Source organism: Cavia porcellus, unplaced genomic scaffold (assembly GCF_034190915.1).
Source record: "Cavia porcellus strain 051 isolate PalLab524CR breed Dunkin Hartley unplaced genomic scaffold, mCavPor4.1 scaffold_15, whole genome shotgun sequence".
Lineage (NCBI taxonomy): Eukaryota > Metazoa > Chordata > Mammalia > Rodentia > Caviidae > Cavia > Cavia porcellus.
Window position 1 is genome coordinate 74,196,551 of NW_026947498.1, and position 288,358 is coordinate 74,484,908.

Consider the following 288,358-nt stretch of genomic DNA (forward strand, 5'->3'; position numbering starts at 1 on the left):
AGTACTCCCACGATCTTGTTTTGACTTAATAGACCCTGTTCCATTCTATATGATAGTATCAAGTTTGAAGACATAGGCAACTACTTTGAAGACAATAAGATTCACTAAGATACCCATTCTGGTTTGACTATTGTCTTCTTTGGAAGTCCTGTAATGTTTACAATGCCTAAGTTTTATTGGTCTTGTTCTCTACTGTTTTGTCCAACTTTATAATATCTAATGAGATAGACAATTCTTTTTAAGGAAACAAGGGACAACGTTGATAACCATTGTTGATAAACTTGTACTCTGTTCTACACCATGTGCTACGTCTATCCTTGGTATTGACTGACAGCTTTGTTTTGCCATATTTGACTGTATTCTTCCCCCCCCCAAAAAAAAAGTAATAAGCACTAAGGAGTAATAAAATCCAAAATGTGTAAATTTTGTTGTAAAAAAGAGAGGGAAAAAAAAAAAGAAAGAAAAAGAGCTCTAACGGATATAACAGCAAGTGTGTTTAGGGGTGTTAAATAGCTGACTATATCAATGTTTTTGGATCATTGAACACAGCTGTTTGCAGTCTCCCTGTTTGAATGTCCACCTTGTATTCTTTGATACTGTGATTTGAGCAACTATTTTCAAGATGATAATATGTAATCTACTAACAGGTGATTTCTTACTGTTATGTTTTTTTTGTTTGTTTGTTTTGGTTTTTTTGTTTTGTTTTGTTTTTTTGTAGTTCTGTATTACGTGTACCCTTACACCACTTTGGTTTGTTTTGTGTTTTTCTCTTTTTCCTCTTAAATAAAAAAAAAAAAAGAAGTAAAGGCCCAGAAGTAGGAGCCCTCGTTCTTGAATAGCAGGAAATGTAAGCAAGAGATGGTTATCTCTACATCTCTGGTCTCCTGGTGCAAAGTGAGGAGCTCAGACCATCAGCCTGACATCCGAGAAAACAGAAGAAGCAGGACTGCGCTGACCTCCAGCTGTCTCCACTGAAACAGACCATCAGAGACTTTTCCAGTCCCTCAGAATCAAGAGGGCCTCAGAAGTGCCAGAGAGAGCCCCCAGAGACAAGAGAAAAGAGAAAGAATCAGGGATCAGTGCTTTGGAAAAGAGGAGATCATACTGTGCCAACTTACACACAACATGATCCTACATACTAGAAAAACCAAAAGACTAAAACTCCACCAATTATCAGATCTGATGAACAAATTCAGTGAAACTGCAGGACCATATCAGTGGCCCACTTTCTATTGCCCGCCATCCAGGACCTAAAGGAGAAAGGGATGTTTCTCTCATCATGTTGGAAGTGTCACCAGTGGTCAACTGCTATGAGGCAGAAACATCACAAGAGGGACACAGTGGAGAAAAGCCATCAGCTTTCTCTGGCCGGGGCAGGTCCGTCTCCTCCTGGCCCATCCTGAGCCCACTCAGCTGATGAACCGGTGCCTGCCGGATCCGTCACCTCTCCAGGCTGAACATGCTGTGCTGGGACTCAAGCCCTCAGTATGGAGTCTCTGGGGAGGCTTCATATATAAACCATCACAAGGATGTAAAATCAGTATGCAAAAATCAGGTAGCTGAGAAAGAAATTTTAAAAATTCCATTTATAGCAGTTATTAAAAAAAAAACCTTAGAATTAACTTAACCAGGGCATGAAAGATCCCTGCAATGAAAACTATAAACACTAAGGAAAGAAATTGAAGGGGATACAAAAAAAATGGAAGGGCAGCCCATATTCATGGACTGGAAGAGTTAATATTGTTAAAATACATACACTTCCCAAAGTGATTTAAAGATACAGTATGGTTTCTATTAAAATATCAACAATGTACAGAAACAGAACCAAATTCCTAAGATCTACAAGACACACAAAGGAAGCCAACTAGTATGGCACACATATCTGCAGTCCAGCACTGCAGGGGGCTGAGGCAGGAGTATCACAAATTCAAGCCTGTGCTGGGCAACTTAGTGAAACCTCATCTCAAAATAAAAGATAAAAAGGGGTGGGAATGTCGTTCAGAAGGGCACGGGTTCAATCCCCAGTACTTCCAAAACAAAGAGAAGGAAGGAAGCAAGAGAGGTCTCAAAATGACTCTGCATAGCCAAAGCAGTCATGGGCAAAATGAACAAAGTGAAGGCATCACAGTACCTGACCTCAAACACACCACAAAGCTCTAGTAACCAACACAGCACGGTACTAGTGTGGAAAGAGAGAACTTGGCAACAGAAGAGAATAGAAAACCCACAATCAAATCTACACACTTAAGCACACTGATCTTCAACATAGATGACAAGAACAGACCCTGGAGAAAAACAACGTTTTCAGTAAATGACAGAAAACACTGACTATCCATATGCAGAAGACTGAAACTAGACCCTGCATCTCAACAAGCACACGAATAATCTCAAAGTCCCTAAAAGACAGAGACATGAGACCTGAAACTATGAAACTCCTGGCAGAGGACCAGGGCAAGTGCCTCAAGAGGTCATGTGGAGGGACCTTGTGTATAAGACCTTAACAGCACAAACAATAAAGTAAAAATAGACAAGTCATATGTATCAAACTAAAAAGCTTCCACACAGCAATGGAAGCAATCAACAGAGTGAAGACACAAACTATCAAACGAGAGAAAATATTTGCAAACTATCCATTTATTCAAGCATTTAATATCGGCAATACATAAGGAAGTCAAATGATTCAACAGCACAGAAACAAGTAACTCAATTAAAAAGTAAGCCAGGTGAGGTGGCAAACGCCTGTAACCCAGTGCTTAGGAGACTGCCGTAGGGCACTGCCCCGCATTCTAGGCCAGCCCAAGGTTCACAGGGAGTTCAGGGCAGCCTGCACTACATAGCAAGACCCTGTCTCAAAAAAAAAAAAAAAGGCAAATAATCTATTGGATTTTTCTCAAATGAAAATATCGTTATTGTTTGTACTCTAAGAAAAATAGCTTCGTTATATTTGTACTATAGCAAATTACCTGTAACATGGCCATACCGTGTGTGTGTGTGTGTGTGTGTGTGTGTGTGTGTGTGTGTGTGTGTATACGTTTTCCTTTTCCCTCTGGGTGACCTAATTGATATGTTAATCAGTGCTCTCCTCTGTAAAGAATTGTAAAACCTTACCTAATTGATATGTTAACCATTGTCGCCCTCTACAAATAACAGATGTGGTGCTAAGATAAGGTAACAGGGGTTGTTAATTACTGTTTGACTTCTCTATTCTGTGCTGAGGAAACCAGGATGTTTTCCTAATTTAAACTTGTTTAAAGGGTAACTTGCTTGTATGCAGGGAGACTTGCTTGTTAGCACAACCCTTACCTGACCTTGTTCTTCCCTCCCTCAAAAAAAAAAGTAATCTCGCTGTATTTCTGTTCTGTAATGTGCTGTACTGCCTTCCCTTCCCTTCCCCCTCCCTATCTATCTAGGTAAGTTTCAATTTCCTGAAAAGCCATAAAGGCGTTAGGTTTCAGTTTCTGGTAACCCTCTTCCCTACCTGGTGGTGGTCTGTCATAAAATGTGCCTGTTATAAAATTTGCTAATTGTGCTGTTCTTAAGAAATGCTCAACTTCAAAGAAATTACAGGAAGAATGTTATGGCTTAACCCTAACCAATGCGCCTCCTCTTGTTCTGTAAGCACCGAAAGGGTTAAGTTTCAAATCCTTGTAAAAACAAGTTTCAGCTTCTTGTAACTTTTGACCCCTTCTCACATGTTATTGCTAACAAGCTGTCCCAAAATAATTAACTTTCTACCTTCCTCTCCGAACGTTATTGCAGATGTGCTATTCCGAGATAATGCTTATCTGCAGGATGGGAGTAACTTGAAAGGCACCAAAGGCTCCCAATGTTATCAGAACTAAGTGGACAGCTTTACAGTTTCCAGACTTGAGTCAACAGCTTAACAGCTCTGCGGGTTTTTTGGTTTTTTCCCCTTCTCCTGCATTTAAAATCCCTTTCTTCAGTCTCTGGGGCACGCAGTCTCCAAATGGGCCACTGGAGGCTGTGTCACCAGGCCTGGCCTAAAATAAAGCCTTTGCTCCCCAAATTTTAATTTCTTGCTTCCTTGGGTTTTATTCCAGGGTCTGAGCTATCACAGTTATGATGTATGCCGATAAGGAGTTCTTTCCACTTATCTTGAGACTGATCAGGCTCCCTGAATGTGTGTGCAGGTATCTTTTGCCAATACTGAAAAATTCTCCAGCCTTTGTTGTTTCAGATATTGTCTTTATGCCCTTTATGTATTCTTTCTTTCCTCTTCTTATGAAACACCAGTTCCATGTATGTTACATGGTTTTGTTCTATCTTCCAGATTTTTTTTTTTTTTTTGAGACACGATCTCAATCTGTAATTCAGGCTTGCCTGGAACTCAGTACGTAGTGCAGGCTAGCTCAGACTCACAGGGATCCTCCTGCTTCAGCCTCCCAAGTGCTGCGATGACAGGTGTGCACCCCCTTGCCTGGCCCTGTCTTCCAGATTTCTTAATCTCTCTTTCACCTTTTTGGTTTTTCTCTCCGTGGTGTTTTTTTTCAGAATTCTCCCCCAGTTAGCAATTCTCTCCTCTGCATCTAAATAACTGCTGAATCCACAACTTTTCCTCTTTAGAAATTCTTTTTGCAGACTCCTCACTGTCATTTTTATATTCTAACTATTCCTATTTCTATAAATGTACAGAAACACCTCCTTTATATCCCGTGTCCACATTCTTCACGGGTCTCGTGCTGTCCTGTTGTTTCTGAGCTTCGGTGCTCCTGATGCCGTGTTCCTTACACACTGAGCACTGTGGATCACCAGCTGAAGTTTCCTAAAGCTTCTCCTACAGAATTCCTTGCTCCCTGGAGAAAGACAAGTTCCACTGAGGAAATACACGTGCACTTGTCGAGGCTCTTTGGGACTCTGCCAGCCTGGCACTGCTTTGGGTATATTCACATGAGACCCTCCTGAGAGATAACTGCTGGTTACAAATCCTCAGGGGAGAATTTTGTCAGCCCTGCACCCAGCCTTAAGCCTCAGAGTGGACAAGTGTTCTCATCCTTCTGGGGGCTGGTTCGTTTCTCATCCTGCAGTAAGTCACCTTTCCCTGCAGTACCGCCACTGAAGAGTCTAACTTGAGGGTGGGGTTCTTAAGACCTTGCCTTTGGGCAGGACCTGGGGTTTCTCTCCTGCCCAGTGTGATTGAGGCCATGAAATTCAAAGCTCCCAAATCACCACATTCAGCCTGTACCTGCAAGGCAAAAGCCAGGTTCTGGGTTCTGCTAAGCTTTTTGCTTAATGTTTGACCTCTTCGGATTCCCCAGTCATTTGTAGGCTTCTAAAAAGACTTAAAAATAGTTTTACTATGTCACCCAGCATTTTCTGTTGCTTGCACAAGGAGGCCCAGTCAAAGCACTTACTCCAGCTTGCTGCGGAAAGGAGCATCCACAGGAAAGCACGCAGCAGAGGGTGAGCTGGTGCCAGGCAGTCCCTCTGGGCAGGTCTGTGGGGCAGCGAGAGGTGGGCTGAAAGCATCATTCTGCAGCTGTGGGTAGCAGAAGAATGTAAGATAAGATTAAGGTTCACTCCAGGTCTACTCCGGTTCCATCGGAATTTTAGGATTGTTTTCTGTAGCTCAGTGAGGTATTCTAATGGTATTTTGTTTGTGATTGCATTAAAACAGCTTTGGAACTATGGCCATTTTCTCCATGTTGATTCTTCCTACACAAGAGAACGGGTAACTTTCCATTTTCTGACATCCTCTTCCATCTCCTTTTTCAGAGTACTCTAGTTTCCAATGTAGAGATCTTTTATTTCCTTTGTTAGATTGATTCCTAAGTATTTCCTTTTTTTAATGCTATTATGGAAGGGACTGTTTCTCTAATTCCTCTCTCAGTGAGTTTGGCAACAAAGGCAAGGCAGGAGACATTATAATCCCTGACTTGAAATTACACTACAAAGCTACTGTGATAAAAACACCATGGTACTGGGGAAAAAAAAGCCTTGAGGATCAATGGAACAGATTAGAAGATGCAAAAACAACTCCAAACACACTCAGACGCCTGTTCTTTGACAAAAGGGCTGAACATGTTCCCTGGAAGAAAGGTAACCTCTTTTTAAAATGGTACTGGAAAAACTGGCTCTCCATATGCCAGATATTAAAACTAGACCCATGCCTATCATCATGCACTAAGCTAAAATCAAAATGGATCAAAGACACAAATATTAAAACAAAAACACTAAATCTGCTGAAAGATAAAGTACATAGAACTCTTAAAGACATGGGTGTAGGCAAAGACTTCATGAACAAAACACCAACCGCTCGGGAAATACTGCAAAGAACCAGCACCTAAGATCTCATCTTATTAAAAAGTTTTTGCACAGCAAAAGAAACCACCAACAGAGTGAAGAGGCCACCCACAGTGTGGGAAAAGATTTCAGCCAGTTGTTCCTCAGACAAAGAACTAATATGTAGAACATATAAGAATAGAAAAAATCAGACACTCCAAATTTAAACACCCAATACAAAAATGGGCATCTGAGATGAATACGTACTTCTCGGATAAAGAAATAGGCGTGGCAAATAAATACATAAGAAAACATTCAACACCACTAATCATTTGAGAAATGAAAATTAAAACAACACAGATATTCTATCTTACTCCAGAAAGAATGGCTATATCAAGAAATCACCAATAACAAATACTAACAAAGATGTAGGAAAAAAGGAATCCTCCTCCACTGTTGGTGGAGTGTAGACTGGTGCAACCACTATGGAAAATACTATGGCGATTCCTCAAAAAACTAGGACTAGAGGTTCCATATGACCCAGCTATTTACCTTCTTGATATCATCCCAAAACAATAAAAGCATGTCGCAGCAGTGTATGCCCACCCACATTTATAGCAGCACAATTTGTAATAGTTAAATCTTGGAAACAACCCAAATGCCCATCTACTAAAGAATGGATAAAAAAGATGTAATATTTTTATACAACACAGTACTACTCAGCCATAAAGAAGGATAACCTTAAGACATTTCCAGCTAAATGAATGAAACTTGAGATCATACTCTTAAGTGGAACAAATTGTAAACAGGTGTGTAAATATTGCATTGTCCCTCTGGTGGGAGAAACTGAAAATGTAAATAAGAACCAAAAGGTATAACAGGTATAACAGGAAATAGGAAGAAATTGTTTGAAAGAGAGGGGAAGAGGGAATGGGGGGGAGAGAAAGATAAAGCCTGTGGTAGATGAACTAATAGACCACTTGTAACTCCAGGGTGAACCCAGGCAGTGTAGTGTTGGGTGTGGAAGGCCCCCCTGAGGACTGTTACAAACAGTACAAAGAGAGAACGTGAGGGGAGATGGTGCACTGGATTTCCTGATATAAACTCGGCTGTTCTCATTGTCAGAGGAGCTCAGGGTCTCACCGCTGCTGGGAACGGCTGTGGCTCTCTCAGCTCTGATGCCTACCTTGAGCATTGCTTCCTGGCTCCAGCGCAGGCTTCTCAGCCTGTTGGCACAGGTCCTTCATCTGGCTAGCGCAGACTTTCCAGCTTCCACCACTGAACGTTGGGCCTTCCCAGTGCAGATCCGTGGTACAGATCTGCATGCGGCATTGTCCGGGCTCCTGCTAGATTCGTGGTAGACATTGCCACGGGCTCCAGGTCTTCAGCTGTGCTTGTCTAGGACTTGCCCCGGGACCCAGGCCCTCAGCTGGATTATTTGAGTCTCTAGTGTGTGGACAGATTGCTTATACTCCGCTACATCTGACTGACTCTTTGGGTGAGTATTATAAAATAACCTTATAAGTTATAGGTCTTGTATTAAATCTATTCCCTTGCAAACTCTGACTGCAATAAAATGGAAACAAAGTTTTGTAAAGAAGGAAGGAAAGAGGAGTGGAAAGGAATAGGGAAAAAAGGAATTAAAATATATCATGCACAGGTACAAATTCCCTACGATGAATGTGATTGTTACATATATCTAAAATGTACCAATAAACTTAACAATAATAATAATAGATCAAGATTCATGATTTTTTGGATATTAGTATTGCAGAATGCTATTATTATTTCCCTCTAAAGTAGTGTTTCTCAAAGCATGGTCTAAATCATACCTGCATCAGAATCCTCTAAGTTCTTAGCAAAACCTGCAGAACCCAGTGACAGCCCAAACTCTGTCCCACAGAGGAAGGGAAGAGGGTAACTCTTGAGTCCAGGAACTTGCATTCCAGCACACTCATAGGTACACCCTACACAACACTCTTAGGTAAACCCCACACAATGCACTCTTAGGTACACCCCACACGATGCACTCTTAGGTACACCCCACACAATACACGCATAGGTACACCCCACACAATGCACTCTTAGGTACACCCCACACGATGCACTCTTAGGTACACCCTATACAATAACCAGGCAGGACCTTGAATCAGGCAGGATTCCTCACCCTGCTAATGAGACCAGTAGAGGATTATGAAATTACTTCTGATGAATTAGATTACAGTGAAAATTCTGAATGTGTCTCTTATAATAAGGATAGCAATTGTTTCACGAAATCTTTGCGTACGTGGTGTAAAGTGTACGTGTGCACATGTGTGTGTTATCTAAGCTGTGTCTCATGTACTGAGTGCAGAATCCGGAGGCCTCCCCAGTGAGGATGGCTCTGGTTTTGCAGCTGACCTGGACACCTCCTGCAGTGCTCTGCTTCTGACCTCCACCTCCAGTTCTTTGCACAGTTTTATTTTGAGACAAGGTCTCACTAAAGTACCACATACCCCTCGTACTTTTATCTTTTTTTCACTGAATCACATTTTTATATAGTTTTCAGAAAAAGCACCTCATGTCACTCCTGTAAAAGGAAAACTAGTATCATTTGCCAAAAACAGAAGGTAACTATAAAAATAAATGTGAAGGAAAGAGAACCAAATTACACATTAAATTCCATCACTGCCAAGCTCCGAAACTGAATGACGACGGTTCTGTTTGTCCCGTCTGTTTCCACACTACCCACAGACGCTTCTAAACGAGTCCCTTCCTACCCAGCCTCACAGATTCCCAAGGTTTTTTTTATCCACAAAGCACATTTTCCTATTCTCCCTTCAAAAACCCCATGCTTTGAAACACTATCAAACAAAACACACTTGTCAAGTAATAATGCATTCACTTCTTCATGTTTTATTAATCAAAGACAAAGGTAACTGCCAATCAGAGCTCGCAGCCAGCATGGGATAACTGGTGTTTATACAATAAGTTGATATAATTCTAGCCCCAGGCAAAGAAACCTGACATTGTAGTTTAATTAGCCTGTGTGTCCCTGATAAATGCAAACTTGGAGTCAGTCTTTTTGAAGTACTAGAAACAGCTCATAGGCAGCCCTGACCTTCTCGGTTCTTACTCTCGACAACCTGCAGAAGCCAGAAGCTCAGATTGGGACCACCTGGGTGATTAATCACCAGTTGTCTTCTGTCATTTCTTCTATGGACCAAAAAGAGATCACATCTTCCCCTTTGTAAATTGCGCAGTACCTTGCCCAGGGCTTTCAAATTAGCAACTATGCAAAAAATTTAGAGGGCCTGCCCTCCTGGTAAGCACCCATGGCGCAAGCCAGGAGGAGAATCAGTCAGGGTCTCCCGTGAGCCTACCTGCAAGCAAGCTGAAAATCAAACATCCCATCCACCCGCCCCCAGCCCAGTCCCCCTCCCATTAGCAACTGGGGCAGAGGTCTGAGCATGTCTTAGGAGGACGACTGTATGCAATATAGGAAATATGGGGGATTTCCTTCCATCTTCTGTTTGAAGACAAAGGTGATTTTCACTGTTTTGCTTTGTTCTGATTAATCATTTTGCTCTATTCAGTATTCTCTTTCGATTGGTTTTATAATGTTCTGTTTTTGCTATACCTAACTGACTGGACAACTATTGTGAAGATAACGAGATACACTATGGTACCTATTACTGTTATCCCGCACCCTGCTGTGAAGTTCTGCACCAGTTTCACTTCATTGTCTCGATTGGCTTTGTTCCGTCTTGTTCTGTTGTATTTTTACTACCTTCAAAATAAAATTTAAAAAGCAATTAGAGGGCTGGGAATTCAGCTCAGTGGCACAAGTGCCTGCCTGGCAAGTGTGACATCATGAGTTCGATCCCTGGTACAAAAAAAATACTGACTTCAATATGTTTGATTGTACCACCGTCATAACAGAACAACAAGAACAGCCAAATCAAGTCAATTTACAGTAAAACCAACTTGTATTGTAAATAGGAGAGTTAAACTCCCACATCACTGTGGCAGGGGACTTAGGGGCTTAGGCAGGCACAGAGGCCATGCCAAGGGAGGCTGAAGCAAGAAGATTATGAGTTCAGAGGCATTCCAGCCTTTGAGACCCTGTCTCAAGCTTTTCTTTAAAAAATTAAAGTTAAAAGGATCTTTTTACAAAGCCAATTCACCCTTCCCGTGAGCCAGTACAAACCATGCTGGGCCCGGGAAGAGAAGCCAATTCACCCTTCCTGTGAGCCAGGTGGTGCACAGGCTGGGAGACAAAAATACTGCACCCCATAAGCAGCTGGCTGTTCAGAGGGTCACAGGCTGAGTTGATAGCAACTGAGGCACTGAAACAGCTTAATGCTTGTATTGTTTGATTGACTTCACAGGCTTAAGGCCAGTAGTTCCAGCATCTATTAAGAAGATAATAATGTGCAATATAGCAATTACGGGGGATTTCCTTCTGTGTTGCTTTTGAAATCCAGCGATATTCTCATGTTTTGTTTTCTTCTGTTTTGTTGTTTTGCTTTATTCAGTGTTCTGTTCTGATTGGTTTTATTCTGTTCTTTTTTACTGTATTATGTTTGATGGTATAAGCAGCAACTTGAAGACAACAAGAAGCATTATGGGAAGCATTGTTGATTTCCTATTATCCTTTTTTTTAAGTACAGTGTTTCTTCCACTGTTTTGTTTTGATTGGCTTTATTTTGTTTGGTTTTATTCTCTTTAAAACAGAATTTTAGAAAATAATATATAATGTATTTTTTAAAAATCTTTTTACAGTTTGTATAGACTTGAAAATGTTCATTTGCCTGGGTAAGTAGACTCCTGTATGGCTCCATGTGACTGTGTTAACTAGGACCGCCTGGAAGGCCAGCAGGGGACAAATGCTTGAGATGAGTCTGATTTCATCACAGCAACAAAGCGGACCAATAGTAAGGTCTTAATGGCCAATATGGGTTCAAGGCCAGCCTGGGCTACCTAGTGAGATCTGTCTCAAAAACCAAAATATGAAAAAGTATGTGACTCCTCATTTTGCAGAAACTCTGCTTAGAACTCCTGTTCCCCAAAAGCCATTCTTGATGATGGTTAGTTACCACCACCACCTAACCCCGGATGGATTCTGACCATATTTTTGTTAATTAACAGCATGTGAGGAGGTCCTGTGGGAAAGACTACATTTAATGTCACTTCGGTATAGCAGACTGAAAGTGGAGGAATATAAGCAAACACCTGAGGGGAGCTAAGTACACACAGGGCTTAGGGCTGGGGTCACAGTCACGAGGAATCTGGATGGAATGTTTGAGAAAGCGGCAGGGATGATCAGCACAGGTGTGCACACAGAGCTGGGTCCTCCACATCAGGGAGACTGCTGGTTTAGTCCTAAATGTCTTTATGGCCATCAGCTCTGTTTGCTAAGGGCAGGACGGATGCCTATTGTTTGTAGAGGGCAGTGTGCGTCTTGAGAAGGTCTTTCTCAGGTCGGGTCTGACAATTTTACTCTAAATCTTCTTAGTAATATGGACTTGCTGCATGTGGTTTGAACCTGTTGTAGGGGACAGAGAGACAGACAGAACAAATGTATTTGGGAAGGCACCCTCCTCCCCTCCAAGAAATGACTCTCCACCGACATGTGACAAGACCTAACACCTGAGCAATACTCAGTAACATCCTGTCTGGTGACTTGTGAATGCCAGGTGTCCTCTCTCAAAAGTCCAACACCAGTGAACTAAAGTGTTGATCAGTGCTCCTTCCTGCCTTTTTGAATGGGAGGCTCCAATGCCATTGCTTATGCTACTTTGAATACTTCCCCCAAAGAGATTCCAAAGAAATATTTTCACTACTGATGACTCTGAAAAAGATGCAGAAAGCAAAATTTGGGTTGCAGTTCTGCTTGCTGCAAAGACTTCTTAGATTTACTAATCATGCTGCTTAGCTGAATAGATCTGGGTGTGCATGATGGTTCTCCCATCAACCCACCTGATGGAATAACGTTAAAACCCAAGGAGCTCCTCTCCAATGAAGTTCCTGCTCTGGTCTGTTGCTACCATAACTCAGAGTTCCAGTCTAAGATGACAGCAAATGGGAGACTTCCGGGAGAACATGGTGGATAGACAGCAGCAGCTTTGGAGGCTCTCTGAGAAACTGCACTTAAAATCCAGGAATGGTGCCGGGCAAGAAGTCCTAAGCAAGGGGAGATATACTTTGCCAACCCAGGAACGAACTAAACTAAGAGAAACCAACTGGAAACGCAATCCCAGTGATATAACAGGAACAGATAAGGTCTCAGCACGTAAGCAGCAATTTGAATTTCCTGCAGCCACTGCTGCGTCCCAATCCGCAGGGCAAGGAGAGAGGTGCGAAAGCTCTGAGAGTGGGAAGCGGTGAATGGAATTGAGAGCAGGACTGGCCGGGAGCCCTGCGTCGACCTGCAGTGAGTGAGCCGATTGGGGACCCTTCCATAGGGTAGGAGGCTTCAGCAAAGGACATACTGGGACCAGGCAGACTAGCCGGAACAGGATGCTGCAGTGATTATAGTCACATATTCCCCTCTCAAGCGGGATTGGTGGGGAGTGCCTGGCTTGGGTAATGCCGCTGACTAAGACCCAGTAGGCTAGTCCAAACCAGGTCCCAGCGCGTGGAGGTGCACGCTAGTGGTGAAGCCTTCAGTAGGTGGACCCGGAGGGGCGGGCCCAGCAGAGGCTGCCCAGGTCCCTAGTACACTGCAGTGGGCGGGAACACCTAGCCGGCGCAATTCAAACAAACTGTCACTGAAGAAAGAAATTGGGCCTCCTATATACATTTGTAAAAAGGAACAAAAAATATGGGAAGAGGGAGCAACAAGAAAGGGCCCTCGGCTTCCAATCCTGAGAAACATGCAATATCAGACACGGCACCAATAGACATAAAGCGATATCTCCAGAGCCTCATAGACAAGTTCAAAAGTGAAGTATTTAACGAAATAAAGCAAGATATAAGTAGAATAGTTAGAGAAATGCTAATCACCACCCAAGAAAAAACAGATGGTGGAATGGAAGAACAGAAAAAAAAAGGGAGAATTGTTTGACGGAGAAAATAGAGAAAACATAGAATACGTGAAGCAGGTTCAAAGAGATTACCAGGAAACTAAAAACTCTATCAAAAACTGGCATACCAACTTGAAAGAAACTAAGGATAGATTATCTGAACTGGAGGGCAGATTCGTAATATGGGAGCATGAAATGAAAAACTTCTTAAAAATAAAAAAAACAGCAATAATAAAAAGGCTAGAAGATGATAAGAGGATCTATAACTTAAGAATTAAGAACATAAAAGAAGAAGTAGGGACTCAAACAAATAGACTACAAAAGCTATTCACAGAAATAATCCAGGAGAATTTCCCTAATTTAGCAAAAGGTAAAGATACTCAGATGTATGAGGCATACAGGACCCCAGCCACCTACAACCCAAACAGAGCTACACCCAGGCATATAATAATCAAAATTCCAGAAATTCAATACAAGAACAGAATATTAAAAGCTGTAAGAGACAAGAAACAGACCACTTACAAGGGAACACCCATCAGAATTACAGCAGACTTTTCGGCACAAACCATCAAATCACAAAGAGCGTGGGGGGAAATAATTCAAGCTTTGAAAGATAATAACCTCCAGCCAAGATTGATATATCCTGCACAACTGTCCCTGGAAATTGATGGAAAAGGGGGCTAGGGGTTTAGCTCAGCGGCATAAGCGCCTGCCTTGCAAGAGGGCAGTCGTGAGTTCAATCCCCGGTACTGATAAAAATGAAAAAAAGACCAAAAAAAAAAAAAAAAAAAAGAAAGAAATTGATGGAAAAACAAGGTGCTTCCAGGATAAAGAGGAACTAGGGGAATTTGCAACCACCAATTCAACTCTACAGAGAATACTGTAGGATATTCTAAAAAAGGAAAATACCAAGATTCCAGAAATAGTGGCAGAGAGGCCACAATGAATGGAGCAGAAAGCGAAATGAAGAGGACAACTGACAATAAACGACAGAAAAAGAGCTCAACAGAAATGAGGCAGAGAAGATCAGATGGTAGGAACAGCTATTTTGGAGAAAACAAGACATCATAATAGCTAGTGCTGATTTAGTATCATCTTGATTTGAAGTCCCATCAAGCTTGTGTTCTTGTCTCCATCGGTCTTAACAGGTTGTATCTTGTTGGATTTTATTGTATGTGATGATATGGGCAAAAACTTTTATGGACAAGGAGATTATGCGGAGACCATTGTTCATTTTCTGTTGGCTGGCTTTGAATACCCTGTAATGATGTCATTGTCTTGGATGGTTCTACAGTGTCTTGATATGTTTGGTGCTACAGTATATGAAGTTATATTCAGGGATTTTGGGGAAAGAGTCATTATGGTAACTATTTTTATGTCAGGATATCTTGTGGTGAAACACTATTTTGCTTAAATGATTATGTTTTGACCTGTGCTGTTCTGTTGTTATGTCCTCTTTTATCTCAATCCCCCCTTTTTTTCATTATTTACTTTTTTATTTTTATCTTCTTAATTAAGGGAAAAATAAATTTAAAAATAGTAGGATACATTATAGTAACCCACTTTGATTTCCTATTAACTTGATTTGAAATCCTGTATTACCCTCACCATCTTGTTTTGACTGATTTTCCTCTATTCTGCTTTGCTTGATAGTACCAAGTTTGAAAGTATAGGCATAACTGTGAAGACAGTAAGAATCATTATGACACCCATTCTGGTTGACTGTTATCTTCTTTTAAAGTCCTGTAATGTCTCCAATGTTTTGGTTTTATTCTTTACTGCTTTGTTCAATTTTATTATAACTGATGATATAGGCAATTCATCTTAAAATAGCAAGAGGCAATATGATAACCATTGTTTATCACCTTGTATTATGTTTTTACATTATCTGTTATGTCCATCCTTTTGATTTGACTGACTCTGTTCTGATATGTCGCATTTGGTTTTACTCTCTTCAAAAAAAGTAATAAGAACTGTGGGAGTAATAAAACCCAAAATGTGTAATTGTCATTGTACAAAAGAAAAGAAAACAAAGTTCTCTAAAGGTTATAACTGCATGTATGTTTAAGTGTATGAGATAGATAACCATACTACTGAGTTTTGTTGGATCATTGAACAAAACTGTTTGCACTCTCACTGTTTGAAAGTCCACTTTATATGCTTTAATTTTGTAACTTGAACAACTATTTCTAAGATGAGAATATGTAATCTATTAACTAGTGATTTCTTACTGTTTATTTTTTAAATTTTGTATTACTTGTACCTTCTTTCTGTTTTTTTCTTTTTCTCCTTAAATAAAAAAAAAATAGATGACAGCAAATGCACAGCTCTATTCTTTCTCTTCTTTAATGACCTGAGAGCCAGAACTGGTTTGTAGCACACAAGTTTAGGAGGTGGTGCCCATGATTCCCTTTTTTCCTCCCACATGGAAACCAATCATAGTTACATTTCCTAGTATAGTGCCATCATGTAGCAGGCATTCAGAAAATATCTTAGGAGAACTATCTGTAATTAGAAACTTAGCACAAACATTTATTTCTTCTTCTTCTTCTTCTTCTTCTTCTTCTTCTTCTTCTTCTTCTTCTTCTTCTTCTTCTTCTTCTTGCTGAGACCTCACTTAAATGATAATCAAGGAATTAAATAAAAATATGTTCCAACAGTCAAAGAAAATAGAAAATGAGCCATCACAATGGCACGTGTTTGCAGTCCCAGAGCCCTGTGAGGCTGAGGTCTCGGTGATGAGGAAGACCTTAAGCAAAATGTTGTCTGTCCTTTTCTTAGCTCTCCTTTTTATTGTTTAAAATACAGATGACATGAAAATTGCGGTTTTAACTTTCTCAGTGTTTGGCTAGGTGGAATTAAATACATTCACATGAGTGTACAACTGGCATGAACTTCCTTACCCCAAACAGAAGCCCTGTAGCCGACTCTAAGCCGCTTTCCCCTTCCAGACATGGCAACCGCCACCTGCTTCCTGCTGATTTGGGGAGCTGCAGCTCCCGACCTGCTCCCTGTCTGAAATGCCAAGTTCGTGTTCTCTAAAGCCAAGGGATGATGTCCAGGAACAGCAGAGGGTAAGAGTAGAAAGACTTTATCGAGAGAAAGACAGCTTCTATCTAAGAGGGGTACAAAAGAGCCTGAAGGTGGTTTGTCCATCAACCCTACTTCTCAAGGGTGTTTCATTGGGCAAAGCCACGAGGTAAGGTGGGTTCCAGATGGGACAGAACTACAGTCCATCCATAAGATTCCAAGTATAGTTGCTTAGGTAATATTGATACAATGAAAAATCATAGGATGAGTGTAAGGTACAATAAAACTATGGTCAATAATAAAGTTACAGCAGTATAGTGGCTAGGGCAGTACTGATTAAATGGGGATCAAACGAGGAAGCCAGTCACATAGCAAGTGTGTAGGGGGGGACAAGGACTGTCCCGCAAGGGGCAGGCTAAGGAGTTCCGTCCTCCATCCCAGGTGACTGCTGCCTACAGAGCGCCAATCGCTGCTGTCCATCCCGAGGGGAAGTGTGCGGGAGAGCAGCTCCTCCGTTTGTTGAAGCCTGCCCTCAGTGAGCGCATTTCCAGGCATAGCTGTCTTCTGCACTGCTCTCCCAGGGCCCCTCCTCTGAGTGCCTGCTGTATCTCTACCTCATTTAGCCACCTATAATACTGCTACTACATATTCTACGACACCAGGCACCTCCTGCATGTGAAGTCATGCAGTGCTCAGCACTCCACGTGTGGCTTATTTCGCTTAACACAATGTCCTCATGGTTTGTGCATGTAGTTCTATTATAGATAACTAAGTTAGTTAGAAATATTATAGGCAGTCAGAGATGGCTCAGCCCTTAAAATTTTCAGCACGGATGCATTAAAGCACAGAGGTACACTGATTAAAAGCCAGACCTCAAGATAAAAGATGCAATGACCACATACATACCTCACCCAAGGATGAACAGTAACCAATATTCTACATAGTAAATAGGTACCCGTCGCCTTGGATAGGAGATGCAACTCCTAAAGGAAAGGGGTATGATTTTAGCCCCACTCTCACCCCATTTATCCTTTCAGCCAGGTCTGAGTCTTTTCCAAGCCAGCCAATCAGTTTACTTTCATCTTTGAGGAAAAGCCCTGTTCTATCAGTCCATGCATACTAGCTACAAACTTGCTACCCCACTTGACCCCCATTTAATCAACATTACCTGTGATTATTCTCATAATCTGATTGGTTTACCATACCTTTGTTCCACCCACCTTGGGTTTTCCTACTGGATCAGTGTTACCTAAGCAGCTTACTTGTAATCTTACTGGCTGTAATAATTTTTCCCATCTTAGACCTGCCTTAGCTGCTCTGCAAAACTCCCTAAAGAACACAGGTCCTCGGCAACCCACTTGAGACCCCTTCTGCCTCTCTTAGATAGAAGTCTTCTTTCCCACAATAAATGTAACTTTCTTTCTCCCAATAAATATTTTCTGCTGTTAACCTCTATTGTTCCTAGAATTCATTCTTCAATTTTAGAGACCACGAACTTGGCATATTGGATGTCTAGCAGGCTAACAGGTTGAGAGTTATAACACTTCCCTTACATTATTTGGATTATTTGGAGATAGTATATTATTCCTATGTCAGTAGTATATATCAAATTTCACTCTTCTTTAAGACTTGAAATATTCTATTTATGTATATCCAACATTTTTGCGTATCTATTCACCTACTGATGGCCATCTGGATTGTTTCTACTTTGGGGCTATAATCATAATCCTGCCATTACATTACCTATAAATATTTTTGTTCTTGTTTTAGTCCTTTTGTGAGTGTACCCAGAAGTGGAAATGGGTAATTCTACATTTAAGAATCAACATCACGTTTCCTGTAGGGGCTGAGGAAAGAGGATCACAAGTTCAACGCCAGCTTGGGCAACTTGACGACTTAGCAAACCGTCTCACATCCCACCAGCAGTATGCGAGGATTCCGATTTCTCCACATCCATGCCAACAACTGTTGTTTTTGTTTTAGGTTTTGCGGGTTTTTAAAAATCTAATAGCCATAGCAATGGATATGAACTGGTATCCTGTGGTTTCATTTTGTATTTCCTTAATGATTAGCAATATGGGGCAGTTCAGTTTTCCCGAGAGAATCCCTAGTCTTCTGCCTGGGAGCAATAAATGGTGGCCTGCATTCTGGGAGCAGAGTCAAGGAAAGGAGTTGGGGTGTCCCTGCTCAGCACGCCAGCCCCCCACCCCAAGCCCTCACCTGACTCTGCCAGGGGGTGCCCTGTGTTGGAATCTGGACCCGTGCCACTTCCCCTCGCCCTGGATAAAGGCTCTCTTTGCTGGGCGATGAGTGAGTCAGGCTGCTGTGCAGAGCATGGTTTTAACCCAATTCTCACCCCATTCACCCTTTCAAAGTTCTGAGTTTCTGAGATCTTTTCCGAGCCAGCCAAGTAATTTACTTCTCATGTGCAACCCCCTGACTTTGCTCAGATAGTTCTTCTCTCTGATTTTTAAATACGAATGCTCCGTGCGACTGAAACCACAGGTGGGAACACTGAGGATTCCCCTGGCCAGCCAGCAGGATCATTCACCAGAAACCCAGAGCAAAGACCTCCTGTTGATGAGCTCTGCCCTGCACGCAGGGCTTCCGGTCAGGTCTTGTGCCTTATCCTAAAAGACCAAGGGACCACTAAGCATCACCAGATGTGCTAAGAAGTGTCTATCATAAAAGAAAACAAATTTTCCCAAAATTGAATGAGGATTGAACAAATGATGCCAAGAACAGAGAAAACTTCAAATACAAATTGCAATTACTACCCCAAAGAGTTAAAAAGCACCAGTTAAAAAGCAAACAACAGGATGCTATGAAAAATAAAAAAGACCCTTTAGGCATTAAAAATGATAGCAATATTTAAAAGCTTAATAGATTAGAAGTACTACAAAGGCAAACTGATGGAAAACTTAGAGAGAATAGATGAATAAAAGACTTAGGGGATCAACCAAACTCAACCAAACTCAACCAAAGAAAAAGAGATTATCAAAAAAATTAGAAAAATTTCCTGAAGTTAAAGGACATGAGTTTCCAACTGAAAGCCCTCTGAATGAAGTACACCAAGGGTACAAGAAGACCCCAGAAGTGACCAGACAGACAAGCCATATGCAAAGGAATGACATGAAAAATTATCTTTCACTTCTAAGCCAGGCATGGTGGTGCACACCTGTGATGCCAGCATTCAGAAAGCTGAGGCAGGAGGATCACTGAGGGTCTGAGGCCAGTCTGCGCTGCACAATAAGTTCAAGGCCGGCCTGCACTACATAGTGAGACCCTGTCTCAAAAAAACAAGAAAAAAATTATACTGAACTTCTCAAAAATGAAACTGAAAAAGACAATGGAACATTGCTTTCAAGCAAAAATAATTTGCAACCTACAATTCTGTATAGCCAAACCACAAATACAAACTAGAGGAGAAAAAAGACATTTTCAGATGAATAAGGACTTAAAAATCTGTATCTCCCTTGCACCCTTCCGTAGAAAGCACAGAAGCATACACACACTAAAGCAAAAAAGGAAGCCAAGATGCACGACCCGGGAACTCGGGCTCCAAAACGCATCAAAGCAAACTCCCAGAATAACACGTAGGCAAACCCCGAGTACAGCAGGGGTTCACGGAGGAAGGTCCCAGATAACAAAGCGTGTTCAGTAAACCAGGCAAACGGTTGTTAGGGCCATGGAAAGCCCCAGGGGAAGGAAAGGAGGGGCAATAAGAAATAACAGAAATAAAATACCGCAAGAAAGGAAATAGTAACTCCAGGCCAAACAAAAATGAGAATAAGAAAAGAGATGTAACGGCAGCGTATTTTTTGGATTTGCAATACATAATAATTATATAATCACAAAGGCACAATCGAAAACGATTGATTTAACTAAAATTATGATTCTATTACTGGAATTTGCAAGAAGGGGGTATAAGGCAAGTAAAGGACATTTTTATCTCAGATAACCACAAGATAAGAGATGATTTTGTGTGTGTGTTATTTTGTTTTGTTTTTGAGACAAGGTCTCACTGTGCAGTTCAGGCTGGCCTTGAACTCACTTTGTAGCCCAGGCTGGTCTCGAAGTCACGGCAATCCTCCTGCCTCAGCCTCCTGAGTGCTGGGATTACAGGTGTGTGCCCCCATGCCCGGTGTTGGGAGATTTCTAAAACTGATCAATCTAATTGGGCATGCTCAGGCAGGAGGATCGCAAATTCAGGCCTCATCTGAGCAACTCAGTGATTCAGCAAAAAACAAAAGAAAGAAAGAAAAAGGAGGAGAAAAGAAAGAAAGAGACAGACACAGAGGAAGGAGGCAGGGAGGGAGGCAGGGAGGGTCTGAGGATATATAGCTCAATGTGAAGGCCCTGGCGGGGTTCAGTGCCCACCACCATAATCAACCAACCAATCAATCAAAACAGTAATATTAGTACTTTATTTTGATGTGCATTGATAAATACTTTGATGGCTGCAATCAGAAGCTTTTGGGGAAACAACAGCCTGGCGAGTTCTGTCTAACGTGAACCTGCTCATGGCCAGCGTGTCAGAGGTCATGCAGAAGCCCTTACAGTAAAAAGTCCAGGTTCTGAGTTCAGATTGCTGCACACTCAAGTTGGCTTTTAATAGCAGAACAGGGTGACTCGAGGCAGGGTGACTCTACCTCTGTCTCCTTGGACGCCAAACGGGAACAGAATAGCGCCTGCCTAATCGGACTGCTTGAGAATGAACAATGCAGGCGGCACACAGCGCTGATCCCTGCAGGGTCTCTGCTTGTCATTACCGTCACCTGCATGGCTCTCGCAGGGTCTGTCACCACTACCTCCTTCAATATCTTGCCGAAAAGATTGCCAAGATTGAATCACAGGGGAATGGGCACAAAACAAGTGACTAAAATTCAAGCTCTGCTCTTTGAATAGAAAGAAGCAAAATTCCAAATGCAAAGCAACACAGATTCACTGTCTTCTCCACCTTTCTATTTCTGCTTGGGCCAAAACCTGAAGACAACAGTGGATAACAGTATTGGTAGTAATCAATAACGATGGCCAAAGTTCAACGAACACAGGACCAGTCCTGACTTCCTGTTGTCTCCGTAAGCATAGGCTAACTAGGTACATGGTGTTATAAGGCTGAATCACACCCACAACAAAAGACCGAGGTTGAAACCCTAACCCTGAGGGCCTCAGAATGTGACAGAGGTTTTGAGACAGAGGGATTTTTTGTCATTTGTTTTTCTGAGACAGGGTCTTGCTGTGTAGCCCAGGCTGGTCTCAGACTTGCAGCTGTCCTCCTGCCTCAGCCTCCCAAGTGCTGCAATTATAAGCATTTGCCACCACATCCAGCTTTGAGACAGAATTTTTAAAGAGCTAATTAAATTAAATGAGATCATTCAGGTGGAACCTACCCGTTGCTCGAAAAAAACACAGAAAATTACATATGTCTGTCATCCCAGACTCCAGAAGGCTGAGGCAAATTGACTGCAAGTTCAAGTCCTGCCTGGGGAAACTAATGAAGCCCTGTCTCAAAACCCAGGGTGGGGAGGGAGCTCAGGGTGAGGCCGTGGGTTCAGTCCCCAGTGAGGCAGGGAGAGAAGGCAGGAGGGAGGGAGGGAGGGAGGGAGAGAGCGAGAACGTGCGCATCCCCAGAAGGAAGACCCAGAAGCCCCATCAGCAGGGCGGGCGGAGGCATGAGAAGACACCACCCCACAGACGCCTCCATTTCAGGCCTCCAGCCTCCAGCACTGTGAGAGGCTTAATTCCCTGGTGTTCACGTTGCATAGTCAGCAGCCCCGTAAACGGGATCCCACTTTTCTGGGAGGTAAAATGGGGATACACCTGCTTCATGAGACAGTTATCAGCACTACATTGCATAGAAAAGTACTTATGACGCTTTCACATAAAATGTGCTCACAAATGTAGATGAGTACGATTATTGTTTTATTATTATTAAAATACAATTACTCTGGTCTTTCCATAGCAACATGAGGAGTAAAAAAAAGAAGTTGATGCAGGGGCATCATAATTCATCTTCATGGCATTAGCCTTTTCTCTTAGTCTAGCCTCTTGAAGGCTGCCAGGCCATTGTTCCTAGAAGAAAAGTTGAACTCAGATGGCCAGAATCCAAAGATGGCTCCACACGTTCCCCCCTTCCACCATCAGCACCCTCCTCCCGCCCCTCCTTATGAATCTGGTCGATGCCTGGGACCACTTCAGTCAGTTCAATACAGACGCTATGACGGCCCACACATTGATCCTGGTACTGCGCATGATGGTGCACACCTGTAGTGCCAGCACTCGGGAGGCTGAGGCAGGAGGATCACTGTGAGTTGGATACCAGCCTGAATCGCATAGGGAGACCCTGTCTCAACAACAAGGCAGTTTCTGAGCCAGCAAGAATGGTCTGCTCTGATGACTCTGCTGAGTGTCACTACAGGAAAAGACTGAGAAGGCTGGAGAGAGAGGAGGAGCCACACAGGGAACAGCAAGGTGGGATACCAAACCCAACCATGTCACCACCAGCGCACCCAACACCACACCGGATGAGGGGCCGACCGGCTGGGTCTGACGACACGGAGGTGGCTAGTTTGGTGCATTCGGGGCTTGTTCTGCAGCTAGGAGTAACACGTTCCCGCTTTACCTGAGACCCAAGCTTCTTCCTGCAGCTTCCACGGAATCTTCACAAGCTGTGGGACGTGGGCAAATGGCCAGGCTTTCTGCACGTCCTTTTCACCTGTGTATGGTGAGTTTTCATGCCTCCTTCTCTGGAGACTGCTGGGGAGACTGACAGGACAATACCCACAAGGCCCGGGGAACAGTATCTGCTTCAGGGCCAGGGCTGAGCCTGCTCACATCACCACCCTGACGCCACTCCTCCTGGGCTGCACAGGCCACCCCCAACAGCTAGTATTTCCCTGCTCTCTCTGTGCCCTTCCTTCCACCCAGGATGTCCTCCACCCACCAAGCCCACCACTGTGCTCTGAGAAGCCTTCCTGGATCTCCGCAGTCTGCAGGGTGCTCGCCCCTGTGCAGACTCTGCACCCAGCTCTGCCTGTGGATGGCCTCCCTTCCTTTGCTCTGAGCGGGCCTGCCCTCTCCAGCCAGACTGAGCCTTGGAGGGCACAGAACACACGTGAATCACAGAGCTCTTGATGTGGCTCTGGAAGCCATGGAGCAAGGAGTCCACTCTAGAGCAGTGGTTCTCAGCAGGATGGGGTGGGTGGGGAGGCAACTCTTTCCCATAGGAGATATTCAGCAGTGTCTAGACACAGCACAGGAATGGTACAGCGTTTAACGGGCAGCAAACAAAGACAGTCCTCAACAGAGCGCCATTTGCTGGCTCTCCGAGCTCCACAGCCTTGCTGCACACCCTCATTCCTAAGCCACTCAGCAGCCCTCGGTGCTGAAGATAGGCTTGAATCCCATCTCCTTCCTTGCTGTTCAGTGACTCTGACAAGATTGTTTCTCAGCCAGGTCTCACTGTCCACTACCAACACGCAGGTTCCTCCCTGCCCTGCCCAGCAGTCTATGATTCTGTGACTTGCACGATACTGGCTAAAGGGTACCAATATGCACACACTCTGGCGTATGCCAGGAGAGAAACTCCCAGGCAGGCCAGCCCGAATCACCAAAAGTTCTCATTACGCTCCAGCTGGGCCTGAGCGCAAACCACCCCCGGCACAGGTAGTGGCCTGGCAGCTGCAGAAAAACCGAGCTGGGGGCTGTGGCCTTGAAGGCTCCTGGGGAGCTCATCTGAAGGGGCCTGTTGCTCAGGAAAAGTGCTTCCCAGGGGACCCTGACATTCCGGCCTTTGAGGCCTAGGAGGACAGCTGAGAAGCCTCACCCTGAGGACGGTGGACAGAGACTTTGGGAAGGGTGGTTCTGCGGGAATAGGATCACAGTGATGCCCACAGCTCCCCGGGGCCCTGAGTTTAGTGTTTTCCTTGGTTTCAAGAATAAGGCGAGCCAGGCGTGGTGGTACATGCCTGTAATCCCAGCACTCATGAGGCTAAGGCAGCAGGATTACTGAGAGTTCCAGGCCAGCCTGCGCTACAAAGTGAGGTCAAAGCCAGCCTGAACTGCATAGTGAAACCCTGTTTCAAAAGACAGATACTTCCCGGCATGGTGGCACATTCCTGTAATTCCAGCACTCATGTGGCTGAGGCAGGAGGATCCTGAGAGTTCAAAGGCAGCCAGAACTACACAGTGAGACCATGTCTCAAAAAAGAAAACAGTAGAGCAGCAGGCTGCACGCACGGTCTCTGGCATCCCTCCTGACCTGCGGATTCACCGAGACCCTGCGGTCTTAGGTCAGCACAGGGCACTGCAGGACATCAGACCAGTGGCAGCTGCTGTTCTGAAAGGGTGCCTGGGGTGAGAGAACAGGCAGGACAGGGACATCACTCCGCATTCTTATGCAAGCTCCCACATCCAGGGAGAATGGCAAAGAGCGCCAACACTTCCGTCTCCCTGCCCTGTGCCAAACACGACTGTCAGCGCTGCCCGTGCAGGAACTCGGGCCTCATGATGACCCTGAGGACAGGTGTGGGCCTGCAAACCGCTGGGCGCAGCTGTTGAGGGAGGACGGGGCCAGGGCACCTCTGCCGTGCACAGCGCCCCATGGGGGACCCCTTCCCGCAGCCCCAGCCCTGTCCCTGCCCCTTACCTGGCAGAGCTGGGTGCTGCCCTCCCACTTGGTTCCAGTGTGAGATACAGTCTGAGGAAGGAGCCAGCACCAGCTGGAAGAGATGGGCAGAGGACGCTTCAGGAAGGCAGGCGGCAGATGGACCAGGACTCTACCCCAGCTATTCTTGGTGACTGTGGCTGCCTCTGGGCCCAGAATGTGATTTCTCTCCCAGCACAATGAGGGTTCAGTCACGCTCACTGGGGTGGCTCGGTCACACCTTACCCCGGGGAAAGAGCGCCACCTGGTGAACCTTTCTGAGAATGACCTGGCATGCCACTCTGTCCAAATTCAGGTGTGCAGTCCCAGCGAGGTGCTTTCAATCTCTGACCAGTATAAGAAGATGATGATGATGACAATGCCTATTATAATAGGTAGCACTCCCCTACACATTTTCTCACCACTTAGTGTGAAATAGAAGAGAGCTTTGCCTTTGAGCACTCAAGATACTAACCTCAAGCAACAAGTCAGCCTGTCCAAGATTCAGAATCACACGCTGAAGGTAGCAGCTGGGGGGAGAGGAAGGAGGTGGAACCCCAGGAGCCAGGAGGGATGGGAAGGGAGAATTGGAGCCCACGGAGAAAGTGGAGATAGACCTCTACACAGAAGAGGAGGGGCAGTCTGCAGCTTTGCCCAGTGCTGGTTTGTGGCGTGAGAGGGGAGGGTCAAATCTACAGACACTGTGAAAGCAGAGGCCTCCTGGGAGAAACGTGCCAGTGGAAAGAACAGTGGGTGCTGTGCGCTGTGACAGCTGAGTGACTCAGCCCAGGTGTCTGCAGTGTCCCCTGGAGACATCATTCTAGGGAGGCACCACCGGGATCCAGGACACGGAGCAGCTGTGGGTGGGCTTCACCTCAGAGCTCTCAGTGTTAACAGCCACAGTGACTGGGTGAGGGACAACCATGGGAAATGTCCAGAACGGGGGAGTAGTCAGGCCAGCAGGGGACACCCAGAGTTACAAGCTAAAGACGCAGGTTGTAACCCCACAGCAGAGGCCAGGATCAGCCTGGACCCCTGTGGATTTGCAAGTACCAGAACCAGCACCTCACCCCTGTCCTACTGCAGGCTGCTGGGAGTCTCCAGCTCGATCTGGGCTCTAATTTAGTGTGCCAGCGAGTGCAGAGCCATGCCCTGAGGTGGACACACTACCACGAAAGTGTAGACCTCAGAAGACAGCCCCGGGCTTGAGATCATAGGGAATTTCTTTTTCATCTCTTCCCATTACCTGTGGGCTTGGTTGGTTGGTTGTGGTATTTGTTTGTTTGTTTTTGCTTTTTTGAGTAACAACATTGTTTTAGTTTTTTATTTGGCTTTGTTGTGTTTCTTCTTTCATTTCTTCCTCTTTTCTACCATTCTCTTGAGGCTTGGGTAATCTTCCTTCAGTCCTGTGTCTAATTCCTTTCTTTTCTTTTCTTAATTTTACCATTTATATTTCTCTGCTTGGGATAAAATCACTGACATGAGTGGACATTTATTGTATATAATTTTTCAATTTGTTTTACTTTGTTATATAATATAAATCTTATACCTATGGTTAAAGGCAACAAATTAATCATTGTCACAGCTTGTCACTTTCCAATTTGTGCTTGATGCTGTTGCTATTGCTGATTGTACTACATTAGCCAAGGTTACATAGTTGCTGTGTTCACCTGATCTTCATTGTATCCTAGTACCTGGATTGTCAGGAGCTCCCAAACAATACTGTAATCCAGCACCAGAGAACTGGGAACTAGTGCAAACAGGAAATAACCTTTCACTGATAATAAATTGAAGAGGCAGGATCCTGGAACAGAATCAAAAGCCAAAACCCAGCTGTGCGGGAAGACACCTCTAAAAAAGGTCTTGAGGAAATGGTTACTGAATCTAGAGTACATGCAGATTTTAAGACATAGAGTTTAGAAAAGACATGGAAACCATGAATGCCCAACATAAAAGAAAAAACTGGGTTCCATATACAAGCCCAAAAAGAAATCCAGGTTAAAAATTCTATTGAATGTATGTACAGCAGAGTCAACCAGTGTGAAGCTAGATAATATCAGATCTAGAAGATAAGGTAGTAGTTGGTGTTCATCAAATGAAAGACTTCTTAAAATAGCAATGGCCTATGGAAAATCAATCCAATAGCTGCTAGAGGATACAAGGAAGACTAACATAATTACAGTCAACAAAGAATCAGAAGATAGAACAAAAATCTGTAGAAGTTTTGTGCCCCTACTTCTGTTCGTAGAAGTAATAGCACAAAATTTTCCAAATATGGAAAAAGAATTTGACATACAGATAGCTGAGGCATATAGAACTCCAAATTATCATGATCAGAAAAAAACTACACCAACGCATACAATAGTCAAGATTCCAGAAGTTCAGCACAAGAAGAATATCAAAAGATGTTAGAGGGCCAAGGGTTTGGCTCAGTGGCACAAGTCCCTTCCCTTCCTGGCAAGCATGAGGTTGCGAGTTTGAGCTCTGGTACCAAAAAAGTATATAAAACAAAATTTTTTTAAAAGCTGTTAGAGAAAAGAAACAAATCACCTATAAAGGAAAGCCCATCAGAATCACAGCAGACTTTTCAATGCAAATTCTTAAACTAAAAAGAGCTTGGGATAAAGTATTTCAAGTCTTAAAAGAAAACAACCCAGATCGATGCAACACACAAAATTATCTTTCAAAATTGATGGAAACGTCCATGATAAAGGACACCTGAAGAAATTCATGACAACCAAACCACCACTCCAAAATGTGTGAAGGATATTCTAGAAAAGGACAATGAAGATGACAATTCCAAGAATCCCAATGAAATGAATTCACCAGGCAAGACAAGTTGTTAACACAGAGAAATGAAGGAAACCAACAACAGTCAGTATACATCAGTCATACCATCAGTGTGAATGGTCTCAGCTCACAAACCAAAGGAAACAGACTGAGAAAGGATCAAGAAACAGGATCCAACAACATGCTTCATACAAGAAACACTCGTGATTCAAAAAGGAATTCACTGACTGGCTAAGTGTGGGGACAAATTCCTGTAATGTAGGGAATAACTGTGAATTCAAGGCCAGCCATAGTGAACTCAAAACCAGCCGGAATTACACAGTGAGACCCTGTCTCAAAAAAAAAAAAAAAAAAAATGTGAGGGAGAATAGAAAATCAAAGAAAAAAGGAAGAAAAGAAATTCATAGGCTGAAAGTCAAAGGGTGGAAAATAATACTACATGCCACAGGAACCCAGAAATAAAGGAGGAATAGCTATTCTGTTTGCATACAAAGTGGATTTCAAGCCAATCAGGGAGAGAACCAGTCAGAAAACCAGGGATTTCAAGCCAAAACTGATCAGAAGAGACAAAGAAGATCACCACATTCTTGTTAAAGGAACAACCCAAAAGGAAAAATTACAGTCATAAATAGATCTGCACCAAACACTGACATACTCAGCTATATAAAACAAATGCTAGTGGATGTGACAAATCAGATAAGCACTAATACAACTGTAACAGGGACCTCAGTACCCCACTGTCACAAATAGATCAACTAGACAAAATCAAAGAAATCTCAGAGCTGAACAAAACTTTGAACAAATGGACTTAGTATACTCTATAGAGTATTCCACTCAACAAAAACAGAATGCACATTCTACTCAGCTGCACATGGGACATTCTCCAAAATAGACCACATGCTGGCTTATAATGCACGCTTAAATAAGTACAAACAAACTGAAATTATCCCATCACATTATCAGACCACAGTGCAATGAAATTGGAGCTCAGTGGCAAAATAAACCATACAGACTTCATCAACAAATGAAAATTCAGTAACTCCCTCCTCAACAACCAATGAACCACATATAAAATTAAAGAAGAAATCAGAGATTTAACTCAGGGGCACAGCATCTGCATGGCAAACATGAGGTCCCGAGTTCAGTTCCTAGTATAAAGAAGAAGAAGAAGAAGAAGAAGAAGAAGAAGAAGAAGAAGAAGAAGAAGAAGAAGAAGAAGAAGAAGAAGAAGAAGAAGAAGAAATTAGTTTCTACCATTCAATCACAACGCCAATGCAACATAACAGGATTTACGGGATGCAGTGGAGATGATGCTACAAGGCAACCTATACAGTGAGTTCTCACATGGGAAAAACAAAGCACACTCAGATAAACAGCCTAATTAATGTTAGGACCTCACACTTCTAGAAAAACAAGAGCAACTCAAGACCAGCGCTCACACAATGGAGAAAATTACAAAGATCAGAGTAGAAATTACTGCAGTGGAGACTACAAAAACAATATAATCAATGAATCAAATTAAATAAAATAAACCCTCAGCTAACTTCATCAAAAAAGGACAGAAAAGACCCAAATCCATGCAATTTGGAGTAAAAACGGTGACATCACAGTTGTCCCTGCAGAAACCCAGAAAATCATCAATACCTGCTTTGAAAACCTGCACTCCATATGACAAAAAACACAGAAAAGGGGGAAGATTCCTAGATACATATGAATTGCCAAAGCTGAATCAAGAAGATTTAAAAATTCTAAATAACATGATATCAATCAATGAAATTGAAGATGTAATTTAAGACAACTACTAACAAAGAAAACCCAGTTCCTGACAGATTCACTGCTGACTTTTACAAGAATTTGAGAGAAGCCCTGATATCACTGCGTCTCAAGCTCTTTAATGAAACTGAAAGGGAAGCTCCCAGAGTCATTCCTGGAGGCGTGACACCGATACTAAACACAGAAAGGAACCCAGTCAAGAAAGAGAACTACAGGCCAATCTCTTTAAGATACGTAGCTGCAAAAGCCCTCAATAAAATACTGGCAAACAGAAGGCAGCGAATCATCAGGAAGATTACACACCACAATCCAGCAGGATTCACCCCAGGGATGGGGGAGGCTCACAGGTGCAAATCAATAAATGTGATAAAGGGTGTGTACAGACTAAAGGACAAAAACCACATGATATTGTAACAGGTCAAGAAAAATCATTTGACAAAGTCCAGTGCCTATTTATGATAAAAGAAATCCTACAGAAATTGGAATAGAAAGTTATTAGCTCAATCTGATAAAAACCATCTATGACAAACCAACAGCCAACATCATACTAAAAGATCAAAAGCTAAAAGGTTTCACTCTAAAATCAGGAGCAAGACAAGGGAGTCACTATCACCACTCCTACTCAATATAGTTCTGAGAATATTAACTAGAGCAATTAGGCAAGATTTTATTTTAGTGTATGGTGACAAGTGTGGTACAGAGTTCAACCTTCAGCCTGTGGGAAGGCACTTTCCCAGGACTTTTTTTTTTTTGTACCAGGAATTGAACTCCCAACCTCACATTTGCTAGGCAGGCACTACGCCACTGAGCTATATTCTCAGCCCAATTAGACAAGAGAAAGAAAAAAAAGGAATAAGGATAAAAAAGTAACAGGATAAATCATCATTATTTGCTGATGACATGTTACTATATGTAGAAGACCTCAAAAGCTCTACCAAAATAACCCTAGATTTTAATGCAATTCAGCAGCATAACAGGATACAAAATCAACACTCAAAAATCAGTAGTATTTCCATACATGAATAACAAACTTACTGAGACAGAAATTAGGTAATTAACACCTTTCACAATACTGTGAAGAAAAATGAAATACTTAAGAACCAACCTAACAGCCAGGCACGCTGGCACATGACTATAATCCTAGCACTCAGGAGGCTGAGGCAGGCAGATGGCTGTGAATTTGAGGCCATCCTGGGCTACAAAGCGAGTTACATACCAGCCTTGAACTGCATGGTGAAACCCTGCCTCGAAAAGAAAAAAAAAATGATAAACCTAACAAAGGAAGTGAAAGACCTTTACTTAGAAAACCACAGTATTCTGAAAAAGGAGATGCTAAAAGATCAGAAAATGAAGAAATATCCCTTGTTTTTAGATAGGCAGAGCCAATATAGTGAAAATGGCCATATTTCCAAAATGTTGTACAGAGCCAGGTGTGGTGGCACACACCTGCAATCCCAGCACTCGGGAGCTGAGGCTAGAGACTCCCTGTGAGTTCTAGAGCAGCCTGGGCTACAAAGTGAGCTTAAGGCCAGCCTGAACTGCACAGTGAGACACCGTCTCAAAAACAAACAAACAAAAAAAAAAAAAAAAAAAACAGTGTTATACAAATTTAATGCAGTCCAGTCAAAATACTGACAGCGTATCTCACAGAATTAGAGAAAACAATCCTAAAATTCCTCTGGAACCAAAAGAGACCTAGAATAGCAGAAGCAACTCTTGGCAACAAAGGCAAGGCCGGAGGCATCACATTTCCAATCTGAAATTATCCTGCAAGGGCAAACCACCTGCCAGACCCCACTCTGTCCCTCTTGAACAGAGGCCATGTTCTTTCCATAAGTTCTTCCTACTCTTAAAAAAAAAAAGAAAGAAATCATACTCCAAACTGCCACGATGATTAAAACAACACCATCCTAAGCGCTTTGGGTGGCCTTCAAAGGTGCCTGTGAGCCGCTGGTCTCTTTCTCTTCTCACTGGCCATGAGCTAAGTGGCTTTACCTTGTGCTCCTAGCAGGCTGCACTGCCTCACTGCAAAGGCAATGGGCCCAACCAGCCAAGGGCCTTCCCCTCCGGAACTGGGGCGCAGAGTCAGCCTGCTGTCTTCTTGACCTGATGAGCCCAGGCATTTGCTAGAGTAGCAGAAGACTGACATAGAAGTGAGCTCTGGGGTGCACCTGAACACAAAGGGGGGCGTTCTGTTCACAGAGCTCTGCGCTGGCAGCCAGGGAGATGAGAGCAAGGGTGTGAGATGCAAAGCGTACAGGGTTCAGGGAGGGACGGAAGCCTGGAAGGGAGAAACGTTAGAAATGGCGTCCCCAAAGCCACGGTGTTGGGGCACAATTACATGTAAGGGCAGACTTCTAAGTATCTCACAATAAAGCTGGAGATCAGTGAGAGGCCTGCGACATGCTCCTGCTGCTTGCCACACAGTGGCCTGCTAACTGCTGCTAGCCTTGACTGTCGGTACCCAGATCATGCAGTCAACTTGGCTGTGTTACCTGCTTAAGGACTTCAGGCCCAGAGACTGGCCCAGTCAAGGACACACTTCACTGTTTTTTCTGCAAGAAACCCCCTCCCCGCTTTCCCAGAATGTTCCCATATTATGATAAACAATTCTTCTTAAGTAAAGCTAGTTAGAATGATCTGACTGACAATGCGTGCAATCATGTAAAACCTTGCTATCAGCTTTTGTCCTTCCTGTGTTCAAAATGTATGTAAGTTTCTATTTCACACTCAGTCACTGCTAGGATTTGCACTTGGTCCCACGCTAGCGTGATAAACATAGCCTTCTGGAGTCCATCTGAGTTGATACTGGTTTCTCTGGAGCAATGGTTCTTCCTTCCCGAGCTCCTTTCACTTCCGTCACGGCCCCAAGCACTTACAGACCTGCTTGTCCTCCCCTTGTCGCCTTTAATGTTCCCTGAGCTCTTTAACAGCACCTGCACCCTAAGTGCCTGCACGGCCCAGCACTCTGCAGAGAGCCTGGCCTGCGCTGGCTGCTCAATACTTACAGTTAAGTATGAAGTGAAGGCCTCTCTGCCTCTTCCATTTAAAGAGGTCCTCCCAGTCCCTCCTCTTTACCCCTAACCCAGAGACAACGCCTGGTTACTGCCGTACAGGGGGTGTGCTCCCGTTAAGTGAAAATCACCCAGCTGACAGCACACTCCACCTGCTCCCTGGGGCATCAGAGCGGTGAGAGCAGCTGGGGGCAGCAGCCACAGCGGGCTCCCTTTGCTGCGCTCTCCTGGGTGAGATCTCGGTGTGCTCACAGCGCCTTCAGCAGTGCTTGCTGTTGCAGCTCTCAGGAACAGAGTTAGTCACCTCTGGGACGCTGATGCCATCTGGCCAGGCTGAGATGTGCTGGGGAGACACTTATGGAGAAGACTGCAAGGGGAAAGGTTAAGTGGGAAGAGGTCCAGCCGTGGCCCCCAGCCCCACCTTAGCAGTGCTGGGCAGCGCTTGGCCAAGGCGCGCAGGAGCGGACCCTGCCTGCATCTTGGAGGCGGAGCTGGCTGCACTTCTCACCCGAGTCTCTCTCAAGCTGACCGAGCTGCATGACCTGGGCTGCTGCAGAAGACTGACTCTCCAACATGAGAGCAGCAAGCACTGAGAAAGTTTTGTTTTGTTTTTTGAGACAGGGTCTCACAATGTAATTCCAGCTGTCCTCAAACTGGTCATCCTCCCTGTGTAGTTTTCGTGTCTTTTGTGTCCTCTGAGCGCCGGGGTTACAGGCCTGCACCACCCCTGACAACCAGTCTTTGAACAAACTTTCCCAGTGCCTGCCTGATCTTTAGAGGAAAGCCCACAAAGATCACCTGAGTGACGGGGAGGAAAACACAAATCCAAGCCGGATAGGTAAGACAGCGGAGTGGCTGGGGACAGAGCACACAATAAGCTCTCACAGGAGGCTGATAGTTCCCCCCGAGTTTATAGTCCCACAGCCTGGCTCACCCAAACTTAGCCAAAAAGATGAGTAACAGTCGTCAATGGAAGAATGTTTTCTACCTCCTGACACATTGTACAAAATATTAAAATAAATGGAGAAAGCTCATCTCTTATGGTAAAATGAAAATCAAAGGTGTGTAAAGACACCTAACCCACTGAAACACATGCAGCCCTGAGTGATCAAAGTGATCAAGATGTTTTTTGAATATAATTTGCTTTTGAAATTAAAAAAAAATGTTATGCCATTGGTATATACCTTCAAAAGAAGAGAAGAACACAAAAGAATTAGGGAAGAATCAACAGAAATGAATGAGTTAAATTATATCTATTATCAAAAACTCTCCTCAACAGACTCCAAATGCTGAATTCTTCTTTCAAAAGGCAGTTTTAGTTTGTCAAATATTTCATGAATGTGGGTCACTGGCTATAGCCAAAAACTGTTTTTGCTTTTTAACATAGATAGATAGATAAATAGATAGATGAATAGACAGACAGACAGATAGATAGATAGAGATGCATGCATTGTATGTTATATATAAAATATATATGTATATATAAAACATTTGTTCCCTATGATATTTTTAAAAGCTGGATTTTTAACAACCCAATATTTTTATCCTTCTGAAAGAATGCATCAAGTACATTTCTTTATAAGTCAGCTCTGAACACCAGGAAGCAAGCCCTGTCTGAGAACCAGCGCCATGCACAGTCCACCACCAGACTGGGACAGCCAGACCCCAGTCCCTGCCAGCACATGGACAGGCAGACAAGAAGTGTCCCCCCACCCCGGTCAGCGACCAGCTGGTCCAGAGAAGCACAGGCTGTGATCACAGCTATCAATGCGAAATGCAATGGGATGCCCGTGGTGTTTTGATGTCTCACTGACCTTGCAGGTCTAGGGCCAGTGGTCTGGTCATCCGCAGACAGTGTGGCCTGTGGGGCTCTCCCTCTGAGGGCTGCAGGCACTGTTGGTTTGCTGTGGTCTTGCTTTGAGTCCTGTATCTCTTCATTGTTTTGTTGGGTTGGTTTTATTCTCTTTTAGTTTGTTTGTGTTAAATCTAAAGGCAGGAAAAGCCATTGCAAAGATGGCAAGATGTATCATGGTGGCAATTTTGGATTTCCTACTGGCCTGTTTTGAAGTCCTTTATTGCACTCATGTTTTGTTTTTATTGTTTCTATTTTATTGCATTCTGTTTGATTTTTTACTATGTCCGAAGGTATCTGCAGCTATTTTGAAGACAACAAAAGGCATTATAGTAATTGTTGTTGCTTTTGTAATGTTTTGAAGTCCTGCGACACTTACATGGGTTTATTTTTATTGGTTTTATTATCCTTGGTTTTATCCTCTTTAAAATAAAATTTAAAAAAATAAAAATAAAAGTCAGCTCTCCAACAATGTCTAAAATTCTTTTGGGTTCAATTTTTTTATTGTTCTGTTCCTGCTAAGCATCTTAAGGCAGGAAAGGAGCCTGAAGGAAGCTTGTTTTGTTTTGCCTTGTTTTCTAAACTTGAGAAATGGACATCTTGCATCTCAAAGCACAAAGGCCTATTATTTGAGGAGGAGGGCCAGGGAGCAGAGTTTTGTGGGCCACTGTGTACTTCTTCCTTTCTCCTGCCAAATCAAGGCTCACACCAATTCCAAGTGGGCCAAAAAGGCACAGTCCCCTGTTTAAAAAAAAAAAAAAGCAGTCGAGGAAAAAGAAAAAGGGGCCAGCCAGGAGCCTTGTTCTTCCAGGGGCCTGGGGAGTGCTCATTACTTATGAAGAGAGCTGGTAGAAAGGGCCTGTGCCAAGCAGCTTCGGTGGGGCTGTGTGGACTCCATTCATGTGCCCATTGTAAATTCCTTCTGCGTGCTTCACTTCCTGATCCAGAAAAAGGAAAGCGCTTGCCACACATCTCCCCAGGAGCTTGCAGGACATGAAACCTTTCCCTCTGACAGTCTCCAGTTTCATGGAGATTTGGTAAGGGTTAAGGTCGTGTTTGCCTGTGATTCCTTCTCCCCACTTATTTGCTCCCCACTCTTTCTCTTACAGAAACTGGAGCCTAAATGAGGTGAAATTAACTAGTATGAGAATGAGGAAGCTTCTGGGGGGAGTCAGCAGCTCTCCTGTCTTGGTGGAAGAGGCTCACAGCGTGTGACTGGCCCCAAGCATCCAAAGGGGGCTTGACTGCTTATGTCTGAGCCTGTGACTAAGCCTGGCAAACTGAAATATTTCAGGATGCTGGTTCTTAAACTCTCACACACTTCACAAGCTCTGGAAGATATTCCAATTCAGCAGTTCTGGACAACGCTGCCGAGTGTGTGTTTCTAACAAAGGCCCAGGGAGGCCCTGGCTGTGGATCCAAGGACTAGACTTTCCAACCACGAATATGGGAATAACAGAACTGGGCCCTGGGCATCAAGCAGGGTATGAAATAAATTCAAAGGATTAATATCATCTGGATTCAGACTCAGTAAACAGATGCGGTGCCCACACAAAAGCTAGCAAGGTACTTCCCGTGGGTACTGGTTACAATTCTCAATCTCACACAGCCATGCACAGACCGTATGCAAATGTAGCCTCGGTTAATGGGAACCCTTCCTTCTGTGCTGCTCTGCTGTGGGTATTTATGGGGAACAATGGAGCTGAGAAGAAGTGCATTCTGGTCCTTGCTGTCATCCTCCATGCAGCTGTCCGCTGAAATTGTCATCACTTTGTCTGTTCCTCATCTCCAGGCAGCATAACATCTTCCAACCAGGCCATTTTTGGCCTGGGAACTCAGAAGCTTTGGCTCAGTACCCCGCCGCGTCCTTTCTGCCCCTCAGCGCTCTGCCCACCCCCAGGACTGGTAGCTCTCTGCTTTCCTTGCACCTCTCTGTCTGAACCTCTCACCGTTCTCCTCCACTCTGCCCAGACGATACAAGCTTTGCTAGTCTGAGGGAGCTTTCTTCTCCTCCCTGTGCACTCACCACTTTCCCCACGTGCAGGTGCCCTTGGTGTCCTCTGGGGACATTAAGCTTTCAAAAACCAAAGCAGGAAAGATCCTTATTTTGGTTTTTGTTTCTCAATTTTTTTTTTTTTTAATGCTCTGACATTTTCTTCCCTGAGTTAGCGAGCAAAATTGACTGCCTGCTTGACAGGAGAAAACTCCATAAATGTAAGGTGCTAGTATTCCAGGCAGTTAAGGTAGGTAGAAATGAACAGGCAGCCAGACAGAACTGGGCCCTCAGGGGAGTCAGTGCAGAAGATGAGAACACAGCACAGCTGTGGCTGGAGGTGAATCTGATGGAGGCCAGGCCTCAAGATAATGATGCGATGATCAGGTTTAGCTGCCTCTCTGAAGGATAAGCAATAACTCAAGATTATACTATAATTGGTATCACCTGGTCCAGTAAAGTCCAGACAGGCATCAGTCACCCAGGTTGGTGACCAGAGCATCTGGACCCATCCCTCCTCAAAAATGCCTTTACCATGTGACCTGCTACCCTATTGGATCAATATTAGCTGTACTGGTAATCTTATTTAACTGTAGTTTGACCCATGTTGTACACATGTTGTGATTTTGCCATATAAATCATATGTGACAAAGACCCTCGATGGCAACCCATTTTCAGGACATCTTTAAGGAGCTCTCTCTCTCAAGAAGTCTTTCCCACTCAACCTTCGCTTTTGCTTGGAATCCATTCTTTGATTTTGGGGAACATGGATTTAGTGTATCCGACATCTGGAAGGTTGGGAATCATAGTTCTCCTGTATAACTAGGAAGAGGACAAAATAAATTCATTTTGATCTTATATCTAGTCACATTTTAGAATTACTATCTTGCAGGGCTTGCATTCTCTTGTTTAAGCCCCAAGGCAATTCTGTGCAGTAGATATTATTCTTCCCAATTTACAGATAAGAAAACTTGGGTTTATAAATAGGAAAAAGCTTTGTCTGAAGTTGCATAGTGCTGGGCTGTAAGCCCAGGGTTTCTGGTTCTGAATCCAACTTTTATGCCTTTATGCCTCAGTTGACCTCCAAAAGAGAAAGGGAGACAGAGAGCCTGGCAACACAAAAGTTATTATGGCCCGGAAAACTGACCTGGAAGTGTCAGCTAGGAAATACTTTGGGCCAAGAGAGACTCTGAAGTTAAGATAGGAACGGGAACGGAAAAATAAGATAAACAGAGCAACGAGAACTAAGGGAAGTGGGATGCTAGCTAACAGGTGTGTAAACACCAGAGAGTACAGAGTGGAGGAGTCCGAGGCCAAGACCCGGGCACGGAATAATCATTTCCTGACAGAAGAGGCAGGTGAAAAGGGCAGAAAATTAAGATTAAAACCATAACGATCTGTGCCCCACAAACACTGACCATTCGGCACTCAGGAATCAGGAACTCACTGACACAGACCAAGCATCAGTAGCCAAGAGCCAGACCTTACACTGAGGAAGGGTCAGCCAGCCAGACCTTACACTGAGGAAGGGTCAGCCAGACCTTACACTGAGGAAGGGTCAGCCAGACCTTACACTGAGGAAGGGTCTGTTTCCTCTTTGCATTGTTCTCCCTGGCAGAAACTCAAGAGCCTCCACGGTGGCGCAGACATGACTGTGGGAGCAGGTAGAGAAAGGCCCCTTGGAGAGGAGAGAGTTCTCAGAAAGAATCAAAAGCACACCAGAGTACAGGAGAGCATTACCTAGCACACTGCCCTCCAATTAAAACAAAAACAAAATTCATCTTTAAAAAAAAAAAAAAATTCCTCTAACACTAGTTCGTGGGTCCAAGAGGGGCGAACTGCCCACTGTCCAGGACTGGATTTCCTGTGGCAGTGATTGGCTCAGGGCCAACCATGTGACCCAAGGCTGGCCAATCAGCATCAGTCTCTTTGCCTTTCTGGCCTATAGGAGAAGAGACTACTTGGTCCACGGGGCATGCTGGACCCAGAGGATGTTTGCCCAGAGCCAGTGAGCGGAACATCCTGGGAAGGCTTCCTTGAGAAGAAAGCTAACAGAATCAGGAATAGTGCTACAGTACAGAGGAAAAGCTGGACACAGAGCAACTACGTCCTCAACACATTTCTTCAGGGCCCAGATCTAATCATGATAAATTTATCCACTTAAACTTTCCAGTTCAGTGAATCACCCAATTCCTTCCTTTAGTTGACCGTCACTTTTGGAAAGCTTTCTTGCTGATTTCACTATGCCTAAAAATTTTCCATGAATAATGAAAGTATGGACACTGAAGCACAACACCGCTTTGTGGAATTACATAAAGAATAAGCCCTAAATGAGATTCCACTCAGCTTTTTCTGTCTGATCTCTGAGTCTAGTCAGAGATCAGACAGCTGGTTAAGTGAAATTGCCTTTAACATCCAACAAAGGGCAGAGGGCAGGATTTTAAGAGCATTCTCTCCGTCAGCAAATATTCACTGTGGGTGCGCCCTACATAAGCTCTGAATACAGTCCCCAACACCATCAATAAATAGCTTTAATTCCAGCACTAGCTTTCCATGGGCTGTGTGAGGCTCACACAAACACTGCTGCACAGACAGTCTGGGTCCGATATGTGCCTAATACTTGGTGGCTTTTCAGTATTTCTGCAAATTGTTTGACAATCTTCCCTTGGAGGGGAGTGGGGATTGAAATTACTGCCCTTTGAACATGGACTGGACTTAGTGGCTGACCTCTAAGAAACAGAATGTGGAGAAATGAGGGTCGTGACTTCCACCTACCTTTGTCTCTCTTGGGACATAAGCCTTTGCACCCAGTGCACAGCACTGTGAGGAAGCCCAGGCCACACAGAGAAGGCCCCTGCTGGTGTTGCAGGCAATGCCCCACCTGCCAGCAGAATTAACCGGCTGACCAGAGAGCAGATGCCACAGCCAGACTTCTCGTCTTCCAGCTGGACACAAGCCCAAGGCACGGGGTGGAAGAGACAGCCATTCCACAGGGCCCTGTTTAAATTCTTCACTCAAACACATCACGAAAGATCAGTCACTGTGTTTCAAAATAATTTGCTCCACAGCAATTGATAACTAATACAAAATCCAAGAACAAACAGCAATGGCAGTTAGCTCAAGTGCTAACACGGATGTACTGAGAGCTGTCTGGAGAAAACTGCATCCACCAGGGCTGGTGAAAAAGAGAACATATTCAAAAACAGAAATAACACGGAAAGAGGGCAAATGAAAAACCCTAGACTTGGAGACAGGACACAAGGGTTCAAATCTCGTGAGTTACCAACTGTGCACACTTAAGCAATCTCAGGGCCCCAGTGCACTCATTTGTAGAATCACAGATTTCTGTGAGCACTAAATGAAATAATGATACAAATGTCACCACTTAGTGCTTTATGGATATGGTGGGAGTCTTGACTTAGCCTTGGGTGTGTGAGATGGATCTGAGTGGCTCTGACTTTCAAAAACAGCATTAAGTGACAGTATTCAACGCCTTCTTTCCCAAAGCTTTATTTCCCAGAGGCCATTCTATGAGACACTAGACTACAGCATGTTAATAGTCCGTTCTGTGCAATACTGGTTACGGTTATATGGGACCTCAACAGGTGCTACACAAATAGCTTGCTTACATACATTTATCAGATAACCCAGCAATCCATTTATGGGACCAATCTTACAGAGAGAAAATTTTGCATTCATATCAAAACCTGTACATAAACGCTTATAGCAGCTCCATTCATAACCAACATAGACTGGGAACAACTCAGATATCCCTTAGGAGGAGAAATAAACTTTGGTACATCCCTACAATGGGATATGAATCAGCAATAACAAAGATCTAACTATTTATATGTACAACAACTGTGTCTTAAAGGTATCGCTTGAATGAAAGAAGACAATTAGAAAGGCTGTGCATTGTGATTTCACTTATATGACACCCTTGGATTGAAAAATAACAAAAACAGAAACTACAGTGGTAGAAAATAGATCCATGGTTGCCAGGATAACGTGGTGGAGGCGTAACTAGAGAGAGCAAGAGAGTTTTGGGGTGGAACACACTGTTCTATATCCTGATTATGCTGTTAATGATGTGACTAAAGCTGTGGAGATTTCATGAATGTTTATATATACCTAAATGTTAATTTTTACTAAATACTGTGGTTAGGGTTTTAAATGTCCCCCAAAGGCTCATCAGGTAAAGGTTTGGTGACAGCCTGTGGTGCCTCAGGGAGGGAAGTGGCCCCTTTATGGGTGGAGTCTGGTGGAAGTGGGGTCCCCCGGCACATGCTCTTGAAAGGACTCTGGAGACCCACGCCCTCCCTCCCAGTTCCGGGCCACCAGGAAGTGAGCAACTTGCGTCCCACCACGCACTCCCCACCATGAGGTTCGGCTTTGCCACAGGCCTAAAAAGCAAGAGTGAATGAAACTTCCAATACCAAGAACCAAAACAAACCTTTTTTTCTTTTAAGTTAATTTATTTAAGCATTTCATCTAAGTCACCGAAAGTTAACATGCTGTATGTTACTTTTCTAAATAAAATGCAAGGCTGGGTGTGGTGGCTACAATTCCAGCACTTGAGAAGATCACAGCAAGTTGAGGCCAGCCTGGCTAGTGATTTCAAGGCCAGATGAACCGCATGACAAGACCTGTTTCCAAACACCACAACAAAGTCAATTAATTAACTAATTTAGAGTTCACTTAAATTTGAATTTTTAATATGCTATTAAGCATCTTTGATTCTCAAAGACTAGGAAATAATATGTAGCATTTTCCTAATTTATTTGCAAAGGACACTTCTAAGAACATCTTAGGAGCCTAGTGTTCTGAGAAATTAAGGGGTAGTAGCTGGGATATAAGTTGGTGCCTAACATCTCAGACATGAGGAGACTAAAACAGCAAGTTGTGACTTGTGTAGTATGCACTGTAGTCGCTGGGCCCTAAATATCCCAGGGTGAAGAGGAGGCACTGGTAATAAAAGGTAACGTATTTCTGGGATTTTTCCTTAATTTCTTAAAATATCTATCTACAAACACACACCCCTTCCCTCCTTCTCCTCACTCACCTCCTTTTCCTCCCCTCTGGCTCCCTCCCTTCCTCTGTCACACGCACAAGCAGTCCATCGATCAGCATGTGCAAGGCACTGAAGTCAGCCTAGATTCTATGGATATGTTATAAAAGGGTTATTGGTGACTAAATCTGAGTGATAAGACTGATTAATTTGAAATAATTTTTCTCATTTTGCTTTTCTAGATTTTCCAATTTTTTTCAAGGAATGTGAATCACATGTAAAATAAACATACACAGCTAGGAATAAGAAAAACTGGGCTGAAGAGGTAGCAGCAATAAATCACTTGCTTAGCATGTCCAAGGTCCTAGATTCCATCCCCAGAACTGTAAACAATAAAACAAGAAAATAAAAAAGGAAAATTAGTACCATTCCTTTGAACAGCCACCATGTGCAAGTACTTTGCAAAGCATTTTCTTACGTGATCCCTCTCAATTAGTGCCAAGATGTATGACAGGCACTCTGGCCCTTAATCATGATATGCCAATTTAACTGGATTAAGAAATGCCTACAGATCAGTTTGTTTGTTTGTTTTTGTTTGAGACAGGGCCTGGATGTGCAGGTCAGGCTGGGCTGAAACGCACTCTGGAGCCCAGGCTGACTCAAGCTTCCCACACTCAGCCTCCCTCGGACTCCCCGAGTTGGGATTCAGGCTTTGCCACCGCACCCGACTTCTAGCAGATTAGTAAAGCGCTTCTGGGTGTGCGCGTGAGGCATTTCCAGAAGTGATGGGCAAGGAGGCCCACAGCTGAGGAGCGCCCGCCCTGCCCTGACAGTGGGTGGTACCTTTCTGGATGGTTTACGAAATGGATGGCATGAAAGAGGGAGGAGGAAGAAGTCAGCCTGCATTTGAGGAGCGCTGCGCTCCTTGAGGGGCTGTGGCTTTTGTCACTGTCATCCCCTGTGGACACAGAGTCCAGTGTCTGCAGCTCTCAGTGCAGATTTGCGCTCTCCGGGAGCGTCCCGGCCTTCAGCCTCTGACTGGCACTGCCTTCCTGGTCCCGCTTGTGCTGTGGCTTTAGCTTCCCGCACTGTGTAGCCGATGCCCCCTCCAGGTCTTCAGAGAACAGATGGTGCTGGCAGGGGTTGGGGATGAGCTCAGTGGCACAGGACTCTCCTGGCAAGCACGAGGTCCTGGATTCAAATCCCAGTACCAAAAAAGAAGTCTACCGATGGCCACGGTGGACTCTCCCCATCTCTGATCCTGTGGGCCCACCTACTGAGCCCCTCGAATAGTCAATGCAGGACTAATCCCACACTCTTTTCTTTTCCTTTTTTCTTTGTGTTTTCCTAGTGTTGGGGCTGAACTTGGGCCCTGTGCCTGTAGGCCAATAGTTTACTACTGAGATACATCCCCAGCCCTACCAATCCAAAACTTCTTGTTAAATCCCAGAGATGATCCAATGTCAAAATAAAGAAATGAAGCCAAGCATACTGATACATGTCTGTAATCCCAGCACTCTGGGAGGCTGAGGCAATAGAATCACAAATTCAAGGCCAGCCTGGGCAATATAGCAACTTAGTGAGATTCTGTCTCAGGATAAAAACGCTGAGGAGATAGCTCGGTGTGAAGGCTCTAGGTTCAACTTGTACAAATGATCAACAACCACAAAGATCAAGAAGCGAGGCATGGGGTTATACGATACAGCTTCACTTTGGAGTATTCATGCACGTACACAGCTACCCTCATAATCTACTCCAGTCTAGAAATACCTGACAGATACCAACTATTAAGACTCAAGGATGTTGCTCAGTCATAGAGCACTTGCTTAGAATGCATGAGGCCCTGAGTTCAATCCCCAATGCTACCAAGAAAGCAAATAAAAAGTGGGTCATAGTGACACATTTCTGCAACATAAATTCTCTGGGAGGTTGTGGCAAACGCATCAGCCCAGCCAAAAAAATGAGACCCCATCTCAAAACAAAAGGTAAAGGAAAGGCTGGGAGGTAACTCAGTGTAAAGGTACTAAGTTCAGTACTACACACACAGAAAGAGTAAACTAACTAAATAAATAAAATTCGAACTCAGATATGTTCACCAATCCCAGCCCCATATAGCTTAATAATTTTTTCCTAGGTAACCAGCTATATGGTAGATTTAAAAACAACCACAACAATTTGGTCACTGTCTTGGTTACTTTTCTCTCTCTGTTGAGACAAAATACCCAAAGCCCAAAATTAAGGAAGGAAAGGTTTATTTAGCTCACATTTTGTGGAGGTTTTAGTCCACAATCAGCTGGCTTCAAGGCGCAGTGGCGTGGCTGCTGTTCATGGCAGCAGAATACAGTAAAGCAGCCAGAGCAGAAGCGGAGCAGAGGGAGAACGAGCCTCTTTCAGCCCTCATGCTGTCTGCAGGCTGCTGCCCCAGGGAGGGTGTGGCACTCACACCCGTAATGCCAGCACTGGACTTTGACTCAGTCACAAGCTCTGGAAGCCTGCCCTCGTGCCTGCATGAGGCTTTGGGGAAACATCTAGACACAAATCCTAACAGTTACAGTGACTTGGGGTTCCTTCTTTCAAGAGGAAGAGTCACCATTCCTCAAGTCTCGTTTGTCCTTGAGACTTGCTTTGACTGAGAGATAAGGTAGAAATGATACTGTGAAGTCATTTTATTCTACATTCATATTCTTGGGACCACTAGACCTCTGTGGTATAAAGAAGCCCAACATAAAATACACTACCTAGACATAAATGCCAGTCATTCCTGTTATCCCAAATAAACCCAGCCCAAACCAATCTTCCAAATACATCTAGCGAAGTGAGTAAGCCCAGAAAAACCCAGCAATCTACCTGGACACCCAAGGACATAGTGAAAAGTAATACAGTCCCATACCACATAATATTCCAGTCAATGACAAATGGAGGTCATGTGAAATTATATAACCTAGTGGCATAGTACTTTATATAAGTATACTACTTAATGATATTCATACAGCGAAATCACCTGATATATTTCTTAAAACATACAACATCATTAAGCGATGAGTTACTGTGGATTTAAGTCAGTAAGTTGTGGGATGATTGGTTACACAAGATCTACCTTGAATTTTATAAGTGAGGGAAGATCTCATGTCACTAAAATGTCTCGGCCCAGGCCATTTAAGTAACACAGTATGGAACTAGCCCTTCCAGTGCGCTTCTGTCATACCCACTTTGTTAGCAGAGAGATCCAGCCCAAGTCCCACACCCAGAGAATGACTCAGTCTCACATTCCCTTCCATGCTGACAAAAGGTGACGGCCTCTCAAAACAAAAGGATCTACAGCTGAACAGATACGGAAGGCAAAGTTCAGAAGATTATGGCACAAAAGGCCAAGAGTTCTTTCTACATGAAAGTAAAAAATTGTTTGCATAGAAAAATATGTGCCGAAGCCAAGAAATTTTTTGTTTTTTTTCCAAGATTTACTCATAAAACACATTAACTGTGGCAAGCTGAGTTTCAATTACGACAGAAGGCAAAGGTCATTTACCTACACTAAATGCTTTTTCAATAATAACAGATTCCTGAACAAAAAGAACTTATTGCAGAGAAAATATAACAAATTGTTCCTGAAGCTATCATTTTGAATCAGACACAAATGGCTCTCAACAAGAAAATCTTATTAGTTCAAAATATTATAGGGGCTGGGGATTTAGCTCAGCGGCGTAAGCACCTGCCTTGCAAGCAGGCGGTCGTGAGTTCGATCCCCGGTACCGGAAAAAAGGAAAAAAAAAAAAAAAAAGATGAAAAAAATATTATAGACAGCTAAGTTAGGTATAAATACTGCAGACAATCAGACAGGGCTGGGCCCCAGAAAGAGCTGACACAGAAGATAATGCATCCAAACTGTGACTGAAGGTGCATCTGTAGAAGGCCAGACCTCGTGATAAAGAGGTAATGACAAGGTCTATGTACCTCCCAAAGGATAAGCAATACACTGAAGATTAGACTCACCTGGTCCGATAAAGCCTACATAGACATCGGTCACCCACATGGGTGACCAGGACCTTCTGAACCATTCCTTCCTAAAAAAGGTTTGTGTTCATTCATATACACTTGCTATGTGACTTGCTTCCCAACTGGATCAGTGTTACCTAGGGGCTATACTTGTAATCCTAGAGGTTAGTCACAGTTTTGACCCTTGCGGCACCCACCTCCTGATTTTGCTCTATAAAATTTCCTTTAAGGAGTGGACTCTTTGGCAACCCACTTTCGGGTCCTCTCTTGTCTCTCAGGAGCTCGAGTGCTCTCTCTCTCTCTCTCTTTCTCTCTCTCTCTCTCTCTCTCTCTCTCTCTCTCTCAATAGTTTTCCTACTGTTAAGCTCCATTGTTTCTTAGAATTCATTCTTCAGTTTTGAGGAACATGAACTCACATATCTGACATCTAGCAGGTTGGGAGTTACAATTATTTCTTATATGAAAAACATGACACAGAACCCACTACTAATACCAGATCTTTCTTGAATGTGGGTAATTCCCTATAAAAAGCAGAAACAAAGATGATTCCTAATGAAGAATGACTTAGACATATAGTTTGTTTTACAAAATACCAGAACACTTGTGCGTAATTATGATACTCTTAAAAATCACTAACTTTTTGAGTATAGGGAATCAAACTCTGGAACCTTGCATTTGCCAGGCAGGCACTTATACCACTGAGCTATATCCCCAGCCCTAAAATCACCAACTTTTAAAAATGTTTTTCTTTACCCCAGGAGGGTAAAGAGCCCTCAGACTCCCTTAGGTGGAAGGCAACACCCTAAAATGCTCTGGTGGCCACAGGGGTCTAGCAGGACAGCCCTCTTCAGCACGGGAAAGAGAGCCGCTTCCCAGCAGAGCGCCCCACGCCCCTTGATCATGAGCTATGTACAGAACAGCCTCTCCGCCTTCCTCCCTTCCCGCCCCATTCTCCCATTTCTTGATGGTTCCCTTTGTTGATCTCAGTCGCTTAGCCCCTCAAATTCCTCTTCCCCTTAAAGCTTCACCTCTCCTCTCTGCCTTACCTGCACACAAGGAGCCCAGCTGCTCCCCGCCTGACCACTCTTCCCCCCTCAGTGGGAAGACAGAGAAAGAACTCTCTCTCAGAGGGGTCAGCAATTACCCAGCAATGTCTATGGCCTTCTGTCCCCTCCATCCTCCTTCCTCTCTTCCCTCCGCCCGCCTTCTCCTTCTCTCTCGGTCTCTCTTCTCTCTGATAGGCAAAAACATCTGATGCCTTGTTACAAAACACTGCGTGGACAGTTGGTTACTAGTAAGACGAAGGGCAATTAGATTGAATCACAGACATCTGCACATTGCACCCTCTACTTACCTCCCGGATGCTGGCCTCCAACTCAGAGCTGCCCACCGCTGACAGGCACTCCTCCCCCTGCTGAGCTGCATCCCTCGCCCCAGCTCACAGCCCGTTAGCAACCCTGCAGAGCACAGCGTGCTGGGGAAAATTAGCTTTGCAGGACTTATCTTGGGGAAGCTTTTTCCTAATATAACAATGTGTTGAGGGAAGAGAAGAGAGAACACGAAGCCAAGAGACGTGAGACGTGTAAAATATGAATATACAGGGAAAGGAGCTAGTGCTGGTGGTAATACCAGCGCTCTGGGATGCTGAAGCAGGAGGGTTGCCGGTTCAAATCCAGCCTGGGCAATTGTGACTAAGACACTATCTCAAAATAAAACAAATATCCCCTTTCTGTCCCTTTTACACAGAAGCTTTCTTTCTCCCCTTAACCTCTGTTGTTCCTAGAATGCACTCCTCAGTTCTAGAGAACTGGAGCTCTCGGCATTTCAGACATCTAGCGGGCTGAGAGTTTCTTTCCCCTATATTATTTGGAGGTGTTCCACTGGACACCTCTGCACAGAGACTCAAACATCTGCCTTCCACTTATAATAAGAGATTTAAAAGCAGGATATCTACACAAGACAAGAATGGCTCGCACCTATCAAGGGCCTTTGGATGGACTCTCTGCGGAGTATCTTTGACTACTGGTCACACTACAAACTCCTCCAACCTGAAAAAACCAGAATGGTCATCACCCCTACCCCCTCACAGCAGTTAGGGTGCTGCTTCAGAGGGGGGAATATTATAGATAGCTAAGTTAGGTAGAAATATTTAGGTGGTCAGGCAGGGATGGACCCTCAAAGAGGTCAGTGCAGAAGACAGCTGTGGTGGGGATAGTTCACTGAGGGCAGGCTTCCAGAAAAGGAGCTTCTCACCCGTATACTTCCCCTAGGGATGATGGCAGTGATTGATATTCTAAGCAGGCACCAACCTGGGGGTGGAGGTGGGGGTGGAGGACCAAAACGCCTTAGCCCACCCCTCCAGGAAAGTCCTTGTCTCTGCCATGTGCACCTCTACGTGACTGGCTTCCCCAATTGATCCCCATTTAATCAGTGTTACTCAAGCAACGATACTTGTTGTAATCTTAATGGCTGGCCATAGTTTTATCCCATTCACACTAGCCCTAAGTGACTATACCTGTAATCTTACTGATTGAGTGTGTGTGTGTGTGTGTGTGTGGATATGTTTTTTGGTTACTTTTCTCTAGTTGCTGGGACAAAACACCCAACACCCAAAATGAAGGAAGGAAAGGTTTATTGAGCTCACTGCTTTTGGAGGTTTCAGTCCACAATCTGCTGGCTCCAAGGCAGAGTGGTGTGGCCCTGGGGCACCACTTCAAGGCAGCAGCCAGAGCAAAAGATAAAAAACAAGCCTCTTCTCCTCCCTTACATTGTACACAGGCCACCCCCAACTCCAGGGTTGGGCATAGTACTCAAAAAATCCCTGTGCCCTCCTCTTGCTGGGGATGAGGATATTTACAAAGTAAAGGTCCTGGCTCCTTGTTGAGTCTCTGGGTTAAACTTCTAAACTTCTCAAGTTGACACAATGTATCAACCATAATAATATATAGAATATTGATATATGTAATTTTTTTTTTCATTTATAGGGCTGAGGATGTAGCTCAGTGGTAGAGTGCTAACCTAGTACATGCAAAGCCCCGGATTCCAGCCCCAGCACCACACACAGACACACAAATACTTTCTCATGAATATGGAGGCTCAAGATCAGCAAGTGAGTCAGAGAGCTGGAGACCCAGGAAAGATGATGCAAACAAGGGAAATCACTCTCCTGGCTCAAAGCCGGCTACAGTTCCCTGTTTGACTTCTCTGTTGTTTTCAGACCTTCAACTGATTGCACAAGGCTCACCCACATCAGAGGGAGCTTTGTGTTTCACTCAGCCTACTAAGTTAAATGTCAATGTCATCTAAAAACACTCACATAAGTTCCCCAAGTAATGTTTTGCCAAATATTTAGGTCCAGTCAAGTTGACCCATAACATTAAGTCATCCCAGGGAGGATCAGTGTTTACAGTTTATGTTCATAAGGACCCAGGCCAGTGAAACACCCCACCAAAGAGGCTCTTTGGAAACAGTCTTGGGAAACACAGCATACTAAGGCATGTTCACAAATCAAAGCTATGAATCACCCAGCAGGAAAGAAGTAGTCTGCCAACCCCTATTTCATCACAGAAACTGCTTTTTTTTTTTTTTTTTTAATTTAACACCTACTAGTTTTCTATGGAACTAAAGTTTCACATAACACACATTGGGAAACACTACTGAGAAGACAATACGGGTTCAGAATGAGGGGCCAGGTGTGATGGTGCGTGCCTGTAATCCTAGCACTCTGGGAGGCTGAGCCAGGAGGATCTCGATTTCCAGCCCAGGCTGGCAACTTGGAAACCTGTGAGACTGTATCTCAAAGTTTAAAACTAAGAAAGGGGTGGGGCTGTAGCTCAGTGCAAAAGCCCTGGGGTCAAATCTCCAGCAGAAGGAAGAAGGGAAAAGGAAAAAAGGAAAGTGTGGAGGAAAAGGATATGAAAACACGATTTTAGTAAGCAAATTTTGACAGCAGTATGCAGTGATATTAAAGGACAAAGAACTAGAAGCAGCAAGCCCAGCTGGGAAGCCACATTAGCATTTAAGGCTTGAAAAGACAGAGGCTTGCCTCTGAGCGGGTATAGGGGAGAAAAGGATGATGAGCTGCTTTGGAGGAAAGAGATTTTGCATACATGGATTATAAATAAGAAAGACTAGGAGGAAGGTCTGCAGTTTGGAATTTGGTAAGTAAAATATAACTATCGACTCCTAAGACAAAATGGAAGGAAAGACCGGTTTAGAGGTAACTGTGCGTCAGGCTGAGGGCATCGCTCAGTGGTAGAGCACATTGCTTAGCGTGCACGAGGCCTGGCTTGATCCCCAGAGCCCTTACGAAATGATACGCTGGATCACAGTGGACAGAGATCTGCAGGAAAAGGCTAGTGGTTTTTTAAATTCTGAGATTCGTGCAAGATTTCAGAATTATAAATCAGTTTGGGGATCGGCATAGAGTCTCCCCTGTTCTCCTTTTCTTGGAGAGACCAAGCACCACCCTTCAAAGGGCTTGATGTTTAGGGCACACTTCCTGAGGCAGCCTCAGGAAGCGCACTAAGTAGCCATCCCTGAACAGAACGCTGCTCTGTGCTGCTAGCCAAGCACAGGGAACAAGAAGCTTAAGAATACAAGCCTTGAGAGGCATTCTTCACATGTGCAAGGCTTAATTTTGAAATCACACCACATTTACTTAGTACAAGTCAGAAACATTGTTTTCTGTTTGTTGCATGCTGATGGTAATCTCTGCTTTTAGGCAAAGCTAAAAACCAAGCTGGCACTTTGTGTAGTGAAGAAGATATGTTCAGTATTATTGTCAGTCAATGCAGCAAGTACTGATCAAGTGCCCTTGTGTTTATGGCCCTCAAGTGGTCCCTGGTTTTTTCCTTTCTCCACACTGGATCTCCGAAGTCACACAGTATCAGTTTGAATCTTGTCTGTAAGTCAACCTTTTGAACAAATCACTTAACTGCATTGACCCTCAGTTTTCTTAACTAGATAAATAGGACAAAAATGTTATTTGCTGGACAGGGGATCTAGTTCAGCATCACAAACATCTGCCTGGCAAGTATAAGGTCCTGAGTTCAATTCCCGCTACCAAAAAATAAGTAAATAAATAACTCAAATAAAAATGTTATTCGCTGGATGTGGTGGCACATGCCTGTAACCCCAGCACTCAGCAGGCAGAGGAAAGAGGATTGCTTCCAGCGTGAGGTGAGCCTGCGCTACATAGTAAGCTCAAGTCCAGCCTGAACTACATAACGAAGTCTTTTTTTTAAAAAAAAAAAGTTATTCACTTATTTATGCATGCATTCATTCAACAGATTTTTCTGAGATCCTCCGGTATATCTGTGACTATGTCCTCTCATGATGGCCAAAGATCCAGACATGATTCCTGTAGTGGTGAAAATTAAATGTTACTGAGTTCATAAAAGAAAAAAAATCAAAGGAAATAATACATGCAAATCCCAAGGTACAGTGCTTCATGCACAAATGGCATTTCCTTTCTTTCCTATAAATTGCACGACACAAATTCAAGTGCCTACGATGGTGGTCAATACAGACATGCACATCAGTGGGGTCTGTGGCAGTCTGATCTGCAGAGCCCAGACCTTCACTGCAGTGACTAGTTAATCTAGCAAGGATGGAGATTCAGGATTCTTCCAGGATTTAAAGAGAAGCAGATCCCTGGTACCGATAAAAACGAAAAAGACCAATAATAATAATAATAATAATAATAATAAAATAAAGAGAAGCAGGAGAAATCCCTATCTTTAAATGTTGGCAATGAACTGCCAACCCAGTTGAGCCAAATAAAACCCCCATGACACGAGGAATTCAGTTTGCAAACTAACCTGAGAAGGCAGGGCACACAAAAAGCTCCTATCTCTGCACCTCTGAGCCAGCACAAGGGACCATGAGTGAGGCCTTGGGTGAAATCCTTATCCACTCCAGCTTGGGCTCCATCACTTCAAGCTCCATGAAAACAAGAACCTAGAGTGACACAGGCATTATTATCAGAGGCCAAAACTTCACCACAGGCCATCAGTTTGCATGACACAAATGGCTCTATCAGCCAGACAGGAGGAGACAATGAGAAGGTCCTTGGCAGCCAGCAGAGAGGTGGAGGCAGCTCAGGAACCAAACTAGGCGGACACAATTTAAAGAGGACTCACAGACACAACAGGAGCAGTCAGGCTGCACGGCAGGGTGGTATTTTCACAGCGACACTGGCTGCTCCCGTGATCCCTCATCTCTGACTCATTTTTCCCAGGCGACCTCTTCTGTTTACAGATTTCCTATCTGGCACTTTTCCTCCACAGAGCTCATGACTTCCCTGTCCTCGCTTCTCCTTCCTGCTTTAAAGCAAGGCAGATGGAAAACCAATAATAAAACCAGGACAGATGTAAAAAGATAGGGATATTTGTATTGCTTTGAAGTTGGCCTAACAGACAAGAATGGAGCTGCTTCATAACATCTTGCTTTATAATACCCAGTAATTATAATTCTGTGCAAGAAATCACTACTCCTCGTCCTGCTTTGAAAATGTTGCTTGTTATAAATACATATACAAATACACATATACAAATACATATACAAATACACATATACAAATAACTAAGCATCCAAAAGTCGGACATGACCCCAGCAGATCTGAGGCATCCCAGAAGTCCATCAGATACCCTGAGAAGTCCTACAGCTGTTGGGGATAATAAATCCCCAATAATGGGGCTGTTGGTATCTAGCCCCATTCTTTGATGTGCATGGTCACAAGAGGCCTGCGGGAAAGATGTTGAATTCAGGCCACAGTTGAGACATATGACTGGGAGGCGTGGGGTTCACTGCCAGAGGAGATCATGCGGCCTCTGAGGAAACCCCATGAATGAAGCGGTCTGCAGTGTGACTTATTTAGCCTGAGCTGCCACAAACACGATGCCGCAGAATAAATGGCTTAAACACTCAGCTACACGATCTTTGACAAATGGCCCAAAAACACACACTGGAGGGAAGATGGCCTCTTAAACGATGCTGGAAAAACTTGGTTGCCCACACGCAGAAGATTGAATCTAAACTCATATCTCTCACCATGTACTAAACTAAAATCAAAATGGATCAATGTTAAAATAAATGTTAAAACAGAAACAATCTGTTGGAAAACAGAATAGGTAATACTCTTGAAGATCTCAGTGTAGACAAGAACTTTCTGAACAGAACCCCAGTGGTACAAGAAGCCACACCAAGAATCAACAAATGGGATCGTATCAAATTGAAGGGCTTATGCACAGCAAAAGAAACAGCCAAAGGAAACAACCTGCTGTTCATCAGAAGAAGGGTTAATATCTAGAATATATAAATAGTTCAAAAAATTAGAGCCCCTCCTCAATAAAAATGCTAAATAAAAAATGGGCAACTGAGGCACGGGCACACGACTGCCACCTCAGTACTCAGGAGACTAGGCACGGATCGCTGCACACTTGAGGCCAGCTGGGCCACTTGGTGAGCTTAAGCCCAGTTGGAATCACATGGAAAGACCTCGTTTCAAAAGCAAAACAAAAGCTGGGGATATAGCTTAGTGGTATAGCTCTTGCCTAGCATGCGCAAGGCCCCGAGTTCAATCTCCAGGACCACCAAAAGATAATAATAATAATAATCTATTTTTTTTAAAAAAAAGCAACTGAAATGAATAAGCATGTCACAGAAGAAGTACAAACGGCCAATTAATACATGAGAAAAAAGGGCTTGGGGTATGGCTCAGTGGAGGAGCTCTAGCCTTCTGGGCTCACCAGAAAAAAAAAAAAGCAAAGCAAAACAAAAACTCTAAACTTCAATGAAAACATAACATGAATATGAATAAAAATTTTTTAAATACATGGAAAAAATGTCCAACATTAGAGATATTCAAATTAAAACAATGCTGAGATTTCATCTTACTCCAAAAAGAATGCCCCAGTCGGGAAATCACGTAGTAAGGTCACTGGTGAGGCTGCTCGGGAAGCAGGCCGCTTGTTCCTCCCTCACCGGCGGAAATGTAAAACAGCACAGTCACCGTGAAAAGCAGGATGGGGATTTCTCAAAACACTAAAATTAGAAATTACATTTGCCCCAGCTATTTCCCTTCTAAGTATATTCGCAAAAGAGTTAAAGATATCCTAATACAGTGACAACTTTTTATAGCAACACAATTCATAGTAGCTAAATCTTGGAAGCTATACATCCACAGACAGAAGAATGGACACAGGAAATGTGTTTACACACAGCCGAGTCCTGCTCTGCCAGAAACAAGGGCAAACGAGTCTGCAGGAAAATGAAAGCACCCTGAATGAAGCTAACTGAAGTACATCAGACACTCAAATATCACATACTTGCTCTTATACGGGAAACCCAAAATATAACTAAAGAGAAAAATGAAAGGTAATAGGAAGCATGAAAACATATTTTTCAAATGGGAAGAGGATCCAGAGATGGAGGGAGAGTAAAACAATAGAATCGCAGGGTTTTATGCATACGTGCCAACTCCCCACAGGGAACGTAATGCAAACATGTGCTAATAAAAAAGAAAACCTGAAAAAGAGAATAAATGGCTTCAGTGTGTAATAGAAATAAATGTACTTGCTCACAATTCCAGATGCTGTAAGTCCCAGAGCAGGGTGCTGGCATGACTGGATTCCGGTTAGAGCCCTCTTCCCCTGAGAAGACAAGCTGCATGACACAGAGACAGAGAACACGCTCCTTACAAAGTCCAGTCTCACGAGAATGGCCTCCTCCTAATACTTCATCTACTTTAATTATCTCCTGCAGACCCCAGCGCAATTCCAGCACTCAAGAGGCTGAGACAGGAGGATTGCCATAAATTTGAGGCCAGCCTGGACTAATATCGAGATACATCTCAAAAAAACAAAACACCTCATCACCAATGGATTTGCCTGGGGTGTAGGGGTTTGACATGAGATATGCATGGGGTGTGGGGGTTTGGCAGGGAGAGGGACACGATGTAGTCACAACAGTGGGCTGGAAAGAGTAGCATTATGGGAACCCCCATTCCACTACGACACAGGTCACCCTGACACTCCAGTGCCCTTTTTCCCTGGGAAAGAAAGGGCTACAGAGCACTGCACAAGGACTCAAGAGCTCGACTGTGGAATCTTCTTCTAAAATACTGATGGGAAGGAAAGTGTCCGCCAGGACACTAGAGATTGGGCTCTGGGGAGAGCTGCAGGGAGAGAAGGAGTCAGCACACGGCTGCCTCGATGGCAGCACACGGAGCTGAGCAGACAGCCTCCGCAGGAAGCAACAGCCAGTCTGCAAGTGAGTGGCCCAAAGCACACTGGTAAGGACATTAGTGAGTGCAGCCCAGCCCCTAGGAGGATAGACGGAAAGGCCTCAAAAACGGCACCCAGCAGGGCCATGGCTCAGAGGATGTGGGCGAAGCCTCCACCCTCTTCACATTTCCTAACACCTATTCTACCGAGAGGCCATGCGGCAAGCCTCTTAGCAGAAAGGCTAAGTCTCTGCTCATAAGGGGTTGAATTACAGCTGTAAGTGTCACATTTAGATTCCACTGTGGTAAGAAAGGAAGATACTTCTGCTCCCCAAGTTTTCATAACACCCCCAGAACAGACTCTCCCGGACTCTTCTGATCCCGGCTGGTGGAAGATCTAAACACAGGATTTCTGAACACTTTGCCAGCAAGAGTAGCTTTTGCTGCAGTGTAAATTAAAAGTCAGGTCAAAAAGCTGGATATTGTGATTAAGTTTCATGAGAATAAAAATGGCTAGGAGTGAGCACAGCAGGAGCCTGTGCGTGTAACTGCCAGCAGCCTCTGATTTGCTGAAGGTCAAGAAATGCTCAGCACTTGGCCTATTGACCTCCAGCCTCTGCTATTGTTGACAGTTCCTTCCTGGACCTTGTGCCCTCTCCTGACTTCTTTTCTTCTCTGAACCTCTCTGGCCACTGTCTGTATGCGGTGGCTGAGGTGGTGAAGACAGGGGGCTGTAAGGAAAGAAAACAGGAAGCGTGTGCCTGTGGGGCAGCCAAGAATTGCCGTAAGCAGAACTGGGGACATGCAAAGGCTTCCCCAGCCCTCAAAGCAGTGAACTGAGGGTGCAGCTTGAGAGGGGCTCCTCCAGTGCCTGACCCGCGGTCCTGCTCCATGACAAGGCAAAGCAACTCCAGAATCGCCCCATTCACTTTCCTCTCCCCGTGTGCCTCTTGCACTGCATGCCTGCAGGTTTCACAATCAGCGCAAGTGAAAGCCAGCTGAACTGGTGACTGAACTGGTCCAACTGCCCATGCTGGCCAGCTGCGACCAGATTATGGGTGGGACTTGCTTCCACTCCTCTCTCCTCTTCTCAAGGACAACCTTCCCTTGGTGCCACCCCTGAACGCCTGCTTAACTACAAGTTCCCTGCTCGGCTCCTCTCTCATCGTCCAGTCTCCAGGCTCGACGACAGTAAATAATAACTACCCTGAAGGTTCCCTTTTCCGCATCAACAGACCAGATTCCTGAGCTCAGAGTCTTGGGTCGCAGTTTACTAAGGGCTCTGCAAGGACCTCAAGCCACCTCCTGCATTCAGTCTTCCTCCTACATTCTTTTTCCCTGGTCAACTGTACCTCCATTAACTTAGCTAACCAAGTCAGGAAGCCAAAAACCCTATTATCAGAGTGATGGCTCTGAAGGCTGTGTGTGTGTATGTGCATGAGTGTGCGTGTGTGTTATCTGCAGTTGAACCCAGGGCCTTTGCACTGAGCTACATCCCCGGATCTTTTTTTTTTTTTTTTTTTTTTTTTTTGAGACAGACTCTTAAGTTATTTATGCTGGGCTCAAACTTATGATCCCCCACTCTGTGGACCAGAGCACTGGGTTACAGGTGTGTGCCAAATTCCTAGCTTCTTCTGTTCTTAAAGCGATGCCATGCAAGGGCCAGAACCTTCATTATGACACATGACTAAGTATTTAATAGCTTCATTAATTATTCAGAGAAATTAAAATTTTATATTCACCAAAAAATAATGACTCAAAAAAAGCAGTACCACTAATTACTAAAAACCAGGTTCTGCTGGGCATGGTGGCACACAACTGTGATCCTAGCACTCAAGAGGCTGAGGAAGGAGGATCACTGTCAGTTCAAGCCCAGCCTGTTCTCCGTAGTGAATTCAAGACCAGCCTGAGCTGCATAATGAGACCCTGCCTCAAGGGAAAAAAAATCTAAGATCATTGAAGACTCAGTTCAATCCACAAAATTTTTTAAAATACAGCTCAGCTGCTGGGATGAAGGAAAGAGCTGAGAAGCGATGCTGAGGGAGGGGGCAAAGGAAGACCACAGCTCGCCTCTCCCAGCTCTCAGTTTTGAGTTGTGTGTGCGGCACTGGGGACTGAATGCAGAGCTTCAGCCCTTGTAACATTTTATTTTATTATTTTGAGATACAGTCTTGATAAATTGCTTAATTGCCCAGGATGGGCTCAAACTCATGATCCTCTAGCCTCAGTCTCCCAGACTGTTCAGATTACAAAAACATACTACCATGCCCACTCCAACTCCCAGTTTTTAAAACACTGGCAGAAGAATACACTCAAGACTCTGCCAAACATCAGCAGGAATAAGCAGTCTGAGCTAACCGCGCACGCACATGATCTAACATAAACAGAGTGTGTTGAGATTTGCATGAATGCCCTTCTGGGCTAGGCCACTGGCCCGCAGATTCCCAGTGCAGTGCTCCTGATTTGAATATGAAAAACTAGAAAGAAAGAGGAGGGAGGGCTTCCTCGCGAGTGATTATGCAAGGAAAAGCAGACATCTGTACAAGTGGTTCTAGGGATAGATTCAAAGCTTCTTATTTTTGCATCTATCCCTGGGAAATCATGCTTTTCAAATGGGTGGTGTTTGCCTTGACAAACAGCTTATGGGAGGATATGGGAGCCTGATCTCAGTCAGCCCAGCTCGCATTTCAATACGGGTTCTGTAATTCTACAAGCCTGAGAAAGAGCTTGTCCACCTATAAAATGGCCTAACATGAGTTAGTGCATTCTCATTTTCTGCTGTAGAAAAAGGAGAAGAGAAAATTGGCTAAATCAGTTCTGCTAGATTCTGTTCACATTCCTAGCACCCACAGCTCAGTACTCACCAGCAGGCACCAGAAACACCCACACACCCGCTGACATGTGCAGGCAGGCACTCGTTAGGCTTTATGAGCTTGCTGTTTTCACTAATATAGGCTCCAGTTAAAATCCTCAGCAGCAAAAGAATTGGACTCCTCTCAACAGCAGAACTGTATGTGCAATCCTAAATTGCAATGAATCAGATAATTACACTCCATCCATCCAAGACACAGCGTCAGAACTTTTTCTCACCACATCCCTGAAGCACAGAGAAACAGTCTCTACAAGGGCCCCAGCACACCACAGAAAAAGAGCATCCACCGGGATGGAGGAAGAAAGCAAGGACAGGGACCAAGCGTGAAAAGACGAGGGAGAAAGGCCAAAAGCAATCAAACGTTTTAAACGGTAAATGTGAATAAGCTCATTTACTAAAGTCACGAATGGTCATAGGTTCTATTTCCTGAGCATCACTTACTCTCTGCGGCACACTATTGTAGGGAAGACCTATTCACACCACTAAGGAGATAGGAAGGGCGAGGGGCGAGGGGCTTAGTTAGGAGATACAGAGAGTGCCTGCATCAGGTGAGGTGGACAGAGGCTGGGCAGGCAGGAGAAGAGAAAAGGTGGCCTGGGCAGAAAAAAAAATTAGAGAAGAGGATGCAAAAGAAATAAAGGTTAAAGAAGCCTGGAGCCTTGGAGATGCTATAGTAAAAGAGTAAATCTCTGTCCTTCCCTTAAATCTCCAACACAAAGGCTTGAAGGGGCCCACCACAGCTATTTACTGAAAAATGCAAATCATAAATATGTTTGAAGAAATGTGCTTTCTTCCATATTACAGCAAATGGAAATGACAATTCAAAAGACAGCAAAGTGTGAGTAAAACACTCAGTGATACTCTGCTTTAATAAAGACATAAAATGTGTTTGAGACATGCATGGTGGCACATGCCTGTAATCCCATCACTTGGGGAGGATGAGGCAGGAGGATTACTGCAAGTTTGAGGACAGCCTGGACTCCACACTGATTTCAAGACTGCCTTGGATATGGTGAGATTCTGTCTCAAAAGAAACAAAAAGATGTATTTGGAAGACACAGTGTTCACTTGCTCATATAACTCATCTCTCTCATGCTATTCTCGTGAAGAGGAAAAAATCAGCAGTCTGACACAAGGATGAGGCGGCTGTGCGGCTGAACCCCTTGCCAGCACAGTTATACTAAGCAGACACCATTTACTGAAAATGTCAGGATCTGCTGCAGAACGAACTGCTCAGCCTCAGGGCTGAACAGCCATGGGGTGTCCATTCCTGTGACTCTGATTCCGTGCGTGAGTAGGCGGCTTAAGCACGGACACAATTCCAGTGGGATCAGTGGGGACACGACCCCCCATGTCCGTTCCCTACAGGAGCTCTCATTTGCAAGAGTCTGGGCCATGCTTCCCTACACAGTGGCAAGAGCAGACCAAGGGGACAGAAATAGAGGCTGCCAGGCCTCTCCAGACACAGAGCTGTACCTGGTCAGTGACACAGCTGGCATGACCTGCAGGCCAAAGCCAGTTATAAAACTAGCCCGGGTTCTACCTCTTATTGAGAGAATCAGAGGCACTTACAATGATAAGAACAGCCAGATGACCGGAGCCGCGGGAGACAGGAGACCAAACTCGAGCAGGATCAGCTCTCAAACTTTATTATGTACAGCGAACCGGACCTGACAAGGTCCGCCACCCTCAACGTTGGTTCCTCTTCCGCCGTTGGGGGCAGGAACAACCTCTTATAAGGGGAAGCAGTATCCAATCACAGAGAAGCGCGCCTAACAAGCTGATAGGCTAGCGTCACGGGTAACTGGGCAGATATGACAATTTGGCGGGCTTGTTCAGGCCGGGAAGAACCCGGAAGCAGGAAATGGGCGCCATTCATAGGCGGCTTCCCACAACTCCCCCTTTTTTATTTATTAAAATAGGATGGTCTGTGGGTCCCTCCAAGGTGTCTATGACCTTGTTGCTGTTAGACACCTAGGAGTGGGCCTACCTTGTAGGCCGAGGCATGAGAGAATGTAGAGGTCTATACCCTGCTGTGCATCACCCTGTTTTGTGCATATCCTTGCGCCAGGACCATGCTCAAGGTGAGTGGTTCATTTTTTCGCAGGGCCAGGCTTTTGTGAACCGAACCTGGATGCATATAGACATTCATTCCTGCCTTCCCCCCAACCTTTGGGGTGGATGGCACTGCAGTACCCTTGGTCTCGCATCTCAATGCCAATAATTTGACTCCGGGAGGGACCCCTGGCCTTATAGGCCATGTATATCTGAGTGGAGCCTGTCTTAGGTTGACCAGGAGGGCTTTTCCCGTCTTACCTGTCATTGGCTTGCCCACTCAGCTCTTATAGCTGATGTTCTGCAATGTGAAGGAGATATGCGGCGGCCTGCTGGCCTGATGGGCCACCTGCTGCCATTTGCATGGCTGCCATAGCTGTGATCTTAACCTGCTGCTGAGTTTGTATGAGGCGATCTAACAAGCATTTAATAACCACAAGCCCTACTAGGATAGCCATGGCAATTAGCATAATCAAGGACTGTTTGATTGATGGTGTAAACCCTGGGTGAGGCGGGCGAGGCCGCCGAAAAAGGTGCCAATGTGGGCGGGTGGTGCCAAGGACCCCAAAGATATTGTGGTGGTTCTGTGGAATCTGAGCATATCACAGGGGTGATTAATAGGAACCCACAGAATAGAAAAAGCTCCAAACCAGACATTTTCGGGCGCTGAGCGTCGGTCGAGTTGACTTGTGTCCGCGGGCTTATCCTCCTGTGCTTTATCAGGAACTGGTGGGGAGTTTACTGCTCGCGTCAATCTTTCCGGGACCCACAGCGGTTCGCAGCCTGGTTCCTGTGGGAAGACACAAACCGCACCTCGGGTCCAGCTAATCACTGGATCCGGGCCCATCCATTGTCCTGTAAGGACATCTTTCCATCTCACCAGCCCTTTGTCGGCCGGGGACGGGTTATTGTGCTCCATGGCAGGGGAATGATTATTGTGATTAAGATTTTAAAAATTTATGGTAAAGAGTGCCAATGATATTCTTCCTTTGGGCGTTAGGCCGTGGCCACCCAATTCACGGCACAGGCGTGTCCACTCTTCTAAGGACCTATTTTTGTTAGGACATCACGGCACTCCTTAGTGCACTGTTCAAAAATCAATTGTTTTATGAGAGGGTGAGCCGCCTCAGCATCTGGAAAAATCCTGTTAGCGGCCTCAAGCATGCGGGCCACAAAGTCTGAAAATGGCTCTCCCTGCCCTTGTATAATTTTTGTAAGGTGACCCGTATGTTCTCCCTTTCCAGCCAGCCGTCTCCAGGCCTGGAGGCCACAGCGGCTAATTTGTTCATAAACCTGGCGAGGGTATTGAGTTTGATCTTCCTCAAAGGCTCCTCGCCCTAATAGCATATCCCTGTTCCACTCTCTCTGGTTATTTTCCCTGTTGGCTGCCGCCTGCTCTACACAGAATTCCTCATTCCAGGACTTCCAATCTAAATATTGTCCGGGGGAGAGGCAGGCGCGTGCCAGTTGGGTCCAATCTCCAGGAGTTAAAAGCAGACCTGCCAATGCCTCTAAAAGCGCCATGGTAAATGGCACATTGGGCCCATAAGCTGAAACTGCGTCCTTGATAGTTTTAAGTTGTTTAATTTCTAAGGGCTCATAATATCCTCCTCCTCCCCTGCCTCCTACTTGTACCGGGAATGCATGGAGACCGGAACACTCAAAGGGAAGCCGCGACCATACCCTCTGGTGGAAGGAACGTCCTCCTCCCTCCCCAGATGGGGGCACAGAAGGCAACCCAGGAAGTAGCTCTCCCTTTAACCAGGGCGGTGCCATAGGTTGTGGTGGCAGCCCAGGGAGCAACTCCTCTTCCGGCCACGGCGGTGCAGTGGGGCCTGGCGCCCTGAAGGGAGCGACCATGGGTCGCAAACTTGCCAAGGAGCGGAAGGGCTTAAGCTCCTCCCGTAAGGCGGAGTAGCTCGGGCAGGGTGGTGTTTGGTTCCCCTTTTTATCTTCCCGAGCCCTAAGTTCCTCTTTTAACGGTGTAGGAGGGTCATGCTTAGCAAAGACGACCTCCTCTTCTGAGCCTTCCGAATCCGAATCAGAATTAGAGCCCTGAGGGTCCTCCGGAGACCCACAATCGGCAGTGGCTCCGGGCTCCTCTGAGCATTCCGATCGAGCTCTATCAAAAGCCTGTCGGGCTGTATTAGCGAAGCGAAAGCAAAACAGATGCAAAGGGAAAAGAAAAGAAAAAAAAAACCCGGCGTCCACTTGTGTGGCGCTCAAAATCTGTTAGGTGCGTCCACCCAACCCAGGTGACCCAGTACTCACCTGTCCCGGGAACCGCTGTATCTCACGTAGCTGATCAGGGTGAAGAGAAGAGGCGCTCGCGGCCTTCCGTTGTTATTGAGCCAGGTCCTCCGTCGTACCGCAGGCGACAGCAATCGCACCTCCCGGCCGAAGAGGCACGTCGCTGAGTCTTTTACCTTTTTCCCCGTACGGGGGCCACCAGATGACCGGAGCCGCGGGAGACAGGAGACCAAACTCGAGCAGGATCAGCTCTCAAACTTTATTATGTACAGCGAACCGGACCTGACAAGGTCCGCCACCCTCAACGTTGGTTCCTCTTCCGCCGTTGGGGGCAGGAACAACCTCTTATAAGGGGAAGCAGTATCCAATCACAGAGAAGCGCGCCTAACAAGCTGATAGGCTAGCGTCATGGGTAACTGGGCAGATATGACAATTTGGCGGGCTTGTTCAGGCCGGGAAGAACCCGGAAGCAGGAAATGGGCGCCATTCATAGGCGGCTTCCCACAGCCAGAGACCATCTCTGTCAGTCATCTACCTCATTTACCACGTGCAGAAGCTCACATCATCTCAGTGAATCTCCATGGCAACTTATGAGACAGCCACCGTTTCCCCATTGGATAACTGAGGAAGCCAGCTCGTGAGAGGCTAAATATCCTACTTCATGTAGGTAGCAGATCTGGGGCTAGAGTCCCGATTATCAGCCATCCTTCAGGGGCTGGGGGTTTAGCTTAGCGGCATAAGCACCTGCCTTGCAAGCAGGCAGTCGTGGGTTCGAACCTTGGTACCGATAAAAAGGAAAAAGACCAAAAAAAAAAAAAAAACAGCCATCTTTCCATACACATCTCAGTAGGGTTAGAGTGCTTGAACCCCTGCTCCTTCCTCCCCGAAGGAAACAGGAAAACATAGTATTGGAGAGAATGGCTACAGGGGTCACAGTGCTTTGCTTTGTGTTGGAATCTTGGTTCTAAGTCCCATTAGCTCTGTGACTTTGGGATATTTAGGCTCTACTTCATCACCTGGTTAAATGACCAAGAATGAGATAACATACAAGCACCACCAGGACCTGAGACAACCTATCCTGTGCTCTGGGGCTTTTGCATCCATGAAATCAACCAATCACAGAAAATATCTGTAAAATTTTTATTTGTACTAAGCACATACTATAAGATTTTTATTCTTGTTTTTATTCCTTAAACAATACAGTAAACCAACTACTTACAGAGTAAGTGATCTAGAGATGATTTAAAATACTTAGGAGGATGTGCATAGGTCATCTGCAAATACTGTTCCATCTTATATAAGAGATTTGAGCACATTTAAGCTGCAGTACCCACAGGTGCCCTGGAATGAGCCCCATCCTATGCCTATGCACAACTGTGTGTGCTCTGTAAGTATTATCACTTCTAAGTTGCCGTTCTGAGTGTCCTGGTTAATTTACCCTGGGTCAAACTGCACCGAGCCCCATACCAGTCTCCCAGCCAGCAGCTGTGCAGTGACCCCGAGCCATCGTGACTTTGTCATTATTGAACCTCCTGGCCTTGTCCCTGGGTCTTTGCTGCAGCCCCACTGCTGGCCGTCACTTTACTCATCTGTAGCACTTTCTTTGCAGCCGCCATCTCATGTGGAGGCTTGGTGATGTCACCTACAGCATCTCCCTGGCCACTGTTCTTTTAGTTCTTCTGATTCTCCCACAGGAGGCAGGAAGGGAAGTCTCCAGGTACAGGACGTCTGCTAGAGGTGCTTTGTACCAATCCAATGCCTTTCATGTCTTCTCCCCTTTGAGTGCGATGTTCCAACCCGAGTCCCCACTAGGGGGCAGGGGTGTTTCTCTACCCAGTTCCTTACCTCCTGCAGTGGCTCCTCAGACAGCAGATACACACAGTTCCTCTCCAGATGAATGAGCAGCTTACTTATCAACATGAAATTCAAGGAGAACTAATAAATTTCACCTACATGATCCTGAAAATTCACTGCATTGACACTAATTCTGTCAAACATTCTAGTAGTTTTATATTACCAAAGCAGTTTTACAGCCTTTCGTCTGAAAGGGCATGGGAAGAGTAAACAACCAGTGCTTGTTTTAGGGAAAGGTTGACTGTTTTCCCCTCTAGTTAAAGGGCAAAGGTACTTTGGGTTTAGCATTCAGGGACACTTAGGTTATCGTTTCCTTCACAGGATTGTAGACAAATCTCAGTTCTGAGTGAGGTTCCAAAAGGCTTCCTTGGGGGAGATTCCATCTGTACCTGAAGAGAGGCAGGGGTAGGGACAGCCCTTCTTTCAATTACATAGACACTCATGGGAATCCAGGTGGACAGGTGAGACCCGCTTTTTTTTTTGGTACCGGGGATTGAACTCATGACTGCACACTTGCAAGGCAGCCACTTATGCCTCTGAGCTAAATCCCCAGCCACAGGACCCTCTTTTAATAAGGATACAGAGAAGGAAGGAATTGTAGAGAACAGGCCAGAATCACTGAAATAAAGCCCTGAACTTACAGTGCGGGGGATCAAGAACACTGTCTGGAGTTTGACAGAACAAGATGTTTAACAGTTACTTAAATTTACAAATATAGATTTTACATAGAGGAACATACTGCATTGAGTTTTAACCACAATGGCAGAAGAAGGGAGGAGGAAATAAAATGGTGTAAAGTTAGTAAATTAAATTTGAAGTACCATAAGATATTTAAGATATTGATGTACCATATTATCCTTAGAAAAAAATACCTAAAATGAAAAAAATCAACAAATGCATGTAACATGGAGACATGGAGGTAATTACCAAATGAACTAAAAGCACAAAACATGACTTTTCTTCATCTCTGTAAAAGAGGAATGGGAAGGGATGGACAGAGGAGTGGCTGATCTATGTGACTTTCTAACCACAATTTTATTTTACTTTAACTGTGGCTGGGCTGGGAGAAGCTCAGTGGACAATGCAAATGTAAGCCCTCAAATTAAATCAATTTCCAGAACCCGCAAAATGTGATTCTGGGAGGAAGAGAGATGTTTTTGTACTGGTGATCAACCTCACAACTTCAGACTTGCCAGGTGGGCACTTGTGCCGCTGAGCTAAATCAGACACCAAGGTTCACCAGAACGGCTGCTCCTAAGTTTCAGGAGAACTCGTGCAGGACATTGTCGTGGGATTGAGGCTCTCATCTGGATTCTCGGGTCTTTAGTGAGTAGACAGAACTCGGGCACTCTTCTGCATTTCACTTTTTGGGTGAATGTTATAAAATCCTATAAATCATGTGTCGTGTACTAAATCTATTCCCTTGCAAACTCTGACTACAACACACACCATGCTTGGCTCAGAGTAGTACTTTTTCATTGTAAAGTTTGACAATAATTTTCCAAACTTTGGTTTAATGCACTCAATTCATTGCATCTTGCACCTCTGTCTCCCCCTTCAGTCCTCACCTGTCTCACCAGCCCCTCGGCTACTGCCAAGCCCTGCTGAAACCTGCTGCTCTTGGCCTCGAAGGCTCTTCTCCCAGGCATGGCTGGCTCTCTCGTTACTCTGCTTTGTTACCTTATCAAGGAGGCTTTTCCTGGTTCTTGACATAAAACTCATATTGTGCTCCATCTCTAGAATTTTCTATGTACTTTCACCCCCACCTTGCTTAGTTTCCTTCCATAATGATTATCTCAGGAATGTTATATACATATTTCCGGCACTATCTGACTTTTCTATTAGAATAAAAACTCTAGAGCCTAAAAGGAGAAGCCAAACACTTAAGGACTTTTGTGTTCAATGCTGCATTCCCAGAGTCTAAAGGAAGGCCTGTTAATAAGAGATGCCCATCTGAGATGACTACACACTTCTCAGATGAAGAAATATAATCAGCAAATAAATATGTGAAAAAATGTTCAACATCATTGATCACTCAAAAGATGCAAATTAAAACACTGAGATTCCACCTCACCCTGGAAAAAAATGGCTATTATCTTTTATCTATTTATTTATTTTTTGGTCTTTCTGCACATTTTTTTTTCTTTTTATTGGTACCGGGGATCAAACTCATGACCACCCGCTTGCAAGGCAGGTGCTTATGCTGCTGAGCTAAATCCCCAGCCCCTATTTTTTGGTCTTTTTGAGACAAGGTTTCACTATGCAGTTCAGGTTGGCCTGAGCTCACTTTGTAGCCCAGGGTGGTCTTGAACTGGCAACAATCCTCCTACTTCAGCCTCCCAAGTGCTGGGATTACAGGCCTGTCACCATGTCCAGCTGCTAAGAATGGCTATTATCAAGAAGTCATGCTGGGGATTTAGCTCAGCATCATAAGCGCCTGCCTGGCATATGCGAGGTTGTGAGTTTGATCCCCAGCACCCCCCCCCAAAAAATCAACCAATAACAAAAGCTGGAGGGGCTGTGGGGAAAATAGAACCCTTCTCTACTGTTGGTGGGAGTGTAGACTGGTACAACCACTACTGGAAATCAGTGTGGAGATTCCTCAGAAAAACAAGACTAAAAGTCCCATTCAACCCACCTATTCGCTTTCTGGGTATCTTATCAAAAGAATTTTTTAATTCACACCACAGCGATATATGTGCAGCTACGTTTACAGCAGCACAGTTTGTAGTAGCTAGCTCTTGGAAACAACCTCAATGCTCATCAACTGAAGGATGAATAAAAAAAGGTGGTATTTTTATACAACAGAGTATTACTCAGTCATAAGGATAAACAGGAAACTTTTATAGGTAAACGAAAGCAACCTGAGACCATACATAAGTGAAATAAATAAGACACACATGTGTAAACATCATATTGACTCACTACTGTGAGAAGCTTAACAACATATGTATACATATACGTATACATATATGTATACATATACATATACACATACATATTCATATACATATACGTATATGAATATGTATGTGTATTTAAAAGATAGCAAGGATAATTATAGTACTGATTCCTCTGAGTTAATTGAAGAGAAAGATTTGTGCTGGTATTGTTCAGACAACTGAATGCAGATGTGTTATGCTTTGTGTGAATGATTTGGAGATGATAATACACAATGTATGTACCATTGATGCCCCTGATTGATGTGTTTTGAAATTTCTTTTTTTTCAGGGCTGGGGATTTAGCTCAGCGGCATAAGCGCCTGCCTTGCAAGCAGGCAGTCATGAGTTCCATCCCTGGTACCGATAAAAAGGAAATTTCTTTTTTTTCTCACTTTTTTTTTGTTTTTTTGTCTTTGAAATAAAATGGATTTGAAAAAAAACAAATAACAGATGCCCAGTAACTTCTGTTGCTTAAATGGAAGACCTAACGTAATAGTACTGGTGGATGACTCATCTTACATCAATATTTCCCCAAATGTGACACCTGTGTATAGGGCATGATTTCAGGCAGTATAAAGATATACATTAAATAACACTGAATTAGATCAAGAGAGTGCTTTCTTTGCAAAGTTTCAATCCTTCTATCTCAAGGTCTCAGTTAGTGCTAGTTTGTCTCTATTATTTGCTAGTTCATCATTAAAAACTAGACAATGGCCTTTATTTTTACAGTCCACTAAGAGCCTTTTGTACCAACCAGTATCTGACCAGAATTTAACATTTTTCTTTTCATTGTAATTTTTCCCGAGGGGTCTGGCGACACAGGTCAGGAATGGCCTGAACACTCTGTAACCCAGGCTGGCCTCAGACTTGCAGCTATGTTCCTGCTTCACCCCCGAGTGCAGAGATTACAGACATGTGCCACAACGCCTGGCTCATTGGATTTGTTCTTTTTTCATTCAATGAATTTATTCATTTATTTATTGGTTACTGGAAATTGCACTCAGGCAGGAGTATGCCACTGAGCTATATCTCTGGCCGTATTTATTCTTTTTGCTTTTGTTTTTTGAGACAGGGTCTCCAACTCACTAAGTAGCCCAGACTGGCTTCGAACTCACATCGATCTTCCCACCTCAGACTTCTGAGTGCTGAGATTACAGGTGTGCACCATCAGGTTCACTTACACATACAGGTTCATTGTACATATTCTGAAGGGTATCTCTGTTTTAATTATGTGCCTGATAATGTGTTAGACCTATTTAAATCTCCCAGTAATTCTAGACAGGAAGTATCAGTTTGTAGTTGAAACTGCAGATGAGTTCTCCATAAGACCAAAGTTTCCTCTTTCTTTTATTAAGATAAAATTCAACACTTAAAAGTATGTTAGTGTACTATTCACCATTTAGTATAATCGTATGTACCCATCACTACTATTTCGGAACACTCTCATCATCCCCCAAAAGAACCCCATACATACCCTTTAGCTATCACACCCCAACTGCCCCAACTCTAAGCAATAACTAATGTACTGTCTCGTACATAAATGGAATCACATTTGTGGTCTTTGTACTTGGCTTCTTTCACCGAACACATTCCGAGGTTCATCTAATATGCAACCAAATTTCAATTCTTTTCTAGGGTTAACATTACATTGTATTGATATAGCACTGCATCTGTCTACTCATCAACTCCTGGACATGTGGGTTGTTGCTACCTTTTGGCTGTATCTGAGTCTTTGCTGGAACGTTTCCAGTCTTTTAGGTACATATATATGTTACAGCATAACTATTGCATATGAGGGTTTCGTTTGTAGTAGGTTCCATTTCGATACTTTCCAGGTTCTTGGTTTTTGTTTTTTGTTTTTTTTTTTTTTGTCTTTTTCATTTTTATCAGTACCAGGGATTGAACTCAGGACCGCCTGCTTGCAAGGCAGGTGCTTATGCCACTGAGCTAAATCCCTAGCCCCTAGGTTCTTGTTCTGAACAAAGACTTGGACAAGACAGGAGCAAAAGGTACCAAGGTTTCACATTTATTAAAGTTAGAAATAGTATGCTCTGCAGAGTGAGAGTGGGTTTTCACTGGAAGGATGAGAGCACGGTGGCCACCAAGTTAATGGTCACAGACTGTTGCATTCCCCATTGAAAGGACCAATTCTTGCTAATTTTAGCCATGGGGGTGGGGGCTGTGATCCCAGCTGTCCAGAGTCTTGGCCAGCTACCCAGTTCAAAGATGGCCTAAGGGGCTGGGGATTTAGCTTAGTGGCATAAGCACCTGCCTTGCAAGTGCACAGTCGTGAGTTCAATCCCCGTACCAAAAAAAAAAAAAAAAAAAAAAAAAGATGGCCTGAACTACACAAGACCTAGTCTCACTAGTCATTTGTATTATGTTCATTTGCATTTCACTACTGCCTCATGCTGTTCATTATCTTTTAATATCTTCTTGGCCACTGTGTATTTTTGGAGAAAAATTTGTCCTTTGTCCTTTTTACAATTGGACGGTTTTGTTGTTATTGAGTTACAAAACTTTCCTTTAGGGCTAACTTCTTTTAAAACTATACTAAAAAATAGTAAACAATAGTACAAAAGTACAAACAATAGTACAAAAATGGCGAAGGCAATATACAGATCAGAAACTAGTTTGAGCAACACTTACTACAGAACTAAAAGCAACAATTGCGGAATTAGGTTTAAACCCCAGCTCTATCTGTAAAATTTTGCATAAAATTCTGCACAAAATTTTGCATGAGAAAGTGTTATTTAGGCCAGGCATGGTGGCGCATGCCTGTTAATCCACAGAAGGCAGAGGCAGGGGGACAGCTGTGAGTTCAAGACCAACCTGAACTACATAGCAAGACCCTGTCTCAAAACAAAATGAAAAAGTGTTATTTAATCTCGTTAAGATTCAGCTTCTTTAGCTTTGAAAAGTTTTTATAACTGTAGTAAGTGAGATGGCGAACATGAAATTCTTGCTCAAAGCCGGGTGCCACTAAGCACTGCACAAACGTTATTATTACTAATACAGGCGACAGGGCAGCCGTACCGACTTAGCGCGTACACCACCCCGCCACGCCCTGCAGTTCCCGGCCTTCTGCGCATGCTCTTCCTACGACCTCATCTCTGCGCGGCCTCCAGCCCTTAGCTGCCGTGACCCCGCGGTCTTACTTCCGCTTCCGGTAGGGACAAGCGGCTTCCGGCGGCGTGGTCTGAGAACTCTGGCACAGCAGTGTTCTGGAGCCGTGAGGGTCTGTGGTGCCGGCCCTAACCCGGCCGCTGGCGGGAGTGTCCTAGTGTGGCTGGGAGGGAGGAACGGCCTGCCTCGCCCTGCGCCGGCTCGAGCTTCAGTGCGGCTCCACCGCGGAGCCGTCGCGTTGGCTTTCCCTGGCCTTCCCCGCTTCCCTAGATTCTCGTGACCGCTGACGCGAGGACACGTGAGTTCTGTTCCGGTCTGCGCCGCTGGGGGGCCCAGTGACCTTGGGCGGGACACGGCCTTCCACCTCCTGTACGGCGGAAATTATCTTCGCGGTGATAGCGGGTTAAGGACTGTAGTTTACTTAGTAATGTGAAAGGCTGTCGTCAGTCCTTGGCACAGCACAAAGGTGGTGTAGCCACTGCTTAGCTATTCACTCCCCGCACCCCACCCCCAGGAAGGTTGTTTTCCTTTTACAGGGATTTCAGAGAGATCTCTTGATGCCAGTTCGTAGGTCCCAGAATCAGGCATGTGGTAGACTTGCACATATTTGTAGTTACTAGATAATGTTAAATTAACCTTTTTAAAATTCAAGCAAAAAGAAGAAAGATGGATTTTATTTATTTATTTTTGATACTGGGGATTGAACTCATGATCTCACACTTGCCAAGCAGGCGCTTATGCCACTGAGCTAAACCCCCAGCGGATTTTATTTTTTTTAACTGGGAGTTGAATCCAGGTCCTTTGCCAGGAGCTATCTACACTTATTTTTGAGAGACAAGGTTTCCCAAAGTGACTAAATTGCCCAGGTTGGACTTGAATTTATGGGAGGCCAGCCTCAGCCTCCCATAGTGCTGGATTACAGGTGCCACCACACCCAGCTAGAAGATGCCTTATTAGCAAGTTTTAATGATTGGCTTGAAACTGCTGCTGTCACTTAAATGTGGTTATATTGGTTGTGTTGCCTTGTCCAAAACGCATGTTTTTCAGTATAATTGAGGTGAAAATGTCTGGACTTTATTTCTTTTTCATAAAGGAACTTTTTTAGGAGTCTTGGAAACATTGCCAAAATGTCTGACATTCAAGAAGCTACTAACCAACTCCTGGATGTTAACCTTCATGAGAACCAGAGGTTTGTACCAAAAACAGAAGAAAGTGACACCAAAGATGAATTTGAGCATCTCCACGTCACTATTGGAGCCACTGTCCCCACTGGCTTTGAGCAAACAGCTGCAGATGAAATCAAAGAGAAATTGGGGTCATCATGCAAAATTAGCAAAGATCGGGGCAAAATATATTTTGACATTTCAGTGGAAAGTCTGGCGCAGGTGTGAATGAAGCACTATTTAAAATAGTTCTCTAAGTATATTATTCTAGTTTATAGACACCTCTGGAATCTTTGTCACATGATTTCAAAGTATTGTTGCATTTTCTGCTGGATGTTGATTTGGAAGCTTAGTTGTATTTTTAGGAGGATATGTTCTCTAGGTGTTTTTATAAATATGTTTACTTTAGTCTGCTCATTTAATAATTGCAGCATTTCCTGGTGAATTCACCAGAGTCCTGTGTGACTTGCAAAGAAATTCTGAGTGTCTGTTATGCTTCTTTTTACTTACTTTAGCCTCTAGTTAAAGTTTATATTTTGGTAAAGTACAAAAGCATAGGTTTTTCTTCTAATTTGTGTTAGACATTCTTGCTCAGAAGTAATTAGGAATTACTGCAAGTGAGAAATGAAGGTTAGCAAACTGCCATCCCACTACAACAAAAGCTAAGGTACATCTGATTACCACACAAGAAAAACATGGACACCAACTGTGTCTGGGTTTTTTCTGTTGTATTTTTTTTTGAGACAGGGCCTCACTATACATTCTAGGCTGGTCTTGAATTCAATATGTATCTTAGGCTTCATATTTCTGTTTTTTGAGCCTCAAATTAGTAGCAATCCTCCGACTCAGTTTCTGGAGTGCTGGGATTACAGGTGTGCACCACCACACCCAGCTTGTGGTTGGTTTTTTTCTTCGGTACATTCAAAGCTTTTCATTTTTGACATCCAGGAAATATTTGTGTGATGAACTGGTAAACAGTTATTTCACATCTAGCATTTTAGTTAGTACCTTGTGCAGCTTCATGAATCTAGACACTGTTGTTACTCTCGTTAATCATTAACTTCAGAAAGAATAAGTGATTTGTCTGCAGTCACTTAGTTAATAATCACAACCAGGAAGCTTAACCTTGTGCTTTTAGCCACTATTCCTCTTAGCTCTTAGTGATACACAGTGTACCATACGGAGCCATGAGAAAAGTACAGTAAAGGCCCACTTGATTGCTCTCATTTTTCCTTCCTCAAACTTGAGTTGTGCATACAACATTTCAGGCTTCTGTCCCTTAGTATATCCTCATCATTGTCTTTAAAGAAAAGCACCTGATGGGTAACCAAAAAAGATGGAGAAAAGGAGATAGGTACTTTAAAAGTACAATATAGACATTAGATACTTTTAAACTATTGTATGTACGTTTAATCATAGATAGCTTCTGTTATACAGAGGCTTTTTCAGAAACCTGTTTCTAGCATTTTTCTTTTTTACAGGTTCATTGTCTGAGATCAGTTGATAATTTATTTGTAGTTGTTGAAGAGTTTAAAGATTTCCAGTTCAAAAAAACAAAGGTGAGTTAACTCAAACATGATAGCTGAATTTTAGCCATCTTATCTAGAGAAGTATTTCTCCTTACTGTCTGCCTATCATTTTGTGTTACTGTTGCAGTGTTGCTGGGAATCCAACCCCAGAGCCTTAAATATTGTAAGTTCCTGCTCTACTGTTGAGTTATTCTGTACTTTTATCATAAATTCGGGCACGTTTTTATAGTAAAACTTGTGATTTGCTGATACATCCAGAAATTACTTTTAAAATTCAGTATTGGAAAGAACCAGGTGTGGTGGTACACACTTGTCAGTGCTTGAGAGGGTGAGACAGGTTTGTTTCAAGTTCAAGGCCAATTTGGGATGTGCATTGAGTTCAAGGCCAGGCTGAACAACATGGTGAGACCCCTATCTCAAACCAAAAGAGAAAAATAATAATAATTTTTAAAAATCAATATTGGAAAATATTGTTTGACTTGCTTATAAAAGTTATAAACCTTAGATTAGCTTTGCTGATATGTAGATATGTTTCCAAAATAGAATTGCTTCTAGAATGTGAACTGAACAAGTGAAAGTTTGTGTCACTTATAGATAATCCTTCATTACTATTCTACCTTGACCTTGCTTCTCAAACTTCATTTTTAAAATAAAGCTTGGGCTGAGGATTTAGCCAGTGGCATGAGCACCTGCCTGGCAAGTGCAAAGTTGCAAATTGGATTCACAGTACCAGTAAGATAACATAACACAACATAACATAACACAGTCTAGCTAAAAATAAAGTTAGCCTGCTGGGCGTAGTGGCACAAGCCTGTAATCACAGCACTCAGGAGGTTGAGGCAGGAGGATTGTTGCAAGCGTGCTCAAGGCCAGCCTAAGGCTTGTTTCAGAAAGACTAAATAAATAATAAATAAAGCCAGCTGGAAGCAGTGGCACAAGCCAATAATCCTAGCATTTGGGAGGTTGAGGTAGGAGGATTGCCGTGAGTTTAAAGCCAGCCCGGGCTGCATCACAAGACCCTGTTTCAAAGATAATGAATATAGAAAGCCAAAGTAATATTTAAATATCTTCAGTTGTTAGGACAACAGCTTTCTCTCCAGTGTGTTTTTAACATTTTAGATCTAAGTATTCAACTGCTACTGAAGCTGAAGGCTAAAAACTGGATTGCAGAAAAGCTTTAGTTTTTTCTTCCACATTTTGTTTCCAGAGTCAAATGCATAAAAGCTTTTCTGCCACCATTACTGCCTATCTTAGAAATCTTTCTTAAAACAACTATGACATACTGCCTAACTCTCTAGTTATTATTTCCAACAGCTTGCCATCCAAATCATTATTCAAAAACTAGTCAAACTTCAGGGCATGGTGGCACATACCTAATACCAGCTATCTGGATGAAACCACCTTGGGCGATTTAGTGTGACCCCATTACAAAGTAAAATTTACAAAAAGGCCAATATGTAGCTCAGTGGTAGAGTGGTTACCTAGCATACCCAAGGCCTTGGGTTCAGTTCTATACCACCAAATAAAACAAAAATAATCAAAAGCGATACAAACCCACAACATAGAAAAAATAGGACCAGACTTGAAAAGACTACTGAAAATAGATAAAAATTTTATTAGCTGTAAATGTAACTTTTAACACTAGTATTATGACCTTTTTGATGACTGTCATTGGCAACTGAATCATACTTATGAAACTCATAATTAATAGTCTGTTTAAAGTTTTAGCTGCTATGCAATTTGAAATTTCGATAATTCTGTAAATGAATGAATATTAAATATTTAAAAGAAAATTTTTCATCTTCTTTAACTTACAGACATTTATTAATATACCCTTAAATTCTTGCATTTTTTCCATTTAAAAATTTGTATTCTGGGTCATTTGACTCTCCAGAAGTAAATTTAATCATGTGATGATTCTACTTGAGCTGGCTTTTCAGAGTTTCCTTGTAAGTAACTATAAAAAAGGTTCTTGGCTGAAGTCCCAGAAGAACAGCAAGAGTTATAATTAATTTTGATTTGTGAAAAGGAAACTTCTATGATTTTGTGAACTTAAATTGCAACATGACCTAGGTTTAAAAAGTCTAGTTTTTAAACATTTGCCTTTAGCTTTTATTGTATTGACAAGCTTTTTATGTATAACTAGTTTTCATTTTACCTCAAAGGGCATGAGGATTTTTTTTTTAATCTTTAATCAGCTTGCTGAAATTTGTCTCATTGATAATTCCTTTTCAGGACATGTCGATCCACTTACATTTCTGGAAAATTTTCTTAACTTATTTGATGTGTTTTTTTTTTTTTAATTTTGTTTTTGTACCAGGGATCGAACTCACAACCTCGTGCTTGCCACAAGAGCGCTTACACTGCTGTGCTAAATCCCCAGCCCCTTCTTGACTTATTTGAAAAAGAATTTTAAAATTTATTTTAGCTCCACTTAAGGAAACTGGTTTTACATATGTGGGATCTTTTCTGACTGTTCTGTTTGTGTGGGTGTGTGTGACTAGAGATTGAACCTAGAGTGACATTCCCAGCCCTTTTTTAATGTGTTATTTTTATTTCAATACAAGGTCGCAATATGTTGCTAAAGTTGCCCAGGCTAGACTTGAACTTGCAGTCCTTTACCTTAGCCTCTCAGGCTGGGCAGATTACAGATGTGTACCACTGTGCACAGCTTGACTGTGTTTTCATATTATTTTTCTCTGATCCTTTGTAACTGTTTTGCTCATTGCCATTTTGCTTTTCTTTTCTCCACATTCTTTGCTGTGCTTTTGGGGGTGTCTTATATGTGTTGTTTTCATCTGGTCTGCCTTGGTTTCATATTTTTATTCCACATTTTGTTTGACTATACAGGTTCCCATTCTGTCTCTTTCTGGTGGCTCACCTCATTATCTGCTTTTATATCTCTGCTTTGAGCTCATATTTACAAATGTGTTTCTTCTTATTTTATTTATTTATTTATTTATTGAGACAGTGTCTTGCTGTGTGGTTGAGGCTGGTCTTGAAGTCACCTTATGAGTTGTAGTCCAGCTTCAACTAACTGCCCTCATCTACTTCAGCCTCCCATGTGCTGGGATTATAGGCATGCCCCACCATACCTGGCCCTTTATTTTTTGATGTGGTTGTGTCTAATCAGTTTTTCACTGCTTTGTGCCAAGTTTTCTGGTTGCTGCTGTTTGTCTTTATGTTCTTTTTTTTTTTTTCTCTGTTACTACTTTTACGTAAACCTTGTGCTAATAACTTCAGAATTGCTTATCTTTTAATAAAGAAATTCTGTTTGGAACTACTACTCTGCCTCTTTCTCTTTCTTTTTTTCTTTCTTTCTTTTTGGTACTGGGAATCAAACTCACGATCTTGCAGTTGCCAGGCAGATGCTGTGCTGCTGAGCTATGTTCATGGCCCAGAACTGCTTTCTATCAAGGTTCTTGTGGTAGAGAAGCCACAGGTGTGACCAGGCCAGCAGGAAATCTCCCTGACTGATATAAGTGTGGATGAGTGAGTGTGTTCATCTGTCTGTCTGTCTCTCCTTCTCTTTCCTTCATAGCTTTATTGAAATATAAAATCCTATTCCATTGAATGATTTCTTTTAACCTTCTTCCTAGGTGGAAAGAATCAGCAGCTTCAGCTTTATTCACAAAGCAGAGCATAATTGTCCTAAGTATATGGGAGAATGTATGTGGGTTATATGCAAATACTAGGTTTTTGGTATAAGGAACTGAAGCATCACAGATTTTGGTATCTGCAGGGGTTCTAGAACCAATTTCCAGGGAATCCAAGGGATAAACTATATCCCTAACCCTACCTCAGTAATAGAGTACTTTTAGCAAATGTGACATATTCACGAAATTCTTGTTCAGCTTACATTTCTTTCCCCTGCTGTTGCTCAACACAAAGGAGGTCCAGGGACACTTTCTTCACCACTTGCCTGGTGTTCCAAGTAAAGATTATTTGCTATCTTTTTTTTTTTTTTTTTTTTTTGACACAGGGTCTCATTCTTTGGTCCAGGCTGGTTTTGAACTCACTATGTAGCTTAGGCTTGCCTCATTCTCCTGAGTATTGGGATTACAGGCATGTACCATCATGCCTGTCTTTGCTATCTGCTTTGTAGAGGTGCTTTATCCTTTAATTTATCTCAGATCTGCTGGATTTCTCCCTATTTTATCCCGCACTTCTGTTTGACCTTTACTGCACTTGAAAGTTCTTACATTATAGCTCCAGGTTTTACCGATATTCTTATCAAGGCAAAAGTTGGTATTTCTGTTGTATTCTTCTTTTAAAACAGTTTCTGAAGAAAGAGAAAGGAACAAACAAAGGCAGGCAGGGCCAGTATTGTTTTAACCAACCTCTCATCTACAGGCCCTTTATAGGAAAATTATTTATAGATTGAATTAAATTTGCTATTTCAACAGGATTCAGTAGTGCCAGTCTCAGTTACATCAGTCACCACTGATTTCTTTCTGCCTTGTGCTTTAGTAACACAGTCAATACCAGTACTGTGTGTAATAGAACTTTCTGATGCAAATGTCCTCTATATACTCATCCAGCATGCTAACCACAAGATGGTGGTGAGTGAAATGTAGGTAAACTGACTGAGGAACTGTTTAATTTCGGTAATTTTCAGTCATTTAATTTCAACAACTATATGTGGCTAGTGACTGCTCTATTGGACAGCAGTGCTCTCTACTTCATGTTTTATTGCTTAATTACACACTATCCAGCAGTTTTTTATTGACCACTTTTTACATGCCGATATCATTCTGGGTGTGTGGCTCATAGCAGAGGTCTTGCACCTACATTCTGGGAGTCGCCTTGATACTGCTAAACATGGCAGAGAAAATCAAATAGAGAATGACTTGGAAGGACATTCAGTAAAGCAGGCGTCTCAGAAGATGGGGTGTTGAAGAAGTCCCAGTGCAGGGGCTGGGGATTTAGCTCAGCGGCATAAGCACCTGCCTTGCAAGCAGGCAGTCGTGAGTTCGATCCCTGGTACCGATAAAAACGAAAAAGACCAAAAAAAAAAAAAAAAAGAAAAAGAAGTCCCAGTGCAGAGTGTGAAGCAGGTACCTTCTGAGTAGAGATAAAAGAGGAGTGGAAAAAGTGGCCCTGAAATATGTAAGAGAATAGGCAGGAGTTAGACTGTAGTACTGTGGGAAGCTATTCAAGAGCTTTTAGCAAGAGAGGGACATCACAGGATTCTTCTTTTTAAAAAAATGACTCTAAGAATCAACAGATACATTTTTAGCTGCTGAAGATTTTTGCCTTTAAAAAGTTTTCTTTTTGAAGTAGTTAATATGTAATAAGCCGTAGTATTCCTCCTTTATATCACGCAACCATAGAGGAAAGGAGAGTTGAACAGGGTTTTCTCAAAAACTAGAGAGTGTTTAAGTTATCTTTCTTCCTCTTCCCTGTCTTTTATCCACCTCCATCCCCTTCTTGAGGTAGCTTCTCACAGTTTACATTTTAACTTAAGATGGGCATGGTGGTATATGCTTTATACTCACAGCATTCTGGAAGGCCGAGGCAGGAAGATCAGAAGTTCAAGCCCAGCCGAAGTAACTTAACAAGACCCTCTCTCAAAATATAAAAAAGGCTGAGGATGTGCCTCTGAGCAGAGGCCCTGGGTTTGTCAGTACTGGAGATAAAAAAGGGGATAGGGGAATTAGTTATAGTTTCTGTTATGTTTAACTTACTTTTTTTAAGACAGAGTCTCACTGTGAGCCCATTGACCTTGAACACACAGCAGTCTTCCAGCTTAGCCTCCAAAGTGCAAGTGCTGGGATCACAAGCATGCCCCATCGTGCCCAGCTCTTACATTAATCTATATTAGTTTAATGTATATATCTCAGTTTATCATTGAAATCTTAGTTTTGTTGACTAAAGGCAGTTTTTTTTTCTTTTACTCTCTTGCCTTATGTCCTCTCCCAACCTTCAACAAAGTGACTAGTAGCAAAGTAGAGGTTTATTTAAGAACAGAGAAATGAATTGGGGAGCGGTGTTGCCTGGCTATTATCTCAGGACACAGGTGGCTGAAGGCAGGAGGATCACTGGCAGTTTGAGGCCAACCTAAACTACATAATGAGACTCTGTCTAAAAAAACAAAAAATAAAGTAGTGAGAAATGAATGAATTTCATTTTCTGTCCTTTATAGGAAGAAGCTCTGAAAGATTTCGAAGACTTGGCTGGGAAACTGCCATGGTCAGATCCTTTAAAAATATGGGAAATTAATACTTGTTTCAAGAAAAAAAAAACAAAGCACAAAAAGATGAATGTGAATTCTAGTAAACAGAAAATTGTAAATGGACAAGGAGACAAATTAGATGAGAGAGATGATAAAGGATTTATCGACAATGCTTTAGATTCACATATCTTAGACTATTATGAAAATCCAGCCATCAAAGAGGAAATATCAACCTTAGTAGGTGATGACCTGGCATCTTCCAAAAGTGAGAATGATGAACATTCCAAAGCAGAAACTGAGCCTCAGGTGTTGAAGTTTAGAGTCACATGCAACAGGGCAGGAGAAAAACACTGCTTTACCTCAAATGAGGCTGCAAGAGATTTTGGGGGTGCTGTTCAAGGTCTTTTCAAGTGGAAGGCTGACATGACCAACTTCGATGTGGAGGTAGGTACATCCTCTGACTGATGGTTAGGAGGGCTGTGATAGATACAGAGTTTTCAGACTAACCCAGTATCAGGGACGTTTAAACTGAGACAGTAGGGCTAGTAGCATGAGATAAAGAACATTTGGTATGGAGACTTGATAGATCTGCATCCAGTTTTGGCTCCACAAGTGTGTAACAGTGGAAGTGATTGTCTCTCTTGGCCTTTTACAAGTGGAACCAGTAGGAGTATTCACTTTTTTTTTTTTTTTTTTTTGATACTGGGGCTCAAACTCATAACCTTGTGCTTCCCAGGTAGGCATTTATGCCACTGAGCTAAATCCCCAGCTGACCAGTAGTAGTTTTTTGATTTTTGCATCGAGGACCTTTGCATTGAGCTATATCCTCAGGCTTTTTTGTTTATTTTTTGAGACAGGGTTTTGCTGTTCAGATTAGGCTGGTCTTAAACTCACTACCCAGGCTGGTCTCAAATTCATGGCAGTCATCCTGCCTCAGCCTCCAGGTATCTGCCACCATGCCCAACTTTAGCCCTTAGTTAATGAGTTACCAAAACTGAGCTCTTTCTGTCTTGGTGCTCATCCTCCTTGGGGTTACACACATCCCATCAAACCTGTCAAAATAATACATTTAAAGTACATTTTTGTTGCAAGACCGTGGCATTTGCTCAGTACTTGGTAAATGGGAGCTATTAAGACACAAGTTTTCTAATTTATAGTCTAGTACTTTTTCTTCTGTATTCTGTATACTTTCAGATTATAAAATTCAACCAGAATTAAAACAATTTTTATGTCTTGTTCATAGTTTTGGTACTAAAAAAGGTGAAGTGCACTTTGGAAACCTCAACCTCAAATTAGTCATTTGTGCTAATACTCGACCTAATTCCCAAAGCAAATACTTTTAGCATGCTTAAAACAGTCGTTCTCACTGCTCAGGTGATTGATTGGCAGTACTGACCTGAACTACATGGCAGAGGTCATGTACCTACATTCTGGGAGGAGCCTTGATGACGATGCAAATTTAGTAACTTTCAATAGTGCTAAACACAGCAAAGAAAATCAACAGGAAGAGAATGACTTGGAAGGACATTAAACCTGACTATTTAAAGGATCTCTAGCAACTGTCATTGTTACCAAGAGGTTAATTTCTCTTGTTTTAAGACACTTGAATTTAGAGCAAGATTCTCTTTGTAACTTTTTTTTGGCATGTCAAATCAACTCCTCACTTTTCTCTGCCTCATACAGCTGTCATAAAACTGAATGGGCCCTTAAATAGAGAAGCGATAGTAAGGTGGCTTGAAGGTCACATTCTTGAGCTATGCCATCTGCGTGTAAGTCCCAGCTTAGACGCTGTATAACTGGGCAAGTGAGTTGTCCTTGTGCCTGTTTTCTTATCTGTACAGGAATCCATGCTGTGGGGCATGAGTATAATGTGTAGAACAGCGTCTTGCATGTAGGAATATTACAGCTATATCTACTATCGGCAAGATCATGATGAAGTTGTTTTAGGTAGGAGATTGAGAAACTATTTTTATTTAGGTAAATTATAATTCAGTCAGAAAAGGCCATAACATCACAGGCGTACAGGTCAAGTGGGTCTAATTTAAAAAAAAAAAGTATGAAAACAATAGATGATAAGGTAAATGTGGTACCGTGTTAAGTTGGTTAATCTGGCTGAAGTGTACAATTAGGAATTCAGCGTGCCAGTGGTCTTGTGGTACTTCTGTATGTCTAAATTTTTTTTTTCTAAAAAACCCAGAAACCTTCAAATATGTTTGCATTATAAAATTTGGGCAAAAGTCAAGTTGTTAGCCAAAATACTGTATAATTTATGAAAAAATAACAGACTTCATACAAAAAAAAGTATATGCCATTTTATTTATATAAAGTTTAAGGAAATGACTAGTTTATAGTGGCAGCAGTCAGGTTAACAATTAACCTTTAGTGAACATTGAGCAGGGAGGAGACAAAGGAAGCCTCAGAGGCTGGAAGTACTATATAACTGCTTGGGTAGTGGTTATATAATTTTATGTTTAAGTAAAAACTTATGCATTTAAGATTTGTGTGCCTGTGTGCAAAATATACCTCAACCAAACAAGTTGATTTTATAAAGCCTCAAATTAAAAATATTAGTGGTAAGTACAGTATAAACAATCCTGAAGCTATTTTCTTCTGTCTTAACTTTATCATAGGTTCTCTTGAATATCCATAACAATGAAATGGTTGTGGGCATTGCACTGACTGAGGAGAGTCTCCACCGTAGAAATATTACACATTTTGGACCAACAACTCTGAGATCAACTCTTGCTTATGGGATGCTCAGGTGAAAGAATGAGTATTTTGCTGTACAGATTACAGTAACACCTTGCTTTGAATTTTCTTTTCCAAATACTAATTTTTCCCCCTCTGTTTGGTATGATACTGTTAGAATTGAATGGATGAAAAACAAGATTTTTCCTTTGGTGATGTGATCAGTATGTATATAGAAATTGTACTGATGAACTTAATAAAGAAAAGATTTTTATTTTTGGTATTAGAAATTAAACTCAGGACCTTGCACTTGCTAGGCAGATGCTTATGCCACTAAACTATATCTCTGGCCCAAAAACAAGATTTTTAAAAACTAGTAATAGAACTCTTTCTCCACTATTGAATGATTCCTTGTGATTCTGAAAGTATGAAACCAGTTTCTCTGTTTCCTTAGACCTTCAAATATGAATGATAATTTCATCTGCCTCTTAAATGGAATGACCACATTTCTGTTTAGGAAGCATATACTGTGCTGGGAGATCAGATTTTGCTGTGCTTTCTTTCTGTAAAGTGAAGTAGATAAAGCAGAAGTTTAATATGTAAATTAGCATATAAAACTTCAACTCATTCACACCAGGCTAGTTATCATTCTGCAAATCTTCTGCTTTTCAGAGTATAGTACCTAAGTTTCCCTCTTTTGTCCTTACCCCTTTTCTTGAGGGCTTCTTTCTGCCACTTTGGGAAGTGTATCTTCTCAGGCTGCTGATTCTGACACTACAAAATGGGGTTTGGTGTGGCACGGAAAGTGTTGTTATTAAGGATTAAATGCAGAAATATGTGTAAAATATAATAACTCATATGCAGTGCCTCTCCTATCATGGTAGTTAAGTAATTGTATTTTCTTTCTTTCCAATCTTTGGTTTCTCTTTTATCCTGCTCTTCTATGGAGTCATAGTTCAAGACAGTTGGACCAGGGGCTGGGAATTTAGCTCAGCGGCATAAGCGCCTGCCTTGTAAGCGGGCAGTCGTGAGTTTGATCTCTGGTACAGATAAAAAAGGAAAAAGACAAAAAAAAAAAAAAGACAGTTGGACCATGTTCAGTGCAGATAATAAACAGCTGGGCTTATTAACGGCCCCACCTCATCATTCAGACATTTATTGTCTACCATCAGGAGTTATTATAGGAGCGATACAGAGATACAGAGATTTATTTTGGGTACAAATATTAGTAACCTAACTAGGATTTTAAAAGATTATGCTTGGATAGGTAGGGCAGTCAATGTGAAGTCTTGCGGCTCCCCCATGTTGAAGAATAGCAGAAACCAGGTTTTAGAAAACACCAGAAACCCAGGCAATGGCTCCTATGTTTTCTGAGAGCCTGTGGGCTCTTCCTTTGTTATTCTGTGTACATGGCTGTCTTCAGCTAAATTTATTTATTTATTATTGGTACTGGGATTGAACTCATGACCTTGTACTTGTGAGGCAGGTGCTTGCATCACTGAGCTAGTCCCTAGTCCTTCAGCTAAATTTATGTATTTCCAGCTCTACACAGTCGGCGTGAACATCCTAGGATTTTTATCTCTTTTTTTTTTTTTTTTTTTTGGTCTTTTTCATTGTTACCAGTACCAGGGGGAGGATTTTTATCTCTTTATTCCAAAATTCCAAACAGCAGAGGATTTGTATACCATAGTTTTGACAAATCATCGTCCACCTACCTCTGTTCCCTGTGAGCCATGGCTGAAAATACAGGGTTGCTTACTACCACAAGGCAGTTGCCAAGGAGTCTATCATGTGTTGAGGGATAAGAACAAGGAAGTTGAGCTACACACAGAATCTGTTTTGTGAGGAAGATAAATAATTCTGTGCATGTGCTGAGTACTTTAATGGAATGTGAAGAGATTAGTACGTGAGAAGGAAAGAGAAACCTGATGACTTTAGGGTAGGATGCTTCATTGAAGAGGTGACACTTAAGCCATCAGCTCAAATCCTAACTGTCCACTATTAGTTTTGTAACCCTAAACAGATAATATTTTACTTTACCTGTAAAATAATAATAGTAGAAACCAACTTAAGAGGATTATTAAAGAATATTTAATGAATGATGTGTGAAAGGAGCTTAAAGTCATGCTTGTCAAATACTAAATGCTCAAAGTACAGTTGTTTTTTCTTTGTCTTTTTGAGACGGGGTCTCACTATGTAGTTCAGGCTGGCCCTGAATTCACTTTGTAGCCCAGGCTGGCCTCCAACTCACTGCAGTCCTCCTACCTCAGCTTCCTGCGTGCTGGGATTACAGACATGTGCCCCCATGCTGGGCCTAATAAAGAATTATTTTATACTGAGGTTATCTATAAAAATTAAATGAGCTGAGTTTAGTGGCACACACTGTAATCCTAGCACAGGCGATGAAGGCAGGAGTACTGCAATGAGTGCCTGATCTATGTAGTGAGTTGAACTCCAGCCTGTACTACAGAGCTGAAACCCTGTCTCAAAAAGCAGAAAAGAAACGGCATCCTGATTGTCTCGTTGCCAGTCAGTTTACTTTGGCACTTGTTTTACTTGAGACATGTTTGAGTTTTTTAATGTTGTTGTGCAGGTTTACATACAGATCAGCATTTTTGAAAAATGTGTGCGTATGTGCACACATGCATATTTTCAGTGGACTGGAAGTAAAAGATTTCAGGGGATAGTCAAAGGGGACTGTTTATATTTCTATATTTTTTTTCAAGTGGTAGGTCATAGAGCCAACATGTAATTACAAATTTATTTTTAAGATGGCTGTAGCCAGGTATTGTTTCATGCTAGTTTGGTAGAGCCTTGAACTTAAAATAAAGCCTTAGCTTTTGGTTGACATATATGTTGACTGTTCTTTTTTGTTTTTTCTCCAGGCTCTGTGCACCTCAACCTACTGATATAATAGTTGATCCAATGTGTGGAACAGGGGCAATACCAATAGAGGTAATACATTTCCATTAGTTTTTGCTTTATTTGTTTTTGAGAGAAGGCGTGGCTATGTAGTTCAGGCTGGCCTTGAACTCACTATGTAATCTAGCTAGTGTTGAACGTGAGGCAGTACTGTAATCAAGCGCTGGGAGTACAGCTTCCATTAGTATTTACGTAAGTTTTTGGATACACTTATACTGATCTAAACCTAATGGGCAAATTAGACACAAAGAAACCATCTGGGTTAAATCAGTGGACCCAAGAGTTTTGAAAGAATTACAGTAGTAAAGTTAGCACTTTGGTGCAGTGAATGTAAGCACCTGTTTCAAATGGCCAAGTGTAGTAGGACTAGATAGTGATTATTCATCTGATTAAGAGGAAGATGAAGATACAAACTGTTGAGTGTTTTCTGTATTAGGTAAGCCAGTAAATGGAATAGGAAAAGCTAATTGAAGACAAAAGCATAAACTGAAGGAAGATGGGGTTTTTATCTTTGTATAATAAGCATAATTTTAAATTATTTAGGTTCCTAGAGGAAGGGAGTATATTTAAAAGAGGAGAAGCACTGAAGGTACAGTCAGTGGTGTAGCGCTCGTCTAGCTTGTGCAAGACAGCCCTGGAACAATCCTCAACACTGTAAAAATGGGAAACATAAGTGTTACTTAGATTTTTTTTAGGACATTGATAACGCTGCATACCAAATGCTGTTCAGTAGTGTTCAAAATTGTGATGACATTGAAAGGACTCTTAAAACTTACATAAGCAAAGCAAGAAATGGGAAGGTATTTTCTAAGTAGAGAACATTTAGCAATAGAATTTTAGTGAATCAGTCTGCATGTATATAGAAATTATTTAGAAGAGGGAGCTCAGTAAAATCACTTACATTTAGGTAAAACATAATAAATTCTTCAGTATGGTATACCAAAAGCCAGTGGGGAAAAGCTGCGAGGAGACCCCACAGATTGTAGAGGCAGCAACTGGACAGATGAGCAAGTCCATAGCAACCCACCAAGGAGAATAACAATCAGACTCTTTTTTTTTTTTTTTTTTTTTTTTTTTTTTTTTTTTTAATTTTTATTTAAGGAGAAAAGAAAAGAAAAAAAAAACAGTGAAGGGTACAAGTTATACAGATTTACAGAAGAAAAAAATGCGCAGTAGGAAATCACTAGTTAATAGATTACATATTGCCATCTTAGAAATAATTGTTCAAGTCACAGAATTAAAGTTTGTAGAGTGGACATTCCAGCAATGATACTGCAAACAGTTCTGTTCAATGATCCATTAGAACTCTGTGATATCATTTTCTGTCTTATACATTTAAATATACATGCAGTTATATAGTTTAGAGCATTTTCTTTTCCTCTCTTTTGTACAGTGACTATTACACATTTTGGGTTTCATTGCTCCCACTGTTCTTATTGCTTTTTTGGAAGAGAGTAAAACCAAATGTGACATAACAGAACAGAATCGGTCAAGTCAAAAGGGTGGATTTAATAGATAATATAAAAACATAATACAAGGTGATCAACAATGGTTACCCTAATGCCTCCCGCTATTTCTAATAGAATTGCCTATATCATTAGTTGTAATACTATTGAACAAAACCATAAAGGATAAAACCGACAAAACCAAAACATTGGAGATATTGTAGGTCTTCAAAAGTAGATAGAAGTCAACGAGAATGGGCGTTATAATGAATCTCATTATCTTCTCAGCTGATGCCTAAACTTTCGAACCTGATACTATTCAGCAAAACAGAATAGAGGAACCTCAGTCAAAAACAAGATGGTGAGAGTAATACAGGGCTTCAAATCGAGAAAATAGAAAGTCAAAGTGGGTTACTATATTATATCCTGCTATATTTTTCCCTTTAATTAAATGGATAACAATAAAAAAGTATATAATGGAGTGGAGATTGAGAAAAAGAAAAAGAGGGCATAACAGCGAAACAGGGCAGATCAAGACATAACCTTTTAAGCAGAATAGTGTTTCACCACCAGATATTTCCGACTTAAAAATAGTTACCATATTGACTCCCTCCCTGAAGTCCTTGAGTACAACTTCATATACTGTAGCATTAAGTATATCAAAACAATGTAAAACCATTTAAGAGAATGACAGCATTATAGAGTATTTGGAATTGACTAACAGAAAATGAACAATGGTCTCTGTATAATCTCCTTGTCTTTAAAAGGTTTTTGCTTATACTAACATACATAACAAAATCCAATAAGATACAACCTGGTTAGACCATTGGAGACAGAAGAACAAAAGCTAGATGAGACTTCAAAACAAGATGGTACTGAATCAGCATTACCTATTAAGATGTCATTTTCTCAAAAATAGCTGTTCCTATCATCCAATCTTCTCTGTCTCATTTCTGTTGAGCTCTTTTTCTGTCAGTAGCTGTCAGTTTGTCTTCTTCATTTTGTTCTCTGCTCCATTCGTTGTGGCCTCCCTGCCACTATTTCTGGGTTCTTTGTATTTTTCTTTTTTTTAGAATATCCTGCAATACTTTCTGTAGAGTTGAATTGGTGGTTGCAAATTCCCCCAGTTCCTCTTTATCCTGGAAGCACCTCGTTTTTCCATCAATTTCCAGGGACAGTTGTGCAGGATATCTCAATCTTGGCTGGAGATTATTATCTTTCAAAGCTTGAATTATTTCCCCCCATGCTCTTCGTGATTTGATGATTTGTGAAGAGAAATCTGCTGTAATTCTGATGGGTGTTCCTTTGTAAGTGATCTGTTTCTTGTCTCTTACAGCTTTTAATATTCTGTTCTTGTATTGAATTTCTGGGATTTTTATTATTATATGCCTGGGTGTTTCTCTGTTAGGGTTGTAGGTAGCTGGGGTCCTGTATGCCTCATACAGCTGAGTATCTTTACCTTTTGCTAAATTAGGAAAATTCTCCTGGATTATTTCTGTGAGTAGCTTTTGTAATTCACTTGTTTGTGTCCCTACTTCTTCTTCTATGTTCTTAATCCTTAAGTGGTGGCTCCTCTTATCATCTTCTTGTCTTTGTATTATTGCTGTTTGTTTCTTTGTTATTTTTAAGAAGTTTTTCATTTCATTCTCCCATATTTCAAGTCTGCCCTCCAGTTCAGATAGTCTGTCCTTAGTTTCTTTCAAGCTGTTATGCCAGTCTTGTATAGACTTATTAATTTCTTGATAGTCCCTTTGAACCTGCTTCACATACTCAATGCTTTCTCTGTTTTCTCCATCAAGCAATTCTCCCCTCTTTTTCTGTTCTTCCATTCCACCATCTGTTTTTTCCTGGGTGGTGTTTAGCATTTCTCTAACTATTCTGCATACTTCTAGCTTCAGATCATTGATAACTTCATTCCTGAATTGGTCTATGAGGCTCTCAATATGGTGCTTAATGTATACTGGTGTGGCATCCATTATTGCCTGTTTCTCAGGATTGGGGGCCGAGGAGCTTTTTTTGTTGCTTCCCTTCCCCATATTTTTTGTTCCTTATAAAATGCAATCTTACAAAGGAGGCCCGGCTTCCCTGCCTGTCAGCCACAGCCTGATCAAATTGCGCTGGCTAGTTGTTCCCGCCCACCGCTGCGCACCAGGGAGTCGGAGGAGGCAGCCTACGCGGAAGTCAGTCGCTCCTCCGGGCCATCGTCCGGCTCTGGGATCTGGGTTAGGCTAGTCTAGCCTAGAGAGTCCGCCAGCAGCGTCACTCAGGCCAGGCACTTTTCTCCAATCCCGTCCGAGAGGGGAATGGCGCCCAGAGAGATCTCCGCTAGAGTCAAACTGTGGTGGGGGGTCAGATTCTCACTCACCTCGCCACCAGTCAGTTTTCGTGTACACCTCTGTCCGTCCTTTTTTTTTCGACTCCGTTCTCCCGTTCCCAGAGCTCGGCGCTCCCAGAGCTCGGCGCGTCTCTCCTTGCTGAGCCGCTGTGGAGATAGCCGGCCGCCGCACGGCGGGAAATCCAAACCGGTTTCCGATGGCGCGGAGTCGAGCCTCCACACCGAGATTTTTCTGTTCCTATTTTAGCGCCAGGACTGTATTCCAAGTTGGATTCTCTCAGCCCAGTTCGTTCCTGAGTCAGCAGAGCATATCTCTACTGATTCGTGTCTCCCTAGTCCGCATTATTTCTGGCCTCTGAGCCGAACCTTTCAGAGAGCCTCTGGTAGTTGCTGTTGTCTGTCCGCCATGTTCTCTGGTCTCCCAACAATCAGACTCTTGATTAGAAAGTGACACCTATGATCTGGAAGTTAAAATCCAAGAAGGAAACTAGTTTACATGATTGTTACATTCTGCTAGTGACTGAAGTCAGTATGCCTGTAGAGACCTCTACAGAAAATACCAAGTTGTAATCAAAGACAGCTGTGGAATAAAGCAGTGCTGTTGTCTAAACCCAATCTGTGATATGTCTGTCAAACAACAGGTAAGGCCACTGGATGTCCAGAAATAACAGCTGAAGAACAGAATAAAAATACATCTTTTTTATTTGTTTCATTTTTGAGACAGGGCCTTGCTATATAGTTTAGGCTGGCCTTGAACTCGTAGTGTAATTCTGGTTGGTCTTAAACTCATGACTATCTGCCTGCCTCAGCCTCCTGAGTGCCAGGATTACAGGCATGTGCCACTGCGCCTGGCAATAATTTTGCCTTGTTTTGTTTTGTTTCATTTTTTGAGACAGGCTTCAAACTCACAGCAATCTCCTCCTTCCACAGCCTTCCAAGTGTTGGGGTTACAAGTGGGTGCCATGAGGGCCTAGCCCCAAAATGTCTCTTTTAAAATGAGCTTAGGTGCTAGGGATTTAGCTCAGCGGCATAAGCACCTGCCTGGCAAGCGCAAGGTTGTGAGTTCAATCCCTGGTACAAAAATAAATAATTAAAAAAAATGTAAAAGCTTGGGCAGTTTCTATGTAGAGGTAGACATTGAGGGTGCCAGTGTGAGAAAACCTAACCTGCTATATAGTCAAAATGAGTAAAATTGTGAAAGAAATTAATGCTATATATGTATGTGTATTTCTTTTAAAACATGGAGATGCTAGAAAATGTTCTTTTGAGTTGGAAAATCCAAGTAGGTGTTAAAAAGAATGTTGGGAAGTCAGAATCATGTGAGACTTTCATCAGACATGTAATTTCCTTCCCCATTCCTGCTCAGCCAAATTCTGACATCCCTTTTATATAGTCCTGCAGGGTTATATACTGGAGTGTGTCACCACCATCATGGCTGGGCAAAGTAGAGTTAGGAAGTGTTGTATGCGTTGGTAGGATGTGTGTCCCCATCGCAAAGAAAGTGGTGTTTACTATTCATCCGAAGCAGAGGGTAGAACCGTTCTCTGCTTTCATGTTAGAAGCCTTTTGCTAACTTGCACAAAACATTGTTCAGGCCGATTGTAGTATGTTGTAAGTGAAATGTGACAGCCGGCTATTTACTTTCAGTCCCTGTCAAGCTTTTGGTATAAAACTACAAAATCCTTTCAGGGATATGGCAGTTACCATTCGAAAGGCTAACATACAAAGAAAATGAGGTTTTATTTTGATAGGGTGAGGTATTCTAGTAGATCTGATTATATAAACTCACAATCCAGAAAGGTACAGTTAGGGTAGTTTTACTTTTTTGTTTTGTTTTGTTTTGCTTTGTTTTTGTTTTTACGACAGGGTCTGGCTATGTAGGCTGGCCTGGACTCACTTATGTAGCCCTGGTTGGCTTGAACTTGCAACGATCCTCCTACCTCAGCCTCTCGAGTGCTGGGATTATAGATGTGGACCACCATGCCTGACTGGTTAATTTTTTAAACCATGTTTAGTCAGGGACTGTTACACCTGTTAGACACTGCTGAGTCTGGGATTTAATAAAATACTAGATTTGTTTGAAGAAGTTCCTAGATTAGTTGGGAGGCAGGCACATACAAACATAATTGTTCATATTGGAACAGTTGTTCCAAATTGTTCAAAATTGGCACAAGTTCAGTAGCAGATGAACAAAAGCTTGAAGAGTTGAGGTTGATGTTACAGAGGCTGTGATATTGAAGCTGTGTATTAATCGCCTTTCAGATACTGGGACAAAATACCCAAGATCTACAACCTAAAGATTTATTTAGCTTACGGTTGCAGAGGTTTTGGTCCACGGTTGACTGGTCCATTGCTGTGTGTCTGAGATGAAGTAGAACATCATGGTAGAAGTACATGATGTCCCAGAGCTGCTTGCTTTATGCCCAGCCAGGAAGCAGAGTTTGGGAAGATACCAGATAGGAAGGGGCCAAGGCCAGATATAGTCCCCATGGTCACACTCCCTTGATATACTTCAGCAAGGCCCCACTTTTGTGTAGGCCATTTAACTATGCTCTCACAGTCCAGTGCCTCTCTAGGAAACACTTAACCCAATAAGTGGACAGTCACACTTGAGTTTTGAAAGATAGGAGCTCAGCAAGCAGAGAAGGCATTTCCAATGAGGACTATCGCAAGGTTGACAATATTGTATTGTCTTGCCACTTTTGAAAAGACCACTGGATTGATTTTCTTGCTTACTGACAAACTGCTTGAAATAATTCTCCTTCACAGTTTTTTGTAGCTTGTTACTTATGTTTCTAATACATGCTCTTGTCTTTTAGGGAGCTACTGAATGGTGTAACTGTTACCATATTGCTGGTGATAATAGTCCATTGGCTGTAAAAAGAGCAGCTGATAACATCTCATCTTTATTGACCAAGAACCAAGTTAAAGAAGGGTAGAATTTTAAATCTTTTATATCATATTTTAGCACAGAGAATCACTTTTCCTTTTTTATTTTTTTGTTACCAGGTATTGAACTCACAACCTCACGCTTGCCAGGCAGGTACTTGAGCCACTGAGCTGATTCTTCAGCTTAGAATCACTTTTCATGTTGACTGTGAGTTAATGACCTCCGTGCATTGTGTGAAATAGTCAAGATGAATATAGTATGAGACTCTATTTAGATTTTAAATTAATTGAAAATAATTTATATTTCAAAATAATTTAATTTCCTCATGCTATGGTGACTTTTTCTATTTTCCTTTTTTCTTTTCCATTTTTGCAGTACTAAGGATTGAACCCAGGACCTTCACATTGAGCTACATCTTTATCTTCCTTTTTTTCCCCCTAGTCCTTTTTTTTTTTTTTTCATTGTTTTCTTTTGTTTTTTGGTACCAGGGATCAAACTCATGACATATTTGGGGGGGGGGGTGTCCTGGGGATCGAACTCATGACCTCATGCTTCCACTGAGCTAAATCCCCTGCCCCGTTTCCATTATTTCATATTTAAAAGAATGAGTTGAACGAGAGCTGAAATCCACTCCCATAATTGTTAAATGTCCTATAAGAGATACTAACCAGTGGCCCGCTGTAATACAGTCTAAGTCTCTGTTCTACTTATGTAGGCTATAAATTTGTCTTACATCAATGAGGTTTTTTTTTTGGTAGTACTGGGGATTTAACCCAGAACCACTGTATTGAGCTACATCCCCAGATATGTTTTTGTTGTTGTTTTGATTTGGATTTTTGTTTTGTCTTGTTTTTGTCTTTTGAAACAAGGTTTCACTGTATAGTTCAGCATAGTCTTAAATTCACTATGTAGCCCTGGCTGGTCTCAAACTTGCAGTGGTCCCCATGCCTCAGCCTCCCAAGAGTTGGGATTCCAGGTGTGCTACCACAGCTGGCATCCCCAAGTGTTTTCATTGTTTATTTTGAGACAAGGTCTTACTAAGTTTCCCAGGCTGGACTTACCCTCCCAAAATGCTGGATTGTTGTTGTGTACCACTGTGCCTGGCTAGCCCTTTCTTTCAAGAACAAAAACTCTACCTGTACCTTCCACAGATTCATTTGTATTCTCCCACTTGGATCCATAAAGAAAAAAAATCTTTGTTTCATGTGATGATCAAAACCAGCAATTTGTCTAGGTATGGTGGCACATACCTGTAATCTCAGCAATTGCCATGAGTTTGAGGCCCGCCTGAATTGTAGAGTGAGACCCTGTTTCAAAAAGCCAAAAACAAAAACACTATTTGAAACCCCACTGCCAATAAAGTACACACATAACTCTCTTCTCTTCTCCAGGCAAAATATGTAAGGGTCTTAAATCATCCTCTCTTATGAGGTTAAAGGGCTTACTCCCATAAAGCTGTGAAACTTAAGATCAAGGTTGTCGATGTCCGCTCCCGGCCGGCAGGAAGGACACACGACAAAGTCTGGCAGTGGACAACCTTTTCTTTTATTTTCCTTCTCCGTACAGCCTGCCCTGGGATCGCTCCCAGCCGAAGCCTCCTCTGGTCCGCTCCCCGCGGCTCCTTCTGGGCTTCTACTTCTGGGCTTCTTCTTCCCCCCCAGGGGTGGCACCAGTATATATACGGATACAGTGTCCAATCATGTTAAAGTAAGCAAGGCAAGCTGATTGGCTAACATCATCAGTTGCCAGGCAGACTATATTGTTGAGCGGGTTGCTTACGCGGTAAGCAGGAAACTAACATGCTCGATGGGAGGGGTAATCTACCTCAGGCTTTACTCTTTACTACAGGCCTCACGTCCGCCAAGTGAGGCGACCGGGCTCGGGGCTGCGGCTCCCAACACAAGGTGCCAGCGTGGTTGGTTCCTGGAGAGGACCCTCTTTCTAAACCATAGGCCTTTGAGATCCGTAGTTTGGAAATCCATCAGCTCCTGGGTACATGTGTTGTCCATCCTTTTGACTTCTGTATTGTAGTGTTTCAAGTACTAGCCCACTACAAATTCTATTTAAGGGTACCTTCTATGTCAGCCTCACTCTTTGCTAGTGTTTGGGGACAACTTTGGGTTTAGTGTACAGTTTCTTATCAGACGCCCATATCTCTGTTCTGTATAGTTACCCTTCATTCCTTTCTGTTGGTTTTTTTTTTTTTTTTTTTTTTTTGATAAAGGTTCTTGCTATGTAGGTACGAGTAGCCTTGAACTCACAGCAGTTCTCCTACCTCACTCTTCCAAGTGCTGGGATTATAGGCATGTGTCATCACACCCAGCATCCTTTATTCATTTAGAAAACTGCAGGAGTAACTCAGAGTAAACAGATTCATTAAGTTTTGCAGGTGTGTATACTGAATACATAGCATAGGAAGTCACTTAATCTACAATTGGCAATTGGCCTTAGGAAATTGAGAGACAACTGCCTCTAATAGTGTCAGTCTTTGTAAATCAGTTGTTTTTTAGAAAAAGTGTTTCTCATTTTTTAAATACTCATGGTATTCATACTTCATACATATGATTATTTTATAATCTATAGTACTGGCTACACCCTTATCTTCACTGATTTTTCTCTTTGAAACCCTATAAAGTTCTCTTATAGGCATGATTTCTCCTAATTTATTTCTCCTAACCTGTATGTGAAACAGATGTTAATGTCTTTTTTTTTTTTTTTTGAAACAGGGTCTCAATTATGCCTAGGCTGGCCTTGGACTCACTATGAGCCAAGGCTGTCCTCAAACTCACAGCTGTCCTGCCTAAGCCTCCTGAGTGCTGGGAGTACAAGGGTGCACTGCCATGCTGCTTATGAAGATCTTTTGAAAATTGATCTTAGCTATTTAAATTTATATGTAGCTCTGCCATTTCAGTCATCGTGCTAGTTTTATTTCGTTTATATAAAGTTCCTTCTTACGTGTCATTTTTAAGATTCTGATCAGTTGGTGATGTTTTCACTATAATTCACAGCATTGTGCTTTGCTGTAGCAATCTCTGTTGAGAAGATTCATTTTTTAAAAGATCATATTTGAGTCTGTTGAAGCACCTTCCCTTTGTCCTTACAGCAAACACTCCTGGGGCTTGCCCATTGATGCTGTTCAGTGGGATAGCTGCAATCTTCCACTGAGAACTGGCTCTGTGGATATCATTGTTACAGACATGCCATTTGGGAAAAGGTATGCAGTGTGTTTTTTTAAAAAGGAGTTTTACTTAATTCTGGTACTTGATTTGTCTTCTAAATATCATTCTTTGTGTGTAAAAGAACAATCTTCCATATGTAGAAAAACTCTTCAGGTCCTTTTACCAGACTTAGTAGAATTGTTGTGGTTTGTTTTGGGGATTTTTTTGTTGCTTTTTGTTCTTTTGGTTCTTGGTTTTTCTGAGACAGGCTTTTGCTGTGTAGTTCGGGTTGGCCTTGACCTTACTATGTCTCAGACTCACAGCAATCTTTCTGCCTCAGTCTTCCAAGTGCTGGGATTACCATGCCTGGTTGAACTGGTTTTTTTTTCCAAACAGTTTTTGGTTTTTTGTGTTTTCTTATGTAGTTCATGCTGGCTTTGAATCACTTGGTGATCCATGTTGGCCTGCAATTCCTCCTGTCTCAGCTATCACCAAGCTGGCTTTTGCTGAACAGTTTTAATAATCATGATAGATTCACCCAATTTGTTTTTTATGAGAATTTAGGAATATTTTGATCCCAACCATCACAGGAGGTTCTTTTTTTAATTACCTGTAATTCACTTCCTAGCCTATTTTGTTCAATTACATAATCATAGTTTAAATAAAAATACTGAGAAGAACAGCCAGGCATGGTGGTACACTCCTGTATTCCTAGCACTTGGGAGGTTGAGGCAGGAGACTTGTTGGCAAGTTCGAGACCAGCCTGGGCTACAAAGTGAGCCCAAGGCCAGCCCGAACTGCATAGTGATACCCTGTCTCAAAAAAAAAAAAACTCAAAATGCTGAGGAAAATTTAACTTTGATTCTCAGGATAAATTGTTTTCTAAGCTTTGGTTTGTTTTGACTGTACTCCTTAAGACAAAGTATGATTTCATCTATATGAAATTCAGTTAATAAGCTATGGGAATAACTGTTTATTATTATTTCATATAATGGCTAAGCTCTGCCTTTTTATGTCTTGAGATGCATGAATGTTTGTTCTCATTTGATATAATCCTAGATATGTATCTTTTGTAATTGTCAATAGTTCACTCATCAGACTTTGTTTTACAGAATGGGCTCCAAAAAGAGAAACTGGAATCTTTATCCAGCTTGTCTACGGGAGATGAGCCGTGTCTGTAGACCTGGGACAGGCCGAGCCGTGCTTCTTACCCAGGACAAGAAGTGCTTTGCCAAGGTGCTAAACATTAGCTCAAAATCTGTCTGTGGCAGTTTCAGGATCTTTTTATGTAGACTTGGGGAGACTCATTTGAATAGGATGTGTTTTCTCTTCATATTTCTTAACTGGAAACTTAAGATGCCTGAATTGTTTATAAGCAAATGGTCAGCCCGTTTTTTTGTTTAATTTTTTTCTTTTTGTGTATACACAGGCATTATCTGGAATGGGACATGTATGGCGAAAGGTGCATACTGTCTGGGTGAATATTGGGGGTCTTCATGCTGCAGTTTATCTTCTGAAACGAACACCTCAAGCTTTTGTTCATTGTTCAGAGCAAGATGAACAAAGAGGGACACCTTGGTAATACAAAGAATGATGGGTGATAGTTTTTGTACTTCCCAACACTGGAAATGTCAGCAAGAAGAACTTGATTTGAGAGAATATTAACAGAAGTGAAGTCTGCAATATTTCAACCAACCCAAAGCCCTTCACCTTGCATAGCAAAAATGTGACTATAATATGATATAATTTAAGGTTTGAGAAAGCAGAGCCTTTCCTTAGAATTGTTTGAGGGTGTGGCTGGCAATTAGCAGACACACACCCATACACAGACACCCGACCCTAGTACTAGGGACTCTACAAAGGACTTTGGCAGTGAGCTATCTCTCCAGCTCTTCATTCTACAGTACTGGGGATTAAACGCAAGGCTTTTTTATTCTATTTTTATTTTTAAGACTGTCCTGTTAGGTTGGTGAAGCTGAACAACTTGTGGTCTTCCTGCCTCAGCCTCCACAATAACAACTTCTTTAAAATGCTTTACAGATGATTATTGAAAACCTTACTAAAATGCTGTGAGGTCTATCTATAGAACACTTTATTTCCAGGCGTTTTCTGTTGAGTCAAGTAGAAAGCCACCTTGACTTATATAAGCTAAGAACATAGTTGTAAGATAGTAGGCTACTTTGCATTGCTTATGCAGCTTTGCTCTTTGGTAGCTCAAGTTCGGTTTATCTCACCCTCAAAAAATAAGGCATTGTTGTATTTTGTGAAATTTCATAACACCTACAGGAAAACAATATGTGCCTTAAAAATTAAAATATGCACCTCTTATTCAGGTTAACACAGATCTAAAACAGGACTAAGGTTTATGAAAGGGATTATAAATAGTGTTTCTTCTAGTACAGGACATTTCTATTTGTAAAGAATAGCAGGAACATTGGTAGATGAGGTATGGAACCAATAAACCGAGTAGGTTTTGCTTTCAGTATATAAAAGCATGTATTCATTGTGAAATACAAACATGAACCTATCAGAAATTTTTTTTGTTGGTCAAAGATGAGAAGAAAAAAAAACTTTGAATGAAAAGGTAATTTGGACTGGGCACAAATTAATTCTGGGCTGGGTGGCACACACTGGTAATCCCAGCATTTCCCAGGAGGAAGCAGGAGGATTGCCATGAATGAGTTGGAGGGTAGCCTGGGATACAAAGTGAATTCAAGGCCAGATTGAACTTCACAGCAAAACCATGTCACAAAGACAGAACCAAAGTAAAATACATTTTATTTGGGAGTGGTGTCAGTTTCAGTTTTTAATGTCTCCATCAGAGTTAAAGAAGATAGGACTTTCCTCAGAGTCCACAGTGGCAGTGTAGTCAGCAGCCCTAATCTGGATCTGTTCAGACTGACCAACCTGAGAATGAACTGAACATGAGACATTTCGAAGTTTTATATCCTAAACTGGTGGTTTTTTTTGTTTTTTTTTTTTTTTTTTAATTTTTAAAGTTGGTGTTTTTACTATTAAAATTTACAGCTGCAACATACACAAAAAAACTTCCCTGGGACATAAAAATCCATTTAAACCTCAAACTAAAGGCTGGTAAGTAGTTAACAGAACCAAAAGTACAAGGACCATATTTACTAAGTCTCTAATATTGTACTTGGCAAACAGTAAGCATTCAGTATCTGCTAAACCAGTGAATTAATGTTTCTACATACTAACATGGACTTGTTGGAAACACATCATTTTTGTGCTTTGCTCACTAGACTGATTTAACATGGTGTGTCTCCTCAGTGTCTGTGCTGATACAGTGAGTAGAATAGGAAATGAGTATGAGGAGATTGAGAAGACCTGCAGTTGATAAATTTTTTTTTATCGGTATCAGGGATTGAACTCACAACCGCATGCTTGCAAGGCAGGCGCTTATGCCACTGAGCTAAATCCCCAGCCCTGATATACAGATTTTTAACCATGGAAATGGGCCTCCTATATCACAGAAATGTTTAAAAAGAATCTGTTATTGGGAATGAGTCACTATTTTGGAGGGCAAAAATGTTAAAAACTAGGAAAAATTTTATACATCTAATGATAGGAAAACACTGGATAACTGCACTAAGGGAAGGATTGGTTACATTTCTTTTAAAATGGTAATAGGCTTTCAGAAAACTGCCTGATCTGCTGTTTTTGGTGTCCATTGCAAGGACCAAAACACAATTTGAAGGCCAATAAAAATACTGTGAAAGTACAGTAAAGCCTGTATGTGCTTAATAGGTATAAAGAATGGAACTATCCATCTTCAGGGTAGCCTTTTCCAGGAACCTAAAGGTGTTATGTGTGAAGTTCAGTGGCACAGTGTTGTCAAAGCTTGAAAGTTCTAGCCAGTGTAGTTAGTGGGCCTTGGTACTTACAGGCTTACCATGTCACCAGACAAACCAGGTTAACATGTTTACTGATCAGTTGTCAACTGCTCAATGACAGATGTGTGCTAGAAGAACTTACTGGAAAAGTTAAAGAATGGTATTTTAGTTTGTCTCAAGTCTTCAGTTCTAATACCTCTAAAATAATGTGGTTTTTTCCAGAAAAATCCTCCACTCCTGGCATGTCTCATCCTACTTCTCCAGGCATTTGAATGTTTACCATGTGTGTTGTATACTTGTGCTAGAGCAACTTTTGTTTTGGTTGAGATCATCTCACTGTGTAGCTCAGGCTATCCTCCATTTTATGGACATCCCCCTGCCTCAGCCTCTCAAATGGAGGTGTGTCCCATACCTGGCAAATTGATAGTTGTTTTAAGTAAAAGTGGTGCTATGAGAAAAGTTAATTCAATTTGCAACTCTCTTGCTTCAGTATCTTAGTCATCCTAACTACTGTATGCAAACTTTCAATTTCATCACTCACATTGCAAAGTCCTCAGGGATCCACATTTAACAATTTTAACATTTTCACAAGACCATTCTTATATGAAACTGGCTTTTTCTTGCAGTTCACACTACAAATGTGTGGCAGTGAAAAATGACTAGTTTGATGCCTCTTTAATTTGTACTAAGGTACCTACAGTTTTACTCACTTGCTTTTTCACCATCAGTACAAATGTCAATATACAATTGTTCAGGATCCATTGTAAGAGTAAAAGTCATTCCACACATTCACATATTTTATCAATTTCAGAACATGTTTATTGTCAAGCAGAGTATCTTTGATTAGTTTATGTCCAACAAATGGAAGCAACAATACAGCAACAAGTTACGTTTTTTTTTTCTATATTCATCCATCTGTAAGGTATAGTACACTTGATTTCATGCCTGTACACAGATCTCCAACTTGAAGAGTTGCTCTAATTTTCAAAAGAGGAACTACTTTATTTCTCGCATTTGACATATTTCAGCAATATGATCTATATGGCTTTTTAGTTTCTCAGCCGTCATCTCTGTTACCAGTGCAATCCAGTACAATTTACTCTTTATATGTAGTTTATCATTTCTAGTTTGAAACCTGTTTCAAGGAGCATCATACATCTGCATTTTGAATATTCAGTATCTTTTTTCTAAAAAAAAAGCTACAAATACACTGATTGGTTTCAAAATGATTTCACAACACAGGTGGTACCAACACTATTCAGAATATTCTAGGGGCCAGGAGTGTAGCTCAGTGGCATGGCCCCTGTCTGGCAAGTGCATAGTCCTGAGGTCTTTTTTGTTTTTTTTGGTACTGGGGATCAAACTTGCAATCTTACGCTTGCCAGGAAGGCCTGTATGCTGCTGAGCTAAATCCTCTTTAAGCATTCTTAAGGATGATACAAGCTGCAGCGTAAACAAAAAAATAGCTTTTGTTTTTTAAGCTAAAACATTTTTACATTTATTTTTAAAATGAAGTTTTAAAGCTCTACAGTATGCTTTTAATATTTGGAAATCTGAGAAAAGTATTCCATTTTATAAGACAACAAAATATACCATCATTTATGTTTGAGCACAAGGAAAACTACGTGACATTTAAAATAACTGCATGACGTCAAGATAGCATAATCTAAAAGGTGAATAAGAACATATACTTAAATTTGCATTCCACCTTAGAATAATTTAAAGACTATAAAGCACCACTCATTAACACCAGTGCCAGTGTCTTCACACAAGTATCTTCTGCATACTTTTGAGAATCATTTTAAAGTCAAATTATGTTAGTATTGTGAAAATACTAGTGCACATGCTAGCACACACCTGTAATCCCAGCACATGGAAAGCAGAGGCAGGAGGACTAGAGAGTTCAAGGCCAGCCTATTGAGCTCAAGGACAGCCTAACCTCTGCAGACCTCTGCGCAGGGAGCAGGGATACAGCCATTACAGTGCTGTGCTGCCCTCAAGGAGCAACCTAAAGTTCAAGTAGGAAAAGTCACACCATTAGTGTCAGTTATGAGAGGAGCTATGACAGCATTCAGGGGGACCAAATACATTAGAGGTGAAGGTATCAAAGGCCTTGAGAACTGAATAAGGGTTTTGAGATGAGACTGTTTTCTCACTTATTTTGGTGGATTATCAAATTAATTTTCTTTTACGATGCCATTACCTATACCACATCACTTAAAGAAAGCTGAAGCCAAGTTCCAGTGGCACATGCTGTAATTTATGCAGTTGGGAGGCTGAAGCAGGATGGCAAAGTGGCATCTCGCCCAAGTAACTCAGTGGAGCTGTCTCAGGGCTGAGAATGTAACAGTGTGAAGACCCTCGGTTCATAAGGGGAAGAGTGTTCCTTAAATGGTCTCTACTTTCAATTTCGCTATCCCAACCAATCATCCTGTATTGCATTGCCAGAGTAATGTTTCCCTCAAGGGCTAAGGATACGCTGGAGCTTGGTACATTGCACTTGCCTAACAAGACAAGCCCTATGTTCAAGCCCTACGCTAGAGGTAAAAATAATGCTCCTGTTTTGTGTAAAGACCACAGAAAATATACTGGTGAGAAACTTAGCATTTGAAGACTATTCATTCATTTGTTCCCATTATTCCCTGTACTACACACTAGAGCACATTGCCCTGCATTTATTTGTTACAGTAAGCAAAATTCTGGTGTAAGACTAAAGGTCTGACAAGGAAAGACTGAAGACCACTGACTGAATTGACCAGAATCTATACACTAGACATTCGATTAGTTAATATAACCAGTTCTAGAAAGACAAATCTAGAAATAGATTCCTGTTGTCAACAGAACAGGCAAATTTAAACTTTAAAGGTCAATGATGACTATACAATTTAGGAAGAAGAGCTGTGGTGGGCCAGAATAGTCACTGCAGTCACCAAGAAGATAACCTGTGTAAAAACAGGAATTTATCAGCTTCAACCTTGGCCCATAAAAATAAACCTATACATATGGACTGCATGCTTGTTAGTTTCATCATTTCAAATAGGAAAAAAATTTCTGAAGCATGTCCTCTAACACAAACTAATAATAATAAGCTAACAAAAATGAAGAATTAAAAAAGAATACAACAACTGCAAAGTCAAGTATCAGATTCCTGAATTTTTACCCTAACAAAGTGCTCTACAATTGAGACTGGTGACAGCATACACCTGTAATCTCAGCTCTTGGGAGGCTGAGACAAGATGGTCACTGGGAGTACGAGGTCAGTCTGGGTTACAAAGTGAGTTCAAGGCCAGCCTGAACTACATGGCAAACTGTATCTCAAGACAAAAAAGAAATGGCCCAACATAATCTTTACCCTTATGATACTAACCTCTATTATAGTCTAGATTAAGTTACAAGCCATAATTATGTAATTATACCAATCCTCCACTTAAGCAAGATGGGAAAAACCTCACCTAGCTCAAGTTTTGCAAGTCAAAGTATCAAAAGCCCTCACGAAATCTTTTTTTCAATTAAGTATTTAATAAGCTTTTGTCTCAGAATTATAGGAAACAGACACTAATAAGTAGGTGGTTTATTTCAACCCAAAGGAAGTAGAGGGCAGCTGCAATGGTTAGTACAAGAAATCTAAGAGCTGTATAGTGAACAAATGTATTCAGAGGCCAGGTGGCATTGGTTTCATCTGTGAATAGATTTGAGACTTGCCTGTATAACCCTAAAATTTCTGCAGAGAAGGAGCCTTATTTCTGTTTGGTGGTCTTAAGCTATTATCTGAAAAGCCAGTTCCACAAATAAAGTCAATAAAAATAATATGAGTTCCCAACCCCATTTTTAGGCACTGGGGAATTGAAGAATGCAATTTACTGAGATTTGATAATATTAGGTAAACTTTTATCATTTAATTCTTTTTTTTTTTTTTTTTTTTTTTTGTACCAGGGATTGAACTCATGACCTCATGCTTGCCAAGCAGGTGCTTATGCCACTGACCTAAATCCCCAGCTACTTTTCTCATTCAAAACAATAACCCTTTAAAAAATAATCATGTGACCTGCAAGTTTTCAAAAGTATAAAAGTTACTACTTTTTGCTTTTCAAAGTATTTTATTTATTATTATTTTGGAGGAAAAGTAAACAGTTCAGGCTAGAAAAAACTGAAGGGAAAGACGGGGCATATAGTGTACTTGAGAACGTCTCTGAAGTTCTAATCACTTTGCAGGTCAATAGGTATATGTCTTTTCGTTAACTTGCAGTAAGCAAACGAACGTGCCAGCCTACTGCCTTAGAATTCAGCATTACTGGGTGTGGGTCTGGGGGTCCTACAGAAAACAGCAAGGCAACTGTGTATATAGGAAAGGTCTGAACACTATTATCCAAAGACTGCCACACTGTTTTCTCTGGAGAAACAAAACCCTTGCAGACTTGCATACCTCAAAAACTACCTGTGCATTGCTAATTGGAGGTCTCTGCCTGTACTCTTTTTTCCCTGTGTACTCTGCCTTTGCTCCACCACTAACCTCTCTCTGATCAATACCAATAAAAGCTATGAGATTTTGGAGAGGAGGAGATCAGGTTGGGTGTGATTTAAGGCCGCATAGGCCCCCAGAATTAGGTTGTACAAGTTAAAGTGTGGAGCAAGGGTGGAACTTAAAGGTGCTGGAGCAGCTGAGAAAGTGTGGGGAGAGCAAGAGGGGTGGGTAGTTGTCAATGGGGGTGAAGTTACCACCTGACCAAGAGACCTATGGTCGTTGGGTGGGACCAGCACCGGATTTGGGCCCACTGCGACAGGGGTGTGTTGTAATGGGTTTTTTAGAATTCGGATAAGGTTTCCATGGTCGTGGCCCTGTTCGTAGAAACGAATGCCCCAGGTACGCCCCGAAATCCAGCCTTGTTCTTGGGGTGTGGTGACATTGAGGGTCACATTTCTGCAGTTAGCAGTTTGGCGGGAGCCCCACCACCACATTTTACATCTTCTTGGCTCATAGCCGAGCATGACAAGTGTCAGAGATTGGGGGAGATCAGCCAGATTTTACCACTGTTTCACAACCCCAATAGGCACAAAAATAATGGCCCAAGGAGTGACAATAAGATCTTCCTGACGTTGGTGAGGGGCACATGTACAAAGGCTGTTTATGGCAAAATTGTCCTGAAGACATTGGAATGACATGACAGGGATCAAATCAAAGGCTAGGGCTTCCAGATCCCTGCTAGGTAGTAACGGGGCGCCAGTCTCCTTGGAGCCCGTCCCATTTTTGGAGGGTCCACACCCAAGGTTGATGGGGATTATTAGTTGTTGTGCACAGGTGTAATCATGTTAGAAATCCAACAATTGTCCATGAGATCTTTAGGGCCAGCATTTTCCTGTAAAAAGAGCACAGAGAAAAAGCCTCAGAGAGCCACATCATCCCTGGGCACATGGGAGGCCCATATTAGTTTGTCTGTTTGTTGTGTATCAACTTGTCTTGTAAGCTGTTCGGGGAGCCATCTAGCCCCCTTTTCTTGGTGGGAGTAGATGCAAATGGAACCTTGCCCCCAGATAAGGACTGGATCAGGGCCATTCCATGTGTTGGTTAGGGGAATCTCTCCATAATACAGATGCAAATTGTGTTGTTGCCCGCGTGTGCCAAAAACGAGATACCACTGAGCAGCCTGAGGCATCCAGGGATAGAAAATTCAAAATAAAGAGCATGTGAAAGAATATATCTAGGAGACCCTCGGGTTGGGTACCAGGTTCCCCCTTTTATTTTATCTATGGTAGATTTGAGGGAGCGATGTGCGCGTTCAACAATACCTTGTCCTTGAGGATTGTAAGGTATACCTGTGGTGTGTAGAATACCAAGGCACTTGCAAAATCAGGAGATACTAGTATAGCCTGGGCCATTGTCGGTTTTGAGCTGTTGGGGGACATCCCAGAACCGAGAGGGCCGATAGCATATGGGCTATAATATGTTTGGTAGCCTCTCCAGTCTGGAGTGTGGCAAAGATGAAGCCACTATAGGTATCAATGACCACATGTATATATTTTAAGTTGCCAAATTCATTAAAATGAGTGACATCCATCTGCCACAAGGCATTGGGGATTAAGCCTCTTGGGTTGACTCCTAGGTGTTGAACAGGCAAGTGAACAGCACAAGAGGGGCAATTTTTTACAATTTGTCTGGCTTGTTCTCGGGTAATTTTGTGGAGGTGGAGGAGAGTCTGGGCATTGAGATGGTGTAGCTGATGAGCCTCAGATATCTTTGAGTCATCTATGGGCTCAGAGTGGATCATGAAGACCTGTGTCCGTGTAGCAATATCAACCAAATGATTTCCCTGAGTGAGAGGGCCCAGGAGGCCAGAATGGGCTCGCAAATGGCAAATAAAAAACTTATGGCAGCGGATCCGTACGATCTCTTGTAACTGCCTGAACAGATTTGCAGCTGGAGAGGTGTGACATATGGTTGCAACAGTTTCTAATAACGGGACAGACTGGGCAAGGTAGGCACTATCGGTGAACAAATTGAAGGGTTGGTTGGGGTAAGCGGTGAAAACTGCCAAGATGGCCTGTAATTCTGCCAGCTGTGCAGAAGAGGTGTCTGTCTGGAGGGTAAAAACATTGTCTTGAGCTACATTGGCAGCCTTGCCGGAGGAGGAGCCATCAGTAAAAACACTGGGACAACAGAAAGGGGCTGTGAAGCTGTAATTTTGGGGAATACAAATGGGTGACAATTAGCAAAATCAACTAACTTATTTGGAGGATAATGATTATCAACAGTCCCTGAGAAGGAGGCTAGCACAACATGCCTCGGTAGTCTGGAGTAGCTAGTCTACCTGATCTTTGGTGAAAGGTTGGATGATGACATCTGGCTCTTTACCAAAATAGCATTTTCCTTGTTTTCTGCCTTGGATTATCAAGTCAGAGACTGCTTGTTGGTAGGGTAACAGGACCCTTTTCGGGGAAACTGACAAATGAAGCCACATAAGAGGAGCTTGTTGCCAAAATACTGCCATTGGGGAAAGTTTTGTGTCAAAGATGAGGAGTTTTAAAGGTTTGTTGTAATCTATGAAGGAAACAGTTTATTGAGCAATAGCCTCTTCTACTATATGCAAAGCTCTTCTGGCTTCAGGTGTGAATTCATGGGGAGAGGTTGGATCAATATCTCCCTTAAGAATTTCATAAAGGGGTTGTAATTCATATTTGGTCAATTTTAAATAGGGTAAGAGCCAATTAATATCTCCCAAGAGTTTTTGGAAATTGTTAAGTGTCTTAAGGCCATCGAGTCTTAGTTGAGGCTTTGGAGAAAACACCTGAGTGCCTTGTAACTGAAAACCTAAATATGTATATGGGTCAGTAAGCTGGACCTTGTCAAGGGCTATTTGGAGCCCAGCCTTTTATAAGGCAGCTTGTAGTGCCTGGTAACACTGTAAAGTCTGGTCTCAACCATCTCCTGCCACGAGAATATCGTCCATATAATGGGAGATATATATATTTGGCCAATGATCTCTGACTGGCTGTATTGTGGCTGCGACAAAAGACTGGCATAGCGTAGGAGAGTTAGCCATTCCTTGTGGAAGGACCCGCTATTGGAATCTTTGCACAGTGGCTCTAAAGTTAATTGATGGAAGACTAAAGGCAAAACGCTTTTGGTCATTTGGATGTAAGGGAATAGAAAAAAAGCAATCTTTAAGATCTATGACAATTTTAAAAAATCCCAGGGGAATGGCACTGGATGAAGGGAGGCCTGGCTGTAAGGTTCCCATTAAAATCATGGTCTTATTTATTGCCCTAAAGTCTTGTAGCAGCTTCCATTTCCCTGACTTTTTTTCAAATAACAAAGATGGGTGTGTTCCAGGGGGAGTCACTAGGGACAATGTGGCCTGCATCTAACTAGTCCTGCACCAGCTGTTGTGCGGCTGCAAGCTTTTCAGAGGTAAGGGGCCATCAGGTTTATCTGACAACCAGGTAATCTCTTTTGCATGGGCTGCAGGACTGTTAATGACCCCTATTGAAAATGGCCTATGCCAGCTCTTATTAGGTTAGGGACAGGGGAGATGGGGGCCTTAATGCCTGTGCCCTGTTTTCCTAGGCCCTGATTTGGGAGAAATCCATTTTTGAGCATTTGTGCTGTGACTATACTGTTGGGGCTACCCATGATTATTCCCATTTGGGTAAGTAAGTCTCTGCCCCATAAATTAAGAGGAAGTCCTGTAACAACATACGGCTGTGTGTCCCTGGTTGCCTTCTTGATCTTTCCACATGAGAAGGCTGGCACTACACTGGGGGTTTTTTTGATTGTCCAATTCCTTGTAGATGGGTCATGGAAGTCTCTAAGGGCCAAGTGAGGGGCCAGTCCTCCTTTTTAATGATAGTCACATCAGCCCCTGTATCTATGAGGCCTGAAAAACTTTTCCCATCTAACTGTAAGGTCATAAAGGGCTTATTTTTAGATATGGATTGGGCCCAATATACATCTGAGGACCCAAGAGATGAGTCTCCCCTATAGAAAGCCATGGCAGTGTTGGGAGTCTGAACCAATGACAACAGCACCAATTGGGCAATACGCTGTCCCTGTTTAATAGGGATGACACCAGAAATGGAAGAAGCCATGATTTTAATTTCTCCTGTACAGTCACTGTCTAAGACCCCGGGAACAATTTGTAACCCTTTAACCCAATGATATCTAAAACCGCAATGGTGAAGGCTGCCGTGGGACCACAATGGGATACTGCTGTTTTTAATTCTTTAGGGCAGTTACTGGGAACGGTGTATGGGCCCTACTAGTCCTCGGCGCTAGGGGTGGTAGGTCTATGTCTGTATCACTATCATGTGGGTCAGAATCATTTTCTTCTTCACTATTACCAGTTTCTATATCCCATGTCTGTAGGCGCTGTGGCTGTCTTTTTTTGTTCCCCCTAGTTGTTGTAATGGCCTGTGTTTTATCCCTTCCATGTTCCTGGCTTGGGGACCAATCCCTGCGTCTAGTTCATCTTTTTTGTCTCCCCCTTTCTTTACTTGTTTCACTGCCATCATCTTGTGGACCGGCGCCATCTTGGGCGGGTCGAGTTGTCTCTCCGCCATTTTGTGAGTCATCGCCACCTGTGCCAGTTGGAGCGGTTTCTGTTACCAGAAACAGTAAAGGAGGCGCAATTTTTAAGGTATCTGTTTTTGGAGGGTGGGTTATTTCTGTTACCGGGAACATCATTATTGGTGCATCTAAAGGGGGACGAGAGACTACATCTAGCAACTGAAGTTGTAAAATGAGTCTTTGTCTCTCCTGTTTTAATTGAAGCCGCTGTTGTAAATAATTGGTCTCTGTCTCTAGATCAAGGAGATCAGGAGGTGGACCGGGCGGCTTTTGGAAGCCAAAAGGAGGGTTATCTATCTTTTTTGGTATGGCTTTTGTCACTAAGTTAGGATCGATAGAGAGCGCAGGGGCTGCAAAAGGGGGTCTCTCACCCTGATACTGAATAGCCTCTTCCGCTAGTTGTGACCAATTAATCTTTGGGAGGCCAGAAAGATCACGATATATAGGCTTATATGACGGAGGGGATGTGGTGGCGCTGAGCTCTAAGGAGCACTGGCAGCCAGTTTGAATGGTGATGCCATTTTGAGTGCCCCCATGTGTTTCAGAAAGGGGAAATGGTGGCAAGTCGCCATTTTGGGAGTCTCCGGAGGGGGAGAAGTCGCCATCTTGAGGGGGCTCCAGAATATCAAGAACCACAGAGCCAGGAGAGCTGGGTGCTTTGGATAAGTCTGGCAGCTGTGGGGTACAATTGTGGAAGGCAGATAATGCAGTCTCACCCTGAGCAAGCGTCTCTGCAATCTGGGGATCTGCGGGACGTTGCGTCAGCAGTTCAGAGATTAAAGTCCAATATGCTTAAGAAGTTACCAGAACCTTTTCCAGACCAAAAACTCTATAATAGTCTTTGAAAGTGTCTCCTACTTTTTGCCATCTTTTTGAGTCAATGGAGCCCTCTAGAGGGAACCAGGGACACACAGAATGCACAAACTAAAAGTACTGTAATAAATTTTTAGTTTTAACCTTAATCCCTCTAACCTTGAGTGCCTCCCTGAGGCCATTTATGAACAATTTGAACTAAGTGCTTGGCCCATGCCAATCCCGTTCACCTACCATGATTCAGGCGAAACGTAAGGTGGCCATCCGCACGAATCACAGGGACAAAGTCCCAAAACAGTCACGCTGGCCAGCAATTTACTCCCATAAACAGTCTCACGTCGATGAGCCAGGTTGAACCCACATTGGGCGCCACTTGATCTGGCCCGCGGATCAGTCTGTAGGCCTCACCTGGAGAAGGGATGGAGATGGCAGGGCTGGGCAAAAGGAGAGAGAGACAGAGACAAGATGAAAGGTTCCAATCAAGTCTCGTTTATTCTGAAAATGGCAACAACTTATACAGAGTGAAGGTGGGACAACGGGGCAGGAAGAGGGGAGAGTGCTATCTGATAGGTCATCGTCACATCCGGATATATGACGTAAGCAGGAGAGGATTATGGGTAATGTAGGCAGATGTGAGGATCATGGGAAATATAAGCGGACGCAACAGAGGTCCACAGGAGGGGCAAGATAAGGGGGCAGCAGTGAGATATGCTGCTCCCTACAGCCAGGTGTGTTAAACTGATATCCACAGCAAGGGTTTAGGTACATCCAAGCTCTTCTAAATCTTCTAAGGAAAGATTTTCTTAAAGAAAAACTCTTAATAGGTATTTTTAAAAAGTATAACTGAAATCTGTAAGTTGCTATAGCAGTACACAAAAAAGTATTTTGGATGGGCCTGGAACATGCCTATAATCTCAGCACTTGACAGGCTGAGACAAGAGGATTTCAAGTTCAAGTCCATCTTAAGCTACATAGTCAGACCCTCGTTTAAAAAACAAAAGGGGATTTTGGTATTAAAATGACATTGATTTGTACTTCCTTCTTATGATACCATGTAATAATTTTTTTCTAACTCAAGATATGATGCTTAGGACCCTTCAAATTTTTTTTCCAAAAAATGAAAACTTGAATGACTGAAATTAAGTGTTGGGCCAGCCCATTAATGTCAGATCTAGTGCTGTTTCTCATTAAACTTGTCTTCTGATTATGAACTCCCTTTATGGTTTAATGAAAATGACCTTCATAAGTTTTTCTGAAAAGTAAACTAAATGCTTGGATTTTCAATACACTATTGCCTGAAGCAGGTTTGTCTTTAGTAAAGGTTTGTTCAATTTAGTTCTCAGCCAAGTACAGCTGAGATACAGAAATAAATGAGCCAGGTGCTTGACTTCTGAACTAAGTTTTCTGACCCAGGAGAGAAGGCTGGGGGTGCTGACAGGACATGTTCATACTACATCCTTTCTAGCTATGGTTTACCAAGTAGGAGGCCATTTATTCATCCTCATTCACCTTACAGAGGTGTGCAATCAGTCTGTGGCAGCCTGGCACATCAGGTTTCTGGTGATGAGGGTAAAAAGAGAAAATTCACAAATAGAGTATTTGTTTAATACCAGACTATTCAGTGAGAGAGCTATCCCCAGGCTTGACTCAGGCTGTCATTTAATTTCAGTATGGATTCACCCCAAGAACCTGGAAAATTGCATGTTCATTCCATGCCCTGCCCCTCCCCACTCAAGGCAAATCCATGACATTCAGAAGGACTCTGAGTCATCTTTGGGGGTTCACAATGGGGCTATCCTGATCTATCCGTTGGTCTTTCCCAGATGAACTCAAATAAGCAGTTATAAGGGATATTGAAGACACCTAAGAGAACCTCTACCTACAGACATGAGAAAAGCAGTATGCTACTTTGAGGATTGAGAGACCTGTCTTGAAAGGTACAGTTCTTCCAAGGGAGTTCTTTTCAATGAAGGAACTCAGGTTTGGGACCCTACCCACTCTAAATTATGTAAAGTGTAATACCCAGATACTCTCCCGAGTTTCTATCCATTCTGCTAACAGCATGGGTCTGTGCTATCTAATGCGTGTCAGTTATTTTGGGGCCCAGTCAACACTGGGTCAAACTGGTAATATCAGCCAGGCCCCCTAGGGCCAGTTCTATGAGGTGGTACACCCCTTACTCTTTGACTGTACAGAAAACTAGAAGGACACAAACACCGCTATGTCCATGTTGGACAATAACAGTCATAGGGAGTCATTTCTGGCAAGAAAAGTTAATTCCAACTGGGGAAGTTTTTAAGGGTAATTGATAAACTGCAACCAAAGAAGGATTATGCCCCCAACTCCTAGTATGAGTCAGACAGAACCAGGGATGGATTAGTTTTTCTATCATTATATATCTTTGGGAAAGGGAACCTGAACCTTTCCAGTGGTTTGCAAATGTATTGGGGCTCTTGATTTACGATTCAGGATGCTGTAATTGTCTTCCACTTGGACTGCTTGTTCCCATACCATACTTTTCTCTCTGATTTAAAGTTTCATCCCAACGTACTACATCTTTCCATGCCACATCATATACAACATTGCAGATGCTCAAAGCTGCCAATATACATGTCAAGGTCACCTGTTAATACCAATTCCTTCTTTGAACTCAAGATTGAAAGGGATTAGCAGGACCCCTCCCCATAGGAGCTGGCCTGAGAGCAAGCATATTTTTCTTGGGAGCAGTTCAGTAAGCATGGGGGAGAGGGGTGAGCATGTCATAACCTGCCAGGTGTTTTACTCAGTTGATGGGGAGCTGGACAGCAACAGAGGCCCTAGTGTTATTGGAAGCTTTTCAAATTCTTTCTCCTATGAAGGAGGCAGGCCACATAGGGTGGGATCAATTTGGCATCCTTTAATCCAGTAAGGATGGTCCCCAAGGGTGAAAAATAATCGCATATATAAGACCTTTCCCCATTTACCTCCCTGTTCACAGAACAAAAACTTGCTGCAAAATGGTGTAGTTAAGTTTCCTTCAGGCCAGACCTTCTGGTCCTGATACTGGAGTCATGCCAGGGTATTGAAGAAAGTTTGGTTATCTGACTTTTTCCAGTGGTTAAGCAAGCATTCCAGCAGGGAGTTTGGAGGAAGTTTGAAGGTAGGAGCTCCTATCTGAGGCAAAGGGGAGAAGGAGGCAGCTGGGAGGGAAGCATTCATTCCTCATGCACCTTAGGTCAGGTATCCCAACTTTCCTTGGCTCATCTAGTGTGGCCCAAGGGTGACCCTAAAAGGGACCATTTTCCCTAGCAGGAAACCATATATGCTATGCCCATGGGCAAAAGGCTGGTCCTTCTATCTATCTTCCTTAGTAGTCCAAGTATCTTTGATGTCTCCACTCCTCAAAGGTGCTAACTGCCCATGGGAGTTCAACAAATGGACCCAACAGGGCAAGAGCTTTGGCTTGCAGGGCAGAAATTATCCCTAGGGAACATTTGCCTATGGAACCTCTTAGAGGGGGCCTGACGAAGATGTACTGCTGGTTATACCTACCTCAACAAGTACAAGACTTGGGCATTTATTCATTCCCATTCCAACCTACAGACCTGTGCCATCAATCTGAGCCTCAAACCACCTGTCTGAGGAACTCTGGAAATCTGACTGAGGAGATACGAATAGGCTACACAGGTCTGGCTGTGATGAGCCAGATGGAAAACAAAGGCAAAATACTCTTCTTGCTCTGGAAACCCTTCTCCAGGCATCCCAGAGAACTAGTCTTGGAGCAGGCAACAAAAAAGGCACGCACCCTTTGATAGCTAAATCTTCTGAAGGATGTCCTGGGCTGGGGGCGATATAATCCCCTGCCACAATCTCTAAAGAAAGCCCTTCAGTGAGTCCAGGGAGAGGTGTCTACCACTCATGATATTCTCCTAGATGGGCCTCTTGGCACGTGGCAGGTTAGTATAATTCCCTAAGTAGGTTGCCAGGAGTTGGCTGAATTCTTGGGCCAACAGGATTCTGGAGAACTATATGTTAGCTGTATGAGGGTGGCACCAGAAGCCTGCCTGCTTCCCTCCTGGGAAATAAGCACACAAAATGAAGATGCTAGGGGGCTGGGGATTTAGCTCAGCGGCATAAGCACCTGCCTTGCAAGCAGGCAGTCATGAGTTCAATCCCCAGCACCGATAAAAAGACAAAAAAAAAAAAAAAAAGATGAAGATGCTAGACAATGGAAAGTCACTCCTCCCTGGTGGGTTGTCCCTTTAAGCCAAGTGGTACTGATCATGTTGGTGTCTTCCAGGTATCCTAGATGAGCTTCAAATTGTCACACCGAATCAGGGCCCCCGTCTTCTTTCCTGAGTCTGGACTCTCAATTCAGAATAGAAATAAGAGATTGAAGTCCTTAGTGGTGCAAAGCAAAATTGAATTTATTGCAGAAGCAGAACAAACTCCTCAATAGGAGGAAGGGCCCCAGAGGTGAAAGCCCATTACTAGGGGTAGGCAGACTTCCTTTACGTCCCTAGGGTTCCCCTCTTTCCCTTCAGCATGGTCATGCAGGCAGTTATGACTGGGTCCCACATCTCCAGTCATATTTACCCTGGCCACTTTTTCTTTTCTGGTAATAGGGATCGAATTCACAACTGCATGTTTGCAAGGCAGGTGCTTATGCCGCTGAGCTAAATCCCCAGCCCCATACCTTGGTAACTTTTAAATGGATTATCCATGCATGTCAACAAGTGTAGAAGAAGTAGTGGTTGGATTGGTCCCTTCTATTAATGCATCCCTGCCCTCATCCCAGGACACACAGTCCTATCTCGGTTTTAAGCTAAGGTTTCACTTCCTTGTGTTTTTGTCCCTCTCGAATCTTCCCAAGACCTACTTCTCTCTTCTGCCTATGGGGCTCCTGTCCCTACAGTGATAAAGGAAAAAAACTGCTTAAAAGTTGATGCTAAAACAATGAGAGTAGTTGGCCATGACATTCATGAGGATGGGTTTCACCCTGTAAGTAGTAAGGAACCAGTAAGGGAGTTTCATCTATCATCTTGGCAATATGTAGGATGTATCAGAAAATAATAGTGAAGGCAGAGATAAGCTGAGAAGCTATTATATAAGCAACTTAGTTCAATTACTAACTGGTGAGAACAGAAATAAAGGGATGCAATGAGAAGCGTTCAAAGGAAAACGGGTGATAAGAGATCAGTAATCAAAGTTATCTGGATTGTGACTAGGCAGGCCCAAGGGAAGAATACCAGCTGAGAAAAGATAAAGAAAATCAAGGCAAATATCCGAGAAAGTACATTATGGAGGAATAAAAGTACTTCTAAGTTACAGGCCTCAGTTCAGGCTAAATTTCTGGTGGAACCAATCTGTCTGGTTTCATGACTCACCAGGCATACTCGAGATCAGGAGGAAGAAAGCCAGTGGCATGTCTGGGGACTGGATGAGCAAGTAACACTTGGAAAATGGAACCACAATATGAGTTGCTAAAATCCCTGCTTGGAAGGACGCAGAGGGAACAGGAGGAAAGTGGTGGGAGAAAAGCACAGTGTTTTGAAGCAAAGGCTAAAATTTTATGACAGTGTGAGGTGCCATACTGTACTTCGGTGGTATAACAAAATTCAAGTGGGGTGAATATAAAAGTCAGTCATACCTTTAATCTATTTCCAGGAAAAACGCTCCAAAAATAATGCTTAAGTATTAATAACCCACACTGTCGCTTCGTAAAGCTAACCACACGTGATTGCCTAGCCCCTACTTCACTCCTCAGCCTCTATAATTACCTTCTGACACAAACTCAATTCCAATTCTGCCCCTCAAAATTTACACCTGCTCCATTCCAACAGGACAACGCCCAGGCAGTAGGTTAGCCTTTAAGTCTGGTCTAAGAATCCCGCCCATAATCGAGAAATGAATCGACACGGAGACAGCGATGATATCACGGAGGGGGAGGGGAGGGATTCTTCTAGACCCAGGGCGGTCCTTAAGAGGGCTGAAGGCAGCAAAAAACTCCCAGAAAGGTATTGCGGCACTCCTCCCCCTCCCCCCGCCCCCGCGCCGAGAAGGGTGCGGCCGTCTCTCCGCCCCCTACACTGCAGGGCTCAGGACTGCAGCTAGCGCGGTTTTAGAGAACAGGCGCCCCAAAGCGGCCAGACCACCGTGTCTTTCCCACCTCCAGGGCTTGCCTGGAGCGGGTCCGGCAGCTCCTGCCCTTTCAGAGGTAGGGAACCGGGGCGGAGTCGCGGCAGCCAACACCCTGAAGCCTAAACCGACAGCCCGCCCCCACCACCGGCGCGCGCTTCCTGCCACGTTGCGCTCGGGCGCGGGGCCAGACACTGCAGCTCAGGGCCTCCGGGAGGACCCAACCAATGCCCGCCTCCCGCCACCCCCGACGGGCCTCCAAAGTGGTTTCGCTCATTTAGGACCCGAGCCAATAGCAAGAACCCATTCCACAGGACACAGCAGCCAATCAGACGCCAGAACCTAACAGACGGCGGGCAAACCGACTCCCCCAAAGGCAGGGGCGGGTGAGAAGACGCCCGCGCGGGAGCCACTTTCACTGACCTCCCCTCCCCCGCGGTGGCTGACCGCACCCGCACGACCGGCCCTCACCCCACCTACCCGCCCGCCCTACTCAGGAGGCCGCGCGAGTCGCCAGGCGGCTGCGCACTCCCAAGGCTGTAACTGACAGGCACTTTACTCCAACCAAAATACGCCATTTGTGTTTTCACATACGGCGGGAGGAGAAATGGCCAATCAGCGTCTAGAGGTGAGGCCGGAAGCGCCCCTCCCTCCGTAGGAGCAATGGCCGTCCGACTTCGAGCCTTTTCCATTCCCTTCTCCCTCCCCCTCCGGTTGCCGCAGGGCTTCCCGCCCTTCCGCTCCTATCCGACCATCCCAGTTCCCGTTCATATAGTGAAATCGTTCTATTCCGACATCCCGCTGGAGAAGGCGACTCCCAGCGACAGTCGGTCCACCTCAGCCACCCCTCCCCCAGGCCACCGGACCTCCCTCCCACCAGAGCTCCGCTCCCCTACCTAGCCGAGGCTCTCTGAGGAGCCGCAGCCCCAGAGCACAGCCTCTTCTCTAGGCAGCCCGGGCGGCTTCCGCTGATTGGCGGCGAGCTGGCCAACTAGTACGGGGCAGTGGGCGGAGAGGCCAATCACGCGGCGGGAGGGGGCGTGTCCCGGGTGCCCCTGGCGCCGGCGCTGGGAATCCCCGTGCGGTCAGTGGCGTTTCCGCTCCGGCAGCGGGGTGAGTGAGCTGCTGCTGCCGCCCCCGCCGCTGCCGCCGCCGCCGCCGCTGCCGGGGGAGGGGCGGCCGACGCCCGCCTGCGCTCAGAGACTCACGCAGCCCCAGTCCCGCCAGTCCGCCAACACAGTAGCGCCGGCCCCTTCCCTCCCTGGCCCTTCCCCCTCCCCGCCTTCGGCTCGCTCCGCCTTTCTGTCCCCCACCCCCACCACACGGGTTCGGGCCATTCCCGGCCAGGAAACGCCGTGGCGCCGCGTTGGGCCTAACTCGAGTCTTGCTGCTTCCCGGGAGTGCCGTGCACCGCAGCCCGGGCCCAGGCCCCGGCCGCGCCTGGGACAAGGTAAGGGTCCGACAGGAAGGAGACCCGACCCTCACATCGGGCCCCGGGAAAGAAGGAAGGGTCACCTCGTCACTCTGCCGGCGCTCGCGTCCTCAGGGCGCGGGCCCGGTCCTCCGGGGCTCGGCAGGAGAATAGCGCCCATCGCACCCCTACACGCTGTCGCCTCTCTCCGGCAGAGCCCCCCCACCCACCCCGATAGAGCCGATCCCACTCCCCTTTGGTGCCTTTCCAGTGCAGGACGCTCCCTTCCCCCACGCCTCCCCACCCTGGGAACTGCCTGCTCCACGTTCACCTTTGCCTGGAGGGTAGGCCTCGCGCTCCCTCCCCGAAAACACACGGGCACACTCCTTTCTGTTCCGGTACCCCCGTAACTGCGGCCTTGAAACAACTCTGATGGTTCCGATCCTCTCCCATGATCTTCAGGACGCCTTCTCTCGTTCTCGAGTCGCCTTCTCAGATGGCTGCTTCCTTTCCCACACTGAAGACATTACCTTCGCCACCCCCACCTCACATTCTTGGGCTCCCTATGGCGAATGCCCCCGGATATCTGAGATCTTCCCCACGAATCTGTAGGGATACAACATGGAGTTAAGCCAGATTTTGGTGTTTTCCATGCCTTGGGCGTGGAAAACGATCTTTTGAGAACGTTTTTCAAGGCAGAAAAATACACACTTTATGAATTCTTTCGTCCTCTGCGTGCAACGCAAAATGTGAAGTCAACAGGGATAGGAAAAAACCCTGGTTTAAATAGATAAATTGCGTGAGAAGGGAAAGTTTTTAACGGCTGGGAAAGCCCCCTCTATGCTAATTTATTCTGTAGAGCCTTGTGCTCGTCTTTCTGTTGGATATTGATGCTGCAGCCAGCTCTGCTGGTCTGGGTCAGGGGTGCGTGTATGACCTGCATTTTCTGCTTTCTCATGTTACTTGTGCAATGTGTTCACCAGTAACTCACTTCTTGCCCTGAGCTCTGGTCTCACTGTGCTTTGTCTATACCTGAGTTCGTTCTCCAGTTTTTCTTTGCTCACACTACTGCTGATTTCCTTTATCCTTGACTAAAGTTGATTTTGTGACCAAGGTCACATTTATGTTTCTCCCTTGGGTATGTTTTATAGGTGTACTTTTGATTGTGGAGGATCCAGCAATGAGTTGTGTGTTAAGAGCTTTAAAGGAGAGAGTATCTGTGTGCCCTGAATTTGGGAGAAAGTATTTTTGATGATTAATTTTACGTTAATAGTGTTTTTAGGTCACTCAGAAGAAAGTTATAGGGGGTAATTTTAGATGTGTGCAATCTGAGCTAGGACTAAGGCAGAAAATACATCAGGGGTTTGCGGGCCCTTTGGAGGACACAGGAAATCTTGGTTTTCTTCAAGCATTCGCAAGAGAATCATTAATTCTCTTCTGTAAGCAAACATTCTGACCTGTTATGGGATTAGAGTCTTTAAGGTTAACTCAGACTGTTATTATGTGTAGAAAAATGTATTACACTCTTCGGTAGGAAATGGCACAGGCTGCCTAGCTGCAAATTTGAATTCGACTGTTGAGTGCTTGGAAAATCGGCCTTACGAAAACTACAGCTTAATCCTTGCTCCTAAATTGCTGGCTTAATTAAAACGAATATTTGGAATTGGCAAGTGTTGATTTTTTCTAATAAAAAAACTCAATTTAAAAAGATGGCTTTAAAATTGTTTTGCCCTAAGAGCAGCATTTTATGCCCTTCTAGGTTGGAGTACTCCTCCCCCCCCTTAAAAAAAAAAGTGTAAGAAGTGGGGGTGGGGTAAAGAGGAGGTTGTTCCTGTGTTGGATCACAGGGGTGAGTATACAAGGCAGCAGCAGCTGCTGGCTCTGGAGCTCTGGTTGCTACGTGAGAAGCTTGAGTAGTGCTGGCTGCTGTCTCCAGGGAAGGACAGCAGTGCAGCGTCCATTAATGCTGTTGGCTGCAGGGAGCTGCACTTAGGCAGTGTGACTGCTTCAGGACTAAGAAGAACCCTTGCTTTCCTGGGAATTTTCACTGTTGAGCTGGTTTGCCTTTTATTGATGGGGAGATGAGAATTAGCAATTCATAACCTTTTATTCATTAATGGTTATCAGCATTTGGAGATTGGATCATAAAGACTTTTGTTTTGGGTTGATTGATTTTAGTTTTTAGCAGTTTTTTATGATTTGTGCTTGGATAGTAAAAATTTAGATTTTTTTTAAAAAATCCATTTAAAACCAAAGTAATTAGAATTTAAATATTTTTCTGAAAACCACAATAGAAGGAAAATCGGGTTTTGTTTTATTTTCTACAGCTGACATGTTTTGATCCTTTAAATATTGGGTCAATTTTTATTTATGTCTCCTTGCATTGATTAGTCCATATTTGACTTACTGAAATAGATGTTTTGCTACCCATTTTACTAAACTTGCAATGTTAAGCTCTAATAAGAGCTACCCTTTCTGTAGTTACTTGTAAATACAAATGTTTTCTTAATATATTAGTATATAGGCATCTCTGGGGTTTTTGGTTTGGTTTGGTTTTTGTAGGGTTTTTTTTTTGGGGGGGGTGTTTTACCTATAAATTCGATACATTCATGTTGAAAATAGTCTTCTAGGATGTATCTTAAGCCATAATCTACCTGACATATAGGGTAACCCTGAAGGAATATTTAGAAATTAAGGATATTGAGCACATAGCCTGAGTCCCTCATGTGGTTTCCCCTCCCCCATAATTGCTGAACAGACTGATGATCTCCAAATGAGCAGAACAGTCAGTTGAGTGTGTAGCTATCAGGAGGCCCACCACCCAAATACACCACCAATTACACAAAGAATTTAACACATGCCCACATTTTTTTTCCTTCTGAGACCCTTGCAAACTACTCCTTTTTTTCACTCTCAGATTTAGATTTGTTCAATTTTGTATAAATGTACTTAAATTCCACATACCATCTATAATTTGAAGTGTGATTCTGACATGTATGGCAGGGAAGCAAAAAGTGAGTATTTTGTCATTCACAGTTATGGCTCATGTTATCAGTGCTAAATGCAGACCTATAAAACAATTTTTCAGGGGTAATATTTTAGGTGGGTTTTGAGTCTTATTGTTACATGTATAAGATGCCATAATAGATATTTTACTTACATTGACTGTTTTATGTACTTTTTCATATAGTTTCTAGTATCTATTCTGTATCTAAAAGTATTCTGTATAATGTGAAAGTTATAAAATACTTGCCTTTTCATTTGTTTCCCAGTTTTTGGAGTTCATTGTGGTCACTATCGTTCTGAGGGCTCATACAAGGATTTATGGAATTCACATACTTAAAATTTCCATGTTTTTTGATGGTGTCTTGTGTCCAAGTACTTACATACTTTCTGAAATTATTCTGGTGCTTTGAGATGAGTGACTGTTTCATTTTTACCTTTGGATAGGAAAATATACAAAATACAGTTATACAGATTGCCATTCTTGCATTACTTCTTTGTACTGAAATAACTTGGAAAATGTTAGGCCAAACTTAACAAGTCAGTAATTATTGGGCACATCTTATCTGTGAGATACTGGGTCATGAATGAAAACTTTTTTTATTACCTTGGTTGAACCATAGTCATTTATGAGTTTAATTTGATATTAGAAGGCCCAGTAGTACTTTTTGTTCATAAAAATTGTATTTCAGGTTTTGAAAACTTTTGGGGGGGATGTTAAATTCAGGGCCTGCTTTCACACTAAATTACACCCCCAGCCCTTTTTTTTTGAGACAGGGTTTCACTACATTGCCCAAGGTGGGCTAGAATTGTGAATTTTCCTTGTATAGCCTCCCACTGGGGTTACAGGTTTGTGCCACTGTGTTTGGCTGAAAACTAAAGCTAAAATTCCTTTTTTGGTGGTACTGGAATATTGAACCCACAGCCTTCTCACTGAGCTGCAGCCCACCTGTTTTGTTATTGTTGTTGTTGTTGTTATTAGGTTTTGTTTTGTTTTTTTTGGAGGCAGAGTCTTACTAAATTGCCTAGGCTGGGCTGGAATTTGCATTCCTCCTCCCCCAGACTCCCAAAGTGTCAGGATTGGTACAGGCATGTGCCACCATGCCTAGCTTGAAAACTAAGATTTCTTGATAGATATGTTTTACATAAGATGTAAAAAAGTTTGACTCTAAAATGTGTGAGAGAACGTGTATATAGTAGTACAACTGGTAGTCGTTTATAATTAGATTTGAAATATCTTTATTCCATAGAAAATAAGTGTAATGTACCTATGATGGACAGGAATTAATACCATTCCTTACAGCCAAGGATTTCAAAATTCAAGGTAAAATGGCCTTGTGACCTTTAACTTGATGTAATGATTGATTAAAATTCAGGGAAGGTCATGAAAGGCAAAGTAGCATTTCCTTTCCTTATCTGAATTGTCTGTTATATAAGTTGGGTTAAGGCTGCCCACGATAACTTTGAAAGTTGGCATTGTTTGAGTATCATCTGAGAGAAGTCTCATCTATCTATTCATCGTACTTACTGAAGGGGCCTATGGCATGAAAAAAAAAGAACAACTAAGTCTCAGTCTATTACTTTAGATGTGCCCTTTCAGAGCAAAGGATTTCTAATCCATCCTGCCTTGTTTTTTCTGTCACATTTATTTGATGAATACCTTAGTACAGCAAATCATTGTCTTTGATGTGAAAGAAAAGCGAATTTCATGCTTTTTGGAATCTTAGTATTCTAAAAAACACAAGATTACAGGACAGTTTCACTTGATGCATGTGTCTGTAGCTTCATCTCTTCTGTGCTCTTCTGTCCTGTAGTATGAGGATTCCCAAAGTTTTCACTGAGATTGGAGAAATAATTATTTTCTTACTCTTGTTAGTTACCTGTACACACTCAGAGCCGGGGCTACCTTTGGCCTGTATTACAATCACAAAGCAGTAGCTATAGGAATTCATACATTATGGGTCTCTATCAGGGCAATCGAGTTTTTGAATGGTGAATTCCTTACTGCTGTTTGAAAAACAGATGGTCGCATGGGAGTAGCCACAGACCTGCAGTAGGGTTTGGTCTGAGTAGAAAAGGAAGATTTTTGTTTCAAATTGCCAGCTGCGGATGTCAGCCTGACTCCCTGATTATGCCTCCAGTAGGCCTGTCAATATGGCCAAACAGCTCGAGAAGTGCGGGGCAGGACAAAGGGCTCTGCGCGCAGCGGGAGGCGGTGCCGGTGGGGGAGGGGCGGGAGGTGGGCCAGAAGCCGAGGGGGGATTCTTTTTCCGGCTAGGTTATTCTATTTGACATACAATTAAAGAAATCATTTCAGTTCCCACTGGAGCATTGAATTTATGCCAGCCATATACCGTTAAACTATCCTAGAGTGATCTGGTGGGGATCCATCTTCTCTTCCAAGGAAAAACAAATAACTAAAGTTCTGTTAAAATAAGTCCTATGATTTTCACCTTCCTAAATACAAGTTGCCTCCTAAGTAGCATTTGCCAATTGAATTCTATTAAGAAATGAAGAAGAATGTTCTATCCAGGTTAAATTCATATTCTAGTACATAGTGTCTTTCTTTGGGTTGGGATTAGGCCACATGTGGAATAGTTTTGTTTTATGTGAATTACTAGCATGTTGTCAACTAAATGTTCATTTCAGTGAGATAGGGGAGTACATCCAGCACTTAGTCTCGGGTCTCCATCCTGTAAGATGCTTGAGGAAGGCTACATATGGTTTCGGCCTCATCCGTATCTCCTGGAGCTCGGTTCTTCACCTTTTGGTTCTGCCGCCTTCGCTTTGTGCTTGTGCCTGCCTGAAGGTGGAAAGGTTACATCCAAGTTAGTAGACGTCACACAGATCTTGAGGTAGAGGAGGTGTGTAACTTTAAAGTAAAATCATGAAATACTTCAATATATTTGGGTTCCTGTTTCTTTAAAAGTTTTTATTAAAAGGTTACAGATCAGTGTCCTGAACAGTATTTTTATTTTTAAAGTAAATATCAAATGGTACCATAAAGAATGGGCAGGCACAGACAAATTAGATAGCAATTATTTGGTTTGCAAGGGGTTCCTCCTTTGTAAGGCAATGTAGGATGAGGTTCTTTTTGGTTTTTACAAATAATTGAACTTTTCCAAGAACAATCTGTTGCTTGAATGGAGTATCACCTGTGTTGCAATGTTAAACTAACTTTAAGATTTTCCATTTTGTTCATATTGCATAAAACAGCAAAGAAAACTGGAATGATGATTTCTGTTTACAAATTAGCAAAGAGATTACTCTAACCTAACAAGATAACCAAAATACTGCCTTGAATACATATTACTATTAAGCAAATCTGACCAAGTCTTTGGTTTTTTGTTTTGTTGTCATGTCTGTCTATAAAAGAAAGACATGATGTTTTTAAAAGTATAACAATCTTGACAGTTACAGGAGAGTACTGTCTTGACCTGAAAAGGGAAATTTGAATAACTAAGTATCACTGCCATAGTTAGAAGTCTCTTTATCAGTAAAATAGCAACAGCATTAACTTAAAGTTTAAGGAGCTACAGTATATATTACCGCAGAAATTTAGTCACTTTTTATGGATTATTTCCATATGATTTGTGGAATTAAAAAGCCATGTAGTCAAGCCCAAGTTTCTGTGCCAGTTATTGCCAACATTAGGGTAAACATCCTTTGTGTCCACCCCCTTCCAAAATAATTAAAAATCTCTTCAGCATGGCTTCTGTTGTTTCTGTTCACTGAATTTTGCTAAAGGCCCTGAAAGTTCCTGGCATAGTGAGAAAGAATACTGAACCGCATCTTGGTCCCAAAGGTCCTAATAGTTTATGTCTCCCCAAACAGCTAATGTGATTTTCAGTAGGACCTAAGCAGCAGTGGCTAGAAGAGGGGTGAAGCACAGACACAGCCTCGTCTTGCCTGTGCAGCTGCTCCACCTTATTTCCTGCTATTATTATCCCACTACGCCTCTTCCCAGCAAAGAAGAAACTAGGACAGAGGGGGAAATTGGATGGGCTAACATGGTTTTTATTAAGGCTAGGTTGTAGATGTGTTAACATTTATTTAAACATGAAACTAATTTAGCCTCTTTTTTTAAAAGTCTAGAGTGATAGAGATTGTATAACTTTGGTGCCCTCTACTCTCTTCAGATTCTTAGCTTTATAGAAATGGTTTAAGCATACTTGATTTTCATTGGCTGATCACACCGTTACTACCACCAGATTCCAGTGTATAATTAGCTCGAAAAAAGATGGAATCCCTTTTTGAATAATATTTGCAACTTTTGCTGGAAATTACTAATTTGTGTAACTTGCATTTACGACTAAAATAAGATTTAAAATTTAAACCTTTATATATGTAGCCCCTCCACCTTAGTAGTGCTAAAGTTAATTAGCTCTTTGAATATAAAATTTTCAGGGCTCTGGGTTCTGTGTTTAAGCTGTGTATATTGTTCTTCAAGCAATAGGTTCTTTTTATGTAACAGTACCCACCAAAACAAGTTGTTTTATTTTTATTGTTGATTTCTAATGCTTTTTCTGCTCCCTACTCCTAAAAGACTCGGACAGTAACTATGTAAGATATGTGACTGCTGTATATTGTATGACGATTGTTTCATAACTCTTAGTGTGATCTGGTTAAGATGTTCTAGAATGAGGTATTTTAACACATCCTGAGGATTTCATTTTACTATAACTGTACCCATTTATCTAATATTTTTGTTTTGAGACCTTCACCCCTACTCTTGTCTCCATGGGATTTTTTTTTTTTTTAGCCATTTTGAAAATTTCTGCTTCTGTTACTGACTTCTGTACATGCCACAACACATACAATTTATACTTTCACAGATGTTGTGGAAGAAGATGATCTACAGTTAATAACTGTGTAGGCATTCTGGTTATCCAAGGAATATTTTACTTATGAGGAAAAACCTGGAAGCACCTGTTGGCAATTAGACTGCCTCTGCATTTATGTTACAGTTTCCTTTATTGTGGAGTGTTGAAGGTCATCTTGTTTTGTAAGAGAACGCAGGTACAAAGGAAGAGTCACTATTAGAGATGATTATTTAAAAAATAAATGTGTTTAGTGTGGTAATATTTAGAGTAGAACAAAAAGCACCCCACCCCCCTGGTTTTTTGAGACAGGCTCCCTACGTATCCCAAGCTGGTCTAGAACTTCAGTTCTGTTTTCATCCCCCAGTTTGGGGATTACTGGTGTATGGCACCTGCCCATATTGCCTTGTTGTTTTCTTTCCAGAATATCATTATTTAAAATCACTAGCTTAGTAGTAGTACAAAACAGGAATGTGTTAATATCAGTGCTTTTTTCTTTCTTTCTTTCTTTCTTTCTTTCTATTTTGAAGCAAGGTCTCTGCAATTCTGGCTGGCCTTGAACTCATGTTCAAGTGATCCTCATGCCTTAGCCTCGCAAGTGCTGAAATTACAGGCGTATGCCATGTGCCTTGCTATCAATGCATATTTTAGGATGAGACTAAAATTTGTAGGGTCATATTTGGACTGTCCTATACTCATTAGTAGTGATTGAACTCAGGTCCTTGTCACTGAGCTACCTCTAGCCCTTTTTAACTTTTCAAATTTAAGGTTAGGTTTCACAAAACTGCCTGCTCAGAGTTTAAATTTGTGATCCTCCTGCCACAGCCTTCCTAGAGTACTGGAATTATAGGCATGTGCTGCCATGCCCTCTAAACTACTTTTATTGAAAAACTATTCATTTAAAAGCCTTTTTAAAAAAATACTTGAAGACTTAACAAGTAGTTACCTTATTAATTACACCTTATGTTACTGTTTCTTGGGTGTTTGTATTTTGAAACATGGTTTCACCATCTATTTCAGGCTGGCCTTGAACTCACTTTGTAGCCCAGGCTACCCCCAAACTTGCTGTAATCTCCTGCTTCAACCTCCAGAGTGCTGGGATTACAGAGTTGATGGCATATTATATAAGGTGTACTATAATCAAACCTTTATTTAAAACCCCCAAAATGAAAATTATGCTAACATCTATAGAGTTTAGAAGTTACTAAAGCCATAACACTTAGGACAAGTAGGCAGTAAAGCAAACCTCCAATCTCACTTTGAAATCTTGTGCTTAGTCAACCTGACCCAAATTTTTTTACCTCATTCTTCCTTATTTAAGCTTTAAGCCATTAATATTTAAAGTGTTCTTGCTTGGAATAATATATCTATCTGTTCATGAATTGAGACAGAGCCTGCTATGCCAGGTGTGGATTCCCCTGAGAATATAATGTGTTTCTTAGAGAAGCAAGGTTCAGAGTAGGTATACAACCTTTTATAGTTTATCATGGACAATTGGTATGAAATTCGAATGCTGGAGTTTGTGTTGTACACTGACCAGCTAGAAGAGAAGTAGACATATTTTTATTTATGAAATAACTGCTAGCTAATAGATGAAAAATAGTTTTGGGGGTTTTGCTTTGTTTTTGGTTCTGGGAATCAAACTCATGTGAAAATTTCTTTGTGTGTGTGTGTGTGTGTGTGTGTGTGTGTGTGCCAGGGTTTGTTTGAACTCATGACCTCGCATTTGCCAAGTAGGCGCTTACATCGCTAAGCTGAATCCCTAGCCCGAAAAGTAATTTTTTAAGCATACCTTAATTTTTCTTTACTCAGTAACACCACTAATAGGTTTCTGTGGAAAATATTCAAGGATTGAGTTGTGTCTTTTATAAAAATTAATTTTTAATAAATAGTAATCATATGTCTTAGTTTTCCTAGGACAGTTCTGTGTTTACGCCTGCTATTCTGTCATAATTAGTAATAGCACCCCTTTTCACTCTCAAGAAATGTCCTAGTTCGGATCATAAATTATATGTTCACTTTAATTATAGAGGATCATGGAACTAGCGACCCCATTTTTCTTTAGAATTCTTCTGATTCCAGAGTCTCATGTGTGCTAGATTTATCTTTTGAACCCGTTTCCCCATGTGAATGATTTTTATTTATTTATTTATTGTCTTTTTCCTTTTTATCGGTACCGGGGATCAAACTCGACCGCCTGCTTGCAAGGCAGGTGCTTATGCCGCTGTGCTAAATCCCCAGCCCCCGTGAATGATTTTTAGAATGCCTTTTTGTTTTTTATTTAATGGTATGGGAAGTGGAAGATACAGATTGAATGGGGGTTTTTTTGCTTTTTTTTAAATTTTAGTATGAAAAATTCCAATCACAGCCAGGTGTTGTGGTACATGGCTCCTACCACTTGGGAAACCGAGGCGGGAAAATGGGCATGAGTTCAAGACCAGCCTGGGCTACATAGTGAGTTGAAGGCCAGCCTGAACTACATAGTGAGACTGTGTCTCCAAAAAAATTCCAATTACAGCAAAATAGAACTATGGACTCCCTTTGCGTTTTATCAAACTGTTAGCTTAAAATGTTCCATTTGAAGGAACTGGTGGTAGAGTCTAAAAGTAGCCAGCGCAAGGCCATGGGTTCACTCTGTAGCCCACCAGTGTGTTTGATCTTATCAGGGCTATATGTTGGATTTGCTAAGTTTGAGTCTTCATAACTTGTCTCTCCTTCTCATGTTTATATGTGTAGTGTACTTGTTGAAGAGATGTGTCATAGAGTGCCTACTCTGTGAATTTTAAAGGTTAGAAATGTACTATATTTCATTGAGTTGTTTTTTGGTTTTTTTGTTGGTTGTTTTGTTTTGTCTTTTTCCTTTTTATCGGTATCGGGGATCGAACTCACGACTGCCTGCTTGCAAGGCAGGCGCTTATGCCGCTGAGCTAAATCCCCAGCCCCTATTTCATTGAGTTTTATAGTGTCTGTCTCTATGTGATAAGCAGCTGTTAATATTCACTGCATAGGGCACCCAGGATCAAACTTTAAGATCTTAAAACTTGTAGGTCCCAAAAAGCTCTTGTTTATGGGCACTGTGCCTGTCAAGATTTAATATATTTGAAGTTAAAAGGAGGAAAAATTATTTAATTTAAACATAAAAAGTTCTGTCAATGTAAATAATAAGGGTTTTTTCATTTGTACTAGGGATTGAACTTAGTGACCTTGCACATGCCATGCAGGCACTTGTGTTGCTGATTTAAATCTCCAGTCCAATAACGTGATTTTTACTGAAAAGTAACTGGGTTTACAAAGCTTTTTTAAAGGGACGATTACATTTTTAAAATTTCTTTAGTATCTGACTTCATAAAGGAGAGCTGTTTTTTCATAACTGCTTCTGCCTTTGTTGTAATATGTTGTTTTGGTTGTAGATGATACAGAAAAGCTGGTCTTACATAGATAATGTAGATGGAAAAGGAAAGACCTCACCTTGCCACTAAAAGAATTGAAAGGGCTTTGCAAATTCTCAGACCACTAAGAGTCATTGGCCTACATCCATTTTTCTCCTTCATGCTTGTGAAATGATGAAATTTTATCACTTACCAGTTTGGAACAGTCTTTCATTTATTATTTGGCTACTCTAGGACACATTTTGAATACAGAAGATGAGAAAAGTACTTATTTTCCTTTCCTATTTACCTTTTTTCCAAATAATAGCTTTGTAACTTAGCAACCTCCAGAGTTAATCACTAAAGTATTATTAATACTGTGTATTCATAAGGTTTTTTGTTTTTGCAGTTTTTAAATGTTTATTGGTACATTTTAGCTACACATAATGATAATATTCATCATAGAGAATTTATACCTTGTACTCATCATTTTAAACATACCTGAAATATTAGAGTATCTTGCTGTTATTATTTTTGACATTCATGTTGTCCCACTTTTGCTGTTTGAGCCTAAATTTCTTTGTTTTGTTTTTCTTTTTGATCCCCCTTGTTACTGGGGATTGAACCCAAAGTCTTTACACTGACCTATAGTGCCGGAATGTTGGTTGTTTTTGGTTTTGTTTTTCAGACAGTATCTTACTAAATTGCTTGGGTAGCACTTGAACTTTTGATCCTCCTGCCTTAGCTTCTCAGAGTGTTGGGGTTATAGTTGTGTGCCACCATGTCCTATAGGTTGGGTCCTTTTGTTTGTGGTACCAGGGATTAAACTCACAACCTCGCACTTGCCAGGTAGGCGCTTGTGCTGCTGAGCTGTATCCTCAGCCTGCAGGTACTATTTTAAACTTGTTCGGCTATCTGATCTTCTCTTACCTATACAGTAGGCACAGGACTAATAACATCTTGCTCACAAATGAGAAAATTGTGTCTAAGGAAGTTTCACACCTTGCTTCGTCAGACAGTTGAGTGGTTGAGTCAGGATTCGTCTCAGGCCATTTTCATTATATAACTCTGGAGCTCCAGTTGTGGTGTTCTGTTTGTTTCTTTTTGCCCTTAGGGTATATACCTTTAGAGAGATCTTGCAAATTATAGGGTTTTGAAATCCCTTAGAACAGTTTTGTGTGTGGCTGTGCCACCAACTTGAGATACATATTTTCTTTCATTTTCAGATTTTTCGGGGATTACTTTTTGTGCAGCTAGTATGTAAGATGCTTATACTTCACTTGCTAAGTGAAGTTTACAAAGTTGACTATAGTTAGAAAAATCTAGTTTCTGTATTTTCGTCCTGTTTTCTCCCTTCTATGTGTAAGACTTGACAATTGAACATGAATATTCAAAATATTTTGTCATGATACTTCTTAAAACACAGCATTTAAGTTAGTTTTAATTTATTTAAAGCTACTGTATCTCCTTCTAGAGTTTTAAATAAATAATGTATATTTTTATGCCCTAGAAGAGAAACACGGAGTTTTCTTTTTTAGCAACCACAATTTCTTGGCTTAAATATAATCAACTTGAGATAAGAAATTTGTTCTCTAGTAATGGTTATTGTTCTTGCAATGCTAGGACATGTTTGTTTTAGTCTGGTCAGTGGAGGTAGGCTGGGGAGACCGGCACTAGGTATAATCAGGAGAGCTCATAATTAACATTTCTTAAATGTTTTCCCCTTAGACCTGGAATTTAGATGTTACTATGTAGAAAAGATGTCATCTGGTATTTAACTGTCATTTAAAATTCAAATTGCTTAAGTTTTAAATAAAATATTAAACACATTAAATCTATTTATGCTTCCTAGCTATAACATCTTAAAATGTATTTCAGCAGTGTGTCATATTCTAATATATGGGCTTAAAATGAATAAATTCGGATATGTCAAATGGTGAAGAAACAGTGATTGATAAAAATATGAGGGTTGAGTGTGGTGATGCACCCCAGTAACCTCAGCATTTGAGAGGCTGACGCAGGAGGATTGCCATGAGTTTAAGGCCAACCTGAACTACAAAGTAATATCCTCCCTCCCCCCAAAAAAGTATATATATATTTATAAAATGAGGGTTCTAGAATTGGATAGACCTTGGTTCATGGTGTAGCTTCAGTTTTCTTGTTCAATTTTCTTGACAAGTTTAATACTTTGTCCTAATAGAAGTAGTATGTTTCTTATAAAATTGTTAGAGGAATTACATGAAAAGTGACTGGTACAAAATAAACATCTAGTAAATTCTTACTGTGGAATTGCTGTAATTATGAATATCAGTTCTCTAAATCTTTTTTTTTTATTATTATTATTATTTTTTGAAACAAGGTGCACTTCAAACTGTGCTTGAATTTGTTATGTAAGCTGGGCAGATCTCACACCAGTACCTCTCATTTTATGAGATGTTGAATTTCTGTCTTAACAAATTTTCAATTAGTGCCATTTAAGGTTAATCTAAAAAAAAAGATTTTGTTAAATAGATGACCATATTAATATTTTTGATTGGATTACTGAACACAACTATTTGCAGTCTCACTGTTTGAATGTTTACTTTGTATGCTTTGATCCTGTGACCTGAAATACCGTTTCTAAGATGATAGCGTGTAATCTATTAACTAGTGGTGATAGCTTACTGGTTTTTTTTGTTGTTGTTTTGTTTTGTTGTAGTTCTGTATTACTTGTACCCTTACACTGTTTTGTTTTGTTCTGCTTTTTTTTCTTTTTCCTTTTAAATTAAAAAATAAATAAATAAATAAAATTTAAAAACCAGATTTGTATAAGAGTACATATTATTAGTGGCTGCTAGCAAATGTTAGTAGCAAATTACGATAAAACTTCAAGTGTAGTATTCTCCACTTCATACAGTTGCTTTGGAATCAGAGAAGTTTCTCTTTGCCTTGGTCATGGACTCTGTCCTATTCTGTTTATCTTAACACTCTATTCATACCAAAATGGGGTGTTTGGTAAGTTCCGTTATGAACATTACCTTGTTTAATGCCCTGAACGATGCTCTGAGGTAGTTTACAGGTAAAGAGATTGAATCGGTGACCACACACTCTGATTCATTAGTAATAAGGTGAGCCAATTCTGTTTGATCACAGGGTCTTTTCATTATACTATATATCACTTAGCTTATTTCAAGGATCTTTTGGCCTCAGCTGATAAAATCTGCCTTCCCTTGGCTTTTGACTTTGGATCACTGTTCATCTTTTTTTTTTTTTTTTGTCTTTTTTCTTTTTTATCAGTACCAGGGATTGAACTCACGACCGCACACCAGCAAGGCAGGCGCTTACGCCACTGAGCTAAATCCCCAACCCCACTGTTCATCTATAGTAGTATCTTTTTCCCCCTCCTTTAGAGTTCTTTGCCTAAATTCCATAGGTCTATATCCCGAGGTACTGAGAAAATAGGAAATGATAGGTGGTTTGTATTATCCCATACTAATGTGATTTCTAAATTCTAGTTTACATAACATAATTACTTAAAAAGGTAGCAGGCCTGTCCTAAACACCCAGTCTTCCTTTATCCCAGACTGGCAGCAGCTCAGAAAAGGGTATAAAACAGATGTTTATGAATTCCTGTGCGTTTTATATCAAATTATGTGCCTTCATTTTTCTGAGGGAAGAATTTATAGTGTTTTTGTTTTTTGGTACCAGAGATCGAACTCATGACCTCACACTTGCCAGGCAGGCATTTATGCCCCTAAGCTAAATCCCCAGCCCAAGAATTTATAGTTTTTATCAAGAGTTTTTTCACTCAGTCAACTAAGGTAAATTTTATCAAGGTCCAAAAGCCATTTGCTTGTGCAAGAGGTACTCTTCTAGAGAAGGATGAGATGACAGAATTTTGCTTGACCTTCTTGAGGTAGAGTTGTGCATCCTGCTGCAGTTGACCGCACAGGGCTGCTGGCAGGCATTACACCAGAGGCAGATCATTTTGTCACAGTTGTACTTCTTGGGCAGGCTGGCACAAGAAAGGCTCAGTAATACTGCCTCGGAGGAAGAACACCAAATGCAGGCTGGGCTCTTTCTAGATGTTGGATTCAGAGACAGTGTGGCCATCCTTTAGCTGTTCACTGGCAAATACAATACAGACGTTGCTAGTAGGTCACGTGCGCTACTTGACTTGGATTTGGGCTTTGACATTTTCTATAGTGTTACTGGTCTCAACCTTGAGAGTCTTAATTCAAGATCTTTGCAGAGATCTGTATCTCTGCCTCTAGTTCACAAATACTTGTCTTTAAACCTCTTTAAAAAGTTTATAAGTTAGTGTTTTTGTAGTATAATAGATTGGTAACCAAAATAAAGCCAGTATTTTCTTCTTTGAGCATGACTGGTAGGGGTTCGTAGGCATATGTATGCTCAGATGACACCTAGGAAGTATTGGGTTTAAAAACAGGTAGAGAAAAACAAAAAACTAGTTATGCCCTGGACCAGTATTTAATTATTGGTTAATAGAGCAGGTAGAGAACTAATGAGTTACCTATGGCTTCTGTATACAGATAGGGGAAGTTTTGAAATTTACTATGTTTAGAAATTGGGAGTTTAAGTAGATTTTTAAAGAAATCCTAAATTTAAGAGCCATTGGTTATATAGATTTATGTTTGTTGGAGCTTGAACTAAGGGCCTTCCCACTGAGCTGCATTTGTAGCCCTTCTCTATTTTCATTTTTTACTTTGGAACAGAATCTTGCTAGATCCCCTAGGATAGATCCAACTTGAAATCCTCTTTGTCTCAGCCACCAAGAGTGCTGGTACTAACAGATGAAAACCACCATCCCTGGCTTTGTCTGTATTTTCTTTTTATTTTAGAATTCAAGATGAGTTCAAGGACATCATTGCTTTTACAGGAGAGCTTCATAGTGATTTTCTGGTTGGCTCAGTAGATTAGAGGTGAGATACTTTAAACCAAGACAGTGGCATGGGCCTGCATTCCCTGATTTCCAAGAGGCTGAGGCAAGAGAATTACAAGTTCAAGCACAACCTGAGTGATTCATGAGAGCCTGTCTTTAAAAAAAAAAGAAAGAAAGAAAAAGACTGGGAATGTAGTTCAGTGTAAGTGCTCTGGGTTCAGTATGCAGTACCATACCCTCCCTGCAAAAAGTGGGGTACTTTCTAAGGCAGGGATTTTTTTTTTTTTAATTTTAAAGAGGGTAAAACAAACCATAACAAAACAGAACAAAGCAGATCAGAAGAAAACACTAAGTGACACAGATTTCAAAGCAAGACAGCAGATCAACAGTGGCTACCATAATATCTGGTATTTTCTTCTAAATAGTTGTCTATATCTTCACACACAGTGAATTCATCAGAATAAAATAGTATAAAACTGATCAGAACAGAGTAATGAAGGCATTACAGGCCTTCAAAACCAGACAAAAGGAAAATCAAAAATGGCTACCATGTCTCTTGTTCTCTTCAAAAAAGCTGTCCATACCTTCATGTATGTTGCAGTTAAATAATACAAAACAGACTAAAACCACTCTGAACAAAGAATAAAATCATTACTGGATTTCATAGCATGATGATAGGAAATCAGCAGTGGACACCCTAATGTGTCTTTTTCTTAAGTGTGTTTATACAAACTTAGGTATTTTTTCTTTTTCTTTACTTTTTTTCCCTCCTTTTCCCTGAGATACTATTTTTTCCCCTTTGAGAAGATTCTTACCCTTTCACAATATTTATTGAGGATTTTGTATCTTACGTACTGTCACCATTTCTTACATTAGGGAGACAATGCAGTATTTACACATATGAGTTTGATTTATTTCTCTTATGAGTATGGTCTCAAGTTGTACCCATTTACCTATAAATATCTCAATGTGATCATTCTTTATAGCTGAGTAGTACTCCATACCACTTTTTTTTTTTTTTTTTTTTTTTGGTGGAATCAAGGATCAAACTCATAAGCCAAGCAGGCACTTATGCCACCGAGCTAAATCCTCATCCCAGGACCACATTTTTTTTTTTTATCCATTCCTCAGTTGATGGGCATTTAGGTTGTTTCCAAGATCTAGCTATTACAAATTGTGTTGCTATCAACATGGGTGCACATATATCGATGTAATACGATGTTTTCAGTTCTTGTGGGAATATGCACAGAAATGGAATAGCTGGGTCATATGAGACTTCTAATCCCAGATTTTTCAGGAACCTCTCCAGACTGACCTCCACAATGGTTGCACCAGTCTGCATTCCTACCAACAGTGCAGGAGAGTTCCTTTTTTCCCCAGAGCCTCTCCAGCACTTGTTGATGGTAGTTTTCTTGATCCTGGCCATTCTTTGTGGAGTGAGATGGAATCTCAGTGTGGTTTTAATTTGCATTTCTCTAATGACTAATGATGCTGAACATTTTTTCATGCATTTATTTGCCATTCGTATTTCTTTATCTGAGAACTACGTATTGATTTCAGATGCCCATTTTTGGATTAGTTGTTGAATTTTGGGGGTCTGATTGTTTAATTCTTTATATGTTCTAGATAGAAGTGCTTTGTCTGACGGACAGTTGGCTAAGATTTTTTTTTTCAAATTTCATGGGTTTTCTTTTCACTCTGTTGGAGATTTCTTTGGACATGCAAAAACTTTTTAATAAGGTGAGATCCCAGGTATTGATTCTAGGAAGTATTTCCCATGTGGTTTGATTTTACTTATTTGTTTGTTTATTTATTTTTTGCTCATGAATTCTCAGGCAGGGATCTCTTTCCTATTTTTGATCACTGTTAGTGTCATTTCATGTACTTCTCCAAGTGTCAATTTTTAGTGGTCTTTAAAGACACAAGATGAAAGGATCTTGTACAAAAGTATTAGTTTCTTGCAGAATGTTTTTTAGTGTTTTCCTATAACAATAAGTAAGCATTTTCATACTTGAAAAAAGTCATTTTCTCCAGAAGACTGGAATCCACTATTTTTTATTTATGTATAATGGTCTATATGAGATGTTTGTTAAACTCTGGAGGACAAAATATTTTTTAAAGAACTATTTATGCTGGTTACCAAATACTAGAAGAAGAAATCCAATGCTCTAAAACAATAATGTTCAGCATATGAAGTATTTGCTTAGGAAAAAAGTAGATAGAGAAGATATACTAGTGAAAAAAGAAAACAACTGATGGTTTGCATTTTGCTACACTGTATTCACTAGTAGAGTTTTGGGCATCGCTTAGGGTTGAACTAGGCTATGTCCAGAAAACCAATAGAGATGATTCAAGGAGACGGTGAAATAACTGGGAAAATTTAATACAGTATGTGATTATACAAGAATTTACAGTTTACTATGCCAGTTGTATTCATTAACTTAGTCCTCAAGGTAATTTAAGCTTAAGTAATAACATTAATAAGCTTTTTCTCCAAATACAGGTAAAATGTCTACTGAAACTATCAAGGATGAGCATGTGTGGCAAGACTTTAGAATCATTGTTTGTATTAAAGTCTCGAAGAAAATGTTTGTAATCATGAGTAAAAATTTTTGATGCTTTCAATGATGGGAAGGTCTTGGGTCTTATACCAAATCACTAGCTGATCTGAAGAAAAATGCATCCTGTTAGGCTTGTGGGGAAATTAATGCGCCTTCCATTCCAAAGAATGCATTTTACTCAGTAACTTACTGTATTAGTGAATAAAGGCTAGTTTTTTGCCTGGCCAGAACTGACAAATGTGTATCATTGTTTCTCTGAGTTGGTCATTGACTTCCATCACTGTTACTTTTTAAGTTACTCTGAAGGTTAAATTTTCTTGTCAGTATAATTGATGAGATGACAATTTACTTGGCTGATCAGTTGTGAATAGTTTATCCTGCACTGACAATGATTTGTGCTTATTTTCTAGTAACCAGACTTAAGATATGCTTTGTAATTCTAATAGGAGTCGTCTGAACACCCAAAATAGGTTTTTTTTGGTTTTTGGTTTTTTTGTCTTTTGGGGACAGGGTCTCTCTATGCAGTTCAGGCTGGCCTTGAGCTCACTTTATAACCTAGGCTGGTCTCAAATATGCAGTGATCCTCTTGCTTTAGCCTCCCAAGTGCTGGGATTACAGGCATGTACCACTATGAAACATTTTTAATGTATGTAATTGTGAACCCAAGCACTATTCTGAAAATCTAGCAAATGATGAAATGAATAAGCTTTGTTTAAACTTTCCCTACCACCAACCACCTATCATTATAATAAGCAGACCTCTTATATATCCCTTTAGCATATTATTATATTAAAGGAGGTTTAACTATTTAAATATAATGTGCACAACTGATATTTTGGTTATTCACTATAAAATAATCATGGGAAAGGATTGGCTCTAAGTTGATTGTTAAAATTAGGGAACATAGGGGCTGGGGATTTAGCTCAGCAGCATAAGCGCGCCTGCCTTGCAAGCAGGCAGTCGTGAGTTCAATCCCTGGTACCGATAAAAATGAAAAAGAAAAAAAAATTAGGGAACATAGATTTCGTTAAAGAGTTTTCTCTGGTTTTATGTATTTGAAATTTTTCATAATAAATTCTTTACAGGTATAAAAGCATCAACAGGATAAACATTGTGAACAATATTTTGAAGAAGAAATAGGTTGTTTAGTAACTATTAACATACCAAAATGAATCTCATTCTGTGTTACTAATGTGCACACACATCCCTCTCCCAGTTAACTAGTTAACAATTTTGTTTTAACTGACTGACCCAGTAATCATTAAAGGAGCTACTGTAGTTTTCTAATAGTGGAAAGATAGTGATAAACATGTTCTAGCAGAGTTGACATCAGAAAGGAAAGGACTGAGAACCTAGAGGAAGTGACACCATGTGAGGCAACCTGGAAATCAGAAGGAAATGAGTGGCATTAGTGAATGGGCTGCTACACAACAGTCTGAAACATTTCAAAGGCAAGGAGTAGCTCCAGTGAGATGCTAGTGCCAGCGCCACGGAAAGAAGAGCTCCGTTTGGATCCTGGGGTATCAGGTGTCACCCTGTGTAGCCAGTGAATGTGCAGTTAGATACAAAATAATTGAATATTTTATTATTTTGTTAATTTTATTGATTATATTATTTTTTAGTTGGTTAGCATGGGCAAGCCTCTTTAAAGTTTTTAGATTTCTTCTCTTCCCAAAAGTGGTTAAAAATAAAGCATTGTATTTTATATCTCCAACACAGAACTGATGGAACAGAGTTTGGGCAATCTTTGAAAATAGCTTAATCTTCTAGGTTACTTGCATTTTCAGTCATAATTCTACAGATACCAGCTAGATTATACATGGCTAGCCATAATTCGTCTTTGTTTCATTGCTGGAAGAAGAAATTTAGAGCTTGTTGCATTCTGTATCTCAAGAGATAACTATAAAAAAATCTTTGGTTTTGAAATACTGCTTTATATAGGCTTAATTTTTCAGATCTCACTACAAACAGTGAAAAACTTAGCAAAATCTATTAAGAGCTTTACCTGGGGGGCTGGGGATTTAGTTCAGCGGCATAAGCACCTGCCTTGAAAGAGGCACTCATGAGTTCAGTCCCCAGTACCGATTTAAAAAAAAAAAAAGAGCTTTACTGGGGAACCGGGTGTGATGGCACACTCCTGTAATTAATATGAGCACTCAAGGAGACTGGGTCAAGAGGATTGTTTCAAGTTTGAGGACAGCCTGAGCCACACAGCAAGACCTGGTCTCCAAAAGAACAACAACAACAAAAAAAGCGTTTTACTGGGGCAGCTCAGGAACTTAGTGAGACCCTATCTCAGAAGTAAAAAGGAACTGGGAATGTAGCTTTGTGAGAAGCCCCTCTGTTCAATCCCTGAACCGAGAAAAGAAAAAGCGTGTTAGAAGATATGGCAGTATTTGGTTTATTTTTGTTTTTGTTTTGGTACCAGAGATCAAACTCACGACTGCACGCTTGCCAGTCAGGCTTATGCCGCTGAGCTAAATCCCTGGCCCTGTTTTTATTTTTGAGGAGGGTCTTGCTGTATTGTTTAGGCTAGACTGGAGCTCCTTATATGTACCACAGCTAGCCTGGAACTCATGGTGGTTTTCCTGCTTCAGCCTCCTGAGTGCTGGGATTACAGCCACCACACCCAGCAGTAGAGTCTTTTTTTTCTCTCTCCTCTCCCTTCTCCTCCCTCTTCTCCTTCTCTTCCTCTTTTACTAGTTAAACTTTTTCTCCTAGGGGTGCTGGAGATAGAACCCAGGACCTCAAATGCTAGGCAAGTGCCACACCACTGACATACACCCCAGACCTCACAAATTTATCTTTTTGTAACTTTTTTCATCTGTAAAATAAATAATGGATTACAACATTAAAGCTGTACTTTCCTTGCCTTTGAAATGTTTCACAGATTGTCCTTTAGCAATCTATTCACTACCACTCATTTCCTTCTGATTTCCAGGTTGCCTTATATCTAAGCTCTAAAACCTACCTCTTTAATCAACTAGAGGAACTTGCCTAAATTAATGAAAGTATAATATAACTAACGCTTTACAAATGTGCATAGTGCCAAGCATGGTGGTACCAACCTGTAATCCTAGCACTTGGGAGGCTGAGACAAGAGGACTACCATGAGTTCAAGGCTAGATTGGGCTACATAGAGAATTCAACACCAGCCTAAACTATATAGCACAACTCTGTATTAAAAAAAAAAGAAGAAGAAGTACATAACCCCCTTTTTCTGTAGTGAAAGTGATTTCCATTTCAGGCTTTGAAAATAAAAGGGTCTAAATTCACAAAGAGGGGAGGCATTGGCAGAAACATGAGGCAAGTTTTCCAACCTCTCGGCGTACATTGCCAATTAAAAATCTAAGGCATGCTGCAAACAAGCCTCAGAACACAGTAGGATAAAACCCCTCTTCAGAGGATAGCTCTTTAAAATCTTGTAAAAAAAAAAAATCACTGTTCTTTAAGGGCTTCATCTGAACTTTTATCATTTCCGTGATTTTTATGAAGGCTACAAAGTCTGAACATTTTTGCTTAGTTTAGCAGGTTTTGGTTTTCAGTGTTGTTGGTTGGCTGACTGGTTGGTTGGTTGCTTTCTGAAACCAGGTTCCATTATGTAGTCCAGGCTGGCCTTGAACTCACTTTGTACCCCAGGGTAGCCTTGGATTCATGGAGTCCTACTCTGTTTATTACTGTTGAGGTAGTTATAAATATAATGCTTATTTTTCTAAAGTGTCAAAACAGTTAAGATCGTAGTGTTTAGTTCTGTTACTTATAGTATGTGGTTTTAGCCTACTTACAGCACAGGTTTCCCATTTTCCAATCCATGTGCCTTTTATACCATAGAGTATGACTTGGTACTAAAATATTCATTATAAATGAAATTTTTCATAGGGAAAGAAATTCTTACTAGAGACTAGAATTTTTTTTAAACTAAACTTCTAATTATCTTCTAGTAAATTTAGAGCTCTTTCTTAATTTCTTTGCTAATAGCCCCTGAAAGCAAATATAAATTTAGGCAAAAGATCTAAACAATAAATGTTGCAGAAAAGGTGGCAAGACAAGGAGGAGTTTGTCTTGGCCAGGAATGACTAAATCATGCAGTTTCTTCAGTTTCTTCATGTATACCCCAATCAGGATTTCTCTCTCCTCTTTGTTCAGCCCTAAACTCCTAGATCTTCTGCTCGTTCTCTTCAGATTGCAATCCTAATTTCCACAGTCCCCAGCAGCAACTTTTCACTGGCTGCCTGCACACCTTTATTTCTGCACACTTGTCTTATTTTCCAATAATTCCTGTTTTTTTCTTCTATTTATCACATTTTCATGTTTCCCACCTTACCTGCTTTATCAAAATTGGAATACAAGTTGTTGGAGGAGAGCAGAAATAATTCTTAGCTGCTTTCAGGTTATTAGCAGCTCCTCTTTTTAAACTCCTTTAAACTTAAACTCCTACTTCCTACAAGAGCTAGTCCATATGCACTTAAGAGTTAGCAAGACAGTTTCTGTCATACAGATGAGAAAACTGAGATTTAAGATATTACATAAATTTCCTGGACCAGTTGGCAGTGGTGGCCAGAATTCATAGAAATTTGAAGCAGGAAAAAAACAGAAGGAAGAACTTACTTCGAGGAAATTAAGTTTCATTTTTATAAAGTGGTTTTTCTGAAGTCACTAAACTAGTTACCTTGTGGGGTAATGCTCAAGTTTTTGTAGCTTCTAGTATACATTTTCATAATGTACCTCTCTAGATACATTTTTTTTAAAGACCTATGTGTTATGGTACAACTATTGTGGGGTTTTTGTTTTGGTTTGGTTTTTTGGTGAGAATCCAACTCAGGACCTTGTGCTTATCAGGCAGGTTCTGTGCCACTGAGCTATATCTTTGGCCTACAACTACAATGTTTTTACTTGCACTAGTAAATTTGAGTTAGAGATGAAAAATAAGCATATAATGCAGTTGCCACAGTAGTTCTCAAACAAGATGGTCATGTTCATAAAATGTAGTCATATGTTTATTGCATTTTGAAATATTGTGATTTAGAGGTTGGGGATTTAGCTCAGCAGCCTAAGCGCCTGCCTTGCAAGTGCGTGGTCGTGAGTTCAATCCCCAGTACCGATTAAAAAAAGAAAGCAGTGTTGTGATTTATTACACTCTTTCTTGGTGGGAGAAGGTATTGGGAATCAAACTCAAGACCTTGCACTTGATAGGCAGGCGCTTCTGCCACTGAGCTATATACATTTTGAAATGTTGTGATTTAAAAATTGAGGTTAAAGATAATTTAAGAAATCACAGTTTTGCCCGGCGTGGTGGCTCATGCCCGTAATCCCAGCACTCTGGAGGCTTAGGCAGGCTCTATGCTAGTTTAAGGCCAGCCTGGGCTACAAACTGAGTTCAAGGCCAGGCTGACCTGCATAGTGAAACCCTGTCTCAAAAAGATTCCTATCCTGCAAGAGAAAAAAGAAATTACAGTTCTAATATCCTTTCCCTTTCCCTCTTATTTTGTAAAATCATTCAAAGGATTTTTTTTTTAATTTCAGCTTTACATATACAACAGATTTTTTAATCTTTAGGTTCAGAAATTGAATCTTAAAAGCTGAGCATGGTGGCAACCCTTATTCTGGTAGGCAGATATCTCAAGTCTAGCCTAGCCTGAGCCAAGGTAGAGACATTGTCTCAAGGGGGGGCGGGGGGACAAAAACCCAGTTACTGTTGTAGCTCAGTGGCCCTGAGTATAATTTTTTTATATATACACTTTTTTTTTAGTCTTCATTGAAACTTTTTGTGAAATACTTTATGTCATGTTATTCATTTATTGGTCAGTTAGTGAATAAAATCATTGATCTTCTAGTGTTTCAATTAATTTTCGTTATTTAGTAGTGTATATATAGGGGTAGTACACTGGGCTGTGAAAATACTGAGTTCAGGGGCTTGGGATTTAGCTCAGCAGCATAAGCGCCTGCCTTGCAAGCAGGCAGTCGTGAGTTCGATCCCCGATACTGATAAAAAGGAAAAAGACAAAAAAAGAAAATACTGAGTTGTGATGAATTTGCTTTGTACTGGATGTTTTGAAAGTTACAAGAAATTCATTACAATTTTGTAACAACGGAAAAACTGAGGAAGAAAACAGGCCTTGAAATGAGAGCTCCAGGAAGGATTTCTGAGGACTTTGAAATTGAATTCTAAGTAAGTTGTGGTTAATAAGATAACCATTGACCCTGAAATCTGAAGCATTGTGATATTGTTGCCCCTCAGAAAAGTAGGCAGCATTGTAAATGACATCATGAAATCATGTTGCTCAGCATTTTTTTTTTTTTTTTTTTTTTTTTTGAGACAGAATCTCACTATGCAGTTCGGCCTGGTCTGGAACTCACTTTGTAGTCCACACTGGCCTCAAACTCGGGATTCTCCTGCTCAGCCTCCTGAGTTTTGGGATTACAGGTGTGCAGCACCATGCCTGGCATGTTGCTCAGTCTTTAGTCAGCCTTAGGAGAAATAGGTTTTCTTTTTTGCCTAATAAATGCCATTATTTACTGTATTTAGTTCCACAGAATTTCAAAAATACAAAATGTTTGTGTATATTTGCCTTTACTGTGAAATCTCATAATTGAGTACTAGATTTAAGGATGATTTCATCCTTAGAGAAGCCACTACCTCCCAAAAGTTTTTTGTTTTGTTTTCAGTATGAAGGCCTCACTATTTATAAAAGTAAAAATGTTCTCAGTGTTTAAAGTCTAATGACAAAAGCTGGGTGTTGTGCACACCCCACTCTGGAGGTTTGTATAGAAGTCTACACAAATCAGGGGGATTAAGAGCAGCGTGGACTACCTAGTAAGACCCTGTCTCAACTCCCCCCAACCCCTTACAAAAGGTGGATGATGGATCTTGTCGAGCTAAAGGAATGAATAGGAAAGGAACGTTTTGAGAAAATGGCGCCATATACAGGTGTCTCCTCCCACCTCATGTTTTGTCAGAGACTGAAATTGAGGAAGCGATTTGGCGCTCTGGTGGTTCATGGGGGAGAGCTGATGAGACATAGCTTCTAGGCTGAGCTGCCTGCTGTCTTCATAGGCAGCAAGCAACAGTTGTTTCTCTGGCAGCAGATCTTGTGCATCAGAATTGCATCATTTCTGGGAGAATGGCCAAGGTCCGCAGCCTCAGCACAAAGACCGTCTGAAGCATATAAGGCCTGTTCTCTTCTGAAGCGCCACTCCTCTTCCTGCCAGTCCTCTCCACGGGATTACTGAAGCAGACTTGTTCTGAATTTCTTTCATTGGATTGGCTGTGTATCAGATTCTTGTCTCCCAGCTGCTTCCGGCTCACCTGTCTGATGCAATTTCTTGAGATCTCTGTTTGAATTGGTCTTAAAACACTTTTTGTTGATCTTCTTTGAGAGTGAGCCAAGAAAATATGGGTCTTGTTCTGTCAGCAGATGATATAAACAAGACACTGTCAAAATAATACCGAGATTACTGGCTATTTCTGAACCCAATTCAAAAGACAGGGTAATTATAAACCATTGCTGGAATGTTATTTTAATATCCTTTTTGCTAGAAACTGAATGTCAGTACTCAAAAGAGTACAGTACTAGAAGACAAGATGCTTCTGTTTGTGAATCCAAGAACTTACTACTGTTCTGAGGATTTTGAGGCATTAATAATTGATGCCCTCATTTTCTCCGTACAATACTTACTTCTCTTCCTCCTCTTGTCCTTTCTCTTTTCTCATTTTTATTTACAGAAGTCTACTTTTCCTTGGTTTAATGTATTGCTTCCTTTTGCTGTTACCTTCATACCTTCGGTTTTTATAATTCTGAGTATACTTTTAAAATTTTTCTCTATAAAGTAAAGCTTATTTTCCAATCTTTTAAATACTAGAAATTCATAAAGCTCCTTAATACTTGATACCTGGAGTCTCTTGAACTACTGTTTTCATGTATATGATATATATTACTAACATTTTAGTTGGTAATTCATTGTGGCTAATGTTAAATTTGACTTTCAGGAGAAAACACTGAAAATTTAAGAAGTACTGATCATTTTCTTCTAGCAACTCAAGCCCTTTCCTTTCTGGAAAGTACAGAATTAATTAAAGCTTCGTTTTTCAGCATGCTTCCATTATGGAACTGACCACAAATAGAACTGACACTTTTGTTCTTTTTTGTAGGATAGATCAGATGGGATGAAGGGGAAGAAAGTAGTAATTGAAAATGTGTTCCTCATTCCTTATCTAGCTGAAGGGTAAATTTGGTGTTTGCTTAAAGAAAAGCCTCTGATTTAGGAATGATTCGTTAGAGAAGAGAAGAACCTGGGTGAAGGGTCCCTTGGTAAATGAACAGGAATTCAGTGACATAATAAATATTTACTACTACTTAAGTAAATTTTCTTCCTCACCCTTTATTTAGCTTCTGGTCTAACAAGAAAATGGTATGCAGATTAGGTGACAAAAATTTAGAGTTATATGTATCATAGGATAGTAAACAAGGCAGTACAGTATATAAAAGTGAAACAAAGTTACTGTTAATGTTTGTATAGAAGTCTACACAAATCTGTACATTCATCAGTGTTACTTCTTCTGATACTAATTGTTGTTTCAACTTTTCCTAGGTCTTCAGAACTACTGGTAGATAATTTGGGGGACTTCATATTCAGTGGTCTATATACAGGTAACTGACCCAGATTGTTTTAATTTGTTTTCAGAATTACTTGCATTTTTTCAGAATTACTTTGCATTGTTTTCAGAATTTACTTGCTGAAATCATGTTGCTGTAGTGGTGATTACAGTTGCCTCGGCAAATATTTTTTGAGCCCTTTGTATGTGTCAGACAATAAAGTTCTGACCATTGGAAACAGCAGCCTCCAGAATGTATATTCTGGTATTAAGACACAGGAAAAGTCACAAGTAAACTGTATTTTGAAATTGTTCCACTTAGAGACAGTCAGTTCTTGCCACTCAGAAAAATCTCCAATCTATTTGATCAAGTTAATGACAGTTATAACTACTAAGTTTGACAAAGTGCAGTAGAAATCTGTTGTCTTGGTTTATAAAACTAGAATATTAAAAGAAAATATTGCATAGAGATGATCTGTTAAAAGTTCTCTCATTAACTTTTTGTTGTTGTTGTTTTCTGGTCTTTTTTTGGAGATAAGGTCTCACTGTGCAGTTCAGGCTGGCCTTGCCCTCACTTTGTAGCCCAGGCTGGTCTCGAACTCAGCAATCCTTCTGTCTCAGCCCCACTGAGTGCTAGGATTACAGGCATTTGCCACCACGCCTGACTCCCATTAACATTTTATAGATGTGTTTTACTTAGTTATTTTGGGAAGTAATGAGGAGTTTCAGGGTTATCAGAATTTAAGAAGCCTCGTTATGAACAGATTATTTATGATCAGCTGGCGAAGCTAGTCTGTCAGGATTGTCTTTATCAGAAGAATGCAAAAGTCATGTAAAAGTAGAAGGAAAATGGAAGAACTTATGAAAATTCATTGTTAACTGCTTAATGTTTCTTAAAGTTATCAGCTGTCCAAAATACACTATATGAGTTGGAATTTCTTGGTGACTATAAAAATCATTTATTCTTCATTTTCCTGTAGGAAATGCTAGCTGAAGCATTTCTTTTTCTTTGGTTTTCTTTTAATATATCTTAAAAATTTCTGTCAGGAAAAAATGTCAACACTTAGATTTATAATTTTTTTAATGGTCATATACTAGTAATGTTGTAATATTAGGGCTTCGATACTGTTAAATGGCTTTTTCCCATGAAAATATAGCATGATTTAGATTTCCTTTACTAGTCAAGCAGATATGATCGTTATCACAATTTGTTCTGCTTATCTAGCTGAGCAGCTTCTGCCTTTTTTTTTTTAATTTGAATTGCCTACTAATACTAAAATTCAAGAAAGTTGTAACCAACAGCTCTTAATATTTAACTATGCCCTTTTGAGCTTCTTGGATAAGTGATCTCTGTTTCACCACTTGTAGATTTTAATTTACCAAAGATTTCAGTGATATATACTGCCTGAATTTGTTTGGATATACTGCTAGATTAAGGAAACATTTACTTACTGCAAGATTGGCCCAAAAATAAAAAGTGAACCAGTCACTTCTCTGCTGTGAGCTATAAGACAGGCAGTACAGTAGATAGTAAGTGATCTCCTTTACTTTTCAGTTTCCATTCTAACAGTGTTACCTCCAGTCAGATAGGAATATGTATGTTGCCATACCTAAACTTGCAGGGTCCTAAGTCCATTTGTTGAAAGCCATCTCTTTCAAAACCTGAGGCTCTGCAGAACCTGACTGCTTAGTTTATAGCTATTGTAGTATTCTAAACTAGTAACTCAAAAGTAGTGTTATCTTTATAGGTTCTTAAAAATCTTCATCTGATGTACTGTTAGTTTCTTCACAGTTAGCCTGATTCACAATTTGCCTTATTCTAATGAACTGCTTCCTATATCAAAATAGGATTCAAACTTACTTTAAATCAGCATTAATCACTAGATTGATTCAACATCCTGTACTTTTATTTTCATTTAGGGATTCTTTGAAATTTAACTTTCCTATTGTCATATTTATTTCATCATGGTTCAGTGTATCAGTCATTATTTTTTAGCTTTCTTTGCAGAAATCTTTATTAATGTGGGTCTTTTATATTACTATCAACTTTCTGCATAAAATATTGCTTGTTTTATCCTTTTGTTTTTATGTGAACATAAAACCACTAATGCAAAATCATATGAAATATACTTTTCCTCCTTTGATCACACTTCTAAATCTCTTCATCTACCTGTTTTGAGGGGAGGGGTCTTTTTGAGATAGGGCTTCCCTGTGCGGTTAGGCTGGCCTTAAACACACATTCTACCCCAGGTTGGTTTCAAACAATCCTCCTGTCTCAGCCTCGAGTGCTGGGATTACAGACATGTGCCAGCACACCTGGCTGCTTGACCTGCTTTTGCTTTTTTCCTCATCAGTAGTTCATGAGTCTTTTCCCAAGCTGCACTCACTTATGGTCATGAAATCATCACTGCTTTTTATACAAAATTCTCTATAATCTTTATCTTGAAACTGTGTTCTTTGTAGTTTGTTGTTGTTGTTTATGCAAGAGATGTACATGGACATGCACACTTTTTTAGAGCAGTTTTAATTTCATAGTGAAACTGAACATAAGGTACAGACATTTTCCAAGTATCTTTTGCAGCCACATTTACATAGCCTATCCCATGGTTTATGTTTCTATTCATATTTAGTAGTGTATATTAACTTTAAAAGTACAGTTAAGTACATTTTCCTCAAATTGTAGTTGGAATAAAATGATATTTAGAAAGGAAGAAAGGGCTCTGTGACAAAAAGGCAGTAAAAGCAGTAATGTCCACTCAGACACAAACTGCATTTATTTACAGCCTAGAAAGAAAATTTAAAGACCTGAAATTGTTAGTTTATTTAAAGTAAGAAAAATCAAATAGCTATACTATACCTTCAAACTTGTTTGGTAGGTCCTAGGCTGCCAGAGCATTTTGTCTAATAGGCAGTTGCAGAAAAGGGATAATGTACTTAGTGAAATAGGCAAACTATTTCAGTTTAGTTGAGAAAAATTTAAAAGCATAACTTTCAGCTACTTTGTGAAACACTAATGAAAGCAATGGAAAAATGTTTTATCACCATTTAGCATACATTTAGAGGATTATTTGATTAGTAGATATTTTCCTTTTCTGTGGCAGGATTCCTCATGTCCATAAGATGTTGGCTGAGGCTCTACGGCTCGCCCCCACTCTCAGAGTGGTCAGTCTCCATTAATTGGACCCCGTGATTTTCACTCTCTGCTGTGTGGACGTCATGAGCATTGCAATCCCTCTGGGAGCCACCACACCAGATACATCTTACTCAGATATGGCTGCTGGATCAGAGTAAGTGCTGCTTTCTTCATGGGAGGCACATTATCAGTGTGGAGGCAGTTTTCTTATGGGTAGCTAAGAAGATACAGTAGTATTTTGTTACCCAAAGCCTACCCCACTGTAAATGACATTAGAACTTGCCCTTCTCTCCCATAGATACTGGGGGGACAAAAAGGAATTAGAATGGGAGGAAAGAAACTTTGAAGAAGGAATTTCGGGTAAAACAATACAATCAGAGTTTCAAAGTAGTCATTACATTTTCTTTTGCTTTGATGGATGGGAACGACTGAAATCAAGTGGGTGTCACTGCCTGCTTCTGTAGACATAATGATTAATGGCAGCAGATAAGATGTTCCTTCCAACTGATTTTCCTTGAAGGCCTCTTCCTATGTACTTGCTATTGTTCAACAATAAAGGGACTCAAACTATGTGGGCATGTTGCTTAGACCTTCTTTTATTTGGGATAGAAAAATGGAAAGTGGTATCACCTGTTTTAATATATTCACTGCCTAGAAAGAGGACCTTCAAAATCAGTGGTACCAAACTTTTTTTTCAGCTAAGAACAGCTTTAGGAATTCAGAGTTTGTCGAAAAGCCTAATCCCTAAAATAGACTCAATTCTTGAAGAATTTAAATGCCAAATGACAATGAAGGTAGGCCTTCATTATACAACTTTATATATTATTCACAGTTTTAAAATTTTTAGCCTTTTGTATCCCTTCTCTTTTAAGTTGTCCAATTAAGTTGTCCAAGATTCCCCCTGCTCACAGATTCCCCCTCTTGTCCTTTTACCTCCCTTGTACCCAATCTTCCTTGCTTACAGAAAGGAAGTGGAAGCCCCCTACCTTTCAAGACGAAGTGGCACTACACCAGGATGTGAAAGTCCAGCGAAAGAGACCCAAGGGGCCTAGGGGGCAGCACACCCCCAGAAGCCAAGTCTATTCCAGGCAGTACCAGGGATTAGGGTCTGGGCTGGAGAAATCCTGGTGTTTTGAATATGTTCAGGTCCAGTTCAGACTCTTGATCCCACAGCCACTTCTTGAGTGAGGTGGGTGTTGCTCTAATTCCCCTGTTTCTCTTGCCATTTTCACAGTCCCTGGGGATTCTTTCCCCTTCAACTAAGCAAAGCAACTGTACCAGAACTCTGGGTTGGACGGTATCCCTCATTAATAGTGGTTTTCTTCCTTAAAACTGAAGATATTATTAAAGAGCATGTGTATTTCTTCATAAAGCCACCTATTGTTAACTTGTCTGCTTACTGAATTTCTTAAAGAGAAAGACTTAAAGCGACCCCAAGATGTAATATATAATATTCTGGGGTAGTCTGGAATTGAAAACAGTTTTTAAGCTCATTCCCATATAAAAAGGAAGGGTGGGGGTGGAGGGAGGGTGTTTTGTGCTGCTTCTACAGTTTTTATTCTTTGTTTCTTTTTTCTTTTTTTTTTTTTTTTTTTTTTTTGCATGTCAAAGTAATTTAGTTACACCATTAGCAGAGACTTGCAGTTTTAAACTTGTTTCCCCAAAGTAATACTTAAAATTCTTCCTGTACTAGTAGAAAGTTATGTTTATAGATTTTTATAAAAATCAGCTATTAAGTTGCTACTTTATAGTAACAGTATAATAAGTTTACAGCATTGACATTTAAGAGAAATTTGAGTAAAGAATTTAAATCAGTAAGTTTAAAGTTAGTAGATACAAAAAAGGACGGGCAGCAGTTTTTAATGCAGCTGGTATTTTCCTCATAATACAGCAATAAGTGCCCATAAATGTTGCTGGGAGTTCAGGAGTGATTTCAGAAATTAAAGCACACTGATCTACAAATTTGAACATAGTGTCCTACTCTAGAATTTCCTCAACATTTTCATCTATGAACTCTACAGATAGATTTTTAAGTGTTTATCAATTCTTTATGCCTTTGCCACTATTGCAGGTACTCTAGGATTAAACCTGGTGTTAAGGGCAACATACTTAACCGAATAAAAGAATACTAGACCTCACCTCATGACTAAAATCTGCTGACTCAATTTGCATTTTTTTATATACTTACAAGAAAACTTGTAAATATAATAAAAGTTTTTCTGAATATCCAATGCTTCCCTAACAGAATTGCAGTTGTTTCCTACCAGTTAACCATCTAATGGCAGGTTGGATAGGGTCCTTTGAACACAGTTCATGGAGTATGTCTATTGAGCCTGATTTCTAAATACACCTAGCTGTCATAGAAATTTGACCATAGGAAAAAGGCTGTAATTATGTTTGCCTGACTTGATTGGCTAACAAAGAGATGCAATCTTAATACTCCATAATTTTAGTCCATATTTTAAAATATGCCTAAGAATTGACATGTATGTTAAGGAATAGTCTTAAGAAAATCCTATAGTCATCTGTCAGTACCTATGTATTTAAGCAGTAACCAGTATGAAAATTGCAGTTTCCTCATTAAACGACAGTTTAAATTGCATAGCAGTATATTAAAAATGCTGTGCTTGACTAGAAAATATTGTGCAGTGGGATGGCCTGTTAACCTCCACAATATACATTTTATTTTTATTCCCTAGACTTGCACATGAAGTGCATATGTTCATATTTACCCAGTTTGGAGATGGGTAAGATATAACCAACATAGCTCCATCTCCATGGCCATCTTATTTCATGCAACTTTTCTTTTTACCGCCCCTCCTAAAAAATCCATTTCTAATAAACAGCTGTCATGTTTCACTCCATATGTTTAATGGCACAAAATCGCCTGTATAAAATATGTACAACTCTCTGGAATATTTGTTGATATAGTAATGTACCTGGTAGATTAACTACAAATTCATTACTTTCTTTTAAGTGTCCATCATAGAAACTAAATTCTATTTTCATTTTATTAATGCTTGTCTGCCTTTGGTTTCATTTAGAAAACCCCACCTGTTTCCTAATACTGAGAGCTGATTGCCTCCCAGTGAGCCATGTTCAGATCATCTTTTTCTCAAGAATACTGACCTGCATTCTTGATGTAACCCCCTCCCAGATCCCATCTTATAGACACTGTCAAGTAATAAAATGCATGCACTTCACTAACAGAGAATACTTTCCTGTGTCTAAAGTTCTTCTCCACCTAGAAATTACCTTTGCTGTTATTAATAAGATCCCTTGTCACAGTTTTGGAGCATAAAACTGGGTGAGTTGGATATATATCTTAGCATTTTCTTTTATCCCTCACTTCTCAATTGATGTGCCAAATTTAAGTGCATACTTTTTTCTGCTGAAAATTTGGGTATATTAAAGCAGGAAAAATGTCTTATTTTAAGCAGAGTATGCATTAGTTGATTCCTTAGAAGATCAGAAACTGATCTCTTGAAGTTTGAGTTATACTGGTCCTTGAAGTTTCTAATTTGTGTATCTCTGTTGTAGTTGATTTGAATTACCGATAATTCATTTTCAGTTCTGTCAATTTACACAATTACATTCCTTAATTGTTTTTCAAAATTTCCTAAAACACAACGAAGTACTATTAAAATTGAAGATCTCTTTTTTTTCCCAAAAAATTTGTATTTTATCTTTGGCCATCTATGCCTTTTTAGTACAAAGGCTTACATTAAGTTTGTAGATTAAGATACATTTGTAAATCTTCTATAATAATAAATTGTGCTTCGGTCACTTGTTTTCCACTCATTGAGGATACAGAAAGATCCTGAACCAAGTTTCTTACTGGACCTGCTTAAAAAACGGTCTTAAGTAATTTCTTTAAAGGTAGAATGTTACCTATTTTCCAAATAAAGCATAATGCAGAAGGTACGGGCTTTAGAGTCAGACATGTTTTGAATCCTGGGCTCTCAGTGTGTGACCTTGGGGAAGCCATAAAATCTCACCACCACAACTTCCCCTTCTGTGGAAATGAACTGCTGTTTATTAAGCAGAATTAAATGAACAAATAAATATATAAACCAAATAATAGGCAATTCACTGTTACTGCTGTTAACTGTTTTGAAGTCCTATGGTTATTACCATGCAGCTATTAAATAATTGTTTCCTCATATGCTTGCATGTCATTGGTGGATGAGAAATTATTACTCTTAACATGTGAAAGGTGTTTGGGGGTTGGTCAGGATGAGAGGTGTGATAAATATAAGATGCCATTGTTTTTACCTGTACTTTCTTCAGGGTATCCTGTCTTGGTAGTGAATGGAAGAGGGCCTGGTCCCTGGGGCAGTGCAGAAGGCACTTTCATCATCTCACTCACTGCAAATGTCATGTGAGGTTTCATGGAAGTATTAAGAGATCCAATTAAGAAGAATAGTTCTGAGTCTAAACCAGCCCAGAGTGGCTTCTCTAGGGGAAACTTCCCGCTCAGCTGGTACGTTTGTGTTTGTCATTAGGGACACCTTGTATCCCAGGTGCCTGCCTTGAGACATCTGCCTGTACTGGCTTCATGTTACACACAAATTCACATTCAGTAACACTACTCCTGTTATTTTTAGGTTTAGTTATGTTAATCAGATTGTTTCACTGAGTTTTTTTTCTCTTATTCTTGTAGCTGGTGGTTGTAGAAAGGAGGGCTTAGAATGGGAAGAGAACTGTTAGTTGAAGGGAAGATTAGGTGTTTTGCTATCATACGTTGCTTTTCGCCTTTGTGCAGCCCTGAATCTGTGGAGGCTAGTCCAGCAGTTAATGAGAAGAGCGTGTATTCCACTCATAATTATGGGACCACTCAGAGGCATGGGTGTCGAGGACTGCCTTACGCTGTGAGTATGCATTTGTATCTCTCCAGAGCAGTGAACTACCTGGAGTGTAATCCATTCTTACACATTGTGACTTTCTTGAAATGTTTATATGCAGCATGACGAAGTTGCCCCTTTTGCACTTCCCTGCCTCCAGCGGACGTCTAGCCCTGCATCATTGTTCTTGTTTTTATGTCCCAGTTGACCTTGGCATTTTGTTTTATCACTTTCCTGGTTGAAGCCAAAAAACGAAGGGTACTACTTTCTTCTTTCTTTCCATATGTACCATACTTTAGGGGAGAGAGGGGCCAGTGTTTGGACACTGTTGATTTAAAAAATCTTATTTTCAGGATCATAATTACGGAGCCCCTCCTCCTCCGACACCTCCTGCTTCTCCCCCTGTCCAGACGATCATCCCTCGTTCTGACCTGAATGGCCTGCCGTCGCCCGTAGAGGAACGCTGTGGAGACAGCCCGAACTCTGAAGGAGAGACTGTTCCTACCTGGTGTCCTTGTGGTCTTTCTCAGGATGGCTTCCTTCTCAACTGCGACAAGTGCAGGTAAGATCCTGTTCCATAAAACCCAAACCTGGGTTGCTTGGGAGTAGGATTTCTTATTAGTAGGGAAAAGCTCAAAGTATTCTTTCTTGTGTTTGTTAATGTAGATGATTCCTTAGTGCTCCTTGGCTCGAATTCTCTGCACTAGGTGAGAATTGCTGACAACAAGGAATGAGAAATTGATGTTAAAGCTATTGAAATTGATATGAAATTTAATGTCCTGGAAACATTTGGTAGGTGGGAGGGAGGGGTAGAATATGCAGAGATACTTCTCCCATGTGTGCTATGAAGTGGTGCATGCTATTGGAAGGACTACTTTAAGTTTATTTTCCTCTTTAGGGGAATGAGCAGGGGGAAGGTTATTAGACTTCATCGGCGGAAGCAGGACAACATATCAGGTGAGCAAAAGATGAATTACCCCATATTTTGACATGTAAATATCTTGTAACTCAAATGTTCTCAAAGGAATCCTGAAAAGCTATGATGATCCCCAGCTCTTTTCACGGAGACAGGCATCCTCTTAATTATCACTATATAGATCTGTTACTATAAATTTGAGGTATGTGGAAACAGCATTTTAGTTGGAACTACCCAAAAAATTGCTTTTCTTTAAATGATCTAGTGTCAGCTTGTTACAGATAGAGCAGCATTGGAGCTACAGGGCTGAATAAGAAGAGAAGAAACTGGGACTGTGCATAACAGTTTATTTGCTATACCGGTGACATATAACAAAATCTTGTTTTCATAAAGAAAGGGGCTATGTATATTGCTTTAAAGGTGATAGAGATGATAGTGAAAGGCAGTGACTTACTGGGTATGGGGCACATCTAAAGAAAAACTGCCACTGGTAAACTTTTTGAGGCTGATATCTGAACTACAGAATCACCTTTTTTCAGGTGGGGATAGCAGTGCAACAGAAAGCTGGGATGAGGAGCTTTCTCCTTCCACTGTGTTGTATACAGCAACACAGCACACACCTACAAGCATCACCCTAACTGTTAGAAGAACCAAACCCAAAAAGCGAAAAAAGAGTCCAGAAAAGGGTCGTGCAGCACCAAAGACAAAGAAGATCAAGGTATGGAGGGTTAAAAGGTCTTACGTAGAAATATGTCTGAAATAGCTTGAATTTTGGAGCAAGAGTGCACCAGAATTCGTTCAAGAAATTTGAACCAGATGTTTAAAAGACCATTTTTGCTCTACTTAAAAAAAAAAAAAAAACAGCTAATCTGTGTTACGTATGTATAGACTAACCTCTCTTCTGCCACACCATTCCATCACTAGTGATTCAAAGTTTCTTCTGCTACAGCCCCCATTCCAGGTATGAAATTTCAGCCCTGTCTGGCACAAGCCTGCATGTGTTGCAGGCTGAGTCTAGACTTCCGCTCGCCTCACAGTGTCTCTCTGCATGGAGACTAAAAGCAATCCAAAACTCTCGTCCTGGCACATGCCCACCTCATGTCACTGGATTACTTTCCTTGTTAGCCACCCTTGCGTCCCTCCTCCCCCAAATCAGGAAACATCTCTTGAATGGTCTAAGCTTCCTCAGTGTCATGGTCACTTTCCTGTACTCTCAACTAAAAAGTCTCCAGGAGAAACCTCTTCTGTTTTGTGATCTTTCTTCCCCATCACAGCAACTTTGTTGCTTCTAGGTGACTTGCCTACCCCTTGTTAAGGGGATTGGTCTTTGTTTTCTTCTTAATTTCAAACCTGATAAATCTGTAACATGTAGTTTGTGTTTGCTCTGTCTCTCAGTGTGAGGATGCACACAGGATTTCAATGGTGCATGCTCTTCCCTGTTACCTACTTCCACGTTGGAAAGTATTCGAATGAGTCTCAGAGCTCACTGGCCTGGAGCTACCCCTATTCTTCACAATAGACTGGGAAATTCCTTGTATTTGTTATGTAGAGAAAGGGGACAGAATAGAAGTCTAGTTCATCCCTTAGTTTTAGTCTCAGATGCGTATAACTGTCATTCTTGGTACCAAGTTGTGTTTTGTTCTACTTGTTTTCCTCTTTGGGATAGGCATTTCGAGAGGGATCCCGGAAGTCCTTGCGGATGAAGGTAAGGGGTAATCTTCCCTGATGCTGTGTTTTACTTCACTGTGATCTTGTATTTGGTCAGCTTCTTTCCTGACGACATTGATGGTCTGGGAATCTTGGAATCTGCTTTTTATTAGTTTGTAATTGCTGCCATTCAGTTTTCATAGAGCTTGTTTCCAAAATGGCTTGTTTTTAGCCATTTTCTGGAATATTTTTCCTTTCTGTAATCAGCCTTTGTTTATTGATGGTTCTTTAGCTGCTTTTCTGGGGCGTTACGTGACATTTTGCCAAACAAAACGAGACTGCTGCTGTTTTGTCACTGGGATTGGAGTGAAGGCTTTCTGATAATGATACAGAATCTCTTGTACACCTATCATAATACCACATGAACTTTAATCAACAGTTGTAAGGATAACTCAGTGGCAGGAGATTTATATTACTGATTGGAATTATTGTTGTTGGGAATGGTTTCCTTTTTTTCTTGGTGTTCCTATTTGATAGAGAAGACTTTGTGATACATATGTGCTTTTTCAGTTAGCAAATAAGAGTTCATAAGGCATGCTTTATTTAAAGAGGTTGGAGAATAGAGAAATTATGTGTAATGTTTTAAAAGGACTGTTAGGTACTCAAAAGTTTGCTGAAAGGAGATTTGATTATACTGTGTAGTACCTTTTACCAGTGTATATATATGAAAGAGAACTCCTATCATTACTCATGGCTTCAAAGGATTCAGTTAGAATTTGGTTCTGTATCATGAGGGAAAAGATAGATCCTTCCTGTTGACAGTTATATAGGCCAAAGTCTTAACAGATGTGGTGCACCAATATTACTTAGTAATCAAAAGTTACAATTGATATTTTATTTAAAGTTTAAAGGCCTCACCTTGTGTAAATAGGAGAAGACATAAGACCTCACATGCAGGACTTCAGAGGCCAGGGCTATGCTCTGAAACACAACTTAATCATGAATGCTTTGCTTATAAACCTGTATCCTGCAGATAAACAAGTTTGCATTGACTCCCTTCCCACCTCTACTTTGTTAAATAGGGCTCCTAAATGAACACTCAGGGACAAATAACCCTGATCCGAGCTGCAAAGGCATTTTCGGTTTTATCGATCAGTTACTGTAATTTATTCCCAAAGATTCAGAATGTTTTGTAAGCTATCAGGTGGCTTTCCCAGATAACTGTACATGAATCCCAAATTTTGGACAGCTTCCAGAGAATTTTCTCCCCACAGACATGTTTAGTACGCACATGCCACTCCATATTAGTATTGTTGTCTTATAATTTTAAAACTCCACCAAAGATCCAGACAGGGCTGTAAGAGTGTGAGCCTTTATAATTTGGATTTTTCATCTGAAAACCTAGCTCTTTACTATTGAAAACTTAACTCTAAACCATTGACATTTTGGACCAACTAATTCTGTGTTGGTGGGGAGGTTGTCCTTTGTATTTGAAGATATTTAGCCATGTCCTTAGCATCTATCCACTAGTCCACTACACACACAGTTGTGATAATAATGTCCTCAGTATTACCCATTATCTCCCGAGAGCAAATAGCCTCTTGTGTCCCCAGTTGAGAACCTCTGTTCTAAACCCACTGAGGTGGAGTCTCCACTTTGCTGAAGGATGGTGGAACTGCAGAGTAAACACAGTCAAATTAATAAAAATTAAGCCAGGGGTGGTGGTATACACTTGTAATCCCAGCACTTGGGAGGCTGAGGCAAGAGAATCAACATGAGTTTAAAGCCAGCCTGGGCTACATAGTGATTTTTTAAGTTCAGCCTGATTTACATAGTGAAACCCTGTCCTCCAAAAATCAAAAAGGAAGGAAGGAAGGCTAGATGAGTTAAAAACTGCTAATTCTATAGTATAGGCTTCCAAAATGCAAGAAGTTAAACAATTCGTGAATTTCACAGTTGATACTAGATCCTGAAATTGGGAATATTGTTTGTATACCCTTAATCCTAGTCTTGTCAAGTACACTGAGATCTCGGTTTTGCATTTTCCTTTTGTTCAACTGCTACTATGTCCAACTACTAATACTTTTGTTTATGGTGTGTTAGTTTTAGGTGTTTCTTAGTCTCCCTTTATTATTTAGTCTTTCAGACTAGTAAAAAAGCATTAAAGTATGGTGTTAACTTCAGGGGTTTTTTACATTTTCCTGTTCCTTGAAAAAAAAGAAAATAGGCAACAATTGCCAGCATAGGCATCATTGCTCCCTTTGCCATTCTAGAGAAGTATGCTAATTTTGTCAGGCCTGTTTTTGAAATGGACATTGTTTTTCTGGTAGTGTTGGTTACTACAGTCTTTTCCTTTTAATCATCACTACCAGTGTTGGTTTTCTGGTGGCCCCTCAAGCTGTAGAGTAGTCGAGAAATGCTGTTGCTGAGATGCAGTAATCTCAGTACTGTCAACATAGAGGGAAATGCTTTTCCTGGAGGACTGTAGCAAAGTACTTAGCTCTCAGACCTTTCACCTCTGCCTACTCCCCTCTTCTCACGTCACTTTAGATTATTTGGAAAGTAACTATATAAATTGCCTAAATTCTAACAGGAATATACTCCAAAATGGTAACTTTTTCTATAGGTGATGATACTATAATTGGTTGGTTGATTGGGATCACATGTATATTTATAGAATGAACAAATATTAATGACAATAAGTGATACAAAAAAAGTATTCTCCTATAAAGTAGTAAAACAAACTAGTTTGTCCTAGCAAACTAAAACGGATGGCTTTAATGAATATTGAACATTTAAGCAATATGACTCAAGGTGGCTGTAGTATCCCTTTTTATAAAGGTTTTATGAACTGATACCATTCTTCCATTAAGAAATTTTATGTTTGTGTTTTGAAAATGGTCATAAAATAGTTGATAGGATGGAACTATGCCCTAGATTATTTTTGTATTTTATAAATGGGGAAACTGAACATCTTTGCTTTAAAGAGCTTGTATAAGACCTCACAGCTCAGTAGTAATGAAACTGTAATAAAAGCCAGATCTCCTGACTCCCAGTCCATTATTCTTTTATGCCACAGTGAGAACAAACTTTCTTTGGAAATTCAGCCTCCTCCCCAGCCCCTCTGTCCTGTGCATTTTCATGCTTGGACTCTACTAACCTGTTTGACTTTTGTTCTCTACAGAATTCGCCCTCTGAAGCACAGAATTTAGATGAGAATACAACTGAGGGCTGGGAAAATCGGATAAGACTATGGACTGATCAGTATGAAGAAGCTTTCACTAATCAGTACAGTGCAGATGTACAGAACGCCCTTGAACAACATCTACATTCTAGCAAGGAATTTGTGGGAAAGCCTGCTATTTTAGACACTATTAATAAGACTGAATTGGCCTGTAATAATACAGTTATTGGTTCACAAATGCAGGTAAGAACCAATAGGTTAAAGACTCTTTAAGGAGTTGGGATTTTTTTAGAATTCAGGAAAAGGACATGAATTGGAATTACTGTTTCTTCCAAAGGTAATAGGCCTTACAATAACAAATTAGCCATCTCTTGATCATCTTAACCTAAAAACAGTTTATATTGACTGAATTGCCTAGATACATATTTTTCAACTATTAATCGAAAGTAAAAGAAAGTAGAAATTTTGAAAGAATTGTGAAATACAAAGGGTTATGAAAGATAAATAGAAATCTGATTTCATTTTTATACTGTCTGAAAAGTAGAACTGCTAAAATCTTTTGTCTCTTTTGAGATAAGATCTCACTATGCAGTTCAGGCTGGTCTTGACTCATTTCATAGCCCAGGCTAGTCTCAAACTCGCAACAATCCTCCTGACAGCCTCTGTGTACTAGGGTTATATGCCACCACATCTGGCCAAAATCTTATTCGTGTGTTATTCTTTGATCTTGCCTTCTCTTTTGTGGGTGGCAGGTTTACTGGACAGCATGTTTCCTAGAAAAATTGAGGTTATAATCAAGTGTAAAATTTTCCGATAATTGAGCAATATAACATGCATAGATAAAAACTGAAAATGTTGGTAGCTTTTCATCAGCTGTGTCTACTACCTGTTCTTACTGTTATTTGATGTTCATAGTCTGGTTTTGTTCAGTTACAGCTGGGAAGAGTCACTCGAGTTCAAAAGCACCGAAAAATCTTGAGAGCTGCAAGAGATCTGGCTCTGGACACTCTTATCATAGAGTATCGTGGGAAAGTCATGTTGCGACAGCAATTTGAAGTCAATGGGCATTTCTTCAAAAAGTAAGAATGTGATTCATTGAGCAGTAAGGGTTAATATTTTGGCAGACCACTACTGCTGTAAAAATCATCCTGGTTGATAGGCTGCTCTTGGGAAAAAGATAATTCAAATAAGCTCATGCCTATCTGCTATTTGTATAAAAGTACAAATCTGTAAATTGTTTAATGTATAAAGTGGTAATGATTCCTTTCCAAGTCCAGCATTCCTTGCTTTGTATTTGTCCTTTAGTCAAAAACAGACGAGCATGTGATGTTTAGGCGTTGCAAAGGACACTTACTACTTCTGTCTGCATGTGCTGCATATTTGGAATCTTGGGGTGGCCTTTTTGTTTGTGTTGAGAACTACAGGAATTTTAATTGTATCCCTAGACCATATCCCTTTGTGCTCTTCTACTCAAAATTCAATGGTGTAGAGATGTGTGTGGATGCCCGTACTTTCGGTAATGATGCACGGTTCATCAGAAGATCATGTACACCGAATGCAGAGGTAAGATATCTGTAACAACTTGCATTTGAGTGGAACCACCAAAGGACAAGCTTACTGAAGAAGCAGTCTGAGAACTTCACACAGATAAAGGTCTGTAGCTAACAGTTGTGATCTTTCATTGCAAGAGATGGAGAATAAAAAAGTAAAGATGGTTTTTTATACTGATAATATGGGAACAAGGAGTGGACTTTCTGTAGAGAATGCAGACATGGGAGAATATGTTAGCATTTGCTAAAAGAGCTGAAATTGGATAAGAAGTAATAAAATTATATTAAAGACATATGATAGAAGATGACATTGGATTCAACCAAGCTATTTGGTTTTGGTTTTATAGGTTTTAGGAAATAGTGTTATAAAAAGAGATTCTAGACATTTCCAGAATTCATTATGTAGTACCCAAAAACCACAGACCTTTATAAGCTAAAGAATTTTAATTCTCTGGTGGAGCTCGAAACACTTATAAAGTTAACAACAGTGATTTACTGCATCTAAAGGCTCTCTTTCTGAAGAAATATCCTAAGTATAGAGGCCCTTAATGTGTAATAATTTCGTATGTGATGATCAAGTTAAACAACAGGCTGCTCTAACTAAATGGGGAGAAATCATTTAGGTAAAAGGTTTTTTCCTTTTTCTGCAGAATTACAAACTTTATGACAAATCTAATCACGAGGTTTGTTCCCACAGGTGCGACACATGATTGCAGATGGAATGATTCACCTGTGTATCTATGCTGTGTCTGCTATCACCAAGGATGCTGAAGTGACCATTGCATTTGATTATGAGTACAGTAACTGGTAAGAACTCAGAAACCTCTCCTAACATGAATGGACTTGTCTTAAATATTAAGCTGTTTGAATCTATTTAAAATCTGCTTTTGATCCTTGCTTAATCTTTTTGTGAATAATGTGTGTTCTGCCTAGAAATTGTGACGAAAAATCAACCTAATTGTTTTTGATTTTTTGTTTTCCAGAGATTTAGGTACATTGTATCATTTTAAGATACAGTTCCAGAGTTTCAGCACAGATGGTGGTTCATAGGCTTTTTTTTATGGTTTTTGTTTGGATTTTTTTATTTTGGGGGGTTTTGTGATAGTGGTGGTGATATGTACTGCAAGTTGAACCCAGGTCCATCACCAACCCTTTTTAATTATTGAATATTGAGATGGAATTTTGCAGAATCACTGATTATGGTCCAGGCAAGTCTCATTTGTGATCCTTCTGATTCAGATTCCCAGGGAACTGAGATTATGGGCATGCACCACCATACTTGGACTGTCTTATAGTTCTTTATGTGTGAGACACACTCTTGGAAGCTGCAGTAGCCTTTATTGTTATGGAAAGAACACTTTGCTCTGGGCCACACATAATGAGGTTTATAAAAATTCACCCCACCATTGATTTATTGTTTGACAATTTTGTTGGTATTTACAACTTTTATAATTTTGTGGTGGTTACCTACTGCCTCAGCCTCCCAGGTAGCTGTCAGTTACTCTTTGGGGGAAGAGGGGTATCAGGAATCAAACTTAAAACCTTGTGCTTGCCAGGCAAGTACTTGTGCCACTGAGCTAAATCCCCATTCCCTTCACTTACATTTTAGTAATAATCTAAAGAGAGGAAGCTTGCTTTTTCTTCTTCTTCTTCTTCTTCTTCTTCTTCTTCTTCTTCTTCTTCTCCTTCTCCTTCTCCTTCTCCTTCTCCTCCTCCTCCTCCTCCTCCTTCTCCTTCTTCTCCTCTTTCTTCTTCTCCTTCTCCTTCTCCTCCTCCTCTTTCTTCTCCTTCTCCTTCTCCTTCTTTTTCTTCTTCTTCGTCATCATCTTCGTCTTCTTCTCCTCTTATCTTTTTGAGACAGGATCTCCCTTTGTAGTTCAGGCTGACCATGAGCTCACTTTGAGCCCAGGCTGGTCTTGAACTTGCAGTGATCCTCCTGCCTTGGCCTCCCAAATGCTGGGATTAGAGGCATGTGCCACCGTGCCTGGCTGAGGAAGCTTTTTAATGATTAACCCCATCTGTTTAGAACTTATAATCTAGCTGTATACAAGATACAGAAAAACAGAAATAATGATCCATAAGGATTGTGTGTTGAGCTTCATTTAGTAAATGCTTTTCTAAAAGCATTTGGTGGTTTTGGGCAAAACAGAAGTTATGTGGTAGAGTCATGTTCAACTCAAGTATAAAAAGAAAGAGTAATAATAAGTAGGGAATTGAATAAAAGTGAGGGCAGGGTAATGGTGGGACCAAGACGAGTATGGTCACAGCGAACACTGTCCTAGACACTCTCCTGCTTACTGTGTTGCATTAAAAGCAATTGGGAAAATTAAATTTTCCTTTCCACAGATTTGAAGATACACAGAGAAACACAGAATATTAAAATCATTGCAGGAAATCTCTGATTTGTTTAATTTATTCAAAAACTAACACCAAGGAGAAATTTCTATAGAGGTATTTCAATAGAATGAGTGGATAATATACCTGATTTTCAAGAATACTGAGACAGGATCTTTTGGTTATTTCTTTGGAGCAGTAATTATAAAGTGGACTGTGCGTGTCACAAGGGAAACCGGAATTGCCCTATTCAAAAAAGAAATCCCAATGCTGCAGAACTGCCGCTCCCAGCTCCTCCAAGCCTACCCACCGTTGGGGCTGAGACTAGACGTAGAAAAGCACGGAGGAAAGAGCTAGAGATGGAGCAGCAGAATGAGGCTTCAGAGGAAAATAGTGACCAGCAACCACAAGAAGTTCCAGAAAAAGTAAATGTATCCAGTGATCATGAGGTAATCTCCCCTGGTAAAATGATGATATAGTATTGGTCCTCTAGTACAGTGATGGTGAACCTTTTAGAGCTTTCAATTCTACCAACAGCCCAATGTGACATGTACACCATAGGTTTGCCATCACGCCTCTAGTGGATTCTACATTGCCACTTGTGGTTAGGGGTCCTGTAATAATGCTTTATGCTGTACATATCAACATAAGTGTGCATTCGTTCATTTTATTTTATAAAGTTAAGAGCATTCTTTCAGTAATGCAGTGGTACTTTTGCTTTGTGTGGCATACACAATACTCTAGGTTTGATCCTCAGCCCCACAGAGAACATCCTTTCAGCTGTTTTCCAGATTTCAGTGTAGTGACTCAGAATCACTATCTGTGTTTGCCCTGTGGCCTCACCTGAGTAACACTGTGAAGCACTTACTAGAAATTGTAAAGTATTTTGCCCTCCCAGAAAATAAGTTATTTTCCCCCTCCCCAGAGCTTAAGAGTAAAACTTTATATTGCTTATATCTTAAAGGAAATAGACAATCCAGAGGAAAAACCAGAAGAAGAGAAAGAAGTTACAGAAGATGTGGAGAACCCAGCTCATAGCAGGAGGGTAGGTACCACCCGACGCCCTCTTGCTATTTCGGATTTTTGTTACCTCTCATAGGATAACTTTTGTCTTTTGCTCCTGTCTCATTTATTTCCCCTGAAAATTTAGTTTGGCCTTTTTTTTTTATCAGATAAAATTCATTATTACAATTTTTCTTTTCTTTTTTGTCTTTGTTTTTGAGACAGGACTCCCTGTGCAGTTCAGGTTGTCCTTGAACTCACCTTTGTAGCCCAGGCTGGCCTTAACTCATGGCAGTACTCCTGCCTCAGCCTGTGAAGTGCTGGGATTTATTATAATTTTCTTTTCTTTTTCTATGCATTGTTTGCTGACTTAGTGACTTTTCTAAAAACTAGGTGTTCCTAACTAAAGTCCTAAGGCTATTTTGCTCTCGATTCAGGAATTGTCTTGGTTTATGTATGTGTATCTTGTTGTTTTTAACTTCTTTCAGTTATGGGTAATAAAAATTAGTTTACTTTTATGCTGAAACGAATTGTATGTATGTATGTATTTTTTAAATGGTATTTTTTGTTGTTGTTCATGGAAGATTCAAGGACAATTCCCTTGATAGCTTTTGAACTCCCAAACACAAAGGAAAATGGCTTTAAGGGCTGTTTTTCTTTTACATTAAAAAATTTTAAGATACAGAGCTAGATGTGGTGGCTCACACCTGTAATCCCAGCACTCAGGAGGCTGAGGTGGGAGGATCGTTGCGAGTTCAAGACCAGCCTGGGCTACAAAAAGTGAGCTCAAGGTCAGCCGGAACTGCATAGGGAGACCCCGTCTCGTAAATAAATAAATAAAATTTTAAGATAGCAGAAAGTACAGACATAATCTTGCTTTCTTTTCCAGTTGTTTCCAACATTTTAAGTAAAATATTTTAATTTTGATCTTACCTTTTCAAAGATGTGTGCATCATCTTGCTGGTAATTTAGTGAGTTTTAAAAATGTCCATCTATAAAATAGATGTCCCTGCAGCCTGCTGAAGCTTCTCTATGCTAATGCTATTTCTTCCTAGACACGGGAGGATAGGAAAGTTGAGGCCATCATTCACGCTTTTGAAAACTTAGAAAAAAGAAAGAAGCGACGGGATCAGCCGTTGGAACAGAGCAGCTCTGACATAGAAATTACTACCACTTCAGAAACTCCTGTTGGAGAAGAAACAAAAACTGAATCCCCTGAATCTGAAGTTAGCAACGCAGCTTCAAACATTTCCATCCCAAGCACCCCACAGAATATTGGTGTGAATACTCGGAGGTCTTCCCAAGCAGGGGTAAGAGAAGAAAAGACTTTTTACCTGTATCTTGGAATAGCTAAAATCAGAACTTTTAGCTTTGTCCCATATCACAATATGTAAAAGCAGTTTAACATCGTAATTAAGTAGTTCCTGGAATTCAGAGAGACAGGTCAGAATTTAAGTGACTGCACACCTTCAGGCTAGAATGGAACATGGTACTGTTTCTGCCAAGACTGGTGGTCGCAAGTTCTTAAAAATATTTGAGAGGGGTGGGGATGTAGTACAGCAGAAATGCTTACCTACCCCACACAAGACCACAGGTTCAATCCCCAGCACCACAAACTAAACAAAACATCTTTCAGGAACCCAGAACAATAATCCTACCTGTTGAGTTGTGTGTTTTGGGGGTTTTTTGTTTTTTGTTTTTGTCTTTTTCGTTTTTATCGGTACCAGGGATCAAACTCACGACTGCCTGCTTGCAAGGCAGGTGCTTATGCCGCTGAGCTAAATCCCCAGCCCCCTGTTGAGTTTTAAGAGTCTCAATATCAAACCCTGGCAACATAGCAAGACTCCTATCTCCTAGAAAAAAGGAAACCATTGATTTCTAGCCAAATGTGAAGATCAGTAGTGGAGAACATAACATGTGCAAGGACCCAGGTTTAGTCACTACAACACATATACACAAAACATCCTTTGGTTCTCTCAAGAATCGTATGTATAGCCTAGTTAAATAGTTGATCTTTCATAGGATTGTCAAGTTAAACCCATCTTGCCCGTTCCTATGCAAGCCATAGTGTAATGCTAAAACCTCAGTGTGGAGAAAAACACAAAGGAGAACTCTTTTTCCCTGCTAAGGACCCTACGGTTAGGTCACTACTTTTTGCTGATTTTTGCCCTATTTTGTAGATGCTTACTTGAAGTAACTAACCCAGACAGCTAACTGACTAGCTCAACCTCTGGCTGGTATTTAAGTGTGTAAATATTTGTATTCAAGGACTGTACTTATTTAAGTGTTCTGTAAGTTTTTTCACCAATATGCATTTTTGAAACTTGATTTCTCCCTGCCAAACATACAACAGTCATGAATAGGAAACCAGGGGTATGTTTCTGATACAAAGTTTCTCATCAACATTTGACCCTTATATTGTTACAGGATGTTACTGCAGAAAAACCAGTCCCCAAAGCACCTCCAGCAAAGCCATCTAGGCCCCGACCGAAGAGTCGAATTTCTCGGTACCGGACCAGTTCAGCCCAAAGACTAAAGCGTCAGAAGCAGGCCAGTGCACAACAGGCAGAGTTGTCACAAGTTACCTTGGAAGAGGGGACAAATAACAGCTCAGCAACTCCCACTGAAGCTGGAAGTACAGACACTTTAGGAGAAAACAGACAGTTAACAGGATCCGACCCAACTGTGGTGTCAGTTCCGGGATCCCATGTCAATCGTACTGCATCGAAGTACCCCAAAACCAAAAAGGTAAGTGACAAATACTTCTTCACAGGCTTAACCTGCCAAGGGCTGTTTTAGTAAGATGATGAGGAGACCTATAATTTTTAGGAAAATTAACCGTAGCATTACTAGATTGAAAGATCTAGGTAAAACTGTCTTTATGTGGAAGGCTGAAGCCAATCTAGTACCTTTTGTTCCCTTAGTTTTAGGCAGAACATAAAGTTACTTGCTAGCTAACATCATTCATCTTTTAGGAAAGGCATGGAGAAGATGTGCATTGTAAATGCCCAGTTCATGCTCGCTGCAGCTCTGCATCTGCCCTAGTTTGTAGATGAGGTGTGTCTTTGTGAATTGCACTGTTGCCTCTGGCTTTTATTTATGCAACATTGACTAATTTTTTTTTTAACCCTAGTATCTAGTTACAGAATGGTTGAATGACAAAGCAGAGAAGCAAGAGTGCCCTGTTGAGTGCCCTTTACGTATCACCACAGACCCAACTGTACTGGCAACAACCCTGAACATGTTACCTGGTCTTATTCATTCCCCGTTAATTTGCACCACTCCCAAACACTACATTCGCTTTGGCTCACCCTTTATGCCTGAGAGACGTCGAAGACCCCTTTTGTCTGATGGCACATTCAGCTCCTGTAAAAAGGTATGTCTGTGTTTATGTGGTTTTGATTTTTTGTTTTTTGTTTTTTTTTTTTTAACAAAACGTGCTATAATCATAAGATATTTAACACGTTTTCTAGATAGATGCTCTACCCATATGAGTTTATGACCAGTTCATTGTTCAACGCGAATGCATCAAGAGCCAGTGGGACTAAGGTTGAATGTATAGTACATTTTCAGTGTTCAAATTTTCACTGTGGGTATTCACTGTTGTTTCTTCCGAGAGCCCTTGAGGTTACTGAGAGCACACAACAGTTGACGACTGATTAGGGAGAGAGAATGTTTTGTGTGCACTTTTGTGGTATTGGTTTACATGTCCATTTGTGGTTTGAATTAACTCAGTCACTATTATCGCCTGAAAGGGTTTAGAGGAAAAGTCCTATTTTAATTGACAGAATTCCTCTTCCTTGATTAAATGACAACAAGATGGATTATTCCCTATAGAATGTGGAACCTATCTACTATAAAGGACTGTCTCTTCTCTCTCTCTACTTCTCTCTCCTCGCTTTAGATAGAGTTTTTGGATCAAGTGGCAATAGTATTTTGTGGTTGGTTGTTTCTGGAATGCACTCTTACCTCCCAGAAGCCCTATATATTTTCCAAAGACGTGTTTCAGGTATAGACCACTCAAATCTGTAATGTTGGTTCAGTGTTGCTAGAAGTATAGGACACCCTTTCATTTGGTCTTTCCTTGAGGTAGAGTTCTGTTCCCTGGAACATCCTTTTCTCTTATCCTCAGATCTGGATTCAGGCTGCCTTCCTCAGTGTCTGCCATTGCCCTCCTCCACTGGCATCACGTACATGAGGATGCTGCATGTAGATTATTTGATGTGATGAAGTCTCCAACTCCAGGCAGGTCTTCCCTGACTCCTCCAAACTTAAAGCTTTTCTCTTTCCCCAAAGAACAGAAGTTACTCCTTGGGGGTGGGGGGCATGAAAGATGAGCCAGAGTGGTATGGGATGCGGAGGGGAGGAGGGCAGCAGGAGTCTGTGCGCCACACACTACAAGGAGTCTTTCCTCATTATCTTACCTAAATATTTGAGTTACTTTTCAGTAACTCAGTAGAAAAAAATCCTAAAGAGCAATTTGACCCCATGATCCTTGTCAAAAGGGTTGGTAGATAACACAGTAATATGAGTAACTTTCAGGTGACAGAAATAGAAACAGTGACAACTTTCTTTAAAAACAAAATAGTAGACTATTTCTGAAAAGCTATTTTCAACAGGAAATTTGCCTCAGTAACAAGGGAGAATTGAGTCTCTGAGGATACTTTCTTAATCAGGTCACTTAGACTCCTTTATCAGAGACAAAAAATAGTGTGCCATTTGGTATAAAAAGCACTATACCTAACCTTCTGTAATAAATGTAAAGCTGTTAATTCTAATGTGGCCTGTAAAACTAGAACCACATATACCTTCTACAGTTTAACCTTACTCAGTCCCTCAGTAAGAGTAAGAGTTTATTATCTTAAACTACTTTTGTGGGCTGTTAAAAATTAGAAAGGACCTAGATACAGTCGTCAGTCCACAGCAGGGGCAAGTAAAGAGATAATATATTTAAATATATGAAAGAAACTTTTTCCTTTTGTTCCATTTTTGGCTGAACAGTAGGACTAGATTTCTAAGATTGTTGGCTATTGAATCATTCTGTCAGATCAGATAAAAGTACGGACAGTTATTTAGTACAGGTTAATAGTAAAGAATATGTTATAATATGAAATAGCCTCTTGAAATGCCTCCTTGATAGTTCTGATGCTGGGTTACCATCTTTTTGTTCCCATCATGCTTTTCCAACCAGCAGACAGTTGTAAAAACCAAAACATGTTTAGGACTGTGACTTCAATTACAATGGAAAATTGATTTCTTTGTGCTCTTTTCCCTGATTGTGATTTAAGGTCTATATCAGTAGCTCATTTTTCATCTCCATTGGCATCAGATAGAAAGAGGTCATGCTTAAGTCCATGTTATAGTCTCTACATATATTTGACTATCTTCATCTTTTGTTTTCTGTTGTGTTTAGAATTGTGTTCTGTTTTGTTTTCAGTGCTGGGAATGGAACAGAGGGCCCTGCACATGTTAGGCAAGCCTTTTACAACTCAACTATATCACCACCCTCATCGTTAGCTTTATATAAACTATCCTTAAGCATTTTACACATGGCATAGTCAGTCGTCAGGAAAAGGTAAGGGGTCAGGTACATATACCAAGTTACCGTAGCAAGACGATTGTGTTTAAATTGCATCATTTCAGTTTAGTTCTAAATAGTTTCTTTAAATATCTGTTTTCATATTTGCTGTAAGTAAATCTACAACATGTTATAAAATGTACAGCTTTTTTGAATAGAGTTGAAGTCGGCTTTATTCTGAGTGGAGGTCAGCAATTACTCTTAGAGTGGTTAGAAATAACCACTAATTCAAGGCCTAAGAACATTTGCGTGGTTAAACAAAATTGTAGGACAATTCTGAATATCCCTTAGAAGATATATTAAGCAAGTAGATATTAAAAACTACTCTGTAGGATAAGTTACAGCAATATATATTCCTAATAGACCCATTGCTTGATATCTGATTTGAGGAGGAAGGCCTTCTAAACTATAAATAGTGTAAGACAAGCCAGGGGTCTTGGCACATACCTGTAATCACAGCCCTCAAAGGCTGAGGCACGAGGATTACCATGAGTTCAAGGCCAGCCTGAACTACAAATTAGACCCCGTCTCAAAAAAATTTTGTAAAACAAATAAAAATTGTATCTGGGTATATGTACCCAGATTATGAGGATATTTCAGGACATTTATTGATATGTCCAAAGGGTCTACATTAAATTGAGTCATAGAAAAGCATTTTATGATTTTATATCTTCTTCTAGATCTGACTTGAACCATTATTTTAGGGGAAAAAATATTTGTGCATAACCAAAAAGTCTTTCAGTCACGTTCTCCCTTGTTCTCCATAAAATCACTTACCAGGCGTCCTATATGTAGCACATTTAGTCTCCCAAATATCCTGCCAGACTAATAATAAAGCACTGTGCTTTGCATTACTATTTTATTATATATACCAAAGAGTTGTAATTCATGTGTCCTTAAACATACCGACTTTTAGTTAGAAAAAAAGACTCATTGAAAATCTACTTTACCCAATACTATGCTATCTTTGTACCACAGCCTGAGATGTTGGTATTATTACCCCAGTTTACAGATTCAGAAGCTCTGGTTGATAACTCCACAAAAACAACTAGTACATGGCCCAGCCAGATTTCAACCCAGGTGTTTTGGTCTGCAAAATCTGCATTACTTCCTTCCCTATAATAATGCTACTCTTTTAACATTTCTGTTACCCTTCTTTGACCTCCTAAAACCTTTTTGTCTTTCAGTGCAGTTTCAGAAAATGGAGAAAAGTCTTTAATAATTCTAGACAGAATTTGGATAGGTTTGGGGAGGGTCTAAAAGTAGTTAGTTACCCATATGGTTGATTGAAACACAAAGAAATACTCATGTTCCTTTTAAAGTAATGTAAAAGCCTACAGAGCAAAAAAGGATGGTGTTTAAGTTATGCGTTAACCATGATAGCGTCTTATACCTTCGTTGCCCCTTTCAGGCTTTATGTTCTCTTTTTTATTTACTAAATTTTTTATACTTATATCTACTTAATACTGAAAATATAAGCAATTTCTCTCAAAGGAAAGTTCACAGGTCCCAGATGAGTTCTGTTATGTGCTCTCAGAAGAAAATCTTGTGCTAATGATAACCTGTGACACATGTTTTTGACTCATTATGTCCTCCCAAGTCTAGTTTCCCCCTTCTCTGAAATAAGTGCTTTGGACAAGATAACTTTGAAAGTGTCTTCTATGGGTCTGTGATTCTGAAAACTCATCTTTGCCTAAATATTTTGTATGTAAGAGTTTATTCTTGGTCTTGGCTTTCGGAGACTTGGTCATATCCTTGAATAGTAATCCCTTTTTATATACTCAGTTCATTGGAGGGAAAATCTACTGGAATTATTCTCTTTAGTGAAAGAGACTATTTACTTACCTGTAATACATGTTCTCTAAACATGTAAAATTAGAATTCGCCTTTGCTCTTCCTATTTGTGGATGGTCTGACTCAGAAATTGATGTTTATCAAAATTCGATCTGTCTTATGTCAGAGCAGGAAAGCCACAGAATGGTGAACCACCAGAACTGTGTGTCTTAAGAGAGCACAATTACAGGTAAGAAGTTTTCTCTCTTCCAAAGGATGTATAATCTTACTGTCCTAGTTTTCGCAGGCTTGCTTTACTATCTGATCTAAACATTTCTCAAAAATTTAGATTCTTGTAGTTTGCCAAAAAGTTAGTTTCTAACTGGAGAAGTCGTCTTTTTTACTTTTTCCCTTTTGATTTGATTTCTGCAGGTCATTTCTTCTTGTGATTTTATATTTGTGCTTATATTGCGAACTACTTGACAGTAGGTAGAAGTATAGTAAACTCTTCTAGTACATGTAGTGAAGTTATTTATTCTCATCCAAAATCATCTGAGTCTTTTACCTTTTCAGATGTTCCCAGCATAGGACAGGCAACTCTTAAAGAGATCTTTATCTTCTCTCTCAGCACATATTTATGTATTTTGTTCTGATTGACCAGAGTCTCGGTTAAATAAATATGAAGGTCTCTTCTTTATCTATTTCCATTTACCTTACCGTTAGCAGTATGAAAAGTTGAATAGTAATCATTTTTACTGGTTTGGGTTTTTTTTGTTTGTTTGTTTTTTTAAACAGTCTCGTTACCAAGATTTTCTCAGCTTTGTGTGGTGGAAGGGATCGATGGGACAATACCTTAATATGCTGAGGTATAAGGCTTGACTGTGGGACTGAGTGAATTTATGGGATTGTGTGTCTTATCAGTTGATGTGTAATGCCATGACTAGTGCATTAAAGTGGAAATACTTGATAGGTTCAATGATTATTAAATTCTGGGTTTTTTTCTCCCCTCGCTATAGCGCTGGATAAAGCAAGCATTGGAAGAAGGGATGACTCAAGCATCATCTGTACCCCAAGAGACTAGAACTCAGCACCTATACCAAAGTAATGAGAATAGTAATTCCTCTAGTATCTGCAAAGACAATGCAGGTATGTGCCTTAGAACTTTTCTAAATGTATAAGCAATAATTATTTGAGGTCCACATTAAAAATTTCAGTATTACTACTCTAATATAAAAAAAATAGCATGTTCTCTAAATAGATATTTTACATCTGTCTTTACAGAGGAAGAGAGAGATCTCAAGTCAGGGATCAGTTTTCCCTGGACGACAAAGAAGGAACTAGACAGTATACAGATAACAACAGAAATGATTATAAAACAGGTTAGACACATTTAAAGTAGTAAGTTGAGGAAATCTGTTTTCATAATTGTAAGGGGGAGGCAAGAAACTGGTGAAACACTAATATTCAGGAACAAATTCTGAATGATTGAGTTAGGTGGGTAACGGTTGAGGGGATAGATGATGAATCAAGCAAGGACTTAATAATTCATTGCTGTTAGATGAATGTAGACAAGCAGTGTAAAATATTTTTGCGATGACATACCATTAAATCCAGTGTAACATCCTCAAGAGTTTTTATACCAAATCGTAGTATGGTAGAAACCTATAATCCTAAGTAGGAGACGCGAGTTGATAGCCAACTTGGGCAACTTTTAACTGTACCCAGTTTCAAAATAAAAAAGAAGGAGGTAAAATTCCTCCTACCAATATTTAGCTCAATTGAAATGTTCTCAGGGCTAGAGATCTCTAAATTGTTTTAATATTATGGGTTGAAAATAAAATGTTAGGGGCTGGGGGTTTAGTTCAGTGGCTTAAGTGCTTGCCTACCTGGCAAGCCACGAGGTCATGAGTTCAATCCCCGGCACCAAAAAAAAAAGAAAATGTTAAATAGGTACTCATGAGGTACTCATGTAAGGCTGTAGTTTGAGTAATACTGCTGGAGATTTTTATATAAACCACTTCATTTGTGTTTGACTTAGTGGAAAAGGCTTATGAATGAAAGCTAGTAAACAGCTTTTATTTGGATTTTCCCTGCCTCTTTTGTTTTATTGGGAAAAGTAGAATACCACTCTGTGTGTGTGTGTGTGTGTGTGTGTGTGTGTGTGTGTGTGTGTGAGTGATTTCAGGGATCGAACTCATAACCTCATACTTGCTAGGCAGTCGCTTATGCCACTGAGCTGAATCCCCAGCCCTGGAATACCACTTTTAAATTGTTGTCTTTGTTTATTCTTCTGTCTGAGATTTAAATTAATAAAATACAGGTATAACCATTTATTTAAAATACTTCATTCTGTTTTATATCAAAAATAGGGAGATTTAGGGCCTGGGGATTTAGGTCAGTGGCATAAGCGCCCACCTTGCAAGTGTGCATCGTGAGTTCGATCCCTAGTACCGATTAAAAAAAAAAAATCCAACAAGATTAATACCAACAAATCCTTATGGCAGAGTGCCATCAATATTATCAATTCACTAGCAACTTTTAAAAAGCAGTTAAAATTGTTAAGCTGACATGGATTGTCATTTGTGTGTTTTTCTATCTGGTATATGTTATATAGGTATGTGGCCAAGGTTGGCTACAAAGCACTTCATGTCCTGACTAGCAAAGATTTATAGACAAACTGCCTTTGTTACTAGGTGTCAGTCCTGGTTAGAATGGAATTAGGACCGTTAGTCACCATCCTTTATTAGGTTTCTGCTCTAGACTCTTAGCAAGCAATGAAAAAGATTCACAGAACACACCTCACCCTTAAGGATCAGCATAAATAAAAGAAAATATTTAATAAACAAATCAAGCCCAGCATGGTGGTGCTGTAATCCCAGCATTCAAGAGGCTGAGGCAGGAGGATCATTGCAAATTCAAGACTAGCCTGGGCTACAAAGTGAGATGAAGGCCAGCCCGAAATGCATAGTGATACCCTTTCTCAAAAAGACAGGAAAAAAATCAAGCAGTGATCAAATGAATGACTATCATCCTAGAAGTTATTGTAAATCCTGAGGAATTATTTTGGTTCATTAGTGAGGAAATGTATTGTTACAGTAGAGAAAAATCAAACAGATCTATATTTTGGGACCAACTCTAGCCTTTACTAACTATACAGTGTTATTGATAGCTATCTGAGCTTCTTTAAAAACAAAATACAGTAGTAATATTTGCTTTAAGGGGCTGAAATTAAATAAAGCATAAAAATTGGTCAATACAGTATCAGAGCAATACCCATTACTGTCATTATATTCTTTCTTAAGTATAAATACTGGCTACATTTGAGATTCTAAATCTTAAAGTTACATTGAAATGAAAGTATTACCATTAAACTAAAACTTGAAATGGATTATCAAAATGTCTCTGTTGCCATTAAAGTAGGGATGAAGCAGAATGTTTATTATTTGTGATATGAAAGATCTTTAGGAGCACCTAAATAATCACTTGAGAAACTTAGAATTAATAACATGTAATAAAATTCTGGATAGGAATAAATGCACAAAAGCATGTACTACCATTAATATACTTAGAAAATGAGTGAAGAATTTAAAATTTTTAATTTTAAACCTAACAAAACTAAACTAAGAACCTGCTTAGGTTCTCCTTAGATAGGTGAGCATGTCATTATTGAGAAAAATGTTTAAAGTTAGAGGAAAAGACGGGATTCTGTCATTAATGAAAAGAATAAATACTACATATAGTGACTTTGTTTCTTCTTCTGTCTGACATTTAAGTTAATACATATGTAACTCTAGGATAATACAATACAGGTATAACCTGGATTTCTCCATATTGTTTCCACCAAACTAACGTCTATTTTAAATTTTGATTAAATTATCTGGTTTAATTTTTGCAAAACCAAAAAAAAAAATTTAAGAGAAATAATGGAGTATTTGACCTTGAAGTATGAACACTATCTTCTATCTTCTAATATGAAGCTAGTAATTAAGTCATTATGGTATTGGTACAAGAATAAATGTGTATTTGGAACAGAATACTCATAAACAGGCCTCAAGATAAAGATTTGATAAATTGTTGGTTAAATTTTTTGTTTACTTAAACAGTTTTTTAACTATTATTTTTGTGTCTGTATTTTCTCTGAGTTAATATACTTGGGGGGGAATTTTCAATAAAAATGACAAGAGAATTGTATTTCTTATAATTTCGATGAGATGTATCATGTATTAAAAATGTTTATACTTCTGTACCTTGATACTTTGGATGTCTATCATAAAAAAATGTGGAAACCAAAACTTTACATTGAAGGATAATTACAAAAATATATGTACACAATAAAAATCTGAATTCCAAGTGGTTACTCAATAGTACAATTTGTATTTTTACTGCATGCAGATAATTTTGATCAAGTAGAATATAATGTTCAGTGAATTTTTCTCCTGGGATGCTCACAGGTAGAGCACTTGTCTAGCATGCATGAAGCCCTGGGTTCAGTGTTCACCTAAACAGCAACCAAAAATTATTCTTGATTCATTGTGTCAAATTAATTTACGAGCTTCCTAAAACAGCATAGTACAATGTATGAATTAGATTTGTAATCTTGATTTGTTCTTTGAATCTATAAGAATACTAAATAACATATCAATTTTCCTAGGAATAGAAGAGCTTTTAATTTGAGGAATTCAGTGTTTAGTAGGTCATTGGGGTTGTAAAAAATCAGAGCACAATATAGTCACAGATTTAATGATTTAAGCTAGGCATGGTGACATAGTGAGTTCAAGGCCCACCTGAACTACATACCGTGACCCTGTGCACCTCCCCCAAAAGAAATTAATAATTAAATAGCATAAGTACAATTTTTTGAAAATGTAAAAGCAGTTGCCAGTTATCATCTTCATTGCGAAAACTAAAAATGGATTATCAAAGCATCTCACTGTTGCCATTATTTAACATATTATAAAATTTTTAGCCAAAGGATGTATGTGTTACCTTGTACAATTAATACAGTCATCTAAATAAAGGAGCCAAGAAAATTAATTGAAAGCTAGTAGGGAAGTGTAGGGTGACTTGAAACAAACATTTTCTTAAGCAATAACATTGTGATAAAATAAATGAGGAAATCTGTAATACTCAAAATAGTAGCAAAGACTAGAGAATGCTGGAAAGCAACCCAAGTTAAAAGTGTGGTGCATCTCAGTGAAGAGGGCTAAAAATCAAGAGTTGAGTGATGGCAAAATCATGCAGTTTCCTGAATGAGACTGAATTTCATAGAATACCAACACCAGTCAAAATCCCTTTCTTTGTGGTATGCATGTGGTTGACTGATGATTACTACAGTTAACATTAACATGAAAAGTGTGTGCTAGAAGTGCTAAAGTATCATGGAGAAGCGGAGTAGAATAACCCTAACAATTTTACTAAAAAGTACATCAAGCCAACATGGTGGCCCAGGTCCGTAATCTCAGTCCTGAAGAAGCCGAGGCAAAAGAATGGCAAGTGCGATGTTTCCTTAGACTGTAGATCAATACTGTTTCAAAATTTTTACATACATGTACATATGCGCATAAACAATGTCTGTTGGTGTCATGTTGTACATGTTGCACAGAATAGCACTCAGAAATAAACCAGTGTATTTAGAAATCTGAAAGAATAAATGTGATATTCTAAATTAATGGGTACAGAATTATAACTTCAAAAGATTTCAGAAGAAGATGTTACCATAGCTGTTTGTTATAGGAAAAGAATAATGAGCACCTATATATGAGTCCAATACTTTATAGTGTCAGTGAGCTTTTACAAAAAAGATGGTAATTAACAATTGTGTTCAGATTTCAAAACTATTATGATGTTTCATTGTTAAGTATACTATTTGATTAATTTTTAAATACATATTTAAGAACATATTATACTATTACACGTTCTCTTGTCTTCCCCCTCCCCGCTCCGATTGTTTATTTTTGCGCCAGTACTAGATAGGTATTAAATTTAGGAGCACTGAGCTATGTTTCCAGCTCTTTTTTGAGACAAAGTCCAGCTAACTTCTTGTTATCTTCAAATTTGAGGTCCTACTTTCTCAGCCACCTAAGTTTACAGGCATACCTATGGTTTTTGTTTTATTAAAATGTAAATTAAGGGCAGATGGTGTCAGTGGTAGTGCTTACCTAATTGGGGTGAGGCTGTGCAATCAGTGAATCAGCCAATAAAATGTAAATGAAAATTAAACTTGGAAATAAAGGAAAAACAAGCTGCCTTGGTTTGTGGTCTGGGTTTGTGTTGTGTAGTTTGGTTTGAGAGAAGATCTCTATTTGGTTCACACTGGCCTCAAAATCGCAAAAACCCCCTGCCTCAGGTTCTGAAGTGCTGGGATTACAGATGTGGACCACCATGCCCAGCTGAATGTAACAGTCTCACCAAAGAGTTAACTTCCCTATTTAGAAAACCTTTATAAATCAAGAAAAGATAAGCATTCATTAGAATGCAGTCTAAAAGACAGGAGCAGGCTGTTCACACAAGAATAAGTAAATCAAGAAGCATATGTAAACATTATTTCGGTCTAAAAATCCAACGTGTGGGGGTAGGCCTTTAGCTCAGCGGCACAGCCGCCTGCCTGGCAAGCACAAGGTCATGAGTTTGATCCCCAGTATGCCCCACCCCAAAGATATATTAACCATTTGTCCTAAAAAGTAATAAACATGAAACAGGAGCAGGAATGTATAGGAGCAAAATTTTTAGTGATTGGTTTTTTATAATAATGAGAAAAAGTACTTCACTTGGTTAAATTTGGGTAATATTAATGCCATGTAACCATTTGAAAAGTGAGTTACAGATTTCTGTTACTTGTCCTTGAAAGATGATTAAAGGCATGCCTGGCTAAAAAAATACCTTTAGGTACAGATAGATCTTAACCACATAAAGTTTGACATCTGTGTCTCCAAAAAATAAAATAAATGGAGAGAAAAAGACAAAGGCTGGCCCATAAACTTCATGAGGGCATGTGTCGGGTCTGGTTTGTGGAGTAAATATCATAATAAGTTTTTAGTAAATGCCATTTGCATTGATTTGTTCGTGGCAGTTTTCACTCACGTTTTCTACAATGAATGTCCTTACATATTTTTTAATAGTTAACAGTGTTGGAGCTGGCAGCACAAAGGTCTTTTTTGTATGTGTGTGCTTAGGCACTTTTTAAAAAGAAAACCAAATTTAGTGTCCGGAACAAAAGACAAGTGTGAATATACTTTCAAAATAAGAAATAAATTCTAAGATCTCAGGAAAACTTAAGCTTCTCCTGTATTTCTGCTCATATTCTTCCCTCTTTTTTACATGTTTCTCTTCATCAGTATCTCATACCTGTTTGTGTTTACTCCCTTAACTCCAGAGATTTTCCCAGGTGGCAGTTTTATCCTAACAATTTCTGGCAGGTTAATCTTCATGAAGCTTTTTTCTGGTCAGGACCTACTAACCTAGAACTTTTTTGAAGGCCTGCGATAACTGTCACCCCTTAGAGCAAGCCTTGGTGATATAATTCACAAGCTAGACCACCTAGGTTTTCTTTTTTCCCTGCACATGAGAGTCCTCATCTTTAGCATGAGGGTGATGATGATAATAAGTAATGCTGGATTCACAAGTTAAGTTATACATTTCACCTAAAACACATACTATGCTGCATGGTATAGAGTAATCCCTTGAAAATGTACCTGGGTTATTTTGTTTTGTTTGATTGTTTTTGAAATAGGATCTCTATATTGTTCAGACTGGCTCTGAACTCACTATGTAACCTCAGCTGGGCTTGAACTCACAGTGATCCTCCTTCCTCAGCCTCCTCTGAATGTTGGGATTATAGGTGTGTTCCACTATACCTGGCTGCATAGCTGGCTTTTACTTTCTATTTTGTTTTGTCCTGGGGCCAGTTGTTTTGAGATTTGTTTGGGGGTTTTTGTTTGGTTTGGTTATTTAGGAAGGAGTTGGTTTTGATTCAAGGTCTCACTATTTTTTTAGGCTAGTTTTGAACTCCTGGGCTCAGCTGATCCTGCTTCAGTCTCCTGGGTAGCTGGTACTACAGGCACACATCCTTATACCTGGCTTCAACTGTCATCATTTTTATTAGTACATGGCAGTATGACCACCTCTCTTGATCATTCTAATATTCAGCATGTTTTAAATGTTTTCTTTTACAAATGTAAAAGTTTTCTAAAAGCAGAATGTATGATGACTGTTTCCCCTTACTATCTAGTTTAATGATGATGTATAATGACTATTAAGTAAATGTTCATTCAACAATAAGTGAAGGGGCTGGGGATTAGAGTTTTATATGTAAACAATAAGTGAAAAAGTTGTTTAGAGAAGCAAGTTAGATAGGTGCTTTAATTTTTTCTTTAAAATTCATATTCTGACTACTTGTTAATAGGGTCCATTTAATTAGAAAAAGTATCCAACCTAGTTTTCTTTTGATTTATTCATTTTTGCGGGGTAGTACTGGGACTCAACTCATGGCCTCACATGTGCCAAGCAGGTACTGTGCTTTTTTATTTTAGTTTAGTTTGATTGGTTGGTTGGCTGGTTTTGGTACTGAGACTTGAATTCAGGAAGTTGCACTTGCCAGGAAGGTGTTTGTGCTGCTGGCCCTTTTTTTTTTTTTTTTTTAATGTTTGGTGGGAGTTTTTATAGAAATCATGTCATAGCTTTCTAATAATAGGCACTAGATGTCAGTGGGGGAATCATGTTTGACTTCTCCACAAGTATTACAGAAAGAACAGCTGAAAAGGGACATAAATCTGTAAGACAAAATAACAGGAATATGTATTGAGCATCCCAGGAACTTCAGTGTGGTAGTAAGGACCATACAGGGTCATTTTAACAAAGTAATGTGGACTTCAGATTTTCGTCAGCTCAGTGTGATGGAAGGAAATTTGTATTTTGATTTGGAAGAGAGTAAACCCAGAACTATCCATTTGGAGTTTCTCTGGAAGATAGCATGATTTGAAATTAGCGCAGTGTAGTCATTAAAGAGTTTCATTGGACTGTTGATTAGAGGAGATGATTTAATGAAGTGAAGTGAAGATAGAGGCCTTATACTGAAGAACCTCCCATTAAGCTGAGCTTCACCTCTCATCCTTGTTTTATATTTCACAGACTTGTTGAGCCCATTAAAGAAATGGAAGTCTCGCTATCTGATGGAACAGAACGTTACCAAGTTACTTCGACCTCTGTCTCCAGTTACACCACCCCCTCCTGGCTCAGGCTCAAAGAGCCCCCAGCTGACCACACCTGGCCAGACTCACCCAGAGGAAGAATGTCGAAATGGATACAGCCTCATGTTCTCACCAATCACATCTCTTACTACTGCTAGTCGCTGCAACACTCCTCTGCAGTTTGAGGTGATTTGGGTTTGGTTGTTTGAGATGCTAGATATGAAAATAATCATTTGTGTCTTCCCATTTCAAATATATTATCATTTCAAATATTTCTTTACTGTCTTCCTACTATCCATCTCATCAAGAAAATGGGAAACCTCAGGGTTGGGGTGGCGTGTTACCTGGTAGCCTCTCACCTTGGCAGCCCCAGAGCAGGAACAGTGCTACCCAGGGTTCCATCATCTGTCTTTGGCATGCAATCCGTCATTCTCCTTAACTTTAGTAGTAAGCCTACTAGGTCTTTACTTATACCTTGGTCAGAGTACACTTTGAGTGATTATAGAAGCCATCAGTAACACCAGCCTGAGAGCTCAGGTCAGACTTTTGGACTGTGTCTCTGTTTCTAGGCCTTTAAATGAGTAGATTGTCTTCTCCAGGTTGTTTGGTATTTCCATTGTGGCCTCAGTGAACAGAGCTTTAAAAAGCATTAGGGTATGGCTTATGGTGAATACGTTTTTGGTTTTTAAACATCAAATTACTTTGTCCTTGTATAATGTGTGAAGAATGAGGCTAGTAATATGAATTTTTTAGAGGCGAACTTACTGTATTTTTAGATTTAAGTTAGAAATGTATGTCCCTCAGCTGCTTCTAACTATAATTCTAAAACAGTTTAGTGTTTAGTTTGCGTTTGAATAGGATCTATGTGTATTTTAAAAACTCATCTATTAAGCGTGGTGACATATGCCTGTAATCCCAGCACTCTGGAAGGCCAAGACAGTAAAACCACAAGTTGAAACCCAGTCTCTGTAATTTAAGGACTTAATGAGATGCTGTCTCAAAAGAAAAAATAAAAAGGACTGGATGTAAAGCTCACTGTGAAGGACCTGGGGTCAATGTCCAGTATCATTCCCCCAAAAAAGACTCATGTATTGCTATGTTGTTCTGACTTGAAATTAAATTAAATGGATCCCATCTACTCTTTCTCAGAAAAATTCGTTCTGGCCGCTAAACACACAGCTCTACCACTAGCTGTCACTATTCCAGATGTGGCTTCAGTGAAGTTGAATGTCGTAACCAATTCTACCTTCTTGTTCAACCTTCATGACAGTGTTAGGATTGAACATAACCTGGGTGTTTATATCAGTATCCCAGAAAGCACTCACAACCTTGTAAGCCAAGTTATGTGTTCTGTCTAATAATTCACATTTGGAGTGAACCTCTTTCCATCTGAAAGAAATGCCTCCCAGTTACATTTGACTTTTTAGGGAAATTACTTATCAAATTCCTGTGGTGTTCTTATTAGCCAAATACAAAAGAAGCTAATTGAGACCTTTCTCATTTTACCTTATTTGCAGTTAACTTTCAATTAGCCATTAGGAGTTTTATAGTAAGATATAATGAGGGGAAATTCCCTCTGGAAGGCCAGTAGATTTTAGGACTGGAGTTTAGTATTCAGCACATTCCCTTTCCCTTGTAGTGTTTTGTAGTATGAAATGCTACACAGTGGGAAGTATTTTTATATTTTTTAAAAAGCTGAAAAGAGGGGCTGGGGATTTAGCTGTGCGGCATAAGCAACTGCCTGGCAAGCGTGAGGTTGTGAGTTCAATCCCCAGTACCGTAAAAAAATAAAAGCTGCAAAGATAATTTTAATGAAGCATTGTCCAAGCATAATTCTTTAATACCAAGAAGGAAAGACTGTATTAAATGGCAGAATTTCCAGTGCACGATTCCGTTATTATAGACCTGTGATTTAAGGACATTTAGTCTTCCTCATTTTTAAAAAAAAAAACCTTGCTGCCTGACCCATTCTTGTCACGGTTCTAATAGCAATGGTCTTTCCGGTCTGTCCTGTAGTACATAGATGAGTAGCTGCTTTCCGCCAAAAACTATGACCCAAGCCAGACATAGTGGCACATGTCTGTCATCCCAGTGACTTTGGGGATTGAGGCAAGATCATGAGTGTGAGGTGAAATTAGTGGGCTTCCCCAACTTAATAATGCAAGTCTGTCTCAAAAACTCTGGTTTTGTGGTCCTGGGACCCACTCACATTTTACCCTCACTTTCAAAAAGTAAAACCAAACCCATGACACAGATAAGTATCAGAAAGATGTCATGAGTAAAAAGCAGCTTAATTTGGGAAGTGCTTTTGGAGTCTTTTTCTTTATTTTCCTTTTGTTTTTGTTTTAAACAAAAATAAACACTTAAGAGAAAGAAAGCTGAGAAACCTCCAGTGGAGGGTTAGGTGTACAGTGGAAGATAACAAGATCTTCAGGAGGGGAAAGCATCTAGGGAGAGGAATGACCGCAGCATTGGGAGAGCAAGCTTACTTCGTCTCCTCCCCCAGAACGCCTCCCCGTCCCTCCCACTCTGAGATCATGCTTCACTCTCCATCTCACAAGTGTGCGAGCATAGTGCGTAACCTGCCACTTCCACGCCACATAACCCTTGCTGCACTGAAGGAGCCTCCGCCCTAGCACAGCGGATGTCTGCCGCCCGGGTTGTAACTGCCCCAGAGCCCACAACATTCTGCCCTTCGACCCGAGTCCCATCACAGCTGCCGCCATCCCTTTCTGTTCTTGTTGCCTTTCACGTGTAACTACCGAGACCACACTGCTTAGTCCCTGTTTCTTAGGAAGTATTGCCTCAGATCAAAAAGGAACTCCAAGTGTTCTCTCTGTCCCTCCCCTCTTCTCTCTCTCTTTCTCTGTCTGTCTGTCTGTCTGTCATTCGCTCGCTGTGTTCCCAGAGATACAATAGTTGTTATCCAAGAAAACATTAGTAGAGATGTTGAGCTCCCATTTTATTTTGTTGAGCTAGGAATTCGTCAGTCATGTAACTGTAATGCACGAACCGTCCTAGCTCGAAGTTCCCACCTTTCTTAGTCCACAGCATGAATAGAGGCATGCAAGAGACTGAAGAAATGTGACGTCAGCAGGCTGTGGATGCAGGAACAACATTCCTTTAAGGAGGAATAAGGGGTAGAACACCTACAGAAAACAAACTCTGTAGGTCGCTAAATACTTCATCTAGAATACAAAGAAATGTAACACTAAAATGTAACACTAAAATTTCACCTCTTTCCTGATATGTGCTTGAGATGTTTGATTATAGCATGAAACATAACCAGTTTATCCTTAAATGCTTTCAAAGACATCAGAAAGCATTTCAGAGTCATTCTTTCCATTGAAATGAGTTCTGCAGATAAACATTTCCCCTATGCATTCTTGTCCAACCCTCTAAAAAAATTATGGCTAACATCTATGCTTGCTTTTATTTTTTGTTTGTTTGTTTTGTTTTGCTTCTTGACTTGGAGTAGATGAATAACAAGATGCTTTTCCCTCCTCTAGAACATATCCTCCCCTGAGAGTTCCCCTGCGCATAGGCCCGAGTCCCTGTCACCCGAGGTAGTTATCACACCATCTCAATCACACTTGGAGGCTGAGAGTGAGTGTGCATGAGTGTGTTCCTGAGTGTGTGGGGAGGGCCAGGGGTCTGAATGAATGGGGGAAGGGCTGGAGGGCGGCCAATCAGTCCCCACGAGTTGAATGAATCTTCCTGTCCATGGAGATGGAGGGAAATGAAGGAGCTGTGTGTGTGACGGGAACGGTTTTGTTGTGTGGGGTGGGTTCCTTTAGAGATCAGAATCTAGAGGTTAAGTTTAAATGATGCTGAATGTGTGATAGGACAGTTAATAAGTAAGGACTTTCATAAAGTTAATTAATGAGGTCTGTTTGTTAACGAATGAGGAAAGTTGAATTGAAAATTAGTAAGAACTGTCTTTTTGTATTTATGATCTTGGGCAGCTTACATGGGAAGAGTTGGATAATGATTTATACTTTGTTCCAAGGTTAATCTGACAGTTCTGCTTCACCATCTATTTGGGCTTTTCTTCAGAGAGTGGCTTCTTTCGGAAAGTTTTCTGCCTCGCTGCTTTCCTACATTTTCTTTTTCGCTCCTTCTGGAGTGTACAAAAAGCCAAATCAGTCTGTGATTTCTGTGTCACAGGCCTCCATTCTGCACTTTGGGACAGTTAATGTATAAATGTTAGCTCTTTGGATATTAATTGAGTGCTTTTCTCAGAAACTGATGTTACAAAGATGCTGAATTTAAATTTTAGTGCAAAAGATTTTATTGTAAAATTTGAACAAATAGTCATTACCTATGAGTGTACATGAAACCATTTTTTCTTTAAAAGTTAGTAGTCTCTCATGACCTTCCAAAAGTTAGCTGAACTTTAACCTCACCCGTTTCCAGTAAAAATTAACCCTGTGAGAGTTAACTCTGTGAGAGTTAACCAAATTCTGAATCAGTAACATTTATACTTAAATATGAAATGGAAAACAGTTTCATTCTCCAAGTGTATGAGAGACTTTTTTAGGCATCTTAATGCTTGCTGTCTTGTTAGGAAAATACAGCCTCCTCTCTCCTCACTTCTTAAAGAGTGTAAGACAGCATAATTTGGAGACTGACAGGGCATGCATGGCACTTGGGTTTCTGGTACCATTCCTAATAGGGAAGCTGTAATGACCGAATGGTTGAAAAGCCTTGGTGTTAGGAGCAGATAATATGTGGGGTTTATCTTGGTACGTTTCAGCATCTCCCATGTTCTGCAATAATGGGTATTAGTGTCTTGTGTTATGTGGATGTGTATTAGAGGTTAAAGAAAGGAGCATGACACACACCTACATAACAGTGAGAATGCATGAAGACCTGGTCAGTGACTGTTTTGATGCCATTCTCCTTACTGAGCCAGCAGCTTAAACACTTGCCTTTCCCTCTGCCTTCTGCTGTCCCCCCCCCCATCAGTATTAATTTAGAAATGAATAACACCAGAAGCTAGGTGTCCTAAGATGTCTCTGTGGAATGGACAGGGCTTAGGTAAATCCCTGGTGGTACTGCCAGTCCTTAACCTGTATGCTGACTCCACGAAGCAGATGAAAGGCTAAGCAGGCAAAATAGTCACGTTGAGCCAATTACCTACTCCGACTTTCCCAGGATTCCCATCTGGAAAGACAGCGTGTTGGGGGAGCTGAGACCTTAGCAGGCTAGCCTGTGTAAACGTGCTCTGCGGGTTTTCACGGATGCTGACGTGCTCTCCCCTCTGCTTCTCTCCCTGCTGTCCTCCCTTGTGCATCCCTGCCCTCTCTCCTTCCTTTCCACCCTCTGACTGTTTCCTTTCCCCGCCCCATGTCTCTGTTGGTTTGTATTCTTTCAGCTTTGTCACCGAAAAGACCTGGACTTGACCAAAGTAGGCTCTCTCGATTCCAACACTAACAGCTGTGCCGACAGACCTTCCCTGCTCCACTCGGGTCCTTCGGACCTGGCTCCGCATCCCTCCGGTGGGCCTGCCTCAGAGACTGCATTCACAAGCAGGAGTGGGGACGGACACCAGCCCCTCCTGAGAAACTCGGACCAGGCGTTTCGGACAGAGTTCAACTTGATGTATGCCTACTCCCCTTTAAACGCTATGCCTCGAGCAGATGGATTGTATAGAGGGTCTCCCCTCGTGGGGGACAGGAAACCCTTACATTTGGACGGAGGATATTGTTCCCCTGCTGAAGGGTTTCCCAGCAGATATGAACATGGCTTTATGAAAGAGCTCTCTCGTGGATCCCTGTCACCTGGTGGTGAAAGGACCTGTGAAGGAGTCCCGTCTGCCCCCCAGAACCCCCCACAGAGGAAAAAGGTAAGTGCTTCATGTGTCGTAGGCCCACTTGTTAAGAATGTTGACCGAATAATTTAGTATTACTAAGTTTCATCTGTGTACTTAGTTCTGTCCTTAGATAAGTAAGAGCTGATCTCTGGCAGGCCCAGTGTGAGAGTGTTTAATACAATTTGTTGACTATTATAACTATCCAGTAAGGCTGGGGATATGAATTAATAACTAGAGCACTTGCCTAGTTTATGTAAGGGCCTGAGTTTGATTCCCTAGCACCACAGGACCAATCTCTAGCAAATTTAAATACCTACTGCATGCCATACATCTGCTAGGCAAGAAGCTATTGGCTGGAAAAGTGAGAATATGATTGCTTACATTATTTGGCATTTCCTAAGTTTAGGCACTGTTGAGCTCTTCAGATACATCTTATCCTTATCATAATCCTGTAAGATAATTTCTCATTTTGAGATGAGGAAACAAAGTCAAGTTAAATATTTTTCTATTCAAAGAGGCCTTAGCTAATAGGGGGAAAAAGATAATTTGGAGTAAGAGCGGTGGGTTTATTGGAAACAATGAAAACTGTGACAGCTTTTATAACTGATGTGTTCACAGGGTGTCACAACACCCAGAAGGTACACTTGGGCAGGGGCCTGTGATGGGCAGTCAAGAACCAACAAGGAAGGCTGGGTGTGTGGAGGGGAGGTTAAAAAGTTTCCAGATACCTACAGGTTTTCTAGAGCTGACTTGCTAAAGTGTACACTGTAAATAATGTCTTCTCCTGTGGCACTAGTTTCCCTGTGTGTAACAAACAGTACTGAATCCCTGTTTATATCTGTAAAAATTCAGCATATTGAAAAACCCTGGCAAAGAGATTTTTTTCTTCCCCTCTTTTCCCTTTTCTCTTGTCCTCTCTTCTCCTCTCCTTTTTGTTGTGTGATTTGGTTTGGTTTTGGAGATTTTTTAAAACTACACACAAGCTTTCCTATTTCCTCTCCGTCTTCTAGGTGTGCCCATTGTTGGAAATAGTTATGATAGCATGATTCTGTGATTAAATAATGGTAATTTCAGGTTTTTTCGAAGGAAGAAAAAAATTGCTGTCTACTTGATGAACAGTGTACTTCAACAATGTCATCTCCTAGAATATTTTTTCCCCTTACCAATTTTTGACTGGCTTAATTGTCTAGCTGCCCAGATAGCTGTCACACCTGGACAACAGTTGCCAGGTTTGCTGCCTGCCTTGCTTGTGTGCTTCACTCCTCATTACCAGGGTGTCAGCCTCTCTTCTTTCCCCATTGCTAGGGATCCACTCATGATACCCAGCCACAGTACATTTGATTTTCCTTCTTAGGTATCCCTGCTAGAGTACCGGAAACGAAAGCAGGAAGCCAAGGAGAATTCTGCCAGTGGGGGAGCTGACTTGGCACAGCACAAAAGCAAGTCTTCAGGGGCCGGGCAAGGCAGCAGCGACACTGCTTCTGATGCCAGTGCCCATGGCACTCAAGGATCCTCAGCCCGAACCCCATCATCCCCTCACACAAAATTCTCCCCATCTCATTCTTCTCTGTCCCATCTGGAGGCAGTAAGCCCATCAGACTCCAGAGGCACTTCTTCATCTCACTGCAGACCTCAAGAGAGTATCAGCAGCAGGTGGTAAGTTTGTATTTGGCATTTTATTGTGACATTCAGAAAGGTAGTATATATCTAGTACCATCCCAATATTGCCTAAAATGTATGGGGACACTTGTCTTAGAGAGCCAGCCCGTAGTGCTGTCTCTCCTAGTTAGCCTGTTCAGTAGTATCGGCCACATTCTCCAGTCTTGCATAAGCAAAGAGTTAATGTGGAACAGCATTTTATAAGGTATATATATTTATGGATGCCCTTGAGCTGTTTCATTCGGTTGGCACTAACACTACCTCTTGTATTTTCTCGGTTCACTTGACAGGCAAGTCAGGAATTCAACTAAATTCTGTTTGAATTAATAGATGTCTCATCACGTGCAGCCAGCATACACAGAACAGTAAGACATTCTGAAAGGAATTATATGGTTTAGAGAAGACCAGTGAAATACACAATCAGAAATCTAGGAAAGAAAAGATGACACATGATTTTATCATTGGGGCTGGGGATTTAGCTCAGCGGCATAAGCACCTGCCTTGCAAGTAGGCGGTCGTGAGTTAGATCCCTGGTGCCGATTTAAAAAAAAAAAAGATGATTTTATCATTAATCTGATAAACTACTCCTTATATGCCAGGCAGATAATTTCACAGAAGAAAAATAGTTTCAAAATAAATTTTAAAAGTTGACATTTTTAGTATACTTTCTCCTTTTGTTTTTATCTTCAAAGGTATTTTTTCTAAAAAAAAAATTTTTTTTCTTTTGTATGTGACAGTTTGAAAAAAGAGTGTATGGTTTGTTTTAAATAAATCCCACTCCCTTAGACATTTGAGGGTGTTTTTAAGATAATATTCCATATGTTACATCCTTTCTCAGGATTTATTTCAGACTTTTGATTGACTTAAGGCCTGTGGCTTAAAATTGTGCCCTGTTAACTTTTGCAGGATGGTTCCCACATCAGTGGAGCGACTCCGAGAAGGAGGGAGCATTCCTAAAGTCCTCCGGAGCAGTGTGAGAGTGGCCCAAAAAGGGGAGCCCTCTCCCACATGGGAGAGTAACATCACAGAGAAAGACTCAGGTGAGCCCCTGGCCTTCTGCTGTCAGCCAGATTCAGGGACTTGTGAGCTGGTCTCTACATGACTTACACCAAAAGCTGGGATGAGGTGAGTCAGTTGCTGGTGCACTTTGGACTCTGCCACTTGCTAAGTTCCAGCCCAGTCTTGGTCTTTTGGCTACAGTATAATATCTAGCATTGCTTGCTCTCTTGTCTGCTCTTTTTTCCCAAGGAATATCTTTCTGTAACTCTCTAAAGTCCTGGATCTCCACTTCGATGAAGGAGAAGAGAAGGAGACAGGAGTCAGATCAGGCATTTAGCACACAGCCCATAGCGAAACACCCCGTGGCCCTTCAGGCATGCTGCACTCACTGAGTTTGTCACAAGGAGAGCAACATGGGTGGTGACTGAAATGAACAGACAGGTTGACTTTATGATACTTTCCAGATCCTACAGATGGAGAAGGTCCAGACACACTGAGCTCAGCACTCTCCAAAGGAGCAACCGTTTACAGCCCTTCCAGATACAGCTACCAGGTGAGTCAGGACACTGCTGATCTCTGGGCATCGGAGTGTGTAAGTTCCAGATGTTTGTGATCCTGGCCATTTTATGCACTTGGGCTGCTGGCATTGCATATAATTTCCCATCCCTGGAAGTAAGTCATGATGTCCTCGCCCTCAGGTATAAATCCTAGCAGAAAAGGAAGCAGTATGGTGGAGACAGCTTCTTAATGCCTTTGGTATCGGGGGAAAGAAAAAGTCAAAGAAACATGAAGGGGGCAAGTTGGAGATTGTGGATATTTTCAAGCCCTTGAAGGAACTTGTTTACTTCCTTATGTTTTCCTCCCCCACTCTAGCTCCTGCAGTGTGATAGTCCAAGGACAGAGTCACAAAGCCTCCTTCAGCAGAATTCCTCCCCCTTTAGAGTACATCCCACTCAGTCTCCAGGATACAGTTATCGAACTACTGCACTGAGACCTGGAAACCCCCCCTCCCACAGCTCTTCAGAATCATCCCTGTCTTCAGCATCCTATCCCAGCCCTGCCCACCCTGCGACCACAGACTCCTTGGCCCCATTTACGGGGACACCAGGGTATTACAGCAGCCAGCCACATTCTGGAAACAGCACTGGCAGCAATCTTCCAAGGAGGAGCTGTCATTCTAGTGCTGCTAGCCCTACTCGGCAGGGCCCTTCGGACTCGCCAACCTCAGACTCAGTTTCTCAGTCCAGCACAGGAACTTTGGGTTCCACCTCCTTTCCTCAGAACTCTAGGTCGTCATTGCCGTCAGACTTACGGACTATCAGTCTGCCCAGTGCTGGGCAGTCAGCTGCCTACCAGGCCTCCAGGGTATCTGCGGTTTCCAATTCACAGCACTACCCACACCGCGGGAGTGGGAGTATGCACCAGTACCGTCTCCAGCCACTGCAAGGCTCAGGAGTCAAGACTCAGACAGGACTCTCCTAGGGCTTCTGGATATGGGCAGCCTGAACTGAACGGGCCCATAGCTGCTTCCCTCCAGCTGCCTCTGGAACCTCGGCGAGCATACTGCTGGGGAGGGGCTACAAGGCACCAGAGGATTGGGTCTGGTCGACAAGAAACAAGACTTGTGGTCGTGACTGGCCTCTGGCCTTGGAGAAAGATGTAAAACTTGTCTGAAGCAAAGACTATAAAGAAGTTTCTCCCTGCTGTTAAGGGTACCTTATTGACAAGCAAATGGTGTTTCAGTTAGTAACGGTTCTAAGTGCAATGAGTTGTGTTGAAGCCTCTGTCTCCCATCCTTGCCTGTAGCCAGTAGTCACTTGTGCAGTGAAGACATCTTTTTAAATTTTAAAGAAGTTTTTATTTCAGAGGAAAAAAGTGAGAAAAGCCAATCTCAAAGCCCCAAGGCATCCAAGTAGTGTTAGGGTTTTATGCACTTAAGGAAAAAAATGGTAGGTATGTAAGTGTTCATCCTAAAAGAACCATTCCAAAAGCAGATGTCTGGCTAAGGTGTGTCCACCCAGAGTACTCCTTACCTTTGTCTTAAAATCACCAGGAAATAGGCAGGGATATTAAAGCTTGGAGCTTGCTCTGACTGAGGGGTACGTGGCTCTCCGAAAAAGAGCTCATGGTCAGCTCTTCATTACTTGGGAGCAGATTACCTGAGATTAACCCCCAGATGTTAACATCCCATTCCTCCTTCCCACACTGTTTCACAGATTCCAAACCCTCGGAGTAAGTAGACCAAGTGGAGTGAAAAGTGATTCCCAGTGAAGTCAGTTACACCTTTTGGCAACAGATTTGACAAGGAAGGATCTCAAGTGGTCTGGGAATTGCTAGATTATCTTTCCTACTCCCAGTTAATCAGGAGTTGGATCCCATGAGTAGAACCGCCTCCATGATTGGGGAGCACATACTGGTGACTGCAGGGTAAGGGTGGAAGGTAGGTTTGTGGAGTGGCACCGACAAGACTGTGATTGTGCGTGGGCTTGCCCCACTTTTCTTTGGGGGGTGCTTATGTGAGAGTGGGCCAGTGAGAGAATTAGCAAGCCACCCACACCCTAACACTGTTCTGGATGAGAGACGAGCAGACTGGCTTCTCCCCATCAGTGCATTGTGCCTGTTGTACACCCCTGGAGGTGCCCTGGAGCAAGCCCAGGCGGGGTACACAATCTTTTTAAATTCCATATGATTGCCAGCTTATTTCTTTCACTTGTTTACTGTAATATCTGGTGTGTTTTTATTTATCTAATTTTGTATTCAGTTATAACCATGGTAGGGTAGTAGTACAGGACAGGTGTAATCCCGGTGCTGCAGTGGACCTGACTTCTTTTCTTTTGGACGAGATAATACTGTGAGTCTCCCTCCTTCTGATTTGTTCCTTTTCTCCAGCCTCTTGTGCCCCTTTCTTTTCAACCTGTCCTACAACTATCATATGCACAGTCTTCTCTCTTCGTGTGTGACTGTTACAAAATTTCACTTTTCAAAATTGAAAATCAGGTGTTTGCTCAAATGAGGAGAGGTTTTGTTTTGTTTTGTTCTGTTTTTTGTTTTGTTTTGAAAGCTGAGACCTCAGCAGAGTACTCTTTTTATTTCCTCCACAAGCCCATCAGTCTGGGAGAGCATTGGGAGCGGAAATCATGTTGCCTGGGATGCCGGTTTCTTTGTATATTATATAAAACGTATGTAAATGTCTCTCCATTTGGGCTGGGGTTTGCATTCTCCCCTTGGATGTTAACCAAGGGGTGAGGCCAGCGGGCAGGCGGCCCTCACCCTGCCTGACACGCGCAGAGACCCCAGCCACTCTGTGTGGGCAGGGTGCTGTCAAGACCAGACCTCCTGGGGGGTGGGGGGGCTCTTGGAAGGAAAGAAGCGTCACTTCTTTCTCAAGTGGAGTGTTTACACCTTGCTGTAACATTTGAACTTTCACAAGAGATGTAATAATTTTGATAATAAAATTCTTAACCATGATAATCATAAAGTTGAAAATGTTTTTGTTCCATTCTATGAGCTTTACCCCTTTCCTACAAGGTGAATCCCTGTCCTGTTCGGGAATATACTTCCTTTCTCTTTCTCTTTCTTTTTTTTTTTTTTTTCCTTTTCTTTCTTTGGAGACAGGACCTTGCTGTGTTGTTGGGACTGGCCTTGAACTCACTGTAATCTGCAATCTGCCTGACTCAGGAAGATGTGCTCATAGTGGAGTTCTTTTCCCCATCATTAGGCAACAGGGTAAGGATATTGATAAATCTTCCTCAGACCTTCTACAGTTGAGGTCAGGCCATTGTTATGGCCAAATCTGGATCGCTGAAACTGACTTTTAGAACCTGACTTGAACTGCAGTGGATTCCTGGCGTTGGACTCAAATTTATTCACACAGTTGCTAACTAGCCTTTTTCTTTGCAACTTGAAAACAGCTCTAGCTGTTTGGGGCTGTCAGCTTATTGTGATGATAAAATTGGAGTGTAGAAGCCAAGGTCTCTTCTGTTCTGGAACTTATATTCTAATCAGTAGAGAATTAAACAAGTGCTTAATTTCAGTGTTCAATATTGTTTTGAATCTTCACCAATACGACGCCCAAAGTGAAGAAATTCTTGCCCCTCCCAAAGACAAAGGCGGAGGCTTCAAACATGAAGAAGGTGGTGCTGAAGGGCATGCCCAGCCACAAAACGTGGAACCCCGTCTCAACTCCATGGCTCCAGAGACAGCTCTGACATCCTGGCAAGAACACTTGGGAGAAACACACGCGTTCACTTGTTCAGGAATCGTCGCGTTCCCGCCTGCTGAGCAGGCAGTGAATAAGAGAACAGATGACACACTTGGGTTCATTTAGGTGTCGAAGCCGAGAATCACCAGTTCAGTCAAGCTGTGAAGAAGCCTTATGACAGTGTGCTCCAGGTCAGTGCCTAGACCAGGCTTGACGAACTGAAGGAGAGGGAAGGCATGGGTATTCAGCTGGCTCCAGAGAAATTGGAATTGTCCAAACTGAATCCAACTTGCTAATTCTAAGTCAACGTTAATTCCATCCTAAAAAAATATATCATTGAGGGGCTGGGCTTTAGCTCAGCAGCACAAGCCGCCTGCCTGGCAAGAGCAAGGTCATGAGTTCAATCCCTAGTACAAAAAAAACAATGTTGACAGTGTGCTTGACTAGCAGGGACAAGGTCTTGAGTTTGATTCCCAGAACACTTTCCCCTAAAATACTGTTTCATAATGACTAAATGAAAGGCTGCTCTAGATTGGCTGGCTAAGGAAAGTTTCTAAAGAGTTACATTGAAGCTGAGCTCTGAATCAGGAATAGAGTCATGGGGTGATAGGAGTGAAGATCATCTCTGAACAGATAAGGATGTGCGAAGTCAGAAGGAACTTGGTTGAGATGTTCCAGAGAGGGGATAGAAGACCCGGTAGGGAGGGCTGGGGATTTAGCTCAGCGGCATAAGAGCCTGCTTGGCACCAAAAAAAAAAAATACCCAGTAGGAGAGCAAGACTCAGCAGACTGCTGTTTGAGGTGAGTGTGTGTGTGTCTCTCTGAGACAAGGTTTTGCTATGCAGTTCAGGCTGGCCTGGAAGTGCTCCTGCCTCAGCCACCCAAGGGCTAGGGTTACAGGCGTGAGCCACCACACCCAGCTGAGTCAGCAGGCTGCAGTTCCTGGCCAGTAGACTGTAGTTTCTTTGTCCTTAATGAAGAGCCTTGTAGATTTTCCCCCCTGCGGTGCTGGGGGTTGAACCCAGGGCCTTGTGCATGCAAGGTACGAACTCTACCACTGAGCCACATCCCCCAGGTTAGATTTAAATCCTTAGAGAATTTCAAACAAAATGAATTATGTAATTTATGGTGCAGGTTGCTTAGGGTTTTTGTTTGTTCTTGTTCTGTTTCATTTTCATGTTTTTCCTCTTTTTTTTTAACACTACTGAGCATTTTTATTTGTCTGGAGGAGATGAATAGAAGAAGTTGGGAAATCAAATGTGGAAGGATTAGCAGTGATACAATGGCAAATTCTACTAAGCTGGTAAGAATGGGGCTGAGTAGTTGAAATCAGGATACAGTGTGCAGTGCATAGGAGGACTCACGAACAGAATGTGTTGAAATGTTACTGTGAACCTAGCATAGACACTATTTTGTGGGGTATGTACGGGATTTAAAAATGACTGCTAGTTTTTTTTAAGAAGTTTAGCAAGTAATTGATTCATAGGGCATTTTAGGGGGGATACATGCTCTAGGAATACCTATATAACCTACCAATAACCACAACCTAATTTTACTAGGGTAAAAGGAAAATTGTGTAGGCCTATTTACAAAACAGCTTCATATTCATTGTCTTATTTTGTCCCAGCACTCAGGAGGCTAAGGCAGGAAGATAAAAACCTGTCTCAAAAAAACCTTGTGCACTGCAAAATACAAGCCACAGGCTGGGAAAATGTATAAAAGGCTGTTACTCTGAGATATACAAACAACTCTTTAAACTCAATAGTAAGAAAACTGGATACAAAACCACTTTGGTCTACATTCCTAGCAACATGGGAAACCGAACCGCAAGTGAGGATCACAAATTTAAGGCTAGCCTGGGCAACTTAGGAAGACATTGTCTCAAAAAGACAGATTGTCCTAGGTTCCATCCCCCAGTGACACAAAAGAAGAGACTGAAAAGAAGGGCAAGCTGCCTGTGCCAGCATTCAGGATGCCAAGGCAGGGGCTTAGACTTTAAGGCCAGCCTAGGTTACACAGTCAAAGCAAGTTCAAGACCAGCTTGAAACATAACAAAACCTTGTCTTAAAAACGAAAGGCTAGCAAGTCAGCATACGAAAAGATGTTCCTTATTGTGCCAGTTAAAGCAATGAGTGAGTGCCATTCACCTACTAAAATAGCCAAAATGCAAAACTGACAAAACCTTAGGTTGTAGACAGCAAAAATATTTCTGTTACAAATGTAGAACCAACTCAAAACTCAGTTGCATTTCCATTTTTTAAGTTTTTATTTTTGTTTTTGGGTACGGGAGATCAAACTTAGCAACCTTGTGCTTGCCAGACATGTGCTTGTGCCACTGAGCTAAAACCCTGGCGCTCTATTTTTTTTTCAGTTGCATTTCTGTAGACTAACAAAACTATTCAAAAAATTAAGAAAATTTTTCTTACAGTGACTTGGGAGAAACAAAAACTTGGAAATTAATGAATGAGGTGAAAAATCTGCACTTTATAAAACATTAGAGAAATTGACACAGCTACTAATTAGGTGACCCATATTCATGGACTAGGACAATCAGCACTGTCAAAATGTCCTTACTACTCGAAAGTCTATAGATTTATTTTTTTAAGTCTACAGATTTAATACACTCCTTATCAAAATTTCAATGTTTTCATTGAAATGACTACTAAATGCATATGAAACTAAAAAGCACTCAATACATGAAGTAAACTAGGGCAGCAAGAATAAAGCTAGAAACAGCAAACTCTTAGTTTCAGATTATTTGAAGACCATAATAATCATAACGGTATAGTACTAAAAAAAAAAAAAAAAAAGACGTGTTATTGGAGGACCCAGAGATAAACCTGCACGTGTGAGGTGACTCCATCTTTATCAAAGGCTTCAAAATTGCATGTTGGGGAATGGCTACTCTTCAAAACACGGTATGAGGAAAACAGCATCTACACACAAAATGTTGGGAGCCGCGTCTGTGATAGCTCGCCTTGCGCGGCGGACGTGCGGCCTGTGGTAAAGAGCAAAGCCTGAGGTAGATTACCCCTCCCATCGAATATGTTAGTTTCCTGCTTACCGCGTAAACAACCCGCTCAACAATATAGTCTGCCTGGCAACTGATGATGTTAGCCAATCAGCTTGCCTTGCTTACTTTAACATGATTGGACACTGTACCCGTATATATACCGGTGCCACCCCTGGGCGGAAGAAGAAGCCAGGTAGAAGCCCAGAAGTAAAAGCCCAAAAGGAGCCGCGGAGAGCGGACCGGTAGAGGCTTTGGGGCAGACTGAAGCACAAAAGGAGCCGCGGGGAGCGGACCAGAGGAGGCTTCAGCTGGGAGAACCCAGGGCAGGCTGTACGGAGAAGGAAAATAAAAAGAAAAGGTTGTCCACTACCAGACTTTGTCGTGTGTCCTTCCTGCCGGCCGGGAGCGGACATCGACATTTGGAGGCCCGCCCGGGGACTGATCACCCCCGAGACGTGGAAGTGGACAACGCTCCAGTACAGAGCTGCGAGACAGGTGAGTTGGGGATAAGCCTGGGCTCTGGGTGGCGCGCACCTACAGGGCTTTTAGACTCCCCTCAGGCTCACGCGTAAGTGGCGGATTCCTTGGGCCTCACGCGGTGAGTAACATATTAAAAGATGGGAAACATGTTAGGTAGCAACACTAAGAGCGAGGGTAGTTGTGGAGAAAGCTCTCAAGAGCTTACAAAAGTACGCAGGGTATCTGAGCAGGCCCAGTCAGGGAGCTCCCGAGAGGGGTCCGTCAAGGGGAACAAAGATGCTAAGGAGAAGGACGGGGCTCTAGCCTCGGAGTCGTCTGACTCCGAGGACGAGGGAAAGTTGAATGGCAAGGAGGCCAAAGAGACCAGCTGTCAGGAGCCTAAATCGCTCAATAAGGAGTCGCAGGGTTCTTTTCCAGCGTTGCCCCGCGAATTGCACTCTGCTCAACCTGGTCTGCGGAGGAGTAGAGAGCTCCTGAGCGCTCCCCGGCGCGAGAGGGAGGCGATTCCTCGCCACGAGGCGGCCGCCTGGGAGCTCTCTCCCCTTTCGCCAGAACAGGAAGTGATGCACGGGCCCCCATTTTCCGCCCAATCACGGCCGCTGTCTTATGCTCCGCCGCCGGCGGGTCGGTATTTTTACAGGCGGCTTTGGCAGGGGGGACGCTTGTCTCATGAGGTACATCCACCTGGGATAGATAGTGGCCCCTACGGGATATTTCCTGTACAAGTAGCTATGGGCCAGGGACGCAATGTATGGGAGCCTTTTGAGATAAAGCAGATTAGAGAACTTAAAAATGCAGTTACAACCTTTGGGCCGACTGCGCCTTACACCATTGCCATGCTGGAGAATCTGTCTTCTGGGCCCCTCACCCCCGCGGACTGGATTCAGCTGGCAAAGGCGTGTCTGCCCTCGGGCAGTTACCTGGATTGGCGAGCCTGGTACACAGAGTTCTCTGCAGAGCAGGCTGAGAAAAACGCCGGTCGAGGAAATGGGGGCTGGGGATTTAGCTTAGTGGCATAAGCGCCTGCCTTGTAAGCAGGCAATCGCCAGTTCGATCCCTGGTACCAATAAAAAAAAAAAAAAAAAAAAAAAAAAAACGAAAAAGATAAAAATAAAAAATAAAAAACAAAAAGGGGGAGTAAGCCAAGGCCTGCCTCCAAAGGCGCGGTTATCTATGACAGGACAATGGATGGGCCCGGATCCAGTGGTCAGCTGGAACCGAGGCGCGGTTTGTGTTTTCCCACAGGAACCGGGACGAGAACCACTGTGGATACCGGAGAGACTGACACGGGCAACAAAGCCCTCGACTGAAGATCAGACCTGCCCTACTGGAGCTCCATCACAGACCAACCAATAAGATGAATAGAAATAGCGGTAGCCCGAAATGGACAAGAAGATCCTCAGGCATATGCATGGCTTGCTCAATTGGCCCACGACCGAGTCTAGATATGGCGGGCATCCCTCATTCTCCTCCATAAGGTGACAATACACAGCAGGGTAGGTGAGTCAATGACGGGTAAGAGCGTGCCTCCCCAGCACGACTCGACCTAAGCCAGGCCCTACCCCATCCTGCACGTAAGCCGCTGGACTGTTAGATGCTGCCCAGGTCTAAATTTCTCTCCGAGGGGATTTCTTTACGGAGAGGAAATGAGTGCAAGCTTGTGTGCATCCAGGTTCCGTCCAGTTTGTGCCTGGCCCTAGAAAAAGGACGAGGGCCTCAGGGCCTTGGCAGACCATGGCATGGCCAACCAGGGTCTAAGCCAAGGACCTACGGTGGACCTACACATAGGGCATAAGCCTCTGCACCCAGTCCAGGAAGGGCTACGATGCGCACATTCATAAAAAATAAAATAGGGGGAGATGTTGGGAGCCGCGTCTGTGATAGCTCGCCTTGCGCGGCGGACGTGAGGCCTGTGGTAAAGAGCAAAGCCTGAGGTAGATTACCCCTCCCATCGAATATGTTAGTTTCCTGCTTACCGCGTAAACAACCCGCTCAACAATATAGTCTGCCTGGCAACTGATGATGTTAGCCAATCAGCTTGCCTTGCTTACTTTAACATGATTGGACACTGTACCCGTATATATACCGGTGCCACCCCTGGGCGGAAGAAGAAGCCAGGTAGAAGCCCAGAAGTAAAAGCCCAAAAGGAGCCGCGGAGAGCGGACCGGTAGAGGCTTTGGGGCAGACTGAAGCACAAAAGGAGCCGCGGGGAGCGGACCAGAGGAGGCTTCAGCTGGGAGAACCCAGGGCAGGCTATACGGAGAAGGAAAATAAAAAGAAAAGGTTGTCCACTACCAGACTTTGTCGTGTGTCCTTCCTGCCGGCCGGGAGCGGACATCGACAACAAAACACACAAGTTGAGTCAAAATGAGTTGATTAAAAAATTAAATGTAAAACCTAGAACTATGAAACTAGAGAAACACTAACATTGGGAGCGTATATAGAGAAACCACAATTTTGGCAATTTTGGGAGGATATCAAAAGCATAGGCAGAAAGGGAAAGAAGGCTCATGTTAAACTTTACTAGTACGCATTTGTCCTACATGATAACATTTATTGCAGGTAATTTGTTCCTGTACACAGTATATACTAACTCCCCCATGCCCTGTCCTGTCAACCCTTCGTCCCCTCTTCCATGTACAAAAGCTTCATTCCCAGTTTTTTCTTCTGTCTTTTTTCTTCCTTTCTTTTCCCCTTCCTAAAAAGCTTTTGTACAGCAAAAAAAAAGAACAAAATGTGACCAGGCATGGTGGCATATTCCTATAATCCGCACTTAGAGGGTGAAGCGGGAAGATCACTGCAGGTTCAAGGTCAGCCTGAGTTAAGTTGTGAGTTCAAAGCCAGCCTGAACCACATAGCAAGATTCTGTCGCCAAAATAAAAACAAAATTTGAAGGTACCTTATAGAATGGGAGAAAGCATTTGCAAACCACATAGGTGAGATAAGAAATTGTTACTGAAATATATAAGGAACACAATAGCGAAACCTAAATAACCTGATTTTGAGATAAGCAAAGGACATTTTTCCAAAGAAGCCATGGTGCTGAATATCACTACTTGTCAGAGAAATGCAAATCAAACCAAAATGACAAACCACCTCGGCTGTTGGGAAGGGTGTTCACAGAAAGTCGAAAAACAGCAAGTAAACCTGTGTTTATGCCGCTGAGACTAACTTGGTACCTCCCTTACGGAAAACAGTGTGGGAGTGTTGTAGTCAGGGGCCGCACGGAGAACAAGGAGAATCAGGACATAGAGTTTATAATATTATTTGTATAATGGTCACCAGGAGTTAACACAAGAAAATGCAGGAAATCTAACCACAACACCAAAGACATAGAATATTTAGTCAAGGGCCTAAATCCCACAGCAATGTCCCCACATGAGACCAGATGAAAACCCAGAGCTCATGACAATGCCTCCCATGAGTCCAACTGGAGGTCCAGAGCCCACAAGAAGGACTCACGCCAGTCTCTTTTATGGATCCGTGCCGGGAAGGCCCAAAGGTCAGCGGTGGAAGCCAGAAAGTCCATGCCAGCGTGTTGAACAAGCTGTGCTAGTGGGATGAGGGTTCTACGCGGGAGCCAAGAAGTCATACAACAAAGAGCGGGGCTGTCCTGAAAGGCACCACAGCCATCCTCAGCGACACAGAGGCCCCGAGCTCCAACGATGACAAGCACAGTTGGGTACGTGCCAGGAAGTCAGTGTGACGAGTTCATCCTGGAGACCAAGCGGCACACATGTTCCTCTCCAGAGCCAGGAAGCAAGGCTTGATGTGGGGACCAAAGCTTCTCCAGGAGAACCAATGGCTCAAACAGCAACTAAACCCGGGAGCTGGGAGGCTTGAGCCAGGAGGGCTGGGGCGCCTGTGGACTGTGTGGGAGGCCGGGTTTGCTGGGCATCGTCTTCACAGTGGTGACCTGAAGGAGGTGGCGTTTAGTCCCAGGGTATGCTTGAGCTCTTGCACCACCGCCTACATCCAGCAGAAGTCAGCGTCTGGGTGGCCTGAGTGTCTTCACTAAAATCACAGCCTCTTTGCTCTGGCCGAGGGCAGTCTGGGGATGTTCTTAGGTTTCGGCAGTGTCCGGCTGCTTTCTGATCCATTATTGTCACTGAGTACTGTAGTCGATGCAGCATAGTTATATACTGCAGACCCCCAGTATCTGGATTACCTGGGGGTCACCAATAACACTGCAGCAGATCCTGAAGAACCAGGTACTAAGTCAGAAAAGCTACAAAACACAGCGGGGGGAAAAGGAAAGAAAAAAAAACCAAACTTAGTAACAAGATGCCTCCAAAAACTCCCAACTCTCCCAAAACCAGTTCAGGTGCATTGAGCAAGATGAAATTATAAACCACGTAGCAGAGTTTTGAAAGGCTATTAGCCAGACGTGGTGGCTCACGCCTGTAATCCCAGCACTCAGGAGGCTGAGGTGGGAGGATCGTTGTGAGTTTGAGACTAACCTAGGCTACAAAGTGAGCTCAAGCCCAGCCTGCACTGCATAGCAAGACCCCATCTCAGACAAAAAAAAAAAGAAAGGGTATTGGTGGAGATGAAACAGTTCATTATGGTGTTTGGTGAATTTAAAAACCACAAGAGAACATGCAAAATGAATCCAAATGCTGTTAGATGACTCAAAAGAGACTTAAGAGTGATTGACCAGGTGTGGTAGTGCACACCTGTAACCTGGGCACTCAGGAGACAGGCGAGAAATCACCTTGAGTTCCAGGTCAGCCTGGGCAACATAATGAGTACAGAACCAGCCTAAATTAGATAGCAAGACCTTGTCTAAAAAAAGAGGAAATTAATGAAAAATCAGAGGACTGCACAAAGGGCATTTTTAAAACTATAGAAGTGGGGCTGGGGATTTAGCTCAGCGGCATAAGTGCCTGCCTTGCAAGCAGGCAGTCGTGAGTTCGATCCCCAGTACTGATAAAAAGGAAAAAGACAAAAAAAAAAAAAGAAAACAAAACAAAACAACTTCCAACCCAGACTGTTACCTCTTGCAAAATTATCTCTCAAAACTGATGGAGAAATCCTATATTTCCAGCATAAAGACAACTTAAAGTTATGACCACGACACCAGCACTCTAGAAAACTCCCAATGCCCTAAAAGGAGACAGTGAAGAGAACAGTACCAAACGGCTGCCTGAGGTAGGCTTTACAGTGAGGTGGAGGAAAAGAAAAACACCAAAACAGGAAACTCATACGACAGGAATAAGTCAACACCTCGCAATTATAACCACCAGTGTAGACAGACTGAACTCGCTGATCAAAAGACACAAGTCAGCAGAATGAAGCAAAAAGCAAAACTCAGCAGTATGATGTGTACGAGAAACACTTTAACACAGAGAATAAATACATAGACTTAAAAATCCAGGGAGGCGTGGCCGAGTGTGCAGCGCAGGCTGGGCGTGGCGTGCACACTTGTAATCCCAACTCTGAAGAGACTGAGGCAGAAGGAAGGATCATCACAAACTCGAGGCCAGACTGAGCTACACGGTGAGTTCAGGTCCAACCTGAGCTACATGGCAAGACCCTGTCTTAAATAAAAGATAAATTTTTAAAAATCAAGGGATGGAAAACAATATTCGATGCAAAAGGAACTCGAAAGTAAGCAGGAGTGGCTGTCCTGCTTTCACACAAAGTGGACTTCAACTCAAATCTGGTCAAAAGAGCCGCACAAGGACATTACATACTGATTGATAATGGAACAGAAAGATAAAACAGTTACAAACATATGAATCAGATAAACATCAGTACAGTTACAAGATGGGACCTCAGTATTCCAACCAAAACAAAAAATATACATCAGCTAAACCAAACTTTTGAATGGCTAAGTAAATGCAAAAAAATTAACATTTTACCGTACATAGTATCAGATCACAGTGCAGTGAAACTTGAAAGCAATCACAGGAATCATGCAAATGTGGAAACATACAAGCATAGAAAAAATTAAGCAAAAAGACAGCGCCTAGAATTCAGTGGTCCTCCCTGCAAAACATACCAGCACTTATGGGACACAGTGAACGTGGTCCTATAGGGGAAGCTGTGATACAAGTGCCCACATCAGAAACAACAGAACCAGGCCACATCGATAATAGTGAGCCTAAGAGATCAAGAAAAAATAAGAGTTCGAATCCAGAGCTTATATAAGGAAGAGTGTAAAGATCAGAGCAGAAATCAACAAAATGATGACTTAAAAAATACAAAGACTGAGTAAGTTGTGCTGGTTCTTTGAAAGAATAAGCAAAGGATGCAGTTTCAACCAATCTTACCAACAAAAGAAAATACAAACCAGTAAATCAGAAATGAAAACAGATCACAACGCATACACTAACAAAATCCAGAAAATTATTAGAGGCTACTTCACAAACATACATGCCAGAAACTGGAGAACTCAGATGACATGGAGACACCCCTTGCTATACATGAATTACAGATACTGAACCAAGATGTAAAATCTTGAAAACTCAAATAACAAGTGATGCAATCGAAGCAGTAATAAAACAAACCAGCTAACAAACCAGGTCCTGATACAATCTGTGCCAGTGTTTACTAGCGAAACATTTAATGCAAAAGATACAGATATGTAAGAATTTATGAGACTGGCCATAATGGCCACCCACAGAGTCAGGTATAAAAAGGGCTGTGCCCGGGGAGACCCACACAAGGTCATACCTGGAGGCCATAATGTCTGCACGGAAGGCTGAGGGTCTGCTGTGCGAGCCAGCAGACGACATCCAAAGTGATGCTCAGCACGAGCTCCTCCAAAGCAGCAGAAGTGGGGATTCCTGCACTTCCCTCTCATCCCTTTCAGGCGCAGGTTTCCTTGCTGCTCACACAGCCAGGGCGCATCTTCTGTCTTCAGTAAATCCCGCAGCAGCTCCCAGAACTGTGCCGATCCAGTTTAGCTGGGAATTTCTTTGTCAAACTGGAACAATCAGCTAATTATCACAGATTCACAGCTGAACTCTATAAAAACTCCAGGGACAATCAAACACTGGTACTCCTCAAACAGTTCACAGAACCTGAGAGGAAGGAGTACGTCCAAAGTCACTTTCCAAAAAATGGGAGAACTCAGAAAAAGTGGAGATGTTCCTAGCTGCATGTGAGCCTGGCAAGCTCAAGGTTCTGAGTTCAATTCCTAATTCAAAAAAATCATTCTTGGAAACTCACATCCCCATCCCTAAACCAGACAAGATCCAATCAAAGAGAACTGCAGGCCAATCTCTTATGAACATAAACGCAAAATTCCTTAACAAGACACTCCAAAGTATGCAGCAAATGACCAAAAAGATCATACACCAGCCGGGATTTAGCTCAAGCACAAGGTTGTGAGTTTGATCCCGGTACCCCAAAAAAAAATGACCATATACCACAACCCAGTAAGTATCCCAAGGATGCAGGATGGTTACACACATGCAATCAATAAATGTAATGCATCACATAAATAGACAAAATCTGACATTCGTTCATGCTTGAAAATAGGTATAGCAATATCTTATCTTACTCTGATAAAAGCAATGTGTGACCAACCTACTGTCATACTAAATAGAGAAAAGCCCTGTAAAATCAGGAACAAGACAGGGATGTCCGTTATCATTACTGCTTTTCAAAGAGTCCTCAAAACATTAGCCACAGCAATATGTATAGGAAAAGACAAAGTCCAGAGTATCATTATTTGTAGATGACACGATCCTTTACTTATAAGACCCCCCTCAAAAAAAAAAAAAAACACCAAAAGACTTTTACAATAACCAAATTCAGCAATACATCATATACAAAAATTAACATAGCCAGACATAGTGATGCACACCTGCAATTCCGGCACTCTTCGGGCGCTAAGGCAGGTCTGCTGTAATATGGGGCCAGTCTGGACTACATAGACTAACATGTAGATATATAGAGAATTTTAAAGAATTAGACTCTCGGGAGTCCAGAAGAACATGGCAGATAGATAGCAGCAGCCTCAGAGGCTCTCTGAGAAACTGCACTTGAAATCCAGGAATGGTGCCGGGCAGGAAGTCCCAGGCACGGGGGGATATTCTTTGCCGACCCAGGAACAAACTAAATTAAGAAAAACCATCTGGAGATGCAATCCCGGTGATACAGCAGGAACAGATAAGGTCTCAGTACGGAAGCCAGACCTGCGCCACTGGAAACTGCGATTTGAATTTCCTGCAGCCGTTGTTGCGACCCGGTCAGCACAGCAGGGAGAGAGGCGCGAAGGCTCTGAGAGTGGGAAGCAGTGAATGGAGTTGGGAGCGGGACTGGCCGGAGCCCTGCATCGACCTGCCGATCGGGGACCCTTCCATAGAGAAGGAGGCTTCAGTGGAGGACATACTCAGACCGGGCAGAGTTCCCAGAACGAGATGCTGCAGTGACTTCAGTCACATATTCCCCTCTCAAGCGGGATTGGTGGGGAGTGCCTGCCCTGCAAGACGCTGCTGGCTGAGACCCAGTAAGCTAGTCCAACCCAGGTCCCAGTGCCTGAAGGTGCACCCGAGTGGTGAAGCCTTCGGTAGGTTGACCTGGAGGGGCGGGCCGGCATAGGCTGCCCAGGTCTGTGTCTCCCTAGTGCCGCTGCGGTGGGCAGGAACACCTAGCCGGCGCAAATCAAACAGACTGTGGCCGACAGGGAAGGAAGCTGGGCCTCCTATATACGCTTATATATAAGGAACAAAGAATACGGGAAGAGGGAGCACCAAGAAAGGGTCCTTGGCCCCCAATCCTGAGAAACGTGCAGTAGCAGACACAGCACCAATAAACATAAAGTTCAGGAATGAAGTTATTAATGACCTAAAGCAAGACATAAGCAGAATAGTTAGAGAAATGCTAAGCACCACCCAAGAAAAAACAGATGGTGGAATGGAAGAACAGAAAAACAGGGGAGAATTGTTTGATGGAGAAGATAGAGAAAACATAGAATACGTGAAGCAGGTTCAGCGAGATTACCAGGAAACTAAAAACTCTATCGAAAACTGGCATAACAGCTTGAAAGAAACTAAGGATAGATTATCTGAACTGGAGGGCAGATTTGTAATGTGGGAGCATGAAGTGAAAAACTTCTTAAAAATAACAAAAAACAAACAGCAACAATACAAAAACTAGAAGATGATAAGAGGATCTATAACTTAAGAATTAAGAACATAAAAGAAGAAGTAGGGACACAAACAAATGGACTACAAAAGCTATTCACAGAAATAATCCAGGAGAATTTCCCTAATTTAGCAAAAGGTAAAGATACTCAGATGTATGAAGCATACAGGACCCCAGCTACCTACAACCCAAACAGATCTACACCCAGGCATATAATAATCAAAATTCCAGAAATCCAATATAAGAACAGAACATTAAAAGCCGTCAAAGACAAGAAACAGACCACTTACAAGAGAACACCCATCAGAATTACAGCAGACTTCTCGGCACAAACCATCAAATCACTAAGAGCATGGGGGGAAATAATTCAAGCTTTGAAAGATAATAACCGCCAGCCAAGATTGATATATCCTGCACAACTGTCCCTAGAAATTGATGGAAAAACAAGGTGCTTCTATGATAAAGAGGAACTAGGGGAATTTGCAACCATGAATTCAACTCTACATAGAATACTGCAGGATATTCTAAAAAAGGAAAATATCAAGATTCCAGAAACAGTGGCAGAGAGGCCACAATGAATGGAGCAGAAAGCGAAATGAAGAGGACAAACTGACAACTAATGACAGAAAAAGAGCTCAACAGAAATGAGGCAGAGAAGATCAGATGGTAGGAACAGCTATTTTGGAGAAAACAAGACATCATAATAGGTAGTGCTGATTTAATATCATCTTGATTTGAAGTCCCATCAAACGTGTATTCTTCTGTCTCCATCAGTCTTAAAAGGTTGTATCTTATTGGATTATATTATATATGATAATATAAGCAAAAACTTTTATAGACAAGGAGTTTATATAGAAACCATTGTTCATTTTCTGTCAAGTAGTTCTAAATACCCTGCAATAAGTCATTCTCTTGAATGGTTTTATAGTGTCTTGATATGTTTGGTGCTACAGTATAAGAAGTTATACTCAAAGATTTCAAGGAAAGAGACACTATGGTAACTACTTTTATGTCAGGATATCTTGTGGTGAAACACTATTTTGCTTAAATGGTTTTGTTTTGACCTGTGCTGTTCTGTTGTTATGCCCTCTTTTATCTCAATCACCCTTTTTTAAAATTATTTACTTTTTTCTTTTTATTTTTGTAATTAAGGGAAAAATAAATTAAAAATAGCAGGATACATTACAGTAACCTACTTTGATTTCCTCTTAACTTGATTTGAAATCCTGTATTGCCCTCACCATCTTGTTTTGACTGATTTTCCTCTATTCTGCTTTGCTTGATAGTACCAAGTTTGAAAGTATAGGCATAACTGTGAAGACAATAAGAATCATTATGAGCCCATTCCTGTTGACTATTATTTTCTTTAAAATCCTGTAATGTCTCCAATGCTTTGGTTTTATTCTTTACTGTTTAATTTTATTATAACTGGCAATTCTTCTTAAAACAGCAAGCAGCAGTATGGTAACCATTGTGGATCACCTTGTATTTTGTTTTTACATTATCTATTATGTCCATCCTTTTGATTTGACTGACTCTGTTCTGATATGTCGCATTTGGTTTTACTCTCTTCAAAAAAAGTAGTAAGAACTGTGGGAGTAATAAAACCCAAAATGTGTAATTGTCATTGTACAAAAGAAAAGAAAAGAAAGTGCTCTAAAGGTTATAACTGCGTGTATGTTTAAGTGTATGAGATAGATAACCATATTACTGAATGTTTTTTGGATCATTGAACAAAACTGTTTGTACTCTCACTGTTTGAAGCACTTTCTATGCTTTAATTTTGTAACCTGAACAACTATTTCTAAGATGAGAATATATAATCTATTAACTAGTGATTTCTTACTGTTTATTTTTTAAATTTTGTATTACTTGTACCCTTTTTCTGTTTTTTTTTCCTTTTTCTCCTTAAATTAAAAAAAAAATTAGACTCTCCAAAACAAAACACTCAGTTATAAAATGGACAGTGAAATGAGCAGACATGTCTCAGAAGTATGAATGGCTAATAAATACATGAAAAAAAGTTCAATAAACTGGGCGTGATGGCACACACCGGTAATCCCAGCACTTGGGAGGCTGCGGCAAAGGATTGCTATGAATTTGAGACCAGCCTTGGACTACAGAGCAAGACCCTTTCTCAGGAAAAAAAAAATGTTCAACATTGCTGACCCTTGGATAAATGAAGATTGAAAAACTCTATTAAGATACTCTGTTACCCCAGAAGAACAGCTGTCATCAAAATCTAATAAAGCCAGGCATGGTGGCACAGTTCTGTAATCCCAGCTCTTGGGAGGCTGAGGCAGGAGAATCACTGCAAGTTCAAAGTGAGTCCAAGGCCAGCCTGAACTGCATAGCAAGATGCTGTCTCAAAAGAAAAAAATCTAATAAAAACAAATGCTGCCAAGGATGTGGGGAAAAGGAATTATTTTACATTGCTGATGGGAATGTAAATTAGTACAACTGCTGTGGAAACCAATGTGGAGATTCCTCAAAACACTAAAAAATAGAAATTCTATTTGATCCAGATATTCCTTTCTAGGTTCCTTACCAAAAGAGTTAAAATCAGACCAGGGATATAGCTCAGCAGCACAGTGCCTGCCTGGTAAGCACAAGGTCCTGAGTTTGATTCTAGTACAAAAAAAAAGTTAAAATCAGTATATTACAGGAACACATGCCTAGCTAACATAGCAGCAAAGTTTAAAATGACTACCTTTTGGAGGCAGTGTACAGAGGCATGGATAAGGAAAATGTGATATTTCTATATAATGGAGTACTCTGCATAACAAAGGACAAGCATTTGTCAGCAAAGAGATGCTACTTGAGAATATATTATTAACTGAAATAAGTCAGACACACAAGACTAAATATCACATGGTTGCTCTTATATGAGAAAATATATAGAGAGAGGACACAAAATAGTAGACAGATAAATAGGAAGTACTGAAAAGGTTAAATAATTTCCCAAATTGCTTACTCCATTATTTCAAATGTATGTTTCTTTTTTTCTTTTTGTCTTTTTGAGACAGGGTCTCACCACATAGCTCAGATGGCTGTGAGCTCACTATATAGCCCAGGCTGGTCTGGAACTCAGAGCAATCTGTCTGCCTCCGCCTCCCCGGTGCTGGGATTACAGGCATGGATCATCCAAAATATTTTAAAATTGAAAGTATATATTGTGTACCTAGTAAAATTCAACTCAATTGAGCAATATCAAAAAATTCTAGGGTTTTAATGAAAGGAAAAATTTTAGGCATTTGATATGTATAGATACATATAGATATTTATAAAATATTTGTCCATTTTTTGTTACTTATAATAGAAAATGAGACTGTACCAGGGACCGAACTCACGACTGCGCGCTTGCAAGGCAGGCGCTTATGCCGCTGAGCTAAATCCGCAGCCCCCAGACCTTTTGTTTTTGAGACAGTGTCTCACTATGCAGCTCAGGCTGGTCTTGAAATCACTGTGTAGCCCAGGCTGGCCTCCAACTCACTCCCAGCAGTAGTATCAGACCTTTTGGCATCACTGTGGCGAAAGGAAATGGAACACAGGTAAGGAAAGAGATGATGACCCCAAAATTTTGTGCCAGTCGCGCTTACTCTCCAGGATAATAGCAGTTTACTTAAATTCAAAAACTTAGGGGATTTTATTGTTATTAAGGCTTCAATTCTATTTGACAGAGCTTCAGCCAGACCCTCGGGAGAAATCCTCGCTAAGTGTGGTAGTCAGCATTAATTATATATTAATGAAGAACAGACTAGATGAGGAATATGCATCACACAGTACAGCACGGTTCGTGTCACCTCTCTGTGACAGTGAACTGTTGTGTCAGCTTGAATAAGAAACGCGCGGCTGATTGGCTCTGGCTGTGTCTGAACGGTGGACTGAAGCGGGAGGCCCACCTCGGCTGTGGATGCTCCAGCCACCAGGCGTGCAGCCGGCTGGAGGACGAGGGAAGGGAAGGCGGGCTGGCGTCTGCTGGGCGGGAGCTCTGGCTTTGCAGCACCGTCAGGTGTTGTCTCCAGGATTCCTGTCTCCGCAGTCCAGCGGGGCTCTGCAGCAGGCTCCGTGTGTGCTGCCCTGAATGGTGGGGTAAGTCTCCAGCACACAGATGAGTCTTTAGCGTTCTCCCACTCCGGACTGTACAGGTGACACATTGTAAGCCTACTTACCCAACTGTGTTCGTGGAAAGATGTTAGATAGATAGATGATAGATGATAGATAGATAGATAGATAGATAGATAGATGATAGATAGATAGACAGACAGATAGATAGATAGATAGATAGATAGATTTAGACACATGGATCGATCCATAGATAGACAGATGCATCATGCTAAGGAGAGAGAGAGAGGGAGGGAGAGAGAGAGAGAGAGAGAGAGAGAGAGAGAGAACAGATATATATTAAGGGGCCAAGGGTATAGCTCAGCAGCATAAATGCCTGCCTGGCAAGTGCAATGTTGAATTCAATTCACAGTACCCCCCCCCCAAATTATATCTCTTACTCTGGTGAACTCTGATACACTATACAATGTAGATGCAATGTAATTTTAAAAATCAGAAGATTTTTTTTCTTTTCCCCAGCCCCTAAAATAAGAAAATTTCAATAAGCACACCAGTGGTGGTATATCTGAGTGCTTTAATATGAAAGAAAGCTAGTGAACACAATATTCTTGAGAACTAAGCAGTTGTACCCAAACTTGTGGGTCCCCCAGCCTCATATAAAATATACAGTGTAATTAATGTATACATATACAAAATGTCTCTTTCAAATATTGTCATAAGGAGAAAAGGGCAGGGTCCTGCGGATCGCAGGTTAGATACGCCACCAGCAGGGAACAAGATAACCGATGTGAAAACGGATGCAGCTAAAGCCTTATGTCGGTCCTATCAGAGAGGTGGCGATTTCTTGTCTACCTGTAGAGAATGTGTCTTAACTCTGTCAGCTAGAAAGATGGACGTGGAGTTTTCATTTCTAGAGAAATGGCTGATTGCAAGTTTGAGGACACAGACGTGCAAGCTTAGCCGGGGCCCTGGGAAAGCTCTCTTCCATGTGGCTGCCGTTTTCCAGTAATGAATAGAGCCCTCTTTTTTGTTTTCTCTTAACTCATGTTTTCTTGGTAAATAGTTTGAGCAAAGAATAAATTCTGTCCAGAGACAAAGATGTGAAGAGCTTGCCCAGTTGTTTATTAGCATTGTTGCTTATGGAACATGACTTAATTCTAACGCCCAGGCTGGTCCAATAGCTATAAATGTTACATTTTCTCTCTTCTGTTTTCTGTGTTTCTTCATTTTTATTATAAACGTAGTGTTTTGGGGGGAGCTACAAACAAAAAGGAAATGTCCTGTAATTATTTTTTAAATTTGTTATAAAAAATTTGCTATAAAATATACAGTGACTCTTACTCAGATCAAAGTTGGTAGTGTTTTACATGGTTATTATGGGAAGACATGATTTATTGTTACAATACAAATAATGAAAATTCTAAAACATAAAAAAAGATTATAGGGGACACAGGGATACGCCACCATATCCAGCATTCAGGATTGGGGTTGGAGCGCTAAGTGGCACATGATTCTATTTCTTTGTTGCTAGTAACTGTTAGTGATCGATGCTTAGACCTTTAATTCATTCAGAGGCTACAAAGTGATGATGTCCCAATTCCATCATTCGTTTTATTTGTGGAATACTTCCGTAAAGGGATGTTTACAACTGGGCATGGTAGCTCCTGCCTGTAATCCCAGGCATTTAAGAGGTTCACAGTTCAAAGCCAGCCTGGACAACTTAGACCCTGTTTCAGAATTGAAAAATAAAAGGGCTGGGGTTGTAACTCAGTGATAGAGCTCCCCTGAGTTCGATTCTGAGTGCCAGAAAAGAAAAACAAACCATAAAGCAGTCAAAATGTGAAACACACACACACACACACACACACACACACACACACACGAATTCAAACAGCATATTCCCATCAGCTTCAAATATTGGTGGTACATGCATGACTGTCCCATGTCACCCAATGGGACAGTCATGCATGTACCACCATGGTTCAGAGGTGCCTGGCAGCAGGACAGACAAATTACAGCCCCATCATGAATGTGCTAACAACTGGATCCCACTGCAAGTTTGCTAGAAATACAAAGAACAGAGACTCACTCAACTATCAAGAGGGAAGGCAATAGCATTCCGCTGTGGAATGCTACGTAACAAATGGTTCAACTTCTTCAGAAATAAATTGCAAGAAAGATAAAATGGGATAGGAAGGACATTTTTTTAAAAAGCAAGGCTAAGCTGTATTGTTTATTCCTTTTTAGCTGTAAAAAGCATATAGAGGGGCTGGGGATTTAGCTCAGCGGCATAAGCACCTGCCTTGCAAGCAGGCGGTCGTGAGTTTGATCCCTGGTACCAGTAAAAAAAAGCGTATAGAAAATACTGTCTCCTTATTGGTAGTTAGATATTTTATAGCTAATTAAGATGTAAATTTACTTCATGCTTTTTATGTCTGTATTTATGTTATGTTTGAGCAAACTAAAGACAGATTCTTATCTGGTATAGGGATACCTAACAGGATTTACCAAGCCCGTGTTAGATGCATTTCTAGGGTTTAGCAGTACCTGACCAGATTATGCATTTAATAAATGCTTTGGTTTTTTGTGATTTGGGGGGTTTTGTGCATTGTTTTGTATTTTATTTGGGTTGTTTGTTGATTTGCAGCACCAGGATTTGAACCCCTAGAGTGCAGCATTCTTTTTTTTTTTTTTTTTAATCGGTACTGGGGATCGAACTCACGACCACCTGCTTGCAAGGCAGGTGCTTATGCCGCTGAGCTAAATCCCCAGCCCCTAGAGTGCAGCATTCTAAGTGCCCTACCCTGATATACTAGTGAGCGACACCACAGTTACATAGTTTTTTCTCGTTTTAAGTTTAGTGCAGATTCTGCCTACGTTGCTAAGGCTAGCCTTGGACTTGCCATGTTTCTACTCTGGCCCCCAGATGGCTAGGATTACAGGCACGGGCCACAGTGTCTGGGCAGCAAATGCTTTGTTGAGTTAATGAATTTCAAGAAGTTTCCACCCCACTCAGGTTGGATTCCTGCACCCTTTTAAGTACCAGAATGAGCTGCCAACCACCTTCGGGTGGATCTGCTTCAGCCTCACAGCTAGCCAGTCCTCCGCTCTACCTCAGTGGACCGGACACTAGGCCACAGGCCCAAACTAAGCGCTCGGGTCTACTGAACTCTACCAGCTTCAGGCTTCTGAGCCCTGACGAACCTTCAAACGAGCGCTCCGTGTCATCTGCCTCCCAGGGGCGTTTCCTCTTGGTGCGCGGCCCTCTCCCTGTCCCTTCTCTCGTAGCCTCTCTGCTGTGTTCTCTGCACACTCCTCTTCCTCCACAAAGTCCCCTCTGCTGAAGTCAGGGTCTCTCCATCTCCCCTGCAGACTCCGAGAGGCTGCTCACCCGTCACTTGCTGCTGCACAGAGTCCACGTGAAGACCCTGCCTCACTCCGCTCAGTACAGAAGCCTTCCCTTCCATCGCCCTGTCTTGTATTTTCCAGCCACTCTGACTCTTGAACAAATTACACAGCTCTTCCCCTCCACCCTCAGTTCTGCTGTACTCCCCACCCTTCGGATGGACAGCTGCACCAGAGTGCCCCTCATCTGAGTTCTCTTCCCAAATTCTGGGGGATGCCCAGGCCAACAGCTTCCCGGCCTTTCAGTCCCTTCATAACCATGAGTGGCTCAGTCCCTCTGTGGCCCGCCCAGCCTCTCTTTCTCCAGTGCCCAGCCTCCATCTCAGGGCTGATCTCTGAAACACCCGAGAGCCTTGGCCTCCTTTGCACCGACCTGTTGATCTGGTCTTCTGTGCCTGCTCTCCTGTCTGCTGGTACCACCACACCTGTGTGGCTGGCTGTCAGTTCTTTCATCCATCCTTAGCTCTAGCAACTGTTTCACCTTCCTCCATTCTTTTCAAAGCTCCTGACTCCATAAAAAAAAAAAAAAAAAAAGGATGTCATCAGAAAAGAGTTCCCTGACTGGGCATGGATGGCACACCTGTAATCCTATCACTCAGGAGGCTGAGGCAGGAAGATCACTGTGAGATTGAGGCTAGCTTGGGCTACAAAGTGAGTTCAATGCCAGCCTAAACTGCATAGCAAAACTCTGTCTCAAAAAGACAAAAAATAAAAATAAAAGAGCTCCCTAAGCTTTGCACTCCCTTGTACCCCAAAAGTAACTTAAATTTTTCTCTCTCATTGCCTTTCTATGTTATAGTGTAGGTCATCTTTTAATTTTCAAAGCCAACCTCCATACCCTGCGTGGGCTGGCTTGGCTGGCTTCTACCTGTCCCAGTCTTGCTTCTGGGGTCACCTGCTTATCCTCTTAGTTGTCATAGTCTGAGGACATCCAGCACACTCCCACATTTAAAGAAATTCCAAGCTGCTGAGAGGGCATGGGGAAACATACCTGCAATCCCAGCGGGAGCACAAGTTTCAGCCCATCCTGGGCAGCTTAGCAAGAATCCATCTCACAGCAGTATAAGCAAGGCTGAGAGGAGAGCTCAGCATTCCCTTGGTTCGATCTCCAGTACTGCAAAAGGAAAGATTCCACCACTCTCTGTTGGGGCACAATTATAATGTAAGAACACATTTATAAAATAGCAAGCATACAGATACGACCAAGTTTCTGTTCTGCTGAATTAGGTTGACCTTGACAGTGTCCAAAGCCCAGCTGCACACCTCTGAGGAGCACTGAGTCACAGTAATTGGACCTCAAGGCACTCGGGCTAGTCAAGGGAACTTTGTAAGGGCCCCCTGCCTGGAATGTTTCAATTACGGTAACACCTTTAACTGTGCTCACTCTTAGGGCCCTCCCTTGTTCCCAGAATGTTTCTAGATGATGATAAATAATCCCTTTGTTTCACCCTACCTCTCAATTTATGCCTCAATGATGTAACCAATTATGTCATGTTTTGTCACTTGCTTTGTACCTCAAAGTTCTAACTCTGTGTGAACTGAGCTCCTTGTAACTCCAGGCTGCTGGCATTGAGGAATTACCCTGCAGCAGTCTGCCGGTGTGAAGGCCCAGCAGTCTGTCTACCTCCTCGTGCAACCTGCCTTTCTGTTTGGTTTGACAGTCTTCCCGCCACACCTCTGGGTAGCAGCGCTGGCCCTGGTGCACTGCTGGCTCACACTGTGTGTGCACTGTTTCCTGAGTGAATTCCAGCCACTCGTTTCTTCTTTTTATCTGCACTTCAGTTAGTAATCCAAGGTTTCCTCCGGCTGTGTCTCTGAACCCACTTTTACCAAGTACAGCAGTGATTTCACTGTCAAACTCAGTGGACATGTGTGTCACCCCTCAAAATGGACCCCTGCCCCATCTGCCAGGCAGCCTCCCCCACCCCAAACTCAGCACCACACTCACAGTGCCCCTCACACCCTCCGACTGCCCTGCTGTCGCCCCGAGTCTGTAGTGTTTGTGCCTCCTGCCCCAACTTGTCCCGCGGTGCAGTCTCCTAGGGAGGGGCAGCTCTGTTCTGGTTACAGCGATTCCCTGTGTGCTGAGGTTTCTTTCTTGGTTTCCTGATTCCATTAAGTCAACTCCATAAAAAGAACCCCACCAGGGTGTCTCACACATGTCTGAAAAGTACCACTTCCTGAACCAAAATGACCATCCTGACAGATTCTCCAGTGCCCCCTGCTGCCCTCCGCCCAGGCCTTTCTGTCCCATCTCCCCACAGTGCAATACTGAGTGTATACTGAGTGTCTCTATTCTGCTTCTGAATGGAGAACTTCCCTTTCTCAAACTCAACAGCCATCACCTTGCTTCAGATCACACTTTTGATTCTTCTTTTATTGAAGAAATCACCTCTAATTCGGTCCCCTAACACCACAACCAGCATGACTGTTCTCAGATGCAGACCTTGCTGTGCCCTCTCTCTGGCCTGAATCCTTCTCGGGCTCTCTGTTGCTGTTGTCTGAATGCCTGTGCGTGGTTTCTGGGTTTCTCAGGAGCTGACCCTTGTCAGTCTCTCCAGCCCCATCTCCCCCCCGCCCTGTCCTACTCCTGCATGGCTTCTGCTCTCCACGGGCTACAATGCTCTGAGGCTTTGGCCTCTTTTCTTGGTCTCTTGGCTCAGGATCTTTCAGGATGACCTTCCTGATTTTTCCTGCCCAGCGTCTGCTCACCCTACAGTAAAGCCTTCTCCCCCTCTTCCACCAAACAATACACACAGTGCTCTGCACTTAGCAAATGATAGCACGTGTGTGTGTGTGTGTGTGTGTGTGTGTGTATGTGTCAGAGACCGGGGGGGGGGGGTGTCACTATGCAGCTCAGGCAGGCCTTGAACTCACTTGGTAGCCCTGGCTGGCCTCAAACTTGTCCTGCCTCAACCTCCTGAGTGCTGGGATTACAAGCATGTGCCACCATACCAGGTCTGCAAATTTTATCTTATTTCCACCACCAGACTTACCCCCGAGACAGAGTCTTTTTTACACTACATTTACTTATAGCTCCTTACTTCTCTGGGAGAGTCACTACTGCTCTCTCCATTCACTGGGTGGGGATTTAGAGGTGACTCGTCTAAGCTGCCCCCCCACAGGCTCTTACGTGCAAAGTCAAGCCTGAGCTGCTACCTGCCGGCCCCCCCATTCTCCCCTCCTCCTTTGTGGCAGAGCCCTTGGGGTGGCAGTGTGCCCTGTTAACATTGTTAGCCACACTTACAGCTACTGTGGGATGTGATTTGGTCCCCTCCATTCCCAAGAGTCTCCTTCAAACAAAATGTAGACCAGGTACTGAAGCTCCACGACCCTGGGGTTTCCTTGAGGAAGGGAATCAGGATGAGAACAGCAGAAGAGGAGGAGCCTGGGCTCCTGTGAGCATCGAGGGTGCCGTCTGGGTCACACTCATGGCAGTTTTTTAATGCCATGGTAATACGAACAGTCTCATTAAGCCACAGAGGTAGAGCCCTGTTAACTCACAGCCCGACCTACCATGTGGGCCCTGGTGGTTTTACCCCACTTGTGCCACTGGGACGTGACTCAGAAGCAGCAGCCACCATGGGTGATATAAAGTGTTTCTTTATTTGAACACCATTCCACCTGCACTGAAGCTCAAATCCAGCAGCAGCAGAAGGGGACAGGACCAAAATAAAACATTACCAAATCGGACAATGAACAGTAAGGACACATTCAGACAGAACTTACTAATGGGGTGTAGATGACAGTAAACCATCCTTGGTGACACAGCATCGACCCTTGGGGATCTGTCCATCAGAGCCCTGGGAAAGGAGTGACTCCTCTATTTCAGGAAAAGCTAGCCCTGAGCCAGGGGCCCATACGTTCTTGTGCTGGGAGATCCCAGCTTCTCCAGAGAAGACTCCCTGTCTAAGCTCACACTGGAAGATGGAGAAGGGTGACTCCTGGGACCCAGCAGGAATCTCAGGAGGCCAGAGATTCATCCCCCACAGCCTTGCTGAAAAGCTCCTCCACAGGTTCTGGTCCTCAAAAGGAATGTTCGTCCCCCACAGCCCCAGTAAGGAAGGCTGGTTTAGTGCCACGGACCAGAGGCCGAAGTGCTTCCAAGTGTGGCTCCTGCTTTTCGTGAAATAGTCCCCAGTCCAGGATGGAGAGGCCGGTGGTGCCAGCTCCTCCTGAGCTCCTCCGCCTGGGCAAGTGACTCCTCCAGAGACCTAAAGCCTGGAGCGTCTCGGTGGGCACCCAAGAGGCCTTCCCGGCCCAGACCTCGCTTTGTCTCTTCCCAAAGATGAAAGCCACTTTGCAGGCCCTGCACAGACAAACCAAAGTCCTGCCCTCCGCACAGTGCTGCAGGGGCCCTGGGTGCGCTAGGTGAAAGCATCTTCACCTGCTCTGTCCCATCTCTGCTGAATCGTCCAGGGCAGGGCTATCTATGGTCCGCTCCCCACTCCTCCCTCCGGGCAACCCTGGGGTGCCCCCAAACATCAGCCCACCCAATCCTGTTCTCCTGAACCTAAGCCCCTCGATTATCTCCAGGCTGCCCCTTTCTCCACCCATGCAGCAGCAGGGCGGCGTGGAAGCTTTGTCAGATCACCCAAAAAGGACACCCGCCCTTCTTCCTCCCCCCACTAACACTGCCTGACTCGGCTTCCCTCTGGAGTGCAGGGATGGAGCCTGGGCCGCTCAGGCCCTGGGCCTCCAGGGGTCAGTTCTAACCTCCAGTAGAGCACAGGAGTGCTTGGAAAGCAAGCTGCCCGGGCTCTCACTGCGCACAGGGCAGCCTCCCCGTCCCTCCCTTCTCCCTGCACACCTCGGTCCCGGCCCCCGCGAACTCTCTCCTTGGCCTCCGCGCCTGCTGCTCCTTGCCCTTCACCCCCTCCTCCGCCCTCGGAGTCCTCTCCACACAGGCCTGGGCTTCAGCCTCTTTTCCTCTCACTCCCCCAGCTCTGCTCCGGTCTCCAGATCCCTGCATCTGTCTCCTCCGACACATCTGGTCCCCCTTCCTTCCGCTTCCTCTTTCCCGGCCACCCATTCGCTGCCTTCCATCGCTGGGTCTGTCCGTCCGTCCAACCCTAGGCTCCGAATGCGCTCTGGAGAACTCACTCCGCCCCCTGCTGTCTGTCCCACCGCAGCGCACCCGCGGGCGAGCAGGGGCACAGGTGAGGGAGGGCCTTGGCAGAGGTGTAGGAGGTGGGATGGGGGCTCAGCGGAACCAGGGCTAGAACCGTACCGGACCTGGCGCTTGCCGCCAGTGGGTTCCAGATGGGGGCTGTGCACACTCTGGTCTTGCTCAGGTCCAAGTCCCATGGAAATGAACACAAGGGTGGCACAGATGTGGCCCTCAAGCTGCTTTCCTCCCTGCTGGTGGAGGCACACATGACCAACAGGAACAGCACACTTCCCTGGCAGCCTGGGAGGTGAGCCTGCTGCTCAGTGGGCCAGGCAGTGGGCACCCAAAATGAAGCTGGTCTGCTGCCCCAGACCAGATGCTGGCAGGATTGCACAGCCACAGGCCAGGGGGCTCCCAGATAGATGGCGCTGCCACCAAATCCACCAGGTAATGTGGGGTGTTCAGAAGATGCCTGGAGTCTCCCACACAGCTGAGGGGGATGGAGAAGCCCCACCGTAGGGCAGGGTTGAGGAGAAGACTTCTCTGCCACTCTCCAATACACACACAAACTCACAAACACAAACACGCACACACACTCACTCACGCCTCAGCTCCAAGCACTGCCCACAGCTGCACACCCTGGGCATAGCACAAGGTGACAGGTGAACAGGATAAGAGGAGGAGGCAGGGGTGCGTTCACAAGGCCCAGGAGTGGGGACAGGGGTACCCTGTTCAGAGGTGACCTGCAAGTTCAAGTTATGCAGAAGAGTATCAAAGAGGCAAGAGAGTCTGTGCCGTCGGCAGGTGCCCGGGCACGGGGCATGAGAGGGGCAGAAGGGGCGACGCATCCCCTGACTCCCCACCTGCTGGGGACTCCTTCCCCAACCCTGACAGCAGGGCCAAAGAGTCTGTGCTGTACAAAACAGGCCAGCGTCAGGGTCCAGTCACGGCTGAGATGTCCCGGCAGGCAGCCCGGGCCGGCACCGCCCTCCCCAGAGCCTGAGTCTGTTCTCGAGCTCAGGGCTCCTCCGGCTCCAGGCAGCGAGTGACAGTGAGGTCCCATGCTCCTCCCTTGGCACAGCTCACCCTCTTCTGGGGTCCTGGGAATGGGCTGGGCTAGGGGTAGAGGCAGCCCCGGCAAGGCTGGTGGCACCTGGAGCTCTGTGGCAGATGTGGTGGAACCATCATCAGGAAAATAAAAAGTAGGAAAGAGTCCAGCCCACCTGGGGCAGTGTCATGAATCAGCTTCTGTAGGAGGCAAGGACACAGCTGGGTCGCAGCCTTCCAGACTGGGAAAGGCTGGGGGCCACAACCAGGGTGCCCCCCTTCCCTAGGCATCCGCAGACCAGTCTAGAGAAGCGAGAAGAAGCCGAGGGAGGGGGGATCCAGGTCCCTGAGATGAGACCCAGAATCGCCCCCCGCCCCCCGGGTCTGCAGGGCCCTCCCCTCTGCCAGAGTGCAGACTGGCCCTGTCTTCTCTTCACAATGCGGAGCTCCCAGGCTGGCTGTAGTTGATAAGTCAGTCCGAGATCTTCCCTCAGGGTCTGGACAGAGGGACGCGAGGGCAGGTGACAGGACAAGCTGAGGTCAGGCCAATTCCTAGGCTGGAGTCTCGGCCTTCAGGGTCCCTGTGAGTGAGCCACAGGGCAGGGGAGGACTCCCCATCCGGAGACATCACCCCCTGGCCGCAGCACAGAGCTTACTGTAGCGCCCATGAAGTCTAAGAGAGAGAAAATTGGAGAGCATCAGAGATCAGCTGGGCAAAGACCTCCCCCAGCCCCCCTCAGGGCACCCTGGCTGGCAGATGAGCCTGAGCTCCATTCCACCTTCCTGAGCCCAGGTCTCCTCATCTAAAGACGGGGATGAGGTTAACTTACAAGGTGACGGAGAGCTAGCCAAGGACCTGAGCACAGGCATGACACAGTGGTGATGGGTTCCTTTTACTCTGAAGATCTGTGAACTCAGAACTCAGAACTAAAATGGAAGGCTCACCCATCTTGAGCTCCCAATGAGGGACAGAGGTCCCCAGCACAGGGCAGGGAGCAATTTTGACCTCTGAGTTGTTAGGGAGCTTCAGGGAGGGAGGCAGGGCACCAGCCCGACCACCTGGCCCTGACCACATCCCAAAAGGCGCCTCCAGAAGGCGTGGGAGCCTGCTTGGTCTTGCACTTCTGGAAGAAGCCACCAGAGGACGTGCCTGGCTCTCACAGCCAGACCACACACACCAGGGTGCGAGGCTCCCGCAGGGCCAGCCCTAAGACACGTGACCAGAGAGGAAAGACAGAAGGTCTCGGGCTCACCAGCTGAGACAGTCAGCTTGACAGCAGGAAGAGCCTGGGCTTTGGGTGTGGCCCGGTACTCGGGCTCTGAGGCACTCTGCAGGGCCCAGGGGCAAGTTTCCCCAGGTGTGCAGCGGTGCCCGGTGCTGGTCCTCCTGCCTACTGTTCCAGTCACCCTCGCTGTGTGGTACAGCACGCGGAAGCTCAGGCTAAGCAACTTCTGAGTTCCACCTGCTCGAATGCAATCTGCCTCACAGGAAGGCCCAGACCCCGCCCTCCCCTCCCAACACTGATCACCCTGCTAACAAGAGATCGCTTTGTTGGCTCAGCAGTCACTGCCATGACCGCCACTGCACAAGTAAGGAGAGACCCCAGAGCCAGAGGGAATTAACACAAGGGGCTGACCGCCACCCCACTCACGCTAACAATTCCAGAGGGGTGCGACCCTGAGAAGCACCGCGCCCTGCCTGCAGGCTCGGCCTCTGGCGCCACCCCGTGGAGAGCCACCTGGCACCATCATTCAGTTCCAAGTGTGTAGAAAACACGTGGAGGTGTGTATCACAAGACTGAACAAAAGCTTACCTTAGCACTGGTGGTGAGAGTAAAGACCTACACCTCACCGGGAGCCCCTCAAAAACAAGTTAATAAACTACAGTTCCCCTGTTTTTTTTTTTCTTCCAGTCCTGGGGAATGAACTGAGTGCCTTTGCATAGAGCCATGCTGGCAGCTTTTGTTTATTTTTTTATTTTGAGACAGAGTATGATGAAACCACCTAGGATGGGTTCAGCCTCCCAAAGTATTGGGATGACAGGCATGCGCCACCATGCTCTGCTCAGTCTTCATCTTACGTTGTACATACGTGCATATTAAAGGATCCAAGACACAAGTCACACCTGACACTCTGGCCTCACGTGTAAAATTATTCTTTATTATATTTTACTGTTACTTGATGTATATAAAATTTTTGTCTTTTTTGTTTTTATCGGTACCAGGGATTGAACTCACAACTGCCTGCTTGCAAGGCAGGCGCTTATGCCGCTGAGCTAAATCCCCAGCCCCTGATGTATATAAAATTTATGTGTAATGTATTAATTATATAGTGTGCTATAGTAAATACTATGAACTGCACCATGTAGAACTACAACTGGTCTGTAATCCTCATGCTCAGAGAAGGCAGGAGCATCAGCACAAGTTCAAGGCCAGCCTGGACTACCTGGTGAGTTCAAGGGCAGTCTGAACTACACATTGAGGCCCTGTCTCAAGTACACTATAAGTGGAAAAAATAAGGATTATAGCTCTGGGCTCAGGGAATACTTCACTGGTGGAGCACTTGGCCAGCATGTGGCAGGCTTGGGTTTCATCCCCAGGAACACACACACACACACACACACACACACACACACACGAAAGTAAGAGAAAACCATACATTTACCAATAATGTGCACGTCTCCACAGGCCCCGGCTCAGGCTCCCCATTCCTCCCCTTCCATTCCCACCGGGGACAGCCACCGTCCTCTCACGTCCCCTGCATTCTTTTCTTTAGCAGCAAGGCAGGGAGTTCTGAGACAGGGTCTCATAGTTCAGGCTGGATGCCAGGCTGGCCTCAAATTCATACGGACCCTCCTGCCTCAGCTTTCTGAGTGCTGGGGTTGAAGCCACACACCACTATGCCTGGTTTTCCCTTTGCTTACATATATATGCATATACCCACCATCATACCATAATGATACCGCATTTGCTTAGTTTTGAGCTTCATAAAGATTCATTCTGTCATCTTCTAGAATTTAATTTCTTTTTTTTTTTTAAGCTGGGCATGGTGGCGTACGCCTGTAATCCTAGCACATGGCAAACACAAGCCTGGGCAATTTATTGAGACCCAATCTCTAAAACTTTATACAGGCCGGTAATTTAGCTCAGCAGCATAAGCGCCTGCTTTGCAAGCACTGGGTGGTGAGCTCGATCCCTGGCACACCAAAAAAACAAAATCAAAACCCAACCTTCATACAAAGGGTTGCAGGGCTTTGATCCCCAGCACCACAATAAAGAAGGAAGGGTTAGGGAACATAGTGCCCCGAGAGGGTGCTGGGTTAGACCCTCTGCGCCAGAGGCAAAGCTAAACCCCAGCTTGATTTTCTTCCTAGTGTTATTTCCCAGATGCACTCTGTGTGGCAGACAGCCGGCTGCACCTGCGTCCGGCCCTGTTGCCCACCCGTTGCCCGTCCACTGCCCGCGCGTGGGGCCCGCCCGTCAAGCCCAGCTGCGGGTTGAGGGCTCCCTTCCCTCCGCGGTGGGCCGCAGCCCCGCCTGCGCGCCCGCACTCGCCTTTGTTCTCCTGCTTCAGGTCCTCCTGCAGAAGGTCTGTCTGCCGGTTGCCCAGGACGAAGGCGAGGAAGGAGAGGATGAGGGCGTTGAGGATGCCGATGATGGCCAGGATGTACGCCCAGCGCACCGAACAGTCCCCCAGGGAGTACTTCCCGGTCTTGGCCCCACACATGTCCCGGATGGTCTCGGCGTCCCAGCCGTCGGGGAAGATCATGCAGCCCAGAACCAGGCACAGGGCTGGGGGCGGGGCAGGGCCGGGAGGAAGAGAGAAGGGAGGGTCGTTACTCCAGGGTGCAGTGCCCCGTGGGGTGCGGAAACTCTGGAACCCTCCATGGGTCACCCCCTCCACCGCCTTGGTGGAAACCTGGGAAACCACGGATGAGCTAGAACCAGCCCCCTCGGTCAGTCCGCCTCGTTCTCAGCTCACCCATCCTCACTATTACTGTTCTATGTTTTGGCGGAGTTTTGCTCTGGCTTCCTCCAGCAGCTGCTGGTTGCGCACCCTCTCCCCTTCCTCCCGAGCTGGAAATCGCTTAGCCTGGGCGGCGGGACCCTCCCCGGCGCTCCCTCCCCTCCGGACAGTGCGGAGGGAGGCAGCCGCGGCACGGCGGGCCAGGCCGGCCGCTCCCGGAGCGCGGCGGTGTGCTGGGAGCCGGACCTGTACGGCCCACGCGCACTCACCGAGGGGACCTGGCGCTCCCTCCCGGCTCCCCGAGCCGTCGGGGCCGCCACACCGGCGGGTCTGCGCGCTGCCTCTCTCAACAGTGATTGGCTCTCAAAGCGGGCATGTGCTCCCCCAGCCAATCAGAGCCAAGAGTCACCACCGGAGGCTGGAGGTCTGCAGAGCTCCCTGGCGGCTGGCTCTGAGCTTCATTCCCTCCAGCCTCTGGGTCAGGGATTTAAGACCCAAAGTTCCACAAGGGTTTGCAGCTATGGGCCTTGACCCCGTGCAGGGCCCACAGGGGATTCACCGGGGTTGTAGATGACAGCGCCAGGGCTGAGGATGGGTCAGTGACAGAAGGCGGGCATGGCATGCACAAAGCCCTTATTCAATCTCCAGGGCCGCCCCCTCCCAAATCAGTAGATGACAATTAGGTAGTGCTCAGTACACTGCCTGTTGTGTGTAGCCCATCTGGTCCCCAAGGTGTGCAGGGGCCTCACTTTGCTACCCTTTCCCCACCTGCGCCACTGGGTAGGGGCTCCCTTCCCCAGCAGGTGATTGCAGTTCCACGCCCCGGTCCGCAGGGTGCTCCTGTGGGTACGGCTGCCTCCCTTCTGCTCTCCTCCCGGGCCTAAGGACTGGGAGCACAGCTTCAGGACAGGAAAATGCAAAGGCCCTGCAGTTATAGAGGAGCTTGGAAACAACCTGAGCTGGCGATGTAAGTTTGGGGGCTTCAGGCATTCGAGAGGGTTTAATTCCTGGGACCAGAGCCTCGACCAGCTCTCCTGCATGGAGAGAGAAGAGGGGGCCTAGCTCTCCCCTTCCTACACACGTCTTTGGTCAGGCCCGCTACTCTGGCAGGTCGGGAACCAGCAGGTCGAGCAGGGGCAAGAGGAGGGGCCTCACACTGCATGAGCACCCCGACCTCCTCGGGTCCGCTGGGTTCTCTGGCAGCTCCTGCCTCCCCCACTGCTAGACTGTGAGCCTCTGACCAGAGCGTGTAGGGCAGAAAATGGACAGGGTGAACCCATACTTTTCAGCCATCTCCTCCGGCTGCCTTCCCATGAGCACCAGCGTGGCCCCTCTCCCACCAGGGTGCTTTCCCCCTTCCTGGAGCATCCACGTCTCTGTGGAAACCGCTGCAGGATTCTGCACTGCAGCTGCCTGACTCCTCTGGTACTGCAGGCAGCCCTGCCCTCCACAACCCACACTGAGATCTGAGGCTCTATTCTCTCCCCCAGCTTTGGGTGAGGCCTTCACTGTCTGGAAGGTCTCCAGGCATTTGATTCTACCAGTCCTCAACCGCTGCACTCAGGGGCCAGGCATCCAGCTCCCCAACACTCCCAACTTGTCCTGCTTCTAGCAGACGGGTAATAGGAAAATTAAGATGAATGATGTGGGGGGCTGGTGATTTAGCTCAGCGGCATAAGCGCCTGCCTTGCAAGCAGGCAGTCGTGAGTTCGATCCCTGGTACCAATAAAAAGGAAAAAGACAAAAAAAAAAAGATGAATGATGTGAATAGACTGGATGTGGGAGTGCATCATGTAATCCCAGCACTCAGGAGGCTGAGGCAGGAGGATAGTGAATTTGAGACCAACTTGGACTACATAGCAAGACTGTCTCAAAAAAGAAAACATTGAGCCTTGGGGGTAGCTCAGTGGTACAGTCCTTGCCTAGCATGCACAAGATCCTGGGTGCTAACCTTGGAAACGCAACGCAATAATACTGTAATATGAGTAATATGATACTCTTTTTAGGGGGGGTGTTTTGAGACAGGGTCTTGCTCTGTAGTCCAAGATGTCCTTGAACTCAGTATGTTGCCAGGCTGGTTGGAACACATGATGCTCCTGCCTCAACCTCTGGAGTGCTAGAAATAAAGGTGTGAACTACTACACCCTGCTCTGGGATAATTTTTTTAAAAATAGTATTGAGTGCTTAACCATGTGCCAAAGTGCTAAGCTTCTGAGCCATTATCTCATTTAATTCTATAAAAATATATGGAGTAGGAAAGATACTGCCCTCATCTTACAGGTGAGGAAACTGAGGTCCCCAGAATAGTATTCAGTGTTTCATCCGGGTCAAACAGATACAGTAGTAAGTGGCAGGGTGTGTATTCAAGACTAGGCCCTTGTGTCTTGAATAGACCCACTTTTAAACTGAGATGAATTTAGATCACTTGCAAAGAAAAGGAGACCAGCACCACTTGCCATCAGTAGAAAGACTCCATTAATACAAGCACAATGAAACCAAAACAGTATCCTTCGATTCTGGCAGGTAGGCGCTTTTACCTGCCAAAAGCTCTGAGCCTGAGGACCTGTGAGTAGGCAGGAGCGGAGATGCAGACTCACACATCAGCACCACGCTGACACTGCTCCTTTAAGGCAGGACACTGCGGGCTGGGGATTTAGCTCAGCGGCATAAGCTCCTGCCTTGCAAGTAGGCAGTCATGAGTTGGATCCCTGGTACTGATAAAAAGGAAAAAGAAAAAAAAAAAAAAGGCTGGGGATGTAGCTCCCTGGGTTCAATTCCCAGTACTGGAAAAAAGAAAAAACATTTAACAGCAGTGACCCGCAGAGAAAGGTAAACTCACTTCTCCCCGTGTCACTGTAGCACAGAAGCCAAGCTCAGCATGTGCCAATCCCTGTGACCTTACATTTGAGCTACCGAATCTTAGCTAAGTCTTTGACTGTAGGGAATAAAGACTAGATGTGGCCATGGGACTGAGAAAAATGCACACAGTTGTGTTGTGTGGCTTCAGAAAGATAACTTTATGGAAATAGGAATGGTGGTGGGGTGTGTGTGTGTGTGTGTGTGTGTGTGTGCGCGCGCGTACGTTTGCTGGGGCTTGAGCTCAAGACTTGTGTAAATTCTGCCCAGGGCTACCTCCCCAGTCCCTGTACAAACATATGCATGTCCCCTCCACTGTCTGGTGTGCGGTGTGATGTTAGGATCAAGCCCCACCGTCAGCAGGGAGGACCCCGCCGTACCCTGGAGACTGCAGCAGGGCACTGAGAGTCACTGTTGCCTTTGCCAGCCTCGTACCAATTCTCAACTGCTCAGCTGTTTGCTACTTTTTTATATAAGAAACTAGAACTTTGTAAACCACAGTTGTTTTCAGTCCCCACCCCCCACAGGCGGTCAAAGCCAGTCCTGATAATGTTCTGACCCTTCTGAATTTTGCAGCATGTGTATTACTGAGGAAAGAACTGTTTAACTGTGTGTTCTCGGGGAAGCTCCCTTCCCTCTCTGAAACTCAGTTCTGTAATCACAGGAATGGTGACTGCGCCTTCACAAGGCCACAGACAGAGAAGTCACTGCCACTGGTCATGGTGGACATGTCACTAACTTAGACTTCATCAGCTTTATAACCTCAGGTTACCCTTGTGTGGTGTCTGAAGGATGCACACTAGCTGTGCATTGCTCCACAGCAAAAGTCTGAACTCAGAGGACGCTGGGCATAGTAGCCTAGCACTCAGGAGGCTGAGGCAGGAGGATTGCCAAAAAATTCAAGGACATGGGCCAGGGATATAGCTCAGAGGTATAAGCATCTGCCTGATAAGCACAGAGTCTTGAGTTCAAGACCTGGTACCAAACAAACAAACAAAGAAAAATTGTTCCAGGACAGCTTGGGCTATATAGTGAGTTCAAAGTCAGCCTGGACTACACAGCAAAATCCTGTCTCAAAAATAAAACACTCAAGCAAAAGGAAGGGACTTCCAGGAACATAGCAGAGTGGTGAGCAGCAGAAAAAGCCTTTCTGAGATTTGCTATCCAGACTGAAATGTAGCCATGTGAGCAGGAAAAGAGAAGTGGGTCCCACCAACCGCAGAAGGACGTGAAGCTAGGATTGAAGCCCACAGTGCCAAGGAAGGGACTCTTCAGTGAAGGAGGAGGGCACGGCAGGCGGTACTTTTCCCCTGACCCCAGACTCACTGCATGCGAGGAGAAAGCTGAACCTGCAGATGATGGTATCTACTATCAAGCCCACACACCCCAGAGGGAAACACACCCGTGGAATGCAGCAGTGAACACAGTAGATCCAGTTACTCAGTTTCAGGCATCCTGCAGGAGAGAGCAACTGGCCAGGAGTCAGCTGGGGGAGGGCCAACTGAGCGCAGACTCAGAGCAACCAGTGGCTCCGCCTGGCAGCTCCAGCTGAGTCTGGGCTGGAGGGGCACACGCACTGCTGGATGGGTCTGGCTGCAGCCTCGCCTCAGAAACCAGCCTGAATTTCAGCAGAACTGAAGGTGCACACTTGCTGGGACTAATGAACAGAGTTGGGGACTCTGTCAGCTCACACTGCCCACCAGTGACAGCAGAGACACACCTTAAGTAAACATTGTTTCTTCCTTTTTTTCTATTTTGTTTTCTCTTGTTTGTCCTTTTAATACGTGTGAACATGGTTTCTAGCTTTGTTGTTGTTCTGGTCTTGTTTTTCTTTTCCTTCTTTCTTACCAGTTTCCTAAAGTTTGTGTAATCTTCCCTTGACCTGCAGCCTCTAATCTCTTCTTTTTCTATTTCTGTGTTTTCCCCTGATGATAAAGTTGCCATGCAGAGGGCCTATTAATTACATACAATTTTCTGACTCGGTTGAGGTTTTGTTATATAACCACAAGTCTACTTCATACGGTCAAAAGTGGCAAATTAATCGTCTTCTCAGTTTGTCGTGTTCTAGGCTATCTTTGATGATACTGTTCTTCCTGAGTCTCCCGCTTTAGTGACATAATCGCTCCAACCAGCTGTTCTTCCGGGTGTGTCAAGATTGAGACAGTACTACAACCCTGACATGCCACAGACCTGGGGTGAGCCAAGCAGACAGCAATTCCCCTTCCTCCATAAACCGAAGAGCTAAGACCCTGCAACAGACTGAAGCCTGAAAGCCTGCTACATCGGGAAGACACCTCTGACAAGTAGTGATTTCCTAATGGATGTAGATACTAGCAATAAAGCTACTCACTATAGGGAATTTATAAGCATCAATTTTAGGCATTAAACAGAAAGAAAGAAAGAAAGAAAGAAAGAAAGAAAGAAAGAAAGAAAGAAAGAAAGAAAGAAAGAAAGAAAGAAAGAAAGAAAAAAGAAAAGAATATGAGAACACACTTGAACAAGAGGCAGCCCTGGACTTACAGCTCACTAAGAGCAATGCCAGGGAGCGGTGACGTGAAAAATCCAAAAGACACCCACTAGGACTCTCTGAAGTGGTAACACAGGAAGTAGCAAAGCAAAGGAATAAAGCTCTAAAAAGGAATCAAATCAGAAATAATTTCTTAGAGCCAGCGATTTAGCTCAGTGGTGTAAGCACCTGCTTGCCAAGCTTGAGGTCATGAGTTCGATCCCCAGTACCCAAAAAAATTCTCACATTACTACAGAGATATTGACCACAATGAAAAACATGGTTAGTGAATCTAGAGCACATACAGGTTAAAAAAATACAGTAGGTTGGGAAAATGATGGAAACCATGAATGTCCAACATAGGAAAGAAATGGAATCCATGAAACAGACATAGGAGATTAAAAATTCCATTCAAAGTATATGCAGCAGAATGAGCCAATGTGAAGACAGAATTGCAGATGTAGAAGACAAGTTAGCATGAAAGATTCCTTAAAAATAGCCAGGGACCACTAAAAGTCAATCCAGCAGCTACTTATGGTGCAAAGAATAATGTAACATTTATATAATCAATAAAAATGAGATATTGCAAATGATATAAAAAATCTGTTCATAGAGGTAATGGCAGTAAACTTCCCTGGCAGGGGAAAGGAATTTGACATGCAGATAAGTGAGGCATATAAAACTCCATTAGCCATGATAAAAAAAAACTACACCAAGGCATATATTAGTCAAGATTCCACAAATTAAACACAATAATATTAAAAACTATTAAAGAAAAGAAACTGACCACCTACCAAGCAAAGCTCATCAGAACCACAGCAGTCTTCTCAACACAAACCTTCAAGTCCAGGAGACCACGGAGTGAAACATTTCAAGACCTAAAAAGAAACCCTCCAACCCAGATTAATGTACCCCTCAAAATTATCTTTCAAATTGATGGAGAAATAAGATACTTCTATAACAAAGAAGACCTGAAGAAATTCATGAGCATTGGCATGACAAAATGATCTGAAAGAAATTCTAGAAAGAGATAACAAGGATTATAACTCCATGAAGCCCAAATGAATGAATCCATCAGGCAAATCAAGCAAATGGGAGGGAAAAAGGGAAGCCAACAACAGGGACATAACATGACGAGGATAAGTCAGTACATGTCAGTTACAACTATCAATGTTAATGGTCCGAGTTCACAAATCAAATGAAACAGACTGGCGGAATGGATCAAGAACCAATATCCAACAATATGCTGCACACAAGAAACCCATTTAATTCAAAAAGGAATTCACAGACTGAAAGTCAAATGATGGAAAACAATACTCCATGTGACAGAAACCTGGAGAGAAGCGGGGTAGCTGTTCTATATGCAGACAAAGTGGCATTCAAGGCAAGACTAACCATGGAGAGACAAAGATCATTACATCTTTGTAGAGGGAATAATCCAACAGGAAGAGATAACAATCATAAATATAATGGTGCACCCAATTATATAAAACAAATATTAACGGATATGAAAAATTGAATAAACCCTAATATAATTGTATCGGGGGACTGTAGTACCCTACTGTAATAAGTAGATCAATTTGAAAAACATAACAATGAAATATTAGAACTGAACCAAGTTTTGAATAAATGCACTTAGACGTTCACAGAGTATTCCACCCACAATACAGAACACATTCTTCTCAGCAGCACATGGGATGGTCTCCAAAGAAGACCACATACTAATGTGTGGAACAAATGCAAAGGAAGTGAAATTATCCCATGCATATTATCAAGTCATAGTGCAATGAAGTTGGAAATCAATGGCAAAATAAACCATAAGAACTTCATAAATACATGGAAATTAAATAACGCTCTTGAGCAACTCTTATGGTTTGTGTCTCGATGGCCATCCAAGCCTCATGCAGTCATGGAGGCAGCTGAACCTAGTGTTTGTGAGGGGTTCACTGTCCAGCACTGGGAGTGGTTGTGTGAGTGCTGCACCCGCCCAGGGGTGAGGCCGGCACACAATGGAAGGGAAGGAAGAGGCACGATTTGTTCCTCTTCCGTCCTTTTTGCTCTTGCTGTTTGCAGCCACCATGAGTGACTACTACTCAGCCATGCCACCCTGCCTTGGAACCAGCTCAGTACAGACTAAAACCTCCAAAATCTGCAAGAAATAAACTTTTCCTTCCTTCATTTGGGGCATCAGATATTTTGTCTCAACAACAAGAGAAAAGTAACCAAGACCAATGGGTCACAGAAGAGATCAAAGATAATTCAACGTTTTCTACAATTAAAGGAAAATACAACATACCAGAACTTGTGGGACAGAGTGAAAGCAGTCCTATGAGTGAAATTTATATTGATGAATACTCATATCAGGAAAACAGAGTAAGCTCAGAAACAACTCAATAGTGACCAAAAAGTAAGAGCAAGTGAAGCCTCAAGCTTGTAGGAGTGAGAAAACTACAAATAACAGAAGAAATTAATGCAATGGAGACTAAAACAACAACAACAAAAAGAATCAATGAATCTAGGAGTTGATTCTTTGAAATATTAAATAAAATTGACAAACCCTTAGGAAACCTTCTTTAAAAAAGGAAAGAGACTCAAATCTATGCAATCCTACAGATTCCTACAGAAACTCAGATAATCTATACCTACTTTGAGAACCTATTTTTTAATAAGATGGAAATCCAGAAGCAATGAGCAGATTCCTAGATACATACATATTATCCAAGTTGAATCAGGAAGATATAAAATTTCTAAATAAACCAAAATCAGTCAGTGAAATTGAAGTCATAATTTAAAATCTACCAACAAAGAAAAGCCCAGGCCCTGACAGATTCACAGGTGAATTTACAAGAAATTTAGAGAAGACCTAATGCTGTTACTTCTTGAACTCTTTAATGCAAGTGAAAGGGAGGCAATACTACTAAAGTTATTTCTGGAAGTGAGCATTACCTTGACATCAAAACTAGAGAAGGATCCAACCAAGAAAAAGAACTATGGGCCAATCCTCCTCATGAACAGACACACAAAAATCCTCAATGAGATACTGGCAAACAATGCAGCAAATCAGCAAGAAGATTATGCACCATGCCAAACAGGGTCCATCCCAGAGATGTAGGGATTATTCAACATATGCAAATCAGCACACCATACTAACACAGCCAAGGACGAAAACACTATGATCATCTCAACAGATGCAGAAAAAGCGTTTAACAAAGTCCAGGATCCATTCATAATAAAAACTGCTACATAAAATTGGAATAAAAGGTTTTCATTTCAACCTGATAAAAGCCATCCATGACAGACCAACAACCAACATCATACTAAAGGAGAAAAATATAAAGCTTTTGCTCTAAATTCTAGAACAAAACAAGGATGTCCACTGTCACCAGTCCTATTCAGTACAGTTCTGGAAACACTAGTCACAGCAATTATATAAGAAGAATAAATAAAAGGAGGAAAGGAAACAGTGGAATTATCATTATTTGAAGATGACATATTCTCCACAGAAGACCTCAAAAACTCCACCAAAAGACTTCAAAATTTAATAACGAAATTCAATAGCATAGATGGATACAAAGTCACTCAAAAATCAACAGCCTTCCTGTACATGAATAACAAGCTGAGTGAGAGAAATTAGAGAAACACTAGCACCACCAAAAGTGAAATGTATAGAAATTAATATAACAGAAGAAGCAAAAGACCTCTACACTAAAATCTACAGTACTCTGGAAAAAGAGACTGAAGAGGATATCAGAAGGTGGAAGGTTTCCCTTGCTCTTGGGTAGGGAGAGTCCATCTAGTGAGACTGGCCATACTTCCAAAACTGGTATACGGACTTAATACAATCCTGACCAAAATACCAGTAGCATATTTCACCAGGGGTGGTAGTGCATACCTGTATTCCAACACTCAGGAGGCTGAGGCAGGAAGACTGGCCGTGAGTTCAAGGCCAGCCCAAACTACACAGTAAGACCTTGTTTCAAAAACAACAACAAACCAGGCATGGTGGTTCACACTTGTAATCCCAGCACTTGGGAGGCTGAGGTGGAAGGATCACTGTGAGTTAAAGACCAGCCTGGGCTAAGAAGTGAGCTCAATGCCAGCCTGAACTGCATAGTCAGACCCTGTCTCAAAAAAACCACCCAGTAATATAGCTCAAAGAACTAGAAAAACAATTCCAAAGTTCATTGGAAAGCCGAAGAGACCTAAAATAGAAAAAGCAATTCTGAACAGCAAAGGTAAGTAATGAGGCATCACAATCCCTGACTTGAAATTATACTACAAAGCTACCATGTTAAAAACAGCATGGTACTGACTGACAAAAAACAGACCTGAAGATCAATGTAACAGATTAGAAGATGCAAAAACAACTCCAAACATATTTAGTCACCTTTCTTTTGATGAAGGAACCAAATACCTTCACTGGAAGAAAGCTATCATCTTGAATAGCTGGCCTTTTACATGCCAAAGATTAAAACTGGCCTTTTACATGCCAAAGATTAAAACAAGAACCATATCTTTCACCACACACTAAATTAAAATCAAACTGGATCAAAGATCTAAATATTAAAACAGGAACATTAAATCTGCCAAGAAATAGACTACATAGAACTCTTAAAGACACTGGTTTAGGTAAAAGCTTTATGAACAAAATTCAATCACACTGTAACTATCACAAAGAATTATGTTGGATGTCATCATATTAAAAAGCTTTTGTACAGCAAGAAAAACCACCAACAGAGTGAATAGACAACCCACAATATTGAAAAAAATTTTAGCCATCCCTTCCTCAAAGGACTACTATCTAGAATATATAAAGTACTAAAAAACAATCAGAGCCCTCAAATTTTAAGACCTAATCCTTGGCTCGCACCTATAATCCTAATGCTTAGGAGACTGAGGCATAGGATCACCACGAGTTTCGAGGCCCATCTAGGCCACATAGTGAACTCAAGGCCAGTCTGACCTACACGGTGAGACCCTGTCTTTAAAAAAAGCATCTAAAATAGACTTCTCAAGATGAAGAAATAAATGTAGACAGGAAATAAATATATGAAAAACTGTTCAACACCACTGCTTGTGCAAGAGATGCAAATTAAAACAATGCTGAGATTTCATCTCACCCCAGAAAGAATGGCTGCTATCAAGAAATCAACCAATAACAAATACTAGTGGGGCTGGAGATCAAGGAAGTCTTCTCCACTGTTGGTGGGAGCGTAGACTGGTGCAACCACTGTGGAAATCAGTGTGGAGATTCTTCAAAAAACTCAGACTAGAAATTCCATTCAACACAGTTATTCTTCAGAGATCTTCCCTAAAGAATTAAAAGTAGCATATCACAGTGATATATCTACACTTATATTTATAGTGGCACAGTTTGTAATAACTAAATCTTGGAAACAGCTCAATGCTCACCAACTGATGAATGGATAAAGATACAGTTTTTATGCAGTGGAGTGCTTCTCTGCCATGATAAAGGATAAACTTGAGTTATTTCTAGCTAACTGAAAGTATCTTGAGACCATACTCTTAAGTGAAATAAATTGGACACATTATAAATAGCACATTGTTTCTCTGATGTGAGAACAATGTGTAAATAAGGACCAAAATGTGTAACAGACATTGTGAAATAGGAAGAAAATGTTCAGATCGGAAGGGGAGGGGAAAGGAAAATGAAAAAGAAGGAAAAAATAGAAACAAAGCTTTTCTAAACAAGGAGAGGAAGGGAGTTGAAGTTAGGAGAATCAAATTATATCATTTACAGGTACCTAAAATATACCAATAAACTTAATTTTAAAAAAAGAAGCAGAGGGGCTCTGCCCTTTATAGTCTCAAAATTACAAAAGAGAAAGATTTCGCTTTCAGAAGAGAGCCCCAGTGCACCTTGTTCAGAATCAGAACGGCAGTCGTCTAGGGAAGCCGCTCCTTGGGATTTGGTCTGTAGGTACCCAACCTCTACAGCCAGGAGAGAAGGAAGCCTGGCTACTGCACAGGGGGTGGCAGAACTTGCATCCTCCACGTGATGCTAGCTTTAGATACATGCAAATGCAAGACTGTGTGGTCAGGGAGGCTTCCACCTAGATTTCAGAAGGCCTGGAGGCCGGGCAGTGCGCCCTGAGATGGCAGCGTGTGAAGCTGAAGGTGCAGCAGAAGGTGGAGAATCCAGGAATTTGGTTCATCTAAGGAAGACCGCAAGTAGGGATCAGAGCTGGCCTCAGAGAGAAGCCAGAGGGCAGAGTCATCCAAAGCCTTTGGAGTTCAGATCTAACCACAGATCGCCCTGAATGCTGCACATGGAACTGCAGGACTTCATGTTTGCCCTGCTGGACTTTGAATTTGCCTTGGTCCTATTCCTCTGTATTCCCAATTTGTACCTTCTGGAATGGTGATGTTTATTTTGTGCCACTGAATACTGGAAGTGTTTTTCTTTTCATCTGTACATTGACTCACAGCTAAGAGCTTCCCTTAAATCTTACAGATTTGATACTTAGACCTTTTAGCAATAACTGTTAGGACTTTGGCAACTCTTAGAGATGGACTGATTGCCTATTTAAAATAAAAGAATGTATGTGAGTTTTGGGGGGACCAGAGTGGAATTGTTATGGTTGTGTCTAGAGGTTCCCCCAAAGCCTTATGCAGTCTTAGGGCTTTTTCAGACATTGCTGACCCTAGAATGTGTGATGCTGAGATTAGGGTATGTGATTACTAAATCAGTTCACTAATCCCAGCAGCCTACAGAGAGTATAAAAGAGGCAGAAAGATGCTGTGGTCCCTGCTGCTTTTGCTTCCTTGTGGGCGCCATGAGCTGTTCTCTTCTTGTCTGCCTGGGAACCAGCTCGTTGTGGACTGAAACCGCCACAAACTGTGAGCTAAATAAACATTTCCTCCTTTAACTTTGGTTGTCAGGTATTACGTCTCGCACCAAGAGAAGTGAGGTTACGATAATAGGCCCAATTATTTTTCTTGTGCTGTGATCAAATCCACGGTTTGTATGGTTAGGCAAGTGCTTTACCACTGAAAATACTCCCAGATGAGACTGTTCATACTTGGATCATTCACTTTCTTATTTTTCAGGTTTTTTATTGATTGATTATTTTTGTGTTTGGTACTAATGAGCAGACCCGCAGGTTTTACCACTGAGCTACATGTGCATCCTTTTTTCCTTTTAACTTGGTGACAGGGTATCACTAAGTTGCACACACTGGCCTCAAACGTGTGATCCTCTTGCCTCACCCTACCAAGTATCTGGACATACAGATGTGTGCTACCTCACACAGATTTGTTTTGAGTGTTAGGATTTCTTCATATATTGGGGTACAGTCTTTAATTAGATGTCTTTTTCTCCCAGTCTGTCTCTTGAGTGTCTCTCACGGAGGATGACTACCTAGCCTTACGAGGTGGTTTTTCAAGATAGTTCATAGATAGTTCCTTTGATGTTGTATCTAAAAAAAAAAAATAACTGCCAAAACCAAACTCATCTAGATCTTTTCCTATGTTCTTCTAGGAATTTTAGTTTACATTTAACATTTACATTTGTGATTCATTCTGAGGGCTAACATCTATGTCTAGAATCTGTTTTGATGTTTTTATACAGTTCCAGCACCATTTGTTATAGATTGATTTCCCAGAGTTCAAAGTATTGTTTCTGACCCTTCGATATGTATGTGGGTCTGAGTACACTGATCTGCTCTCCAGGCTTTCCCAGTACCATGATGACCCAAGTAGCTTAACCGTGTTTTTTTTTTTTTTTTTGGATTGGGGGAGGGTAGGTGTTGAGACAGAGTCTCACTATGTAGTTCAGGTTGGCCTTGAACTCATTATGTATCCCAGGCTGGCCTTGAATTCACTGCCATCCTCCTGCTTCAGCCTCTAAGTGCCAGGATTACAGGCATGTGCCACCAGCCCCAGTTTTGACAGTAAGTCTTGAAGCTAAAAGGTGTCATCTTCCAGTTTTGTTATTCTCTCTCAGAATATATAATGCTATTCTGGGTCTTCTGCATCTCCAAATAAACTTTAAAATCATTTTGTCAATATCCAGAAAATATGCATCATGTTGGGAAAAGCTGACACGCTGACAATATTGAGACTTCTTGTCCAAAAATACGATGTATTTCTCCACTTATTTGTTCTTTGCTTTCTACCACGGAGTTTCATACCTTTACCCATAAACATCTTACTCATCCTGTTAGATTTATACCTGGGCTAACTGCAATAGTGTTGTGATTTCCTTTCAAATTGCACACGTTCAGTGCTGGTATACAGAAAATCGTTTAATATCACCCTTGCATCCTATGATCTTGTTCTAATTGCTTATTAGTTCCAGGAATTTTTGGAGGTGTTTGTCTTTGCTTGTGTGTGTGTGTGTGTGTGTTTCTCTGTTTGAGAGACAGAGCGGTTGGGAAAGCAGGCTGCTGGCTGCTTCTGTATGACAGATTTTACTGGTACATTTAGATGCACCTGGTGATCACGTTCCTCATGGAGGGTCTGCACCTGCACAGGATATGGCGTGTTTCCTTTTCCTCCCCTGTCCCTCTGCTCTCCTTTCAGCTCCTTCTCCAGGCCCCATTTATTTGTTTCTTTTTGGTTGATTTTCAAAGTTGATTTTTTTTGCCTTTTTTCTTTTGAAATCCATTTTATTTCAAAGAGAAAAAAGAAAAATAAAACAAAATTTGAAAACACATCCATCATCAGAGGGATTTTTTTTTTCAACAAGGAGTTATCATGAGTTCAGGATCACTTTGAACTCATCCAGGTGAGCCTCAAACCCAGGATGAGCCTCCTGCCTCCGTTTCCTGGGTGCTGGCATTACTGGATACACCCAGCTATATTTTTTAAGACATGCTTTCAATAAATTGCCCAGGCTGGGCTTGAATTCACCACCTCTCTGCCTCAGCCTCCCACAGTGTGTGCTTCACACCTGGCTTAATTCTATCTGTAATGTGTCTAGTTTGCACTAGGGAAATTCTGACCTCAAAAACGACTTAGGGAGCTTTCCTTTTGCTTTTATTTTCTGAAATAGAAAATACATATATAGGGAATTGGTTTAACTTCTTCCTTCAGAGTTTGGTAGAATATCTGTATACCAGTGAACCTATCTGGGCCTAGTGTGCTTTGCTTTCAAAGGTTTTTGGGGGAAGGTTTGGGGGTTTTGTTTGTTTGTTTTCCTTTTCCCTTTTTTTCTCTGTGTTTTTGAGGCAGGGTTTCATTATGCACTGCTGGCTGGCCTCGAACTCACAGCAATCTGGCTTCAGCCTCCCTAGTGCCAGGATTACCGGCATGCCCGTGACGTCACCATGCCAGGCTGAAAGGTTCTTAATTACTGCTTCAGTTTCTCTGATACAAAACTTCTCGGGAGACACCAGAGTAGTAAGCAGCAAAGAGCCTCTCTGAGAGCCAGACACTGGAATGTACCAACTCCAGGAAGAAGAGGAGGTGAGTGAGTCCCCTGGACCCGGGAAACATCTGAAGCCAGAACTGAAGCCACAAGGAGTGAAAAGAGAAATTTCAACAAAGAAAAAGCAAGTGTTGGGCAGTGCCTTCTCCCTGAGGAGCAGTGTAGACACGCAGTGACTGTTGGCGATCCCAGAGTCCTCCACCGAGAGATGAGGCGGCGCACCGTGGACTGCACTGGCTGGATTCAGGCCTCCCAAGGAGAGGGTGACTGGCTGGGCGTCAGCTTGGAGAAGATGCTCGGAGCAACTCCTTGTGTTCTCCAGCTACTCCAGCAGAGCTCAAGCCTGGAGAAAGTGAGCTAGGCTGAATGGGTCTGGTCCAGCCTCATCCCCTGAAACCAGCCTGAACTCGAGCGGAAATAAAGCTGCAGGCTCCTTGCAAGTACCCGCAGCCCTGCCACGAAGCTACTGCTGGCCTGCTGAGACAAAGCAACACAGGTCTGGATTCTGTCTCCACGTGTTGTCTACCAGTGACAGCAGGACAGACTTAAGGGACGCTTCTTTTCTTTCTTTTCTTTTCCCTTCACTGTTTGATCTTGCTTTTATAGAGGTGTGAAGGTGGTTTCTAGTTTGTGTGGCTGTTCTGCATTTTACTTCTTGCTTCTCTCCTCCCCTCCTGTCTCCTGCCCCAGTTTCCCAAAATTTGCCTGATCCTTTGTCTTCCAGCTTTGCTTCTAACCTCTTCCTCCTCTTCTGTTTCTCTGTCTCCCCCCAATCCCTTCTAAGTTTCTTTAATAGAGTCTGTGGAGGAACATTTGAGGGGCAGGGCCTAGGGTAGCTGTGGCAGACCTAGACACACATGTCACTTTTTTTTCTTTTAAGGCAAAAGATGTTACTGTAGAGACTTTTGTTTTGTTTTGTGTTTTGTAAACTAAACCCTCAGCATTCAGGTTTAAATGCAGAGTTGGTACTTTGTGATAAGTAAATGGGTTTCGGGTTGAAGTTTGGACACTTGTCTCTAAAGGTCTGCTATTGGTGAATGGACCTATTCAGATTGTGTCTTCTTGTGTGAGTTTAGGTAGATTATGTCTTTCCAGGCATCCGTCCATTTCTCCTAGATTATTGAGTGTGTGGACTCAGAGTTATTCACGATCTTACTTCATCATGCCTTTGATGCTCATGGGCTCTGTAGTAATGTCTCCTCCTGGACTTTGCCTTCCGCTGGGCTCTCACGTGCCAGCGAGGCACTCGGCCACTGAGCAGCAGCCGGACTTGCCCTCCGCTCTGATGTTAGCAATTTGAGTTCTCCGTCTCTGTCGCTCTCATTAGCCTGCACAGTGGCTTATCAATTTTACCAATCTTTATTCTAAGAACCAGCTTTTCATTTTAATTTTCTTTATGGATTTCATTTTTAATTTATTGGGTTATTAATATTATTTCTCATCTTCTGCTTACTTTCTGTTCAACTTGCTCTTCTTTTTCTAGCTTCCTAATATGGAGGATTAGATAACAGAAATAAATCTTTTTTCTGTTCTAGTATATGCACTTAATCCTGTAAACTTCCCTAGTATCCCTGCTTTCACAGCATCCCACATATTTTCACAAAAATCTGTGATTTCTTTGATCCATGTATTATTAGAAATATTTATTTATCTATTTAAGACAGGGTCTTACTAAATAGTACATGCTGGCCTTGACTCACTTATGTAGCCCAGGCTGGCCTCAAACTCACCCCAGTCCTCCTGCCTGACTCCAGCATGCTGAGATTACAGGCGTGTGCCCCCATGCCTGTCAGAAATGTTTTATTTAATATTCAAGCATTTTCATATTTTCTCCCTATCTTTCTGTTCCTGGTTTTTATTTTAAAATTTGTGAAGGTGGAGGCGGGCGTGGTGGCTCACGTCTGTGGAGGCTGAGGTGGGAGGATCATTGCGAGTTCGAGACCAGCCTGGGCTACAAGGTGCGCTCAAGGCCAGCCTCAACTGCATAATGAGGCCCTGTCTCAAAAAGGAAAAAAAAAATTGTTAAGGTGATTCCAAATATGGTTTGTCTTGGTGAATGTTCCACGTAAACTTAAGAAAGACACTTTCCTGCTGCTGATGAGTAATCTACAGCTGTCCATTAGATCCAGGGGATTAACGGTATTGCTGAGTCCAGTTAGGGCGGGGTGTTGAGATCTCGGACAACAGTTACCTGTTTGTACCAGTCTTTGCCTCCTGTGCCTTTACTCTGTTTTTACCACACCACGAGTTAAGGCTCAGCATGTCTCTCGGAGAACTGACCCTTCTGGCATTTGGCAGTGATGCCCTGTCTATCCTCAATGACTTACTCTATCTGAAATTAACGCAGCTGCTCCTGCTTTTTGTTGATTAGCGTTAGCATGGGATAACTGTCTGCACTGATTTCCTTTTAATTTGTTTTGCTGTTGCTATTGTTTTAGGTTTTTCTTGGATTTTTCAGTACTGGGGATCAAACTGAGGTGTTTGTTACCACTGAGCTACATCCAGCCCTTTTTATTTTTTCATGTTAAGACAGGGTCTTCTGAATTTCCCAAGGTAGCCTCAAACGTGCAACCCCCTGCCTCAGCCTGCCAAGCAGCTGGGGTTACGGCACAGACCCCGCACTTCAATCCATACATTTCCTTCTAGTTAGTGAGAGCCTTGAAAGACAACATGGAGTTGTCTGGACGTTATCTTGTAATTGGTGCTTTTAGATCCCAAATCACTAATGTTGTTGGATTAATGTCTGTCTTCTCTTTATTGTCCTTCTTTATTTCTATATTCAATTCTTTTTGCCTTTTGTGGTTTTAATTGAACATTTTATGATTCCATGTTCTGTTCTTTCTTACAGTATCACTTGCATTTCTTTGAGTGGTCACCAAAAGCTTGTTATATATACTTCCAGTTCACAGAAATCCCCTTTCCATACTCATAAGTGAAATAAATCAAACTCACATGTGTAAATACTGTACTGTTTCCCTAGTATAAGAAACTGAAAAAGTATATATGATCCAAAATCTACAATAAGTACTATGTATTGGGATGGAGGAAACGAGGAAAGGAGATAAATGTGTGTGTGTGTATACACATATATATGACATAGCTAAAATGACACTACTAATTGTATTAGCTATTGAAAAAGAACAGCTAATATTCATATGATTAGATCAATTTTACACGTCTATATCTGGTAATCTAAGCAACCCTTTTGAAGGTAACAATATGCAATATTACTACCATTGTCAAATTCCTATCATCTTGTTTTGTAAACTGTTATTGTGTTGGGTTTGTTGGTATTGCCTGTTTGTCTCTTTTGCTTTTTTTTTCTTTTCCTTTAAATTCTTTTCTTTCTTTTAAATAAATTTTAAAAAGATAGAAATCCACTTACAAATAACATTACACCAGTCAGGCATGGTAGTGCACACCTGTAATTCCAGCACTTAGGAGGAAGCTTAGGCGGGAGGGTCACTGTGAGTTCAATGCCAGCCAGGACTACAAAGTGAGTTCAAAGCCAGCCTGAACTGCATAGTGAGATCTTGTCTCAAGAAGCAAAAAAAAAAAAAAAAAAACACCGTTTTTAGACACGACTGCCTGTAACAACAGAACCTTGCTAATGCCTCTCACCTGCTGCTATGCTCTGGCACCATCATGCCACTCTATTGATTGCATATATATCAGCACATTGATGCTATTATTTTAAACAAACTATTATTTGTTAGATCAATTAAGCATAAAATAAATGTGTGGGAGGTGCTGGGGAATCAAACCTGGAGCATTCTATCACTGAGCTACATTTCTGGCCCTTTTTTTATTTTTTGAGGCAGAGACTCACTAAGTTGCCCAGTCCGGTCTCAAATTTGCTATCGTCCTGCTTCAACCTCCTGAGTAGCTACGACTATAGGTATGCAACACGATAACAGTTTAAAATTTTTATATTTTAATCTTCACTTATTCCTTCTCCAATACTCTTCCTCACATACATCTAAGTTTCTGACCTGTATCATTTTATTTTTCTATAAGGAACTTCAACACATTACAAGACAGATCCACTGACAAAAAATTCCTTCAATTTCTACTTTGTCTAAGAAAAGCTTTAATTTCTCTTTTTCTCTCTCCTTGATTGTACTAGGACTGAACTCAGGGCATTGTGCACGCTGGGCAGGAGCTCTGCTCCCTGAACTATACCTGCACTAAGTCTCACTAAGTTGCCCAGGCTGGCCTCAGACTCGAGGTCTTCCTGCATCAGCCTACCAAGGAGGGAGATACGTGTGTGGCACTGTGCCCCGCCTCCCTGTTGCAAGCACTCTTCCACTGAGTGACGTCTGCACCTAGCTCTTCCCATCCTGCAGAAGAATAGTTCACAAGTCTCAAAATTCAGGGGAGGTGCAGCTCAGCGGTGCAGCTTGCCTGCCTGCGCTCTAGGTTTGGTTCCCGGCACCCTAAGCAAGGGCTCTGCACTCCAAGCCTGCCTTCCTCTGTCTCAGACCTCGGACTGACCCTCTCATTGCTCAGATTCCTTTTCTGGCTCCTCCGCCTCGCTCTGACTCTTCAAGCCTGATTTTCTGGGCTCGCTTCTCTTCTCATCACTTCATCCAACTCAGACATCTCCATCTCGGCTCCAGCTCAGAGCTCTCTCCTCTGCACCAGGCTCAAATATCCAGATGCTTCTCCAAAGCACACGCGTCACTTCCTCCTGCCTACCTGGGAATGTCACTCCAGAGAGGAAATATGAGTCACCTATCACACCTGCCTTGTACCAGCCCCCCACACTCTCATCGGTCCCCCAACCCCGTCGCCCAGCCTCAGCCGTGCCATAGGCTCCGCCCAGGCTCCTCAGCTTTCTCCCTGGCTGCTGCTGAGCCATCATCTAACCCACACCTGGCCCTGCTTGCTCTCCACCTGGGTGTGATGGGGCACAGCCTAGTGAAACCCAAGGCCCAGCTTTAAGGCTGTCCTAATTCCTTCTCCAGGCTCATCCCCAGTCCCTTCCCTTTTGAGCCTTTCCTTTCTGGCTCCTGGGAAGGCCATGGAATGTTGGAGCCAAAATAGTCCAATCCAGGCCACAGCGCAAGTAGTCACGGTGAGCCCTTAGGAGGGCTCCCTTAGCTCTGGTGTGAACATGTGTTTACAATCCCTCAACAGCCCCTGAGGTGATTATCACTTGCTGTGCTTCGAATGGGTCCTTAAAGGTCCTTAAAGGTGTTGGAAGTGACGCTGGAGACAGGACCTTCTGGAGGTGTCACTGCAGCAGGAGGTGTCTTACAAAAGGAAGAGCTGGGCCACATCTCTTCTCTGCCATGCTGGAGAGTAGGGAGTAGCATCAGCAGATGCCTGTGCTGGGCCTTGGACCTCCCCCCTTCCACATCCAATACATTTCTGTTCACTGTAATTGACTCAGTCCGCAGCTTTCTGTTACAGCCTCACATGACAGACTGAGACATTGCTCGTCCCCATTTTATAGAAGACAGCGACTCATGTATAGCCCCAAGGACACTAAGTTGTTAATGTGATAACCAGAATTCAAATCCAGGTTGTCTGATACCTGAACCAAACTACCTTAAAGGGAGCGGAGGGTGGAGTTAGGATTTAAATCATCCATTTACTTGTTTACTCAGGAGACACTTACTAAGCACTCAAGATGTGTCAGCACCACAGCCTGATCCCAAACTCACACGGTAAACTGCTCTGGAATTAAAGGTCTAGTTAATAATGAATAACATGCAAGAGGAACTGAAATAGAAAGATAAAAAATAGGATGTCAGAATAAGACTCAGCGAATCCTTTTCTGCTAGACCCCTCCAAACTACCCTCTCCCTAAAAACCAGACCTGAGTGTGTTTCCTCCATGTTTAAAAACTTCAGAGCCTTTCCAGTGTAATATCAAACCCAGGAGCTGCAAAAAAGCGGGAATCGATCATCTGTGTGTATTAAGAAAGCTGAATTTTACCATGGGGGGAAATCCAAAGCAAAGACAAAAGGTAAACGGGAAAACAATATTTATAACACCCCACAAAAAGGGCCAAGTCCTGGTACAGAACACACACTGTGCTCCCAGTACTCCTGGCAGTCTAGGCTGGAGGTTCCCCAGCTCAGGCTCAGCCTGCACACTTAACGACCTACAGAAACTCTGCCTCAAAATAAAACCAAAAAAAAAGGCTGGGGATGTAGCATCGTGTGAATGTCCTGGGTTCAATCCACTGTGCTACAAAAACCAAACCAAAACTATCAGTTCAGACTGGATGTGGTAGGGGACACCTGCTATCCCAGCACTAAGGAGGCTGGGGCATGTGGATCTCAGGTTCAAGGTCAGCCTGTCCTGCATCATAAGACCTTAAATTTAAAAAAAAAAAATGTTACAAATACCACTGACTTGATCAAATATTTAAGAAATTATAGTTTGCAGAAAAATCAATTAAGAGGTAATTAACTTCATTCATGATAGGTTTTTAATTTTTAAATTTTTTTGCAGTACTTGGGGTTGAGCCTATGGCTTCAAGCATGCCATGCAAGTGCTGTGCCCCTGAGCTACACAGTCAGCCCTCATTCTTCAGGGAAAGGCAGTTTACTGTGAGACTGTTTTGTTTGTTTCTTTTTGAAGCACTGGGGATTGAACTATGGCCCTTTACAAGCAAGACAAGTGCTGTGTCACTGGGCTATATCTCCACTCATTCAATTTTTTTTTTTTTTTGAGACAGACTTGCTTTAAATTTGTGATTATTTTGCATCAGCCTCCAAAGTAGCTGAGATTATAAATATGCACCACCATATCCACCTGAAAGCTTCTTTTTACCTATCCAGTTGGCAAAAATAAAGTACACTACTTATAGCACATAGTTGGCAAGACTGTAGAGGAACAGAAACTAACATACACCTGTGACGGAAGTGTAATAAATTAATTAAATGATTATGCATCTATACAAAAGTTTATTATGAAGCTGTTAAGAAAGAAGTATTTCTTTCTTTCTTTTTTTGTCTTTTTCCTTTTTACTGGGGATCAAACTCACGACCTCGCACTTGCCAGGCAGGCGCTTATGCCGCTGAGCTAAATCCCCAGCCCAAAGGAAGTATTTCTTTATGCACTGATACAGAACAGTCTCCAGGAGGTATTGTTGAATAAAGCAGCAACATATGGCCAAGAGCTCAGTGCGTTGTCCAGTTGTGGTGGTTTGGAAACATGTCCACAAATTCTTTGCGGTGTCTCCCTGTTAGAGGAGGAGCCTAATTCTTTTCCTCTCAAATACGACTGGATTTAGTAACTCATTTCTAACGCCAAAAGTAAAGATGTGTACTGTCTAAGGTTGGGACATTAAAGACTGTGACAGCCAAAAGAACGATACTGAAGGACTCACACTCCCAATTTCCAAGCTGACTACAGTGTAACAGTAAACAGGATAATCTGGGGCTTCCATAAATACTGACTTGAGGAATACAGCTGAGTTCTCAGTTTAACTCGGCATCTAGGTCAACTGACTCTGACAAGGGTACCAAGATCATTCAGTGGAGAAAGGATGATATTTCCAAATAACTGATGCTTGGACCACCAAAGGCAAGGAATATGGACCCATATCACACATAACACAGACAAAAGTTAACCTAAGCGGTTGGGCATGGAGCTCAGTGGTAAAAGGCTGGCGTAGCCTGAGGCCCTGGGTTCAATGCCCAGTGCCCCGTCACACATACAAAGTCAGATGTGTCCACACAAAAGCACCTATACTAACTTACTGCACTATTCACAGTAGCTAAAAGGTGAGAACAACCCAAATGTCCATCAGCTGATGAATGGGTAAGCTAAGTGTGACACAGTCTTACAATGGAAACTAACTTGGCAAAAATAAAAAAAAATAAATGAAATTCTGATACATGTTACCTCTCAAAACACTGTGCTAAGAAGCCAGTCACAAAGACCACATATTATCTGATCCTATTATATAAAACGTTCAGCACACAGAGTCATTCCAAAGCAAGTTAGTACTTGTGTAGGACCAGGGAGAATAGGGGTCAGCTAAAGAGTTAGCATGAAGTTTGTTCTCAAAATGACTAAAGCGAAACTGATCATGACAGTACGAACATACTAAAACCTTGAAGTGTTCGCTTTAGACGTGCACACTGCATGGCATAGGAGTTACATCTCACAAAGCTGTTGCTCAAAGTGGGAGGTGGGCACTGGGGCGTCTCTACTTGCCTTTTCTCTCAGATCCCACGTTCTGAGGTCTCCTGCCAGCACTCCCAAGAGAGCACTTAGATGGGGCTCTTCCAACCTCAGCATCCTCCAGATAGCTACAGCCCTGGCTAACATCCTGTTACAACTTCACGAAAGTTCCAGAGTCAGAACTACCCACCCCCATCTAAGCTGACTCACAGAAACAGAGATAAGAGCAAGTCATGGTAAGCACATGCCTGTGATCCCAACAGAAAGCGGCTAAGGCAGGCGGACCACAAGTTCAAGTCCTGCCTGAGCAACTCGACTCCAAAAAAAAGATAAAAAAGGCTGGGGGGAGTGAGTGAGAAAGTGGGAAAAAAAACCAGAGAAGAGAACAGATGAAAAGACCAAAAAAAAAAAAAAGAAAAGAAAAGAAAAGAAACATAATAAATGCTGGTTGTTTTTAGCCACTAGTAGTTGTGGCAAGATGTTAGACACCAACAGATAACTAATAGTGTACAGCATTTATGCATAAAAGCATTGTTCAAGCCGGTGTGTGCGGGTGCACATCTGTAATCCCAGCACAGGGGAGAGGGGGCCCTGAGGCAGGAGAAGCACAAGTTCATGTCCAGTATGGACAACTTGTCAAGCCCATGATGAAAGAAAGACAGAGACAGACAGGGACAGAGATAGACACAGAGACAGAGAGAAAGGCTTGGTGCAAAGGTCCTGAGTTCAACTGCCAGTACTACCAAACAAATAAAGGAATCAGCTCCATTCTGTAGCTCTTTTAGGAACCTAACTGTGTTAGAATCCTCTTCACGTCCCGAGGACTTCCTGTCTCGGGCGGTTCCTGACTCACAGCACCCAGTGATCTGCTTCTTTTCTCTCTCTCCTTTTAGATGCTCAGTCCCTGGCAGTGGGCACTCGCACTCAGGATTCCCAGAGCCAGGCACAAGGCCGGACACTGCAAGGCCGTAGGGGAAGGGGCTCATGGAGAGAGGGGGAGCAAAAATGCAGGGCGACGGGAAGGGAAGAGGAAGACAGGAAGGAAGACAGGGAGGGAGGGAGGGAGGGAGGAGAGAGGAAAGAAGCCAGGAAGGGGTGAGAAAATAAATCAGGGAGGGAGGCAGGAAGAGCCAGGAGGAGGAGAGAGTCTTCCTCGGTGTTCTTAGCAGCATCACGCACATACAGTAAAGCTTTACCGGATAAGCAAAATCCCAAAGCCAATCTGAAACAAGACGTAAGCAAACGCAGAGGAAGAAGGATGTGCTCCAAGTGACTCGAGGCCAGGACACAGAACCTTTCAGAGCTCTCAGTGACTCCAGGATGAGGACACAGGTTTGAGGGGCAGGCACACTAACCCAAGGGCGCACGGCAGAGAGGCGGCCCTCGGCCCCACCAGGCTGCAGCTGCGACTGTGCCCAGGAGGGCTCTGCCCTCGTTGACCTCACAAGCCCCGTGCCCACACACAGAGCTTCAGCCATGATCAGTGGTTGTGAATTCGCTTCTGGATTCTGCTGAAGTCAGGGTCAGGAACAGGGTCAGAGCCATGTGGACGCACCCTGAGCTTCAGTTCCCTCCTCTAAGGGCCATGTGATGGGAAGTGAGGCACAGAAGCTGGCACCCCTCCTGCCCACAGTCAACATGCACAACCAGGGAAACAGTCGCCGAGCTGCCCTGGAGGCGAGCCGCTCCAGAGACAGCCACCGACTCTGTCCACATCACTCAGCATCCTGGAGGGGACAACCTCTGCTGTCCTGCCTGTCGGTGCTGGCTGAATTCAGACTCAGGCTTCTGACTGGGCAGACTGAGCCACAGTCCTGGCCCCACTGCTCACATCCGTGAGAGCTTGGACACGTGAGACTTTCCCCTCTGAGGCTCTGTTTCTCAACTATGAAATATGAATAATGCTACCTACTCCACTGCATTCCCTTAAAGATTAAACAACATTCTGCATGTCAAATGTTCGGCATGCAATAAGGGCTCAGAATGCTTTAATCGCTTCTCTTGAGTAACAGTAACAGCTACAGTCATTTCTGACTGCCTGCAGATTGAAGTCCAGACCCCTCGGCCCAGCACACCGCGGCCCTTCTCATTCCTTCTAACCCTTCCTGTCTTCCCTTGCTGCTCTCCTCCTTGGGTCCCCCACTCAAGCCCAAGCGGCCTCCTTCCCTCTGCCTCCCTACCACGACCTCCGTCTCCAGTCAGAGTTCACACACTGCATACTGTTGGCATGGCCTCATGTTCTCCAGGCTGTGTCCCCGGCTGTTCTGGACTTCCTCAGCACCTCAACAGGTATAGCACAGCAGTCTCCTTATCCACAGTGGCCCTCTCCTGGTCATCATCCTTAATATACTTCTGTGGGAACTGACCTTTCTCCACTGTCTGATAAGGGCACCTGGCTCAGGCCTTAGACCACATCACCATGACTTGTGAGTAGACCTTGGCAGCTGGGTGCCGTTTAGTGCCCTGTAATCCCAGGACTCTGGGGCTGAGGTCAGAGGTTAACAAGTTTGAGTCCTCCTCGGGCAACTGAATGAGATCTTGTCTCAACAAGTAGCAAGTGCTGAGATGTATTCAGTATGGAGGCCACGAGTTCAAACCCTACTACAAAAATGAAAAAAGCAAGGCCCAGGAAGTTAGCTTAGCGGTATAAGCACCTGCCTGGCAAGCATGAGTTTTTGAGTTTGATCCCCAGTAAAAAAAAAAAAAAAAAGTGGGCATTCGGCAAATGCTGGCCAACACTCCAACTCTGCTGGAAGCGTGCTTTCCCATAGGCATTGGTAAGCCAAAGCAACATAAGTCCAGAGCTGCCAATTGCCTCGTCACTGTTAAGAAGGATGTGAACTTAACACGAGCGAACAACAGGAATCAAAAATAGAGCCAGACAGATTCTTCGTGACATTATTTGAGCATCTCAATCTCTCCATGTTTATGGCTTCACACTGGGAATCCAAAACTCTACGCTGTATTTTATTTTCATGTATGTAAGCCAGTTTACACCGAGTTGCCCACTATCACTGGAAGACTGCTGATCCACACAGTGACCCAGCTAGACGGTCAGCTTGTCTTCTGTATGGTAATACTGCAGCGCCCACCACTAGTGTGATCACCAAACAGTGTGGAATAAACAAAGAAAAAACATTTCTCTGTCTTTTCCCAGTGCTCCAGTATTCTGCACTCAGATACCTAAATAAAAGTTCACAGAAATAAGAACCACATGGCAGCATTCAGATTCTCACAAGACACACACGCCAAGCCCTTTGCCTTTCTGCACTTCCTTGGAAGATGACACTCACTTTCTCATGGAATGGACTTGGGGAAAGAATGGTGTGAGAAGCTCCTAAGGTTGAAAAGGGCACTTCCAGTCAACTAGTCCAACCCCTGAGACCCCGCTGTACGGAGAGAAAAACTGAGATTTTAACTAAAAAGTCTCACTACTGTGTGGTGAGACATGGGAGGGATGAGCGGTTGTTCCCACCCCAGGGCGCTGGGCCCTGTCCCGTGCCACGTTAGTAGGCAAAGTAAATCAGACACTAATCCAGAGAATTCAGAGATCTCTAAGCAAAATAAACTGTGCAGCTCTGATCCTCAAATCTCAGGAAAGTGCTTCAGGCCAACGTCAGGAATCCTGGGGCCTCCGGTTCAGGTCCCCCCTTACTAGCTACGTGAGGCTCACTGAGCTTTCACTCTCTACACTCAGTTTCCTTTCTCACAGAGGTGAGAGGAATGCAGAATTGGAAGGAGCTAATGGCTACAGGCTTTGGCATTCAATGATTACATTTCATCAAATCGCTAAGATTAAATCCACAGGGATTACAGAGAATCTGAAGGCTAAGAGGTCAGAAACCCATCTGCAGACTCCAAATTTAGGATGAGCTGGGGACTCCAGCTGAGAATATCTTTCCAACTTGACTTTAGATGAAAAACAGAATTGAAATGCACATTATCATCTCTCTGGAGACCACGGAGAAAGGTGGAGAGAGGCATCCTTCACACCCTACAATCATTCTCCCTTCAAAGAACCTGAAAGATCCCCACAGAAATTGAGGTGAGACGGATTTGCAGTACACCATTGGATGTTCATGTGTGCATCCGTGCTGCCTTTTTCAGGAAGTTCTTTCAAGATTCTGAGTCCTTCCAATGGGGTGTGATTCCTTGGACATGTGTGCAAGTTCCCTTGGGTAAGCACACCAGGCCCATTACTTTAACTTTACATCGTGGCTTTCATCACAAGTGACAGTTCTTGGGTTGGTTGCTCATATTCTTGACACTTGACCCCAAGTGTCACCCCATCATTTCCAAAGATGGAGGTTTCCCCAATGGGAGTGACCAAGGGGCTCACTCTATGCTGCAGGGCCAGCTCCCTGCAATGCTCTGGGGTGTGCAGTGACCAGCAAGTGATACAGCACCTCCTCCAGGGGTATCTTTGGAGAGCTCAGTACTTGTGGACTGTTCTGAGGCGCTGATTGTAAAAGACGTTTCTGATGCCTGGTTGCCATATCTGTTCCTCTTTCCCATCCCCAGAGTGACCCAGACTTTCCTCACCCTTCACCATCTTGCCATCCCCTGGCCCCACTTTCCCAGTCCAACTCCCCTCCCTGCCTATAGCTAGCAATGCCCGAGTTGCCGAGTCCTCAAAATCTGTCTCTGATGGCATGGTGGCTGGGGGCAGGGGATGTTCATGGACCCTGGAAACCTGCTTCAGCATTGCTCACTCCCAATGGCCTTTCACTGACTCTCAGAGCAGGAGGACTTCTGGGCTGCACATTTCAGAAGGTCTCAAGGATCCATGCACAGTGGGCATGGCATCAGAATCTTCTTGCGTATGGAGGAGGGGTGAAGGGGCAGAGACCTGCTCTCTAAAGGCCACACTGTCAGGAGTTACCAACTGCCCAAGCTTAAATAGACACCCCTCATCACAAGACTTTAAAGTTTACCAGATCCTCCTTCCTTCGTGCTCTGTAATCCTCTCGGCTGTTTTACTGATGAGGAAACCAAATCTTAGACAAGTAAAGTGAAACACCCAAGTTGACGATGTCACAGTGAGTTAAAGGTCCAAGCCAGACCTCAATTTCTCATGCCTTTTCCTGTGTAACAGAAATTAATTATACCTAGTTATGCCTCATTCACATTTCCACAAATACGGACAACAGAGACCAGTGTAGATGCTAACATAATGCTAACCCAGCAGCAAGGGCAGTCTGCCCATATCCAAGCACAGGGGCTCAGATACCCAATTCTAAGGCTCTGTTCCCAGCTCCACAGCATCTGTCACGGAATCTCCTTCGAGGAGCTGATCAGGGTCGCCAGGGAAGTGAGTGTCTCAGCTCGGAGGAGCAGCACCTCCCCCTGCCTCCTTCAGGAAGCAGCCCCGCCCCGGCCTCCCCTACCTGCCAAGAGCTGCATCCAGGCACAGATCTTGTAGACCGTGGCGGTGTTGCAGAAGAAGAAGAGCGCAAAGCAGGTAATGCAGCCGAGGATCAGCACCATGGAGAGCAGCACGAAGAAGGAGGCCGCCTTGAAGGCGCCCGACGGGATGGTGCTGAAGTCGGTGAAGGAGCCCCGGCAGGTGAGCTCGCGGCCGGCCAGCCCGCTGCCCACGCAGTAGTGGAAGAGGCCGAAGTAGCCAGGCTTGGGGGTGCTCACGCTGTCGCCCACCCAGTAGGGCTGGATGAAGACCACCACGTTGATGATGGCGAAGCAGATGGTGAAGATGGCCCACAGCACGCCAATGGCCCGCGAGTTCCGCATGTAGTGCTCGTGGTAGAGCTTGGAGGCCTCCTGCGAGGGCAGCATGGTGCCAGGGGCGGGACCGGCAGCCGGCCGCAGGCGCGAGCTGGGGACGCACGCAGAGGCCGAGTCAGGGCCGCGAGGCGGGGCCGCGCGGGGCGCGGGGCGCGGGGCCCGGGTGTGGGCGGTGTCGGGGGTGGGGCTGGCGGGGATCCACCGGCGCCTGGAGGGGCCGCGGAGGCTGGGGCGGCAGGGTTCCGGCGCGGCCGCGGCCGGCAGCCAGGTCGCAGGGCCGGGGGTAGCGCGGGAGCGGTCGGCGGGGCCGGCGGGGTCTGCGCGGGCGCCGCTGGGGGGCGCGGGGCCGGGCGGGGGCCGAGGCTGCGCGCGGGGCGCCGGGCTCGGAGGGCTGGGGCGGGGGCGGGCGCGGCCGGAGGCCCTGCGCCGCGCGGGGCCGGGACCCACCTGGGCCGGGCGGCGGGCGGCGGGCGCGGCCTAGGCGCCGGGGCGCGGCGTGTCCGGGCGCGGCGGCTGCTCCGGCCCAGGCGGCGGCCTCCGCGCGGCCTCCATCTTGCTGCGCTGCGCGCGTCCCCGGGCCGCCGGGCGCGTGCCCGCTCCCTCCGCGCGGCCGAGCGCGCGCCCGCGGCGCAGGGGGAGGGGCGCCGTGGTCGGGGGTTCCCCGGCCGGCGGCGGCCGCCTTACGGGGACTCCCTGCGCTGCCTGGCGGGCGGGTCCCCCGCGCAGGCCCGGGACGGCGCGGCGGGCGGGAGGACCCGGGCCCCCCGGGAAGGCCGACCGGGGAGGGAACCCCCAAACCGGCGGCGCCCCCCCCCTGTGGCGGGAGGGTGCCCGCGAGCGGCGCCGTCGGCCGGCGGGACCCCAGGCGCGCTGTGACCCTGCGCCCCGCGCTCTCGCGTGAAGCCCGCTGCACGGGTGCAGGCGCGTGCGCGTGCGTGACGACCCTCGCGAGTGGGTCCCAAGCCCTGGACCCCACGCAGGGCTCCGGAAAGTTGCATCAGTCTGAAATTTAAAAAAGAGTTTTACCAAATGATTTTTTTTCTAGGTGAGAGGAGAGTGCTTTCCTGGAAAAACTTCCTCCTTAGTATAAAGACTCCTTTAAGAAGCGATGGTGACGGTTAACACGAGTGGGTTTCATATGACCCTAATGCCACCCGTCAAGCCTCATCTTCCGTCTTCCCCTGGACTCTGGGCTCAGGCCTTCGCCCGAACACACTGTGAATTTGGTCTCCTCGTCCCTCTCCTCGCAGAGAGGGTATCCTGGCGGCCCTAGAGCCCTTGGATCCCTGTGTCTGCAGGTGGAGGACAGGGGAGAGAGTCCCCAGGTGCCATTTAGAGATCACAGAGAGGGAGCCTGGCCCTGCCAGTCAGGCTGACCGGCCAGTACATTAATCCCACAAAGACGTGTGAGGACCTTTAGGGCCAGTACAGCAGGACACAGGCGGTGGGGCTGCAGCTCTAGGGAGTTTAGCCTCCCGCTTGGAACATACCCAGCTCCTCCTCTTTACTGTTTATTCTGCTGCTAAGCTCAGTAGGGCCTGGGGCGGTCCACTGAGGGTTCTTACTGAGGTGGGCCCTCTGTTCCTCTCTGCGTGTAGCACAGGCCTGTGGAGATCGGCCCACACCACTTCTGACAAAGTGTTGTTGCTGGCTTAGGTTCTCCTTTGGTAGAACACACACCAAATGTTTCTCAGGTGTAAGGGTCAGGCCTGGACGATTAGAATACCCCTTTGTGTTGGCACCGTGAGGGTCCTGGGTTGGTCCTTCACCTTGGCGGAGTAGTAGAACGACACCCAGGAGGACAACGGTAGTTCAACAAGAGGCATTCCTTCTCCGATGGCTCACCTCATCTCATCTTTGAGATCCCACGCAGGAGGTGCTCTAAAAATAACGTAGACACAAAGGAAGCTGAGAAATGGAGTGTTCTGAGACCAGTTTGGGAACCTGGATCCAACCATACCTGCACCATTCTGTTAAAGGGTGTCAATCAAATCACCTTTGGTTTAAGCCAGTTTAAATTAGTATCATTTTTAACTTCCAATCAAAGTAGTTCTAAGCAACTTACTGCATCTTTCCAAAAGAGAGAGCAGGAGCTTCCATGTTGGATTTTTTACATTATAGAACATCTAAGCTGCTTCTCACATGTGGGAAGCAAAGACCAGAAGCTAAGACTGTTGTCTGCCACTTACTATGTGATCAGCACACTGGCGGTGCCCTTCCAAGCCTCATTTTCTTTATTTGTAAAATGGGGGAAAATATACTTCTCACAGATGCTAGGCAGATCAAGAGAGATAATAAGAGCTTTGTAAACTGAAAGAGGATATAATGGTAAGTGATTATCCTTACATTTTAATTGTAAGTGACATCCAGAGTAGAAATAGCAGTGATATTGGAAATGCACTTGCTAAACTGGGAGTAGCTGGGGAAGGATGTGTCCATTTTATTTATTTTGGGTTTTTTTTTAAGATAGGGTCTCAAAATGTAGCTCAGGCCTGCCTTGAACCTCATTATGTAGCCCAAGTTGGCCTTTAACTCCTGGTAATCCTCCTGCCTCAGCCTCCAGAATGCTGGGGTTTTTATCATGCAAAACCACATCCAGCTAAGCGTGTGTCCCTTTGAAAGTGTGAATTTGGGGGCGACTACAGAAGGAGAATGGGACAATTTCCTGAAGGAGAGTTCTTACTGACATAGGGAGGGCCCAGAAGGAATGGAATGAGATGAGTCACGGGGTCAGAGGAGCGGGAAGGGGATCACCGGAATGGGGTGAGCCTTGACTCTTCAGAGGTCAGAAGAGTCACAGGATCAAGATGAGACCTTAAGGCTGGCATGGTGGCCCACACCTGTAATTTCTATTCCCTGGGAGGGTGAGGCAGGAGGATTGCAATTTGGAACCTAGCTGGGATAGTTTACTGATGTAATGAGAGTCTGTCTGAAAGAAATAATTTAAAAAGTAAAAGGCTGGTGATGTGAGCTCAGCAGGGTGGTACACACCTGTAATGCCATCACGCAGGAGGCTGAGGCAGGAGGATCAAATTAAGGGAGGAAAAGGCTTACTTAGCTCACAGCTTACAGACATTTCAGTCCGTAATTGACTGGCTCCAAAGCAGAGTGGCACGTGGCAGAGAGGCAGCAGTTCACGGTGGTGGAAGGCAGCAAAAATAATGAGCACAAAAGAGGGACAGCAAGCCTCTTTTGCTCCCTTATGTTGTATGCAGGCAATGTCACACTCACACTCCCAATCACAAACTGCATTTAGCTGCCTCCAAAAGCCTCCATCACCACAGGAACCTTTGGGTGATATCTGGACGCAAGCCACAACATTCTGCCCCGGGCCCCCCAGACTCACGCACATCCCTTATAGAAAGGCATTTAGTCTGTCTCTTAAAGGTTGTCAAAGTCCTAACAGTTTCAGCATTGCTGAAAAGTCAAAGTTTCAAGTCTCCTACAAGATGTCAGATAAACTCTTAGCTGTAAGCCCTTCTACAAAAGAAAAGAAAGTTAAACACGTCCAACATTTAATGGCACAAGATAAACATTTCCATTCCAAAAGTTTCAAATGGATACAAGGAATGGGAATCCAGCAGGGCAAACATTAAGTACTGCAGTTCCATGTGTAGCATCCAAGACAATCAGCAGCAAGACGTGAGCTTCAGAGGACTCGGGTGACTCTAACTCCACCACGACAGCACTTTTGGTGGTTGTAGCTCCCATGGCTTCGCTTTTAGGCCCACTTTGCCCCCTCCTGGCAGATTTTTTAATTTGACCTGCATTCCTGGTTTTTCCAAACTTCTGCAGTATCCACTGCACCTTTAGCTTTCCCTCACAGCTTTACACACGGTCCTCTCCTGAGCACACTGCGTGGCCTCCCAGACCTTCTGGATTTGGGGTGGAAGCCTTCCTAACCCCATAACTCTTGTATTTTTCCTGCACCTAAAAGCAGCACTACATGGATGATGCCAAGGTCTGCTGCAGACTGGAGCAGTCGTCTTCTCTCTTGGGGTGGGTATCAAGTGCTTGGATTGCTGAAACTTTGAATCCATGTTTGAGGAACAAATTTTCTATGCTGTTGCCATTCTGGAATATGGTGCCGGCTGCCGTCATTTTGGAACATGGTGTTCCTTGACTTTTGGCTTAAAGCAAAATCTTTCATTTTTGCAATTTTGAGGCTGTAGAGGGCAAAGTACTGCTGCTTCTTGTGATACTCTCAGGCCACATTTTTTATTCTTATGTTTCATCTCAGCAACCAAGATCTTCTCAGCTCTGTCTTTGCAGTTCACAGACCGACTAGAGCTTCCTTTTTAGCCAAATTCACAATGTTTTAAATCATTCTTCTGGGCTCTTTAAAAGTCCTTAACAATAGTCATGTTCCCACCCCAACAACACTCAACTGCCTTGAAATTTCTTCTGGCAGACTTATTAGTCTATCATCCTTAATTTCAGTCTCATGCAAGTCTCTGGACACAAGAAATATGCAGAACAATTTTCTTCCAAGCCATAACATACGTTGTCTGGAATCCAACAGCTAATGCAGTACTTTTTCCTAGCAGAAACCTCCTGAGCCTGGTATTTACTGGCAGCATTTATATAAGCCTTTTGGTCTTCCAAGCTCTGAATGGAATCTTCCACACAGAATTGCCTGAGGTGTCCCAGATCTATTTTATTGTTTTGTTATTGGTGGTGGTGGTGCCAGGGATCGAACTCATGACTGTATACTTGCAAGGCAGGTGCTTATGCCGCTGAGCTAAATCCCCAGCCCTTCCAGCTCTATTTTAAGCCAGTATCTCCAAACCTTTCCAATCTCTTCCCACAAGCCATTTCCAAAGGCTCTTGACCCACATGTCTGGTATAGTCACAGCAACAACCCCACTCTTGGTACCAAACGCTGTCTTAGTTACTTTTCTCTCTTTGCTGAGACAAAACACCTGACACCCCATGTTGAGTAGCACATGGCAGAGGAGCAACAGTTCATGGTGGTGGAAGACAGCAAAAAACAGTGAGCACAAAAGATGAAGAAGAGTGGAACAGAGATTTAGCTCAGTGATATAAGTGCCTGTAAGGCAAGAATGAGGCCATGACTTCAATTCCCAGTACAAAAAAAAAGGAGGAACAAGCCTCTTTCCTCCTTTGTTATGCAGGTTACCCACCCTAAGGCAGGTGTAGTGCTCACACTCCCAATCCCAGCAATACACATCGAACCAATCACAAACTCTAAATTTAACTGCCTTCAAAAAGCCCACTCCCCATAACTGCGTGAGACTTTGAGGGGACAGTCATAACATAACAACAGATCTGAATTACATACCGTAAAAGTAGACCGTAACAGCAGACCTGAACTACATAGTGAGACCTTGTCTCAAAAAAAAACCAAAAAAAAAATGCATCCCAGTGTAAAGGCCATGGGATCAATCTTCAATCCCCAAACTGCAAAAAAAGAAAATGGGAACTATAGATCTATAGTGATGCAGATCCACCACCTGGAGGAGAAAAGGGCCCAGGATGCATGCAGCCAATATTCTAGTGGGGCAAGACTTCCAACCTGCCCCAGGGGTTATGCCCAAATTCAGTATAGAGTTCTGCCTAGCAGTTATTAGATTCCTGCTATGTGCTAAGGCCCTGGTCATTGCTATACAGCTATTGTGTCACATGAGTCTTCCCTGAAACCCTTTCAGATATGACACTGGCTGACTGTGTCCTCCACAAAATCCACATACTGAAGTTCTGACCTCTAGTTCCTACCATACAATGGTGTTATATTTGACAATAAGGCATAAGGAGATTCAGGGAAAATGCACTCATTCAAGTGGGTTCTAATCCAATGTGACCTTAGGAAAAGAGATAAGCACTCAGACAATTACAGACTAGAGGACAGCTATCTACAAAGCCAACTAGAACAACCTCAGAAGAACTAACAATGCCAACACATGACATTGCCTCCAAAACTTAAAGAAACTGATTTCTGTTTGAGCCACAAAATCTGAGTTGTTACAACAACTCTAGTACATAGGCAGTATCTTGTGCCCATTTTACATGTAATGGTATAGGTTAATCAATTTGCCCAATCTCACATGTCTAACAAGAGGAGGAGCTGGGACTCAGCCTCAGACAGCCTGTTCCAATGACCATACTTTAATTTACCATAGGAGTCATTTCATCAGCAGAGTAGGTGGCAGTGTAGCTGGCAGTGGGAGCCAGGGGCTCTGAAGTGCTCGCTACTTGGCTACAACCTCAGGTCTCTGGGAAACCGCTCTGTAGAGTGAATTGTTTTGTTTTGTTTTTATTTTGAGAGAGGGAATGCTATGTAGCCCATCCCGACCTAGAACTTCTGACCCTCCCGCTCAGGCTCCTAAGCGCTGGGACTGCAGGTGTGCACCACTGTGCCCAGCATGGAGTGGATTTAACTCGCAGGTCTGACTGCTTGTACCCATATCATTTGACTATGCATAAGACCATTTGATTCGTCTCAAGTTGTTGGGCGCAGGCGCTCAATATACCATACCCCAGCCGGGACTAAGGACCACGCCAGCTTCCGCAATGCGCTACGTCCCTCCTTAAATTAGCCAACCCGTGCGCACCCCGCGCTCTACTCCATACTCTGTGGCAACTCCTGATTGGCCACAGCTGGATATAGTAGCCAGAGCCTGCATCCCATTCCCGCCCTGCTTCCTTGTGGCAGCCTGTGATTGGTCACGGCCAAATATATAAACCAGAGCCCGCGTAAATAAACTAGCAGTTAACTGTCGTCCACAAAAGCGTCACCTGTCTCCTGTTTCATTGGGGCTGCGCCAGTCAACTGGTGGCCCGTACGGGGAGCCCAGAACGCTGAGACCCTCTCTCCGACAGTAAGGGGAACGAACCTCTCTCTCCGACGGAACAGAGACGTCAACAGGTAAAATCGTCAAGCGCCAATAGTGGGGGCTACTTGGCGGGCGAGGGCTGACAGGTTAAACTGCTCAACGTTGGTAGCGGGTGCTACGCAACAGGGCCGGATGGCGGGGGCTATCGGGCAACCTTGGGCGGACGCGTCGCAAGGGTCAGGAACTCGTAAAGAGAGTTCCGGGGGCCGTAAAGAGGCCGGTTTTGGGGGCACCGTAAAGGGGCGCGGGGACTAAGCTGTCCCTGTATTAAAAAAAAGGAAAAAGAAAAAAATAAATAAAAAGAAAAAGAAACTCTTGAAATTCCGGTTAACTTGGGCAACACCGCTACTCAGCCGCTGTCGGTCGCTTTGGGCGACTTACTGAGAGAAAAGGGATTACAAATGAAACGAGAACAAATTCAAAACTTCCTCGATCAGGTCAATAAGGTAGCACCTTGGTTTGGTCCCACGGGGTCCGTTACCATCCCCAGCTGGGATAAATTAGGGAGAGATCTTGACTTTGCAGCAGAAAAGGGCCTCTTGGAACCAGGAGTCAGACCCCTTTGGGCAGTAGTGAGAAGCTGCCTCGCAGACACCTCTTGTCGTGACCATATAAGGGCTGGCGCCATGGCGCTCGGTTACCATCAGGCAGAATCCTCCCGCGAGCAATCTCGCGAGTCCAGTGCCGCAGGCGAGGTGACCCCACCCAACTCAGAAACAAAGGACTCGTCAGATAATGAGGGGGAGGAAGAAGTATACAAAATGGCGGATGCAGACACCACCGAAAGAGGGGAAGTCACACACACGCAGTCGAGAGGGCCCTACTCTGAGGCCATAAATGAGCTGCAACGCAGGATTTCTCAGAGTAAATGGGTCAATGAAAGCGAGTACGGGATCCCAGGGCCACCCCGTATAAGACCTACGGCTCTACCTCCCAACCCGCCAGATTATCACGCCCACCAGAGACCCTGCCATCAGCTATGTAGCTGTCCGCAACGGGTCCAGACGTCCCCTGGGACATTCCAGGAAGACCTTTGGCATCAAGTCAAAAGAGAGGACCCAGGAGGCCTGGGCCGTTTTCTCCAGGCTTTTCCGGTTGCTATAGATGCTCAGGGAAACAGAGCCCACCTGCCTATAGATATGAAGGCGATAAAGCATCTTAAAGAGGCCAGCACCATATACGGTGTTAACCGGGCGTATACCCTGACCCTAGTAAAAGCCATGGCAGGAAACGCCATGACACCTGCTGATTGGGCCAGTTTGTGCAAGGCAGTGCTCAGCCCAGGCCAATATCTTGATTAGAAAGCTTGGAATGTTAAACTTGCCACAGAACAGGCCCAAGCTAATGCCCAGAACAATCAGGCCGCCTGAAACGCGGATATGTTATTAGGACAAGAATATCTCAATAACCAGCTGATATTCCCACAAAAGTATATACACAGATAAATAAAATAGCCATACAAGCATGAAAACGGGTCTCGGCTAGGGGAGAAGTCTCAGGCCACTTGACAAAAATTTTGCAGGGCCCGAGCGAGCCTTTTTCAGATTTTGTGGCCCGCATGATGGAGGCGGCAGGGAGAATTTTTGGGGATGCAGAGACAGCCATGCTGCTCATTAAGCAGCTCACAGCTGCTCTGGGTCAGCACCAGGTGTAGTTCGTTAACTTGGCAGGAGTCGGGGCTTGCCATTGTTGACGGCCCTACCACGAGACAAAGCAGAAGCCGCATCCAAACTTATTCAAGAGCAATTAAAGTTAGGCCATATCAAACCCTCAAGTCTATTCTGTTTAAACAAAAGGAGGGTATTGCCTAGGGCATGACACCTAGGACCAGACTAAATCTCACCCTCTTCACTTACAATTTTATAAACATCAACCCACAAGGATCCACGCCAGCACAGCTACATGCCAACCCTGTCACACCCAAACATGGTTGGGTACGCTGGAAAGACCTCCTGCATGGGGTGTGGAGAGGCCCCAGTCCAGTACTTAGTTGGGCGAGAGGGGAGGTTTGTATCTTCCCGAAGGAAGAAGGCAGCGAACCTGTCTGGGTCCCGGAACGCCTGATACGTCCCTGCAAACCACCAGACCCCGACCCAGAGGATACGTCAACCACAGAACAGAGGAACCAACAGGAGCCTCACAAGCCAGACCAAGCAAGTACACCCACAACTCCCATTAACCATGGCACCTTGGCCAACTCCCCTGGTTAGTAGCCTCCTTTTCCCTTCCTTCTTGCATCTCGTACGGTCCTTGCAGCCAATGACTTTTCTAAATTGCTCCACCGCAACCTGTTAAATGTTATAATGTTGGGATAACAGTACACTTTCAGCTGTTGTTATGCAGGTACTCCAGTTCACAACGGTTCCAGTTATGGCGGACTCAGACGAGTTTCCTGTGATCCAGCTCGGGCCAACTCTCCAATTGGCTTTCATAAAGGAATGGGCGGGAATAGGGGCTCTGGCTACCATGACTACACTTGCCGCATTCGGCAGTCTACTTCTGCTCTGTCGGATTCGCAGACAAAGGAATAGGGACAAAGTATCAAACAAGCATTGCTGATGATGGAATCTGGTCAAAGCCCGGCAGCATGGCTCGCCATGCTGTGACGCAGGTGTGGAGCAAAGCATCGCAGGGGGTGTCGTCCTTGGCCAGGAGACACCCTGGTCCCCATGTTGGTGAGCATGTGGGTTGGGCTCATAAAACAATACTCCCGCCCCCTCCAAAAGAGCACCAACAAATAGTGAGGCACTGTCATGACTGCGCAGCATGACGCCTCACGAGGGGCACCGACCTCTGGAGACCCTGCATCAGTTATAAAGAAAGGGGGAGATGTTGGGCGCAGGCGCTCAATATACCATACCCCACCCGGGACTAAGGACCACGCCAGCTTCCGCAATGCGCTACGTCCCTCCTTAAATTAGCCAACCCGTGCGCACCCGCGCTCTACTCCGTACTCTGTGGCAACTCCTGATTGGCCACAGCTGGATATGGTAGCCAGAGCCTGCATCCCATTCCCACCCTGCTTCCTTGTGGCAGCCTGTGATTGGTCACGGCCAAATATATAAACCAGAGCCCGCGTAAATAAACTAGCAGTTAACTGTCGTCCACAAAAGTGTCACCTGTCTCCTGTTTCATTGGGGCTGCGCCGGTCATCAAGTGTCATCCTGCAAGTAAGCAGCTTCCTCCAAGCCCCAGTTTTGGCACCTGTAAATAAGGAAGATGACAGCAGTCTCGTTCAAGACTGAGTGAGATGTTGTGCTCAGGTGAGCTATATCCCGGCAACAAATAGGAATTTATACCTAACAGCTTGTGTGAATTTGAGTATGTAACTTAAATCTCTGAACCTCATGCTTCTTATTCATAAGACTGAACTAATCATTCCTTAAACTTACGTGGTTTAAGTGAAGTGAATCCTGTAAGGAATGGGTCAGTTTACATTATTACAGAGGGTTTCTCTTTTGCAGGAAACTGTTTTAAAGACAATTGCAGTGATTGGAATAAGGGAAAAGAGGAAAGAAGGAAGAGAAAAGGAAAAAGGCATAATTTTGAATAGATAGATGGACAGATAGACATGGTAACTAAACTGACTACACTACAAACTGCATTGGTTACTATCAAAGAAAGTGAGTGCTCATGTTTAGATCAATTTTACACGTCTATATCTGTTAATCTAAGCAACACTCTTGAAGATACCAATATGCAATATTACAACCATTGTCAAATTCCTATCATCTTGTTTTGTAGACCTATATTGTTATTATATTTGGTTTCTTGTTGTTTGTATTGCTTTTTGTTTTTCTTTTCTATGGCTTTTTAATCTTTTTTCTTTCTTTCTTTCTTTTTTTTTTTTTTTTTTTTTTTTGGTTTTAAACTCACGACCTTGTGCCTGCCTTAAGTGCCAGGCACTTACACCACTGAGCTAAATCCCCAGCCCCTGTGTGTGTTTAATCTTAAGAAAATAAAAAACAAAATTAAATAAATAAAACAACAATTGCAATAACCAGGAGTGATGGTGCCCGTGACCCAGCACTCGGAGACTGAGGCAGAAGGACCACAAGTTCAAGGCCAGCTTGGGCTCGATATGAGTTCAAGTCCAACCTGAACTACATAGCCAAACCCTGTCTCAAAAAACCAAAAAATCAAATAATTAGCTAATTAATTAATTGACTATTGCAACTGGAGAGGAATGTAGTATAAATGCTCCTGGAAAAATTCCTAAATTGTCCATAAGATAAAATAAATAAGATTTCATGTATTTCACCCCATCCTGTAATTCTCAGGTACTCAAGTCTGGGGAAACTGAGGAAGATACAAACCGAATGTGCCTTTTCCAGCTGGGGTGGGGCTCAGGGGTGGAGCCTCTGCTTACCAAGTTCATGGCTGCAGGCCCAGTTCTCAACACGGATGAAAAGTAAGCCATGTTCCACATAGGAAGACACTGCGCACTTAAAGTTTTGTTCATTCATTTGTTTGAGACTGTGCAGTGCAAGGAGGCCTGGAGCTCAGTATGTACCCAGGCTGGCCGCCAGCCGCCAGAGACCCTCCTGCCTCAGTCTCCTGAGTGTTAGTACTCCAGGCATGCTCCACCACACCTGGGTAAACTTGCTTTATTCTTTTAGGTTCCGGATTCCTCTTCTTCTTCTTCTTCTCCTTCTCCTCCTCCTCCTCCTCCTCTTCTTCTTCTCCTTCTTCTTTCCTTTCTTCTTTTCTTCTTCTTGCCCTTCCTCCTCCTTCTCCTCCTCCTCTTCTTCTTTTCCTCCTCCTCCTCCGTCTTCCTGATAATGTTGCATTGGTGCATTTTAGATGTACATAATGGTAACGTTCATCACAGGGAATCTGTACTGGTGCGTGGTATGTGTTGCTGCCGCCTCTTTTTTCCCACCCCTTCTCTTACCCACAACCCCTCTTTCTCTCCTTATTTACAAAAGCCTTGTTTACATTTTTCCTCCTCTCTCTTATTTTTATCCCTTTCATCTTTTCCCTCCTCTTTTTCTTTATCCCCTTCAAGTTGAATAATTTCTTCCTATCTTACCGTACCTATTATACATTTTATACACGTGTGTCCAACTTATCTCACCCAAGATTATGATCTCAAGGTACATCCATTTGCTAGAAATGTCTCAGACATACTTATTTATAGCCGAGTAGTATCATTATGTGGAAAAATACCTCTTTATACATTCATCTAGTGATGGGCATCCGGAATGCTCCCAAGATCGGCTGATTACGAACTGTGCTCCTATAAACATGGATGTGTGTATATGGCTGTAGCGTGATGCTTTTAAACCTTTTGGGAAGACACCAAGAAGTGACACTGCTGGGTCAGATGAATCTTTAGATTTAGTTTCTTGAGGAATCACCAACTGATCTCCACAGTGGTTACGGCAGTCTACACTCCCACCAGCGGTGGAGAAGGCTTCCCTTTTCCCGATAGCCCTTCCAGCATCTGTTACTGCTTGATTTCCTGATAGTGGCCCTTCTTTCTGGGGTGAGGTGGAATCTCAGTGTTGTTTTAATTTGCACTTTTCAAATGACCAGTGATGCGGAACATTTTTTTCACGTACTTATTTGCTGTTTGTATTTCTTCATCTGAGAGCTGTGTATTCATCTCAGATGCCCATTTTTGGATTGTGTCTTTAAATCTGGGAGGACTGATTTTTTTTTTAGTTCTTTATATGTTCTTTTTCATCCTTTATCTGAGGAACAGCTGGAAAACATTTTCTCCCATGTCATGGGTTGTTTCTTTACTCTGTTGGTAGTTTCTCAAGCTGTGCACAAGCTTTTCAATAGAGTGAGATCCTAGTTGTTGATTCTTTGTGATAGTTCCTGTGAAATTGGGATTTTGTTCATAAAGTCTTTTTTACACCAATGTCTTCAAGAGTTTTACTTACTTCCAGCAGATTTAACATTTCTCTTTTAATATTAAGATCTTTGATCCATTCTGATTTCAGTTTAGTGCAAGGTGAAGGACATGGGTCCCATTTTAATCTTCAGCATGTATAGAGTCAGTTTTTCCAATTCTATTTTTTTTTTATTTAAAGAAAGACAAAACAAAATAGAAAACGGGCAGAAATAGTACATACTTTCAAAGAAAAGAAATAAACAGCAGTAAATCACTAGTTGATGCATACATATTGTCCCCCCACAAATAGTTGTTCAAGATACAAAAGTGGAGCATATAAATGGGAATTCAAACAGTGAGACTGCAAACAGTTCTGTTCAACTATCCAACAAAAACTTAAGTAATATGGCTATCAATCCTATACACTTAGACATGTACACATTTATCCATATCTTCATTTATGTTGAGACCTAATAAAACTGTTTAGATTAAAATCCTTCTGAACAGGGGACTGGGGATTTAGCTCAGCGGCATAAGCGCCTGCCTTGCAAGCAGGCAGTCATTAGTTCGATCCCTGGTACCGATAAAAATGAAAAAGACAAAAAAAAAAGTAATAAAAAATCCTTCTGAACAAAGATTAATAACATTGCTGGATTTCACATCATGACACTCCGGAATCAGCACTGGGTACTGCAGTGCCCCTTTCTTTCCTTCAAAGTATTTGTTCACTTCATCATGTGTCATAAGATCAGTTCTCATAAATTGTTTATAGGCTTTACGCAAGCATGAGTCTTAACATGTATTTCTATCCTTTCTATATTAGAGGGAGAAACAAAACAAAGCAGAACAGAACTAAACATATTCCTATACACATAAAACTAAAAAGACATTTAAAAAAAACTGCTATAAGGTCCAACTCCATTTATTAAAAAGTCTATCTTTCCTCCTGAAAAAGTGTTTGGACTCACTGTCACAGGTAAGTTAGCTGAGCATGCCTGGAGTGGTTTCAGCATCCTCCATTCTGTCCCACTGATCCTTTATCTGTTATTTTGCAGTGCCTTGCTGTTTTTATCACAGTAGCTTTATAGTATAATTTCAAGTCAGGGATTGTGGTGTCCTCTGTCTTGCCTTTGTTGCCCAGGGTTGCCTTTGCTATTCTAAGACTTTTTTGGTTCCAAATGAATTTTAGGATTGTTCTCTCTAATTCTGTGACATATGCTATTGGAATTTTGCTTGGGATTTCATTGAATCTGAATAACAGTTTTGGAAGTATGGTCATTTTCACTACATTGGTTTCTCCTACCAAGAGCACAGGGTATCTCTCCATTTTCTAATATATTCTTCAATCTCCTTTATTTTTGAATATAGATGTCTTTTACATCCTTTGTTAGACTGTTTCTTAGGTATTCCATTTTTTGGAAACTATTGCAAAAGGGCTTGTTTCCCTGATTTCTCTCTCAGTGTCTGTTATTCATGTACAGGAAGGCTGTTGATTTTTGAATGCTGACTTTGTATCTGGCAATGTTACTAAATTTGCTTATTAAACATATTAGTCCTGTTTTCTTTTATTTTAAAGAGACTAAAACCAACAAAATAAAACAGAATAAAGCCAATCAAAACAAAGCAGTGAAAATGGTACAGAACTTTAAAATAGGATAACAGGAAATCAACAATGGTTATCATAATATATCTTGCTATCTTCACAATAGTTGTCCATACCATAAGACATAGCAAAATCAAACAAAACAAAACAGAATAAAACCAACCAAAACCTAACATTGAATAAAACAAAATAAATCAGAACAAAACAAAACAGTGTGAACAATACTGTACATTGTTATCTTCAAAACAGTCGCTCAGGTTACCAGACCCAGGGATAAAACAAAACAGTAAAATGGAACAAAACATTGGATTTCAAAAGCAAGACAGGGGGCTGTCCCCACAGTTGACACAGTGCACGCTGCCATCCTCCCAGGGGATGCCCAGACCGCCAGCCCCAGACCCGCAGTCGACCAAACAATACAAGCATCAAGCTGTTCCCTTCCCCTCAGCTGCTGTCCTCTTACCCCGAGTCCTCCAAATCAGTATGTGCTGGGAATGCACTTCTAGTTTTTCAGCCTGTGCACCGGCTGCCTCACGGAAGTGTGATTTCTCTTCTGGCTGAGGCTCTTAGCCATCAGCATGATGGAGCCTGCTTCAAGGGAAGGCTTGGTTTCTCTCCTGGCTGAGCCTCTTTCTGATCTGCATGGTAGAGCCTGCCTCGTGGGAAGGCCTAAACCTAGTAGTGTTTTGGTAGAGTTTTTGGAGTCTTCTATAAGAGCAGCATGTCGTCTGCAAATAATGATATTTTAAACTTCTTTCTTCCTGTCTTTTTTCCTTTTGTTTCTTTCTCTTGTCTAATTGCTCCAGGACTATGTTGAATAGGAATGAAGACAGTGGACATCCCTGTCTTGTCCCTGATTTTAGACTGAAAGTTTTCAGTTTTTGTCCATTTAGGAGGATGTTTGCTGTTGGTTTGTCGTAGATGGCTTTTATCAGATTGAGATAAAGACCATCTATTCCAACTTTCTGTAGAGGTTTTATCATGAATGGGTGCTGGATTTTGTCACAAGCTTTTTCTGCATCTATTGAGATGATCCTATGATTTTTGCCCTTGGCTCTGTTAATATGTTGTATTATATTTATACATTTACCTATGTTGAACCATCCCTGAATCCCTGGGATGAATTCAACTTGTGATCATAGTGTACAATCTTAACGATTTGCTGCTCTCTGTTTGTCACTATATTAAGCATTTTTGCATTTATGTTCATTAGAGAAATTGGTCTGTAATCTCTTTCTTAGTTGGGTCCTCCTCTGGTTTTGATATCAGGATAATGCTTGCTTCCAGGAATGAAACTGGGAGTACTGCTTCCCTTTCAATTTCATTAAAGAGTTTAAAAGTAATGGTTTTAGGTCTTCTCTCAATTACTTGTAGAATTCAGCAGTGAATCCTTCAGGGCCTGGGTTTTCTGTGTTGATAGGTTTTTAATTACATCTTTGAGTTCTTTTTTGATATTGGGTTATTTAGGATTTTTATATTTTCTTGATTCAGCTTTGATAATTCATGTTTCTAGGAATCTGTCCACTTTTTCTGTATTTTCCACCTACTGGAATACAAGTTTTCAAAGTATATGATCCTCTGGATTTCTGTAGTGTGTGTTGTGATTTCACCCTCTTCATTTCAAATTGCATGGATTTGAGTCTTTTCTTTTCTTTCTCTTTTTGATAAGGCTGGCTAAGTGTTTGTCAATTTTATTTAATCTTTCAAAGAACCAATTCTGAAATTCATTGATTCTTTGTATTTCACTTTAGTCTCCAGTGTGTTAATTTCTGCTCTGATCTTTATAATTTCCTCCCTTGTATGAGCCTTTGGTTTAGCCTTCTCTTCTTGTTTGAGAAGTTTAAGATTCAACATGAAGTTTTTTATACGTACTTGCTCTGTGTTTCTGATACGGGTATTTACTGTTATAAATTTTCCTCTTAAGACTGCTTTCATTGTGTGCCATAAGGTCTGGTATGTTGTACCATCATTATCATGCATCTGTAAAAACTGACTAATTTCTTCTTTAATTGCATCTGTGATGCATTGGTTGTTCAGTAGGGTGCTATTTAATTTCCATGTGTTGATGAAGTTCTTGTGGTTTTCTTTGCAATGGATTTCCAATTTCATTGCTCTGTGGTTTGATAGGATGCATGGGATAATTTCAATTCCTTTACATTTACTTAAGCATGTTTTATGAGCCATTATATGGTTTATTTTGGAGAATGTCCCATGAGTAGCTGAGAAGATATTCTGATATTGTGGAGTAGAACACTCTAAAGACATCCACTAAGTCCATTTGCTCAAAAGTTTGATTTAGTTCTAATATTATCGATATTTTGTGTAATTGATCTGTCTTTTTGTGACAGTGGGATATTGAGGGCTCCCAATACAAATTGAATTAGGGTTTATTTGATTTTTCATGTCCATTACTAATTGTTTTATACAGTCGGGTGCACTGGTATTTGTTGCATATATATTTATGATTGTTACCTCTTCCTCTTGGATTGTTCCCTTTATGAGGATGTAGTGAGCTTCTTTATTTCTCTTAATCAGTCTTGGCTTAAAATTCCCTTTGTCTGCAAGTAGAATAGCTACCCCTGCTGTTTTGTTGATTCCTGTTGCATAGAGTATTGTTTTCCATCCTTTGGCTTTCAGTCTATAAATTTCTTTTTGAATTAAGTGTGTTTCTTGTATGCAGCATATTGTTGGATCTTGCTTTTGATCCTTTCTGCCAGTCTGTGTCTTTTGACTGGTGAATTGGTTAAGACTTACATGTATTGACTTATCCTCGTCCTGTTATTTTCCTGTTGTTGGCCCCTCTACTTTTTTTCCTTCCCTCTAATTGTTTGGCTTTTCTGGTAGATTTCATGGAGCTGTAGTCCTTATTAGCTCTTTCTAGAATGTTCCTCAGAACATTTTGGAGTGCTGATTTGGTGGTTAGGTATTTCCTGGGATGTTCTTTGTCAAGGAAATATCTTATTTCTCCATCAATTCTGGCACCAAGGATTGAAATCATGACTTTGCACTTGCCAGGCCTCCACTTACATCACTGAGCTAAATCCCCAGCCCTCTCCATCAATTTTGAAAGGAAGTTTTGGGGGATACATCAATCTGGGTTGAAAGTTGTTTTCCTTTCCTTTAGACCTTGGAGTGCTTCAGTCCAAGCTCTCCTTGACTTTGTGCTGAGAAGTCTCCTGTGATTCTGATGCTCTTTCCTTTACAGGTGATTTGTTTCTTTTCCCTAACAGCTTTTAAGATTCTATTCTTGTACTGAATTTCTAGAATCTTGACTATGATATGTCTGCATGTAGGTCTTTTTTAAATCATTGTTAATTGGAGTTCTATATGCCTCACTTATTTGTATGTCAAATCCTTTTCATCTACCAGGAAAGTTTTCTGTCGCGATGTCTGTGAACATGTTTTTAATGTCATTTGTGGTATCCCCTGTCTGTCCATTGACTCTAATTAATCTTAAATTATTATTATTTGTCTGATCTGGCAGCTTCTGGATTGATTTCTCCTGGTTCTTGCTAGTTCTGAAAAATCTTTCTTTCCTGGTCACTACCTACAAGCCTGTCTTCAGTATCTTGAGATCCTGTCCTCACATTGGCCTAATCTGCTTTGAATGCTTTCAATAGAATTTTTATTCTCCTGGATAACTGCTTGAATCTGCTTTATGGATTCCATTTGTTTCCTGTGCTGTGCTTCCATGATTCGATTAAGTTCATCTTTTTTTTTTTTTTTTTTTGGTCTATGTCTGCTCTCACATTGCTCAGCATGGTGTGTATTTTGGTAATCCTGTAACTATTTGAGAGATTACTTCTGATTTCATTTTTTTCCAGAGCCCCATTGAGTTGCTTTGCTGTCACCACTTCGGAGGGACCAGCTGGGGAACTTTAGGACTGTCGCACTTCATTGCCCGCTGGGTCTGCCTTTGGTGAACTGGATGTCTGGGGTTGCATCTTGTTTAAGTGTCTTCTGATCCTTTTTAGTTTAATTCCTGGGATGATGTTTGTAAATTGCCTATGGTGGGTTGCTTTATTGGTTTATTTAGAACACTTAGGTGATGATTACTTCTCTGAGGTATCATCCAGGTGTACCTGGTTTTGGGGTTTTGAGTCTGTTAGAAGATGTTACCTCTTCAGTTTTCTTGGCGATGAGAAGTTGCTGTTCATTTGGCCTGGTACCTGCCTCTTTGGCACTATGCCTCTGTATTTTCTGTGGCCTGAGTTCTCAGTCATGGATTATCTGTTCAGAACAAGTATGTCAATTTTTGCTGTAGTACTACTCATAGCAGCAAACACAGCTTAGACAACAAACTGGGCTCACCCTTAAGTTGTAACTGTTAACCTTATGAATTAGATTTGGGATTATATAACAAAATATAAAACAAAACAGATAATTATTTGCAATAGGTAAGTCCAAAATGTGCCAATTTTCCCCTCAGGAATTAAAATTGAAAATAGATTAAGGAGAAAATAGAGAAGTGGAAGAAGAGAAAGAGATTACAAGTGAGGCTGGAGGACAAAGATGGGTCCTGCCAGCTTAGGGGGACTGGTGCAGGCTGAAGGAAGAGAGAGTAGGAGACATAAAAGTACCCACACAGAGCTTGGGAACAATGACAAAACAATGAAAGAGAAAGAGAAATAAAAAACAAGCTGAATAAAACAACACAAAAGAAGAAAAGAAAGGATTCTCTCTGGGTTCACTAGTAGCAGTCTGTGGAGAAGAGTCCCAAATTGTGCCACTTGGCAGAGTAGTACATGGTCTTGGCAGGCCTGCCTGAGACCAGACTCACGGGGCTCGCTGCAGTCCAAGCAGTTTCCACCGGTCTGCACCCAGCTAGAGCTGCTGGAGGGAGCTGGCAGCAGTGCCGGTTCCAGACTTACCTGCCCTGACTCCAAAATGGCTCCCACCTAATTTCTCTCTCCTGCAGGACAACCTGGTCCTCTTTATCACTGCCAGCCAGGGCATGATGTCCACATTCCCTTCCACTGTTGCATCTCTGTGCAGAGGCCTCTGGGGTTGCCAGCCACCATGGCCACCATGACCACGCGTCCCCAGGTTCCAAGAACTCCTCTTGCTCAGTAAGTCCAGCTCCAGGTGAGGGTGCTGCCAGCTACCACCTCTTCTTCACTGAAGTTTTCCTTTTTCTTGTCTCTGTGGGCCTCAGTTCAAACTTCAGAGTCTTCCTGTGTCCAGGAGACCCACTTGCTTCCTCCTGCTCCAGCCAGAACAGTGCCAAGGCCCTAGACAATCCAAGCAATGAGTTGATAGGCAAGAGTGTACCATATGACATTGTATTGCTCAATGTATACATAAACTCTCCTACAGTGAGGGGCAGTTCCTTTCCTCTCATCTGGAGCGTAAGGGCTCCACCTGACCCCAGCTTTTGTTTCTTCTTTATTTTTTCACCCTCTTATGGTTCTTCACCCCAAGAACTTGAAGAGCCACATGGGTCATGGCATGGCACAGTTAAGGGTCCACAGGATGAGGCCCCAAACCTGATCCGTCCTCACTGCCCCCTCTCCAGTCCTCCACGCAGTCAGATCCAAGCCCATGGTCCTGTGGCTCTCATCCACCTGACAGCAGTCCCTCCTGTGGCCTCCCTGAAGCTGCCATGGGAGGTGGGACAGCAGGAGACACTATGGGGTACAAGTCTCTCAGCAAAGACTTTGTAATGGTTAACTTTCTTGGCTTTTTCTCTCCTTGTGTCAGCTTTCTATGACTGAACAAACACATGGGATAATCAATTTAATAAAGAGAAACATTTATTTTGATTCTAGACTTCAAAGGTTTTTTTTTGTTTTGTTTTTCTTTTGAAACAGGGTCTCACTATGTCATTCAGACTGGCCTCGAATTCACTTAAGTAGCCTAGGCAGGCCTCAAATTCACAGCCCTCCTCCTGCCTCAGCCTCTCAAGTGAAAAAAAAATTCTATTGAAAGTATACATAACAGAGTGAAACAATGTGAGGACAGAATATCAGATATAGAAGACAGGATTACAGCCAGTGATCATGAAAAGATTTTGTAAAAATAGCAAGGCACCAAAAAATTAATCCAATAGCTGCTAGATGATGCAAGGAAAAACAAGAGATACATCAAATGACATAAAATAACTTTTCATAGACATCATGGCGGGAAACTTCTCTAGCAGGAAAAAACCAATCTGACACAGAGACAAGTGAGGTATACAGAATCCAATTAGCCATGATCAAAAGTGACCTATACCAAGGCACATAATATTCAAGACTCCACAAATTCAACACAAGAACAGAATATTAAAAGCTGTTAGAGAAAAGAAACAGATCATCTGTAAAGGACAGCCAGTCAGAATCACAGTAGACTTCACAACTCAAATCCTCAAGTCAAGATCTTGAAGTACTTCAAGCCCTAAAAGAAAACAACCTCCAGCCCAGATTGATTGTACCCTGAAAAATTACCTTTCAAAATTGATAGAGAAATAAGATACTTCCATGACAAGAAGATGTGAAGAAATTCATGATCACCACACCAGGGATAGTGGAGCATGTTTGTAATCCTAGCATTTTGGAGACTGAAGGAAGAGGATCACTGTGAGTTTGAGGCCAACCTAGGGTATACAAAGTAAGTTGTGGGGTACAAAGTAAGTGAAACCATGTCTCAAAAGGGCCAAAAAAAGAAGAAATTCATGACCACCAAACCAGTGCTCCAAAATGATCTGAAGGACAATGTAGAAAGAGATCACAAGGACCACAACTGGATGAACCCCAACGGAATGAGTCCACAGGCAGGAGAGCAATTAAACAGAGGGACAGTAAGGGAACCAAAAACAGGAAAACTGCATGACAAAGATAAATCAATACATACCAGCTATAATTATCAATGTTAGTGGTCTAAATTCACCAAACGTTAAAGGATGAAAAATAATGCTCCATGTGACAGAAACCTGGAAAACAGCAGGGGTGACTATTCTATTTGCAGGCAAAGTAGATTTCAAGCCAAGACTGACAAAGAGAGATAAAAGTCATATATTCTTGTAAAGGAAACAATTCAAGAAGAAAAGATAACAATAATAAACATATGTGCACCAAATATCAGCACAACCAAGTATATAAAACAAATATTAACAGACATGACAAATAAATAAGCATCCAGGTATAATGGCACATTCCTGCAATCCTAGCACTCAGGAGGCTGAGCCAGGAAGATTGTTGCAAAACTGAGACCAGCAATAGTGAGCCAAAGGCCAGCCTGAACTGCATAGCAAGATCCTGTCTCAAAAAGACTAAATAAATAAATAAGCACTAATACAATTATAATGTGGAGACCACAATAACCCTTTCAAAAATAGATCAACTTGGGGCTGGGGATTTAGCTCAGCGGCATAAGTGCCTGCCTTGCAAGCAGGCAGTCATGAGTTCGATCCCTGGTACCGGTAAAAAGGAAAAAGCCAAAAAAAAAAAAAAAAAATAGATCAACTTGACAAAAAAACAAGAAATGTAAGAATTGAACCAAACTTTTGAACATATAGAATCAGTAGACATCTACAAAATGTTCCACCCCACAACATCAGAATACACTCTTCTGAGCTGCATATGGTACATTCTCCAAAATGGACCATATACTAATTAATAAAGCATGTTGTCTGGGTTGCTGTTTTGTTTGTGCCAGGGATCAAATTCACAACCCTGTGCTTGCCAGACAAGTGCTTACACCACTGAACTAAATCCCCAGCCCTAGAGCATGTTTAAATAAATACAAAAAAATTCACCAAGCAACCTGCTCACCTCCCTAGTAAGCAGCTGTGGCTCAGGCAAGCTGAAGCCAACCCAGGGAGAGAACCACCCAGGTTCTCCCAAGATCCACATCATGTTGGAACTTAGGGTGCTGGGAAACTAAGCAACCAGCTCACCTCCCTGGTAAGCAGCCATGAGCTTACTGGAGTGTGGGCTGAGAATCAAACATCCCATGCTCTCCATCAGCAAATGAGAGCCAGAGTTCTGAGCATCTCTTGGGAAGTTGACCATATGCAATATATAGTAAATAGGGGGATTTCCTTCTACCATCTCTTTGAAGGCAAATATTGTTATCACCGTTTGACTTTGTTCTGATTAATTGTATTTCTCTATTTAATAATCTGTTTTGATAAGTTCTATAATGTTCTGTATTTTGTCTGACTTTGCTATACCTGATTGAAAGAACAAATATTGTGAAGATAACAAGATGTACTATGGTACCTATTACAGTTATCCCAAAGTTACAGTTACATTTAAACCTGCTGTGAAGTTTTATACCAATTTCACTGCACTGTCTCAATTGGCTTTGTTCTGTCTTGTTCTGTTGTATTTCACTACCCTCAAAATAATAAAAAAAATTTAAAAAAGGAGTTCAAATTATCCCATGCATATTAGTGGAATGAAGTCATAAATCAACGGCAAAAGAAAACATCAAAAATTCATAAACACATGGACATTAAATAACACACTCCTGAATAGCTAATGGGTCATAGATGAAATAAAAGAAGAAATTGGACAGTTTCTACAATTAAATGATAATGCCAATACAACATACCATAACTTATGGGATACAAAGAAAACGGTCTTATGTGGGAAATGTATAGTGGTGAATTCTCATGTCAGCAAAACAGACCAAGTTCAAATAAACAATCTGTTGTTGAACCTCAAGCTTCTAAAAAAAAAAAAAGAACAACCTCATAAGTAGGAAATTATAAATATCAGAGCACAAATTAATTCATTGGAGAAAAAATACAAAGAATCAATGAATCAAAGAGGTGGTTCTTGGAAAGATTAAATAAAATCAACAAACCCTTATGCAACCTTATCACAAAAAGGAAAAGATAGACTGAAATCCATGCAATTAGGCATGAAAAGGGTAGAAGCAGCACAGATCCTGCATAAATCCAGAAGATCACCTATATCTACTTTGAGAACCTGTATTCCAGTAAGATGGGAATCCTAACTAAATGGATAGATTCCCTAGATACACATAAAGTACCAAGGGTGAATCAAGAAGACATAAAAATTCTAAATAAAGCAAGTCAATGAAATTGAAGATATAATTAAAAATCAACCAACAGAGAAAAGCCCAGACTCTGACAGATTCACTGCTGAATTATACAAGAAATCTAGAGAAAAACTACTGCCACTACTTCTCAAACTCAAAGGAAATAATATGCCTGAATTCATTCCTAGAAGCAAGCATTACTTTGATATTGAAAGCAGAGAAGGATCTAACCAAAAACAAGCCTATAGACCAATTTCCCTCATGAGCATAGACACAAAAATCCTCAATAAGATCCTGACAGGAAATCATCAACAAGACTGTTACACAAGGACTGGTGTTCATCCCATGCAGGAATGGTTTGACATATGAAAATCAATACACTTAATATATTAATAGAGCCAACAATAAAAACCTTATGATCATCACAACAGATGCAGAAAATGCAACATCTGTTCATGATACAAATCCTACAGAATATTGGAATAAAATGTCTTTATCTCAATCTAATAAAAGCCATCTATGACAAACCAATTGTCAACATTACACTCAATGATCAAAAATTGAAATATTTCACTCCAAAATTGGGAACAAGGCAAAGGTGTCCATTGTCACCACTCTTATTCAGTATAGTTTGGGAAACATTACCCAGAGTCATTAGACAAAAAAAGAAATAAAAGGAATAAGTATAAGAAAGGAAGAAGTTAAATTATTTTATTTGCTGATAACATGATGTTCTACATAGAAGACACCTAAAACCCCACCAGAAGACTTCTTAATTTAATAAACCAATGCAGTAGCATACTTGAATACAAAATGAACAATCAAATCTATTTTATTCAAGGATAAAAAGAAGAAGAAAGAAAAGAGAGAGAAAGAAAATAAATTAATTAATGAAAAAATTTTAAACATCAATACTCCAAATCAGTAGCCTTCCTGTACAGGAATAACAAACTCAATAAGACAGAAACTAGAGACACAATACCTTTCATAATAGCATCCAAAAATGACATGTGTAGGAATCAATTTAACAAAGGAAGTAAAAGACTTCTACATGTAAAAGACTGTTACACTGAAAACCACAGTACACTGAAAAAGGAGATAGACGAGAATATCATAAAACAGGTATGTGGCACACATCTGTCATCCCAATATTTGGGATGCTGAGGCAGGAGAGTTGCCATGAGTTCAAGGCCAGCTTGGGCTAGGCAGTGAGTTCCAACCAAGGCTAAACTACACAGTGAGACACTGTCTCACAAAGGAAGAAGAGATGAGCAGAGAAGAGAAGAGGTAAAGATAATCTTTTTTCTCAGGTATGAAAAACCAACAGTGTGAAAATGATCGTTCACCCAAAATGGTCAAACATATTCTGTGCAATCCTGATCAAAATATCAGTAATACATATCATAGAACTAGAGAAAAGCACCCTAAAATTCACTTGGAACCAGAAGGGACCTAGATTAGCAAAAGCACTGCTGGGCCTCAAAGACAAGTCAGGGGGCATCACAATCCCCGACTTGAAATTATACTACAAAGCGACTGTGGTAAAAGACAGCATAGTACTGGCAGAAAAACAGACCTAAGGATCAACGAAACAGACTAAAAGATCCAAACACAACTCTAAACATATTCAGTCACCTTATCTTTGACAAAGGAGCCAGAAAGCTTCACTGGAAAAGAGATAGCATCTTGAATAAGTGGTGCTGGGGAAACTGGCCTCCCACACACCAAAGAGTAGTATGAGAACCATATCTTTCACCATTCACTGAATTAAAATTGACTTTGTGAACAAAACCCCAGTCCCACAGAAAATATCACTACAAAGCAACACCTGGGATCTCATCTTATCAAAAAGCTTTTGAAAGGCAAGAGAAACCACCAACAGAATGAAAAGACAACCAACAATGTGGGGAGACAGAGGCAAGAGGGTTGCAAGGTTGAGGCCAGCTTGGCCAGTGTAGTGGGATGGTCTCAAACCAAAACAGTGTAAAAAGGACTGAGGACTTAGTTCCATGGTAAAGAACCCCAGGCGGCTGGAGCAAAGGTGGCGGATAGATAACAGCAGGCTGCAGAGGCTCCCTGAGCTAGGCAACTTAGCATTCAACATAATACAGTGTGGGGAGCCCCAAACAGGGGAGATGAATTCTCTCGTCCCAAGAAGAAACTAAGGTGAGAGGAACCAATCAAACACACAGTCCTGGTGCTACTATTGGAACAGCTGAAGGTTCAGTGCTCCCGCCGCAGCGGGCGACTTGCCGAGCTGTCCGAGGTCCCACTGTTTTGACTCACTGGAGGTGCAGTCACACTGAGGTCGGGGTTGGCCAGCCAAACAGAGAGCTGAGCTGGCGGGGAGCCTGCATCGACCTGTGGTGAGTGACAGGAGTGGAGCCATTCCACAGAAGGGGGCTCCGGTGGATGACATTCTGGGACCGGGCAGGACTGGCAAGGACAAGGGCAGCAGTGACTTCAGTCAGTTGTTCCCTTCCCGAATGGGATTGGTGCAGTGAGCTTGGCCTGGGTCACTTGCCCTGGCTGAGACCCAGCAGGTTAGCTGAAATCAATTCCCTATGGTGGTGGTGCACACTAACTCAATGAAACCTCAGAAGTTTGAATGGCCCAGAGGGGAGGTGGCACACAGTAATACCCTGCAGGCCTTAGCAGCTTGACTGATCTGGAGGGGAGGGGCTAGCATACACTGCCTCTGTTTGCAGCTCACTAGCACACTGCAGTGGGAGGGGTCACCTAGCCAGTGTGCTTCAGAAGAATTGTAACCAACAAAGAAAAGAAACTGGGGCCTCCTGAAGAAGCAATAAAGATGGGAAGAGGAAGCAACAACAAAAAGTCCCCAGGTCCCAACCCTGAGAACACTGACCCAGGACAGGTAAATACAAAGGAGAATGGGACAGGAAACATGCAGTATCAGACAGAGTGCCAGGGCATATAAAGAGATACCTTCGGGACCTCATAGACAAGTTCAAAAGGGAAATACTTAGCCAAGTAAAACAAGATATAAGAAGATTAATAAAAGAGATGCTAAGCACTCCTCCAGCAAACACAGACAGAAGAAGGGAGGAACTCAAAGGAGAGAACCATTTGATGAAAAATATAAAGAAAATATAGAATACATGAAGCAGATTCAAAGAGATCACCAGGAAATTAAAAACTCTATGGAAAGATGGCAAATCTGCTTGAAAGAAACTAAGGATAGATTATTCAAACTGGAAGACAGTTTTGCATTGTGGGATTATGAAAGGAAAAACTTTTTAAAAACAACAAGGAAACAAGCAGTAATAATACAAAAAATTGAAGATAACAAGAGGATCTACAACTTGAGAATAAAGAATGTGAATGAAGAAGCAGGGGTACAAACAAATGAACTACAAAGGCTATTCACAGAAATAATTAAGGAAAACTTCCCAAACATAGGAAAAGGAAATGATATTCTGATATATGAGGCATACAGAACTCCAGCCACCTACAACCAAAACAGAGCTACACCAGGCATATAATAATCAAGATCCCAGAAATTCAATATAAAAACAGAATATTAAAAGCTGTTAGAGACAAGAAACAGATAACCTATAAAGGAAGGCCCATCAGAATAATGGCAGATTTCTCAACACAAACCATCAAGTCAAGAAGAGCTTGGAGTGAAATATTCCAAGCCCTGAAAGAAAATAACCTCCAACCAGGTTGATATACCCTGCTAAACTGTCTCTAGAAATTAATTGAGAAACAAGATGCTTCCAAGACAAAGAGGAACTTGGGAAATTCGCAACCACCAATCCAACTCTACAGAGAATACTGCAGGACATTCTAGAGAGAGAGAAAAGTACTAGGATTCCAGGAACAGTGGCAGAGGTCTCAGTGAGCAGAAAGTGGAATGAAGGAGAAAAGCAGACAACTAATGGCAGAAAAAGAGCATGACAGAAATGAGGCAGAGAAGGTTGGTTATAATCTCTAATATAGATGGCCTTGATACACTAAATTAAAAAAAAAGAACCACACGTGGAGTAGATCAGGAGGCAGGGTCCACCAAGATGCTACTTATAGTAAATATAATTAACATGAAAAAGAGTACGTGGACTGAAAATCAAATATGAGAAAACAATGCTCTATGTGATAGAGAACCAGAGTAATAGGGGCAACTAGACCACTATTTGTGGATAGGTTGGAAAGACAGACTTTAATAGGTAAAGGAATACAATTAGAGATCAAGTCCAGGAGAGAGAGGGTTTGGAAACATTGAGGTAAATAGCAGGTTGCCCCCCAGCAATTTAAAACCAAGGGTCTTGGTCAGACCCAAAAATGCACAGTGTACCCTGGGGGAGTGAAAGGGGAGGGAGAGTCTTAAAAAGGTGGCAGAAGGTATTGTTTTTTTAATAAAGGATTTTATTTAAAGAGAAAAAAAGCAAAACAGAAAAAAGAGTAGAAGTAATACAGATTTTCAAAAAAACAAGATAGTAAGAAATCACTAGTTGATAGATTACATATTGTCATCCTAGAAGTCGCTGTTCAACTTTCAAAATTAAAGGATACAAACTGGACATTTAAATAGTGAGACTGCAAACAGTTCTGTTCAATGATGCAACAAAAACTTAGTAATATGGTTATCTGTTTTACACACTTAAACGTATATGCAGTTATATCCTTTAGAGCACTGTCTTTTCCTCTCCTTTTTATAATAATAATTACACATTTTAGGTTTTATTATTCCTACTTTCTTTTCTTATTACTTTTTTTTCTTTTCTTTTTTTTTATTTAAGAGGAAAAAGAGAAAAACACAAAACAAAACAAAGCAGTGTAAGGTTACATATAATACAGAACTACAAAAAAAAACATAACAGTAAGAAATCACCTGTTAATAGATTACATATTATCATCTTGGAAATAGTTGCTCAAATCACAGTATCAAAGAATACAAAGTAGACATTCAAACAGAGAGACTGCAAACAGCTGTGTTCAATGATCCAAAAACATTAATATAGTCAGCTATTCAACACCCCTATACACACTTGCTGTTATATCCATTAGAGCTCTTTTTTTTCCCTTCCTCTCTTTTTACAACAAAATTTACACATTTTAGATTTTATTACTCCTTAGTTCTTGTTACTTTTGGGGGGGGAGAATAAAGTCAAATATGGCAGAACAAAGCTGTCAGTCAAAACCAAGGATAGACTTAGCACATGATGTAGAACAGAGTACACGGTTATTAACAATAGTTATCAACGTTGTCTCTTGTTTCCTTAAAAAGATTTGTCTATCTCATTAGATATTATAAAGTTGGACAAAACAGTAGAGAACAAGACCAATAAAACTTAGACATTGTAAACATTACAGGACTTCCAAAGGAGACAATAGTCAAACCTGAATGGGCATCTTAGTGAATCTTATTGCCTTCAAAGTAGTTGCCTATACCCTCAGACTTGATACTATCACACAGAATGGAACAGAGTCTAATCAGTCAAAACAAGATCGTGGGAGTATTACAGGACTTCAAAACAAGTTAATAGGAAATCGAAAAGAGTTACTATTATATATCCTAATTTTTTTAATTTTTCCCTTAATTAAAATAAACATAAGAAATAACTAAATAATTTTTTTAAAGAATAATAGTTACCATAGTGTCTGTCTTTTTCCTTGAGATATTTGGATAAAACTTCATATACTATAGCTTCAAATATTTCCATATCAAGAAGCCCAGAATAAAGCCTTTCTAATTAATAAGTGAAAATTTTATAAGGCTTCAAGGCCACATAATGGGGAATCATGATTGCCACATATTTTCATATATTTGAGTCATTACTTACATTAGGGAAACTATTCGGTATTCATACATGCGAGATTGATTTATTTCACTTATGAGTATGGTCTCAAGCTGTGCCCATTTATTGATAAATATCTCAATGTGATCCTTCTTTATAGCTGAATAATACTCCATTGTATAGAAATACCACAACTTTTTTATCCATTCCTCAGTTGATGGACACTTGGGTTGTTTCCAAGATCTGGCTATTACAAATTGTGCTGCTATAAACATAGGTGCACATATATCACTGTGGTATGATGCTTTCAGTTCTTCTGGGAATATGCCTAGAAGTGGAATAGCTGGAATAAATGGGATTTCCAGTCCCAACTTTTTGAGAAACCTCCAGACAGACCTCCACAAAGGCTGTACCAGTCTACACTCCCACCAACAGTGCAGGAGAGTTCCTTTTTCCCCACAGCCTCTCCAGCATTTGTTGTTGTTGGTTTTCTTGATCCTGGCCATTCTTTCAGGAGTGAGATGGTATCTCAGTGTCGTTTTAATTTGCATTTCTCTGATGACCAATGATGATGAGCATGTTTTCATATATTTATTTGCCATTTGCATTTCTTCATCTGAGAATTGCGTATTCATCTCAGATGCCCATTTTTGGATTGGATCTTTGAATTTTGGAGGTCTGAGTTTTTTTAATTCTTTATATGTTTTAGACAAGAGTCCCTTGTCTGAGAGAGAGTTCACTAAAATCTTTTCCCAGTTTGTGGGTTTTCTTTTCACTATGCTGGAGATTTCTTTTGACATGCAGAAACTTTTTAATAAGAAGTGGTCCCAGTTATTGATTCTGGGAAGTATTTCCCGTGCGGTTTGAGTCCTGTTCATGAATTCTCTACTTACTCCTATGTCTCCAAGGTTTCTACCCACTTTGTCTTCCAGTAGATTTAGTGTTTCTGTTTTAATATTCAGGTCTTTGACCCATTTAGATTTTAATTTAGTACATGGTGATAGACATGGGTCTAGCTTTAGTTTTCGGCAAATGGAGAGCCAGTTTTTCCAGCACCATTTATTAAAGAGACTGTCGTTCTTCCAGTGAACCTGCTTGGCTCCTTTATCAAAGATAAGGTGGTTGAGTGTGTTTGTAGTTGTGGTTGTATCTTCTAATCTATTCCATTGATCTTCGCCTCTGTTTTGATTCCAATACCATGTTGATTTTACTACTGTTGCTTTGTAGTATAACTTCAAGTCAGGGATTGTGATGCCTCCTGCTTTGTCTTTGCTGCTTAGAATTGCCTTTGCGATTCTAGGTCTCTTCTGGTTCCAGATGAAATTTAGGAGTGATTTCTCTAGATCTATAAGGTATGTTGATGGTATTTCTATTGGGATTGCATTGAATCTGTATAACAGTTTTGGGAGAATGGCCATTTTCACAATGTTTGTTCTTCCTATCCATGAGCAAGGGATGTCTTTCCATTTTCTGAGATCATCTTCAATTTCCTTTTTCAGTGTATTATAGTTTTCACTGTATAAGTCTTTCACTTCTTTCGTAAGAGTAATTCCTAAATATTTCATTTTTTTGCTTGCTAATGTGAATAATCCAGTTTCTCTTATTTACCTCTCTGTGATTTTGTTGTTTGAGTATAGGAATGCTATTGATTTCTGAGTATTGATTTTGTATCCAGCCACATTACTGAATTTATTTATTGTATCTAAGAGTCTTTCAATGGAGCTTAGGGGGTCTTCTATGTAGAGTATCATGTCGTCTGCAAACAATGACATCTTAACTTCTTCTTTTCCTATCTTTACCCCTTTTATTTCTCTTTCTTGCCTAATTGCTCTGGCTAGTACTTCCAGTACTATATTAAATAGGAGTGGTGATAAAGGACATCCTTGTCTTGTGCCTGATTTTAAAGTAAAGGCTTTCAATTTTTGGCCATTTAGTATGATGCTGGCTGTTGGTTTGTCATAAATGGCCTTTATTATATTGAGGTAAAGACCATCTATTCCAATTTTCTGTAGAGTTTTTATCATGAATAAATGTTGGACCTTATCAAAGGCTTTTTCTGCATCTATAGAAATGATCATGTGATTCTTATTTTTGGCTTTATTGATATGGTGGATTACATTTATTGATTTGCGTATGTTGAACCATCCTTGCATTCCTGGGATGAATCCCACTTGGTCATGGTGTATAATCTTCTTGATGATTTGCTGGATCCTATTTGCCAATATTTTATTGAGGAATTTTGCATCTGTGTTCATTAGGGAGATCGGTCTATAGTTCTCTTTTTTAGTTGGGTCTTTCTCAGGTTTTGGTACTAGAGTAATATTTGCTTCCAGGAATGACTTAGGAAGGATTGCTTCCCTTTCAATTTCATTGAATAGTTTGAGGAGTGTTGGCATTAGGTCTTCTTTGTATTTCTTGTAGAATTCTGCAGTGAATCCATCTGGGCCTGGGCTCTTCTTGGTGGGTAAGGACTTAATTACATTTTCAATTTCAGTAACAGAGATTGGGTTATTCAACAGTTTTACATCCTCTTGATCTAGCTTTGGCACTTCATATGCTTCTAAGAATCTGTCTATTTCTTCTGTGTTATCAAACTTTTGAGAGTAGAGGTTTTCGAAATAGGTGTTGATGATCTTCTGTATTTCTATTGGGTCTGTAGTGATTTCTCCTTTTTCATTTCTTATTGCATGAATTTGAGCTTTTTCTTCCCTTTTTTTTAATAAGGTTGGCTAGGGGTTTATCGATTTTATTTATTCTTTCAAAGAACCAACTCTTTGATTTGTTGATTCTTTGGATTGTTTTCTTACTCTCTATTGCATTGATTTCTGCTCTGATTTTTATAATTTCCTCTCTTCTTTTGGCTTTGGGCTTGACTTGCTCTTCTTTTTCTAGTTGTTTGAGGTGTAGCATCAAGTTATTTATTTGTATTCGTTCTGTTTTCCTGATGTGGGAACTCAGTGCAATAAATTTTCCTCTCAGGATGGCTTTCATTGCATCCCACAGGTTCCGGTAAGTTGTATCTGTATTTTCATTTTCTTTTAGGTATTGTTTGATTTCTTCTTTAATTTCTTCTGTGACCCACTGATTACTCAAGAGTGTGTTATTCAGTTTCCATGTGTTTGTGGGATTTTTGCAGTATCTTTTATCATTAATTTCTAATTTCAGAGCGCTATGATCCGATAACATGCAAGGGATGATTTCAGCTCTTTTGCATTTGCTTAAATATGTTCTGTGAGCTAATATATGGTCTATTTTAGAAAATGATCCATGTACTGCTGAGAAGAATGTGTATTCTGATGTTGTTGGGTGGAACATCCTGTATATGTCTATCAAACCCATTTGTTCACAGGTATGATTCAGTTCTGTTATTTCTTTGCTCATTTTCTGTCTGGTTGATCTGTCCCTTGGTGTCAATGGCGTATTAAGGTCTCCTGTTACAATTGTGTTACTGATAATATGAGTTTTCATTTCTGTTAATAATTGTTTTATATAACTTGGTGCTCTGGAGTTTGGTGTGTATATATTTAAGATAGTTATCTCTTCCTCTTGGAGTTTTCCCCTTACGAGTATGTAGTGACCTTCTTTGTCCTTTATGGTCATTGTTGGTTTAAAGTTCACGTTGTCTGCAAACAGAATGGCTACTCCTGCCTTTTTTTTGGATTCCTGCTGCATGAAGAATTGTTTTCCATCCTTTGACTTTCAGTCTGTGAGTATCCTTCTGGGTTAGATGGGTTTCCTGTAGGCAGCATATGGTTGGATTTTGTTTCTTGATCCATTCTGCTAGTCTGTTTCTTTTGATTGGTGCATTGAGACCATTTACATTAATGGTTATTACTGTTAAATGCTGGTTAATTGTAGGAATGTTATCTCTCTGCTGTTGCATCTTTATCTTTCTGTTCTGTTTAATTATTTGCTTTGCTTAGTGGTTTTTTCCTTTGTGTATCTAAACTGTCTTTCAATATTTTTTGCAGGGTCGGTTTGGTGTTCATGAAGTTCTTCAGCTGTTCTTTGTCATGGAAGTATCGTATTGCACCATCTATTTTGAATGATAGTTTTGCAGGATATATCAGTCTTGGTTGGAAATCATTTTGCTTTAGGATCTGGAATATTTCACTCCATGCTCTTCTTGACTTTATCGTTTTTGCTGAGAAGTCTGCTGTGATTCTGATAGGTTTTCCTTTATAAGTGATCTGTCTTTTCTCTCTGACAGCTTTTAATAATCTATTCTTATGTTGGATTTCTGGGATGGTGATTATTATACGTCTGGGTGTAGTTTTATTTTGGTTATGAGTGTTTGGAGTTCTATATGCTTCACTGATCTTGATGTCAGTTTCTGATCTCATGCTTGGGAAATTTTCAGCTATTACTTCTCTAAATATCCTCTTGACATCCTTTATGTTGTCTCCCTCTCTTTCATTAATCCCTATCATTCTTATGTTATTCTTCTTTGCATCGTCTTGCAGTTGTTGAATTGTTGTTTCCTGATTCCTTGTTATTTTCAAAAGATCTTTCCTTTCCTGTTCACTAGCTGCAATCATGTCTTCAAGGTCTGAAATTCTATCTTCACTTTCATTAAGGCGGTTTTTACAACTTTCAGTGGAGTTTTTTATTTCCTGTATATCTCTGTGCATCTGCATCATGTATTCTGTTTGTTTCTTATATTGCTCGTCTAGGGATTCTATCTTTTTGTTTAGTTCCTCCAATTTTTTATCTGTGTTTTCTTTAGATATATTTAGAATCTCTTTCATTTCTTTTATCATTTCTTCTTTTATCTGGGAGATTATTTCGAGTTTGAATTTCTTTAAAGCTTCCTGGAGTTGTTTGTCAACTTCAGTAGCTATTATGTCCGATATATGAGGTGGATGGGATATATTTTCTTCTATATACATTGCTCCTAGGGTTTCCTGAGATGGGCTGGAGGTTTGAGGTTGTAATTTGGTCTTTCGTTTTGTCATTTTCTATATTTCTGTGTTTCAAGTGTTATTTGAAAGCTTCCTCAGGATCTGTTGAAAATCCCCTTCTATGTTTGGAGCTACTGAGACTCTGACACTGCACTACCCCAAGCTATTGGGCCTACAGAACCAGTGGCCCTCCTCTGCCTGCTCAGAACTCCGCAGTTCCAGACAAGCTGGGCCTCAGGGACACTGTGAGCCCACCTGCCCCTTGGAAGATCCACAGCTCTTCAATCGCAGCCGGGTTAGGGTGCTCACCATAGGCCGCAGTGCCTCAGGAGCCTGTGATCCCTCCCTGCTTGCAGAGATATCCACAGTCCTCTAGGCAAAGGAAGGGACTTCTGCAGGCACTCCAGATCCGCCCAGCTCCTCCTCTGCAGGCATATGGCTAGGCGCGGCTGGGCTCAGGGGTTAGTGTAGGCCCGCCCATCCATCAGGAGCTCAGCAGACTTCCAAGTGTAGCCGGGAGGGATGGGGAGGCGGCTGTAGTGGCCTCTAACCCACTGCTCCACTTCACTGCACCCAGAAGCCTGGGGGATCCGGAACAGTCTGAGATTTGGGCAGACTGTGCTGGGCACTCACCACAGGCTGAGGTGCCTCAGGAACCTGTGATCCCTCCCTGCTTGCAGAAGTATTCAGACCTTCAGACAAAGAAACGGGCTTCTGCAGGCACTCCGGATCCACCCAGCTCCTCCTCTCCTTATTACTTTTTTTGAAGAGAATAAAACCAAATGTGACAAAGCAAAATGGAGTCAGCTAAAACAAGAATAGACATAGTGTATGATGTAAAAACAAAATACAAGGTGATGAACACTGGCTACTATAATGCCTCTTGCTATCTTCAAAAGAATTGCCCATATCTTAAAGAGGGTAAGTAAGATTAAACATACCCAAACAGATCATAAGGAAAAAATTTCAAAAAACACTGATTTCAAAGCAAGTCCACTGGAGATCTTCACTATCTTATTGTCTCTAGTTTTCTTCCAAATAGTTGTCCACATCTTCACACACAGTGAATACATACTGAACATTATAGAACTAATCTGATCATAAGAGGGTGATGAAGGCTTTTTATGTCCTCAAGACCTGACATTAGGGAAGTCAACAATGGCTGCCATAATGTCTCTCATTCTCTTGGTAGTAGCTGTCCTTATCTTTAAGTATACTAAAACTGAACAAAAGAGACTATACTAGTACCATTCTAAACAGTGAGTTTTGCTTGATTTTATATCATAATGTTACAGAATTAGCTCTGGGTTTCTTAGTGTCTCTTCTTCAGAGTATCTGTTCATTACATCGTGCATTATATAATCTATTCCTGTAAACTGTTTAGAAATTCTCCCCATGTGTGAATCTCTACATGTATATCTATCCTTTCTGTATTATAGGGAAAAACAGATCATAACAAGACAAAAAACAAATTCTTAGAAAAGTATGAAATGAAAAAGACATATAAAACCACATTATTAGGTGATCTATAATAGTTACTATGCTGTCTCTTGTTATTTTCCATAGAATTGTCCACATCATCAGACATATAATAATTGAACATAGCATTACATAGCTATTTTAATAAAAACACAACTTTGAAGACATTGTAGGACTTCAAAAGCAGTTAATAATCAAACCGGAATGGGTATATTATTATACCTTGTCATCTTCAGAGTAGTTGCCTCTACTCTTAGACTCGATATTATCAAGCATACTAAATTTGAATAAAATCAGTCAAGGCAAAACAGCAGTTTAACACACCAGCTTCAAATAAGATCAGTCATAGTAAGACAATGTAAGTAATACAGGGTTCAGTTTAGGTTAATAGGAAATTAAGGATAGTTACCGTGGTATAGCTTGCTATTTTGGGATAGCTATCTGTGCTCTCAAATCTAGTACGAGTTGACTGACCTGAACAAATCAAGCTAAGCAGAGCAATAAGATTACTGTGGCTTTTAAATCCTGATACACTATTAACAATGTCCTCTGCCTTCCTTTTTAGGCAGTTTCTCACCTTTTCTTTTCTCAGGATGCTTTGTATATTTTGAGTCCCACTAGCTCCTTTAGTTTTTAGATTAAGGGGGCAGCCCATTATCTATCTGAGTGGTGCTGAACCTTTTTACTCCTGAGCTTGATCTTGAGCTGTACTCTTTTACTTACTAAAGCCACAAGGTTTTCTTTCCTTCTAGCTGAGTAGTTCTACACTGCACAAAAGTGTCATAACTTTCCAACCTATCTGTGGTTGCTGGATGAGTTGTCCCTATTTCTCTCTGGTTCCTTGTCACTTAGAGCTTCATTTTCTCATCTTTGACTTTCAGTTTATTAACCTTCTTTCAGGTTGAGTATATTTTCTATTAAGACCATCTCAATGGATCCTGCCTCCTAATCTACTCCGCCTGTGTTTCTTTTTGTTAGTGTATCTATGCTGTGTTAAAAATTGTAGCCCACCTTCTCTGCTTCAGCTCTGCTATTCTATTTTTCTGCTATTATTTGTCCATTTTTCTCCTTCATTCCCCTGTCCTCTTTGTTCATTGAGGCCTCTCTGCCACTGTTGCTGGAATCCTGGTATTTTTTTCTCTCTCTCTTTTTAGAATATCCTTCAGTATTTTCTGTAGGGTTGAGTTGGTGGCCATTAATTCCCACAGTTCCTCTTTGTCTTGGAAACATCTCATTTCTCCATTAATTTTGAGAGAGAGATTTTCAGGGTACATTAATCTTGGTTGGAAGTTATTTTCTTTCAGGGCTTGGACTATTTCCCCCCAGGCTCTTCTCAATTTGAGAGTTTGTGTTGATAAGTCTGTTGTTATTTTGGTAATTTGTCCTTTGTAAGTGATCTGCTTCTTTTCTCTGGCCGCTTTTAATATTCTGTTCTTCTGGTCAATTTCTGGGATCAAGATTATCATATGGGGGCTGGGGATTTAGCTCAGTGGCATAAGCACCTGCCTTGTAAGCAGGCAGTTGTGAGTTTGATCCCCGATACCGATAAAAAGGAAAAAGACCAAAAAAAAGATTATTATATGTCTGGGTGTAAATCTATTTTGGTTGTAGTTGGCTAGAGTTCTGTATGCCTCATTTATCTGGATATCATTTCTTTTTCCTATGCTTGGGAAGTTTTCCTTAAGTATTTCTGTGAATAGTCTTTGTAATTCATTTGTGGTTACTCCTGCTTCTTTGCTTACTTTTTTTTTTTTTTTTTTTTTTTTTTTTTTTTTTGTCTTTTTCGTTTTTATCGGTACCAGGGATTGAACTCACGACTGTCTGCTTGCAAGGCAGGTACTTATGCCACTGAGCTAAATCCCCAGCCCATACTTTTTTATTCTTAAGTTATAGATCCTCTTGATGTCTTCTAGCCTTTGAATTGTTATTTCTTGGTTCCTTGTTATTTTTAATAGGTCTTTTCTTTCACAATTAAAAATTGTAAATCTCTCTTCAAGTTTCAGAAGGCTAACTTTTGTTTCTGTCAAGGCATTTTGCCAGCTTTCAATGGAGTTTTAGTTTCCTGGTAGTCTCTTTGGATCTGTTTCATGTATTCTAGATTTTGTTTATATTCTTCACCAAAGGTTTCTCTTCCTTTTCTGGGTTCTTCTCTTCTTCCCTCTGTGTTTTCTTAAGAAGAGATTAGCATTCCTTTAATTAACCTTTTTATATCTTGTCTCACTTGGGTTAGAATTTCAGTTTTCAGTTCATCTATGAAGTCACGAATGTATTTCTTTATGTCTGCTGATGTTGTGGCTAACGCTGCATGCTTGCTGGTCTGGTTCTCTTCTGTATCTACCTCCCCTGGGCTTATTTTCCCAGGTCAGCAGCTGGAGATTTTGTCTTATCTTTTGCTCTTGTCATGTGTCTGGTTTCTCTCCGACAGGTGTGTGGAGGAGGTCTCAGGCCATCTCTGTATTCCGCAAAGTTTTTGTAAAGCGTGCTGGCTGGGGGCTTGCTGCTCTCTCCAGTTTGCTGATATCTGAGGTGGCGCACAGGGATGCTGTGGGTTGGGCCATCCCCTCTGAGGCAGTCAACCTGCAAGTGCCTTCAGCACTTCAGGCTGTGCTGTGGCAGACGTCACAGAGTTGGAACAATTTCATCCCTGGCTGTTGGTTCCTGACCAGCGGTGCGGTTCTGCCCAAGCTGCTCCCACCAATCCTCTCTAGGCCAGGGGTGGCTGACTGATGCCAGGTTCTGCCCTCTGCCAAGATGTCTTCCGGTCAGCCTCCCATGTCACAGGACCCAATTTCCAGCACTCACTGAGAGCCAATAAAGCTCTCCACCTTGGCTCCACTCCACACTGTGCCGTGTCCTCCCGCCAAGGGCCTGGGACTCACCAACATTGGCAGCCACAGCTTTGGTGCCACCTCGAATTGTCCGACTCCACAGCGTGCCCAGCATAGCACAGAACAGGTCTCGGTGAGCGTGTCAGGCTTCAGCCCTCCACCTGCGCTTTTTCTTCCTCTTCCTAATTTCATTTTTCTTTCAGGTTCCTCCTGGGTTAGTGAGAATCACTCTCCAATCATCTGACCGCTCCATGTTGTCAGAATGTGTAGAATGTGGGCTGTTTTCCCTGGAGCAGCTCTCTACCCAGCTTCCTAGCAAGCCGCCATTTTTTTTCCTCTCAGAAGATGTTGTTAATAGTGTATCAGGATTTAAAACCCACATTACTCCCACCACTCTGCTTAGATGGATTTTATTCTGTCCCAGTTTGTCTATTTGCATTAGATTTGAGGGCACAGATAGCTATCCCCAAAACATCAGGATATAGCACAGTAATCATCTTTAATTTCCTGTTACCTTAATCTAGAGCCCTGTATGACTTATACTGTTTTATCATGACTGATCTTAATTAAATCTGGTTTGTTTGATTGCTGTTTGGTATCGACAGATTTTATTCAAAACTGATATGATTGAGTGTATAGGCAACTACACTGAAGATGACAAGACTCTATTATACACATTCTGGCTTGATAACTGTCAGTTTTTGAAGTTCAATACTATATACAAAGTTGTATTTTTATTAATACTATCATGTACTGATACATTCAATTATACTATGTCTGATGATATACCAATTCTATTGGAGATAACAAGAGACAACACAGGAACCATGGTAGAACTCTTTGTACAATGGTCTTACATGCTTATTTCATGTGTTATAGGAATGTTTTGCTTTGCCTTGCTTCGTTTTGTTTCTCCCTCTAATACAGAAAGGATAGAAATACATGTTAAGACTCATGCATGTGTAGAATCTATAAACAGTTTATGAGAACTGATCTTCTCAC

At 42.3% G+C, this 288,358-nt stretch overlaps 3 protein-coding genes and 2 long non-coding RNA genes across 29 annotated transcripts; 2 read left to right on the plus strand and 3 right to left on the minus strand.

Moving 5' to 3' along the window:
- Window positions 1–22,181: 22,181 nt before the first annotated feature.
- On the minus strand, window positions 22,182–32,609 carry LOC134470531 (uncharacterized). 2 transcript variants are annotated; one of them, XR_010039482.1, is made up of 5 exons: window positions 32,496–32,609; window positions 24,928–25,000; window positions 22,903–22,995; window positions 22,545–22,623; window positions 22,182–22,352 (listed from the first exon to the last, which is right to left on the minus strand). It is a non-coding gene; the product is annotated as an uncharacterized LOC134470531 (long non-coding RNA). The 2 variants fall into 2 exon arrangements; XR_010039481.1 differs by having other exon boundaries at window positions 22,903–24,630.
- Window positions 32,610–40,800: 8,191 nt separating this feature from the next.
- On the minus strand, window positions 40,801–66,579 carry LOC111755286 (uncharacterized). 4 transcript variants are annotated; one of them, XR_010039480.1, is made up of 8 exons: window positions 61,772–66,299; window positions 59,762–60,290; window positions 59,018–59,723; window positions 51,170–51,308; window positions 50,612–50,709; window positions 41,647–41,737; window positions 41,409–41,504; window positions 40,801–40,992 (listed from the first exon to the last, which is right to left on the minus strand). It is a non-coding gene; the product is annotated as an uncharacterized LOC111755286 (long non-coding RNA). The 4 variants fall into 4 exon arrangements; XR_010039477.1 differs by having other exon boundaries at window positions 59,762–66,560; XR_010039478.1 differs by lacking the exon at window positions 41,409–41,504 and having other exon boundaries at window positions 59,762–66,579.
- A 3,127-nt stretch (window positions 66,580–69,706) lies between these two features.
- Thumpd3 (THUMP domain containing 3) lies at window positions 69,707–98,292 on the plus strand. 2 transcript variants are annotated; one of them, XM_003464135.5, is made up of 10 exons: window positions 69,707–69,970; window positions 70,766–71,057; window positions 72,317–72,394; window positions 78,510–78,983; window positions 81,170–81,300; window positions 84,113–84,182; window positions 90,749–90,864; window positions 93,923–94,033; window positions 95,090–95,213; window positions 95,407–98,292. In XM_003464135.5, the coding sequence occupies exons 2-10, from the start codon at window positions 70,800–70,802 to the stop codon at window positions 95,557–95,559; spliced, it is 1,515 nt and encodes a 504-aa protein (XP_003464183.1). In that variant the 5' UTR covers window positions 69,707–69,970; window positions 70,766–70,799; the 3' UTR covers window positions 95,560–98,292. The 2 variants fall into 2 exon arrangements, with proteins under 2 accessions (XP_003464183.1, XP_013001784.1); XM_013146330.3 differs by having other exon boundaries at window positions 70,778–71,057.
- A 16,791-nt stretch (window positions 98,293–115,083) lies between these two features.
- Setd5 (SET domain containing 5) lies at window positions 115,084–189,551 on the plus strand. 19 transcript variants are annotated; one of them, XM_063225196.1, is made up of 29 exons: window positions 115,084–115,266; window positions 142,451–142,509; window positions 145,556–145,741; window positions 146,552–146,776; window positions 148,287–148,334; window positions 148,821–148,894; window positions 149,878–150,070; window positions 150,353–150,458; window positions 150,785–150,993; window positions 151,330–151,388; window positions 151,887–152,065; window positions 153,014–153,052; window positions 156,179–156,421; window positions 157,109–157,257; window positions 157,624–157,741; window positions 158,426–158,535; window positions 160,262–160,511; window positions 161,027–161,107; window positions 162,120–162,374; window positions 163,492–163,812; window positions 164,198–164,440; window positions 169,432–169,561; window positions 177,542–177,786; window positions 181,110–181,166; window positions 182,978–183,448; window positions 184,770–185,071; window positions 185,981–186,114; window positions 186,538–186,626; window positions 186,947–189,551. In XM_063225196.1, the coding sequence occupies exons 7-29, from the start codon at window positions 149,979–149,981 to the stop codon at window positions 187,553–187,555; spliced, it is 4,491 nt and encodes a 1,496-aa protein (XP_063081266.1). In that variant the 5' UTR covers window positions 115,084–115,266; window positions 142,451–142,509; window positions 145,556–145,741; window positions 146,552–146,776; window positions 148,287–148,334; window positions 148,821–148,894; window positions 149,878–149,978; the 3' UTR covers window positions 187,556–189,551. The 19 variants fall into 19 exon arrangements, with proteins under 19 accessions (XP_063081266.1, XP_063081264.1, XP_063081267.1 ...); XM_063225194.1 differs by adding an exon at window positions 146,286–146,381 and having other exon boundaries at window positions 148,287–150,070; XM_063225197.1 differs by lacking the exon at window positions 148,821–148,894.
- A 24,370-nt stretch (window positions 189,552–213,921) lies between these two features.
- On the minus strand, window positions 213,922–249,668 carry Lhfpl4 (LHFPL tetraspan subfamily member 4). Of its 2 annotated transcripts, none has more exons than XM_063225214.1 (4): window positions 249,547–249,668; window positions 248,745–249,190; window positions 220,048–220,284; window positions 213,922–217,166 (listed from the first exon to the last, which is right to left on the minus strand). In XM_063225214.1, exons 2-4 carry the CDS (start codon window positions 249,148–249,150, stop codon window positions 217,066–217,068), a joined length of 744 nt encoding a protein of 247 aa, XP_063081284.1. In that variant the 5' UTR covers window positions 249,151–249,190; window positions 249,547–249,668; the 3' UTR covers window positions 213,922–217,065. The 2 variants fall into 2 exon arrangements, with proteins under 2 accessions (XP_063081284.1, XP_063081285.1); XM_063225215.1 differs by having other exon boundaries at window positions 248,745–249,135; window positions 249,547–249,609.
- Between the last annotated feature and the right edge of the window lie 38,690 nt (window positions 249,669–288,358).

Coding starts and splice junctions, on each gene's coding strand:
- Thumpd3 (XM_003464135.5), top strand. CDS start 70,800: ATGTCTGACATTCAAGAAGCTACTAACCAACTCCTGGATGTTAACCTT. Junction 81,301..84,112: donor CTTGCTTATGGGATGCTCAG/GTGAAAGAATGA, acceptor TTTTTTCTCCAG/GCTCTGTGCACCTCAACCTA. Junction 95,214..95,406: donor ACAAGAAGTGCTTTGCCAAG/GTGCTAAACATT, acceptor GTGTATACACAG/GCATTATCTGGAATGGGACA.
- Setd5 (XM_063225194.1), top strand. CDS start 149,979: ATGGAAGTATTAAGAGATCCAATTAAGAAGAATAGTTCTGAGTCTAAA. Junction 151,389..151,886: donor GAAGCAGGACAACATATCAG/GTGAGCAAAAGA, acceptor ACCTTTTTTCAG/GTGGGGATAGCAGTGCAACA. Junction 185,072..185,980: donor GAGAGTATCAGCAGCAGGTG/GTAAGTTTGTAT, acceptor TAACTTTTGCAG/GATGGTTCCCACATCAGTGG.
- Lhfpl4 (XM_063225214.1), bottom strand. CDS start 249,150: ATGCTGCCCTCGCAGGAGGCCTCCAAGCTCTACCACGAGCACTACATG. Junction 220,285..248,744: donor CTGGATGCAGCTCTTGGCAG/GTAGGGGAGGCC, acceptor CCCCGCCCCCAG/CCCTGTGCCTGGTTCTGGGC. Junction 217,167..220,047: donor CCTGAAGCAGGAGAACAAAG/GCGAGTGCGGGC, acceptor TCTCTCTCTTAG/ACTTCATGGGCGCTACAGTA.